The 261075-nt window shown below is 48.8% G+C and overlaps 13 protein-coding genes across 16 annotated transcripts in view; 8 read left to right on the top strand and 5 right to left on the bottom strand.

Moving 5' to 3' along the window:
* Positions 1–1649: 1649 nt before the first annotated feature.
* Positions 1650–26993, top strand: nmt1a (N-myristoyltransferase 1a). The gene is made up of 12 exons (XM_028819625.2): positions 1650–1808; positions 12670–12778; positions 23412–23556; positions 23689–23807; positions 23959–24050; positions 24134–24250; positions 24450–24620; positions 24701–24809; positions 24907–25077; positions 25161–25328; positions 26168–26305; positions 26513–26993. Exons 1-12 carry the CDS (start codon positions 1699–1701, stop codon positions 26531–26533), a joined length of 1470 nt encoding a protein of 489 aa, XP_028675458.2. The 5' UTR covers positions 1650–1698; the 3' UTR covers positions 26534–26993.
* A 1-nt stretch (position 26994) lies between these two features.
* On the bottom strand, positions 26995–33641 carry LOC114665193 (1-phosphatidylinositol 4,5-bisphosphate phosphodiesterase delta-3-A-like). 2 transcript variants are annotated; one of them, XM_051919036.1, is made up of 16 exons: positions 33179–33640; positions 31360–31527; positions 30190–30418; positions 29975–30104; positions 29664–29889; positions 29390–29591; positions 29168–29312; positions 28938–29090; positions 28706–28861; positions 28571–28603; positions 28308–28461; positions 28113–28229; positions 27860–28038; positions 27645–27780; positions 27420–27569; positions 26995–27337 (listed from the first exon to the last, which is right to left on the bottom strand). In XM_051919036.1, exons 1-16 carry the CDS (start codon positions 33252–33254, stop codon positions 27249–27251), a joined length of 2343 nt encoding a protein of 780 aa, XP_051774996.1. In that variant the 5' UTR covers positions 33255–33640; the 3' UTR covers positions 26995–27248. The 2 variants fall into 2 exon arrangements, with proteins under 2 accessions (XP_051774996.1, XP_028675457.2); XM_028819624.2 differs by lacking the exon at positions 28571–28603 and having other exon boundaries at positions 33179–33641.
* A 12081-nt stretch (positions 33642–45722) lies between these two features.
* Positions 45723–51625, top strand: LOC114665195 (acyl-CoA-binding domain-containing protein 4). The gene is made up of 5 exons (XM_028819627.2): positions 45723–45989; positions 48711–48818; positions 48897–49018; positions 51241–51325; positions 51563–51625. The coding sequence occupies exons 1-4, from the start codon at positions 45908–45910 to the stop codon at positions 51262–51264; spliced, it is 336 nt and encodes a 111-aa protein (XP_028675460.2). The 5' UTR covers positions 45723–45907; the 3' UTR covers positions 51265–51325; positions 51563–51625.
* A 12626-nt stretch (positions 51626–64251) lies between these two features.
* On the top strand, positions 64252–66336 carry LOC114665042 (protein HEXIM1-like). Its single transcript, XM_028819412.2, has one exon. It carries the CDS (start codon positions 64838–64840, stop codon positions 65819–65821), a length of 984 nt encoding a protein of 327 aa, XP_028675245.1. The 5' UTR covers positions 64252–64837; the 3' UTR covers positions 65822–66336.
* A 12630-nt stretch (positions 66337–78966) lies between these two features.
* On the top strand, positions 78967–84253 carry LOC114664300 (protein HEXIM1-like). Its single transcript, XM_028818366.2, has 2 exons — positions 78967–79079; positions 83182–84253. Exon 2 carries the CDS (start codon positions 83188–83190, stop codon positions 84019–84021), a length of 834 nt encoding a protein of 277 aa, XP_028674199.1. The 5' UTR covers positions 78967–79079; positions 83182–83187; the 3' UTR covers positions 84022–84253.
* Positions 84254–94451: 10198 nt separating this feature from the next.
* On the top strand, positions 94452–101370 carry LOC114664296 (uncharacterized). Of its 2 annotated transcripts, none has more exons than XM_051936277.1 (8): positions 94452–94672; positions 96663–96966; positions 97738–97904; positions 98059–98531; positions 98762–98974; positions 99055–99179; positions 99263–99727; positions 100100–101370. In XM_051936277.1, the coding sequence occupies exons 4-8, from the start codon at positions 98390–98392 to the stop codon at positions 100637–100639; spliced, it is 1485 nt and encodes a 494-aa protein (XP_051792237.1). In that variant the 5' UTR covers positions 94452–94672; positions 96663–96966; positions 97738–97904; positions 98059–98389; the 3' UTR covers positions 100640–101370. The 2 variants fall into 2 exon arrangements, with proteins under 2 accessions (XP_051792237.1, XP_028674192.2); XM_028818359.2 differs by having other exon boundaries at positions 94453–94672; positions 99263–99743; positions 100098–101370.
* A 2480-nt stretch (positions 101371–103850) lies between these two features.
* Positions 103851–115404, top strand: rnf113a (ring finger protein 113A). The gene is made up of 10 exons (XM_028818365.2): positions 103851–104002; positions 108462–108541; positions 112057–112152; positions 112810–112917; positions 113172–113281; positions 113365–113471; positions 113548–113637; positions 114875–114968; positions 115044–115150; positions 115238–115404. The coding sequence occupies exons 1-10, from the start codon at positions 103897–103899 to the stop codon at positions 115312–115314; spliced, it is 975 nt and encodes a 324-aa protein (XP_028674198.1). The 5' UTR covers positions 103851–103896; the 3' UTR covers positions 115315–115404.
* A 59-nt stretch (positions 115405–115463) lies between these two features.
* On the bottom strand, positions 115464–119366 carry strada (STE20 related adaptor alpha). 2 transcript variants are annotated; one of them, XM_028818360.2, is made up of 12 exons: positions 119258–119366; positions 119096–119153; positions 118848–118876; positions 117716–117818; positions 117498–117619; positions 117299–117407; positions 117095–117218; positions 116738–116909; positions 116544–116648; positions 116232–116473; positions 115893–115935; positions 115464–115812 (listed from the first exon to the last, which is right to left on the bottom strand). In XM_028818360.2, the coding sequence occupies exons 1-12, from the start codon at positions 119267–119269 to the stop codon at positions 115654–115656; spliced, it is 1278 nt and encodes a 425-aa protein (XP_028674193.1). In that variant the 5' UTR covers positions 119270–119366; the 3' UTR covers positions 115464–115653. The 2 variants fall into 2 exon arrangements, with proteins under 2 accessions (XP_028674193.1, XP_028674195.1); XM_028818362.2 differs by lacking the exons at positions 118848–118876; positions 119096–119153.
* A 12273-nt stretch (positions 119367–131639) lies between these two features.
* On the top strand, positions 131640–161083 carry ddx42 (DEAD (Asp-Glu-Ala-Asp) box helicase 42). The gene is given in 18 exon segments (XM_028818358.2): positions 131640–131753; positions 131755–131900; positions 137994–138144; positions 143453–143514; positions 144670–144706; positions 152525–152674; positions 153641–153745; positions 154025–154144; positions 154242–154418; positions 156800–156928; positions 157099–157198; positions 157365–157412; positions 158581–158678; positions 158772–159048; positions 159185–159411; positions 159491–159601; positions 159747–159845; positions 159936–161083. Coding segments are annotated over 18 exon segments (2853 nt in total). The 5' UTR covers positions 131640–131684; the 3' UTR covers positions 160683–161083.
* A 6-nt stretch (positions 161084–161089) lies between these two features.
* Positions 161090–166357, bottom strand: LOC114664405 (parathyroid hormone/parathyroid hormone-related peptide receptor-like). Its single transcript, XM_028818487.2, has 13 exons — positions 166177–166357; positions 165475–165580; positions 165241–165351; positions 164814–164938; positions 164649–164743; positions 164392–164554; positions 163060–163213; positions 162920–162980; positions 162775–162841; positions 162592–162686; positions 162368–162509; positions 162241–162282; positions 161090–162023 (listed from the first exon to the last, which is right to left on the bottom strand). The coding sequence occupies exons 1-13, from the start codon at positions 166246–166248 to the stop codon at positions 161706–161708; spliced, it is 1551 nt and encodes a 516-aa protein (XP_028674320.2). The 5' UTR covers positions 166249–166357; the 3' UTR covers positions 161090–161705.
* Positions 166358–177198: 10841 nt separating this feature from the next.
* limd2 (LIM domain containing 2) lies at positions 177199–180721 on the top strand. Its single transcript, XM_028819898.2, has 4 exons — positions 177199–177388; positions 178524–178568; positions 179018–179157; positions 180012–180721. Exons 1-4 carry the CDS (start codon positions 177203–177205, stop codon positions 180169–180171), a joined length of 531 nt encoding a protein of 176 aa, XP_028675731.2. The 5' UTR covers positions 177199–177202; the 3' UTR covers positions 180172–180721.
* Positions 180722–180761: 40 nt separating this feature from the next.
* Positions 180762–251614, bottom strand: map3k3 (mitogen-activated protein kinase kinase kinase 3). Its single transcript, XM_028819897.2, has 17 exons — positions 250048–251614; positions 240191–240273; positions 236233–236354; positions 234219–234259; positions 210289–210388; positions 208878–208991; positions 205849–205960; positions 197751–197884; positions 196319–196392; positions 193857–193924; positions 193241–193333; positions 191828–192019; positions 191253–191401; positions 190107–190238; positions 185418–185547; positions 184492–184669; positions 180762–183018 (listed from the first exon to the last, which is right to left on the bottom strand). Exons 2-17 carry the CDS (start codon positions 240240–240242, stop codon positions 182790–182792), a joined length of 1920 nt encoding a protein of 639 aa, XP_028675730.1. The 5' UTR covers positions 240243–240273; positions 250048–251614; the 3' UTR covers positions 180762–182789.
* A 5873-nt stretch (positions 251615–257487) lies between these two features.
* The window catches only part of LOC114664659 (translational activator of cytochrome c oxidase 1-like), a 10523-nt gene continuing 6935 nt past the window's right edge, over positions 257488–261075 (bottom strand). Inside the window, exons 4-6 of the mRNA XM_028818849.2 lie at positions 259145–259278; positions 258790–258964; positions 257488–257935 (exon numbers count right to left, since the gene is read on the bottom strand). Coding sequence (XP_028674682.1) covers positions 257717–257935; positions 258790–258964; positions 259145–259278 — 528 coding nt within the window. The 3' untranslated portion in view covers positions 257488–257716. The remainder of the gene's footprint in view (positions 257936–258789; positions 258965–259144; positions 259279–261075) is intronic.

The raw sequence follows: 261075 nt of genomic DNA, 5'->3' as shown, positions 1-261075 counted from the left end.
GCTGAAAAACAAAATGAAGGTTTGGAGGTTTTCCTGACTTGAATCCCATGGAGATGTTGTGGCAGGACCTTAAATGGACAGTTTGTGATTGAAGACCCCTCCAATGCCCAAATGCCTCCACAGCGATGCAGAAGGCTGATCTCCTGCTACTGGCGGGTCTGATTCCAGTTGCTGCTGCTAAAGGGGGGCAATTACTTTTTCACATGGAAGTTCTAGGTGTTGAAGTTTTCTCCTGCAATAAACCAGATGAGTATTTATTAGCTGTGTATTGTGTTGTCTTCTACTTCTGATCACCAGACACATCAATTCATACATTCGTTTATTTTTGATTTGCCCGACGCTCTTATGCCAGGCGACTTATAACATCTCAGATATAATTTTTGGTTTTGTTTTTTTGTTTCTAACCGGAGCCCAGGCTGGTGAAGTGACTCGCTCACTCGCTCCGCCTTGACTGCTACGTCACACTGCCTGCCATCTAAGTGTTATGAATAAATCAGGAAGGGGGCAAATCTTCTCTCGTGGCACCAGATGTTGGGTCAGCCCCAGTGATGGAGTCTGGGATCCTGGCAAGTCGACTTACCAAACTGCACCGTGATGCGTCCGGTCAGGATGCTCTCAATGGTGCAGCGGCAGCAGTTCACCAGGATTGTGGTGCTCGTTGTGAGGATGCAGGTGGTGTTGGCAGACGGTCAGTGATGTGGACACGTAGGAATGGAGGAGCCACTGATGGACCGGGGCTGCCCCTGCTCTTCCTATGTACGGTCGCAGTTACTGTCATGACATCACACAGTCAGGTCTTTTACTTTCCTCCTGTAGACAGCGATGAGGCCAGTCACGGTGGGGTTGCCCACAAACCTGATGATGCTGTTGTCCTCAGGCTTTGCTGCACAGCCATAGGCAGCAGCCAGTTGGGTGAACAGCATGGAGGAGATCCTGTTGCCAATCCTCACGGACTGTGGTTTATTAGTCAGGGAGTCAAACATTCAACCAAAGATGGAGCTGCTGAGTTCAAGGGCTCTGTGCTTCAGCACCAGGCTGGGGGGCATAATGGTGTCGTAGCACTGGCACTGGGTGCCAATATGGACTCTTTCCAATTGACATTGCTCTTTTAGGTGGCTTGTCACCCTTCATAGGACTGCTTGCTGTTGCCACCCTTGAGGGAATTCTGTTTACGACACTGCAGGTCTGCTGCTTCTCTAGGCGCCCCTGCTGCTGGCTCAGAGGAATGCCAGCTCAGTCTGTTAATGACGCATCCTTGGCTAATGCCACCCGTCAGCGCTGTTGCCAAGTATTAAAGGCAGTGCTATAGTCGATGAACAGCACCCTGCGAGGGAGATGGCATCATCTACTGATCAGATGACACTGGAATGAAAACTGTGGCGGATTCAGAGGAGCTGTGGCGAATGTCGGGCATGCCTGGTGTCTCCAGCCACTTCATTGCCATGGAGGCTGACGCAATGGGCCGGTAGACGTCCAGGCAGGAAGCAGCAAGTTTCTTTGGCAAAGACACCATTTTCTTGAAACACTGGCCGCTCCAGACGTGTTTTGAGCAGACACGGGTTCGATCAGCAGCCGTCATTGACGCCTGCACCCGCAACTGCAGAGACTCTACAAGTCCCAGAATGCACCACAGCCTCCAGCCAATAGCACTGAGCGATCCTACGAAGTGCGCGAACGCGCTCCTGTGTCTGTTTAAAGATGGCGGACGAGAATGAGACAGCAGGCAAGCTGCCGCTAAACGAAGAGGTGGAGGATGAGCATGGACACTGCAGCGACTGTGAGAATGAAGGCCACCACTTTCACGACGGGTACATTTTAATTTTTCATCTTTCGCTTTCTTTCCGCGAGCGTTCGCGCTGAGGTGAGCGTGTCAGTGGCAGCCGGCGTGATATTCCTTTGCCCAAGAGTGGCAACCCAGGTGGTTACAAGCTAATCCCGGATGAGCCCGCCCACCTGTGCTGTGATTAGTGAGGAGGGATGATGGGCAGCGTGGTTCGTGGTCGGATTTGTCTGCTTCTGAGTCATGAAGACGAGGAGGCGGGACTCCCAGAGTTCACGGTAGAGGGAAATGCACGGGCAGAGTCGAGCAGTTCGTTCAAATGCGCTTCGCTATCGCAGTGAGACCTTAGCAAAGCGTGTCGGTGTTAAGCCAGGAGAAGCACGAGAGGCCGCCGTATATCCCTGAACGGTGTTCGTCGTGCCTTCACGCCTCGCATCGTGCTAGCGAAACAGGGAAGTCGGAGAAAAAGTGTTCATTGTGCGTCGGCTGTCAGAGCTTACGGCGCGTTGAGGGACCGGTAGCAGCCCGAGCTACGGCGCGTGTCACGGGGGTTTCCAGGGCTGAGTCCGGGAGGGCAGATGTGCGGCTCGGGCGAATACGCTGCAGGGCATCGCCGAAGATGCAGTCCCTCGATAAGCTGGCGCTATCCTATTAGAACGAAATCTCGGCCTTAAGGAGATTTGGTCACTCTGATCCGATCCGACAGTCCTCTGGCCACACCCCACGTGGAGTCTCGGGTGGGGCGCCTTCCATTTCGTTTTACTGTCCGCCTGAAGGCGCTGCACGAGAATCCATGCGCCAGTATGGGGGTTTAAGAAAAGAACCTGCCGTTGGCACGAGGCGGAAAAGCAGGTTTTTTTTTTTTTTTTTATCCTCCTCAACAAAAAGAGATGAGAGCAGCAGGTTATGCTTGGATCAACAGAACTTGTGCCAGATCATGTAAGGAGCAGGGACCTGAGGTGCTTGGGGCAGCACATTACCATTTATAAAACGGGAAAATAACGTGGGGTGGGACAGTGGAATGGCATGGCGCTGTTTGTTTACGATTAACTCCCGGCTGTCGTACGTCATAATAAACGTGCTGTGCCAGCAAGCTAAACCTCCCTCTGCAGTATTTTGTGTATTTCCAGAAAGATCTCAGAGACGAGATACAGTAGGACAGGAGAGCACTGCTGCTTTAGCAATGGTGGAATGTGCAGGCCCTCCAAATGCAACACACACCAACCTGGCCAGAATTACAGCTACAGCGGGCCTTCCAAGGTGTAGTCGACCTCAGGAAAGTATTTGAAGATGGTAGGTGGGCCTTGTTGTCTGTTGAAGCAATTTGGCTTTTTTACAGAAGCTTAATAAATAATAATATAACAAACAACAAACCCTTTCAGATATGCACTGGACTAGCTACAAAGGAAGCAAATAAATGTCTGACCCGGCAGTCCCAGTGAGGCACTTTACAGGCGTATTGCTGTGGGTATAATGGAGCCAAGTCTGAGTAACTCATGGGCTGAAAGTCCTCAGTGTTTGTGTGTCACAGAAAGGATGTGCAGCGTTGTTCTTAGTGACACTCAGTTTTGTCTTCATTCTCTCCTCCTCTTCTGCCGGTTCAAATGCTGCTATTGCCCAAAGGGATCCTGCTCTGTTGGGCCCCTGAGCAAGGCACTTTTACCCGAAAATGGCTGCAGGGGTGCAGTACAATGGAGTGACCCTCCAAAGGTCATGCAAAAAGACAATTTCCCCTTGGGGATTAGCATAGCTTATCAAAACAAAACACACAGAACTGAGCCTGCTGCCCCTTTATACTTAGCTTGTTGATTCGGTGGGCTCCTCTTGAAATGATGTGGCTGAACCTGCACACCATCACAGAGCTGTAGAAGAGGTGAAGGATCTCCCTACCCACAGAGTTCTCTGGTTTCTCTGCGTTACGAGTCCAGTCTTGCCCATCGATGGTGTGGACCCCCCCAAGTGCTTCCACCAGTGTTCCACATCCACTCCCTGAATGGAGCAGGAGTGCGGTTCTGTTGGTTTTGCTGATGTTCTCAAATTTCTCCCCCTGACCCCTCTCCTCTGTCTCGTCCCCCTTATTAGTGTAAGTGACTTGACCTGCTTTTAGACTTCCAGTCAGAGGTGTACAGCGTTCTGTGGAAAGGAGACGGGCCCGTTGCTTGTGGTGCTCCAGTGTTGCTCACACACTGTGGTCTGTCATCGAGGACACCGTCGGCTCATCCACCTTTGCTAAACCCTCTGCATGGATGGCTGGATGGCACTTCTAAACAAAAGCACAGCCTGTACATGAAATCCAAGTAGGTTAACATGAAATATGAGGTAAAGTGGGTGACTGTGGTGCAGTGGCTTGTGCTGCCTTTGCACCGATGCAGGAGGACTCTGGGTGGCAGTGCCGGCCTTGTCATTGCACATGCAAAGCTCCAGTCAAGGACTCTGTTGTCACCACAGCCTTCTACAAAGTGCACGGTGACCCAATTGTGTACCTTCAGGCCCGCAGTGTAAGAATGTACAGCGACACAAGACTGCATCAAGGGCACCCCACTTTATAACAAAAGACCAGAAAGACGAGACGGGGTGCAGCCCACTAATACATATGAGGAATTACTCAGTTCAGTTATTTTATTAGTCGTTAGGTTTATTAAACTAACTTGTTACTTTAACCTGGTTCTAAAATTTACAATAATAAGAGTTCTTAGGGTTATAAGGAAGAAAAGTTTATAAAGTCTTCTCAGAGGAGCAGAAGGGAGTGGAGACATTTAGGACCCTGACAGCCTGGGGGCAAAGCAGTTAAGCGGTCCGGTTGGTTTACCACATGGGAGGGGGAAAAAAAAAAAAAAAAGCCCTGCGTGAGGGGACAGTGACGTCAGCCTTAGCACCGGGGGCTTTGCGGAGGTCACATGTGTTGATGATGTCACGGCGGAGACGCACCAATGATGTTCTCCCAATCCTCTGTGCCGTCTTACGGTCAGTAATGTTTCAGTTCCGGAACCGCAGGCTCTCTGTGACACCCTCGTAAAATGGAGGACGGGTGGGCTGCCTTCTCGCATTGCAAATCCTCCCCACAGTTTTCTCTACATGCTCAGTTTTTGCTTCCTGCTGTCAAAGTTGCCGCAGTTGGCAAGGCAGACATCCACACTAATCCCCCCCCAAACCCCCCACCACACGGCCTTTTCTCCAAGCGTCTGGACAGTGGAATCACTTGCTTGGCAGGTAGAACTGAAGGCCGTTGTCACTCGGCACACCAGACCAGATGGAGCTGCCGAGTGGAATTTGATTTGGTGTCCAAGGTTTGTAGGGCGCCCTCTCTGGTCGTGTCATTCCAGTGCATCTCTAAAGTGTTAGCACTGGGATTGTTTTATGTGGACTGCCTGGCAAGTGTGCCCGTACTTGAAAGGACGTCTCCACGGGTCAGCAGGAGCTGACTGCTGGAAAATCTCTCATGCAGGTGTCCTCAAGTTTGACCCTGGAGGTCCACAGAGTCTTCAGGCTGTTGTTCCTCCCTAGCCTGTTCTTGTTCTACTCACTTCACGGCTGGCTGGCGTTTTCTTTCTGCCATTCATGTAACGTCACTCTTATCCTTGGAATGGAGAATCTAGAAGGTATCATCCAGATGATTGAGTGCCCACTGCAGATTAGCTCTTTCTCAGTCCTTCACCCCACCCTCCCTCCTTTTCGTTTCTTTTCAGTTTTTTTTATTAAAACTGACACTTCAAGAGAGACCCTTACAGGTATAAATGGGACAGGGCCCTTTGGGTTTGGTGGTATTCCACGTTCCATGAAGCACATTTATAAAAGCGAGTCGTGGCTCAGTAGGCCTGACCTTACAGTTGAGGCTCCGTCACTTCCACTAACACACAGTGTTTCTTGTCACCTAAGATAATCCACATTGTCAATCCTCCGTGATGGCTAAAGAGACCCAGAAGGGAGTGTGATGTCTTCAGATGGAGGGTCTGTGACTAGGGGTGTGAAGCTGGTGGGACAAGAGTTGTGTCCGGCCCTGCTGGAGTTTCGTTTCAGCGTCTGGGTGAGAAGTAATCCTTGAGTCGTATGAATGATGAAAACCTCCAATGACATAAAAGACACTGCGTCTGCGATCAAGAGAGACTGTGTGGCAGCCTGCATGGCACTTCTGGCTGAGCGTTGGCAGTGCCGTTTGACCTTAGCAGATTGAGAACGCTTTGTCAAGATGGCGCTGTGTGAGTGAAGCCCCCGGCAGCAAGTGAGAGTTAAATAGCAGAGCACACTTTAGCGTGACTGTGGTGGTCCTCAGTCTCGGTCCTGAAGGCCCCCGGTGGCAGTAGGATTTTATTCCCAGCTGGTCCTTGCTGATCTGACGAGGGCTCTTTACGCTGATGGCCTCTTTGTGCCCCACTGTAGAGTTCCCTCTTCGGAGGGCATTAGCTGCATGTTGTGTGCGTCTCTGCCCTTCTCTCTTGTTTTGTTTCTAAAGATTTCTCAACTCGGGGGCGTCATGGTGCACTCACTTGGCATCACGTGGAACCAAGCTGGCCAGATTGCTGCTGGTTCCTTTGTCATTTGCAGCTTGTTGTTGACTGGTGGCTGGCTGAGAAAATGGGGAACAAGTAAAAGCTGAAGGCAGCTGCTGAGCACTAGAATGAGCCGTGAAGGGCTTTGAGTCGTAACTGAAGCTCCGCCCACCCGCGTTATTACGCTAGCAGCATTGAGTGGGGTCCGGCCTGGCAGTTAGTTGAAGGCCCACCAGTACCATGACTGAGGACCCCGAATTTATAACAAGTCATCCAAAAGGAGAGCTGCAGGTTGGGGGCTCATTTGTGCTTGTGCCATTCAGAGTGACTGGCAGACATAGACGTGGGCAAGTGTCAGGCCAGAACTGGCAGTTTCATTTTACCAGCAGGTCCTCGGTTGCCCGTATGCGACTGGCGAGTGGAGTCCACTGAACGTCCTCGTGGACAGGGGCATGTTAGACGTGACACAGATTGTGACATGATGTGCGTGTCACAAGTGACCAGGGGCTTTACTGCTAACCTTTACTTGTGCTGGTGGTCTGAGACCCTCAGTAGCTGCAGTGTCATTTTTAGTTTTAATGGATCATATTGTTTAATTAGACTTGAATTCCTTTTCTTAATTTTCATTCAGAATGTTCGTCAGTGTGAGATGTTCCTCTAGCAAATTAGGAAGTGTTTATATTTTGTCATATGTTTAGATGTCTCTTTTTAATGTAGTGTGCCCTCTTAATTGGGTCGGGCGAGTGGCACCGACATCTTAGTGACCAGAGCGCCCTAAAGAACAAAACATTAAAACGCCAAAATTGGAAGGAGGGGCTGACACAAGTGACACAGGAGTTGAAGGGACGGAGACCGTCGCCCACAGTGGGTGCCAGGACTGACTGTACAGCTGACCATCTTACTGCAGCGCAGCATGGCTGAAGGGTGCCCAGGGGTCTCCAGGTGTGCCGTTTTGTTCGGTACGAGACGCTGATGTGAACCTCTCAGTGCCACGTTTCCCGAGACCTCGAATTGGCACCTTGTTTACTTAACGGTTTGAGCTTCAGGGGTCACGCCCTGCATTCCATTTGAAGTGGAAAGTCGGAGTTTTCAGCAGGAATGCCCCCTTAAGTTGGTTTTCCAACATGGAGACACAGGGTTGATGTGTCAAGTGTGAGTTTATTCAGCCTCCGATTGTGATGACATTATGAGCACTTCTGTTCCTTGGCCCCTCGTTGATTCAGTCGGACACACCGGGCTGTCCAACTTCTGTCTGTGGACATGCGGCTAGCGTGTACAACGCCGTGTAATGTGCCATTCACATCTGCTGAGGATTCTGATGGAGCAAACACAACGCGCGTGTCCATGTGCTGTTTCTTCTTTAGGGTCTCATTGACAAAATGGACCAACAGGGTCATTTTGAGTACAGTAATCCCTCGCTATATCGCGCTTCGCCATTCGCGGCTTCACTCTATCGTGGATTTTATATGTAAGCATATTTAAATATATATCGAGGATTTTTTGCTGGTTCGCGGATTTCTGCGGACAATGGGTCTTTTAATTTCTGGTACATGCTTCCTCAGTTGGTTTGCCCAGTGTGATTTCATACAAGGGACGCTATTGGCAGATGGCTGAGAAGCTACCCAGCTTACTTTTCTTTCTCTCTCTCTTGCGCTGACTATCTGTGATCCTGACGTAGGGGGTGTGAGCAGGGGGGCTGTTCGCACACCTAGACGATACGGACGCTTGTCTAAAAATGCTGAAAGATTATCTTCACGTTGCTACCTTCTGTGTGCAGCTTTTAAGTGTGCTGCACGGTGCTTTGCATACTTAAAAGCTCAAAGGGCACGTATTGATTTTTGACTTTGTTTCTCTCTCTCTCCCTGCTCCTGACTGAGGGGGTGTGAGCTGCCGCCTTCAACAGCTTTGTACCGGCCGGTGCTTCGCATACTTAAGAGCCAAACAGCCCTATTGATTTGTTTGCTTTCCTCTCTGTTTCCTTTGAAGAGGAAGATATGTTTGCATTCTTTTAATTGTGAGACAGAACTGTCATCTCTGTCTTGTCATGGAGCACAGTTTAAACTTTTGAAAAAGAGACAAATGTTTGTTTGCAGTGTTTGAATAACGTTCCTGTCTCTCTACAACCTCCCGTGTTTCTGCTGAAATCTGTGACCCAAGCATGACAATATAAAAATAACCATATAAACATATGGTTTCTACTTCGCGGATTTTCTTATTTCGCGGGTGGCTCTGGAACGCAACCCCCGCGATGGAGGAGGGATTACTGTAAACCCTTTGGGGGGCGGCAATGAAAATGTGACTTTGGAGTCATTTGTTCAATCAAAAATGAGCAGGTGTACTGTTTGCATCTGTGGAAGGAGTCTGCCCAAAGCTGTAATAGCTGGCATTGCCACCTCAAGTTGGCATTTCCTGTAACTGTCAGGCACTTTCTACAGTTCCTCCAAACGGGATTCTTTCAGCTGAGAGACTGTCAAGTCAAGTTTCCCCCCCACGCCATTCTGATGGGATTCACACCCGGGCTTTGACTTGACCAGTCCAGAGGCCTCCATTTGGTTTTTGTTGTTTTCCATTCCTTGGTAGATTTACTGGTCTGATTAGGCCCACTGCCAGGTTGCCACGTCCACTTTTGCTTGAGCTCCACTCTCCCATTCTCCTGAACAAAGAATCCCCAGGTGACTCCGTGAGGGTGAGCTGCCCAGGCGGCTCCAGACCTGAACGTTTCTCCCAGCAGGCTTTGCAGTTTTGCTGTGCGGCTCCTCGGCTCCAGTGCTGTGTCATCAGTTGGCGTGGCCAAGCGGCTCCGGTCTTTGCCTCGTCCGCCCCCAGCGCAGTGAGCCAGTCATCCTGGTCTTTGTCTAGGTGCCCAAGGGCAGACGTCACTCTTGCCCACGTAGATGTCATTTGTGCAGCCCCTTTCTGATGGCGGTCCGCTGCATGTTGACGTCCTCGGTGACAGGAGGTCCCATTATGACACACGAGAGCCATTTGTCAGTTAGTTGTTTCATTGTTAGTTCTGTTGAAGTGCTTGTCTCTGTATTAGTGCGTCATTAATGGAAGAGGCGGTTTGCTGTTACCCTTGTAAACGGAGTGCTCCAATTGTTTCTTGTCATTCTGCCCGGAGAGGAGTTGCATTTGAAGGTCTGCCTTGTGCTCCGTGAGGCCCGGACGACGAAGCGTTTCAAACCAAACGGAGCGTACGCCGCGTCCTGACGTGAAGCCGATGTAACGCAACCTTTACGAAAAGAACAGAACTGAAATTTAACAGAAGGCTAAGTTTGGAATGAAATGGAGAAGAAATCACATTTGTCACTCTGTGTGTTTATTCGGCGTGTGGAGTAACATTTTTTTTTTTTTCTGATCTGTTGTGATCTGTTCTTCTTTTTTTTTTTGTAATTTTACTAAACATTTTTAGAAGGAACCTTACTGGACTGTGGGATTTGCACGTTTGACTCTTGCTGGTCCCCGCTTTGCTCGAATTTTGTTACTGACGGCTCTACAGACGCAGGCAGAGCTGCCTGGCCTGGGTAGAGATGTTCACCTGGACAGTGGATCTGTCCGAAGACATCTAGAACCTTCTTTCTGAAAGCTCCTTTGATCAAACACACACACTTCAAGAACAAAGAGTAACGCTCGGACATTTTGTTTGGTTTAAATAAGCCCGGCTGAGGCGAGATCCTCCTGGTTCTCATTTGAGGTATTGGAGGGGAACGGCGGGCTGCAGAATGTGAATGTGTACTCGGTACTCAAATGTGGCACTTGGTGCCACGGCCCACCTGCCAAGTTGTTTTGCCTGCCTAAGGAAAAGTCATCCCAGATGGAGGATCACAGGAATCGTGGGAAATAGGGGTCCTTTCATCGGATTGGCTGGCCCAGCACTGTTTCAGCCGTGGAATGGCCAAATGGGGGAGGCAGCTTGAAGGATGAGGTCTCTAGGACTCTACACAAATCCAAATCTTATTATGGGATATATCATCTACTGTTAAATTCTGCTCTGTACTTCTTAAAATTTATATTTTTTATTTCTTACTATATTGAGGAATTGTTCTGTTCTGTGTACTGCATTGTATTGTATTGACCCCCTTCTTTTGACACCCACTGCATGCCCAGCCTACCTGGATAGGGGTCTCTCTTTGAACTGCCTTTCCCAGGTTTCTTCCATTTTTTCCCTACAAGGTTTTTTTGGGAGTTTTTCCTTGTCTTCTTAGAGAGTCAAGGCTGGGGGGCTGTCAAGAGGCAGGGCCTGTTAAAGCCCATTGCGGCACTTCCTGTGTGATTTTGGGCTATACAAAAATAAACTGTATTGTATTGTAATGTGGCCTGACATTTGGTGCGTAGCCTAAAGATGGCGTTGAAATGCCCCTCGGGTGCCCACGTGTTAACAAACCCATTTGTGGGTCACACTTCCTTTCACATGCGTGTTGGAATCGTCACTTTTGGCTACCTTGAGGGGGTCCGTGGCAGGGCGCCTTTTGTGAAGCTCCGTGGCGAGCTCGTTCCTAGCTAGGTGCGGCGCAATCGGCTCAGATGTTGCAGGTTGTTGGGCAGAACACCTGCCACCCACAAGGTAGAGTGGTACTCGAGAAAAGAAGCCAGGCAGGTGAGGGAGGTATCGGAGAAGATCCAGCAAAAGTAAAGTGACGTCAGTGTAGCGGAGGGGAGACGTGGCGCTCCTCGCTGAGCTGTGAACGGGGAGAGGGGCCACCAACTGCTCCGATAGCAGGGCTCATGGACTTCTCGTAGACCCCGAGGGGCTTGCCGGAAGACGTCCGCTGCAGAGGTGTAGACCCTGTTGGATGCTGGCAGGACGCGCTGGAGTGCGTATTTTATTGTGCCAGTCCTGCTTTTTACCGTCTTTGAGGGTTGCTTGGTTTTTGGATTTCTACCTCTGCTTTTCCTGACTGTTTTGCTGGATTATTTATGGATGAATGGCTGCGCCGCATGTGAGAAACAGTTTGCTTTTGATTTGGTTTGTTCATAAAAGCACCGAGCACATTTTAGACCAACCTTTACCAGCTGGCGCACTGGCTCATCCTCAGCCTGGGTTCAAGTGGCACATGCAAGCTGCAGGCATGCCAGGGGTCACACAGCCCCAGTCTGGCTGCATTATGATGTACCTGAAGAACCTGAACCTGCAGGTCATGGAAGTGAGCCTCACACTAGCCGACTGCAGCAGGGGAGCGCGACAGACCCTCCAGCACGAATGTTTAGGCCTTGACAGCCTCAAGTCGCCCATTGCAAATGAGAAAAAAGAAACCGGCGCCCACCCATTCTGAACCGAGGGGACACACTGACCCCCATGAGCGCAGGTGACAGCCCGACATTCTGAGGGAACACAACGTTCAGGGGACCCAGTGGTAAAACGGGGCCATCGGTGCCCCAAGCACGAGCACACGCCACCAAAGGTGCTCGAATCGGCAAATGCAGCATGAGGGGGGTCTGTCAGTGAGATGAGGTCCAGTCACCACCACAGTCCACAAGAGGAGCTTCCACACATCGCCAAACCTCAGGCTCTGCCAGTTGGCTTAGCTTTTCAGAGAAATCGAGCCCACCCTGAGTAGACGACTTCCTGCTGGCTGCCAGTGCCCAAGAAGAGGCCTGTGACGAAACTTTAGACGGGCCTGTACAGGACCTGTGCCTTCTTGAGCAGGAGGACCTTGCAGACGCAGCAAGATGTCAATCAATGACGGCGTAGTGTGTCACCAATGGTGTTCTTGGTGACTGTGGTTCACTGTAAGCGAGCAAACTGGCACATTCAGCAGAGGATCAAGTCTTTATTTCCCCCACTGTAAATAGGGCACTGGCAGCAAACAGGAAGTCGTCTACTCAGGGTGGGCTCGATTTCTCTGAAAAGCTAAGCCAACTGGCAGAGCCTGAGGTTTGGCGATGTGTGTCAGCTCCTCTTGTGGACTGTGGTGGTGACTGGACCTCATCTCACCGAGACCCCATCGTGCTACCTTTGCTGATTCGAGAGCCTATGGTGGCGTGCGCTCGTGTTTGGGGCACTGATGGCCAGGCACCTTCCTCCTGTTTTACCACCGTGACCCCTGAATGTGCACGTCTGTCAGATTCCTGAATGGCATTGTGTTCCTTAAGAGTGTCACCTTCGCTCATGGGGGTCAGCGTGTCCCCTCATTTCAGACTGGGCCGACTTGAGGCTGTCAAGACCTCAACATTCGTGCTGGGGGGTCTGTCGCGCTCCCCTGCTGCAGTCGGCTAGTGTGAGGCTCACTTGCATGACCTGCAGGTTCAGGTTCTTCAGGTTTTGCTGGCCTGAGCTGTTTCTTGGCTCGCGTCAGCACATCTGCCATTTAAATTACACACAGCTGACTGGGAAAGGAGGGTTTGGGTGAATGAGGTTTGCCCCGATTCACGTTTTCCTGTCTGACGTCTCCACTTTTACAGCCAGAAGAGTCTGGAGGATGAGAGTGGAGCAAAGAAGAAGAAAAAGAAGCCAAGAAAGAAAAAGGACAAGAGCGGAGGATCGGAGTCTGCGCTGGAGCAGTCATCCAAAGTAAGTGTGCGATGGGATTGTTGTGTTGTGCATTGTTATGTAGGCCCTGTCATGATCCACATACGGAGCCGGCAGATGATGATGATGATGTGTCCACCAAGCGCCACTCCGGACCCTCCCTGTTGGCCTCTCCTTGACATCCCCATCCATCAATGAGCGGCCACTGCTGTGAGTCTTAGCACATGGAGCCCTCTGAGGGGCAGTGGTGCCATCAGCACCCACCACATTTATTTCTGCAGCACATTTCCTACACAGGATGGAATTCAAAGTGCCACCAGTGGGTTGTTTGACAAGACTTGTCTGATAACATGGCCAGATTTCTTCTTGACCACACTGAGTCGTACTCCCATTTCTCCAAGTTATGTCTGCTGCATCACTAGAGAGAGAACAAGGGGAGACCAAAATGAAAAGACCCCGACTTCACGGCACTGCCCTGTTGACGTTCCTGGAGGGGTTGAGTTGTTGTGTTTCTGTTGCATTTTGCCACAGTCCAGGGATTTGCTTTGTGGTGCCACTCCTCAGCCAACCTTCATCTCACAAAGACGCCCAGTAAATTAGGAGAGCTCCGTGGCACGGCTTTGAAACTGCAAGTGGCACCAGGCTGAGCCGAGTGGTCTCCCAGACGCTCCAGCGGTTGTGCACTCTGTGTCAGTCCCCCACAGAGAGACCCCCATGTCTGCAGCCTTGGTTAGTTTCGTGATCACTTAGTCGCTTTCCTTCTGTTTGACCCCCTGCTTTAATTGCTTTAATTTTTTTTTCTTATTCTGCCGAGTGAAATTGACTTTGACCAGAAATGTAGAAATGTTTGTGTTTGTGCCATCGCTTTACGTTTCTAGTTTGATCTTTCTTTTGTCATTCTCCTTTGAATTCACCTCATTCGATTGGAACAAAGACCTCGGGCAGCAGGGGTCCGTCACCCGTGTGCTGGTGCTGATGTCCACCCTTAAATGGAGTAAAGTCACACCAGGTAGTCGTCATCGCCGCCCCGAGTGTTCGCTGATGTGCGTCTCCGCTCGCCGTCTTCAGGTGACACTTGGCCACTCTGTTCATGTGACAGTAAAGACCCTGTGAACTGCTCAGTGCTTCTCATTTTATTTTATTTTGTAATATTGACTGAAGTGAAACGCCAACATCACAATGCACCTCATTCGGTCCCACCGGCTGGTCGTATTGTCCTAGTTTTATTAATTTTAGATACCTTAACTTTTTGTTTGTAGATTTGTGATAAACTTAAAAAAAACACAAAGTCATTTTGTTATTTCTGGGGAAGCCTTCTGTGATGGCAAAGCTGAGATGGCAGTCGGCTGCAGTGTGCGCCGCTCCTGTGAATTCGAGTAGCGCGACAGCCCCCATTGGGCTCCTTCGGTTTGCCAGCAGCATGGACTCCAGAACTCATCCTGCTTGTCCTCTTCAGATGGACGGTGGGATGTGTAACGGGCAACTGGGTCCCATGCCCGGCTGGGACGCCCCTGCTGCATATGTTCCGGGGGAACAGCCATGGGCTCCTCAGTACCTCACCCGGGACGCTTGGTGGCAGCCTCCCTGGGTGACGACGGTGCCTCAGTTTCCTGCAGGGCTCCATGGGAGATGGAGTTCTCCACAACCCTGTGGGGATCTGGGGTGGCCGCCAGGGGGTGCTGCATGGATCCCAGAGCCTTTGTAGACACCCCTCCACCCCACCTGGATGGGCTATAAAAAGGTGTGGAGTCGGGAGGTCAAGAGAAGAGGTCTTGGAGGTGGCCTGAAGAGAAAGAGGCATTGGATAGTTGGCCTGGACCTTTGGGGACTTTGGGGGTTTGTGTTGCACCTTGTAAATAATAGTATGGCTAATAAATGTGTGTTGGATGATTTAAACGTGTCCGCCTGTCTGTGTCCGGGCCAAGCTCCACAGATGGCATGCTGCAGGCCCCCCGCCAGGTTGCATTGTGTCCTTCCAGGTCCCACACTGTTGTGCCAATCAGACGATTTGTACCCCTGCCACTTTACATTTTGTCCGGCAGGCTACATGAACAACAAAAATGAAATTCTGACCCACACATCTCTTATCATAAAGTGCCTCATCATCATCATCATCCCCAGGCCAAGCCCAGGGTCCAGGAAGTCCAAGACGTCGTTTTGTGTTTTTAGATGGCGTGTAATTGGCAGTTGAGTGTGCCGAGTGGTGGGCCTTGACCACAGCTGGCCTGGGGGGTGCCCAGTGAACCAGTTGGGAGCTGAGAGTTAATACTTCAGATTTCCACGCCAATATGTTAACAGAACAAATTGGGGCAGATATTTGCTAGCAAGAAAAGGCGGCCATTTTGTTTGTTTGCATGATGTGCTGCTGTCCAGGATGGCAACTGCAAGTCCTTGTGAGCCGCCATTGTAACTTAAATTGATAATTTTGATTATTTTGAACCAAAATGTGATATTAGAGAGAGCAAGCGAGCGCACCCCAACACTTATGGACACGTCCTGCTGGGACGGTCGGAGAATTCAACTGGTTTAGTCCAGAGGAGGGGAGCTCATCCAGGTCTTCAGAATCCTCCAAGGTGTCAATAAAGCTAACATTGAATGAGATACTCGAGCACATCGGAGGAAATGAAGGGGAAGTTTGTTTAAAACTGAAGCCACTTGTTTACGCAAAGCATTGTGGGACTCGGAAACAAACTGCTGAGACGTGGAGCTGGAAGAGAGACGGGGACCGCGGAGCAAACGGCAGTCAAACACACCCAATGGCCTCTCGTTGACTGTCACATTTCTGATGTCCTCGGTGAGCTCTCAGGACACCTTATGGTGTGTGCTGCACCTCCGCGTCTGTGTGTTGTCTGATGTCACGATGATCATACGAAATATTAGCAAAGGAAAGTGTGTTGTGATTTTTATGTAAGAATTCCATGAATAGCCGAGCCTGAAGTGAACATCTCTGAGGAGCTTACGTTGATGTCCTTGACTTGTTTGGAGTCTCCATTGTGTGCGTCTGTGTCCACCAGTCAGTAGCCACTCGTTACCTCGCAGGTCACAGTACTTGTCCCTGTGTGTCTTTGACACGCTGGTGTTTTGTAATGACAGGGGGTGACGCTCTGTCTGTCTGTTTTCTATAAAGAAACCCAAATCTCCGCACAGATGTGGTCGCCATGAATAATGAAACAGAACAGTCAGGCGGCCGCAAGTGGAGAGTACAATATAACGCAGTGCTTGAGGCCACTTGAGTTTAGACGGGTTTGAAACCGAACTGCCAAACCAATCCAACAATGAAGAGAACGTGTCGTGAGATAACGGACCATTGAAGATAAAAGGCTGGTGATGAAATGCCACGTGGCGCGTTTTAAACATGTGAGCGAGCGCTCGCTGCTGAGATTGACATCATACACACTTGAGCTGACGTCGGGTTTGATTGTGTCACCAACTTCAACAAACTGCTGTAACGTGACAGGGCAGAAGGACAAAACAGAACACCGCGGCTTTAAGTCACCAAGGATGGGTGGGCACTGTCACTGGGAAGCTCCCCTGCGAAACAAAAGTAAAACCCCCAGGTGACAGTAAAATGGCCCCGTGACCGATACTACAAAGGCGGTTTTTATTCTACGTGTGTGAAGTGGACAGACGAGAGCTGACGTGTTGTGTGACATGAAGAAGCACACCGGCTCATGGAGTCACTGGGCCGCTGACAACGTCCGAGTGTTATGTGAGTGCAGGTCAGCACCACAGACCAGCAGGCACTTTATGAGCTTTACTTAAGCAGGGGGCTATTGAGGCAGACGAGCACACTGGGGGGCCGCACCAGCCTTCCCTGTTGTGGCCTCCTCCTCCTCTTCCTCTTCCTCCATCATCATCATTTCCATTAGTATTAAATGATTTTATTGAACTTCACTCCTCTGTTGGTTTGTTTGGCTCAAATCTTCCAAATGATTTTAAACCCACTTTTGGCGAAGCAAATTTTTTCACATTTTTCATTCGTGTTCAGTATGGATGACAATGCAATAATCTGTCAAAACCAATTCAACTCCGTTATCAGTGGTTATGCGATTCCAATTAACGCACACACAACGATGACGGAGAGAGAACAGAGTGAGAGACGCGTCTGATCTTCCAGTGAGTGGAGTCGGTGAATACGCAGGCCCACGTTACGTGTTCACTCTTGTGTGAGTAGCCGTGATGACCGCGGTGAGGAAGTGTTGGCGTACGCTTGCCGCTCTGATGTCGAGATTTCTTTTTTTCACAGCTACTGAGCGCTCAGGGCCGTTTTAACAGCATTATAGGCCCCCCGGGCAAAGCAGTGCACTGGCGTCCCCTGCCTACGCAACCACTCAGTAAGCCACAGCATACATAGATTACTGTGGGGCCCCCGGGCCACTGTGACAGCCTGGCCAGCACTTAGCTCATAATAGCCTGAACAGAAAAATGGAGACATCTGCAAAGACAATCGGTTATGTCAGGGGTGGGCCGCCTTTCAGCCGTGTCGTGCCCAACCCGTGTTACAATGTTATTTTGCGTGCCAACGTAATTCTACCAATTTGTTTTGGACCTAGTTTTGTAAAACTTATTTGTATGGAATGTTATTTGATTTTAATAAAATCCAAAAAGAAAACCTTCCAGTTTTGTTATTTATGGTATGAACATTTGTCCGGTTACAAGGGGCATACTTTTGACGCTCTTACAGTGTATCCAGAAAGTATTCACAGAGCTTCATCACTTTTTCCACATTTTGTTATGTTACAGCCTTATTCCAAAATGGATTAAATTCATTTTTTTCCTCAGAATTCTACACACAACACCCCATAATGACAACGTGGTGCTTGTTTTCCTCCAAACGTGACGCCTGACATTCACACCAAAGAGTTCAATCTTTGTCTCATCAGACCAGAGAATTATCTTTCTCATGGTCTGAGAGTCCTTCAGGTGCCTTTTGGCAAACTCCAGGTGGGCTGCCATGTGCCTTTTACTAAGGAGTGGCTTCCGTCTGGCCACTCTACCATACAGGCCTGATTGGTGGATTGCTGCAGAGATGGTTGTCCTTCTGGAAGGTTCTCCTCTCTCCACAGAGGACCTCTGGAGCTCTGACAGAGTGACCATCGGGTTCTTGATCACCTCCCTGACTAAGGCCCTTCTCCCCCGATCGCTCAGTTTAGATGGCCAGCCAGCTCTAGGAAGAGTCCTGGTGGTTTTGAACTTCTTCCACTTAAGGATGATGGAGGCCACTCTGCTCATTGGGACCTTCAAAGCAGCAGAGATTTTTCTGTAACCTTCCCTACATTTGTGCCTCGAGACAATCCTGTCTTGGAGGTCTACAGACAATTCCTTTGACTTCATGCTTGGTTTGTGCTCTGACATGAACTGTCAACTGTGGGACCTTCTATAGACAGGTGTGTGCCTTTCCAAATCATGTCCAGTCAACTGAATTTACCAGAAGTGGACTCCAATGAAGCTGCAGAAACATCTCAAGGATGATCAGGGGAAACAGGAGGCACCTGAGCTCAATTTGGAGCTTCATGGCAAAGGCTGTGAATACTTATGTACATGGGATTTCTCAGTTTTTTTATTTTTAATAAATTTGCAAAAATCTCAAGTAAACTTTTTTCACGTTGTCATTATGGGGTGTTGTGTGTAGAATTCTGAGGAAAAAAATGAATTTAATCCATTTTGGAATAAGGCTGTGACATAACAAAATGTGGAAAAAGTGATGAAGCGCTGGGAATACTTTCAGGACGCACTTTATACTATTGGTCATTCAGTATTTTAAAGTGCATAGGATCATATGTGAAAAGAATGTTTTGTCGAATTTGAATTTTCCACACATTTATTAAAAATTGTATTACAAATTCTAAATTACAAGTTTATTCAATACAGAATACATACCGTATATACTCGCGGATAAGTCGGGACTTGATTTTATTGTATAATTTCTGGTATTTTATAATGTTGGTCGTAGAAGTTGAATGTGGAAAACTCCCACTATTGGTCCAGGAGAGTACGATATGCCAACACCTGCCCTCCTGAGAGGGGGGCCACAGAGCACACGGCCTTTTTTTTCTGCGCTGTTATCAGCGGGTGCTCCTCACCCCTCTCTCTCTATTGTGCCCACGTGACCACACGGTATTTAATACCTGAACTATTCTGAAGTGACGTTTGCACTGATTTGTGTTTTTCGTGTCTCACACCCTCATTCCCCTTTACCTTTATCTACGATGGAGCGTTTGATCAGAAGAAAATATGAAGCTGGTTTTAAATTAAAAGTCGTTGAAGTGGGGTAAGAAATTGGTAAAATTCGATGTGTCTGAGAAACTGATGTGAGATTGGAGGAGGCAAGAAGATGTAAAAAATAAAAATAAATAAGTGCCGTATTTTTGAATGTGCTTATGAGTCGGGGTCTGATTTTTCTGATCAATTTTTTGGGTTTCAAGACCCGACTTGTACACGAGTATATACGATAGTTTGAATAAGAAAAAATGATCAAGAATTCTGATTTGATAATTTGTTCTTTATTATTAATCAATTAAAGTGAAGCAATTGTATAACTACATTTGGTGGCTTTAATTTTGGTTCCACTTATTTGACTACAGTAAGTAGTTTGGTTCTTAAAGCCCTTTTTTCAGCTTCTTCACGTCTCTCATCAGAGTTTTTAAATGTGTTTAGTTTGATGATGATGATGATGTCTTTGTAGACTTGCACAGCATAATGCACACACATCCTTCTGTTGTACAAATCCATGTTCATTCGTCCAAAGAGTCAAGCAAACGTTACGAGGTTTGTTTTAATGGACCACGGCCTCCACTGAACACGTCGTTTCACAAAACGTAGATGAGGACGTGGGGTCTGAACGCGTGCGCTGTGATTCAAATGTTTTTTTTTTTTTTTATCTATATTCCAATTCAGTCAGAATGCCATTCAAAATCATTCCGTGTGCCACGCTTGGCACTCATGCCATAGGTTGCCAACCCCTGTATTATGTAATACTTTTAAAGAAGCTTCCCATTCATGAAAACTGATTTACAGAAAAATCATTTGCAAAATATCTCAAAAGCGAAAAAGTAAAAAAATATATATAAAAAATGTAAGTAAAATGATTTTATGTAGTTTAGTTATAAATGCACTAAAAATCCAAAAGTCAGTTTTCGTGGTTTTTCGTGGTTAGCAGTAGATTATGTGAATTTCCCATTGGGATTAATAAAGTGTCTGTCTGTCTGTCCGTCCTGCTGGCCCCCGACTGATACAGGAGGAAGTGGCTGAAATGAGGCCTTTGATTGGCTAAGGAGGCCCCTTCATATGTGGGACTAAATAAAATGGGGGGGCGCACATCAGTTCATTTGTGTCAGTCCATCAATTCATTCTCTTCTGTTAACAGAAAGCCAACAGCATTGCAATTCCCCAGCATGCTACACAAGTTTCACAAACCGTGTGAATCCGTTCATTTATGTGCGCCCACCATTTTTATTTTATTTATTTATTTATTTTCCCCCCACTCGTTACGCCAGGCACTGGGGGCCGCTGCAGACCCTCCCAAGGCTGTCTGTCTGATCCGCCGTCCCTCCGTCTCCGCAGCTCTTCACTTCGGCCCCTCGATGGCAGAACTTTGATGAGGTGGATGATTTGCTGCCTCGTGAAGAAGAGCAGAAAAGCTGTGAGACCCCCCCAGACCCGTCGGAGTGAACTGAGCCTGACCAGCGAAATCGGCCCACCGGCTACTTGTCACTTTTATGATAAGTAAGTTTCAACACAGGCCAGTACATCCCACCAGAACGGTTAAATCCTTGTTCAAGGGAAAATCAGAGACCACCTTGGAAGTTGAGGGGAAACACGGGTGCGAATGTCATGTGAAGAAAGTAAGAGCGACGGACACTCGTCACAAAACCCAACCACAGCAGCGCACCGGCGTGTGTACACAGGGCCTGCACCCCCAGAGTTCACCCCACCGCCGGGGTCCTCACTATAATGGTTGTGGTGGACGGCTCACCGGGGAGTCCATGACTTGAACTCCTGAGGGCAGCAGGACTGGCGGTGGGAGCCGAAGTTAATGGCCGGACAGGCGCTGATCTGAGCCGCTCATCTTCTCTTCATGAGGCCCAGTTTGACGTTCCTTTGAGTTCCTTGTACGTCCAGTAGGAGTCGCTTATCGTACTAATGCACATCATAGTGAAGTTAAGGTGGTCACCAAAGCCGTGTCGCAGCATGTTGAAAGTGCACAAAGGCGTCCAATTAAGGTGACACAGCAGCCCCCCGTGACTGAGAGGCCGTCACACACCTGGTGGTGTTCAGGAGACCCAGATGGTGCTGGAGAAGATGCAGGGCGGCCAAATGACCGACGTTGAGAGAAGACATGGGTACAAGGGCAGCTCCAGGGAGGCAGGCCACCCCTTTGCTACGAGGTCACCCTGGTCCTCTGATCGTGGAGTGCGAGGTGCCCCCGAGCTATACTGCACAACTGTGCCCTCTGCTACATGCAAAGCACCTGCTTGTCTCCTTGAGCATTAAGAGCGGGGGCTTCACCTGACACGCCGAGGGCAGTCGTTGTGGGTCATGCGGGCACTGTGCCTGCCCAATGCACAGAGACTGGCGCCGTCACACGTGTCCCATTCAGTCGGCCGTCACAGAGGCACCAAGGTGGATGCCACAGCATTTAACAAACTTGCACTTCCGCCATTTTAAATCACAACTGAACACGTTAAGGCGCGGCTTGAAACTGTGTGCCCCCCGGGGGTGCCTTACCTACGACCACTGACTGAGAACAACCAGTGGTCAGAGGGACAAGGACAAGTGAGGGTCTACAATCCAGTTCAGCCTGTGGGGTTATGAGCGCCTCGCAGACATTTAAATAACGGAGAGCAAGGGGCTCTTCTTCAGTGTCTGCCCGACGGCCGCCCTTTCTTCATCGTTCACAGCGCACGAAACCCGAATGCCGGTGACCCGCTGCTCTCGAGCTCGTCTGGGAGTTGAAGCTCTTGGCGTATCTCACAGCGTTCATCGTGCTGTTTGTGTGCTCCATTTACGTGGCTCACGTGACGCCGAGGGGAGGCCTTTGTTGTCCGTGCTTGCCCCTGACCCCGTCATTATTGTTGGTAGGTTGGCACTGTGCGCTTTACGCCATTGAATTGGTTTTCTTTTCGTGTTGTGACTTCTTAAAAGTAGGTCGGCTCATTGAGCGCTTTGCTTTGTCTGTTATGCTGCGGCCTTGAGGACCCCCTCGGCCTGTATGAGGGTCTGCGAGGCCTTGTCCTGGATCGAAGGGGCTTGCATTCCATTTGTTTTGCTCTTCCGTGGTTTGAGTTTGGGCCAGGGGTTTTAATGGCTCCCCTCCGTGCCTTTGAATTAGGGGTCTTAGGACCAGGCCTGCCTGCTTTGTGTGTTTTTATTTTTTTTAAACTCATTTTGCGGGTGATACCATTTTCTCGTAAGCCCTGTCGTCCATGCCGTTCCTCTTCAGCTGCTGTGTGTTGCACTGAGGCACCATGGGAGCTTTATAGCTCTTAGCATGTGCCTCTCGGGGAGAGTCGTGCTGTTGATGTGCTGCTCAGTCCACAGAGAAAACACGAAAGGAGATGCCACCAAGATGTCCCCTCATCACTCCTAGTGCAGGGCAGTGGCACCACTTTGACTGCCATGTGTGCCACCAAGTGCTCGAGGAGCATCTCATTATGGACTTTTGATGCTGTTTGCCACGACTGACTTGTATTTGGACATTACAGGTTTGCCCTGGCATGGCGCATGCCCGCTTGTCTCTCTCTTCTACCCATTTGAATTAAGCTCCCTCCCGTTGGTGTGATTGTTCAACCACATGGCCTCAGGTTGCTTCTCTCTGCTTCTGATACTTGGCCATATTAGTGGAACGCGAGGTGGGCTTTATATGGACAAATGGGCACCAGATTGTGTCACTCGTATCCGCATCGTCACTTTCTGAAACCTGGAAACAAGACGGAGGTGCCCACGTGTGTAGTTTGAGATAGCCGAGTAGCGAGAGGCCTGGCACTGATGTCCCCATTCTCATGTCGGGCACTCTCGCTGCCTGCCCGGAGCTTGAGGTGATGCCCAGACTGTCCTCCTTTTGGCAGCCAGTGAACTGAAGGCACTTGGAATGTATAAGTTGGCATCTGGTAGTTGTGTGCATGGTTGGGTCCGCTGTGCCCCTGTGCCATTCATTCTCTCCACATTCATCACCCCCCACTCAGCCTAATGACGCCTGGTAAAGGTTGAGGTCGTCTTTAGACGGTGCAGTAGTTTAGAGTTTGCCATTCTGGAGGGCAGGGCCGAGTGGGGTCTCAACATACCAGGGTGCGACTTGTTGTTTGGATACGTTACAGCAGTTGGCATCGTCTGCCGAGTTTGGCTCTGCCTTTTCTAGAAGTGTCTGTAAAGCAAACAACCTCGTTGGCCTAAGCGCATAAAGAATGAAAACCAAGGCAAGTAACGCAAATCGGAAAGGAAAATGAGTGATGAAGATGATGATGATGATGGTGGTCTTCAGAAATAGAGCATTACATGAAAGGCCGCCTCTCCACACGAGCGCACAGACGACTGGCCGGTGGTTTGATTTGCAGGCCGCTTTTGTTGCTCCTGCTGCTCTTTTCTTTCCCTTTGGGGGTCCAGTAGATTGTCTTGGCTGGGGGGGTCTGCCCGAAGTTCAGTGGCATTTCCATTTCCCTCCTTTGTGTGCCCACAGGTGAATGCTCTGCCAGCGGAGAAGCTGCAGGAGATCCAGAAAGCCATTGAACTCTTCTCGGTGGGGCAGGGGCCTGCCAAGCCCATGGAGGAGGCGAGTCGCCGGAGCTACCAGTTCTGGGACACACAGCCTGTGCCCAAGTTGGGTGAGTCTGCCGAGCCCTTCATGCTCCCTCGTCCTGGCAAGCGGGGGGCAGCTAACAGAGGGGGTCATGTCGGGCAGTGCCGCCACCGCTCGAGGCTGCCCGACCCTTAACGTGTGCTCTGCCCGTTTTCAGGGGAGGTCGTGATTTCCCACGGACCCATTGAGCCTGACAAGGACAACATCAGGAGTGAGCCGTACTCTCTGCCACAAGGCTTTAGCTGGGACGCCCTGGACCTGGGCAACCCAACCGTGGTAAGGACTCCGAGTCTTAGTGAGATGACACGAGAGCAGCTCAGGTGGGCAGACGCTCCACTGATGGGCGCTCAGCAGGAAAGCGTGGGCCGCGGTGGGCGTCGTGCCATCCTCCCTAATGCCGCTCTCCCGCCTTTTGTCCTTGTGACAGCTGAAGGAGCTCTACACCCTGCTCAATGAGAACTACGTGGAGGATGACGACAACATGTTCAGATTTGACTACTCGCCCGAGTTCCTGCTCTGGTAAGCCCCTTGTGCGAGTGCCAGGCTGCGCCCGTCTGTGACACCCTCTCTGCTAACTGAGCGCCCCTTTCTCTGTCCCTCAGGGCCCTTCGACCTCCTGGCTGGTTGCCACAGTGGCACTGTGGTGTCCGAGTCCTGTCCAACAAGAAACTGGTGGGCTTCATCAGTGCCATTCCCGCTGACATTCAAATCTATGAAACGTGAGTCCTGCCTTGCTGGCAAGGCCTGTTCTGCCAGTGCCCGCTGTGCTCAGGCGTGTTTGATCAGCGAGCGTCTCAATGCAGAACCTGAAAACAGTCTACCAGCAGACAGCGGTACCCCTAGGCTGTTAACAGAGACGCTGCCCTCACACCTGTGTGCCCCCTCTCTCTCAATGCCATCTTTATTTTTCACTGCCAGAGAGAAGAAAATGGTGGAAATTAACTTCCTCTGTGTCCACAAGAAGCTGCGCTCCAAGCGTGTTGCCCCCGTCTTAATTCGGGAAATCACCAGAAGAGTCAACCTGGAGGGCATCTTCCAAGCGGTATACACCGCTGGCGTGGTCCTCCCAAAGCCAGTCAGCACTTGCAGGTGAGTATGCTTGGTGGCGGCACCGTGGCTGTTCAGGGACGCCAAGCCCACCTCCTTGCTTCTTAAACGCCCCTCTGCAGGTACTGGCACAGATCGTTGAATCCTCGCAAACTCGTGGAGGTGAAGTTCTCCCACCTGAGCAGGAATATGACCATGCAGAGGACGCTGAAGCTCTACCGCCTACCTGAGGTCAGTGCCCACTGGGTGACTCCCCAGACTGCCAGTGTGCTGATGGCCTCCTGCTGTCATGCTGATCTCTGCCATCTTTGATCTTGCTCGTGTTCAGGCCACCAAGACCCCAGGTCTGCGATCCATGGAGCGTAAGGATGTGCCCGCCGTTCACGGCCTCCTGCGGGAGTACCTGTGCCAGTTCCACCTGACGCCGTGTATGAGTGTGGAAGAGGTGGAGCACTGGCTGCTGCCCCGCGAGAACATCATCGACACGCACGTGGTGGAGGTGGGTTACCGAGGAAGGGTGGCACGGTCTGCCCAGTGGGGGCACTCCGTCTCATTCAAGTGCCTTTACTGTCTTCCCTACAGAACTCCGAGGGGGTTGTGACGGACTTTCTAAGCTTTTACACGCTGCCCTCCACCATCATGAATCACCCTGTGCACAAGAGCCTGAAGGCAGCCTACTCCTTCTACAACGTGCACACCACCACGCCGCTGCTGGACCTCATGAACGATGCCCTCATCCTGGCCAAGTCGGTAAGTACAGATGCCCTGGCAGCATTGGCATGTTTGAGGGAGATGGAAAGAACGAAAGATGGATGAGAACATCCAGCAGTGTGACATGCTGGTCCTGCAAGCTGGATATTGACTGGCATCCAAAGGGCATGGTCTGATCTGAGGCCAGTGTCCTTGGCCCTGCCAGGGCTGGGGGCACAGGAGGATGGCTGTTCATACTGCCCACTGCGCCAACAATAAGGATCTATGATTTCCGATCAGTCCTCCATACTGGCGTTGTAGACAGTGGGGACACTAACTGTGAGCGGGGCAGCCGTCTGTCTTCAGGCACACACACTGGCACACACACACACCCAGCATGTACAGCACGGGACTAAATTATGTGCCAGCAAGTGGGTATTGCAAACCGGCTTGGTGGGCTCTGTGGTTACCTCGCCTGGTACAGTTTGTCACACTTTTACACATGACAAGAGCTGGCATGTGCCCACCATGAGGTGCCATCTCCTCCTGCCCACTGTGTTAGTATAGCAGGTGACTACTGGTTGCTTGGTCCTATTCCAATGGCATGCACGTCATAACCCCCCTGCCCCTCGTGTCTCGAGCCTCAGTTGTCCGCCCTGCCTGCCTCAAGACGCCGTGGCACGTGGCATCTGCTCACGCTGGGCCGGCAGCTTGGCCTCCCGCCATCACAGCTGTTTACTGCAGGCGTCCGGCTTCCTCTGCAATGTTTGTACAAGTGGGACGTGACGGGCAGCCTCACGCCAACTCCTGCCTGCTGCACTGAGGCACCCTGACGTCGGCTGATGGGTGGTCCCCCGTCTCCCCCATCTGCTCTGATTTCTCTGTGAATTTCTCCACAGAAAGGCTTTGATGTCTTCAACGCGCTGGACCTGATGGAGAACAAGACGTTCCTCGAGAAACTGAAGTTTGGGATCGGCGACGGAAACCTGCAGTATTACCTGTACAACTGGAAGTGTCCCAGCATGAGCGCCGAGAAGGTGAGCGGGGTGCCCGCGGGTGCTGCTTAACCCGGGTTGGGGGTGCTGCTGCTGCTACTACTCTGCCAGTTTCAGGCTACGCTTATGTTCATGGGGACCTGCTAAAGCTGTGAGCCAGTGCGGTGGCACAGTGCCCCCTGCGGGCGTCATGGCTTAGGAATGCTAACCTGGGCTCCCAGTGACGACAGATCGTTTCTGTCTTGCTAGGTGGGCTTGGTGCTGCAGTGAGAATCAAGGACCCATGGATCCCACCTGCTGTGGCATCGTTAGAGGAATGAGAAGAGAAATTGAGTTGACTTGTGACCTTTTGACCTGCGCCACCATGGGAGGCCCACCACCTCACCTGGCACTCCAGGCAGTGGACCCTCATTTTACACACAGAAAGCAAAAAACACAAAAAACAAAAAAAAAGAAAAGAAAAGCGACTGGCGTCACATCACGAGACTTGGCATGACGCCCCCTGCTGCCGTGCCTTTGCATATTCACTAAATCTTGTTGATCTGGCATCCAGAGCGGCCGCTGCCACGCTGCCTCGTAGAACCATCGCCCGTCCAGCTGCTGCTTCGCTCTCGCCAAAGGATGCGGGCCCGGCCCACCGCTCGCCGGCGTGTGATACGTGTGGAGTGGATCCCTGTGTAAGGTAGCGCCCTGCGGGTCATAGAATATCCGAAATAAAAGAGTAAAGCCACTTGAGGGGAGGTGCCACTTTATTTATGGGCGCTAATGGGAGCGTCGGGTCACCGGGTCCCTCTCCAACACCACCCACGACTGTGTACCTTCCGGAGTCTTTTACGTGCCACGGGACGTGCGACTGCTGCCAGCCACGCTGGGTGGGTACGCTGGGAGGTCCTCCTGGCACAGGCACTCTATGACAGAGCTTTCTAAAGTTCCAGGCCCTCAAAGGCCACCAAGTGAGACAGGATGGGGTGCAAGTCTGTGGACACTAGGGGTCCGTCACTTTGACATGGACAAAGAGAGTGGCCGGCGAGATAGTGGTGCCATCTGCAGACAGTAGGTGAATATGGCGGTACCCTGAAACATAAGGAGAAGGTACAGTGTGGCCCTAGCAGACGCCTGGCACCACCCAATGCCTGGCATCTGCTGCAGGGCTTACCTTGGCGCAGACTGCTGAAGGGCATCGTGTACTGACCCACAAAGTCATTGCTGGACGTCAGGTCGTAGTCCTCCACCACGAAGCGGACCAGTGCCAGGTCAGGGATGCACACGTTGAAGGTCAGGGGGGTTTTCCACTGGGGGTTGAAGCCTGAGGAGAAAAGGGCAGGGTTGTCATTGAAGTTCATGTGCCACTCGCCCTGCCTGCCCACTCCTCAAGGCTCACCGTTATTGGTGATGTAGGCTGTGCTGGCTTTGGCGTTGTCCATCGAGACGCCGTAGATCTCCACCCTCACCAGTGGGTCCACGATGGAGTTTGGTTTGTCCTTGTTGAGCTTTGGCAGCTGCTGCGCCGAGATGACCTGAACACAGAGTGGACACAGGATGACCGCCTGCCTCGCCCACCCACTTTTGGTGACGACGCCCCCCAAGCTTACTTACGGTGATGACCAGCTGTTTTGGGTTGTGTCCTGGGCCGCGTGCCGGGTGCTCGGGATCAAAGGTCACATCTCGGCCTCGCAGGAACTCCGGTTTGAGGACGTAGCCAGAGTTGCCGTTTTGCTGGAAGCGCCCCTGGTTCAGGTCCATCTCGGCCCCCGGGGTCTGGAAATTAAGAGCCACTGAGGAGAGACACAGAAGAGGTTGACAGATGGGCACTGTGGAGCTGGGCAGCCTCAGGTGGGCACACACTCACCGATCTGGCAGCCAACGTTCCACATCTCCTGGGGGTTATAGTTGGAGGAATGGGCGCGCAGTCCAGACGGGTAGATCCTGCTTAGCTGGTGCAAGTTGTGCTGGACAAAGTGACCACCTGCGGAGAGAGAGACCCTCGCTTTCAGTTCACGCTGGCAGTGGCGCTGCAGGCCGGGCACTCGGCTCACCGCACTACCTGAGCTCCTAACGAGGCGCCGGGCTTTTCCCTCAGAGAAAGAGGTGATCTCGTCGGCGGGCCGCAGCAGGGACTGGTCAAACCCCCGGAAGCGGGTGCTGCGGCAGTAGACGACGAGCTCGGACAGTTCAGGGGCCAGCTGGGAGGTGCCAGCCTGGGGGGAGAAGCAGAGAGAAAGAGAGAGAGAGGGTGAGATGGCCGACCACCCCGGGGCCACCCCAGAGCAAACCCCATCCACGGGCCGCTGCTCCAACCCCACTCACCTTCTTACTACCATTGGGTGGAAGTGGAGGAGTCTGAGGATAGAAGATGGGGGGGGGACTTGTTAAATGGTTCAAGTGAAAGATGGGTGGGGGGTGGTGGTGGTGGTGGTGGTGGTCTCGTTATGGGTCACCTACCTTGCTCATTTTCCTCTTGCCCTTTTTCTTGTACTGGTTGCTGTCCACTTCATCTTCATCATCCTCTGAGCTCGAGGAAGAGTTAGACGAGGCCTCCGCATCAGTGGGCTTCTCTGCCTGCTTCTTCCCTTTGATCAGAATGCGGCCCCTCAGATCCTGCACAGGACAGAGCAGGGTGGTCAATGTGGGCACCATAGTGCAGGCAGGTGGCACCACAAGCTCTCTGCACTACCTGGGGTGTTGGCAGCATCTGGCAAGGTGGGGTGGCCAGGGGCTTGGTGAGCAGGGCCTCGCCCAGGATGCCACGCAGGTGCCCGGCCATGACTTGCTGCTGCTCCACACCACAGTGGTTCTCCAAGGAGAGGATGAGGGGGAACTGCGAGGCCTGTGTAAATTGGGGGGAGAGCTGGTGAGAATGCTGCCAGGGGAGAGGTGGGCACCTGCTGGGCGCTCCCCTCGTACCGTGAAGGCGTACTCCTTGATGGTCTGGATGACATCCTTGAAGAGGATCTTGGAGGTGAGTGTGTGCCCGTGGTAGACGACGGGTTCCCCGTTTGGACCTTCCCAACAGTCGAGCTCCACGCAGCGGCAGCCCCGCCTGAGGGCCCTGTGGGCGAGGAGGACCGAGGTGACGCCCGCTGGCTGTGAGGGGGGGGGGGTCTGTCTGGGGTGGTCCCATCTTACCTGATGTAGGCCTCGGTGCTGCTGGGCCCTCCAAACTGGTCCTCCATCAGGTAGGTGTTGTGGGACGAGGAGATGTAGTAGTGGGCCAGGGGCTGCCTCATGTCCTGGTGGAGCTCCGCGTGTGTCGGCTCCATTATGTTGCCCTCCTTGGACAGGAGGTACATGGTGAAGCCATCCAGCATCATCAGCTGGTGCTTCTTGGCTGGAAGACACAAGGCAATGCCCTCAACGGACGCCAGGGGGCTCCCAGACCCCCCATCGGGCCGCTCCCTACCTTTCTCGTTGAGCTCGTACTGCTGGATGAGCCTGCGGGCGCGGCTCAGGGTGGCCTCCTCGCCCTGGTCCCTGAGAAACTCGAGGAGCTCCTCGTCCGACAGCACGCAGTCCTCACCAGAGTAGCGGCGGAACACGTCCTCCAGCTCGGGCCGGCGCATCAGTCGGCGGCAGAACTCTGCGATCTCACGGCCCTCCAGCCGGTTGTTCTTGGAGCCGTCGCACTCCTGCAGGCGCGAGAGAGAGACTGGCAGTCAGCTGTGGCAGCGTGGACCCCCTCGAGCCCCCCCATGCCCCTCACTCCGGCTTCACCTTGAAGAGCCGGCTGGCGTAGTCGTCGTCCATCTCGATGTTGATCATCTTCAGCAGACTCTTGACCTCCTTGAAGCTCATCTTGTTGTCCTTGTTGACGTCGGCCTTCTGCAGGTAGCCATAGATCCAGGTGCGAGGGGTTAAGGAGATCTGCTGACCCTGTGTGAGCCCCCCAAACCGCCCCCCCCCCACCCCGGCTTTGTTTGAAAGGATATTGCTCGAGCTTGTCTCGCTGGTTCATGGCCTCACCCTTGGCCCTCAGCTTGTGCAGCCCACCCACCCAGTGGCGGGCTTCCTCCTCGGTGCCACACAGCAGGTCCAGGTTCTTGCGCTTGCCCTTGAAGGTGACGGTGAAGCAGAGCTTGTCGGACATGGCGCTGGACAGACCCCTCAGGACCTCGGACTGGCACCCCTCGCGCACGCTCTCCACCTCCATCACCGAGACTGCAAGAGAAGGGCAGGGTGCCACCTCTGAGGTTGACCTTGGCACTGGACAAAGGATGATGGCCACCACGGCCCACTTCATCCCCCCCCCCCCCGCCTGCACCCCTCCCCCATTCCCATCTCCCTCTCCCACTGCTTTTAGGAGATTAAAGACGAGCAGCGGGGGGGCAGGCGGGCGGCCACAGCTTAAGCAGGCATTGCCTGGAAGCCACAGTAGTGGGGGCCCCCTAATGTATGCCAGCTGGCAGCTGCTGCTTTCGCTTTGCACTCCAGACCTCCTTGGGTGTTTGTGCCCCAGGGAGGAGGAGGAGGAGGAGGAGGATAGAACCCCACCCTGTCATCAGTGGCTGTGCCACCACATGAGAAGCTCCTCAAAAAGAAGGCAGAGGCCTCTAATTAGCGCCCGACAGTCTCAGGTGTGGCACGCCACGGGCGCAAAGGGCTTGGAGGAAGTGGCTGCGGGGTGACAGAAGAGGAGTGACACAGGAGAGGCACAGGTGCGATGGGACCAACTATCTGAATAGGACCTGATGTTGGCATTGATGGCACGAGTAAAGTGGTAGCAGGCATTGGGCACTGTTTGGGTATAAAGAGGACTCCTGAATTGGTCCTGGAGCTGACATTGAAGGCACTATGCATGAGTGAAGTGCTAGTTGGCACTGGGCAGCATCTGGGTATACCATGACCTTTGAGTAGGGCTACTAGTAGGCATTGTTGGATGTAGAGTGGCATTTAAATTGCAGTTTAGGGACGAGGCAATGGGCACTGCCAGGGTGTGACTCCTGAATATAAATATGAGTGAAGTGGTAGTTTTCACTGATGGTTTTGAGAAGTGGGGACAGCTCAGAGGCTGGCGCTGTTGCCACCTTTGGGGGTACGTGTTAGGGTCCCCTCTTCCCATTCCCATGGGGGATGCCACTTGTACCTGGGGTGTCACCTACATGTCTGCTGTGACTGGGCTCTCCTTGACTGCTTCTTTGTCTCGCACCACACTGTCATGCCATCATCCAGCAGTTGGATCATCCTCTTCTTCTGCCAGCGGTCAGAGCGGATCTTCATCATGGAGGAGCCCCGGAGCATGAAGCGCACATCCTCATCCTCCGTGAGGCCTGCAAAAATGGAGAGAGAACGTCAACCCGAGGACAAGTGCAGCCTGCCATGGGCCACGGGGGCTGGAATCAGCCCCCCTGGCACCTTGGCGACGTGACCACTAAGGTGTCTCATTTCTCGGCAGGGCCACCCAGCCTGGCAGAGGTCTGCCCGCTCCTCCATTATTCGGTAACAGCTGAAGTGCGGGCTCTAAAAATAGAATTCATAATCCTGGCGCTTCGGGTTTTTCCTGCTTTTATCTGATTTGGGTCACGTCACATGGCACGGCCGCCCACCGGCAGCGGGTGGCACGCACCGCTCGGTGTGTCTGTGTGTGTGTGTTGAGCATCACGTGGAGCACGCAGAGGGTCAGACCACCATCTCTGGATCTGAACAAGTGGTCCGGGCCCGTTCTCAAGGTGCCACCCCAGGCCACACGCGGCAGGCTTACCCACCCATGAGGTGAATGGCGAGGACAAGGGCGCCAGCACAGGGGCCAAATGATGATCGCCGACAGCTGCCTGCTTGAAGGGGGTGCAAGTTGTCAGCTGTTAGTTCTGTAAATCTGCAGCCCCCATTAAAAAGCTGGCACTGCCATCTTCAAAATGGAGGGCTTGATGTTTCATCAGTTAAAGTTTCGATTCTCTAAGTGGAATTGGCAAAGTGAAGCCTCATGAAGGGCACTCTGTGAAAACGAATGGCGTTTTGAAAGACGCTATATACGTCAACAAGGCTTAGAGCGCATTTTGACATGGGTGGCATTTCTAACCTGCTGCATTAATAGTGCCAACTGCATGGCTGACTGAACACCCGGCTGGCACTGCTGCCACTCACCACCACCACTGACACTGTACTCCAGGCTGGCACCACCTCGTCCCATTGACACCAGGATGGCACCACTACTGCCCACTGACACTGGTAGACCAGACCTACAGATACTGCGCTGACACAACTGCTGCCCAGCACCAACCAACAACACCAGGCTGGCATCACTGCTTGCCATTGGCACTAGGATGGCACTACTGCTGCCCCCTAACACTGGCAAGTCCACCGCTTCACTTTGCGTTTTTCACGTGACCTACTGGACCATCCTGCTGCAATCTGAGGTGTCAAAGGTCACCCGAATGAGCGCACATTGATGGGCACCTGCCGGGCACCCCGGAGGACCAGCGGCTTTCATTCAAGTACAGCATCGCAGCCGTGCCAGTCAGCAGCATCTGGGGCAGCAGAGGGTCGCCAGAAGGCATCAGCTGGCATGAGTCAGCAGCCCGAGCGCTCGTGTCACCTGTCACTGCTCGAGTGACCTGCTGCGCTTGATTTTGGACGGGACGGCGTTCGCCACAGCGGCGTTAACGAAGGTGCTGGAGAAGTCTGCTCGCATTCATGCCCACTGAATGTGCCCGCAGGTTCCGGCGCCACTTCGCTCTTTTGCCAAAGTTTGATGGTCGCCTAGGAAACGGATCAGAACGCGTAGAGAATGCCCCCCTTTCATGAAGTGCCCCCTTTGTGCCCCGCCAGGTCTCTCCGCCAATCTCAGGTTCGTCTTTAAAAAACAAAACACACCACAACAACGCGAACGTCTCCCAAAAAACAAAGAAATCCGAAGACGGCGGCCGCACCGGTGGGCACCGCGCCATACCTACCGCCCGTCTGCCTGCCTGCCACACTCACCCAACTTCCTGAGCGCCCGGGAGCCGTCGGCCGCCCCGTCCACCTCGTACGCTCGGCTCCTGCTCGAGTGCGTCATGTCTGTCCCCCGGCAAGAAGCCCCTGCCACCAACACTGTCGCCTCGGGGGTCGCAGTTTGTGCGCGTCTGTTCGTCTCGATCCGCTCTTGAACTCCGGCGATCGGCCGGCCCACCGTGACGCTGGCGAGCAGCAAAGTAAGCCAGGAATGCGCGTCGGGCGAGGAGCGGTGGGCGTGGGCAGGAGGCGGTAATCCGAGCCTCTCAAATCACAGCCTGGAGCTGCCGGGTCGGCGCAGACCGCCGAGAGAGTCGCCGCAGATGGCGCGCCGTCCCGGGTCGTCAGGGAGGCTCCGCTCGCGTCCTCCTCCTCGCTCGTTCGCTCGTTCGCCTTGCATGTGAGCGGGCGAAGCCGAATTTCCAGTTGTTCCAGCTGCACAGCGAGTGTCCGCCGCTCCCTCCCCACTTGGTCCGATCGGCCCCGCTATTCCGCTCTGGTGCCTCCTGCGGTCCTTCTGCGTGCTTCGTTGGCCCCGCCGGTCTTGAGGTCAGACGGATCGCCGGTTTAGGAAAGCATAAAGTAGGGCGGGGCGAGCCAGGAGAAGCCCCCAGGCGGTGGGCTGTGCACGTGCTCGCGACCCGCCCAGATCTGCACTGAGGCGCGCCTATGGACTCGGCGCCCCCACCGAGCCCACTTGATGACTAAACGAAGTGCAAGAAGAAAGGAAACGCCGTCCGCCTGAGCAACCGCAGCCATGACGTCTACCGCGAGGGGGCGCTCGTTCAGCGCGGTTCGTCAGTGCGACACCTGCTTGGGCCGAATGAAGGGGCGGACGGGCGCATCCCCGGCGACGGCCCCCTTTAGCCGCTGCACCTGTCGGCCCGTCCGTAAGGTGACACCGAGTGGGCGGGGCCGGCCCTGCCCCAAACACCTGCAGCCGTGCGGACACACCTCATACCGACGGGCGAGCACGCGGACTATTTGTCACCCGCGCAACGAGCACGCGCACTGACTGGCCACCTTTGGTCACACACACTGGTTCTTATGCGTCGCATGTCCCTAATTTTTTAGACGCTGTCGCCCTCTGTTGTGTCCCTATGGCACGTTAGCCCGGTGCCCCAGTGTGCCAAGGAGACAAAGCAGTACATTTCAAGCCACCCAAAGTCGCCCTTCAAGTTCTCAATGAGTCCTCTACACGTAGTTCAAGGGACCTTGAGTGCCCTCTGCATGCCAGGTCCATCTCAGTCTTCTCGCTTGTCTTTGTTTATTAAGTGCCAGCTGGAGCGACATGCCACTGAATCACTTGTCCGTTTCGTTAAAGTCGCTTGTGCCAAGTCTCACTCTCAGTTAAAATGGTGACAGTGCACTCCGGTTGCCCATTCAGCCCGAGACTCATTTTGGTGGCGTGGCATGGCGTGGCACTTGTACCTGTGCCTGAAAATCAAATGTGTGTCCCATGTTGACCCATCAGCTCATTTGCCTGCCACTCACTCCACAATGAAGTGCTGGGCACTGTGTCAAATAAAATTCATTTCATGCCAGGGTCATGTGGTCAATATCCTGGGCGCTCAGTCCAAGCTGGGACCTCTGTCACTGGGGAGCCAGCACTTTTGGTTCACACAAGTTGGCGTTTTCAAAGAGAGACCAGAGGGCAGCAATTAGCGGGCACCCATCTACAGGCTACCTGTCAGGGGAGTGGTCCAAACTGCACTGGCATGGGGTTGCACAAAGTGCCCATCTCTTCATTGTCCAGTCTGTCTGTGTGGCCCACGCCTCCATAATGTCACACAGAGTCGGCAGTGAAGACTGACCCGATATAGCGCCTTGCCATCCTGAAGCAACCTGCGCTTTCCATGTGCCTGCTGCCTGGTAAAAGGGTCACGCTGGACGGGCTAGGGGTGCCCATGTGGATTGTCTCCTGCCATTTTGTGAGACTTTCAAGGCATCCCAGGCCTGTCTTTGTGCCAAAAGTAAAGTTCTAAGAATGCTCACCTACAGAAGTGCCCGCCTTTCATGCCAAGCGCTCCTGCGTGATTTACTCATTTTTCTTTCTCCTCTGATCTGCTCCAATTTCAAAGGGTGCAGGCGTGGCGCTTTATTTCCAACTGAACAGTCGGTGGGTAAGACTTTGCCCTCTCGTCCACGATTCTGATCATAAAACTGGTGCCAGTGATATGAGCACCAGAGAAGTAGGTGGCAGCCTGGCAGAAGCCGACAGGGATCTCATATGGCAGTAATTGGCACTGCAGGTTGTGTATGCAGCTCGGGTGGTCTTGCTGGGTCCTCCCCATCCCAAGACTCAAAGGGTGGGCATCTCCACACTGGCTGTGGGCGGGCGACACTGACCTCTCCTCTCTGTTATGAGCAGCGGGGCTCACAAAACTCAAGAAGCAGCCCACCAACGCTTGGACATCTCAAAAAGGGAGTGGGGAACCGTAAAGACCCCGGCCCAAAGGACAAAGCCAAGGTCCTCGACCATTAAAAAGTTTACTAAGAAAAAATGTAACACGGCCAGCCACAATAGAAGAGGGCACTCGACCAGGGGGCAGGCGGCCATGTTTGTGTCAGGATGGCAAGAGTCCATCAGCAGGGGTGGGCATCATCAACAACTCAAGCCAGGAAGGCTGGCACTGCCCATTGCTCAAGGTTCTGAGGACAATCTGGAGTTGGCCAGTGCCAGGCTTTGTGCCCATGACATCAAACACTGTGCACTGGCAATGCCATGTTGGAAATGGTGGAGCCCATGGGGTGCAGAAATGGCATCCAAAAAGACACAAATGATCTTTAAATCCTGCTGGACGTTAAAAGTGTTTTATGCTTATGAACTCCTCATTGTGAAGAACAAAAAGGCAGAAATGAAATCATCAAAATGGAAAGAAAAAAGAAAAATCAAACAGAATCACAAGAAAGGCGAGTCAGGAATACAAATAATAAGAAAGAAAGAAAGAAAACTGCAGCGAAAGGCGCTATATAGATGACAATGTGAAAAGAAAAAGCAGGAAAAGCAAAGGCCGGGATCTGAACCTGAGTCACCACCCAATGGGCACAATGCTACCCACCTGCAGAGCCACAGCACCAGATGTCACCGCGGTTACAGACCCAGAAGTGACGTCACCGTCATCTCAGGACTGACTTTGTTAAATTACTATCAGCAGGTCTCAGCAAAGCCTGGAAAGTGACGTCGGGTCAACGACTCGTTCAGAAACCCAATAATACGAATCATCGTGACGTTCAGAGGGTCTCTGCCATCACGTCGTGTCACACGTCAAACTCAACAACGCGGCTCGTTTCTGTGAAATATTAATATTAACATTTATGTTGTGTTCGGGTCTGTGGGAACATTTAACATGTCGGCAACATTAAGATCATCACAATCTGAACATTTATGAAACAAAACATACAACAGAATTCTGATGTTTACACCACGTTAGAGTTTAGTAAAACGTTAATAATAAAAGTGATTACGATTTTTAACATGAACTCTGCACGTGTGCAATATTGTTATAAATAAACATTTAATCCAATCTAATATTTTAAACACGTATGTGAAGATAACGGAAATCCGTATTCTACACTGAATTATCCATCCATCCATTGTCCAACGTGCTGAACCCAAATACAGGGGTCTGCTGGAGCCAATTGCAGACAACACAGGGCACAAGGCAGGAACCGATCCCGGGCAGGGTGCCAACCCACTGCAGATAATCACATATTCAGAATATATACTGTATATACATATAGATACACATATTACATTTACAATACAGACTCATTTATAATACAGACAGGTAAATATCTACCTATGCGCACCCGCATTCACATTATGTGTAATACCAATATAATATATCACACACGTTATAGGTATAAACATAAAGACACAAGTTATATTTATAATAGACATGCGCATACATGCTATAGCCCACGCGCACATTACATACAGTATACTGTTACTATATATTAACACACATATATACCCATATGTGTGTGTGTGTATATATATTATACATCCATCCATTTTCTAACCCGCTGAATCCAAACACAGGGTCACGTGGGTCTGCTGGAGCCAATCCCAGACAACACAGGGCACAAGGCAGGAACCAATCCCGGGCAGGGTGCCAACCCACCGCAGGACACACACAAACACACCAAGCACACACTAGGGCCAATTTAGAGCCAACATAAGAAAGGTGGCACAGGTGGACGTAAGAAAGTTTCTTAGTGTGGCTTACACGGTGAAATAAGAAAAGCAGAAATCAAAGTGACACTAGAAGGTCTGAGGAGATCGTCACCCACAATGGCTGAGGTGTTGCTCGTCTTCTTAGGTTGCACTTTACTGTCACTTTACAGGAGTTCAGTTTTCTTGCAGTTTCATTTTAAAGAGTTTTGCTCTGTTGAGGTTTTCATTTTAATTTAACTTCACTGAGGTAAGTTGTGAGCTGAGAAGACTGTGATGAAGACTCACTTTTAACACTGAAACAGATCTGAACGTCATCTGCGTGACAAGGCAGACCAAAGCTATGAATAACACGCTGAAGGTGAAGCACAGAGACACAGAAGAGCAGAGGACGTCATTCCAGTAACAAAGGGAGGTCAGATGGAGGAGCTGCTGTGAGAAATGAAGGCCTGAGCGTCACCCTGGACAGGACATGAGCTGCATGGCCACAACGTCACATGCAATGACCTTTACACAAACTGGGACAGCAGCTCCTCAACACAAAGGTGACAATGCTCAGCACAATAAGGACAAGTAAGCCAGAGCTCCATCTCAACTGCTGGCCACACAGAACAGGCCACTGAAGACCTTCACGTTTGTCTAAATAAATGACACGTCCTCGGTGAACAATGTGACCTGCACAGGGACAGGAGATGCCATGGTCAGATATGATAATGGACTATAATGTTACAAAAAGAGGAGTGGAGAATTAGGACCAAACATCACGCTGGATGCTGGCCACAGGCAATTGTTTCAACATATTGAACATCTCAGATAAAAAAAATACTTTTGTCATCTCGACAAACTTGAAGTGAGACTGGCACAGGGAGAAGGAGAGGAGCAGATAAACCAGTGGTGACACCTCGCCTGCTACTGGGACGACATGTGACAAAGACCCCAGTATGTCCAGCCATTGTGCCCATGACGGCCCCCGTAGTGTGTGTGTGTGTTTGTGTGTCTCACTGTACACTTATTACAGGATTGTGTAGAAAATGCAGATCTTCAGTTGTGCTTCATAAACACACAGAATGTGATGTGAGAGTAAAGAGGTGACATTAACGTCGTGTGCTAATATAAAGTGACCATCTGATTTAAACTAAAGTCCCTCAACAGTCCACACGTAGAAAGAATGTCCTCATAAGTTGAGATTCAACTCAATCATCTGTCCTGCTTCTCAAACAGAAATTAAAATCTGATGTTTGTAAAGCACAGCATTTGTGAAGTGTGTGTGTGTGGTGGGCTATCTAAACTATCACTGAGTGGACTTCAGTAAGTGTGTGTAGTGACGGAGAAAACCACAACATGACACTCAAATAAACTGATCAGAAAATAAAGGACACTTCATAATGAGAGTAGAGCGTCAAGTCAGCGACACCTGTGGGCTGTTGATCTGCTCAGTGGAGTAGCAGGTGGGCTTCTTCATCAGTTTCAGGGGCACTAGAGGGGGGGACAACAAGGAGACGACCCCCCAAACAGGACTGAATGGGTTAACAGGTGATGGGAGCCCACTGACATTTCTCCCTCCTCATCTGTTTTGTCACTCATTTTGCATTTGGCTACAGTCAGTGTCACTACTGAGGTGACACCTGGACCTACAGACCTGACACTGGTAGTCCAACTTCTCCAGGATGGCACATCAATATGTGGCATTGCCAGAAGGTCTGCTGTGTCTCCCAGCACAGTCTCAAGGGCATGGAGGAGATTCCAGGAGACAGACAGGCAGTTACTCCAGGAGAGCTGGTCAGGGCCAGAGAAGGTCCTTAACCCATCAGCAGGTCTGGAGGAAGAAGATGAGCACTGGCAGAGCCTACAAAATGACCTCCAGCAGGCAGGCAGGCAGGCCACTGGTGTGAATGTCTCTGACTTCATGAGGGTGACCTGAGGGCCTGACGTCCTCTAGTGGGCCCTGTGGAGCTTGATTGGCATTTACCATAGAATACCGGAATTGGCAGGTCCACCACTGGCGGGCGCCCTGTGCTTTTCACAGATGAGTGCAGGTTCACCCTGAGCATATGTGACAAACGTGAAATGGTCTGGAGAAGCCGTGGAGAACGTTATGCTGCCTGTAACATCGTTCAGCATGACCGGTGTGGTGGTGGGTCAGGGATGGGCTGGGGAGGCACATCCATGGGGGGGCACACAGACCTCTACAGCTAGACAACGACACCTTGACTGCCATTAGGTATCGGAATGAAATCCTTGGACCCATTGTCAGACCCTCTGTAGCTTATGTCATGTCCAGGGCGACCCTCATGCCTTAATTTATAATATAATAATTAAGTTATCTTAAATTTTATAATAATATAATCTTATATCAGAGCTCCAGCTGATTCACAACTCAACTGCCAGAGTCCTGACACGGAGCACCAACAGCGGGCACATCACGCCATCCTTCTGCACCTTCACTGCTCGCTGTGTCTTACAGGACTGAAGATCAAATTCTGTTACTGACCTGCCCACTGAGGTCCTCTCATTCTGTGCCCACGCTAACTGGCACTCAGTGGGTGACAGCAGGGCCTCCAGCTGTATATAGCGCCCTGACTGTGGACTGACCTCCAGCCGACTCCCCTCATTGGTTTAGGAGGACATTAAACTGACCGGCCGTTCGGCCCCCCCGTCAGTTCAGGTACTCAGGTTTGAATTTTTATCACAATTTCTGTTATTTCTTTCCGATTTCTTTGTAGTGTTGTGTTGTATTTCAGTCTTCATGATTGTCTTTTATTCTATTTGAATGTTTTCTATCTCCTGTATTTATCTTATTTATCTTTTATATTATTTGTAGCCAATGTTATAATCGGTCCTGTTGTTCTTTTTGATTTTGCGCAGGGTGCTGTTTAAATAAATTGTGTTCTTATTTGTATTTTTATTTTTTTCTTTTGATGGCCCATCGTTTATAATAAGTGACAAAAACTACAGCAGCTCTATGTAAGGACATTAATATCTGACGTACTGTAATTCAGTGTAGAATACGGATTGCCGTTATCTTCACATACGTGTTTAAAATATTAGATTGGATTAAATGTTTATTTATAACAATATTGCACACGTGCAGAGTTCATGTTAAAAATCGTAATCACTTTTATTATTAACGTTTTACTAAACTCTAACGTGGTGTAAACATCAGAATTCTGTTGTATGTTTTGTTTCATGAATGCACAGATTGTGATGATCTTAATGTTGCCGACATGTTAAATGTTCCCACAGACCCGAACACAACATAAATGTTAATATTAATATTTCACAGAAACGAGCCGCGTTGTTGAGTTTGACGTGTGACACGACGTGATGGCAGAGACCCTCTGAACGTCACGATGATTCGTATTATTGGCTTTCTGAACGAGTCGTTGACCCGACGTCACTTTCTGGGCTTTGCTGAGACCTGCTGAAAGTCATTTAACAAAGTCAGTCCTGAGATGACGGTGACGTCACTTCCGGGTCTGTAACCGCGGTGACGTCTGGTGCTGTGGCTCTGCAGGTGGGTGATACTCAATGGGCACAAAGTGGAGGGAGACCACGCCACGGGGCTGCTTGCTGGGTGGCACTCTGGGGACTGTGATGTAACGCAGAGAGTGCGCCATGTCAGGTTTGTTGTTGTGATTTTATTGATATTAACGTGTGGTGTGCTGGGGGGCTCTTATGCCACGACGCACGCGGGTTTATATTTTATATGCCACGTACACAGAGCGACTGAAGCAACTCATGTCTTACAGCGCCAGCTATCCAATCGGTTTGGCAGGACGGAGTCACATGATGCGTCTGTGGCGTCAGGTCACGTGGGATTCGGTGTCACTTCTCCACTTGTTCTTCCAAGGGGATGTCACTTGCTGGTGGCCACGCAGTTCAAAAGCCAGGTGGGCAGGATTGTTTCTTTTAGCCAAAGACAAAAATGTGACAAAGTGGACCCTGAGGATCCCGTCGGGGTGTCTGTGGGGGGGGCACCTTGAATTTGTGATTTTATTTCTTAAAAGTTTAGGACACGTGTGCCTCACAAAGCAAATGTGGTCTTGCAGGCCCAGGACTGGGACACCAAGGACAAGGACCAAAGGAAGGTGAAGGGACAGGGGTGGACAGGACAGGGGACCCCCGGGGCTGAGGGAGGGCAGCGAGGCTTAATGGAGTAGGACAGCAAAAAGGGAACAGGGAGCGCATGGGCCACCTGTCACCTGCAGATGAACACAGAAGAGACAGCGGGCACAGACCAGGCCACCAGCCAGCCGCCTTCCTGTCACATTCCAGCCTTGGATGGGATGCCACATTGCAGCCAGTAGCTGAGCCAGCAGGGGCAGGGAGCCCCCCCATGCAGACCTCCATGGTCCTCCCGTATTGCTGAGGGATGAGCATCTTAATGTCCCCACTGTCACCTTCTCGTCCCATTTGATTTTTCAGCTCAGTCGTGAGCCTCAGTCAGCACACCCAGTTGGTCTTTGGGGTCTCCTGACACTCGTGTCTTTGTGACAGGCAGCCGGTGACTTTTCATGACTTGCTTACATATCCACTCTGGTGGTGATGGTGGGGGGGGGGGGGGGGGTCTGGGGGGGGGTTATACAAGGTGGGGATGACAGTCCCCTGGGCTGGGCACACTGGAGCTCTCGGCCACACTGCCTTGTCCACACCTTCTGTTTTATCCAGCTGGCAGTCGAGGGGCACGAGGCTGAAGCCCACCCTGTGTTGGTTTTTTTTTTCCCCCCAAATGTGTTGAATTTCAACTGCCATCTTGAGTGTCCTGGGCGGTGACCTCCCTGCTGCACATATTGCACAAGGACAGGACCTGTGATGTCACAGTCTGCTTTATGGCTGGATCGGAGGGGGGCGGGACAACTGTCAATCAAACTCGACTTCAGCGAATCAGGTCGTTGCTAGCTGTAGCTTATTAATTTTAGAAGGCTTTCTTTACAACCCAAAAAAAACAATAACAGAAATAATGAAGAATACGCAGTTCATCACACACAAGACAGAGAAGACGGGGGCTCCAAACTACAAATAAGACCCTCGGGGGGCTGCCATGGGCTCACTTGGAGGACATCGCAGCTCCCCTGCTGCAGGGCCAGTTGGTCCATTAGGTGACATCGGTGCCCACCTGCGGGGCTGTCATCTGAGGGACACACGCTTGTGACACCACCTAGGGCTCCATATGGGCTTTGACTGGCACTGCCCTCTCGGACCCCCTCCAGGCAGTATGGCTCAGCACTTCATCCTGCAACACATTGAGAGCCCAGGAACCTACGCAAGGTTTCTGTTTGTGGACTTCAACTCAGCATTTGGTGCAATCGCCCTGAACTCCTCCACTCATGGGTGGGCCTACCATCAGGGTGTGCACCCAGGGGTCCGTGATGGCAGGGGGTCTTTTCAGCGCTCACAATGCTCCCCCTGCGCACCCCTCGAGTCTCCGCACGCTGCTTTATTTAAAGTCAAATCAACTCGCTGGTAAGGAGCTCTAAGTCACCCGGGGGGTCTGTGGGGGTCTTAGTCGCCTTTGCCTCCACTCTAAACTCGACCAGCAATTTCCTGACAAATGAGAAACAGCAGGCAAAACTGAGGAGGCCCACCTCAATGTCCCCTACACTGGGCACTTGTGCCCCCCAGGGACATGTGCTCTTCCTCCTCTGTGCTGACAATGGCGCCTCTGAGGACCCCTCTGTCAGACTCCTCCACAACGTGGACACGTCTCTGCACGAAGACGGGAGGTCCGGCAGCTAAAGACCCTCAAACCTGTGGAGATGACGGTGGTCTTCAGCAGGGACCCCCACTATTACCTCCCCTCTCCACAGTGGTGCACACCGCCATCATTCAGGGATCACTCGGGACATGGCATGGAACACCAACCATCATGGAGACCACTGACGTCCGGAGACAAAGAGGGTCTGCAGGTGCCCAGCGAGTGCTGAAGAAGAAGCCAAGTGAAGGACAAGAAAATGAAAAGCAAGGCCACCAAGAATAACATCTGGAGTGGACTGGGGGTCATTACTGGAGTCCAGTGATTAGGGCTCAGCAGATACAAGGGTGGGTGGAGAAACTCTTTAATGATGTCCTCTCACACTGCCACCTCCTTCCAATGGCCAGACCCCCCCGACACCATCTCTGCTACATCAACAGCGCCTGCCACGTCACCCAGAATGGCCAGTGACAAGGCCACCTCTGACCATCAGGGTGGGCCGTCCATATAACTGAAGACCAGGGAAGAAGACAACTGAGGACTCGCAGGAAAAGCTGATGGAGTTGGTCAACGAGTTCTTAAGGCTGACCACCTTTGTGGTGTCCTCTGTCACCTGCTCAGTTTGTCACTAAGGATCCAGAAAGTGCCACCGCTGTGGAAAACACCCTGCAATGTAAGGTGGGCACCCTCTTCACCTGATGACAACAGACCACTGGCACTTAGGTCTCACATCATGAAGACCCTGAGAGGCTGGTCCTGGACTATATGAGTGGTAGACCACCTGGACCCCCTGCAGTTAGCCTATCAGACTGGAGTGGAGGACGCAGTGATCTGACACACTGTGACGATTCTGTGTTTCAATTTCTCCAATGACCTTCAGGACCACCCAGCCATCCCTGTTAAGGGGTCACCTCAGAGATGTGCAGGTGGAGGAGCCAATGGGGTCCTGGATGATGGACTATCTGTAGGGCAGACCACCAGAGTGTGAAATGCAGCGCTGGAGCACCAAATGAACGGCCCTGTGTCCTCCCCTCGTCACTCTGTGCACCTCCAACTAGAACTCTAAGAGCAGGTCAGGACACTGGCAGACATTCTCGGGGGGATTCTGAACGTCTGAATGGGGGGATGAGACACAGGAGAGGAGTCAGAGGGGAGAACTTTGAGACTTGGCAGCAACCAAAGACCTGGTGATGACTTTCACCACACCAAAGAGCCTCCACGTCTGGTCTGATCACAGAGCGTGTGTAGAGGTGGTCCACTCCTACAAGTGCCTGGGGGTCCGCATCAATGACAGGTGGGACTGGTCCTGTAGAAGGAAGGGTGGAGTCGGCTCGTTCTCCTTAGGAGACTGTGGTCCTTTAATGCCAGTAGTGACATCCTTCACATCTTCTACAACTCTGTGACGGCCAGTGTGGTGTGCTGGGCTGGTGACATCACTTCAAGAGAGGACCACCGAAATAACAAGCCAATCAAAAGGGCAGGCTCAGTTATGGGACACACACTGGACCCCTGGCGGTGGCAGAGGAGAACAGAATGAAAACCAAACTGAGTGCCATTATGAACAATGCTGCCCATCGCCTCTCTGTGACACACTGCGGACTTTCAGCAGAATTGTGTGGTGAAATGCGACTGGGGGTCCTTAATACCAACAGCAATACGCCTGTATAGCGCCTCACAGGGACTGGCACTTCTTTCCTGTCAGTCATTCTGGTGTGTGTTCAGACATTGCGTGTATTTACTTATTTATTTAAAAAGCTTCTGTAAAAAGCCAAATAAAGTCCCCCCCCCCCCCCCCAATGTATTTGTCTGCCCAAGAAAGACACAGCAGTGGGTGGGCTTCCTGCGACAGCTGAGGGACTCGATGCCACCACAGGACTGGAGCGGCACATTCAGTCCCACACAGCAGCCATCAGGTCTCAGCTCGTCCATCACCCTGAGCTTTGGATCAGGTGGCAACGAAGAGCCAGTACCCGTCTGCCCACCTCACAGGACCTGCGCCAGTCACCCCCCTCTGAAGTTCACCCGTCTGCCTGGCGCCACCGCGGGCACATCAAGAGTCGCTTTGCTTCTTTGCCATCAAGTTGGCCAATTCGGCGGTCGCCCCCCAGTCCCCTCAATTCATTTCGGAATGCCCCGCAGTGCCTCGCGTGTTCTGTGCCAGTCTTTGTCCACGTGCCTCAGCGGACTTGGCCAGCAAATGTGATTCCGATTTATTTGAAAAATTTAACAGAGCTGAACGTGTCGAGGATTCCTTTATCTTCGCTATTTTTAATACTCTGCACACTTCTGTCTGTTCAACATTAAACAGACTACCATGTGCTGCGCCATTCCTGCATTTCATTGTATGGACGTGGCACCTCCACATAATCAATAACAGATTTAGTACAAACCTCTGGTCCACATCACCAAGTATAAAATAAAAGATCAAAATCACTGAAAGATGCCTGCAAATTACCAAAAAAAAAATCGTAAAGAATCTTCGAGGTCTTCGGGTTCATCAACAACAGAAACGCAGCGGCGCTCCGTCCGTCTGAGGCCCGATTGAGACTGACGGGACTTTTATTTTGAAGCGCCGAGGCGCCGTGACCGGAAGTCACTTGTAGCTGCCGCTCAGACGACTCTCGGCGCTCAGGGGCGGGTATGGCGCTTCGTGTTTACCGCCGTCGGCGTTTGTCTTCGTTCGTCCAGTCAGCCACTCGTGACCGGCTGGAGTGTCGGGGAGCTGCGGCTCGGGCCCGTAGATGCTGATCAAGGAGCCCCAGAGGGCGACGAGTTTGTGCGGATGTCGCCGGTGCTCGTCTGCCTTTCGCTCCCTCTTTGTGTTTGTCCGAATGCTGCGTCCCTTTAAATGAGACACGAACAAATCGTCTCCAGGGCGTCCGTGTTTTTGGGAGCAGGGGGGGTCCGTCCTCCGCGCCGGTCTGCCTCAGGTGAGATGACACAGTGTCCGGGCGGTGCTTGTCGCAGTGGTCACCAGTTACTTTCCCACGGCAGGGGCCCTGGTTCGACTGACAAGCCGGGCGATTTCGTGCTGCTCAGGACTTGCTCGGACTCTGTACGTCGACCGTAACCTCGAACTTGTGGCTGGCGTGTGCAGGGCCGCGTGTGTTGGCCTCTGTCGCCCCCTGCTGGTCAGGCTGTCAAAGCGCTGCTGAGGAGGTCCACTGCCGCAAACTGGATTGGGAGGAAAAAATTTCCAGTGGAAAAACAAAACTGAAGGACAATGGCAGAGGGCAGTGGCACTAATGGGACCAAGAAGGGAAACTTGTGTGGTGTGGATGGTTGATAAAAGCAACAACAACAACAACAAACACACACAGTCACAGAAATGAAACCCCAAAAAACACACCTGGAGAGCACGGAAGCAGCTGCACGACTTGCCATTTCACCTCCTTCCACATCTGAATGTCCGCCATGTCACCCCACTGACTTGCTGTATCCAGCAGGTTTCCCCTTTGAGCTCGCGGTCCGTAATTTTGGATCAGCTCTCCCAGCGGCTCCTGTCCCAGCACATGTGAAAGGCGCTATATAGACACAGCTGTAAACCTCCTCCCAACCTAAACTAACCCGCTAGGCTCTCACAGAGCTCGCTGGACGCCACATAAACCACAAACACTCGCTGCAAGCCAACGGTTCTCATACCACTGCAGTTGTCCGATGAAATTTCGGAAGCCCTTTCATTCTGAAGCACTGCCCCGCTAATCTGACCACATGGTCTTGGCTAATTTTAGGCAAAGTGAAGCGATGTGGAGAACGTCTCGCTGTGCCCGGTAAGACCGAGTGCTGGGATGCCAACGTCTGACTGCCTGTTGTGATGTGACCAGCTCATGAAATTCAGATGGAGGCTTTTCCTCCAAAATCTAGCCTGAGGCTTACAGTGAGGCCTAGAAGTCACAAGGAGCCTCACCCCCAAACTCTAAAGGCAGGCTTGTGGCCTGCACAGACCCAACAGCAAGGGGGTTCTGCTTCTCAAATCTTCAAAAGGCTCCAAAGGCAGCGAGGAAACGGTAAAAACGACAAAGCCGGTGCTCAGTTGTACTGTAAAAGACTTTATTAGCCAAGGCCAAGTTTAAAAAGTCAGATCAGAGCAGAAGAAGCAAAATGAGGGCCTACCAAAAATAAAAGGGGCCATCCCCTGAAGACAAAAGGGGGTCACAATAGGGGGAAAAAACAAACAAACATCCAGCTGACATTTAAGACACAAAGCTGAGGTGCGGCTTATAAAGGCATGGGGGCGGGGCCAGAGCTGTGGTGCCCCGCCCACTTGGGCTCGATGGCACGTGTGACACAATTATAATAAGAGTGTTGTGTACCTTAATAGCAAACATTCACAAAATAGAAAGTGTTTTGATAAGAAAATAATTAAAAAGAAAAGCCATCTGAGGTGGGCACCAGACCCTGGCCATGGCCTACCACTGCCAGCGGCATTGTGATGAAGGGGGTCGCGTGACCCGTCGCCTCCTGTGATTCCTCATCTGATGACTGAGGCCCTCCGAGGCGTCGAGATTGTGCACCTGACTTGCTCTCAGACTCTAAAAGTCGTGCCAGGCAATGCCCACTTAATAGACCCAAGTGGTGAATGCCAGCCACGAAGCTTGGGTAATGTCTGCAAAGTGTCAGAAAAGAGTGAAGAGCTTCACCATCCCCAATACATTGGCATGCACACAGGCGTGGAACTTGGCTTTTGGGGGTGTGCCCCCCTTACCCAGATGCCTGCAGCCGGGTGGTCTTGTCGTGTTGAGGTGTTGTTGGGTGTTGGGGCTTTCATGATGCTTGACGGGGTGCGTTCAGCTCGTCCCGGTCCATCACACGTCTCGTCATTCCTGGTGTGAGCCATGCAGTGGGGGGCGCTCCTGTGCCTTTCTGCGTGCCCACCATCTTGAGCACACTTCCCATAGTCTTCAGCAGGTGTCCTCAAAGGTGGGCATCATGGGGGACCTGTACAAATTCAGCAGGGTTTCCTTTTTTCCAGAGACTTTGTTGGTAATCGTAGTTGCCAGTGTGCTTGTTGCTGTGTTGTGCCATCCAACCAGTGCCCTTATTGCTGATCACGGGCACACAAGGGCATAGAGTCACTTATATCATGTTCCACTTTCTTGACATCGCTTAGATTGACCCCCCTCCCCCCCCATAGGCTGTGCCAGTCAATGTTGTAGGAGGTGGTCTCTAAAGGCCCATTCCAGACTGGCACATCTCACTTGTGTCTTATGCCACTCTTACATTGGCACCTGCCTGGGCCCTGCTTCCTATAGCTGTGTGGCACAAATGAGAGCCCCCAACGAGGCCCTGGTGACAATGTGGTTCCTGCATGGTGTCGGCTGTAGGTGTCAAGAGAAATGCTGTGCCCGGTGCCACCTTTAAGTGCCCATTTTATTGTTTTGTGTCAGTTTTGTTCATCACACCAGGGCTGAGGGCAGACTTGAAAGCATCTGTAATGAGAGGACATGATGGCAAATGGCAGAAACGAAAAGGTCATCGAATGCCACGTAAGGCAGTGCCACAAAAGTGTCAGGCTGAAAACCAAAGCGGGCAATCGGCACAGCAGGATCTTCCACCGTACCCTCAGATGTCCGCCTCTGGTGCCGAAGTTATTAAACACGGCTGGCACTGGGCCCTGCCACAAGTGACTGTGTCCTCCTTATTGTGTGCAGGTCAGCGTGCCGTGTGCCAGCCCGCCATAGCCATGGCTGAAGAGGAGGACGAGTGTCACAGGCGCTTCCAGACCGCCGTCAGCGTGGTGCAGAGCCTCCCGAAGCACGGTGAGTCGGGACGACGGGTCAGGGTCGCCAAGTCACATGCCAGTGCGAGGAGCTCACTTTGTGCCCCCTGTGTTTCAGGTCCTTATCGGCCCTCCTATGATGCCATGCTGCGCTTCTACGGCTACTACAAGCAGGCCACCTGCGGCCCCTGCACCTTCGGCCCGCCCGCCATTCTGGGACCCGGTGGGCCGCTACAAGTGGTGAGAGGCTGGGGGTCTGGGAGGATGAGGGATGGATGCCATGCGTTGATGCCCCCTCTCTGCCATGCTTGCTGTGTGATCTTCTGTTTCTTACATTCGGCGTGATGCCAGTGGTGTCCGGAGTTTATGGGATGTCCACTGAGCTTATGTAGGGTTTGGGGGGGGAGCCACTGTGACAGGAGGCTCCAATATAAAAACATTAAAATAAAGATTCATAAAAATCAAAAGACTGAAACATAAAGCTTATAAATAACATTAAATGAAAGGGCCGAGAGCCAGCGGTGGAACCCTGCCAGTGCCAACTTAGACTCGAGAGCCGACAGGCTGACCCTCCGGACCCCAGTGAGCCCCGCCATCTGATTAGTAAAGGGCACTCTCGTCTTTGGCCATCGATTTGTTCTCGATGGCCTCAGTGACATCGTCATTGTCACACGCGTGACCTTTGTGTCATTTTACACGAAGCCTTCACTGAGCAAACCCTGTGTTTTAAAAAATCAAAAGAATGTTTGGAAGGTGGGCCCCTCATCAGCAGACCCCAACTCTGAGTGTTTAGGGAGACAAGCGGCTGGCATCGGTGGGGACCTGGCAGGTTTGGAGGGGCCAAGGAACCAAAATGTCACAGCAGGGCATTGTTTGGTGAGTCCAAGAAAGACAAGCCAGGTGGTGACGGCCCAAGTGGGGCTTTCAGAAAATGGCGGGCACAGGAGGAGAAATAAAACGAAAAAAAACGCAGCCAGTCAGAGGGCCGCTGTGGTGTCATAGGTCACGTGACCTGTGTGTCACCTGCCTAGCAGCTGTAGGGAGAAGGATCTAGAAAATGGCGGAAGATATAAAAATCCAAATTCCAGCAGAATCATTTGATGAATAGTTTGAGAAAAGGAGTGCAGAAGGGAAACGCCAGGTTTGAGGATGGCATTCACATGTTGCATGCTGGCACTGAGCCGGGCACTTGGGGGTAGGCTGTACGTTTAAACCCGACTGGTGCTGACTGCCCAAGAGAGGCCTGCCTGGCCGTCTCCTTCAGGGGTGCCCGCCAGCTCTGCCCACAGCTGCCTGTGCCCTAATGAATGATTGATGACGACCCACCCAGCCCTCCATAACCGTCCCTCAACAGCCTAACCCATTTCAGAGTTTGAGGGGCTGGGGGCGGTGTTGTGCCAGTCCCTCACATCAGTGCCACACGCTCATTGTTGCTTGTGATTCCAGTTTCTAAGCTGCAGCCCCTCAAACACAAGATGTGCTTGGCACCTTTGGCCCATTGAGGGTGGCATTGCTATTCAGCTAGTGAAATACACGTGGGTCTGATTTGGGCAGATTTCTCTGCCACATTCAAATCTGTCTGCCCTCATGTGGCGCTAATCCTCGGTCCGAATCCGTTTGTACTGACAAATGGCAGGCAGTGACTCACCAAACTGCCAGTGCCATGCCAGAGTCTGCCCGCTCATACTTCATGCTAGAACTGTGCCAATTTTGTAGCATTTGACTTGAATGCCCTAGGAGAGGTGGCACAGCTCAGGCTCAAGTCAGTCGGGGCAGCCAAATACTCAGCTGTCACTGTGCCAGAACCTGTCACCTCTGATCCACTTTACTGTATGTCACCCATTTCCTTTAGTGCGTTAGTATTCACTTCAGTCTGTGCCACTATGCCACCTTGGCTCAAACGTGACATGCCCAAATTGTGCTGCAAACTATCAGGAACTGCCCGTTCCAAATGCAATGTGCCATAACTGTACTGCAGTGGGCACACGGTGCTGACTCTGGACTTGCACCATCATTGGGTCACCAGCTTGTCACCAGCTTTTCTAATCCGCATTCAGGCTAGCGAATGTGCCAGAGCAGAACCAGAATTGGGCCTAATGTGTTGTGCTAGCAGGGCAGGGGTGGTGTGCTGGGTGGGCACTGGGCAACTGATTGCCAGGACGAGCTCAGATTTTTCACTTTCACCCACAGCTACGCCACCAGGTTCAGCTGAGAGTATTCTGTAAGCCACCTGAGTGGGCCTGCCACGTTGGAGCCAGCCGGTACCCGAGAGCGGGCAGCTGTCACCAGAGCGGTGAGGCAGATGCCCATGCCAGTGGCTGTGATGGGCTCAGTGCACTGAATGGCCTGCCCTCGTTTGTCAGATTTCTTCTGATAGAGGGAGCAGGCGGGCACTCGGTGGGCCTGCCGGGGTCTTTGACTTCCCCCCGACTGAGTGTCACTCCTTCTGTGCTTTTTGGCAGGGATGCGTGGAAGCGGCTGGGTGACATGAGCAGAGTGGCGGCCATGGCGGCGTACGTGGAGGAGATAAAGGTGGTGTCACAGGAGGTAAGGAGAGCGCGGCACCCACTCGTGAGGGCAGCTCATCTTCACTCTGCCTTTCTGTTGACCCTCACAGTCACTGGTGGTCACTGGCCCTGCAGGTCAGAGTGGTGACCCCAGACCTTGTTGTGTCATCATGGCCTGCGTACAACACGCCAGGGGCACCACCACAGTGGCCTGCGATTTCTAACAGGGGACTTTAGGGGTGCCATTTGTCACTAATGCCCGCCACTCTCCCATCAGGTTATAAACACTCTGCCCCTCACAGAGGGCACAGCATCGCTCTTCCACTACTTTGAGCCCCTGTACCACGTCATTGAGGACATGCCCAGGCCCCCCACCAGAATTCTTCAGACAGCCTGGCGGTGAGCACAGACCCCCCCCACACGTCAGAGGAAGGTCAGTGGCCTTTAGCGGGGCTAGGTGGGCTGCAAGGACCCCTCTGACCAGTGGCCACCTCTCTGTTGCAGGTGACACCGTGACCGAGCTTGAGGAGGAGCGCGGAGATGAAGAAGAGGAGGGGAGCAGGCCAGGTGTGACCTGGGGGGTTTAGAGACACACCAGAGGTTGTCACTGGCAGTGCTGTTAACCCACCCACTGTGTGCTTTACTGCAGATGTCATCCACCAGAGCCATGATCTGACGGGGTCCGCTGAAACTACCACGTCTGGCAATGCCGCCACCAAGGTGAGCAACTGGGGCACTCGAGGGTACCACGGGGCAGGAAATGGAAATGATCAGGGCAGTGGGGGCTAATCAGGGTGACCACCCGAGGTCATTGTCACTTGTCACGGGCTGCTGGGTGCCACTTCTTGATTCTGTGTGACATCTTTGAATTCCTGCAGGACTTGAAGCTGCACGGCCAGGCAGCCCCGGACTTCCAGGAGCAGCGAGGAGGCGCGGACACGGGTTCAAGTCGAGAGAGCGGAACAAAAGCAGGGGAGTCCTGCAGGGGTCCACAAGGTGAGCCTGCATGTGACTTGAGACGGGCAGGCTGAGAGTGGGCACCACTGTGGCTCTCGCTAGTCCAGAGGTTTTCTGTCTGCTGTTATTTTTATGTCATTAGTCGCCATTTTGAATTCCGTTTTGTTAACATTTAAGCCTCCATTTTGTGATGGCGGCCGCCATATTGTGTACTACACGTGACCAACATCAAGACATCATGGATAATTTCAGACGATGTCTGCACGTGGGCTCGCCAATACAGATGACCGGTGACGACTGTCACTTGACTCGGCAGGAAAGTGTCGTCCCATTAGTGACGGTGACAATCTGCCCGGCTGTCAGGGCTTCACTGAGCCCTGCCATCAAGGAGAGCCTTGCCCCAAACTCAAGAAGCAGGCTTCAGGCCTGCACGGGCCCAGCAAGGAAAAAAAAAATCTCAGGGCAGAATGAGGGGGCACCGTTAAAAAAAAAAAACAGAAGAAAGAAGTTGTGCCAGCTCACAATTCCAAAGGTCACCTTCTGTAACAAAACCCAAAAACCAGAGAAGGAATCACAAGACGTGAAGCTTCTTGAAAACAAGCGTCAGTCCCAGCGCCACCTGCTGGGCTCCAAACTAGCAGTGGGGGGCCCGGCCCCCTCAGGCTCAGTCTACAGAGAACGTTACTAACGTGAAATAAAAAACGAAAACTTGGCGAGCCTTAAAATGACAAAGTTCAAGTCAAAAGGAGACAAATATCACTGATGGCCGCACTCTCTTGTGACGACGGGGGGCGCTCTGCAGCAGGCTTGACGGGCACAATTCTAAACCCCGCCCAGTCCAATCAAACACTTGTCCGGTATTGGTCAGTCCGTTAGCTCAGCCCCAGGGTGAGGGGACAGGTTGTTTAGTGCCTTGGGTGCCCGCCATTCATCTACCAACATGTGCCAAGTGGACAAGCTGCAGATGGCACTCACATGCCCTCTCAGTGTTTTAAATCTGAGTGAACGCGAATCGAGGGGAGGGCGTGATGGATGTCAGCGTTGGCCATTTTGAAGTGGAGGCCTTCAGGGCTCACAGTTAAAAATAAAAGTGAAGAAGACTTCGCCCATCACTACAGCATCGCAGAAATAACTGCCAGTGTAGCGGTCTGCAGACGAGAGCAGCGGTGGGCCGGCGGCCTGCGTGGTTTGCTGTCCCATCTCTGTGTCTCTGCCATTGAGACCCTGTGCCCCTCCATGGATAGCGCCATTTTTGCATGTACGGTACAGAGATGTGATGGAATTCATTGAAATGCACTTTGGGACGCAGCGCCGCATTTTAAGACACGAGACACTGGCAGCGTTTGATTGGACGGCGGAGACTTTTGAACCTTCTGTGTTCACTGAACTCCTGGTCAGGAGGCTTTACATCAGACAGAAGGAAAAGACTCAAAAATGTTAATGTGCCGGTCAGACAAAACACCCAGCATGCACTACTTCACTTGGCTCCGCCTCCTTAAACGTGACTTCGCTAAATAGGAGATGCGAGCAAAAGGAGCCTGAGAGAGAGAGAGAGAGACGGACACTGGCAGAAGGGGTGGAGCCTGGAGGAGAGAGACAGACACTGGCAGAAGGGGTGGAGCCTGGAAGAGAGAGACGGACACTGGCAGAAGGGGTGGAGCCTGGAAGAGAGAGAGAGAGAGAGACGGACACTGGCAGAAGGGGTGGAGCCTGGAGGAGAGAGACAGACACTGGCAGAAGGGGTGGAGCCTGGAAGAGAGAGACGGACACTGGCAGAAGGGGTGGAGCCTGGAGGAGAGAGACAGACACTGGCAGAAGGGGTGGAGCCTGGAAGAGAGAGACAGACACTGGCAGAAGGGGTGGAGCCTGGGGGAGAGAGACAGACAGTGGCAGAAGGGGTGGAGCCTGGGAGACAGAGAGAGAGAGAGATGGACACTGGCAGAAGGGGTGGAGCCTGGGGGAGAGAGACAGACACTGGCAGAAGGGGTGGAGCCTGGAGGAGAGAGACGAACACTGGCAGAAGGGGTGGAGCCTGGAGGAGGGAGATGAACACTGGCAGAAGGGGTGGAGCCTGGAGGAGAGAGACGGACACTGGCAGGAGGGGTGGAGCCTGGAGGAGAGAGACGGACACTGGCAGAAGGGGTGGAGCCTGGAGGAGAGAGACAGACACTGGCAGAAGGGGTGGAGCCTGGGGGAGAGAGACAGACAGTGGCAGAAGGGGTGGAGCCTGGGAGACAGAGAGAGAGAGACGGACACTGGCAGAAGGGGTGGAGCCTGGGGAGAGAGACAGACACTGGCAGAAGGGGTGGAGCCTGGAGGAGAGAGACGAACACTGGCAGAAGGAGTGGAGCCTGGGAGAGAGAGAGAGAGACGGACACTGGCAGAAGGGGTGGAGCCTGGGGGAGAGAGAGAGACGGACACTGACAGAAGGGGTGGAGCCTGGGGGAGAGAGACAGACACTGGCAGAAGGGGTGAAGCCTGGAGGAGGGAGATGAACACTGGCAGAAGGGGTGGAGCCTGGAGGAGAGAGACGAACACTGGCAGAAGGGGTGGAGCCTGGGGGAGAGAGAGAGAGAGAGGGACACTGGCAGAAGGGGTGGAGCCTGGGGGAGAGAGACAGACACTGGCAGAAGGGGTGGAGCCTGGAGGAGGGAGATGAACACTGGCAGAAGGGGTGGAGCCTGGAGGAGAGAGATGAACACTGGCAGAAGGGGTGGAGCCTGGGAGAGAGAGAGAGAGACGGACACTGGCAGAAGGGGTGGAGCCTGGGGGAGAGAGAGAGAGAGAGAGACGGACACTGGCAGAAGGGGTGGAGCCTGGGAGAGAGAGACAGACACTGGCAGAAGGGGTGGAGCCTGGAGGAGAGAGACGAACACTGGCAGAAGGGGTGGAGCCTGGAGGAGAGAGACGAACACTGGCAGAAGGGGTGGAGCCTGGAGGAGAGAGACGAACACTGGCAGAAGGGGTGGAGCCTGGAGGAGAGAGACGAACACTGGCAGAAGGGGTGGAGCCTGGGAGAGAGAGACGGACACTGGCAGAAGGGGTGGAGCCTGGGAGAGAGAGAGAGAGACGAACACTGGGAGAGGGGGCGGAGCCTGGGGGAGAGAGACAGACACTGGCAGAAGGGGTGGAGCCTGGGAGAGAGAGACGGACACTGGCAGAAGGGGTGGAGCCTGGGAGAGAGAGAGAGACGAACACTGGCAGAAGGGGTGGAGCCTGGGGGAGAGAGACAGACACTGGCAGAAGGGGTGGAGCCTGGAGGAGAGAGACGAACACTGGCAGAAGGGGTGGAGCCTGGAGGAGAGAGACGAACACTGGCAGAAGGGGTGGAGCCTGGAGGAGAGAGACGAACACTGGCAGAAGGGGTGGAGCCTGGGGGAGAGAGACGAACACTGGCAGAAGGGGTGGAGCCTGGAGGAGAGAGACGAACACTGGCAGAAGGAGTGGAGCCTGGGAGAGAGAGACGGACACTGGCAGAAGGGGTGGAGCCTGGGAGAGAGAGAGAGAGAGAGATACGAACACTGGCAGAAGGGGTGGAGCCTGGGGGAGAGAGACAGACACTGGCAGAAGGGGTGGAGCCTGGAGGAGAGAGACGGACACTGGTAGAAGGGGTGGAGCCTGGGAGAGTTGCACTCATGGAGTAGAAAGTGCGGAGCCACTGAAAGTTTCGCCAGTGGAAGGGGTGGAGCTTGACAGATGGGGGGACGCTGACAGAAGTGGCGGAGCATGTCATCAACAGAAGGGTGTGTAGCCTGAAAGAGAGACAGAATGAGACATGCTGGCATAAGGGGCAAAGCCAGGCAGAGGAAGGGGTGGAAAGCGAGAGAGAGAGAGAGAGAGGGGCACTGGCAGAAGGGCGGAGCCTGAGATGGAGACAATGTCAGATGTGTCTGCGCCATCCTGCAGTTGTGTGAGTGTGACAGATGACGATGCCCTCAAAAAGCAGAATTTCCGGGGCTTGCGCCTTTCTCTGAACCCCCTGGCCCCCAGAAGCACTGGCTTGGATCAGCTCATCCGAGTGCAGATGGTGGCACCTCCAGGGTGGTGTCGGTGGGACACACATGTTCAATTTTGGCTTAGAGGTTATTTTGATGCTTTCACTTTACCTCGCTGGTTATTTTTGGGACCTGCGGCCTGAGTGTCTGACAGTGGGCTTTGCCTCTCCCAGACCCCCCTTCTCCTTTATCCTTCAAGTTTAGGCCACCGGCCAGTGTGCTCCACAGCGTGGCACCACATAATTACATTTTTCTCTGCTCCACCTCCTTTGTACCCTGCAGGTTCAGTCCGCCATTGGAGTCTCAAACCAGCAGGAGGCGCTCACAGCCCTGAGGTGGATGCCCTGATTGCGAGGGTCCTAAAGCGGCTGCAGACAGAAATGCAAATGACCCTGTGCCGCCTGCGGGCCCTGGAGGAGCACTGGAGCGCTCAGGTAACTGCCAAGGTGGCTGGTGACCCCTGTGCCATCTCAGTGAAGATCGCAATGACAGAAGTGCCCACTGCAGCCACCCCGTTGCCCCTGTGGTACCCTCCTGTTTCTCTTTTGCAGGACTCGGCTCTTTTGGGACCCCCCAGACGTGTTGGAGCTTCTGATGGCCAGGTAACACGCTGACCTCTGGTGGTCTCGGTAGGTACTGCACTGGCAGTTGCTGCTGATTTGGTGACCATAAAGTGGTGCGGTCAGCGGGTCAGTGCACAGGTGTTGGGGGGGGGACCCTTCCTTGGCAACCAGAAGTTCCACATCCTCATAGAAATGCCCTGCAGGGGCACCAACTGTGCCCAGTAAAGTGACTGGGCATCCATGGCCCCCTCGACACTTGACTGACCTGTCCTGACTTCTCTGTCCTGACAGGCGCCATGCTGGCGGCTCTTCTTGTTCCTCCTCCTCTGGCCCGTCCTTTCTCAATGGCTGGCGCACGTCTTGAACAACAGAAGGATCAAGTAAGACTGGCGAGGGTTGCAGAGGTGACACCCCGAAATTCAGGAGACGACGACCTGGCAGATGGCAGTGCCCCCCTCTGGCACCCCCAGTGAGTCCAATGCCTGATGGTGCTCATGAAAGGCGCCATATGAGACAAAGCAGGTCTCGTGTTGAGCAGAACCTCATTAAAGAATGGGCAGAGCGCTGTGCCAGGGCAGGCGTGCCACAATTGGGCTCCTTTGATCTTTTTATTTGAAGAGGAGGGCAGAATGACAGTGTGAGTGGCTTGTGAACATGAAAGACGCTATATACTCTTCACTTTCAAAGCCCACCCTACTCCGGTGTGGCACTGATCTAGGGGGGGTGGCGAGTCACCTGCTGTCATCTGCTCCCTGGCACTTCCATTGGCACCTCTGACAGGACAGTTCTGTCCATGCCAGTGTGACAAATGACATGCTGAGCTACTGGCACACATCTGCACAGAACATTTGTGAATGCCCACCAGATTGGCATGCACTGAGTGGCACCATCAAGCAGCCCCAGACCCTGTGACAGCGCACTCTCATGTCTATTTTCTTCTTTCACTAAGATGCCAGTTCCATTGTGCCCACTTCAGTGGAGCTGAGGTGGCCTCTGTGCCCGCTGCCTCAACAGGAGTATCAATAAGCAGGTGAGGCACAGCTGAGGAGTGCCAGTCGTCTCTCATGGCAGGGAAAGGCAGAGCCAATGGAGTTAGGTAACGGAGACAAGAAAAGAGCGCGAAAAAGTCAAGGATCTCCACCATGGGGATAGCGGAGAAGGCAAAACTAGGGGCACGAGAGACAAAGCTGGTGAGGTGTGGCCTCTTGGGGTCAAGGAGACCACTGTCTGCCTGCTAGGAGGGGCTGTCAGAGGAAAGAAAGCCCAGTGTGACAAGCAGGAGCAAAACAGGTCTGGTCAGGTGAGCCCAGGGTGGGACTCTGGTATGGCAGACCACCAGGACAAATATGGGGGCGCATGGTTGAAGCGGTGGTGCCCTTGTGACCATGAGTGGCATCGGGCACAGGCTCAGAGGGTCCTTGTTGTCATGTTGAGAGTGAGACTATGACTAATGACACATCACCATGCCTGGCACCATGATGAGAGGTCTGACCCCGAAGTTCACCACGTGGCATTCACCTCGCGCCATCGTTACAAACTTGGGGTGATCACCACGCACCGTTGTTAGAGCAATGAAACCTCCACCCACCCACCTACAATTCAGGGCAGCGTTGAGGGGCAGAGGGAGCCAATCTCAGTGAGCATCGGGCACAAGGAAGGAAGTGCACCTGACAGGGGTGCCAGTCCATCTTAGGGTGCCCACACACAGCCTGTTGGGGTCTGCCATGGTGTGGGGTGTGAGATCTTGTGGGCTGATGGCGGATCGGAGTGAAAGCCCCCCGCCAGCTTCTGTTCTGTCTGATTGCCAAGAATGGAGGAAGAGAAACAGCTGTGGGACCCCCAGCCCTTCTGGTCCGAGGGACGTTGAGACCAAGTCAGGTCAAGTGGCTTTACTGTCACACCGTCCAAACACCACGATGCAGCGCTCAGTGGCACGAAGTAACGTTCTTCAGGACCACCGCGGTGCAGCCCATAATAAACATGGGACGAAGGCGAGACAACAGCATTTACTTCTGTAGCTCATTTTCCTACAGGTGGTGCAGCACAACCTGCTTTATAAGAGGAAGAAAGAAAAGTTTAAAAAAAATAAAAATAAGATTAGACGATGCTGAGTTACAAAGAGTAGAGTGGGGTCCGATGGCCGGGGGACAGAAAAAACAAATCTCCAGGTAGGCCGGAGAAAAAAAAAATGTGCAGGGGTCCCAAGGCCACGAGACCACCCAGCCTGCCTAAATCAGGCCTTGTGGTCTTCAGGCTTCACATGAAAGAATTTGATGATGGTGGTCCTGTGGACCTCTGGGGTGCCGCCTTCAGTCCGTCAATAGAGGGGCTGCATGGTGCCTTGAGCAGGTGGTCTTGGCCAGAAAAACAACGCCAGGGAAGTTTAAGAATTAGCAGGAATTGTGAAGCCGTGGTGGGAATGAATGACCAGTTAGGGGGGACCCCCCAGCCTGAGAGGGCACCCTGAGGCAGCCGTGCTCAAGTCGCGACTTTCTAGCAGTTTCTTAGCGGCCTGTAAACTCGAATCAACAGCAGGGGGCGCCCCACCACTTCTTTTAGATTTGGGTCTTGGAATTCTAAGCGGACCCTCATTGAAGATCTGAGGTTAGGGTTGTGTAGGGGGACAGGCAGGGGGCAGCGAGATTCTTTAGGGCCCAGTAAGCCAGTAGCCTGAATGGCGCGGGTGACCAGTGTGGTGACATCAAAACTGGAGATGAGCGTAATCAGCTGAACTGTGGGATCAATCAGTCGATCAATAAACTGCTAGGGGCAGATCTGGGGGCAGGGCAGCAGCATGGGGGGTGGAGCCTGGCAGGACTGCTTCAGATGCCTTGGCACCTTCTGCCATGTTGAGTCCTGGTGGCACCACAAATATTTTAAACTTCCTAGAGATGAGACAGCGGTGATGTGTCCAGCATTTGGATTATTGGCCGATTCGTCTCTCCTTCCTCCTGGGGGTCCTTTTAGGTGCTAGTTGGTCACGTGCCCTCGTTTGGCTGAAGAACACCAATCGGATCTTCTCACGGTGAGCTGATCAGCAGATGACAACGTGGGCAGAATCTGAACAAGGTGGGCACACCTGAGAACGTCCAGCAGGACCACAGCACTGGTCTCCTTGCACTGGCTGCCCGTTGAATGTCGGACCTCCCACTACGTGGTCCTCTCTCTCCTTGGACACCCTGTTGCAGTCCAAGGTCATGTGATGCTGAATGCCTGCCATCTTTGGGGTGACCTCCACGTGGAACTGCCTGCCCCCTTATCTGAGACCACCGCTTCCATACAAGAGTCCATGGGACCATCAGAGTGCAATTGTCAGAGTTTGGGGGGGTGTATCAAGCATACTCATCAAGGGGGGATTAAGCGCGATCGTCAGGGTGTGGGGGGGCATAAATGGAGTGCGCTCATCGGGGGTGTAGCGTGATGGTTGGGGTGTGACCACTGGAGTGGGGGGGGGTGTATCGTCGTCAGCCTGGTGGTCCTTGGTCAGGCGCTCACTTTGGTGGCCTTTTCTTGTTTTGTTTTTTTTATGTTGATGACCCGAGTGTCATGACAGGCGCCTGTAAGTGACATGCACTACTGTTAATATCATTAGATGGAATTGGGACAAAGTGACCGTGGGTGGGTGGCGGTGGTCTTTGCGGATGATAAAGACGTTCTTCATGGAGGAGATGTGCCGAGAGGCCCCAGAGATCCCTTCAGCCGCGTGTCTGTCCCATGGTGGTCCCGGCGGTCAGAATGGCTGGCTTGTCTTCTTCAGCCGCTGCCCTCCCTGACCACGGGGGTATTCTGCTCAGGTCGGGGTTCCCCTCACGGCTCCTCGTCTTCTTTGCGCTCTTTTCTTTATCGTTCGTTCATTTTTATTACTTGTCTAATTGCGTATTTTCTGTGAATTTTCATTTCGCTTTTTTCTGCCGTTCCGATGCGTCACAATTTGTTCTCTGGTGTTCCTGGTATTTTGTGGGTGGTTCCCCAAGAGGCGGAGCCACCTGTCCATCACTTTGAGGGTCCGCCCCTGAGTCTGATGGGTAATGGCGTTTGCTGAGGGTCTCGTCTGGACTTGCGGTTTTGTTCTCTTTTCAGGGTTTCTGTTTTGTGTTGGACGTCTTTCTTTGCTGAGGTCGTGTTTTGATTTTTTTGCGATTTGCGTTAATAAATCCTGCTGGGTCTGCTTGATAATCCTGCTTGATATCGATTCTGCTGGGTCTCTCTTCACACCTCTTGGGAGATATTCTGAGGTATCTCACTTCAAAACTTCAAAAGCCTGTCGTCCATTTTGAGGCCTCCCAGTTTCCTAGGGTCAGGCTGCCCTGGGGTGAGGCCCGTGTTCTGCAGCAGTCATTTCAGGACGTGGTATTCGTTGTCCAGCTGCCCGGTGCACACCAGCAAACCCCCCCCCCCCCCCCAAAGCCCTCGACATGCAGGGGGATGTGGACAGCACGGACCGCCCTGAAGTCAGCAGTCATCTCGTTCACCTGATCCCCATTGTCACACTTGGCACCAGTCAGTGAGTCGTCGTATCTCCATTCTGTAAGCTTGTGGCAAACCCCGATGTTTGAGGGGGGGGGGGCAAGGCTGCAAACACATTTGGGACGGATGGAATCGGCCGACACCCAAGGCCACCCCAAAGTCACAAAGACACTCCAGAGAAACGCCAAGCGTGAAGGACGGTTAGGGCTTAGTCCTCCAGACCTTGCAGAGGCTGCAAGAGACCACCAATGCCCTCGGCCCACAGTTATGGGGGCCTGGCCCTGTAAGAGGACAGTGGCACAGAGGGAGGTGACACTTCTAACAGTGGGGTGGGAATCACTCAGGAGCGCCCCCTGCACTTCACATACATGACCAACTGATTACAAACACAGCAATGAAAGGAAAGACCCCTGGTCACCCCCTGTGTCCCCCCACCTCCACAAAGTCTACTGTAATCGGAGCCTGAGGACCTCGGACTGCACTGAACCGCGACACATGATGGCCTTATTTAAACTGCCTGCTTCCTGGAAATCAGCTAAACCCATACAGTCGTACCACCAGCGTCGAGGACAGGAGCGGGTATAACGCCCACCACTGTGCCTCCTCCTCCTCCGGTGGGCACTTCTAAAAGGTCAATGTGCTACGGCTGGCCAGAGCTACCAACATGTCACCTGTCCTCATCCTCTGAGATGTCCCTTTGACACAGTCACCTGTCTGAGCTTGGCACCACTGCGATGGCCCTTCAGATGGTTTGAGTCCTACCGCTTGGGCACAGACATGAGCAGAGATGTCAGGGGTGCACGAGGTGACCAAGGGGGGGGGGGGAGTGGGGGGTCCCCCAAGGATGGGTGCTGTGCCCTCTGTTTTTCTCCCTATACACCTCCTCACTGGACCCCATCGTCAGTCCTATGGTTTCAGTGCCACGCAGAGGACCACATGGCATCAACTGGAACCTCTGGCTCACTGAGAGCACAACCTGCATGAAGGAAGACCATCTGCAGCTCAGCCCGGCACAAAGACGGACCACCTTGTTATGTTCAGCACCCCATCTCAGTGCTCAGAGAGGCCAGGTGAGCCTTGAGGTGGCCACTGATGACCAGCCCTGCAGGTCCACTTCACAGCGTCCTCAAGACCAGGGGGTCTCTGACCGAGTAGGTGGTGCAGCGCCCGCGCCAGGCTCTGGCCTCAACACATCAGGCCTACTACAGCTCGCCACTGGAGATGATTCAAAATGCGGAGGCCCATCTGGTGTTCAAGCAGCCGAGGTGGGCACATGTCTCTTGAGGTCACTGCATTGCCCCCCTGCAGCAGCACACATTAAGTTCACACCCTTGAGACTCGCCCACCGAGTAGTGCCTTGTGAGCACTCGGGTCTGCCGATGTGTGGCGTCTGGTGATGCCACCTCTGCGTGGTATCAGGCCTCAGGTCAGACTTTTTTCATGTGTTGCTGTTACCTGGGAGAACAAGCTGCCCGCCTTCGTTTGGGACTTCTGCCTCCCTCAAGGTGTTTAAGGAAGCGTTTGGGGGATTTCTGTCTAAATGGCTCGTCACTTGTGATGATTACTTTTGTCCCCTTCCTTGTCCCGTCACACTTGTTTCCCAAACGGTCCCCAGACTAATGTTTACTTGATTCTGTTGACCTAATTTGTAAGTTGCTTTGGATAAAATCATCTGCCAAGACTATAAATATGAAATAATATTAATAATAACAACAAATCTCTACACAAAGCCACACCACAAAACACTGCCATAAATAGTCTGATGAAATGGCTGGCCTTCACCCTAACCCTCAGACCCCCTCTTCTGGACTCAACCAGCACCCATTCCCCTCCACATTACTTCAAGGAGCAGCTGGTGAGTGGGGTGGCACGACGGCCACGGTGTTCACAAGCCAGCACTGAGGGTGACTGTGCTGAAGGAGTTGTCATTTCCATGACTGGCACCACTCATGCCCACCTAACCTATTAATGCACCACCTGTAAAAGTATGAGTGCACAGTTCCCGGATGTACCAGTAAAGCCCTTTGGTGGTGGGGTCTCGATGGAAGGGCGCTATATTAAAGAAAAATCGTACACATTATGTGCCCTCAGGCCACCATGATGTTTGTCGCCATCTATTTACCACCACCAACCCTCCCTCGCTCGCTCCAAATTCCGTGATGGGGGGCACACAGTCGCCTTGTCCTCTGGGCAGGGGCTCGGCAGAGCGGTCAGGTCGTGTCAGCCAGGCGACACCGCGGGCCGCACCTTTGTCTCGACTAAGACTAATTTGACACCGCCCCGCCCAGGATGCGTGTCCCTCCAAAAAGGTCCCACATGTGTTGGCTCCTCGTAACGGCCGTCCGGACGGTGCCACAGGTGGACACGACGGCCCGAAGTCTCCGCCAGACGCCGCGCTCGTTTAAGGCGAAGGGCTCGGCCTTGTTTGTTTACATGACGGGTTACAGACACCAAATCCTTCCGCCGCTCGGTCTGCCCACAGGACGCGTCACCAATATCCCTCCGCGCATTTTAGCTGAACGTTGCGGAGCAGCAACAACAGAACCCGGCTCACCCTCATGAGAACAGCGCGGATCTGTCATGAAGGATACGCTTTAAAAAGCCGAGGTTACGGGGATCCTCCTGTGCTATCGGGGGCCATCGTTCATGTAGGGACTATTTAGGATGCAGGAATGGAAACTGCTGGGCGAGAGGGGAGGGGGGGTTTCCCTTTGTAAATACAATACAGTGCATTATCTCCAAACTCACGTTGTACTCGTAACATCACCTGAATGTTATTTAATACTTCAATTTTTTCCGTTTTCATTTTCGATAAGCTAATAGAGAATTAAGAAAACAATTCTTCCACATCTGTCTGCGTCCACCCCTTGGCGTTGCAGGATAGTCTCGTCCGGAGGGCTGTTACCCAGCGCTCTCCTGGGATAGGGCTGATTTTGTTAAAATTGGCACAGCGTCGGACCAATTCCATGGCACACTGGGCTTAGCAACAGAGCTCCGAGCCGTCTGCCCAATGGTCTCGATCAGCGAGGGCGGGCCGAGGCGGCGGCAGGCGGCGGGCTGGTACTTGGAGTCCACCCAAAGGCAATATGGGTCGGCGAGTTTTACAAGCGCTGCTTTTCGTGTGCGTCGTGGGGCGGTAGGACTACAAATCCCTTGCACTTACCTGCGCCGCGCCGCATGCGTACTCGGGCACGTTCGTCTATAAAGGAGCGAGGGCTCCCTCTGTTTCCCAGTAGTTTTTGGTGAGGGTGAAAGTGGCAACGCTGAGGTGTGAGTGACAGCCAGGGGCACGAAGGAGTTAATGCTAGTTGAGCGGGTGGAAGCGCACAGCCATTCTTCCCAACTTCAGGAGACATCATGAAAAACGGGCGTCTTTCATTCACACTTGTCAAGTCGGCCGCCAACTTGTTTCGACTAAGCAGGGATGTAAAAATTGTCAAATAGCCATAGCGTTGTAGACGAAGTGGGACGAGCTTGACGGACGGACTTTGTTGTTGTTTTTTTTTTTGATTGCTCGGGGGGGGTGCCGTCACGCCCCCCTCCCCCTTTTGTCGCCTGCTGGAAGGCATCATGTCTAAACCTCGCGATCAAGAGGAGAGCCGCGGCGAAGAGGCGTCTGGCGGCCGAGCAGGTGGGAGTGTTGTGCCCGGGCATCTCCCAGCCGTCGACGAGGGCGGCACTAGGGGGCGCGCTAGAGAAGCTCCCCCGCCACTGAACGCGAGCAACAGCTGCGGCAACAGCAGTCCCGCGGGCGAGCCGAGGCAGGGGGGCGAGGAGGTGTGTCTCGGCGACTGGGCAGGAAACGCGCATCCAGCCGCCGGCCACGGCAACCAGGGCCCGCCGGAGACGCGACAGCTGGGCAAGAAGAAGCACCGGCGGAGGCCTTCCAAGAAGAAGCGGCGCTGGAAGCCCTACTTCAAGCTGTCATGGGAGGAAAAGAAGGAGCTGGACGAGCGGGAGACGGCCAGAGCGTCGCGCCTCCGGGAGGAGATGTTCGCCAAGGGGCTGCCGGTGGCGCCCTACAACACCACGCAGTTTCTGATGGAGGACCACGACCGTGAGGAGCCCGACCTGAAGCCCGAGCTGTGCGCGCGCCGGCCGGCCTGGGCCAGTCGCTCGGAGGACACGGCCAGCGAGGAGGACTTTCTGGACCCCGACGAGGAGGACGAGAGCGGCGGCAGCGACGGGATGGGCCAGGTCGGGGGTGAGTTTCTGCAGCGGGACTTCTCCGAGACGTACGAGCGCTACCACGCCGAGAGCCTGCAGAACATGAGCAAGCAGGAGCTGATCCAGGAGTACCTGGAGCTGGAGAAGTGCCTGTCCCGTCTGGAGGAGGAGAACAACCGGCTGAGACTGCGGCTCGGGAGCTCGGCGGCCAGTGCGGCGCCGCTGCCCCCTTCCCCGGCCGGCTGCCCCCGGGTGCGGGAGCTGGAGACCGAGCTGGAGAGGCTGCGCGCCCAGAACAGAGAGCTGCTGCGGGAGAACGACGAGTGGAGGCGAGAGAGGGGCCTGCTGCCATCCGCGGCGGCGGCGACGACAACGACGGGGGACTGAGCTTAGCGAGCGAGCCGGCCGGCCGGCCGCCACAGGGCACGAGTATCCGAGCCAAAGGGCCGCCCATGTAAGTACGGTAGTTCATTTTATAAATCCGGCCTTGTCTTCACTTTCCAGGGATTTATAAATACAACTACTCGGCCACTTGCTCGTTTTTCTTTCTTTTTATCGCAATACTTTTGTACTTTTTATTCATTGTCAGCCTTTTTTTTTTTTTTTTCTGCTTTGGACTCCAGAGAAGTTTCTAGACTTGAGACTTGAAAGGGAAAAAAAAAAAACCAAACCTTTCCATAAATACTGTATATATTTTTAAAAAAAGAAATGGAAACTTTTTATGAGAACAGAATTACTAAAGAATCCATTGTGTATTGTTGCTGGCCCGTTTTTATTTTTATTTTTTTTTTTACTCTTCTACCTTAACGGCAGCTTTGTTGTGGTCTGTTAACGTGAACCTGACCCCCCCCCCCCCCATGTCCCCAGTTTGTCGTCGAGCCCCCCGCTTGTTGTTACTCCAATGCCCCTCTTTTTGTAAATACTGTTCTTTATGTATTCATATCTATAAATGATCTCAATGAGGCCTTGGCTTGTTCATTTTGAATACAAGTGGATGGCGTGGTGAGAAGTTCTTGGCTGGGGGGCTCCTCTTGTTGTTCCGATTGGCCATCTTAGTTATTCTTGTGGTGCCATCGGCTTGACCCTCAGAGTTAGTGACTTAGGGGAGGAGCAGGCGACCCGAGCAGCGCCGCTGTAGAAGGCAGGCAGGCCGATGTGTGCAGCTTGTGGTCCTCCAGGTGTTAAGGTGTTTGGTAAAGGGGGGGGGGGCAAGGAGGGGGTAATGTTGGGTCAGACGGAGCAACTGAGCAGACCCCTTACTAGCAAGAAGAGGGGTCCTCTTGGTTTGGCTTTGTGTTGGGCCCCCCCAGAGGAGTCATGCTGGTCCTGTTCTCGGCACTGGGGGGGCCGCGTGTTGGCCGTGTGCTTTCCCACCCTGTAGATCATCTCCTTGTTGTGAGGAGAACGGGCCATTCAGTCCCACAGAGCTCGCTCCTCCAAAGTCGCACTCTGAGGGTCTCTAAAGCCATCCAAGTGGTCCTCTGTGTGAACGTTTGTTCCCTTTTCCAAGTGTGTCCCCTTCCCTCCCCCGTCTTGTCATTTGACCAAACTTTAGGCCAGGTGTGACCGCCTGGAGGTCCGCGGTGGCCGCAGGTTTTCATTCCAGCCCCCTTTATAAGCGGTCAGTGCTGCTCACTAAAGAGACCCCCGGGCCTTCGTTTTAATCGCCTGCCGTGTTTTTTGATTCTGAGTCCTCCGTAATGAGATGTGAAATGAGCCGGGCAGGTGCCAGCGTGAGGGATGTCACCGTGCCACCGCTGGCCACACGTGAAGAGCTGTGGAGGTGACGTGTGACAGGATGAGCGCCTTATCAGCCCACCGAACAGAAAGATCACATCGGATGAAGGAGCTGAAGACGGCGGCCCACCAGGAGTTGGACGTCTGTGTTTTCGTCATCTTGGACTTGAGGACTGGAGACCCCGAGCGACTGCGGCCCTCCACCGTGTCCGCTGGCCTCCCCTTCTTCTGGAGTTAACGGCCCACCGAGTGTGAAATCCATTGCATTGAGACCCCCCACCCTGGGGGTCTCCAGGACTGGAGTTTGAAGCCCTCTGCTCTGCTCTGCGCTCCCCTGCTGTTGTTCCCCAAGTCGTTTTTGCGCGTATGTGTGATGGCGGGGGGTCCGCGCAGGTGGGCTTAGTAATAAACGTCTTTAAGGCGTGTGGTCCACCGCTAGACACTCGTGTGCAGAAGTGAAGGTAAATGGGAGCAGCAGGTTCTTAAAGCCAAGTTTGGGGGTCTCGAGGGGCTTGTCTTTGGTCTTCTTTCTGCCCCACCACAGGTCCTGTGGGCTCCTGGTGATTTGATTTATTTACGCTGGCAGGAAATTCTAAAATGAACGCTTAACTGAGGCTCTGAGAGACGGGGGTCTCGCATGTGCTCCGAGGGTCTCCAACCCGTTTATTTCAATGATGTGACTGAGGCCCGTGGTGGGCTGCTGCAGGCCTGAATTGGAGTGCGGGGGTCCAAAACATCGGGAATTGTGGGCGATTGGTACAGCTGGCATTTGTTGGCTTTGTTGTGGTGACGGTGACTTCAGCTGAGGGTCCTGTCATCTCTGTGACACTAAAGTGACACGACAAGCTGCGGATCGTTAAAGGAGGGCATCTGACGGGCCTGCTGTTGACAGGAAGCCGTCCTCGTAATCGCGAGGGGTCCCGACGCCCGCACCTCCTGAGGCGAGACGTTCTGAGCAGCCGCGCGGCCCCCTGGCCTTAACGCTGGGCATCGGGGAAAGACGAGGCGGTTTAGCCCTGCAGTGGCGTGTGGTGGCTAGAGATGCCACTTTGGAGTGACCCCCCCTTGGTGGTGGTGTGGTGCAGGGGTCCCCCAGCTGTGCCCCTCCTAAAGGGGCTGTACTGTGCCATTCTACCCATATAAGGGGTCATTTAGTAAGCGACCGGAGTTTGGTGCCCGCCATGTGCTCGGCTGGTTGGCAGTGTTGAAATACGAGATGAAGAGGGCAGAGTGTGACTGGGTGGTGGGCTGGTGCCCCCCACTCCCATAATGCATTTCATTCCATGGGTGACCCGCTGAGGTCCAAACAGAGCTGCCCACTCTGACGCTGGCAGTTCCTGGTGGTTTTGAGTGCCACTTGAGTTCAAGGTGTCACTTCCTAAAGCTTTGTGAACCTCTCCTCCATGTATGGGGGGTGCACACGTGGGGTCACGGAGGCACAAGGCAGGAGGGACTGCACAGGCCCAGTGGGTCACTTGGCTTATCGCGAAGTGCAGGGCAATGTGTTGGCATCAGAGCCCACTTGGCTGGACTGAAAGTGCTGTGCCCAGCCTGGGCAGTTGTGTTGCCCCTTTGCCACTCGCTATACTCTTGTTGATCTCTACTGCTTGATCTTATCAGAACTAGTGGGGTGAATTGGAGGTCTTGAGCTGAGCAGACCTCTGTGCCCGCTGGCTGAAGAGTTCACGCTTGGCACCTTGTGACATGGCCCACCTCTGTTGTGACGGTGAGGTGACTGTGGTGGTCCTTTGGCATATGTGGTGGTCTTAGTACCCTGACTTTGCTCGCTCAGTGGACTGCCATGCATTTAAGCCCCCTGCTAAAGTGGCACTTGAGGGCAGACTGGGACCCTAAAGGGCTTTGCGGCAGCCCCCCCCCCCCAGTGGGCACTGTGTGATGTCCACGCTCAGCCGGGCTGCGGTAACCCGTGGCCAAGTCCAGAGCTGCTTGGTTTAATTTCAGGGTCACTGGAGGGCCAAACCTCGGCTGGCAGCTGTGCCCAGTTTGAAGATGATGAGGGGGGCACTGATAACGGCGGTTTGGGCCTCAGTGTGGCCAACATTGAGTCGTGTCACAGGCCCGATGACATGGTGTATCTCGCCCTCTCAACTCCATGCATTGTGAAGATCTCACCTGCCCAGTTTATGCCCCCTTTACTTGCTCCTCGCCCACCCCCCCACCACCAGTACCAACATTCTGACTTTGTGGTGTCTAGGGTTGGCACACTTTTCATGCCAGACACGAGTGACATTAAGTTTGCTACTTTAATAAAATGTAAACTAAAATTCTTAAACGTGACATTTGAAACAAGTGTGGAGATTTGGGGGTCTCTGAGTGTGGGTGGAGGTCCCAGAGGGTGTAAAAGCAGAGGCCCTGGTGCAGAGCTGTGGCACAAATGAGGTGCTGCCTGGCACCCACCCCTGACCCTGGGCCAAAGTCACACAGGGGCCGCCTGTAGTGGGCACAATGCATAATCTGCAGATTTGAGAGCCTGGAGAAAAGCCCCCGTGAGTGACTGCAACCAGGTGGCGTTTGAACCTGGCACCGGACTGGTGAGGGGGCTGCGTGACTGTCCTGAGCCACAGGGTTGCCCGCATTGGGGCAGGTGTGACTTCTGGCCTGTTCAGAGTGGCACAAGAAATGATTGGTGTGCGTGCAGTTACGTGAGTGGGTATAGCAGCTTTCAGGATTGGGCCCTCACAGCGGGTGAGGTGTTTGGTGTGCCATATGTGACACTTTAACACAGGTCGCCCCCAGCAGCGCCCCATGTGTGTCCGTCTGTGCTTTTCCAAAACATGGAGGGCATTTGGAGCCCACCAACCCTCTTGTTAATAATTTTAAGGCATTTCCATAGGTTGCTCCTTCAAGATGGTGGCATGCTACTCCTGTGGTCTGGCCGCCTGGCATCTTGCCCCACCTTAATGTGTTTTTAGACGGCGAGTTCCCGGTTGCCGTTTTTCTGGCCTGGCACCCCAGCAGGCACGTGAAATCCTTACCCTTTTAAAGTGGATGTGACAGGAGACCCTTGGGGGTCCAGTGCCTGCTGGCTGTGGCTCTCCTGTTGAGTGCCATCTTGAAAGCCAGCTGGGAGGTGCACCCGTGACCCTCCTGTGACTGGCAGCTAAGTGGGCTGCTGGTTTGGATTGTCATTGTGATGCATGGCAGCCCCATTGTGCTGGGCATGACTTTCTGTTGGTCGGATGGTCACTTGCTGAGGTGCCTCGGCGGTGGTCCTGCAGGACCCCAGTGGACGCAGTTTGTGTTTTGTCCAATACGTGGCACTGTGTGGGGTGCTGGCATCAGGCTGTCACGTTGATTGCGGTTTGTTGCACTTTATTGCACTCTGTGCCCTTCACGACTGAACATTCAGTTTAAAGCTCTCGCGTGCTGCCCAGTTTGAGACCCTCGCTAGGCTGTTAACTTCAGTTGCGTTTGTGCCACCCTGATGTCAGCTGGTCAGAGCCGAGAGGAGGCCCAGTGCCGTGAATCCCCTTAGTGCCACATGGCTATAGCAATTACTAGTTGCAGGTGGGCACTGTGATAGGTGAGTTTGAGTGCTGTAGTCTTATATGGCGCCTTTCACTCGGTAAGTGGGGTCTCGTTGCTCTGCGCCCACCTTCTCAAGTGTCAGGTCTCAATGACGATGGCTCAGAGGACAGGCCCCCATAAGCTGAACGGCTTGGAAAGGTGGGATGGTGGGCTGCACTGGAGAGCTGTGTGCCACTGTCCACTAATGTTTGACTGCAGGTATGGGCAGTTGGCCACCACAGTGTCGCCTCATCTGGCCAGCGCATGGCTTGATGGCACTGATGCCCACCTGCCCGAGGCTCAGCCGGGCACACTTGAGCGGCCATGGTGTGGCACAGTGGGAGCTGCCCCTCTGTGTAGTGCAGGGGGGCTGTGACGCCACATTACTGCCCTGTCACCTCTGCGCTTGTAGAATCTTCTCGCCACTCGCGCTTTCCAGCATTTACTCATTTTGTGCATCAGATCTGTAAGGGAGACCCCAAGGCTCACAGATCAGTGGGGGGCTCGTGGGGGTGTGCTGGTGCCTAAATAAACAGAGAGGACAGCAGGTTAAAAAATAAAAAAGGGTTTGGACAAAATGCAAGTGCCACCCCAGCCATGTGACACCCACCGCTCCGACCACGAGAAGCCGAAACCGCGTCACCAATCTCCACATTTAGTGACGGGGAGGGCAAAGGAGACCAGCGAGGGTTAATGCAGTGAATGTGGAGCTTCTGGAAGGTTCTTTGTGGCGTTTTCAAGGGTTTGCAGGTAGGGGGGTCTTAGCCCCTCTGGGTGTGTTGTGGGTGGCACCTGACCAGATTACAAATGTGAAGAGAGTCCCTCTCTTGAGGTTTAAATGAGCAGTGGCCCGCGGGTGCCATGTAGGATGGGCAAGGGGACCCCCGGCTCCGTGGGATTAGTCCGGTATCTGCACGGGGGGCTTCACCTTCACTCTGCTAGGGGCTTCTTCTTGTTTGCACGTAGCTGCTGAAAACCTGTGGCTGTTTTTGAGCCTGGAAGGGGACACACGTGAGGAGGTGACGCTGTCCCTTTGTCACTCGTGTGTTTAGCGGATAGCTGAGCTGTCTCAGCCTCTCATGCAGGTCCTTCTTAAAGCGCTGGGGGGCTCAGTCATTCATTTTGAGTAAAGTGCTGCTAATTGCACCCCCCCCCCCCTTAGTCTCCAGGAGGTGTCCTCACACCACTGACTTGTACCAAGTGTCGAGGTCCTCCCGCCATCTCCCATGATGCTCCTGCTTGCTCTCATCTTCAGGAATGGCACACGGGCCTCCAGCTGGGGGTCTCACTCACTGGTGCCCCCTCCAGTCCGAGCACAGCATCCGTCCATTTCGGTTTCATTTTGATGGCTTCTACCCGTTGCTTTGACGATGCCAATGCTGTGTCAGAGGTCCCCCTTTGTTGTCCAGTCAGCTCTCCCACTACCAGCTGAGGGTGCGGCCCACCTGCCCCCACAAATGGCAAAGTGACCTTTTAACTTCAAGACCCCTTCAGCAATTCTAAAGCAACTTTGAGGTCTCCACCGAGAACGCCGACCCACCAAATAATTTTACAGACCAAAAGTAAAAAAAACCAAAACATCGGGCGTGAAAGGCACCCCCAGCAGATGAGCCCCCCAGCTCAGCCCCCAGTCCTTCAATACAAAGCCAAGTACTTGAGGAAGCCAGCAGGGGGCGGCGTGCTTGAGCTACGCAATCAGTGGGCGGGCTCAGGCGGGGGGCATGTCAGGGTGGCCCTGCCTCTTGGGCGCCACCCACCGGACATCCTTTAACCAATAATAAAGCAGAACTGACTTGAAATGGCCACCTGTGTGTTGGGGTCTGACAGTGGTGGGCCGGGGGGGGGGGGGGCTGCTTTAGTGTCCGCTATTGGTGTTGTAGGCCGAGCCCCCCTGCACTTGTGGGGGCTTGATGCTCTATGGCTCGTTCTTATGACGCCGACGCAGCTGCCCAGTCTTCACCCGTTGACCTTTCTCAGTTTTCTGTTCATGTTGCCCCCTTCCTTGTACCCAAGTCCTGCCAGTTGGTGAGCAGTGGTGCAGACACGGGCACACATGCTAATTAGTGGGAAGAGGCTGATGTGACTGCTGGTCTGTCATACCTGCAGGTGTTCTTCTCAGCCCCCCGACCTCTGGTGCCACCATGCTTTTAGGCCAAGGGTGGGCATTTGGCTAACTGACTTCACCCATCAGTGCCCTGGTGGGAGATATGACATCACAGCACAGTGTGGTGTGAGGTCACTAACCTGGCAAGTTGGCATAAGCCCCCAGACCCATGAGGGGTACCAATGCAGGACCACAAGGGGTCACCCACTTGCTAGCTGAGGCCAAGCAGTAAGGTTAAAGTGAGCTGGGCGGACAGATGGCTTTGGGGGGTCCGACGTCCGCAGGGGGCAAAGGGCAAAAACGGCGCCAGTCTGAAATCTCAGCTGCTAAGTTTGTAAGCAGGAGGTCTGCATTAAACGGCAACGAGAATATCGAGAACCGTGCAGAAGACGCAGCGGGGGCTTAAACAGCAGCATGGTGAGGACATGTGACAGGTGACAGCTGGGGGGGGCACAACAAGAGTAAGAAAATAAGGGGGGGCAGGCCAAGACCATAAAGGGCTCCTAAAAATCGAGCGTCGGCCCCCAAACACAGAATCAAAAATGAAAAAGACGCAGAGGGGCTGAAAGGTCAGTGGGCACCATGATGACATCACACACCATGACAGTGCCAGGGGCAGCTGAGACAACAAATAAACAAGTGGCAGTGCCCACAAAAAGCAAAGAAGTGGTCTATAAATGGCAAAATGAAATGCCAGCACAGAAAACTAGTAACGAAACGTGACACGCGCCATCACAGCGTAACGCCAAGAGTCACAAGGAGTGGGTGACAAGGGCGTCATCAGAAATCAAAAAAAAAAAAACCAACACGTTACAAAGATGGGGTCCAGTGCCAGCTGGGCATTGGGTGAGGAGAGGGAGAGGGTGAACTGAGGACCAAAGCAAGGAAAAAAAAAAATCACAAAGTACGCAAAATTACTGCAAAAAATCAAACAAACAAACAAACAAACAAATGCCAACGATTTGGGCAAAAATGTCAAAGGAGCAGCAAACCTCCAGCAGCTCCAGCCAACCGCAGGGGGAGCCGAGCCGGGGGGCCGCTGCACACCTTGGAGGTACCTTACAATAGGCCACGCCCCTGGGAGGGAGGGGTCAGCATTCAGAGAACAGGACAAGAAAACACATTTGAATAAAAAGACCCCACGTATGTGACCAGAATTACAGTAGTAGGATGAGCAGGGGGCAAAACACCGAGCGAGACCACCGAGTGAGACCACCGCGCCAGCAGAAGATGACAGTGAGACGGCGGTCCCACGCGCACACCACCGGCGTCAGGAGAACGAGTGACCCCCTGAGCACACAGAGCTGCCCGCTTCATGAGCCCTATGTCCGCTTATGGGGGTCTCCTCTGGCAAACCCCAACATATCAAAGTGCCGCTCCACACACCGAGTGGTCTCGGACTCCCAAAACTCACCAAGCAGGCTTTGGGGCCTACAAGCCCCCCCACCATGGGCCACAAAGAGCAGCGGGTATTTCAAATAATAAAACGAGGTGCCAAACCAGAATAACAGCTTACAATAAGCAGAGGGGGTCCGAGGGGGAGGGCTGAAGCCAGCCAGTGGTCCACAGAGGTCAGCTCAGGTCACATGATGAGGGGGAAAAGGGACCAGGGCAAAAAAAAAAAACCAAAACAGACCTTAAGGGTCCTCAGAGTGGGGGTCCACCTGAAGTCATCTTGTCACACCTGCAGCAGTCTGCCAGTTGTCCCCAGTGCTGACAAGACCCTCCACCATTGAGTTCAGGGCGGGGGCTCGGCTGAAGTAAAGGATTATGGGAAGAGGAGCTTATGTGGGAGGAGGTGATGATGGACGTGGTGAGCAGCAGGAGGCTCTTCTGAATGTCCAGCAATAATCTGCAGCAGCTGGTCATTGCCTGATGAGGACCCCCAGGGGGGCCATGGTGGGTGACGGAGACACCTGGACAGACAAGTGGACAGCGAGAGTCAGTGGAAGTGCAAGTGTGAGACTGGAAGACGTGGTGGGTGGTCTGAACGTGGAGAGTCCGCCTCATGAGAAGGACCCTCCAGACGGCGGATGGACGCCGTTAAGAAGGCTAAGAGAACGTGTGTGTAGTACGGCGCCCCCTCTGAGTCGAGGTGGTCCTGCGCCAGCTTTAGAACGCACTGCTGGGCACAGATGAGACGGAGAAGGACAGACAGACAGACAGACCACCACAAAGGGGGGACCTGACTGAAGTGTTTTAGATTGTGAAGGGAAGGGGGGCACACACAGAAAATACATACAACTCCACGTCTGTCAAAACCCACGGGGGTCCCAGGGCCGAGATGTCACTCGGCCAAAGCAAAAGAGGGGAATACTCAAAGACCACCGTCAGCACGTAACGATGTGCTTTACAGGAGAACAGCCCATCGAGTCCTCAAGGAACCCAAAGAAAGACACCGAGGTGTCCCCAGAGTGTGTGACATCACCAAGCCAGCGATCACATGACCACAACAGCTGATAAAAACGAGAACAGGACGCGACGCAGAAGGACATTCAGCTGACCCGTCATGAGGCGGTGGGCTGCTCAGAAGCCCCTCTTCATCCTGCACCTGACCAACACACAATGTCTGAGGACCCCCGTGCTGTTCTAACTGCCACCACTGGGGGTGCCACACTAAACACGGCTGCCAGCAGGTGGCACCAGACTGAGTGCAGCCATGGTAACCAGTTAGGCTGGCGAAGCCCTCACGTGTAGGCCTGGGCAGCACGGAGAACGTCACCCTCACAGACAGACAGACAAGCCAGGCGTGAAAGGCGCTATATAATAAGTAGATGGTCCAGAGGACTTCTCACTAAACATGTCACCACTCTGTGGTGCAAAGTCATTGGGCATACAGGACACGTCACTTCATACAGATAAACGTTAACAAAGGTCCAGAATACTCCTTTATGGTACTGGCAGCCATATTGTCCCGTGTACAGAGCCCCCCGACCTGCCTGTCTGACCAACAGGTGACATGCCACCGCTGTCCACACCCTAGATAAAGTGACAGACAGATGTGAAATGCACTATAGAGCAGAGGCGGCCAGAGGGTGGCAGCGGTGAAGGTGACCCATGTGGGACTTGTCACTACTCCTGCCACCATGACAAACGGGAACAGACTGAAGTGGGGGGCTTCGTCGTGCCAGCCGAGCGCTGCCTGTGTGCTCCATCACCACCTAGTATGGCAGACCACCAATGACCAGGCTGTGTGGAGTAGTCAGGGGGAGGGTGGCCTCATGCGGACCACCGCGGCCACTTCTGGTCTTCACATCACATTGAGAAGGTCCGGAGGTGAGCAGCTGAGTGAACTGCAGGACTGAGAATTACGGGGGGCTGCCATTTGACAGGCACAGGGTAGTTGAGGGTGCCACACACACACAGGACAGTCGGACAAGTGGACAGCAACAAGCTGACCGGTCAGTGTGTGTGCGTGTCCAGCAGGGGTCCGCCACCATTCAGGCCCACCTCAACAACCACAAGGACAGGAGAACAATCTTGTGTCCAAGAGGCACTCCCAGCTGTGCCAGAAGACCCCAATAAAAGTCGACCAACAAACAGCTGTTAGCTCTCTGATCATCTCCAGGTGTTGTCGGGACCTGCAGGGGCTTGGAGGGCCAGGAATTCCAAAGACCCCGGGCCGAGGAGGTCGGCGGGGTTTCGGGGGTCTCGAGTGTCAGGATCATTTAATCATTGAGGAAGGCGATCTGCTGTGACGTGCTGGTGGGTGGGTGACCGCTAACTGGTGTGACCCCCCCCCCCCGTGCTGATCAGCCCTGCACACCACAACTGCCTCATCTCAGGGATGTCAGTGGGCTTCCTTGCAGGAGCTGCTAGCACAACATTTTGGTACGACGAAGACCAGGACGACTTTGGCATTTCTTCTGCTAACTTGACCATCCAGTGGGTGGGTGACTTGTGGGCCATCGTCCTACAGCGTGACCCCATGACCCCACTTCTCTCGAGCGTCACTTCACGTGATGGACACCCTGCGGATACAATTCCGAATTCGGAGTCGCGTCCACGATGGCAACCTAAACTGGGGACCCTCGCCGTGGTCCTCTCAGCAGTGGCAGGGGGGTCCTCATGCTGACATGCCACATCTGCTCTTCACAATTCTCACTTCAGTCCACCCACCGTGTGGCTTCCTGGCTCTTTAGGAAACTTTAGACGGGCAGCGATGTCCTCGATGGAGAGCAGCGGTGTCCCCTTTGAAGGCCTGCCACGCACACCGCTGTTCTTTGGTGGGCTTGAGAACAACGAGAGCCAACGCAGGAGGGGCCGTCAGCTCCTTGGACGGTACCTCTCTGAACGTTACACACCAAGCTGGTGGGCCAACCATCAGTGGATAACATTTGGACCTGATCTGCTGACAGTGGACCGGTGGGGTCCAAACTCTTCATGCCTGCTGGGTGAACATCACCACATCACCTCATCAGCCTCCTTCGATCGAGCAAAGCGTCAGACTTTGATGGTGAAGACCTCCATTGATGGGCACTCAGACTTGAGTGTGAGGTCCACAGACGTCCCCACACGCATCACGACTCCCAAATAAATAAACGAACGGCTCTTGTGTCCTGCGAGTTCTCTCTGCCCGTCCCGTTTCTGGTCCGATTTGTGCACAAGTAACTTCTAAAAGATCCACACGAGTTTCTCACACCAGCGCTACGTTCAGTTTTAGCACAGAAGCAAAATCCGACGTCCTTGTGAATTCTGCTGGGATGGACCTGCGCCAATGAGGGGGCACACTGCGTCACTAGACCCCCCTAAGAGCGAGTGACTCTGACTCGGCGAGGGGGGCAATGAGCAGAGGGGTCCAGTTTGTGATGAGCTGTGTAAAGGTGGCCATTAAATCCAAGCGCTCAGGCTCAGCCCACGGCCCCCACCGAAGCCCCCCGTTTCTGTACCCGCCTCACACTTCACGCCCGGCCTGAACCGTACGCAGACACGACGGATCTTCACCGCAGCCCCCTGCCAAACCTGCAGAGCACAGTTGGCGTTTCAGCCGCTGCCTGCGTTTAGTGACATCGGGGGGTCGTCGTTCCTTCTCCTCAAGCCCACATTTAAAATGTCGTGTAATCCTGGGAACGCCGCCTTAACCTTTTAAACCAAATCAACTTCTGCCCGCTGCTCCCTAGTTTTGTTTTCACTTTCTCCGGCTGTGCCTTTGTAGAAGACGACCAAGCGCCAGGGCCCAGTGTGTGTATTTACAGAAGGTGATGGTTGCTATTTGAATTTGTCCCTCCATTTTCCATCACATTGTTGTCCATCCCAGCAGAATGTCACAAGTGTTTCCCTAAGGGGACAATGAAGGAAGTAAAACCAGAGGACACCAAGCGTCACTGAAATGTGAAGTGTCAGGCAATGGAAGAACCGGGTGGCGCAGAACAACAGATTGGATTCATGCAAAATGCCCAAGTCGGGGTCTCTCCGAGGTGACACTGGGGACACCTGTGGAAATGTGTGGACCCCACCTCCCCTGGCCAGGGGTGATGGAATGCCACCGTCAGTCGGATCTCCAGCTGGAAGTTTTTCCAAACCAACCTGACGGGTGTCTGGAAGGCCGACGGTTTCTGTAAACGGATCCTTCCGCCTGTCGCATCTCGCTGGACTGCATTAAAATCGCGTCTGGGTGAGAATACGCGCTATTTAAAGGCACCCGTGACAACGGCATCCAAATTTAGAACGACTACACCGAGAGGGCCAAAATAAACTCACGCCACCTCGACGTGCATTTTAACGGATCGGCCAATTAAATTTAACCCCTCATGTAAAACTTCGCTTTACAGTTGCAGTATTGCGCCGAGTCCGTGTAACTTGTTCGGAGTTGTCCGTCATATTTTTACATTGACCTAAACGTCAAACAGTGCTGTTTATGAACGCTACATTCCCTTTAAACCCAAATGCAACACAGAAAAACGTCGGCTTCACGTTCAAGTTAAGTTTATAGAATCTCCGCCCGGCCATTAGCAGCACGTACTCATTCTCCAAACGTACCGTCCCAACGGTCACCGCGCCTGTTTTCAGTCACATGATAGCAGCTGTAGCCAATGGGGTCTCCAGAGCGGGCGAGGCATATGGTGCGCACGAGCCAATCGCTGAGGTGATTGGAAAATGTAGTTTTATGTACCGTCTTTCTACAGTGTACGTCGTTTACTCCGCCCCATTCTGGAACTGCAACTCCCATTAGCCAATTCGTCTAGCGCGAGGAAAGACGTGCCGTACGGGCCCTTATGGAGAAACCAGCCGTCGGTTGATGGATCATTCGTTGAAGGGAAGGAGACGAGAGAGGAGGTGGGTGCCAGACTCTTGCAAATAATCGGATGATTTATTCAAAAAATATGCTAATTTCGACGCTTCGCGAGTGTATGAAGTGTGTAGGTCAGAAAAGCTTCCAGTTAGTACGCGCTTGTTTGGTAATCGAGTAGAGTAGAAGTAGCAATACAAACGTTAGTTATCCGTGAAGGTGACATCACGCGGACTGCGCCGGCGCATAGTGACGTCACACGTGTGTGTGTGTGTGTGTGTGTGTGTGTGTGTGTGTGTGTGTGTGTGTGTGTGTGTGTGTGTGTGTGTGTGTAAGTAAGTAAATAGCAGGCAGCGCGCTCGGACGTGCGGAAGGAGTCGCCAGCATCAGGGGGCCTGCCGAGGGTGGGCGAGTCGTAACTTCGTCGCGGCCACTTGAAGCCGTTCACTTTGCTGCTTTGCCACGTCCACTTTTTGAACTACTGAGCAGGAGGACCAACAGTGCATTGATTAGACAGCAGAATCGCCAGATTTTAAACTTCCAGTAAGCATGCATTTGAATTACCAACGCATTATGAACGGAGTTTTAAAATATTACACGCCGATCTAAAGACAGTTTTTAAATTAAAGGAGATGACCCGGAGATGCCAAAGTAAGGGTTGGCTCTGAATTATTTTGCAGGGTTTTGAACGACGTTGTAAAGTTGGTGCCTTGTAGCAGAGGATTAAGCAGGCTAATTGTCAGGCTAACTAACATACGCGAACATTTACTCCGAAAGATCAAAACCTGCACGCGTGCCCTCATTGAGCAGTTCAGAGTCACACATGCCCACCTGCTGCCCCAGAACAATTTCGAGTAACCAGTCCGACAATTGGCATCCTTCTGGACGGCCGATGAAGTCCCATGCAGACTCCAGGAGAAACATTTAAATGCCAAGCAGAAGGCATCCCTGCCAGGTGTTGGCGCAGAGTTTAAGTTAAGGAGGGGCACTGCCCAAGCTTCTGCTGCTCAGTTCTCCACGAGTGTGTGTGTTCAAATCTTATTTTTCACATAGACAGCGTGCAGCATTTATATTGATGACGTGGTGCAAACATGTTGACCAACGTGAAGTTTGGTGTTCTGTTTGGTCAGAAGTGTAACATCCAAGTCATTTCTGGTGTGAGTGAGCTCACCTTCAATGGAGGCTGTGGGGAGAGCATTTCAGTCTGGGCAGTAAACGAATAAAATTGCAGTGTCAATAAAAATAGTATTGCCTTACCCGCCTATTTGTGCACATCAGCATTGGCTTAAATGAAGTCGTATTTGATAACCGACAGGAGATAAGGAGAGGTGAGCTGGCTAACGAGTGCGCCTGTGTGCCAGGGTTGGGGTGGCAGGTTAAAGAAGGTAACCTTTCACTTGGCAGGAACATTTCTGATGCCTGCTGTTTCCCTCTTTCCATTATTAGGGTGTCAAGTGTGTAGAATGTCTGTGTTTTCCAGCATACTAAGGATCAAATCTGTGAAGTCGGTCATTTTGAAACCCACTTAGTCCTAAACTGGGTCACAGGGGGTGCTGGAGCCTATCCCAGCTAGCGTAGAGCACAAGGCAGGAACAAACCCCAGACGGTGCCAGTCTGCCGTAGGGCACACACACACTCGGGCTAATTTAGTGACGCCAGTCCACCTAACCGGCATGTCTGTGGACTGTGGGAGGAAACTGCAGCACCCGTAGGAAGCCCACGTGGAGGTCGTGCAGACCCCGTTTGGACCTGGGATGCGCTCCTGAAGTTTGTGAAGTGTTTGTGATATTTTATATTTTTATTAGCACTTACCTGCTTTGCAGTTCCACAATCCAGAGTTCCACTCCTGGCACATTCACCGTTTGTGTGGAGCGCATGCTTGGCGTGGGTTTTCTTGGGGATCATCGCTGAGATGCGCGTTTTCAGTTGCTGTGATCGCCGAACCCTCAGCTGGACTGGCGTCTTATCCAGGACTGGTTCCTCCTGCCTTGCCCTTAATGCTGCTGGGATGGGCTGAATTTCCCAACGTCCCTGTGGTATACAATCCAGTTTCAGAAAACATGGAGCAGCCTTGCACCCCGTAGCACATTTCACCCCCAGCATAATCTGCTGTTTCACTGGGCACAGACCTTGGTTGGGTTTTTCACGATTCTCTTCCCGCTAGTTAGGCGTCATCGTCGTTTCCTGCCGTGTTTGGCCCTCAGCTTAGCGGGTAGTAATTGTGAACGCTGAATCCCGAAGTGGGCAGTGCAGTTCATTCACACGGAGTGACACTCGCCATTCGGGAATTATCAGAGTGAAACCTGTCTTCATCTTGTTGTTATTATTTGTGAAATGTTGGCACAGGTAAAGTAATTAAAACGATCAAAACAATGGATGAGGGTCAAACCTGTACTGGCACCAGTGGGTGCCCATCACACACACACACAGAACAGGCCAATTTACAGCCCACCTGACACACTGTGCATTCTGGGGATTCCAATTTCCTTCTCAAAGTGCACACAATTACCAGGCAGAGGATTGGGGCCTGGCACACTGGCAGTGCCAGCCAGTACACGTCACCCTAACGCCTGCCTTTAGTGACCCCATGGTCACAGTTACACGTGTTTGTGTGTTCACCTCTTTATCTCATTACACTGATTGGTTGGGTTGCTTTTTCCTTTCATGTCTCTTAGGGTCTACTCCCGCTAGGCCTGTTTGTGCCCACCGCTGGCCTGCACCCACACTGCACCTAATGTTGGTGGCCCTGGCACACTTTCATCGTAACCGCATGACTTTGTGTACAGCCAAAGCAAGATGTGAACACGGTGTGACGTTGTGCGTGTCAAAGTGGTTTGTCCTTGGAGTCGTGTAGGGCAGGGTGGCACTGTGCCCTCCTACAGATTTACTGAGCGGGTGACAAAATGGTGTTAAGGGAGGAATCTGCAGCTTTTCTTGCCAACTACGCTGCACGTCCATCTGTAAGGTGACAATACAAACCTGTTGTAGCCCAAATGGAGCTCGGGCACATTTAGTGATCAAAATTTTCCTGAATCCTACTGAACCATGCCAGGGCACAGAGCAATCTCACCAGTCAAACGACTTGACTTGGGGAGGGGGTCACATATGGACAAACGTGCTCGAGCACGGAATGAAATGCCAGTGTGAGTACACCCTTACTTTGGAGAGGAGTTGTGCCAGTTTGTCTCCATTGGATGTTCTGTGCAGTGGGCACCTGCACCCCATCCCTCCATTCAGCAGTGTGGCAGCCTTTCGATTTAAACGAATGCATCAGAAGAATCATTGAGAGACAAGTGTGGTTCATGCGCCATGGGCAGCGGTTCTGAGTGCCGACTTCTCTCGTATGCCGAAATGGCCACAAATGTAGCGTGCGCCACATGGCACCTCCAGGTCGTAAATGCCGAGGCGTTGTGCTCCCCGCGCTAGGCATCTGCTCGCAGTAGGCATGTTCAGTCTGGCAGGCTCTTCTTTATTTGTGTCTTTCCCTTCTGGGCAGGGTGTGCTGTGCTTTGAGAGGCGAGCCTAGCGCCGGAGCGGGCCAAGGCCATCTCTGATGTTCCAGGCATGTGGGCACCTCGACGGTGGCCTTCGGAGTCTGTGACTGAGACCGAAGACCCCTGGCTTTATGGGCCCCAGCTTGGGGCTTTTGGCTCGTTGCATACATGAGAACTTGGAGGTCGACTGAAAAAGGAACGTCTTCAAATGAAGAAGAGTTCAGTGCCACGGAGAAGACCCCTCACCTTGGAGTCACTTGGCTGTTTGTGTGACTTGGAAACGAGGGGGCCATGCGAGGGACGGCGCCCCCTGCTACGAGTATTTCAGCGCGGCCCCTTTTCAGGTCCTTTGTCATCTGCACATTCGGTACTGCGTGTTCAAGTAGTCGGGACAGTGGGGGACACGTGTGACAAGGGGACGCCACTGTGACGGCACTGAAGGGTTTAGCGGGGAGGTGACAGCGGTGCTGGCTGTGGCCCTCCGATGGCTGCCTGATAGCTGAGTGGCCATCCTGTGAGTGTCCCCTGCTGCCCACCGTCTGCCTGGTGCCCCCTGCTCTCGACTCGCCTTCTTCACTGGTCACTCTTTTTGGCCAGGTGGGTGCCTCGGTGTGCCCGCCCTTCCTCTCTCATCGATGTTTCTTATGTCTTGCAGGTCAAGATGGTCGACGTGCTGACGGCGGCGAGTCCGTCCTTCTGCTTGGCCGAGCCAGCTGGGGACCACGCGTCAGAAAGTCTGATTGAAGAGCCCACGGCGGCGGGTGCTGTGCCCCAGGACTGCTCGGCTGACCACCAGCAGCTCCCTCCAGAGTCGCACGTCAACCGCAAGAAGCACCGGCGGCGGCCCTCCAAGAAGAAGCGGCGCTGGAAGCCCTACTTCAGACTGTCCTGGGAAGAGAAGAAGGAGCTGGACGAGCGGGAGACGGCCAGGGCGTCGCGCCTGTGCGAGAAGAAGTTTGCCAAGGGCCAGCCGGTGGCCCCCTACAACACCACGCAGTTCCTGATGGAGGAGCACGACGGCAAGGAGCCCGACCTGAAGCCCGAGCTGTGCGCGCGCCGGCCGGCCTGGGCCAGTCGCTCAGAGGACACGGCCAGCGAAGAGGAGCTCCTCGAGCCCGAGGAGGAGGAGGACAGCGGTGGCAGCGACGGCGTGGGGCAGGCGAGCCGCGAGTTTCTGCAGCGGGACTTTTCAGAGACGTACGCCCGCTACCACGCCGAGAGTCTGCAGAACATGAGCAAGCAGGAGCTGGTCCAGGAGTACTTGGAGCTGGAGAAGTGCCTGTCCCGCCTGGAGGAGGAGAACAACCGGCTCCGGGACCGCGGCAGTGCCAGCGCGGATGGCACCGTGCCCCCGCCGCCCCCCGCCTCGGGCCTGCGGACACGGGAGCTGGAGGCCGAGCTGGAGAAGCTGCGGGCGCAGAACCGAGAGCTGCTGCGGGAGAACGAGCTGCTGAGGCAAGAAAGGGCGGACCCCAAAGCCCCCGCCGGACAGTGAAGGCGAAGCACGGGACTCCCCTTTGCCGCTTTGTTCGGGGTCTTCTGGGAAGGCGGCTGCTCCACGCGCTGCGCGGGACTTGTTGGGAGCGGTGGCAGAGCCGCAGAGTCCAGCCGCCATTTCTCCTCTCTGTTTGCTGCGGCCACCACTCGCTGCGGGGGTCTTCTTGGTGGTCTTGGCCTTCTTTTCTTTCTTTTTTTAACCTGCTGGCTCCTACTGCACAGAATAAAATGTTTCTTCTGTCCAAGTGTTGTTCACGCTGTGGTGGTCCACTTTCACTTAAAACACACTTCAGTGGTCCAAGGTCCACACTTGTGTTGAGTGTTAATACGGAGCGCCTGCCTGCACATGGCAGGATGTGCCACTCGACCAAGGGAGAGGCGGCAGGGACGAACGCCACAGTGGACGGGGGAGGACGCGGGTCACCTGGTGCCTGAGTGGGCCATCGGGGGGGCCGAGGTCTGCACCCCAGGTGGATGGCTTTTGGGTAAACGTAGCTGGCGGTCCTCGAGGAGCCCGCCTGGCCCCCCCATCCTCGATGTCTGTATGAGGCTGGACGGCTCGCTGCCCATTGGCGCCAAATCTGAAATCCCCTCGCTGCATTCTCTTACCGCTGAACACCCCTCTCCACTCGGGTGTATTTTGCAGGCGTTGCCACCTGCGATGGACTGGCACCCTTTGCTAACTGTCCCCTAATGGTCTGGACATTTCAGTCCTGCATTTAAAGAAAAGGCCTCCGCTGATGTGCCCAATGCGTTAGGCGGTGATGCAGAGAACCCGAGGGGTGCTGGTGACGCCAGTCCAACGTCGTTTATTATCACCTACAGCGAGGCACACGGTGACCTGCTCAGCGGCTGAACTTCAAAGTCGACAACGCTGGCTGTCAGCTCTCGTTTAAGACAATCGAGACCCCCCCCCTCCGTCTCTCTCGACGGCACTTGGTTGGCATGGCTAGTATCTCAGATGGCGCCGCTGGGCACGCCACTCCCTGCAGGACCTTGTGGTGGACGTTCTTGGGGCAGGTCAGGGATGCAGACACTGAGGTCTCTGAAGCGGCCCCCCCTCTCCACTGTCTGACCTCGGAGTGACCAGCAGACTGTCCAGGTAGGGCTGCTCGTTGCTATTGGAGACAAGGCCCACCGCAGACCTGACCGTGATGTGCAGCCACGCAGTCCTACAGCGGGGGGCTTGGCACCCAGCCCCATGGAGCCCCCCGAATCACAGGTGAGCGATGGTGAAGTGCGGCCCCCCCACTCAGGTGCCATCCCTGTCAGCTACTTCCACCTGTGAAGTGGGGCGGGGCCATGAGGCGGGCTTGTGCGGGTCACGTGGGCGGGACTTTTCACAACCCAAAGGCCATCCCTTTAAAAGTTGGGCAGAGCGCTCGTGTGGATGGTGCCCGTTATCGTGGCACATTGCATGTAGTTTGCTGTTATCTGAGGGGCACGTTTGGGGCGAGGGAACGCTTAGAAATGTTTTCCATTTCAGTGAATTGCAGCTCATTTTACAAATGGACTTTCAGAAAGGGGGCCTCACCTGTTGGCACCCACCCCACTGAACTAGGGTACCATCATAAGGATGCCAACTCGGGCGCACTGGCACCACTCCATTTTGCTGTCACTTGGCTCAGACTTCAGACTGATTAATTGACTTTTTTACGATGTAAACCAGAGAGGGGGGGGGGGGTCCTCCATCGACTTTAAATCTTCAAGCACTGTCGCAGTTTGCCTACGGGCACATTTCACTTTTCCGTGAGTCACATTCCAGGACGTTCTCTCTGCTTCTACTTGACTGTTGAGAGCTCCACATACAGTAGACCACCTTCAGTGAGGCCAGTGCTGAGCTGCCCACCGCAAACCCAAAGTGGGTGAGTGGTTTACTCTGTCAGCTGCACTGGCACCAGGTGCTCCTCTGCCCAGGCCTTTTCATTTATGGTGCCCTAAGAGGTCTTTGTGCGCCATGTGTCCTGCACACAATCAAATAAACCAAACTGTGGCCATTGTCCAGACTGGAGTACACGGCCCACAGTGGGCCCACGGGTGGCACTCCTTCAACTCACTGGTGCCCCCCATTCGGCTGTTCCTGCATACTTGGATGTGAAGACCGCACTGCCGCTCTTAGGTGGTCTGCCAGCAGCTGCTGCACTCCATGAATATTAATCGACAACAGCCCCAGGTGAAAGGCGCTATATAAGAGATTGGTGGGCTGACTGCTCATCATGACATTCATTCTGGAGCACCTGGTGAAACAGGTCAGGTGGGGGTGAGGGGCTGCCAGACTGGACCCCAACGCCTGACACAGGACTGATGGGTGTGAGTAGGCCAAGACCCCCACACGCGACTCTTCGTAATTCTTAATTCTCTTTTTTATTTCATTTCTTACAAACAGACAAACAGGCAATGCCAGACACGAGTGTCGCTCTTCTTGTTAAAAAATGGTCAACAATGACAGCATCGTATGTGTGGGAGAGCCAGGCTGGCACAGTGGGCAGTGCTGCCACCTCACAGCATTCTGGGCACAACTTGTGTGTGTGCCCCCCGCATAACCAAAGCGTGGCACATTCATCAGCACAGGCAGGGAAGAACTGACAGCAAGAGCCCCCTAAATCTATCTAAGTGCTACATCGCGCCTTCCATCTCAACCTACCATCGACTTCTTATGCAGGGCTCTCCACCCGATTGTACACCCGCTCTTGTTTGGCACTGAGCTGCACGGCAGGAGAATGTCACTGTCCTCTGTGCAGGTGACAATAGAACTACGGGTTCAGAGCGTCCCATTGGGCCATTCACGTCATCGGCGCCTTTCTTATCTCCACCTCTAGTGCCCTTGACATTATCTACTTCATTGTGCCTTTCACCTTATCTATGGTGCCTTTAATTATCTGTCATCTACGGATCTCTCGTAGAGTTCTTTTCATATTCACGCTATATAGTGCCTTTCACTTACAGCCACTCTGAACTGGATTACCAGGTTTAAGAATGGAGGTTCAATTAATAATTTATTTTATTTTTTTGTATTTTATTTTAATAATGCCACTTGATTTCTGCCCATCTCCAATTCCTGGCTTTTACTGGCTCCCTTGTGCCCACCTCTATTGTCTCGCACTTTGAGAGCCCATCTTGTCGCCACTCCGTCCTTTCCTGTTCGTCTCTTAAACCCCAAAAGTGCCTCGATGTGGTGACGTTTTATAAGAGGCGTTACTACACGTGCCGAAAGCGGACATGATTGTGTAGTAAATAATAAACACGCTGGACCTTCTGAACGCGAGGAGGGTCTGCTGGCATAAACCGCCAAGCCATTCGAGCCACAGCGACGGGGAACACCGTCTGGCCCACAACTCTGCCGAAATGGTCCGATCTGCAGTGGTCTTCTGGCCAATCCCCCCCTTCTTTATCCCGAGACCCTTCAACCTCGTACAAAGTTCTTTCCGACTGGCCAGCTGTCGGTGTGCCCGTCTGTTTGTCCGTCGTACCTCGCAGCGCTTCAGAGGAGAAGGGTCCGGCTGCAGGTCGCAGACTTGGCCTTCCACAGTCCGCCCCACAACCGCCTATAGTCCGTAGAAAGAGAAGAAGAGCTGCTGTACAGTTGTTCCAATTCGAAAAAGAAAAGGAGCTGAAAACGATTTCTGACACGGAACAATGGCACAACAGAACCAGGTATGGACTCACAGAATAAAAAGCTCAGTATATTTAAAGAAACTTTAGATCAATTAAACAAAACTAATGAGATGTACGATTATATACAGTATAGCGAATCCAAGTGTTCTCTGTTTATCGTCATTACTGACATATCCTATTTTTAAGCATATCGTTTTAATTATTTTTTACCTCTTGTATTGTTTCTTTTTAATATTTGCCGTATTATTTCATCTATATTAACTTATTTATGAGATGCTATGTAGAGAATCTGCAATGTTAGTGTACAATATGAAAGGTATTTATGTTTATCGTCGTCATTAACGTATGTTAAATATCTTATCTTAACTTAGTTAAGTTAGCTATTTATAAAAGCACGTTAGCGCTTTCTGCCAAATTAGTATTACATATTATTTTTGTCTTAATTTCCACAGTCACATTTCACCATAAAGGCAGAGAATATAAAAACAACTTTGATAACATTGATTAAATTTCCAAATGAATCCAAGTGCCCTCTTTGTAATAAGCACAGAGACTACAGCATCCTGCTACGTCACCTTCAGAGTCATGAAGGCCACATTGTCAAGTATGCAGGTAGTGTATGTACAGTATGCTAAGAGTGTGTGCTTGCAAACAATACTGACGTTTAGATTTCTGAACTGGAACTTTTTTTAAATACAGGTTAAAAAGCTGAGCATTTTCCGTTGTTTGGCAGGATTTACTATTTACAGATGTAACACAGGGTGTGTCCCAAGTGGCCAATTCCATTGTTGTTTTTGTTTAAAAGTCATTGTCAACAGTTTATTGTATGTCAGTATTTCATATTTTTCTTTGATTAAATTTTTTTACCCCTTGTATTAGGGCCTCCCTAGTGTGTGCTTGGTGTGTGTGTGCCCTGCGGTGGGCTGGGATTGGCTCCAGCAGACCCCCGTGACCCTGTAGTTAGGATATATAGCGGGTTGGATGAAGGATGGATGGATGTATTAGGGCCTTCCAAGTCAGATGAATAGCCATGGCTGTGGACTTTCCATGTTGATGGTATGACCATTTCATATTGTAACTATCATTTTTTGTATGTCTGTATTTAATGTTGTGTCCAGGTTTCCAAAGGACCATTTTGTAGTGTCTCTGTATTTCATCCTCGATGTCCCCTTCAATTTTAATGAGTTGTGTCTCATTTAGTCCTCTCTTCTTTCATTGTAGTATTTGTAGAGGGAGGATTATATCTGGTTGCTGGTTCCCATTTTTGTCACCTTCTACAATTTGTGTTGGATATTTGTGTTATGTTTAACTTATTTTATTATATTTGTTTTTTTTTTAATTTCAACATACTGTCCATAGTGGTTTTGAAGTTCCAGAAACGCCTACCTTTCAAAATCCAGATCATTTTAATGTATGTTTATAATGGTTTGCATAAATATTTCTGTAACATTAAACTCCTTTTAACAACGTGACTCTGCTCAGTCCTCTTTAGAATGACATGCTGGCTTTGTGGAAGAGCTGGTGTAGAATGTTACTTGAGAACTCCAGCACCAAGGGGTAAATGAAATTTAAATTTCCTTTAATAACTCTAATTTAGTTCTGCAGCAATATGGCAAATATACTTATCCATATTGTAAATCAAAGACGAATAGTCCAAATGTTTACCATTATAAACTTAGTGCTTCTTTTTCAAATCACTGAAGTAACTGCTCACATCAGACTGAGCGAGCAAACGCCTTTCTAAATTAGAAGGTACAGAAACAATGGACAGCCAGGACAGGGTCATTTTTTGTGCTTATTCTTTTGGTTCTTTTTTAACATTTCCTTAGGTAAATATTATTTTGTATGTATTGAGCCATTAATGAGAAGACAGAGTAAAGACTTGGCACTACATCTGAAATGAACAAATGTCTTGCTATTCTGTTCCATAGCACTGCATTCTGCAGATTTCAGATCTTTACTTTTAGAAGAAACATCAGCGTCCCTTCTCCAACATCCAGCACAGGACACTGATGAGCAGGTACAGACACATCATTTTATAAACTTCTATAAGAAAGATAAATTCCATTTTGTTGATGCTGGCTTACAATGCCTGTGGTGTAGTGAATAAACTGTATAAAAAGACTTAATGCTTGTCTCAGATGCCGACTGTTAATCGTTAAGCAGTAGGAGTCACAGCCCAAAAGACTAAAATCCTGTTTTATATCTTCTGACAAACTGTAGTACTAGTACAACTCTTAAAGGCCTTAAAACATTTGAAATGCATTGTGTGCTGTGTTACTAATAGTGTATTGTAAGAAACATTGAAGACTTGTAGAATCTGTGATCAAAAGCAGTAATGTTAATAATGTATAATAAATTAAATTTACTGTACATTATTTTTTTTACTTTCCTTACATTCCTTGTAAATGTGGAGTAAAAGGCTATGAGCTTTATAATGACCATTTAAAGAATTTCCTTTCTTTCTTTTTTAATATAATGTATTACAGCAGCATTTCACCGAGGCACAGAAGTGGTGTGCTGAGAACATTTCTGTGTTCAGAGGGCGAATCTCACTCCCTCCGTTACTGTCAATGGACAAAGACGACACTGAGGAGGCCCTTCAGAAATTTGATTTGCTATCTGAATTTCCAGAAGAAGAGGAGAGAGAACATGTCTTTAGACATATTTATTTTTCACTTATGGAAGACATGCATCTGTTTTTAGATTAACGTGAGAGGAAAAAGGAAAATGACTGAGTTTTGTGAGAAAATGTAACAAACATACATGTCCCTCATTGTTCAGTTACAACCTACAATTCTTGTTCTATATTTTATATATTCTTTAACTTTTTTGTAATAAATGTTGCAAACCAACTTCATCTTTACAGTCCATTGTCTTAGTGTTATGTATTAAAATAATGTTTTATAAAGCAGGGCAAGGCAATATTTATTTATAAACCACATTTACAACAGCAGCCAGAACTGAACCAAAGTGCTGTACAAGAAAGGGTAAAAGGAGCAGTTCAAATATACCGTATGTACACATCACAAAACTGCAAGAATAACCAGCCATTACATAAAAGATAAACTTCAAATACCCATATATACATATTTATAATCCTGAATGTATGTGAGCCAACATATACAAACAATGTCAACCTTTTGGAGGGTCAAATGGCAGCAAGAAGAAATAAGACTTTAATGATGACTTAAAAATGGCCTGTGATGGAGCAGACCTAATATAATAAGGAGAGCCATTCCACAGAAAAGGAGCAGCCACCACAAACACCCGATTCCTCCTTTGCTTCAGCCTCGACCTCGGCACAACTAAGAGCATCAGGCTAGTAGACCACAGGGATCTTGTTGGCACATACAAGTGAAGAGGTTCCAAGAGGCAAGATGGGGCTGATCCACTCAAACATTTGAAAACAAGAAATAGAATTTTAAAATCAATTCTGAAATGGACCAGAAGCCAGTGAAGTGAGGTCAGTATTGGTGAAATATGGCCACACTGACGAGAGCCTTCAATAAGCGAACAGCAAAGTTGTGGAATAGTTGTAGGCGTCGTAACAGGGCTTGACCAATACCTACATACAAAGAACTGCAATAGTCCAAATGAGATGTGCTGTAAAAGCTTGGATGGCCTTTTCAAGATCACAGAAAGAAAGAAAAGCCTTTACCTTAAAGTCTCAGCTGGAAAAAGCTTCATTTAACTTCACAATTTATCTGTTTGTCGAGTTTGAATGAGCTGTCACAGATCACACCTGGGCTAACTGAAGCTTCATGATACGTATATGGAAAGGGGTCCAAGAGCAATATCAGAGACACTCAAACTTTCTTAACTCTTGGGCACCATGATCACAGTTTTATTATCATTTAGTTCAAGAAGATGCATTGCCATCCAGGTTTTAATATCATTCAAGCACACATGGAGGGTCTGTATTTTCTTGCTTTGATTTTAGTGGCAAATATATTTAAGTGTCATCAGTATAGAGAAGCCATACTTGTTAACAATGGAGCCTATAAGGTAACATGCCTATCAAAAAGATAGCTGGTCCAAGGATGGAACCCCACAAGTAAGAGGAGCTACAGAGGATGAGAACTCACCCAAATGAATAGAAACGCTCCTATTTCTTAAATAAGATTTAAACCATTTCAGGGCATTACCGTGGATGACTACATACTGTTCAGGGCAGGATATAAGAATCATAAGATCCACAGCATCAAAAGCTGAGGTAAGATCTAGCAGTACAAGAATGGCAGAATCTCCAGGATTAGTAATTGGGAAGAGGTCACTGTTAACCTTTAACAAGGATGTTTCAGTGCTGCAAGAACATCTGTATCTGGATTGGAATTTTTCCAGAATACTATTTTCATCTAGAAATGTTTGAGTTAGGACAAGTTTTTCAAAGACTTTAGATAAAAAAGGCAGTTTAGAAATTGGCCTGAAATGTGACACATTAGAGGGTCCTTATTTTGTTTTTTATAATACGTTTCTGCACCACAGCGTGTTTCAAGGCAGCAGGAACACAACCAGAAATCAAGCTAGCATTTATTAAGGTAACAATACTTGGTCTGACAGAATCAAAAAACCCATTAACTAATCAAAAGGGGACACTGACCAGGGACACTTTGTAGGATTCAGGCGTTACACCAAATCAGACAACAGAGACGATGACACACGCAGGCACAAAGTGGTCAAAGACAGCTGAACACACTATGGGAAGAATCGTGAGCAGGCAGTGACACCGATGACCTAATAACGGTAATCTTATTTACAAAAAAGTACATCTCTGTTTGGAGAGCAAGTTGGGGTATGCAACAAATGACAAATTCCTAATTCAAGAAATGGTATATGGCGATTAAATGATTTAAAATCACTAAAAAATTGATTTGTAATTATTGTATCGACCCAAACGAAACATTTTTAAAGTTAAGTTTAAAATCTGTTAGTTCAGTTCCAAAATAAATAAAAACGACGGTTTATGGAAGTGCAACTTTCAATAATGCAAATGTTTGCATTTCTTTAGAAAAACAAACGATATAATATCTATTAAGCAATTTGAGAGATTCGCTTCACTTTTTTTGATAAGTACATACAGTAATCCCTCGCTATATCGCGCTTCGCCTTTCGCGGCTTCACTCCATCGCGGATTTTATATGTAAGCATTTTTAAATATATATCGCGGATTTTTCGCTGCTTCGCGGGTTTCTGAGGACAATGGGTCTTTTAATTTCTGGTACATGCTTCCTCAGTTGGTTTGCCCAGTGTGATTTCATACAAGGGACGCTATTGGCAGATGGCTGAGAAGCTACCCAACTTACTTTTCTTTCTCTCTCTCTTGCGCTGACTATCTGTGATCCTGACGTAGGGGGTGTAAGCAGGGGGGCTGTTCGCACACCTAGACGATACGGACGCTTGTCTAAAAATGCTGAAAGATTATCTTCACGTTGCTACCTTCTGTGTGCAGCTTTTAAGTATGCTGCATGGTGCTTCGCATACTTAAAAGCTCAAAGGGCACGTATTGATTTTTTTTTATCTGTCTCTCTCTCTCTGCTCCTGACGGAGGGGGTGTGAGCTGCCGTCTTCAACAGCTTTGTGCCGCGGTGCTTCGCATACTTACAAGTGCTCCTTTGAAGATGAAGATATGTTTGCATTCTTTTAATTGTGAGACAGAACTGTCATCTCTGTCTTGTCATGGAGCACAGTTTAAACTTTTGAAAAAGAGACAAATGTTTGTTTGCAGTGTTTGAATAACGTTCCTGTCTCTCTACAACCTCCTGTGTTTCTGCGCAAATCTGTGACCCAAGCATGACAATATAAAAATAACCATATAAACATATGGTTTCTACTTCGCAGATTTTCTTATTTCGCGGGTGGCTCTGGAACGCAACCCCCGCGATGGAGGAGGGATTACTGTATTTATAAGTTTGGGTCCCAGGGAGTACAATTATGCATTAAAATTAAAAATCAGGTAAACGTTTGAAAGTTTAATAACTCCACTTGAAATTTATCAACATTATAGCAGCAGCGTAGAACAAAATTAAGAAAACACAATTCAAGACAAACAATGGAAATGAAAGTATGAACTGTATTAGTAAGCTGGATCATTTAAAAAATTGTTCAATATAAACAATTTAAAAAGTTTCTTTTGAACTCGAAAGTTTAGACCTTCATTTTCATGCCTGTTGATTGCTTTGTTGTGTTATTGATCATCATTTATTTTGTAACATAATAAATTAATGTCACTAACGGAATTTTCCTTTATTGAACGAGGTTCCAGAAATAATGTCAGACATGCCGTTTAGTACAAAAGTACCATAAAAATAATTTCAAATATTTTGAATGATAGAATTCACTATAATAGCAGTTAGAGCATCCACATTCATATTTAGTATGGGGTTTCCTTAATCTAAAAATATGTTATGCCCTCTTTCTTTTAACTATCGAATCCTGACTCATAAATTATAAAACTGTTTTTTGTTTCTAAAAGTAAACACGACAGTAATACCATAAAGAGAAACTCGGATTCTTGCCTCGTGATTGCAGGAAGTCATATTAATATCGTCTTTTACGGTTACATGGTAAATCAACGTTTTTCAACGAAAGCGATGTGACAGGGGACGCACGCGAATGCTGGGGGCGTGGTGTGGAAGACAGGAGGCGCGGAAGGCCGGGGGCGTGGAAGGCCAAGTCTGCGACCTGCAGCCGGATACTCTTGCTTCAGAGGCGGTGCTGAACCTGAAACTTCCATCTATTGGTCGAGTGCGTGTCCATCTCGTGCCTGTGATTGGACCGCAGGCTTGTCAGTCTGAACGGCGGACTCTGCGCCGGAAGTTGTTCCTGGCGTTGCTTGCGTAAACAGGCACAGACCAAATAGCCTTCCGCGGAAGAGTTCCGGTGTGATGTTTTAGGAGTAAATTTGTAAAATCCTAACATTCGCAAGAGCAGCGATGAGCCTACGAGGGCACGAGTCGTAATCACGCCATGGACTTACCGCGCAGCCGCTCATGATGGACCACGACAAGTAGACGCGTGCGCTCGAGACGACGGTAAGGGAAGCTTTTAACAATGAATTGTCCAAACGGCCCGGGACAGCGCGAGGACTTGGGGGATGAGATGGGTGGTCGGGTGAGCCCCGTGGGGCTAAGCGATCAAGCTGTGGTGGTGCTGGTGAAGAGGATGAGGATGAACAGCGAATTGTTGGGTTTAGCGGCGGTGCGAATCTCCGTTTGTGCGGCGAGATTTGGAGGTCCGGGAGCGGTGTGTGTGTGTGTGTGTGTTTTCATCGACGGCTGTTCTCTCGGAGCTTCGGGTCAGTGTGGTCTCAGACAGACTCCGCCAGTGATGAAGCCGCTCGGAGTCTCCTGTTCCACTTCACGTGAGGTCCGAAAGCCGCAAATAGGCGGCATACAAGTGTCTCGAAGGGTCCGTGCCCACTTGTGCCCCCACCCCCTGGCACCTTATCTGGACTAAGCCAACCCTGGCCATGCTGCTTGACAGGCGGGCCACCCGAGGTGGAGAACATGTCGGGCTTGGAGGGCAGCTCGGATCGGGGCGCAGGGGTTTGATCGGTCAGGTGCCTCCTCACTCGCGTCCAAGAACCGGCAGAGACGGACGGAGAGCAGGCCGGTGAAAGCCTAGCAAGATTATTTTGGAAGATGGCCTCTTTGCTAAGCGCCTCTAGCAACGCCGCCCTTCTCTCTGATATTCCTCATTAAAACAGCGCTGGGGTCTTTATGGCGCCTCTCCTCCAGTGTGTGTCGTCAGCTGAGATGATCTTCAGGACCACCCTGTGACACACCCCCCCCCCCCCTAGTTCATCAGTGTCTAGCCCCATAACTTGGTGTGTCAGGCCGGGAAGCTGCGAGTGGCACAGGTGGCACAAAAAGGGCGCTGATTACCCTTAACGTCGATGACGACCCCTGGATTGACGTGCTCATGAAGACGGTTATCCAGGTGGGCTCCTAGGTATTTACGCTCCATCGCTGTTTGTACCCCCGCGCCCCAGAACAGTGATGGGCACACAAGCAGATTGCCGCTTCCCAAACTCGGGTGGTCCTCATGACGCCAGTTTACCATCCAGTCACAGCTTTCATCCTTCGCCGGTATGCGTCCTGTCAGCTGGCGTTGTCCTCTCCAATGGAGAGAGAACAGCGCCTTGAGGTGGCCATCGGGGGGGCAGTGTGGTGACACCGAGGTGTAAAAACTGGCACCGTCCTTCCGGTGAGTCGTAAAACTCTCTCTGGTTGTGACAGATCCCTGGGCATCTGTCAAAAAGAGTCGGGTGGTCTAAACTGCCCCCCCCTGTCCATTCCGGCCCCCTAATTGCCCCCCTTTCTCTCTCTCACCCCTTCACCACCAACTGGCTAATGTGAGGAGTGGAGCAGGCTGCTTGAATGGCCTACAAATCCCAGCAGCCCCTGCTAGTGTCAGACCATTGTAACCAAAAAGGAGCAGAAGGCCCGCCGATCGTCTGTGTCTGCTTGTTTCGGGTTACACTCGGGGGGCTTTGAGGAGCTGTTTGAGTCGTGTGATTTCGTCTCACTTAGCTGCGACTTTGTCTGGGGGTCTCCCATTCACCCCAAATGTCCCCGCAGCAGCTGGCACCTGACAGGACAAAGCTGCTCGAGGGGACCTCTGTGCTCCTCGCCGTGGTCACCCACACCCGCTGTGTTTGGACTTTGTGGTGAGTGTTTCTTACATAATTATCACCGTTGGGGGGCACTAGGGTGGGATTTTGGCCCATGTTATCTGTTTATCGGTCGTTTGTTGCTGATATATTCGTTTTTTCTTACGCGCCCACGGTGGGTCGAGACCGGGTGCCTTCCTGGGGGTCCCTGTAGTAAAATGAACAAGTCAGCTGGTGTGAACCCGAGCGTCTGGATGGCTGCCATCGTGTTGTGTCCAGGTGGGCGGTGGTCGAAGTGGCCCCCCACCGTCATGTAAAGTGCCTTGAAGGGCACTGTGGTTACTCAACTGGGGCCGCCATTGGCCAGCAGCGGGCGCTCAGCGTCTTCTCTGTTTTGTTCTTTTCTTCAGGCCATCGCGCCCGTTGAATTCCTTTGGCTCAGAGTTTCAGAATGCAAAGTGACCAGGTGACCCTGCCAGTTGGACAGCTGACCCCCGCGCCCATCAAGTGGGTCGTGTCCGAAGATGGCAAAGTGGAAAACGGAGAGGTGGTGACGGGCGCCAGCTGTAATCAGGCCGAGAACGTGGGGCTCTACTTTGTGGCAGGCAGCGGGCCAGAGGTGGACGAAGAGCACGTGGCACTGCCAGCCGCCCCCAGCAGCCTGATCTCCTTCAGCCCAGCGGACGGGGGGGGTACTCAGCCTCTCATTACCGCGTAAGTAGGGGGCACCAGTGGCGTTTATTGGGGTGAAGGGGGTACCCGGGTAATTAATGTAGGTTTGAGAAAGTACAAAAAAATCACAATTAGTGGGGGGCGGGGGGGGGTCTGGGGTCTCCAGACCTGGAATCTGAGGTGGGCCGGTGTGTGACATGCCGTGGTGACCAGTGCCAGCCAGGGGAAGCTGTCACACCCAAACCATGGAGTCTTGAAGGCCGTGCCATGTGTGGGGGGGTCCCACCTTGGTGTTGCGCTGGTGAAGGTCACTTAGATGGCTATGAGGTTCACTGGCTGGTAGAATCCTGCCCCACTCACCCACCCACACTTTGCCACCTTAGATGGTATAGCCGGCCCCGGGCACTCAAAGAAGCTGCCTTCTCAGCTTGGTCTGCTTTGCCTGCTTCAGTCACTCCCCCCCCACCCCAGACCCCAGCAGCCTGGCAGACCCTCGGAGCACAAAGGCAGGATGAAGATCAGGCACACAAACTGAATGACGGGGGGGGCACAGGCTGCTAAGTCTGATACGCTCACCGTGCCCCCCGCCTCATCCTCAGCCGAGCGTCGCTGCCATGGTGTGACCCAGTGGGCTCCCAAGTGCTGCCCCTCTTCTCGTCTCGGCTTTGACTTTGTACTGCGGAGTCGGCCTGGTGGTGAGGGTGGGTGGGCATCAGGGTGGCATCAACATAAAGGAAGACAGACTGACCGACCCGACTTGTAAGGCCATTCTTGAGCGGGCCATCAGTTGATTTCACCTTTTCTGCCATCCAGGAGACCCAAAGAAGTCCCCCGGTGCGATAAGCTGCAAGTCACCACGCATCAAGATGGAGACCCCCGAATCGAAGAACTTCTTGTTGACGAGGACCAGCCTCCATGTCAATGGCAGCAGAGCCCACCTCGGCGGTTTGCATGACATGAGCGGCAGCAGAGCCACATCGGTAAGTAAGAGGAGGGCGGACCCCTAAAGCTGTGATGTGACATCGATGGCTGCAGTGAGTGGACGCTGGTCACCTTTTTCATTAAAGTGCCCCTCTCCGTCCTTGAGGACCATCTCTGTCTTTTAAGCTCACAGAGTCTGTTGCCCCCTTGCAGACCCCCCGCCTTCTCCATAGCTACTCGGCCCTGGCGGTGAGCAAACAGATGAAACTGGCCAAGCAGCAGCGGGATCGGCGGAAGCCCAACTTCACCCAAGAGGAGGTGGAGGTCATCCTGAGCGAGATCAAGAAGAACGTGAAAGGCCTGCTGGGCAAAGGGCAGTGGAGGCTGGGCAAGTACGGGAGGATGAAAATCTGGCAGAATATCGCCCGCAAGGTGAACGCTCTGGGCTACAGCCGGAGGTCGGAGGTGGACATCCGCAAGAAGTGGTACGACCCTGCACAGGACCGCCAACAAGAGCATCGCCGAGCGACTGCGCCAACTCCGGATGGCCGCCGGCAAGTCCCCCACATCCAAGGTGGCATCTGCACACGAGGACTTAGAAGAGGATCCTCTGGACCTGCCACCTCTGAGTGACGTGGACACTGCCGAGGAGGGTGACCCGCCGATGGCGGTCTGGCTGGAAGAAGGTAAACCTAAGTGGGGTCAGAGGTCACATGACTTTGGGACCTCCCTTTAGTTTATTTGGGGGGGGGGGCACCTCATCAAGGGTTAACACTCATGTCACCTGCCAGAAACTACGAGTCACTGGGCACACGAGTACAGGCTGGCAGCTACTGAAGGACTTGGGCGGTGGTGGCAGGGCGGGCCGAGTGGACGTGTCTCTTTTTAAATTCATGGCCAACATGTCCCCCCACAGATAAACCAGAGCTGACGCCGGGGTCCGCGGAGGACTTGCAGATTAAAATGGAGATCGAGGAGCCTGGCGCTGGGGCAGCCAGCCTCGACACCCCTGGGCGGCAGTCGTTTCAGCTGAGGGGCTGCCAGGTGATCGTCGAAGTGCTCGAGTCTGAGAAGGAACGTTCTGAAGAGGCTGAAGTGTTCGGGAGGCCTAAGGAGCCCTCGCAGATGTGTAAGTGCCAGGTCAGCTTGGTGATGTGGGGGGGGCGGGTCCACCCATGGTTGAGCTTCTTGTCTCTTTTGTGCCCGCAGGTAAGGAGGAGGAGTTGTTCAGCTGCCCCTACTGCAGGGCCTCGTTTGCTGGAGAGCCATTCCTGGAGGAGCACCTGAAGACGAGGCACCCCAAGACCACGGGGAGCGGACCCGTCCTGCCCCTGGTTAGTGCCCACGCTGCCAGCTCTCGCTTTATGGTGCCTAAGGTGCCACCTTGTAATGTCCAAATGTCTGCCTTCCTCTTCAGGGCCCAGCGACGCAGGAGCTGTGTGACTCTTCATCGTCCTGCAGCAGCTCCTCGTGGTCAGACGCCCAGTCAGACTGGCGTCGTTGGAAGATGTTGATGCGAAGCCGAGACAAGAGGAAGCCCAACTTCACAGAGAATGAAGTGGACATCATCATCGCCGAGGTGAAGAAGAACGCAAAAGTCCTCTTCAACCGGGAGAAGCAGTGGAACATGCGAGACAAGATGAAGGTGTGGCAGGACATCGCCATCAAGGTCAGTGCCCTGGGGCAGAGCCGGCGCTCCCGCAAAGAGGTGAAGAAGAAGTGGTACGACCTGAAGAGGAACCCCCGAGAGGGCCTGGCGGAGTGGCTGCGGGCACAGGGCTGGGGCAGTGAGAAGGTGCGAGAGCCACCCGTGGAGCGCAGTGTGGCATCCTCAGCGGAGCCAGCCCTGGCAGAGGGAGCCTCGGTGGCAGAGGGAGCTTCGGTGGCAGACGTTAACGGTAATGTGGGAACTCTGTGGGGTGGGAAGTGAGTGATTGGCTACTTTCAGCTGTGATGTCACCATCTCACAGGGCTACCTCCTGACTGGCAGCCCGGTGACGTCACCACTAAAAGTAACCAATGGCTGTAGCTGGTTTGAGCCTTCTGATTGGCTCATTGCAGTGGTGACGTCACCATGTCACTGGGCTGTAAGCCGATGCGAGCCTCCTGATTCTCCCAGGGTGCTGGAGGCCCTCGGCGTGCCATGGTCTGTTTAGGCTTCGACGCCATCCACTTCTGAGCCTGGTAGATGTCTGCGAGTCGCCACTTTACATGTGCTGACGTGTGTGCGCCTTTGTGTCTCCTCTGTTTAGAGCGGCCTGAAGAGGAGGGCCACGATGAACCATCTGTGCCCACGGAAGAGCAGGAATCGGACCACCCCGAGCAAGAGATCTGCAGTGCCCCAGAGAGCCTTTTGCCACATGAGGATGCCCAGAGCCCGGTGACAGACAGCGCCCCTTCTGACCTCAGCCACAGCACTTCAGGGCTCCTGGCCATCGTGGAGCAGCTGTTAAAGGCACAGCAAGAGACCAACGCCAAGTTGGACAGCCTGACCAAAACTGTCCGCTGCGGCTTCGCTGACTTTAGTGGCGTCGGCCACAATGGGCTGGCTGGCAGTGTTGGCAGTATGGAGCGCAGCGTGGTAAAGGTGAGCAGATGCCTGGCACAGATTGAGAGGAAGATGGACGTTTGGGCCGAAAAGATGAGCCAGGCACAGGCAGAACAGATGAAAGTCATTGAGAACGTGACGGCCACGCTGAACCTCGTCGCCACACAGCTGGCCTTGGTGGCACCCTCTAGAGTCTCGCCGTGTCCCACCAAGCCTCAAAAGTCACCGTCAGAACTCGAATCGTGAAAGGAGCACAGAAATCCAAAGAGAAGCAATAAGCCTGCCGCCAGAAGGACCCTCAGTCCACCCCTAGAGGGCGCTGTGCATTGCTACCTCAACCCACACACAATGAGAATCAGTGGCTGCCAGCAGGGGGAGCCAAAGGGAAAACTGGAGGGCATTCGGTCTTTGGCTCAAATGGACACTTGTGAACTCACGACGTCCTGACAGTGCTGGGTCACGGGGGCCCACCGTAAAAAGACCACCCGGGAGAATCATGACACCTGGGGTGCCCACAGAAACGAGCTGGACGGGCCACCCAAATCCTGGGAGCCCTGCCACCCTCCAGCGAGAGCTCTGTGCAGGTCGTTTATTCAGTGCGGCCTACTTCATATAGCGCCTTTCACTGTTTCCAAGCACTTTACAAAACTGAATGCAATATTACAATCCTGAAGTAACAAAGTCACATGATGGAGGTCACGTGGAGGGACCAATGGCGAGGCAGGCCACATCCACATGGGGTGGACCACCAGTGATCGCTGATGGGGAGACTTCAAGAGGCCCACCTCTGACCCTGCTGGGGGGGTGTCATTGAGGTGATGCCACTGGGTGCCCAGTGACGCTGGCGAGCTGTGAACTTGACCCAGTTAAAGGTGACATGTGACAACAGCAGGCATGGGCATTATGAACTCTGACCTTTCCCTTCCATTGGTAGGTTTGTGAGGAGCCTCAATAAAGCTGGCTGGCCTCAGCACATCGGCCTGCTCTGCCTCTTTTGTGAAGGGGGGGGGTTCTGTGTGGGGGCAGAAGGGCATTGGGGGGCACAAGAGCCAGAAGAGCAAAGCACTGGATGGCAGGCCATAAGAAGATAACGATGACGCTGCATTTATATAGCGCTTTGCAAGACCCTCAAAGCACTTTACATTTGGGGGCGGGGGGCACTACAGCCAGGGCCAGTGTGCAGCAGCCATCATGGCACTCGCCACACATGACTTACTGGGTGCTGAGTTCGTGAAAGAGAGGGGGCCATAATGGATGAAGGTCACGGTGGGCAGTTGAGCCGGGACAGTGGGGTACACCCTCCTCTTTAGGGAGTCAGGACCTCACTTTTACATCTGGATGGTGCCCAGTGTCCCCATCACTGCAGTGGGGGCCACACACAGACCACAGCGTGAGTGCCCCCTGCTGGCCTCCCCAACACCTCCTCCAGCAGCCACCCAAGCTTCTCCTAGGTGGTCTCCCATGCAAGTAGAGACGGGGCCCAAACACGCTGAGCTTCAGGTGGATGAGCTGCTCTCAAGTGCAGGTGCTTTGGATGGGCAGCAGTCTTGGGTTCAGTGCCAGCCTGGTCACTCCCCATGTGTCCCTGGCGGGTGGTCAGGCCTGGCATATGTGGTCAAGTGTCCTTGTGATGGGGCAAAACGGGGACATCCAAACCTGCTGGGGTGTGTGTATCCAACAGGGGGCGCTGCGGCCAGGGCATGTGTTCAGTTTAGAACTGCAGCTCCTACTTTGAATGTGCCACCCCAGTACCCATGGCGGAAATAATAAAACGAGACAAATCCACTCCTTTCAATTGGAGCCTTCACTCGTGACGTCGTACTTGTTTGATATTCGTACAGCCAGAGAGAAGCCATTGGGGCAGAAAGACTGCATTTCCGAGTTTTGGTGGAACGCGGCGGGGGGCATTGCTCTCGACGTCACATTGGTGCTGACGGGGCTTCGGCCTTTGAGACCTCCTGTGACACTTCTTGGTCCTAAACGTAGTTCTGGACGCTTTCCACTGACCACCTGCCATGTGTGGCTGAGCTCTGATGCCATGTTAAGTGTGGACTGTGCCCTCTTCTGCCAACAGCGCATTCTTTCATCTTCACCTTTCAGCAGCTGTTGTACAGTTTGACGTGGAAATGGATGCACGAGGATAAATGAAAAAGGAAAGGCAATTTAAAATAGACATGGTAACCGTAACACATAGAAGCTGACACGGTACCACCCAATTGTGTGATGGCATATGGGTAAGCAGCGCTCTGCTGTTAGTCTAGTGAAGCCAAGGAGAAATGAACAGATGAGATTTTTGAACAAAACACTGTAGTGACATTTCTTTGGATAGAAGGAGTGAAACCCGCCGACACGCCACTACTTGCCACAAAGGAGTATTGGGGGCACCAACCTGGCACCCCATTTATGTTAAGAGCAACAATGAAAGGGCACACCAGGGCACAATGTAAACAACAGCTGCACAAAAGATTCTCCTGTCTGGCGCTCTGATGGTGGAGGGTCCTAAGCGGACCCCACCCTCTGGGGATTGTCTTGCCCAGAAGGGGCGGTGCTCGCGCTGGGAACCATGGGCGTGGTTAGGCTTCTTGGAACTACAGGTGAAAGAGAAGATGCCGTCAGTGACGTCACCCCTCTCGTCCCAGAATGGTAACGCTTACCTTAGCGGAGCCAGCAGGATGATCCTCAGGTGCGCATGCGTGACGCCACTTAAAGAGAATTGCAAGCACCATTGAGGCATTGAGAGGCTGGAGCTTGTACACCACAGTCTTGAAAATCTTTTGATTAATGTGGATATTCTCATTTAATACATTTTTTTCACTCCAAAGTAAACGTAAATCGTGAAACAGCTGACGAGTCAGCTGGGTGGGTACATCTTGAGAGGTTTTTCATTTTTGTTAAATAAACTCGATGATGTGTCGCGTTGAGATTTACGTTTGTCACACATACTGTGAATATGCAACCTTCCACTCCATCGCCAGATATTTTACATTGGATTTAATCGGAACGTTAATTAGCTTTAATTACGAGACAACCGTCAAGGGTGGCGTTATTTCACATTTCTAAAGATTTAAAGTTAAACCTGATGCAGTCTAATAACTGCAGTGTTTCTGGGACATCGTTAAGATATTTTTAAGCAGTTTCATCAACAAACTGACTAATGGTTAATGTTTTTCCATGTTCATTACTTTTAGTAATATCTGAATTTTAATATAAGCATTTCCGCGACTGTAATAAATAGGACATAAGGGACCCCCTTTCTTTATTCCACGACAAACTTTAAAAGTCTCATAAGGCAAAGAAACTAAAATATTTGAATCAGAATGCAGGGACTGAATTATATTTATAAATTTCTTTCCACATCTTAACCATTCTTTGAGAACATGAAAGCCGTACCGACCGCGCAGTCTGGTATTCATATAGCGAGTGTCGCCTACGTCATCTGCCTGCGATGTTGGGCGCCGCTGTCGTCATATTCCTGCGTCCCAGGAGGCGCGAGGCAAACAAATATGGCGGACGAGAACGAGCGATCGAAGGCTACGTGCACTTTTCTGTTTAAAAAAAGCGCCAAGAAGTTCAGCGCTCGCAAGCGGAAAACAGGCGACAGTGACTCAGGTGCGTGTGGTCGAGGGGTCGTTTACGAACGTACGTGTGTAGCGCCCGAGATGCATTGGCTCGCTCTCTAGCGGACCTTCGTGTTTTGTCCTGCAGTGTCCGCCTTTTAAAGCAGGCCGACTGGACGACGAGAGAGCCGGTCCACCCGGCACGGGGAACACCGCCACTCGTGCTTAACGAGAAAATGGCAAGGCTTTGGACCACCGGCGGAAGCTTTTGCCTGTCGGTGGTCAGTCCTTCACATCCTAATAATGTCAAGTATTACTCTTTATATAGCGCCTTTCACGGAGAGCTCCTCCTTTATAGCCTGCGTATTTCTTTCTTAAAGTGTGCGCGTTTATTTCTATAAATGTTTACAATTATTGAAGTCTTAACAGAAGTGTCACCGTTAAGTGGGGAGAAAGCGGCAATCCCACATGTCCGTCCGCTCCAGCTCAGAGTGGCCGTTATGGCCCCCTAATCCGGCTGGAACCGACCCGCGATGGGCACAGTGGACACACCACGCTACGCTCTCCGCGCCTCCTTATCGCTTTCACCGCACCTCCCGTGACGTCTCCAGCTGTCGAGGTATCGCCCGCTTGTCTGCACCCATTGACGGCCAACACCCCGATCACGAAGCACGTCACGAGTGGACTGGGTAATGTCAGAAAAATAGAAAGTCGTCAACTTAATAACAAGACCCGGTACTCGGGTGTTATAACCCAGGCGAGAGGGAAACGTCATCGATTTTTACATTCCTTTATTTACAAAACAAAGACAAGAATACGCCAATCAGATCTGTCAGTTTGGCTTTGGTGTTGCCATGGAAAGGGGAAGTGTGAGTGAGACACACGAGGAGGCACGCTGAGAGTCGTCGTCAAAGATGGGGAGTTGTATCCAGCAGGGGGCGCATGCATCCTGGAAAAAAGGTTCATTAAAGATCGCAGTCTTACCTAAACCCATATATATATATATACAGTGGAACCTCGAGATACGATCACCTCTGTATACGAGAAATTCAAAATACGAGGAAAGTATGAGCGAAAAATTCAGCTCTAAATACGAGCATTGGTTCGCGTAACGAGCCACGAGCCAGGCTGTGGGTATAGCTCGCGGCTTAGCAAGGGGGCGTGGTAGCAGTTGCGAGCCGCGATCTGCGGTGTCTGCGTTTCTCACTTAAGTGCACAGGTGGGAAACTGCCCACATCCATGATTGTTCCTGTGGCTGATGGGCTGCAGCTGCCATGTCCTCCCCGCATATATAGAGAAGCGCGAGCAGGTTAAGGGGGAGAAAAAGTAAAAGAGAGAGAGAGAGAGAGAGAAGGCAGGCAGGCAGGCAGGCAAGTGCAGGCTCGCGCAGGCTCACGTGTAGCTGAACAGGCGAGCCAAACAGCTGAAGCAGGACGGTGTAGAGAAGGTCAGCTGCATTAAGAGTGTCTCGCCTGTTTTAGAGCCCGCATGGGAGAAATAGGTGAGACGCTAACAGAGAAGAAGCACCGGGGATTGTCATCTGTTTTTAAAGACTGCTTCCTGTTGACGTTTTAACCTCGTGTTAAAGGATTGTTATTCTTGTGTATTTTAAACCTCCACTTCACAACTGTTTTAAGGATTATTTATTTAAAGATTTATTGAATGCTCTACTGCACTTTGGACACCTGTTTTGATTCTTTTAATAATCAGTTATATTATTTACCAGTGTTATTTATTAAAGGTAGACTACAGTATATATAATTTATCAGTGTTATTTATTAGGAAAATTGATTTTTATGTTAATATATTTGGGGTGCAGAACGGATTAACTGGATTTCCATTATTTTCAATGGGGAAGTTTGTTCTAGATACGAGAAATTCGCTATACAAGCTCAGTTCTGGAACGAATTAAACTCGTATCTAGAGGTTCCACTGTATATATATAGTATATACACACCGTGTTCCAAATTATTATGCAAATTGTATTTAAGTGTCATAAAGATTAAATATTTTGTTTTCAATTAAACTCATGGATGGTATTGTGTCTCAGGGCTCTTTTGATCACTGAAATCAATCTCGGACACCTGTGATAATTAGCTTACCAGGTGAGCCCAATTAAAGGAAAAACTACTAAAGTAGGATGTTCCACATTATTAAGCAGACCACCATTTTCAAGCACTATGGGAAAGAAAAAGGATCTCTCTGCTACTGAAAAGCGCGAAATAGTTGAATGTCTTGGACAAGGTATGAAAACTTAAGCGTGATCATCGTACTGTTAAAAGATTTGTGGCTGACTCAGAGCACACACGGGTTTGTGCAGATAAAGGCAAAATGAGGAAGGTTTCTGCCAGACAAATACATCGGATTAAGAGAGCAGCTGCTAAAATGCCATTACAAAGCAGCAAACAGGTATTTGAAGCTGCTGGTGCCTCTGGAGTCCTGCGAACATCAAGGATCAGGATCCTCCAGAGGACTGCAGTTATGCATAAACCTTCTATTCGGCCACCCCTAACCAATGATCACAAGCAGAAACGGCTGCAGTGGGCCCAGAACCACATGAAGACTAATTTACAAACAGTCTTGTTTACAGATGAGTGCCATGCAACCCTGGATGGTCCAGATGGATGGAGTGGTGGATGGCCACCATGTCCCAACAAGGCTGCGATGTCAGCAAGGAGGTGGCGGAGTCATGTTTTGGGCCGGAATCATGGGGAGAGAGCTGGTCGGTTCCTGAAGGTGTGAAAATGACCTCTGAAAAGTATGTGGAGTTTCTGACTGACCAATTTCTTCCATGATACAAAAAGAAGAACTGTGCTTTTCGTAAGAAAATCATCTTCATTTATGACAAGTTAACATCTCATGCTGCAAGGAATACCTCTGCATCATTGGCTGCTATCAGCAAAAAAGGAGAGAAACTCCTGGTGTGGCCCCCATCCTCCCCTGACCTCAATCCTACTGAGAACCTTTGGAGCATCCTCAAGCAAAAGATCTATGAGGGTGGGAGGCAGTTTACATCCAAACAGCAGCTCTGGGAGGCTATTCTGACATCCTGCAAAGAAATTCAAGCAGAAACTCTCCAAAAACTCGCAAGTTCAATGGATGTAAGAATTGTGAAGCTGCTGTCAAATAAGGGGTCCTATGTTAAAAAGTAACTTGACCCGTTAAGATGTTTTTGATTGAAATAGCTTTTGATTTCAGTAAATATGCTGCAATTTCAACAAATGACCATTTTCAGTTCATTACAGCCTAGAAAATGTTTTGAAACTCTGTTGTGCGTAATAATTTGGAACAGTGCATTTTTAAGTTTTTTATTTTTGAAAAACATACCGTTATAATTAGGAGGTTTGTTCAGTAACATTCGAATTATACTCTAATGGTTGATGGTTCAAACATTATGCTGACTGCCACTTGCATCGACTATTTAGGAAAATTAGAGAAAAATATCATTTGCATAATAATTTGGAATGTGGTGTGTGTTTGTACGTAGATGTTATTCCCTAATGGTATAGCGGTGATCAAAAGAATCAGGAACACTAATGGAAGATCATACTTGCTTCTGTTTAATATTAACACTCGCAATGATATAATAGTCAAAGGACAGCTATACTTGACCAAAGAGTGACACAGTTGGGGTTTCCTGTGAATGGCGCTTGTCCAGTCTTTGATGTAACCTTTATTTGGGCACAAGCAGGAGTGACGTCTTCCATCCGTCCGTAGGTCAGATGTGGAGTTCCATGCAGTGTTTTTTTTATTTTTGGTGTGTGTGTGTGCCCTGCCCGGGGTTTGTTCCTGCCTTATGCCCAGTGCTGGCTGGGATTGGCTCCAGCAGACCCCCGTGGCCCTGTGTTAAGTTATGGCGGGTTGGAGAATGACATGACATTTTTTTTATACCTTCTAATGCAAACTCCTAAACTGGGTACAATGGGTTTGCCGACTCCAGAGATTGCTTGGCTATTGACCCTGATGACCCTGGCCAAATGGGGACGTCAGCACTTGACTCATCTCCCTGTCAGGTTAGATTCTCATTGTAAATTTATTTATGTGTATGAAAAGCCCTTACATGTCACAGTGGCTCACTAAAAGTCTTTGCTTACATTAGTATGAAAGTGGACGGGAGGCTAGCAGGGCACCTCAGACATAATGTCCGAGTCTGAGAAGCGGGCACTACGGCTGAGAGACAGAGTGGCGAGCCATAGAAGTTGAGGCAGACGTGGATTCTGAAGGTACACGTAAGGCTACAGATAGTAAGCATTTTTGTGACAGACAATGTGACAAGTAAACAAAATAAAACAAAAGCTCTAGAGTGCAGTTCCAACAGCCACAGGGCACCTGGAATGAGCCTGACATCAAGACAAGATCATCAATGGTGCCAATGGACAAACCAAGGAAAAGTCCCAGAGAGTAGGAGACAAAGCCACAGTGAATGGGCAATCACAGAGGACCTTGGGGGGTGCCAGGGTGTGGGACTCCAAGCACTCCTAATGGTGTATCTCTTGTCTTGTCTTCTGCAGCTAGCCACAGTGAAGAGGAGAGTAATGTGGTCGTCCGCAAGAAGAAGTCCAGCAGTGTCTTCAACCCAATGATCCAGCAGGTAGGACTGAGCACCGCATTTAGGACACTAGATCAGTTTAGTCGAGAGCGGGCCGTCCAGCCCAACAGACCCACCAGTCCAATTAATGTAACCTCAGCAGAACAGCATCAAGTCAAGATCTGAGGGTCCCTAAAATCCTGCTGTCCGCCTCACTACTTGGTGATTTATGTCATGTGTCTGTGGTTCTTTATGTGAAGTAAAACTCGGCCAAACTTACACTTAACACGTTTCTGGCTGTGCCCCGTGTTCTTGTTGAGTAATTCATTCTAAAGTAAGACCCTCGATTCACATTCCTTTCGTAATTTGAAACACTTTGATCCTGTCACCTCGATAATCTCTGAGTGCTACCCCTCCCCCCCCCCAAAGATATTTTAATTTGTTACTTACTCCGAGTAGTAGAGCAGAGCTGATGATCGATGATAGCGTCCATCGCTGATTGGCTGACACATCGTCAATATAAAGAAACATTGCTGATTGGATCCAAACATTTGCAGGAATTTCCTCAAAGCTCCACACTGCAGCCGTCCCTTTTTCAGTTTGTTAATCTCGCGCCTCGCAGAGCGGCTGTCGGGCTTTCCTGTTCGCAGCAGGAGACGTGTGACATTGCTGTGCTTGGCTTGTTTGGTGGCAGTGCGCTGTAGTTGAGGGAGGGCAGCCGAAGCTTCAAGGGAGTCCCCCAATATACCAATACACAGGCACTCTTGACTGCCGAGGGATTGGGAGGAGGAACAAGGGGCTGACTAAATGGAGTTCTGCCAGTCATTTGGTTTGACTTCAATCACTGCTTGTGGGCCGATAGTGTGGGGTCTCAGCTGTGAAGTGGGCCGTCTGTAAGCTCAAGTGGCTGACTTGCCATTTCTTTGGGCACCGGCCGCTGACTTCAGTCTGTGCAAATACAAACTGCTGAAAGAAACCGAGGGCTGACCTCACCAGGCTTTGACGGTCACAGGAGGGCACTCTGTGGGGTTAAAGGGTTAAAAACGGGATCTGGAGCAGAGTGCGGGAGTCGGGAGGGCCAACGAGTAACGAACGGGACTGAAAGGAGCAAACGGGAGATGGCAGGCTTTGGAGCCGAGTGCAACACCAGAGCCGCAGTCGGTGCTCTCCGTGGAGTTCTGACGGATTTCTTTGGTTCTTTTGTTTTGTTGGCTGGCCCAGTGCTGGAATGGCCGATAGGGGGAGGCAGCTTGATGGCCGATAGGGTCCCCAGGACTCTTTGAACAAATTCAAATGCTATTATGGGATATCATCTCGTGTTGACTTCTGCTCAGTCCTTGTCATCTTTCTTATTGTCATGTTGTATTGTATTGAGGGCGACTTGTGTCCTGTTCTGTGTGTTGTGTTGACCCCCTTTGTTTGAGACCCACTGCACCCCCAACCTACCTGCAAAGGGGCCTCTCTTTGAACTGTCTTACCTGAGGTTTCTTCCATTTTTGTTTTTGGGAGTTTTTCCTTGTCTTTTTGGAGAGTCGAGGCTGGGGGGCTGTCAAAGGCAGGGCCTGTTAAAGCCCATTGCGGCCCTCCTTGTGTGATTTTAGGCTCTAAAATAATAAACGGTATTGTACTGTAACATCACTGTAAAATGACTTATTGTAGCCATCAAGATGAATGACCCTTTTTTATTATTTCTCCGTTGTCCTCCTTTCTCCTGTATCCACACGGAGGGTCACTACATCAGGAATGTAACTGTACGTATGCACAGGGGTAATTAATATGAAGTAGGCCGATTACACCATAGCGGTATATCAAAGCTGGGCCTCACGTTCTTTTAAAGCCAGCGCCGTTGTCCTCCTGCGTGCACCTCGAAGCTCACAATACCAATTGGCGCTCTGAGCGGCATGTCGTTTGCACACATGATAAGAAAAGGCCACAAGTGCGCTGCTGCCAAGTCAAGTGAACACAAAGCGTGAGTTTTCTTTTGTAACGCATGCCCAGTCCCTTATAGATAGATAACTTTATTAATCCCAAGGGGAAATTCACATACTCCAGCAGCAGCATATTGATACAAAAAACAATATTGTTCTAACAATGCAGGTATACAGACAGACAATAACTTTGTATAATGTTAATGTTTACCCCCCTGGGTGGAACTGAAGAGTCACATAGTGTGGCGGAGGAACGATCTCCTCAGTCTGTCAGTGGAGCAGGACGGGGACAGCAGTCTGTCGCTGAAGCTGCTCCTCTGTCTGGACATGACACTGTTTAGTGGATGCAGTGGATTCTCCATAATTGATAGGAGAACAACAACTGAGGATGCTGTGTTTGAGTGAGTTAAAGTTCTAGTTTCCTAAAACTGGTAGACATTGATTCACATCATTCTGGGATGAGGCAGGCAGATCTAATCGGAGAGCGTTGTGATTTTTAGTTATTTTAAACGAACTTCCCCTCTGCCTCCTCATAGTAACCTTACCGAGTACCAGAGCTATGGAGTCACGGCGGTCTGTGAGAGCACAAAACAGCTGTGTCCCGGGCGCAGGCGATGGCACCAGACATCCTCGATGGTTTGAATTGACGATGAGAACTTTAAAGACATGGCACAGCCCTGCCGAGTAGTTTCATCTCCTGCTTTCGTGCAAAATGGAGATTAAAAAAAAAAACAAAGTTTCAGATAGAAGGGAAGGCAACGGTGAGCAGTGCTGTACGGCACTAAACGATGTAAAAAAACGTCCATGGAAAACAAACGAAAGTTGCCTCTGGTATCCCATGTTTCATAAATCCACGTGCCGGTTATCCAGCTGCTTTCTTAAAACGTGAAGAGCGGATACTTCCAGAATAAATGGGAAACCTGAACACCACATGGGCTGCCTTTTTGAACTGAAGATCTGACCATCTCTCCCCCTCCTGCCATCAGTTTGAACTGCACGTGCTCTGCTTGTCCTGAGCGAACGCCTGAATAACCGGCCTGTGGATTACACCACACGAGGAACGTCTGCTTTCTGGTTTTTCCATGGATGTTTTCCACGTCGGTTGCCTTTGCTGCACACACCAGTAGTCAGGACCCTGATGTAGACTCGTGCTCTCCGACCTTGAAATGGTTCAGTTTGAGTTTTGGTTCTTCCAGTACACGACAGTGATGATGATGATGCAGTGCTGTTCACATCTTTGTCTGATGCAGCCAGAGGTGGTCTTCTAAGGTGGGGGCTGGTGGTAGTTTGGATCCAAAACGTCAACCCCCAAAAAAAGGGATTTGATTTAGTGGCTGCACCCGCTCTTTAACCCCCCTTGAGCAGTGTGTGGTGACCATGCTGGTATAACACCAAACACAACTAACAGCCTGGATTCTTATATAGCGCCTTTCTGCTGTGACCACGACCCAAAGTGCAGGAGTGTAGTTTACGCTGTTCAGGTAAGGACTGGCTCACTGGGCGTCAAACCCTGTCGGTTTGAGGGGCTGCACTTGTGTGCGAAGGGTCCGAACTTGAACACTGCTGGCTCTTTTCTTGTATTTTTTATTTGGTCACATGTGGCCAGTGACCTCTGGACTTGTGTCACAGTGACCGCTCTTTGTTTTCCAGTCAAAGAAGACGGAGAGAGAGCAGATATCCGACAGCGACAGCGACAAGAGCCAGAAGGAGTCTGTCGGCGTCTCCTACAAGTCGTCTCGCTCCGCCGTAAGTATGCCAGTCTGGTGTCACTCGGCCACTACACAGCGTGATGGCACATACTTCACCAGCCCGCTGACCTGACTGACATCGGGACTCGATCGTCTATGAGGAGAGCAGGGCGGCCCTCTGCCAGTCTCTGTGCATTGCCATCTTCAGAGGCTGATTGAGCTTCCTCTCTTCATTTTGTATTTTAGTGTTCGCCTGATCATGGCTTATTAATGTCCACCCTGAACTTGATGTCTTCTCTCTCTAATTATCCTTTAAAAAAACCTATGCTGTCTGCTGTGTTGTGCTTTTGGGTTCATTCTCCTTTGGTGGTCTTGTTTTTGCCTTTTAACCACTTTACATCTTTCTTCCATTTTCCTTCCTTTCTTCCCATTAGGACATTGCGCTTTCAATGGCAGCCATCTTGAAATCCTCGCCACACTCTGCACATGTCACAATTTGTGTGACGACTACTGCCTGTCCCCGTCACCTTTAGTTCAGAGTGGTGGTTAAGTGTCGGTGCCACCTGCAGTTACATGAAATTGGTAGAATTATAGAGTGGGCTTTATAGGCTAATTTGTAAAATAAAATAATAAAAGAGTGACACAAATTACTGAAGAAAGGCTCTTTATTGCATGTTAAAGGCCACTCGGCCAACGCTGTGTCTTTTGTCCATAGAAACGAGAAGGTCCAGATGACATGGGGGCCACAGCGGTATACGAGTTGGACACCGAGAAGGACCGGGATGCCCAGGCCATCTTCGAGCGCAGCCAGAAGGTCCAGGAGGTGAGTCCCCTTGGCCCGCCCCCCTGGCAGTTGTCCCCAAGTTTCTCTGTTGTGTTCTTCTTGGTGACGTACTGACCAGTAAGGACCCAACCCAAATTGAAGTGTAGGTCACACACGTCTGCTGACTAAGGCCTCACCTTATAACTTACACCTCCACATCAGTTGGATGTCGGCCAGCACATTGGCGGGCATACATCTGCTTTGTGCCACACTATACCAATTACCCCCACTGTTCACTTTGTGTCCTTGTGCAGGAACTCTCTGGTAAAGAAGATGACAAAATCTACAGAGGCATTAATAATTACCACAAATTCATCAAACCCAAGGACACCTCCATGGGGAACGCCTCCTCAGGAATGGTCCGGTAAGCTTCTCCGAGGGGCCGACTTGCTCCTCAGGCCATTTGTTGCCCGTTATTTACTTGTGTTTTGTCTCCTTGTCCTCTAGGAAAGGTCCCATTCGAGCGCCAGAGCACCTGCGGGCAACAGTGAGGTGGGACTACCAGCCTGACATCTGCAAGGACTACAAGGAGACCGGCTTCTGTGGCTTTGGAGGTTTGTGCTGGGGGTGGCGGAGGGTTAGCAGTCGTATTGGCGGGTGACTTCACTAAATGGCCTCTTGTGCTCACAGACAGCTGCAAGTTCCTTCATGACCGGTCGGACTACAAGCATGGCTGGCAGATCGAGCGGGAGTTGGATGAAGGACATTATGGAATGGCAGGTGAGTTGTGCTGCAGTCACATCACCACACCGCAGTGGGCCTTAGTGTCTACAGTTCAGGCTGGGAGATCAAGAGTCTGCCCCCTTGCTGATGCCCTGTTTTTGTGTGTTTTACATAACGAATGGCTTCAGACAAAATGCTATTTTATAAAGAAAAGGAACCCGAGTGAACTCGCAGTGCAGTTTATAAATTGAGACGTTAGTCAAGAAACAGCCACACTATCACCCCAATGAATAATCACGGCCACATCCTTCCTGTCGGCTGGTCACCGCCTTTCACGTTAGGTTCATTTTAGCCCACTCTTCTCTAACTCGGACACACTGGTACGTTTGTGGGCATGAACTGCTCTTTGCAGCCCACCTGTTGGGTTCCAGTCAGGACTTGGCCTGTTCACTCCAAACCCTTCACTTGTAGATGTCATCCTGCTGCATAACCCAGTGACCCTTCAGCTCCTGGTCTTCGTGAAACGGACAGACGATTGGACGTCATTCTTAAGAACATTTGGCACAATTCCTGGTTTCTCCAATCATGGCAGATCTTCCACTGCACCCCCACAGCGTTCAACTTTGGACTCGTCATTATTCCAAAAGGACTCTGAGATCAGCTTGGTGTTTCTTCATCATGGAGTCCTAATCACTGACCTTTGCTGGGGCTGGAGAGGCCTGTGGTTCTCTGGCCTTTCTTGGCTCCTAAGTAACTTCTTGAATAGGTCATCACTGGGGTCACTTTGGAGGGCTGGGCTCTTTCAAATCTTCTCCTTGTGGAGTAACTGGCTCTCAGGGTCGTGCTTTCCTGATCCTGAAGTCTCCACGATTGTCATCCTCTCTCGTTGACTCTGCTTTGATCAAGGCCTGGTGGTGTTGTGGCGATGACGTCCCCCTCGTGGTGAGGGTTGGCCAAGTGCAGACAGTGACCTTGAGTCAGCTGTTTGAGTCACTAACTGAGGGGACAAGTGCCTTAAATTAAGTGGCAATCTAGAGATGATGCTGAACCTTCCTTTGGTTCCCTTTCTCCAAAGTGCTGAAGCCATTCATTGTGACAAATGTGGACAGACAGTAAACATCAGCAAGGATGCAAACCTTTTAAAAATGAGACGTGTCCAGTGTGTGGGGGGTCTCGTGCTCCGAGTGAGTGCCTGCTAAGGGTAACAACAAAAGCAACTTTGAGCACCCAAGCAGCTCTTCTGCATTTTAGCATTTTGTTAACTCTGTTGTCACCCATTTTGTTTTCTGCACAGACAATGAGAACTACGAGGTGAGCAGCGACGATGAAGACCTCCCTTTCAAGTGCTTCATTTGCAGGGACTCCTTCAAAAACCCAATTGTCACCAAGTAGGTGTGCCGATGGCGCCGGTGTTCCCCTCACTGGTGGCTCTCCTTTTAACTGGGTGTCGCTGCTCCCCACAGGTGTCGCCACTATTTCTGTGAGCGCTGTGCCCTGCAGCATTACCGAAAATCCAAACGGTGCTACGTGTGCAACCAGCAGACAAATGGCGTCTTCAACCCGGCCAAAGGTACTCTGTGTGTTTGTGTGGGGGATGTTGGCCGTCCTGCCAGCCGCTTCACTTTTAATGAAACTCCACTCGTCTCCCTCCCCACAGAACTGATAAGCAAACTGCAGAAGATGCAGGTGCCCGAGTCGGAGCCATCAGACCAGGAAGACCCCGAGAACTCGTGACGGGAGCCCGCTGGCCAGCAAGTCCTCCCGGTTTGCTTTTTATTTTTCTGTGTGTCGTCTTACCACTTGTAATTAAACATTTCAAACCCTCTCGGCCAGACGCACGTCCGATTCTGAAGGTTTATCTGAAAGCAGAGTGCGGCCCAAAGTCGGCTCTGAAATTCTGATTTATTTCACTAGATGGTGAAACAGAGTTTTAGGGGGCGGCCATGGCGTGGCCCACTCGCTATCCAGTTCATGGCGAGAGAGCGGCAGCAGCAGTTGGCCGTCTGGGACGACAGGGTCCAGCTCTGTTGCCATTTGTAATGCAGCCCTAGAGGGGGGCTGAACGGAGGACCCTTAGAAGTCCCAGTCGTCCACTTCGAGCTGGCTCAGGCTGGACTCCAAGCTGGCCAGCGCTGCCGTCGAGTCGTTGTGCCGCTGCACGCACTCCAAGTTTCTGATGGGCGAGACGGGTAGGAGGAGTTCAGGGAGGGCATCTGAAGCGCGGCGCTTTATCTGTAGGGATGAGAGAGAAGCTGCCATTAAGATGGGTACAGACAACAGCATCCAACCTCACCGTGATGGCCCACCCGTACCTGTTTGAAGAAGGAGTGACCAAGCAGGGCGCTGGCAGAGGGTCTGTGGGGGAAAGACAGAGCAAATGGCACACAATTTAACATAACAGCACCATGTAGCACTGTGATAACCCCGACCAGGAGCTCAATGTGATAGGGGGGGGGGAAAAATCCCACAATTCCCTGGGGGCAGAGGCCCACCTCCCATTAAGAAAAACCAAAATCGAGCAGGTGACCTTCTCTTACCCAGCAATCCTGGCCCATGCCACCTAGGGGATAGCTTGAGATCAGTGTTCTTGGCGTCTGCACCCCTCCTTATACCCAAAACCGTCTCACTATGGATGCCCAAGCCGCACCTACCTGCGCTCAGGGTCCCTCTGCAAACAAAGCTCGACAAAGCTATGGAAGTGGGCACTGAAGGTGCGATTGTAGGGGTGCTGACTGGGCTCCCCATTTGATGGCCTGATGCCACAGGCGCCCGTGCTTTCTCCGATGCCCGAGTCGGCCCCCGAGCGGGACGGCTTCATGGTGAGCTCCTCTGGTGGGATGGTGCTGGTGTCCAGCAGGCAGGGTACAGTTCCATTCAGTTTCTCCAGAAGCATCTGAAAGGGGGAAACACGTTAGAAAGGTACAAGTGGTACAGGGGAGAGTAGTCTTCCCAGAATCACCCACCTGGGTAGCTGGCATGTCTTTAAAAGGCACGTGGCCATTGGCAAGCTCACAGGCGGTGATCCCAAGGCTGTAGATGTCTGAGCGGGCATCATATCCCTGCAGATTCTGTTGAGAGAAGATGCCAGTGAGCAGGAGTTACTCTGCCTTAGTCATGCATCGTGGGACACCCCACCAGCTGCCTCCCAGCCACTCACCTGCTGCAGGACCTCGGGGCTTAGCCAGGGCAGCACCTTCATGCTGTACTGGGGGAAGTCGTGTACCACCCGGGCCCGCTGGCCGTGACGGATGAGGCTGAAGATACTGCGCAGGCCAGACAGGTAAACCTGGCCGTCGGCGGAGATGAGGATGTGGCTGGCCTTCACACTCCTGCAGGGCACAGAGAGACATGTGAAACTGTGGGTGAGGGCTCGGTCATAACGGGCATCGAGTAAGGGTGGTCAGTCAGGCCTAGTTGGAGGATGTGTCACTACCCTGGGGTGGCACTGTGACTGCTTGCAGGCCGCAAGAGAGCCATCGCAGGTGAGGACAGGAATGATGGGGTCTGCCCGTACCTGTGCACGTAGCCCATGTGGTGGATGTAGTCCAGCGCCTTCACCACGCCCTGCAGGATGTAGGCGATTGCCAGCTCACTCATGCCATCAGTGAAGTGATTGCTTATTAAATCTTTAGCTGAACCTGCAGAAGAGAGGACATCAAGTGACACGCTTGTTCACAGTTAAAGAGCAGAGGCTGCGCCCGCCTGTCCAGCAGCCTACCGTAGGCCATGAATGGCGTGATGACCCACAGCTCGTTTTTGGAGATGAAGATGCTCCTGTAGGGTAGGATGTTGGGATGATGAAACAGCTTGGACACATGCAGCTCCCCCTGAAGGTAACAAACAAGTGGACATTATTAAAGAGTGGCATGTGCCCGCCTGCCGGCCTTCGCACCCCTCAGTACCACCCACTTGCCTACCTGTAGGAAGTTCACCATTTCATTGGTGCAGCTTTCCAAGTTTATCCTGCGAATGGCCACATAGTCCCCCGTCGGCCGGTACCTCCCCAGGTTCACAGTCATCAAGTCCTCCAGTCCGCAGCCTGCAATTGGGAAAGTGTGACTCAGGTCACCAGGGCAGTGGCAGAAGTGGGCAGCCTGTGCCACCGGCCGCATCTTCTCACACCCCCCCATCATACCTATGACAGTAAGCAGGTCGTAGGAGCAGCTGTCGGGCACAAAGCTCCCCATGGCGTCCCGAGGCGGGAGCGACGCTAAAGACTCGTAGCTCTCCTCATGGGCCTGGAGAAACAGAGAGAGGCGCTGACAAGACCCTGGCAGCACAGGAGACCCCACGTTCTCATGGGCCTCACTTCTGAAAGAGCAAGCCTGGCACTCCATTCTCAGAAAAACAAAAAAAAAAAAACTGGTAGGCAGCAGGTGGCACCGGGCCAGCCGTGCAGCGGCAGCGTGGGATGCCAACTAACGTGCCTCGAGTCTGGTAAGGCAGCGCCACAGCAGGACTGTCAGGGACAGCATTGGCCAGAAGAGGCGGCCGGCTGCATCAGATCTGGAGGGAAGAAAAGCACACTGGGATTGAAAGAGGAACAGCGTGGCGGACAGACACGAGACCCCCGTGGAGACGTCTGGGACTCCGTAGGGGATGAGGGACACACACGCCAGGCCTCGCCAATGCACAGGCACATGCCCACTATGGTGCCAGCCTCAGGACCCATGAGTCATGCCAAGCATACATCCCTCCATCCATTACAGGCGCTCAGTGGCTAAAGAGCAGCACTGTGCCCTCGGGGTACACCAAACCCTGGGCAGGATGCCAGTTCACTCACACTGGATCAACGAAAAGTCACCAGTGCAGGTGGAAAATGGAGACCCTGGAGAAAAAGCGGCCACTGGGCTGCAAGGGACTGCTGATAGGCTAGGGGGCCACGAACAGCCGAGACCCCTCCAGTTAGTGGACCGTGGCCCACCCTCTCATCTTCATGCACTCGCAGACTGGAACACCTAGACGGAAAAAAAGTCATCAAGTGCCACAGCACACAACTCCAAGGTGACAGATGGCACACACGAACACAGGCTCAGGGAAGGAAATGCACAACACGGGTGACGGGCAGCGAGAAACACGGTGACAAGAACAGAGGGGCAGTCACAAGCAACGTGGGGGAGTCCGTCTGAAGTGAGGTTTCATTAGGACCCTCGGACCACCAGGCCAGAGAGACACAACCCCCCCATGAGACCTCTGACTGCAGAGCGGACGCCACTCACTAAGAAGCACACTCATGCATGCAGGTGGGCCGGCGGAGGCACACTTACGGTCCGCTGCGAGCTCCCCTGAGGCTGCTCTGGGGTAGAGAAATCAAACACAGTGAGGGCACACGTCTTGGGCAGAAGAGGCCCCTCCCTGTCGGTGGCACGGCATGCTGGGACGATGTGGCGGTGGCCACTACTGCCCACCTTCTGGCACTGTTAAGTTTCAGGTCCCAACCCCCCACCCCCCCCATAAAGACCCATTCTTCATTAGATGCTGCCGCCCCCCCCCCCCATGTGAAGCCGCCCCGTACCTCCAAACAGTTCCAGATCCCTCAAACTCTCAACGCTGAGTTTCTCGGAGACCCAACGCTGCAATACAAGAGACAGAAGAGACTCTGCTGTGACGCGGGTGGGCGGACTGTGGAGCCGCGGTCCGGGGGGGGGGGGGGCGCCTCGAGATGGCGGGTACTCACCAGGAAAGACATGGAGGCGCATCACATGCTCTGCAACTCCATGGAACAGGAAAGGAGCAACCTGAAGGTGAGGACGGGACGTCAGTGGGAGACACCGGGAGGGTCCAACCTGCGGAAACAAACAACGTCAGCTGCTGCCTGCCAAGGTGTGACGCCCAGTCGTGGTGGTCTGCGCTGTACGCTCGCCGTCACCTCACTGGGTTTGCTAGCAGAGAAGATGAAGCGCGACTTGATCACGGAGACCAAACCACACATCAGTCCTACAGTTCACATCAGCCAAGACGCACCCCAAAACTCAACTCGGAAACACTTGAGAGCCCCTCCATGACGTCAGACCACGGGGGGCAAGATGTTATCAGTGTGACGCAAAATGGTGATGACAAGGACATCTACTGTAGACCGCTGTGAGTGACATCTCTACACAAATCAAATGTCCCTGAGAAGACCCCACACCCTGGGCCTGATCGGGACCACTCTGGCACGCACACTCACTCTTAGGACCACATGGCCAAGCTGGACTACTTTGGAGCCCCCAACAGCAGCGCCCCCTGCTGGCTCAGGGGAAGTGAGACACCCAAACAGACTGATGCCAAACTAGCAGACTGACCGGACAATGTCGCCTGTGCTGCAGTGTAGGGGGGCACAAGCGTTGGGTGGGCTCAGTCGAGGCTGGAAGTGCAGCACAACTCAAAGGGCTCCCGCTTTGTCGGCTTTTCTTCATAACTGAAGCACTACGACGGAGTGTCCATCTTGACCTAAGAGGAGCAGTCGACCGTAACCGTGTTCTGGGTGACAAGAATTCAGTCGGACCCCAAAACAACAAATTCACGAGAGCAGGGACAGCGATGGAGACGCAGTGTGGGTGACAGGTGGGACAGCCAGCATTAACATCAGGGTCACCGTTTAAAAACACACACCTCTGCTTTCTTAACTCATCTCATTCTGTACATATACCCGGGCACGGCGGGCACTCTGGCGACTCTCTCTACTATGTGATAAACATTCAAAATCCGCAGTCTGGAAACTTCCACAGACAAAGTCCTCATGTTAGGAGAAAACGAGATGCGAATGGAGTACGAAGGGCCTCTTGTGCTAAAGTCACTACTCCATGTAGCGCCTTGTGACAGCGGCGTTAGACCCAGGCTGGCATCACGTCACGTCTTTGTCCCCAAGTTACCACACCTGCTTGTCCATGAGTCACCTGGGTGGATGGGCAGACGCCAATATGACTGGCATTTAAACTAACAGCCCAGTAACCACAGCGACGATGCCCTCGCTCCCACCGGGCACGTTCCTCACATAAGGTGTCCCAGGACCATCAGCAGAAAGTCAGTTCCCTGGGACCCCCGCAGCTGCAGCCCTTCAGCACCTCACCAGTGACTCCACCACAGCAGCACATCTCAAGTTTAGGGGCTGGGGGTCCAATTAGAAAGACCAAGTGGTGACAGGCCAGCTCTGCTGTCACGAGGATTTCAGTCCCCCAAGCCTCGAATGTCATCGACGTTTTAGGGTCAAACGCAGCCCAAAACAATTTCAAAAGTACGAAAAAGGAACACCTTACAAGGACTAAGAAGCCCCCCGGACCCCCCCAAACACATTCAGCTCTCTGTGCAGGTCGTCTTTTTGGACCGGGAGGTGAGATCTGCCCAGGCTGTGGCAGGGTGGACAGTTCTGGGGTTGAGCTCAGCACTCCGGCCGGGCCACTCGACGAGATCCGCTCTCTTTATTTAAGCCGAAGCCTTCTGGCAGGGGGCCACGGTCATTCGTCTGGGGTCGGTCTGTCTGTCTGTCCGGGTGGTGCACAGCACTCACCTTCCCATCAGCCCTGCCCAGACTGCCAGTCCCACTCCGTTATGCTACCAGTGTCACACCTGCCTGTCCAAATGACGTCTGCCGTTCTTCACAGGTGACAACGCGTCTCGGTTTGTTTCATTTCCCCTCCAAGGCTTCTTCCTGAATGTCCTCACCTGTCACAGTCACTGACCTGAGTGACCACTGGGGTGGCAGCAGCCTCCCTGCCCAGTGCCACTCCCACTGCACTGAGTGCCGAGGTCTGTCTAGTGCCAATGCGGTGGTCTTCAAAACAAAGACTAATAGACTGAACAACAGTTTGTACCCTGGTGCTATTAGGGCACTGAATGCCACCTCATCACCGCCAATGCAGCAGTGCAATAGACGACATCTTGTGCAGTTAAGGTCCTATGTTGAACGTTTGTGTTCTACTTTACTTCTTCTTCTCCTTTTTTAATGACATTTTATTTAGATTTTGACACCACAGGCACTGCACCCTAATTTTGTTGTATTTGTTACAATGACAGTAAAGAGATTCTGATTCTCCCCTTCACTCCTTCCCTGATTGCTCTACCATACAGTGGGACCTCAGTGAGTGAAGGGGGGGGGGGGTAGAGGACAGGTGAAGCACTGGGAGGACACCAGCAACAAACTGGGGGAACTGGTGTGGTGGGGGGTTAATGTCACCATTTAGATGTTCCCTTCAGTTTGTTTCTCTTGCTTTGTCACCAAGTATGCGGTTTGTAGATCAGCGGCAACACGGGGTCCTTACTGTTACGCTGAAGGTCTTCCTCCTCATCGACCGCGTCACCCCTCCGGCGTCCTCGTCACCTGTCACAATCAAGCAGCGTAACAAAAAGCAGCCACAGATCTCAAACCGGGCAGCACAAACGCAAGGCCATTTAAAGGGGCAGCCGGGTATTTTTAGGGCAAACTGATTTGGTGTGTGTGTGTCCATTTATCACACAAAAACCGTCATCTGACCCTGACTGGCACTCCCCAATAGCGGCTAACGTGGCACCACCGAAAAATAAAAGCCTGCCAGGGTGACATCTTCATTAAGATGTGCAGGAGACGCTCAACTTTAGGGCAAAGGCATACACGCCATGTTTGTGAAGAAAGAAAGAAATTCAACTCATCAAAGGTGTCCTGAGATTCACGCACCCCACCTCTCCTCTCTTGTATTTGGGTCCTCACTCCAATTTTCTGACCCCTTTCTGTGTGTTCTGCTTATTTACGCCCTCAGCAGCAGAGCACACTAGGGGGGCTCCCAGTATCCCCCATGTCTACTCTGTTAGTCATTACTGGGATACAAATAAGGCTGCGGGTGCCACTAAAAAAAAAAAAAGGAATGCAATGAAAGAACTTTTAAAGCTGGGGCTGAAATACAGACAGCTGTACATTTATGACAAATTTAAACGACTGCACTTTTCTGAATACAAAATAAAGGAAGACGAAAAGCCCAGCTGACCAAGCAATGAAATAAATTAAAAGGGGAAAAAATGACATCAGCATACCCTGCAGGCAGGGCACCACAGGACGACTGACTGCTCGAGCCGAGGCCGGCATAACCGGTTCAATTTGCGTCAAAATTCACACTTTTTAAATTGCAAGACCCCCCTCCAGTCGTGTAGTCGGACATCCCCAGCGGCTCAGCCCAGCTAGTCCACCACTTGTCTCAAGCAGGGGATCTGAGTGCACGCCTGGAAGTACAACGACGGCGGTCTTGGAGCTCACAAACAGAGGAGAAGCTCGTCTGTCTGATGTCTCTTGTTTTATGTTCCACGACTACAGAATGGAAAAAGAATTAAAAAGGGCAGAGACTGCGACTGGAATCTCCGCTCCTGTAAACCTTCACTGTCAGGCTGCTGGGGGCGGACTTGCCATACTTTAGAAATGCCAACCTGTCCTTTAAAGTCGGCACGCTGTCGTGTAACCTGACATCCCCAGCGATTTCTAGTCCTGTAAATGACAAGATCAGCAGTTGCGACCCTCATGGAATGTCACATCAGCTTAATTTCAAAAAGAACAAACACAGACGTGGGGGGGGGGGGCTATAATCTCATTAAAACACAGCAGCAGCACCTGCGGTGAGACGCCCTGGACCCCCACAAGTGTTTAGCTGGCCGTAACCTTTGGGGTTTACAGTGAATGTCGCACTCATTTGTGTCTTTTGTCAACTCGGGGCACAAAAACAGCCGACAACTGGAAGTCGACAGAAGCTGGGAGGGGAGCCGCGTCTCGTATAAAGTGCTCGTGAAATCCCGGGGAGCGCACAGTGCACGAGCTCGTCTTGTAGGACCCGCATTCCCGTTTACGTCTGCACATTTCGGGGGTCTTTTTTCCTTTTTTTTTTTTAATTCGCTCTTCCCAGTTCATCGCACTGCCGCTTTTGTATCTGCTGAAAGTCGAGCGGACTGCTCTTTCCTTTCGGAAGTTTACCTCACCGCTTTCTCGCCATTCGCCGATGCCTCCAGGCACACAGATGGGTGCTCCCGGTACGGTTCTCGTCGGTATAGCGCCCCGACCCACCCCGTCTCAGTCCAATATCCCAAAGCAGCGTGCAGCATTCCCGCGAGGCGCGCAGAGCGTGGACGATTAAGGAGCAACAATAACGATACCGCGGCCCTCTTACCTTTACGCCAGAGGAAAGCGGCTTTTACCCGATCAGCTCCACCACACGCGAATGCAACAAAACTGCAGAAATCGACTGTAAACAAAACTAACAAAAAGTGGCCTCCGTTTCTAGAAAATACGTCTCTGCCATAGACATTCACCACAACGCCGTAAACGGAATTGTTAGAAAAGAAGAACGGCACTCGTTTGCTGCATCACACGTCATTCAAGCAGTTCTAGTGTTAATTGGCTAAAATGAACATCGATCAGAATAAAGGTGGGCAAATCAATATTTAAAGTTTTTGATTGGAGGTTGCTATGTCTATCTCCCCTTTCCGGCTCCCCCTCGCTTGAGAGAGAGTCTCGCTACCAACCACGCTAGGGGCGGTGCTGAGGAGGAGGCGGGCTTAGGCGAATCGGCGCGCAGTTGGAGACTGGAGGGCGGGGCGCGTGGAGGAGACCGCAGACGGGCTGACAACGCTGTAGAGCCTGGACGAGGACAAGAGGAGCCGAGGAGGGAGGAATTCGTTAGGAAACAGGTGAGATACACCTCAGATATATAAAGTTAGTTTGCGCTCAGGGCAGGGGGCTACGGGGAATCCTGTTAAAATGATTCAAATGTTGAAGAATCAAAAGGGAAAGAACGGTCAGTAATCGTGAAAATGATGGATGGTTGTCTGTTTACCCTGACAAACGTTTAAGTGTAATTTACAAGCATTTATACACGAAGTTTTAAATTGTACTGGAAAATGCAAACAAAAAACAGACATTATTAGTAAGACGCTATGAAGAACACGTGAAAACATTCAATGGGAGCGTAAATTGTACGTTTGAAGGGCAGGAGGCGGCATGGTGGTGCAGTGATTAGCGTGGCATTTTCAGAGTTCCAGACGACTCTAATTCTGTCACATTGTGGCATTTAAAAAAAGAATGCCAACAAATTTCAGATGACATGCTACAAAGTATAAATGGCTTTAAAATAACATCAGAAATTTACAAACAAGAAAAAATACTAGCTCTGGCATTTACAGCATTTCATAATGGGCATCAGGTCTAGTGCCAGGTGTATCGGAAGTGCTATGTGACTAAGTGACATTGTTAAACCAAGGCCTGATATTATTGGCAAGCAGTGGACAGGCTTGGGACTTCAAACCCTGAGGTTGTGGGTTCAATTCCTGCTACTTACACAGTGAGGCCCTCGGCGAGTCACTTCATCTGCCTGTGCTCCAAGTGGAAAAGCAAAAGAAATGGAGCCGACTGCATGTCAAATGTTGTAAGTCACCTTGGATAAAGACATCAACCAAATAGCAGGCAATAATAACATGAGGTCACTGGAGCTGCCCATGCGTAAAACACTCCTGCTTATCTTAGTGACTTGACTTTTGTTGATGGTCATTGCATAGACTGAAATTGTATTCTTTTGATTTGAAACGAGTGATGAGTGGGAAAAAGTCTGAATTAGCAGAAGCTACCATACTTTGGGGTGTTCATAAGAAGTTTAATGATTCAATAGATAGATACTTTATTAATCCCAAGGGGAAATTCACACACTCCAGTAGCACCTTACTGATACAAATAACAATATTAAATTAAAGATTGAAAATAATGCAGGTATAACAAACAGACAATAACTTTTATATAATGTTAACGTTTACCCCCCCGGGTGGAATTGAAGAGTCGCATAGTTTGGGGGAGGACCGATCTCCTCAGTCTGTCAGTGGAGCAGGACGGTGACAGCAGTCTGTCGCTGAAGCTGCTCCTCTGTCTGGAGATGATCCTGTTCAGTGGATTCTCCATGATTGACAGGAGTCTGCTCAGCGCCCGTCGCTCTGCCACAGATGTCAAACTGTCCAGCTCAGTGCCAACAGTTCATAAGGTAGAAGTGCATGATAAAGAAAAATAGTGGCATCAAATTCAAGTTTGTGCTTCTGTTTAAAGTCTAAATATTCTCGATTGTAACAGACATTTATTCATTTCTCACCTTCTGATAGCGGTCCATAGAGGGCCAGATCACTAATAAAGCATTAGAAATCAAAAATAACTTCATATTTGTAAACACTGCTCTTGAAAGAGCCTAAAATGACACCCAACAGGCTTATGTTTGACATGTATCACCTTTAACCTTCTGGGCGAGGACCACCAGTAAAGATTCATACATTAAATATACGACCAATTTTATGATAAGCAACCTGACAGTAATATGGCATAAAAGGACTCTCTGCATGCCCGTATCACCAGTACTGATTTCTTTATAAAGTTTTGTGAAAGGGGGTCCTTTTGCCCCCTCACGTCCCATCGGCGTGAACTGGCTGATGTGGCCTGCATAACTTCATGTCCTTTCTGGTGGAGACGTTTATTGGTTTGCTCTGTCATAAGGGTGTCATTTCCAGCACATAAATACACTCTGAATGGCCTGGATGGCTAGGAATCGAGACGAACCCAATAACCCTCGACATCGAGCCTAAGCAGACATCGAGATGACTTGACATCACATGGGGGTTTTCTTGTGCCGGAGAGTCAGGGGATGTCAGACAAAAAAAAAAAACAAACTAAAGTGATTTCTGTAAACATTCAGAAGGCGTTCTTATGACCTCAATAATTTGAGATGGTATCATTATTATTATTATTATTTTTATTATACTTACTGGATGTTTCACTCAAGGATTTCTTTTTGTGTTTGTCCCCTTTTAACGTCTGCATGTCAATGTAAACTATTTTGGGGGGTCCTCTTGCAAAGCAGATGTGAATGTATTACAGTGGAGCACCTTGTGGGGGACCCCTAAAGTTCAATCTGATGTCGTTGATCCCGCTTGCCTTCATCTAGAAATATACAGAACTAGGAGGCTCAAACCTGCGTATGAGTAACTGGATGTACAGTTTAAACCGATGGGAATTGTGACATATGCACAACAGAACTAACTGTTTTACATTACAGCGAGTAATTTAGCAGAGTAAAACGGAGTAAATTGAACGTAAGTTATGTTTCATGTTGCGTTAGACGTATTTGTTCTGTTTGGCTTTGAAATTACATTTTAAACTTACACTTTTACTGTAAAACTTCAGTAAAAACATGCGCCAAACAGCAAATCTTTTAATTCTCGTGGGTACGCCTCTTCATTGGATAGAAACACGACTTCTCCATGATGGTAACATGAATTCGACAATCTACAAGTCTCTGACTTAAGGTTTAAAGCTGAACAATATCTCCATACTTCTGTCATATCACCTCTGTCCGTATATTTGATCTCTTTTTGCTGTTCCGTTATTTCACAGAGTAATAATTTCCACTTGTTAGCGCTAATGCGATCTTTACAAATTTTAGTACTTCCATTATCTCTAACCTGCTCTGCATGTTTATCACGACAACGTTTTTGAATTCTGTACAACGTTCTACTTTGTCTCCTGCTCTTTGTCGTTTATTTCTGCCCTCCGCTTGGACCTGCTAGGTTTTCAGTTCCTCTTGGTCCGGGCTGATTATAACTTTCCTTATTTTCCGAATTTGCACTTGGATTATTATTGTTCTTTTCTCGACGATGTTTTTGGGCCTCTTTTCAACGCGCTGCCTTTTCTTCTTCACTTAGTTGTTGACGTGTCGTCTAGCACAGGGGTCACCAAGTCCGGTCCTGGAAGACCACCGTGGCTGCAGGTTTTCATTCTCACCCTTTTTTTTTAATGAGTGTCCTGTCTGTGCTGCTAATTAACTTCTTGTGAATTCATTTTAATTGACTTGTTTTTTCAGATTTGTTCCTCTTTATTTCTTCAGTTCTTTCCTTAAATGGCACTCAAACAGAAATGAAATGTGAAGTGAGGGAGTCAACAGAAGACCACCTCAAGGTCAGGGCCTCAAACTCCAACCAGCTGCTTAATTAGGCGCCGAGTCTTCTTGTTAATTAAACCCGTCCTTTAATTTTGTGGTTTGTTGTTGCTGCTCTTGTGGTGCAATAGCAGAGCACTTTGAGTAGTGAGAAAAGCGCTATATAAATACAAAGAATTATTATTATTATTTCTGAAATTGATTTTCTCTTTTCTAAGAGCAGCTCTGTTAAAATGTTTTGGGGTCCTGAGCAGAGCGTCATTCCTGAGACCTTCGTCTTTCTTTATTTTCAGATATTGTGTGATGGTCACCAGTTGTTTTGGCTCATCGTGTATCTCATTGATGTTTGGCTGCTAATTAAGGAGAAAGAAACAATGAAGGGGTCTGAGTGTTCAAGAGCAAATCAATCAAAATGAATTCAAAAGAAGTTCATTAGCAGCAAAAAACGGGTCACTGATTAAGAGAAGGGTTAGAATGAAAACCTGCAGCCACGGTGGTCCTCCAGGACTGGAGCTGATTTAGAATTTAGAATGCAAATGTATAGGATTATTGTCCAGAAATGAACTATTACGAATGAAACGAGTAGATGTTATGTATAGCAATACTGTCCAGAAAAGCTTCTTTAAAGGTTGAAACAGAGGACTTTTCATAAACGACTTAAAATGAGGAAACATAAAAATGTAAAAGAGCTAAGAGTGCAGGAATTGTGTCTGACAAAAGCATTGACACCAATGAGAGGTGATTGGCCCGCGGCCGTGGTGGACTATGCTTGAGAGGAGTGTGGGACTTGACAAAATCTCCTAGCAAAAGTCCCATCTCAGGATTTCCTTTTATAATTCAGAGATCTATTTTTCCCTCTTTTGCGCCTCTGCAAAGTTTTTTAATTTCCTCTTGGGGACAAATCAGATCTACGTAATCTACCCTAATTAACAAGGTTGGTCCAGTTCAGTGAAGGCTTGCTCTTCTGGCTCATTTCTATGTTTCATGTTTGCTGGTTGCCCATCCTGAAGGTTGGTTGCAGTTCTAGTGGATGCTGAAGCTCAGCAGAAAACTGCAGCGGTCTGGGCGAGCGGGTTCACCGGTCCAGTGCTTTGGGTTTCCAGCCAGTGATGGTCAAGCTCCACAACTTCTTTGTCACGTCCATTGATGTCTGCCTATGAAACCTGAAACCTCTGAAGTGTTCAATAGATAATCATTTTATACACATTTCTTTTTTGGCCGTTGATTTATATTACTGCTATTTTGGTGACGTCATTATGGGTCAGTTCTCTTGTTACTTGGTGATGTCATTATGGGTCAGTTCCCTTGTCACTTGTTTCCTTGGGTGACATCTTGTTGCTTTTGCTAAGTTACCTGGTTTGGACGTGAAGCGGTACATGGCGCCATCACATGCCTGCTGTAAAAGATCACGGCAGCACAAACGACAGGATGACCAAACTGAATCTGTTACTAGCCACGATGCCTGGAGGTCAGGTAATTGAATTGTTTTTTAATATTTGCTATCTGTTGCCCCACACGTACCTCCAGCACCTTTCCTTTTGTTTTCACGCGTGTGTCTGAACATCTCTTAAGTGGCACTCCTTCACTGAAGTGTGACGCTGTCGTCATTCTTGAGGAGCCTTTCTTGCCTCCTGTCTGGTTTAACACTCTCTCAGTGTGCGCCTTTACTCGTCCTCGTGAGTCTCACACTCGCGTCACCAAAGCCAGATTGACCAAAAAGATTGTTCTAAGAGACTGGACATGTAGACCTTAAGTGTTTTATTATATTGTAGATAGATAGATAAATAGATTAAAGGCACTATATGATAGATAGATAAGAAAGACTTGCATGAAAAGAAACTGGGAAAGCAATTAGGGGTTTTGCATTGCATTTTCATTTTTGACTCCAATTTCTGTGTAGACAGCCATCACTTGACCTTAGCTTCTTGAATAATTCCTAATAGATCATCCCTTTGACTTGTCAGCATCTCCGCCACTGCAGATTACATGCTAATACCCATTTAATCAGCAGTGCACTGGACCTGATTAAGAATTTGTAAAATCCCTAAACTCCTGTCTTAGCTTTGTCATTCTGGGGTATTGAGTCTCGTTTGACGAGGGAAAAAAATAATTGAAGTGAAGTTCGCAGAAGGCTGCAAATTAACAAAATGTGAACACAGTGAAGGGGCAGTCTGAAGACTTTCTCAAGGCACTGTAAGCCCTGCAATACGTGATGGCGATGACAATGTTAATGTGGAGAATTACAGGTGAGGTGAATGGGCGTTGCTAAATTGGCACGTCTGTGTACCTGGGTGGGCGTTAGACTGGCAGCGCCCTGTCCAGGTGTACTTCTTCCCTTGCGCCCAGCGACCTTGTCGTGGATAAGCAGGTTACGAAGTTGGTTGGACGAGAATTCACTTCGCACAGTCTCATAGTCGTTGGCCGCTCTTGTTCAAACAGCATCAGCACCCTGCCAGCAGCATCCGTCTCACTGGGACAGCGACGTTGCAGTAAGAACCATCGAACAGCAGGTGTCGACAAACTCACGAGCGGCTGCTTGTGGCCCATCTAACGGTAGGCAGCGAACAGGGAGCTTCGTATTTGTGGCCGACGCGTACAGCAACTCAAAATGTGAGAAACACAGCACAGTCAAACTTTAACCTGGCGCTGCATTCGATTCACGATTTCACGCCCGTTTCTTTAATATTTGTAACGATATTTCTGTTGTTAATGGCGAACGTAAGACAATGCGTTGTGCCCACATCATGCCTCTCTATAAGCTATGTTTCTGTAGACAAATTGTAATTAGGTTCTGCTTGAATATTGCTTCGAATAATTAGGTGTTTAAAGCCTAAAGTCAATCCCCACTGATACTGCGAACAGACTACTTCCCCTTGGGGGATTAATAAAGTATTATAATATTAATAGTTTTATCATCCCCATCCGACAACCACCCAGCTAAAATGAGCGCGGAATACAAACGTGCAGATGCTCCCGCACAAAACGCCACGCCTCCTCGGCGCCGATGACGTCAAACGTTACGTTGGCAGCACGTGACATGCGAGCCTGTTGACGCTGCGTTCCGTCGGAGGACTGGCACTCGGCTCTGGGGCTCAAGACGGCGATTGAGCGCGGTGTATCGCTCGGAGAAACGTGTAAGTATTACTGGGGGTGTCTCCAGTGTCGTTGGGCAGGCCTTAGGTTTGGAAGACAGGCGGGTTTCGACAGTTTCGTTTTGCTTTTCTGACTTGGCGTCGTGCGCAGAGCCTCCGAACTGCTAGTCCTTCCATCGGGCACCCCCCTGCCGGTCGTCTTCGTGCTTATGGAAAACACAAAAGCTGGGAGGCCGCCGAGCCCATGGCGTCAGCACGGTGCGCGGACCTCGGAGCCTCAGTTGTAATCTCTTTTCCTCACCTCAGGTTGGATACGGAGCCCCCATTTTGTCCTCTTAACGGTGCGCAGTACAGTCGGGGCTCACCGAGCAGGACACGCAACAACTTTGCACACGCTGAGAGTCGCGCGTATCCATTTTCTGCCAGCCGTAAACCGTCGTACAAGCTGAGGCACCTGCTCAGTAACTTTTATACTTAAGTGTTGACAGCCACGTCCTACGTAATCTACCCAAAAGTTACCAACAGTTTACGGGCTCCAGCAGCTACCCCCGTGGTGGCACTCGGCGAGGCTAGCTGTGCCCAGTCTCCCATTGAAGAATACGGTTTACTTTGGGCAGCGTGGTTCAGAGGTTCGGGCAGAGACTTTATAGGACCAGATTAAGCCGTTATTGTATGTCAGTGTAAAGCCTCTTGAGTGGTGGGCACAGACAAGAGACCAAGTGTGGAATTATTTTGCAAAGCAGTGCTGTTCTGCAGCAATAACCTTTTAATGGTTTGTCATACAATACACTGCTCAGTAATCTGTAGAGGTGGACACTTTCACAGTGAATTAAAGAGAACTTTATATTGTAATTTATTTACCATACTTGCAGTTTCATTTTTAACAATTTATATATAACAACAGTTACTTGTATGAATCCACTTATAGAAGTGTACGTTTGTGCTTGTGAAATGCTTGGCATCTACTTGTGCTGCCCACATTTATAGAAGGATTTGCAGACCATTCACTTTATGAGGCTTCTTGATAATTCACTTTAATTTTTGACATTTCTGCTTCTTTCTTTTTCAGTTGCATACACAGCCAGCTTTTGAGACACACACCAGGGTTGACACCATGAACTGGAACAAAGGTGGACCTGGTGGGAAACGGGGTTTTGGTTTTGGGGGCTTTACCCTGGCTAGTGGGAAAAAAGGAAGAGCCAAAGCTCTCTCAACCATCACATTCAGCTTTTGGATCTTCCACCGCTCCTGGAGGATATGGGAAAACACAGCAGCTTCCTGCGTTCTATAAAATTGGGTCAAAAAGAGCCAACTTTGATGAGGAGAATGCGTAAGTTTCACATTTTAAAAATTCATATTGCTATCAGTTGTATTTTCACTCTTTTTGTTTCACTTGTTTGCTTCACTTTAGGCAGTTCAGCTTTTCAAAGGAAATGTTATTTTGCTACTCTTTATTTAATTGGATCTTGTGCTATTGATTTTATTCGGTTCAACATTCCTTTCAAGCAGGCAGTGCCACACCTCAGTTTTGGGGAACCTTTCCTATTGCTAGATTTTGTTCCAAGTAGTTTTTCACAGAGAAATTGTCCTTTAATTTTTTTTTGTTATTCTTTCTTTGCCTTTCATTAAACAAGGATTCATGTACATGAAGGAGTTGTCCTTGATTAAGAAATGGGAGGGATGGCAATTCCAGACTTAATGCCAGGGAAGTGTGCTTTAAATGGGTATTTGTGCCTTTTACAGAAGGTGTTGACCAGGAGTGGGGATGAATGTGTGAACGATGAAGTCGGAAAAAACAATGGGAAACTAAAACCAATTTAAAATAAAAAGCAATTTCTTTATTCTTGGTGAGCGAGAGACTGACCCCCCCCCCCCCCCAGCTCAGTGCAACTGATTTGGGATCAGACAGACTGCTCTTAATTTTTTTTTTTTTAAATTAATTTTATTGTAATCATTCCATACAAATAGATCAATTTATAACCAAACAAATTAAAGACAAATAAAACCCCACCCCGGAGAAGGAGAGCTTAGCTAAAGGAGAATTGCTTAGGGCTTTTTAATAAGACAACAATAAGCAAAGGAAAGGGAGAAATAAATATATATGTAAATAAGAGATGGAGACAGACTGCTCTTAAAAGAAAAAATTCCTTTCTTTATATTACCTAGCTTATTCATTAGCCAAAGAGAAGAAAACATGACCGTTCATTTTGAGGTCATGCATATATTGCTGTAAGTTATGGTTACATCTGATTTATTACAGTTAATAATGTTTTTCTTCCTCAAGTGTATAACTGCTCGGGTCATCCCTGGAAGAATCAGTAGTTTTTATTGGTGATTGCCAATTACATCATTGGTTTCATATGAAATGTATTTTATTGATTGCTTCAAAATGACAGTTTCATAAAGTACAAAACTAAGTCATCATATCAGCATTAAGGAAGATATAACTAATAGTGAATGTGAGTTTGGTAGTTAGACATGTAAACTACATGACTGACATTGGGGTCGGTGTCATTTCATACATACAAACTAACAAGTAGTCTTTTTAGCTCAAAAAATTTAAAGTATAAAAAAATCTTAATTAAAAATAAAATGGGCTTAACTACTTGAACACTTGCAAACATGAAAGCGGTAAACATTATTGATTTGTTGTGGCCAGCAGACAAGATGACTTACTGATCTGATGGGGAGAGCTACCTGCAGTGCTTATTGTGTCAAACCGTCGGTATGCCTGTGTCTCTGTCTCTCCCATCTTGGTGCTCTTGAGCAGACCAAGAATGATATCTGGCAATGAAAAAAGTTGGTTACAAAATTTTGCCTTAAATCCCTGCAGGGTTGTGAAGCAGTGTAGTGTGTGCTGGACAGGCCCATTTGCTGGACTTTGTCAGTGTTTCTCACATATCTCTATAAAATACTTCATTTTTGTCTTCCGGAGCTTGCATACTGTTCAAGTCCTGTCCTGGGTCACTGTAAAATCCTCAAATGGTTGGCTTTCGTAAAGAAGGGTCTGGTTGAATTAATTTTTTTACATAGCATATGCAGAATTTGTGGGTAACAACTACAAAAACCACAGTGCATTCAATTATGTCTACATAACCTTGTCATGCACTGCCTTTTTCAGAACTGTGTGAGTGAGATTGAATAGATGTCAATTTATTTAGAAAAGGGTGTTGTACTGTGTTAGCCATTATGAATGTGATGATTACATCTCGCCTGAGTTGCCTCGAAAGCTAGCTTATTGTAATCTTTTTAGTTAGCCAATAAAAGGGGTCATTTTGCTTGGCTTTTCTCTACATTTAGAAAAGGAGAAATTGTCAATAAAAGGCAAAAAAAAACGGATTTTTGGAATTTCTAAAGTGATTTTGAATTATAAAAGACACAAACCTTGATTTTTGAAGTAAATTAGTTTTTTTATTTTTATTTATTTTTTTAACCTTAAGGTGCACCTCCTCTTTTTCTTGAAACAATCATAAAGAGATGTGATGAAATATCGAAATGCATGTTGGGATACAGTGTTGCTGGGGAGCTTTTATATAAATCTAATGTAAAAATGATATCCCTGCCATTCAAGATATTTACCTGCTCACTTAGACATATTCACTTACAAATGTGTGTACTGCAAGTTGCAAAATTCAGTAACAGTAATGTGATTATGAGAATTTAAACTACAACGTGTTCCACAAGTTCGTTTAGTGGTAAGTGTAACTGGATTACAGTTGCTCATTACTTTATACTGATAACTCCATCCATCCATCCATTGTCTCCCGCTTATCCGAGGTCGGGTCGCGGGGGCAGCAGCTTGAGCAGAGATGCCCAGACTTCCCTCTCCCCGGCCACTTCTTCTAGCTCTTCCGGGAGAATCCCAAGGCGTTCCCAGGCCAGTCGAGAGACATAGTCCCTCCAGCGTGTCCTGGGTCTTCCTCGGGGCCTCCTCCCGGTTGGATGTGCCCGGAACACCTCACCAGGGAGGCGTCCAGGAGGCATCCTGATCAGATGCCCGAGCCACCTCATCTGACTCCTCTTGATGCGGAGGAGCAGCGGCTCTACTCTGAGCCCCTCCCGGATGACTGAGCTTCTCACCCTGTCTTTAAGGGAAAGCCCAGACACCCTGCGGAGGAAACTCATTTCAGCCGCTTGTATTCGCGATCTCGTTCTTTCGGTCACTACCCATAGCTCATGACCATAGGTGAGGGTAGGAACATAGATCGACTGGTAAATTGAGAGCTTCGCCTTGCGGCTCAGCTCCTTTTTCACTACGACAGACCGATGCAGAGCCCTCATCACTGTGGACGCCGCACCGATCCGCCTGTCGATCTCACGCTCCATTCTTCCCTCACTCGTGAACAAGACCCCGAGATACTTGAACTCCTCCACTTGGGGCAGGATCTCGCTACCAACCCTGAGAGGGCACTCCACCCTTTTCCGGCTGAGGACCATGGTCTCGGATTTGGAGGTGCTGATTCTCATCCCAGCCGCTTCACACTCGGCTGCGAACCGATCCGAGAGAGCTGAAGATCACGGCCTGATGAAGCAAACAGGACAACATCATCTGCAAAAAAGCAGTGACCCAATCCTGAGCCCACCAAACTGGACCCCCTCAACACCCTGGCTGCGCCTAGAAATTCTGTCCATAAAAGATATGAACAGAATCGGTGACAAAGGGCAGCCCTGGCGGAGTCCAACTCTCACTGGAAACGGGTTCGACTTACTGCCAGGCAATGCGGACCAAGCTCTGGCACCGATCGTACAGGGACCGAACAGCCCTTATCAGGGGGGCCGGTACCCCATACTCTCGGAGTACCCCCCACAGGATTCCCCGAGGGACACGGTCGAATGCCTTTTCTAAGTCCACAAAACACATGTAGACTGGTTGGGCAAACTCCCATGCACCCTCCAGGACCCTGCTAAGGGTATAGAGCTGGTCCACTGTTCCGCGACCAGGACGAAAACCACACTGTTCCTCCTGAATCGAGGCTCGACTATCCGACGGACCCTCCTCTCCAGGACCCCTGAATAGACTTTTCCAGGGAGGCTGAGGAGTGTGATTCCCTCTGTAGTTGGAACACACTCTCCGATCCCCCTTCTTAAAGAGGGGGACCACCACCCCCGGTCTGCCAATCCAGAGGCACTGTCCCTGATGTCCATGCGATGTTGCAGAGGCGTGTCAGCCAAGACAGTCCTACAACATCCAGAGCCTTGAGGAACTCCGGGCGTATCTCATCCACCCCCGGGGCCCTACCACCAAGGAGTTTTTTGACCACCTCGGTGACCTCAGTCCCAGAGATGGGGGAGCCCACCTCTGAGTCCCCAGGCTCTGCTTCCTCATTGGAAGGCATGTTAATGGGATTGAGGAGGTCTTCGAAGTATTCCCCCCACCGACCCACAACATCCCGAGTCGAGGTCAGCAGCGCACATCCCCACCATATACAGTGTTGACACTGCACTGCTTCCCCTTCCTGAGACGCCGGATGGTGGACCAGAATCTCCTCGAAGACCGTCCGAAAGTCATTCTCCATGGCCTCCCCAAACTCCTCCCACGCCCGAGTTTTTGCCTCAGCAACCACCAAAGCCGCATTCCGCTTGGCCTGCCGGTACCTATCAGCTGCCTCCGGGGTCCCACAGGACAAAAGGGTCCTGTAGGACTCCTTCTTCAGCTTGACGGCATCCTTCACCGCCGGTGTCCACCAGCGGGTTCGGGGATTGCCGCCACGACAGGCACCGACCACCTTACGGCCCACAGCTCCGGTCAGCTGCCTCAACAATAGAGGCACGGAACATGGCCCATTCGGACTCAATGTCCCCCCACCTCCCTCGGGATGTGGTCGAAGTTCTGCCGGAGGTGGGAGTTGAAGCTACTTCTGACAGGGGGCTCTGCCAGACGTTCCCAGCAGACCCTCACAACACGTTTGGGCCTACCACGCCTGACCGGCATCCTCCCCCACCATCGAAGCCAACTCACCACCAGGTGGTGATCAGTTGACAGCTCCGCCCCTCTCTTCACCCGAGTGTCCAAGACATGTGGCCGCAAGTCCGACGACACGACCACAAAGTCGATCATCGAACTGAGGCCTAGGGTGTCCTGGTGCCAAGTGCACATATGAACACCCCTATGCTTGAACATGGTGTTCGTTATGGACAATCCGTGACGAGCACAGAAGTCCAATAACAAAACACCGCTCGGGTTCAGATCAGGGGGGGCCATTCCTCCCAATCACGCCCTTCCAGGTCTCACTGTCATTGCCCACGTGAGCATTGAAGTCTCCCAGCAGAACGAGGGAGTCCCCAGAAGGTATGCCCTCTAGCACCCCCTCCAGGGGACTCCAAAAAGGGTGGGTACTCCGAACTGCTGTTCGGTGCATACGCACAAACAACAGTTAGGACCCGTCCCCCTACCTGAAGGCGAAGGGAGGCTACCCTCTCGTCCACCGGGGTAAACCCCAGTGTACAGGCTCCAAGTTGGGGGGCAATAAGTATACCCACACCTGCTCGGCGCCTCTCACCGGGGGCAACTCCAGAGTGGTAGAGAGTCCAGCCCCTCTCAAGGAGATTGGTTCCAGAGTCCAAGCTGTGCGTCGAGGTGAGTCCGACTATATCTAGCCGGAACCTCTCAACTTCGCGCACTAGCTCAGGCTCCTTCCCCTTCAGAGAGGTGACATTCCACGTCCCAAGAGCCAGTTTCTGTAGCCGAGGATCGGACCGCCAAGGTCCCCGCCTTCGGCCACCACCCAACTCACACTGCACCCGACCTCCTTGGCCCCTTCCCATAGGTGGTGAGCCCATGGGAAGGGGGACCCACGTTGCCTCTTCGGGCTGTGCCGGCCGAGCCCCATGGGTGCAGGCCCGGCCACCAGGCGCTCGCCATCGAGCCCCACCTCCAGGCCTGGCTCCAGAGTGGGGCCCCGGTGACCCGCGTCCGGGCAAGGGAAAACACCGTCCAAAATTGTTTTTCTTCATAGGAGGTTTGTTTAAACCGCTCTTTGTCTCATCCCTCACCTAGGACCAGTTTGCCTTGGGTGGCCCTACCAGGGGCATAAAGCCCCGGACAACAGAGCTCCTAGGATCACTGGGACACGCAAACCCCTCCACCACGATAAGGTGACGGTTAAAGGAGGGGTATACTGATAACTGCCAACATCCATTCCTTCTAAGCGTAGCAACTTGTGAGGCTTTTGAATTTTGGGTAGAGATGTGGGCTTTTGATGTTCAGTGACTCCGAGCTTAGGTTTATGTCAGCTTGTCTTTGGATTAACTATTGCACTTGGTTCCTCTAATTGCTATTAATTATGTCTTTCATTGTTTCAAGACGCTCTGATCTGTCCTTTTGATGACTAAACAGAACTCCGTCTCAAAAATGAACATTTTCAAATTTAAACCTGCAGAACACACATGATAAATTTGCATTCATTTTTTCCTCTTTAACCAGGTACTTTGAAGATGACGAGGAAGACTCCAGCAATGTTGACCTGCCTTACATCCCTGCAGAGAATTCTCCAACTCGGCAGCAATTCCAATCTAAGCCAGAAGGTTCTGACAGTGAAGAAGACCCTCTTGATGCTTTTATGGCAGAAGTAGAGGTAAGAATTTCATCACACATTCTACAGACATGTACAAGTACTGCCATCCTTGCCAATTGTTTGTGGCCACTAAATTTTTAGGGCAAATATTTCTTGGCCTTGCTTCAGTAAATTGCTATTTTGATAATTGATTAATCATTGTCAAAACATGAAATATTCAAGTGAATCCTCATCTTGCATCCTCTCTTTCAAAAAACAAATGTATAGTTAAAAAATGTATATGTAAATGCATACATATACAATATCGTGTTGCAAAAAGGCTTTCACAAAGTGCATGGCTAAAGGTCTTTCTGTAGTTTTGTATTGAAAGAAACAGAAATAAAAATAATGGAAAAATAAAACGCGAACAGAAGGAGTTTCAGTGAGGCTCACAAACTGTACTACAATGGTGTCATCAGGTCTTTTAGATTATAAATACAGATTTACAGTCAGTTATAGAGGTATATGTGCAGTTCATTGTTTTTGTTTGCTTCTGCTCAGACTTCATCATCCACTTGTCTCGGCACATTCAAGGCTGTGTGCTCACATCTGTTCAAAGACCGTTCCCTGTACTTAGATGTAATGTTTTGTAGTGTATGTGCTATAACTTTGTGTGTGCAGAGTTGTATTATTTACATAAATGTAACATTTGATGAACTGTTTCTGTTTTCTGGTTATTTTTTTAACTTGCTATTGACGTCTCTTAGAAAGTATCCAGTCCTAAATCTTAAGTCTAAAAGGATTAGGCCTAATTATAGTAGCGAAAAGCTCAGTTAAAGTGAGAGCCAAAATTGTTAAATGCAAATATGCTTCTTGGATGCAGGAGTATTTGTGCTACTGGTTGTGTTTGCTTTCATAATAGTGACTTTTAACACCTTACTTTTCTTTCTTCTTAACTTATAAATAAAAAGAAAGGTATGTTGATTTTCTCAAGTTGTACATTTTGTTTCTGCTGTTTTTCTTTCAGTAGGCTTTAAATAACTCCCAAGGTCATAAGCCAAAATGTTTGCCTTCAGAGCGTGTACTTGGTTCAAGAAAGTTGTTGGCTCTTTAATTTGTTTTATGATTTTCCCAAGTGTACCTTCTATTTACTCTTAGTGAATTTGTATTAATTGGACTGTCAGCAGATTAAAGTTTCTGTCGGTGGCAGGAAAAAAGAAGTTCCGTTCATTCCATCTATCTGTATAAGTCTCAGTGGTGCTGTAGTCATTCAGGTGCACATTTGAGGGGAGGAAGAAGAGGAGTATGCTGGAATGTGATGGTTTTACTTCACAGAAAACATACGCCTGGCTTCTAATATCACTCCCTCACCTATATTTGTGAATTCAATTGTTTTATATTTATACTAAGACATTAAATAATTGTTTTTAGCTTATCCATGTCTAATGTGTTATCTTTATTGAATATTTATTGTAAATTTATAAAGTGTGCTAAATTATAAAGAGAAAGTAGCTCTTGATTTCAGAACCCACCTCTTGTGTTTTTATGTATAAGGAGTTCAGCTACAGACAAGCCCAAGTGTTGCAGGTAGAACTGGGGCATGTGGCACCATCACCACTGACCTTTTGATTTTTATGTTAGTTTTGTGTCATTCAGACCTATATCATCATCATCATCATCACCACAATCACCGGTTTAACTGCCATTGTCCCAGTTCAGTTAGGTTAGGCAATTGTTTCCCAAATTGTTTTCCTCCACTCCCAACAGGTTCTTTTTCATTTTTATATATCATCATGTTGGTTTCAGAGCAGAGATTTTTAATTCCATATGTCTTCCCATTAGCTGCCTTTTTATGGCACTCTACAAAAATTCATTCAATACCCAGAGCCTTACAATACCTAATTGTTTATTTATTTATTTATTTTTTTGTGTTTTAAAAAAAAAAAAAAAGAGTTGTGAAAACAAAGATGTGTCCTTTTGTTTATTGAGTCATGGCTTAAACTAAAATGTTTGGCAGTAATCTGTAAACATATGAATTCTTACACGTTTATCACTTGGATCTTGAAAGGCAGAGCCGCAGCACAGAAACTATAGAGCTGAGTGGATGAGGTGTTTGTGCCATGCTGTGAGTGGTGTGATGCTCGGTGTCCCCACCCAAGGCTGTGTTGTTGCTTTTGTGCAGTCGTGGCCTTTATACTCACTGGAAGAGTAACCTGCTGTGACTTGTGGGATTTCTCTGGTTGCAGCTGATTGGCAGTGAAAGATGGCAGCCACAGATTGGATGTTGTCTTGTTGTCTGGTCAATTTATACCCCTTGGGGACCATCCTCCTTGAGACAAGTGGTGCTGTGCCATGTTCGCTGTATGTCTCCCAAAACTGTGTTCTTATCGTGCTGAAAGTCTGTGACTGCTTAGTTTGAATTGCTTCATAGTTCCAGAAGATACTTTAGTCTGTAGATTAGGATATGGCATTGACTCTTCAGTTTTTCCATAAGTATGTAATTAGAGTGATCATAAAGTCAGACATTGGTTGAGAGGATGCAGGTTCTTCCTTTTTGCTGAAGATTAAAAAATGACTTTCTAAAATGTAGTTAAGGCATCAGTTTTTATTTAATACTAGCCACAGGACCTGTCAAAAGCAGGTAATATATTAATATTCAAATATTTGCTGTCTCTTGCCTCACATGCACTTTCAGCACCTTTCCTAATTATTAGTATGCTTTACCAGCATTCAGTCTCTAAAGGGCGTTCTTGTAAAGCCAGCTTCTCAGACTCCTTATTTTCGAGGTGCCTTTCTCACCTATTGTTCAGTTTTACACGTTATTGAAGGCGACTCTCTCAGCATGTGCCTTTACTCCTCAATTCCTCTTTTGTCGCATCACCAATCTGGGGGGCTGGATACATAAAGCTTAGTGGTTTATTATATAGTAGAAGGTAGTTCTCTTCATATAATACTTGATCACAGGGGACTTTACAAGGCAAGCAAGAGTACATTTTATATCATCATGATAAAATTCAAGATCTTTCAGTGCTTGAGCTATTATATTATTTTATTATTACTTGAACTAAAGCAAGCTGGAATGTCATAAGACTCATTTGTTTGTTTAGTGCTGCAACAATTGTAAAACATTTAATTATTAAACAAAATCAATCATTCTTAAAGGATTTAACTGCATCTCAAAAATGTGTTGCTCATATCTTCATGCTGCCTAAAAGGACCTCAAATGCTAAGAAATATCAGCCCCTGCGATGAGGCTCATGATGTGTACCACAGCTGTTCCATTACAATTTCAGTTGGGCCAGGTTTTCAAGCCACGAAATTTAGCTGGGTCAGACATGTTCAGCAGCCAGTAAGCAGCAGGTAATGACAAGTTTTAAATTGACACAAATGAGTGTATTTAAAAACCAAGTAAAGTTTACTCAGTTTCCTTTTTACATTTGGCCACATCAAAAATAGGGTGGAGTGGTGGCTGTGAGGCTATGGGTCTGCGCTGGTATCCCAAAGGTTGCCGGTTCGAATCCCCGTCACTGTTAAAAGAGATCGTACTCTGCTGGGCCCTTGCTCCAGGGGTGCTGTACCCTGCACTCTGACCCCGAGGGGTATGCGAAAACGAACAAATTCCTAATACAAGAAATTGTATAAGGCGAAATAAAAAAAACACGCACAAAAGCTATACGTGAACAGAATCTGAGGTAGTAGCAATACTTTTTTCCACTTTTGGAATAAATAAACATTTTCCTCCTTTATAAATCGGTGCTCATAACAGGCAAGGGATTTTTTTTTTTTTTTTCTTCATAGAACTTAAACTATTTCATTGACACGGTTTTCGTCACTCATAAGACGGAGGTTAAATTGGAGTTCACATCAAAGCCTTTCCTGTTCAAATTGTTTCCCCGCCCCAGAAAAAAAACACCTAAGTAAACATTTAAGAGCATGGCACCATGTATGGTGTGAAAGTGGATTGGTACATTTATTTTAATGATTTGTCTTTAAAATGTTAGATACTTTATTAATCCCAAGGGGATATTCACAAAATGTCTTTGTACTGAGTTCTTGGGTGTCAAGTAATAAATTAATAATTATAATTATTACTGTTTATTATATTTATGTATTTTACAAAATCTTATTTTTAATGTTTGTTGATGAGCTCCCGTTGAATTTATTGGTAACAGAACAGTTAATAGTGCCCATGCCTGAAGTAACAACTAACAAAGTGCCATTTCTGATGCCATTTTAACAAAGTTTACTGTCCACCGTCAATCACAGAGCACCCCAGTAACACGACTGTAATACACCTTCAGCCTTAAAAGGCGGACTTCATCACATTGCTGTGCGTGACGAAACAGCGGGCAGGAGACGGACAGGCAGGCATTTTTTGTGGAGTATGTGTTAAAAGAGAGAAACTGCAGGCAAAGATGCATGAACACGAGGAGACAGGTGAGAATCGCACCTTAGTGTGCCACGCCAAATCGGAAGGAACAACTTGAATTTCACAGGGCACAGATATATTCATAACATCGGACCTAGATGATGGGCAGATGAATTTCAAATGTTTTGCAAGCCTACCTTTTGTTTTGATGACCAGTTATGTCATATTCAGCCCCTTCGTTCATTATTCTGGCACAAGCGTAACCAGCCTGTCGTTGGAATTCATAGCTATCCTGGCAGCAGCGATGTGTACTTAGAAATATTTTCTTGCGCGGGATATAAAGCAGCCTTTATGCATCTCAGGGATATGCAAGGGGGAGCCCATACTGACACGTGTTAACAGCCCATCTGCTTAAACAATTATATTGTAACAGATTGTTAAACTGTCGCAACTGGCAAACTAAGTAGAAGTGATATTCGCCAAAGCCCATTTTAGTTGCAGTCTGGAGCCCTGGCGGGACCTTGGGCTGAGCCACTCGAAGGTTGCTTTTGGGCCACATGTGCCCCACCAGCTGCCATTTGAATAGGCCTGATGTATACAGTTATAACTTTCAGTGCACGAATATCTGGGATGTGTTGTTTGTGAACTGCTTCCTTTACTAGATTGAAGTAGTATTCACTCGTATTGAATATGTGTAAAGATAGTAGGTTTTTGCTTCAAAAGTAAAGTTTGAAAGATGTAGTCATTTTTTTCAGAAAGCAAAACTTCAAGGTACCTAGAAAATGAAATGTTTTCCAGGTTAGATTTATTTTGCACCGGGGTAATACTCCATATGCTTTGTGTCGTATGAAGCAGGATTTTATGCTTTTGTTTCAAAATGTGAACGCATCTGTTAGAATGCATGGTGGAAACGGTACTGATATGTACTTGGCTAGCTTTGAAGTTCACTTTTTTTGTACCTTTTCCTGTGAGGAGGACTCATTTAATATTCCATCATTTCTTTTTATCTTCTCTCTGCAGGACCAAGCAGCAAAAGACATGAGGAAACTTGAAGAAAAGGATAAAGAAAAGAAAAATGCCAAGTAAGACATCAGAATCTGTATCTCTTCACTAATTACCATATCATTATGCAGTTGATGTTTAATACATTTATTGGCCAATTTTAAAGGTGTGGTTAGGTCGATTTAAAATTTTTCAGGCGGTCTACACTGTAAGCAAAATATTTTTATTATGTGCTTTATTGACACAGCATTCATTTTTAACACTGAATGCTCAAATAACAGTAAAACCTTAGTAGGTAGACAGCTGTTTTGTGGGTTTTTTATGCATTTGTATTTCAACTAGAAAAGTTCTTCGTATACAACCTAAATTGAATGCTGTTACCTTATTAAATTATGTGCACATAGAAGTGCCCACTTTATGGGTAAGGCGAGTTTAAGATGACTGATGGAGCTCATGTGAATTTCTGTCAGTGTTGTATTTCCTTACCTGCACACACGGTAGCGGCTATCTAGTCCAAGTTCTTTTAACCCTTCTGAAGGTGATTCTCGAAGGCTACAAGTCTTAGTGTGGAAACAGCCAGATGACTTCTTAAGTAGCTTTGTGACAAATAGATGCTGCTTGGGTGGTGTTCAGCTCCCTGGGACCCTGTAATTCGCTAAGTGGACTCAGACTAGGAATGGACATCTAGGTTAACCAGACATTTGAACTGATGTGTCTAGCTCCTTAGCCTCTCGAGTATAGTGATATTAACTCACAGCCGATAGTCACATCAGTGCCATTAGTTGTACATTTTTATTTTAACTTTGAATGTTCAGACAGCTTTATAATTTGATTAAATGGAAGCTGGAGAAGTTCATTTTAGTTTGTTAGCTGAAATAGTCTCACACTGATTTGGTGTTTATCCCTCAGCTTTATTCTGGATAGTTCATAATGTGACATTCATATCTGACGTAGGCCTACTTTTGTGTGGAAAGCAGTGCATACAAATGTCCTTTGTCAGCTAACCTGGACAGACAAGAGACGGTGGGCTTTTCCTTCACTTGCATTTTAACAGATGGTCCCTGCCCTGCACCACCTCTTTTGTCTCGTAGTGCATTATGAAGTTTCTGTCTCATTACAAAGCGTTTTGTGAATCCTTGTTCTCATCATCCAAACTGTAAATGAAGTGTGTTGGGGAGGTGGATAAGGATATGGACATGTTGCAGGGAAGTTTGTTTCTCCGCTTGTTTTTCCAGGGGTATTCGTGATGACATTGAAGAGGAAGATGACCAAGTGAGTCTAACCTCCCAGTTTTTTCTTTCTTTATTTTTCTGGTAATGGTTTTCTTTTTTGATATATCTCAGTAATTATTCCTGTGGTTTAGGCAAGTAATCACTTGTTCATCAAATGTGATTTTTTTTTTTCTTAATTTATTTATAAAGTTTTCTTCTTATTATTAAACACAAAATCCTTTGAAACCCCATCTTAACAAATACATCTTGAAAAGTCCTTGCTCTTTCTTAAATGGCCGGGTTGATATTTGTGTCATTCGTTATTTGCTTAATGTCTGTGTGAAGTCTGCATGTTCTTCTCATGCTATTGTAGATTTTCTCTAGGTATTGTGGTTCACATCCTTTCCAAAGATGTCTGTCTCAGTTTTCTTGATGGCTCTAGTTTGGCCCCATTGAGTGACTGTGAGTGCGCGCTTTGTGCTAGGATAGAATCCATTCCACTTTTGAATTCTGTCAAATATGTTCAGACACTAAAGATCATTGCGTTGGTTTCTGAAACAGATGCTTAAATGGGTTTTTCTTTGTTGTGCTTAGTATGTTGAAGGTTTATGAATCCTTCTCTGTGTAGTCAGTCAGAGCCAAATCAATGTGTTCTGGACTGACTTTCTCCGATTACCTTCATAGTTGCTGAAATAAATGGCATTGTACCTAACAACAAGTGTGCAAAATGTTAGGTTTGTGTGTTCATTAGGTTGTATTATATGGAGGCTTTAAAAAGGGGGCGTGGACCTAATTTTACTAAAAAAAATGAGAATGCTCCAGAAGTCGTACGTTTTAAGCTGTTAGTGCATGAAATCTTCAGGGATTGCTACCTAGTATTGTTTGTCTGTAACATATAAATAGTGTGTCCATAGTTGCATGTTTACGACTTTTATTTCTATAGAGCAACTGTTGGCCCTCTAAATTTCCACACTAAATCTTTCAGACTTTGACAGATTTAACTTGTGTTATAGTTGTAGTGTAGAGAAGCTTTAGCTCTCTACCAAAGCACATCACATCTTTCACATTTCATAGGCATGATTCATGTTATATATAGTTCTTCTTTAGTAACCAGGTGCCTGACTAAAGGAAATCAAAGTTTGATTTTGGCGGCATATTGTGCCTGTATGACAAAACTCTTCCATAAAAGGAATTATACCACTAGAAAGAGTACAAAATATGAAGTTGATAACAATATTTGTGGATTTGATAGGAAATCTTTTAAAAGCAATGGATCAGACTTCTCTAAAATCAGGGGTCTGTCTCACAAATACAGAAGGTGGCTGTGTTTGTGTCTGTGATCAAAAGTGGTGGATTGGCAGCATTTGTGCAACATCAGAGGAGGGAGAGGATGTACAAACAATAATTTATGCATCCTCATGGTCTCTGTAAGGCTTAAAGTTGGCCCAAGAGAAGGATGTGTGTTGGGCCCGACTTGTGCACTACTTACATCATCGGGCAAGCAGTAAGGACACCTGTGCATTGTCCAAACTCTACTAAAGTAGACACGCTTTGTTTGCAGTTTGTTAAATTGTCCAACTGGGTTTAGCAGAGTATGGCAGAATAAAAACATCGACTATTTAGACATGAAATACATATATGAATTCACAGATACATTTTTAGGTACTTTTGTACATAATGCACAAGCACTTATTTCAATAGTTCCTGTCTGTCAGTCCCCCAGTGGACCAATTCTGTTGAAATGTGGCATACTTTGTCTTCAAGGAAATATATTGAGACATTTCAATTATCGCCAAGATTCGCAGAATAGGTTACCCAGCACAAAGTTTTAAAAACTGTAAATTTCCTATTGAAAGTATCGGTGTGGTTGTGAAGTCCTCTCTTAAACAGAGAAACATTGTATATGACTTTAACTACAAATTAATTTGCTGTTTCAATTTTATCTCGACAACGGTTATACCAACGTGTAAATATTTTATATGTTTTCATCTCTATTTCCGATTGCCACTTCTGAGGGCAAACAGATCCCCAGTACAAGTTATTGAAGCACCAGCAGGCTGCATGTGTCAGTAGAAAGATACTGTCTTTCGTTGGCTGTTTGCGTGGGTGGTTGGACGGGTAGTTAATGCAACATCTGCAAGTCCAGCTGTGCATGTGCAGAAAACTTTCCATTAGCACATTTCTTCAACTTGAAGAAGTATTCTCAGAAGCTTGGTTGGAAACTTCATCACAGTATACATACAACATCATGAAACTCAAAGATGGAACTCTTGGATCAACAGCTAATGTTGTGTTTAAACAGCAACACAGCGAGGAACAAGAAGCAGGCAGACACAGAGCCACCGGCTTTTATTTATTTGTGCTTCAAGCACTGTGTGATCATTCGTCGGAGGCGCTTCTCCCCCACCCTGATCCCTCTTTGCTGTTGACGAGATTGTGTAGGCTTCATGAGGATGAGCTTTGTTTGTGGGCATACATGCTACACGAGTGTCCCGATTTGGGACTTTGATGGTAAATTCAAAATCTGGTCACCCTATAGAGTGCCACATTCACCAGATAGCCATAAGGATAGATAGCTAGATACTTTATTAATCCCAAGGTGAAATTCACGTACTCCAGCAGCAGCATACTGATAAAGAACAATATTAAATTAAAGAGTGATAACAATGCAGGTATACAGACAGACAATAACTTTGTATAATTTTAACGTTTACCAAACCCCCCCCGGGTGGAATTGAAGAGTCGCATAGTGTGGGGGAGGAACGATCTCCTCAGTCAGTCAGTGCCCACTCGCTGTAATAAAGTTTGCTTTTCTCTTCTGTTATTCTCTAACATTTGTCATAAGTAATAGCTTTGCAAGTCCCATTTCATGAAAATTACTCCAGACATGCTCGAACACAGGAGAAATTCATTACAAAAGGTTTTTTAATTTTGTTATGCACATTGTCACTGTATATGAGTTTGTGGCGTGTGTTCATGTATATGTGTGAGTGAGTGTGGGCCCTTTGATAGATCAGAGTCCTGCCCAGCCCCGCTGGGATAGCCTCAGGCCCTGTCATCCCTGAAATGGATCAAGAAGGTTCTAGAACCTGTCCATTGAGTGCCAGAGTGCCTGCACAAGCCTCAAACGCATCTCGATGTATGGCATGTGTACGTTTGCTGACTTGTTATAATTGTTTTAACACAGCTCTGTTGTATTGTAAGTAGTCTGCCTCAGTACTTTGCCTTTCCCTTTGTACTATGACCTGGCACATTTGATACCCTAGTAAATATTATTTGATTTAAGGTGCCAAGTTTGTATTTTGCTCATTTAGTTGTATAATTCTGTTTATGGTAGACTTTGTCGTAAACGTACAATATGCAATTGAAATACAGATATGAAATGATTTATTTTCATTGTTAATTTCTCCCTAATCTCTTCTATATTTATTTATATATTTATATATCATTAATTTCTCCTTAGTATTCTCTTCTATATTTATTTTAATATATACAGTACTGTGCAAAAGTTTTAGGCAGGTGTGAAAAAATGCTGTAAACAAAGAATGCTTTCAGAAATATAAATAATGATTGTTATCAATTTACAAAATGCAAAGTGAGCGAACAAAAGAAAAATCTAAATCAAATCAACATTTGGTGTTCCTACCTTTTGCCTTCAAACCAGCATCAATTCTTATGGGTCCACTTGCACAAAGTCAGGGATTTTGTAGGATTCTAGTCAGGTGTCTGATCAAGCAAGTCCACCAAACAGGTGCTAATGATCATCAATGTCACACATAGGTTGAAACACAGTCATTAACTGAAACAGAAACAGCTTCAAACTGGGTGAGGAACAGCCAAACTCTGCTACCAAGGTGAGGTTGTGGAAGACCGTTTCATGTCATGGCAAGATTGAGCACAGCAACAAGACACAAGGTAGTTCTACTGCATCAGCAAGGTCTCTCCCAGACAAAGATCTCAAAGCAGACTGGGGTTTCAAGATGTGCTGTTCAAGCTCTTTTGAAGAAGCACAAAGAAACGGGCAACGTTGAGGATCGTAGACGCAGTGGTTGGCCAAGGAAACTTAGTGCAGCAGATGAAAGACACATCAAGCTTATTACCCTTCGAAATCGGAAGATGTCCAGCAGTGCCTTCAGCTCAGAACTAGCAGAAACCAGTGGGACCCAGGTACACCCATCTACTGGCCAGAAGTGGTCTTCATGGAAGAGCTGCAGCCAAAAAGCCATACCTCCGATGTGGAAACAAGGCCAAGTGACTCAAGTATGCACGAAAACATAGGAACTGGGGTGCAGAAAAATGACAGCATGTGCTCTGGACTGAGTCAAAATTTGAAATATTTGGCTGTAGCAGAAGGCAGTTTGTTCGTCGAAGGGCTGGAGAGCGGTACAATAATGAGTGTCTGCAGGCAACAGTGAAGCATGGTGGAGGTTCCTTGAACGTTTGTGCCAGCATTTCTGCAAATGGAGTTGGAGATTTGGTCAGGATTAATGGTGTTCTCAATGCTGAGAAATACAGGCAGATACTTATCCATCATGCAATACCATCAGGGAGGCGTATGATTGGCCCCAAATTTATTCTGCAGCAGGACAACGACCCCAAACATACAGCCAAAGTCATTAAGAACTATCTTCAGCATAAAGAAGAACAAGAAGTGATGGTATGGCCCCCACAGAGCCCTGATCTCAACATCATCGAGTGTGTCTGAGATTACATGAAGAGACAGAAGGATGTGAGGAAGCCGACATCCACAGAAGATCTGGGGTTAGTTCTCCAAGATGTTTGGAACAACCTACCAGCGGAGTTCCTTCAAAAACTGTGTGCAAGTGTACCTAGAAGAATTGATGCTGTTTTGAAGGCAAAGGGTTGTCACACCAAATATTGATTTGATTTAGATTTCGATTTCTCTTTTGTTCATTCACTGCATTTTGTTGGTTGATTGAAAATAAATGATTAACACTTCCATTTTGGAAAGCATTCTTTGTTTACAGCATTTTTTCACACCTGCCTAAAACTTTTGCACACTACTGTATATATATATATATATATTTATTTATTTATTTTAATATATAAAATCCAATGTCTGTCTGTCTACCTATCCGCTTTTCACGAGAGAACTACTTAAGGGATTTAGATTGTTTTTTTCCTATAATTTGCTTGAACAATCCGGTTGATTTTGCGACCTCTCTCATCATGCTAAGTATAGTTCACTTGCTGTACCGATTTATTTGCGTGCATCTGAGGTAGACTCGGCAGACCGAGGGGAGGGGGCCTTGGGGCATATCTTACATCCACTTAGCTAGCGAACGAGAGAACTACTTAATGGATTTAAATCGGGGGGTTTTTCCTATAATTTGCTTGAACATTCCGGTTGATTTTGTGACTTTACGCAATGAGAGAAGTATCATAGTTTGCTTGCAGGAGTAATCCAAGACCGAGGCTGCGGGCTCAGGAGAGGGGAAAGCGTGACGTCAGGAGCAGGGAGCCGAGCTGGGCCCTCCTCACTCGCACGCCAGCCTCCATTTGAGTTTGTCGCTACGTGTTGGAGTGCACCTTTTGCCTTTGCTTAGCTAACGATACCGGTTTGTTTGATTTTTTTTTTTAAAGTCTGTCCTGTCTCCTTACTATACAGGTGGGGGGACGGCTAGTGCCTCATAAATTAAAGTTTGATTTCTTTCAGACGGGCACCCAGTTGCTAAAGGAGAACTATAACATGAGTAATGGCTATCAAAGTGTGAAAGATGTGGTTTACTTTGGTGGAGACCTATAGAGAGCTAAAGCTACTCTACACCAAAAGACAGTTTTGAGAAATAAATTGGCAAATATGCAGCTGTGGACTGACTGATTTTGAAGTTAAAGCCATGTCATACTAAACAATCCCCAACAGTTTTGTTCATTAAGCATTAACAATTTAAAAGTTCTGACTTATGGAACATTGTCATTTTTAGAAGCGCTCATTTGTACAGTAAAGTGAGTGCCACACTCCCCTGTCTTTTGGAAACTCCTGAAGGTTCAAGCCTAACATTGGGCACATTCATTTTTGGGTACGTCAACATTATCTCCATTAAGTATGAAGCAGATCAGAGATGGTTAGTTGGGAGGCCTCTATTGATTTCACGTGGATTGACCATTTTTTGAAGAAAAGCAGATTTTGTGCCACTATGAAAAGTGTGAACGTGCATTCATGTCTCTCTTGTTAAATCCTTTTGGCTCACACAAACTTGCTCCTGAAAGGTATGGTAGTAGTTGTTTCAATAGCTAGCAGCACTAAATGCAGTGAACTCCATCTCCTGCATCCTTAAACCGACCTAACAACCTCAATTGAGTTTGGACCGTTCACTTGAGGTGGGATTACCTGAGCCGATTTCCATTCTCTGACCTTGATGCTGCTACCTGCTTTACCTCTCAGATCTCTCATCAAGTTAATGTTTGCATCACACAACACAAACCTTTCGAGGTTGTTGCAGCCTTTGCTGCGTGTTGGCCGGTTGTTCTTTATTGTTCTAGTCTTTTCTGTTTTCTCAGTGAGGCTCCATTCATTGGACATTTGTATCAAGCGCTGTATTGTGTAGTTAATCTTCTCTATTTACTAAATTCAACCTAGAAAGATTTATGAGGAATATTTTTTCTGTGCAGTCCCAGGGAAAGGCCAAGTTTTCAAGATGACTGTATTTATAGTGCGCTCTGCACAGTTGAGGAAACAGTAGAACTGTGAGCAGCAGAATTGACGTGTTTACTGCACAAAAACAGACGGGCTTTAGAGAGAAGGGGTTTCAGGTGCGCCGGCCTTTTTTTGTTATAAAAGTAATACAGAAAATGCTGAGATTGGGCCTACTGTCTGCAGCCAAGGGCTGTAGCACTGAGTGTTTCTCAGTCTGGCAAGCTACCCTGAAAGAAAATGATCCGTCCATCCCTCCCAGCCACTTGTGACATCTCTCTTCTGTGAGATCTTTACATTGAACATTTATGAAATACAATACAAAGCACTTTGCTGTGCAGCACTCGGCATGGCTTCACATCGGTTAAATCTTTCTGGGCTCGTTTTGTGAGTAACTTGAGTGTCCAAAGCCTAAAATGACACCAGTAGAGTGGGCGCACTGTCTTAGACACACTCCTCAGCACCTCTCTGACATGTTCCTTCTGGCTCTGTGTTACTCCCTCTGTGCCTTTATTCATGCAAGTTACTGTTTGGGAAAAGCTGCATGCAGGTACGCTGTTGTTCAGTTGTGCTGGCCATGTTTAAAGGTTCTCGTCAAACACGTGCTAAAGGTTTTGTTAAAACTTCCTTGTGGGCTTCCAGACTGCTGAAATCATGCAGTTTGTTTTCTCCAGACGTTTATGTAAAAATATTTTCGGAATTTTAAATAAAAAGATGTTTGCAGATGTATTAAGGTATTTGGGGTGCATCATAGTGATGCTTAGTGTCACTTCTTGCAGTTTAAACTGACACCAGTTGTGACTTTGACCTACAAACAAGTGCCCATCAGTTCAAGTCCTCTCAGCTTGTGTGTGTGTGTGTGTGTGTGTGTGTGTGTGTGTGTGTGGAGAAATATCCCAACCCTGCCACAGATGAGTGAGTTTTGAGTCTTTCAATATGGTTACTAGTGGAATAATCAGAGTTATTTCATTGAATTTGAGTGTTACACATTTGCAGTTTGCCTCTTGTAGTAACACACAGCAATTTAATTTGCTGATGAGCCATTGGAAAAGCGACCTTGGTACAGCTTGCTTTAAAATCAACTTGAGCTATCTGTTTGTATTGTTGGTGTTTGAAATGGCCGTTACTTTACTGTAATCCTCTCAGCCTTGCTGCTTGGCACAGGCATTGACATTTCTGCCAGTTTCTCCCACTTTGTGATGCTATTATGTGTGTTTTCTGCAGGAGGCTTACTTTCGTTACATGGCTGAAAATCCCACTGCTGGAGTAATCCAGGAGGAAGAAGATGAGAACATCGATTATGACAGTGATGGAAACCCTATTGTCACTACCAAGAAGGTTATCTATCCTCTGCCACCTGTTGACCATTCAGAGGTACTGCACACATTACTCAAATCTAAATCACTCGCTCTGTACTGCGTATTCCAGACAGGCTTGCCTTGCTCAGTATGTCAGTATGAATTTACAGATGGCATCCATGAGAAACTTTAGAAATGTTAGCTAAAGATGAAGAATTGTTGTGATAATAAGCAATGTTTTAAACTAGACACATATTGTATATTAGTAATTAATGGAAATTACACCACAAATCTGAAGCCAAGAATGCTAGCACAACAGCTGCATGTGTTCAGTATCATTTCGTCTTTTACACATGTGCATTCTCCAGTGAGACTGACCTAATAATTTAAAGTACATAAGTAAAGAAATAGCTATTCTGCATTTGTAGAAAAAAAACATATATCATTACTTACATACTCTGTTCATTTCAACAAGTAATGGGGTTTGTTAATACCCCAAAACACACATTCTGGTCTTCAGTTAAGTGGTTCTCTCAACAAGATTTGTCCTGTGTCCTTTGCTGGTGTGTCATTTTAATTCAGAATGTTGTAATTTCATTGAGTATTTGGTATTACAGTCAAAGGGCAGACTTACTTTTTTAGGGCCTTGCCCTTTAGCCCATTATGTCTAACTTGTACCCAGGTACAGAAATCAGCGGGGTCCAAGTGCTTGATAACTGTCCTTGACTTGTTTGAGATTGTAGTGTTTGTCCTCACAAACCAGCCGTCTCACTGGTGGTGCACCTGACATCCCCCTTTTCCTGATTGATTTTGTTTTTGCTACAGCTGGGGTCAGTGCAGTTCAGTATTTTGTGGTGCACTTTCAGTTTAGTCCTCCTCACTTTTGTCTTCTAATGATGTATCGGCACTTATAATGCCTGAATGATTAAGCATTGAGAATGGGTGACGTTTAGTTGGTGCTCCATATATTTCAAGTCACCTGTGGACAGGGCTTTGATCTTTGTTTCCCTCTCTCTCTCTCTCTCTCTCTCTCTCTCTCAAGATTGACTACCCGCCATTTGAAAAGAACTTCTATGAGGAACATGAGGAACTGTCCAGCTTAACACCCATCCAGGTGGTAGAACTGCGGCAGAAGCTGAACCTGCGGGTAGGTCCATAGCAGGTGTCACTTCTTCAGATAAAGTGCACTTTTATGTGCCCTCTCTTTTTTATTGTAAAGTCTGTAATCAGTTTTCATAAGTAATCATAAATATCCTGTAAAGTAAATGGACTCAGCTACTCTTGGCATCATTAATGGAGGATTTCTGCTTATTAGTTTGATTTTTTTTTTTTTTTTTTAGGAACTAATGGCTGAATATTGCATTTATCTTTTAATTTTCATCACATGCTTGCTGTTCTTTATTTTCCTCATAAAAATTGTATCCAGGTGTCTGGCGCTGCCCCACCAAAGCCATGCACCAGTTTTGCCCACTTTGGGTTTGATGAGCAGCTGATGCATCAGATACGCAAGTCTGAATATACACAGCCCACTCCTATCCAGTGCCAGGTAAGCATTGAGAATCTGGTAAGACACCCTATGGCGAGTAAAATGCGATGACCGAGAAGCACTTCATTTTATTTATTTTATTTTTTTAATCTTTCAGGGTGTGCCCATTGCCCTAAGTGGCAGAGACATGATCGGCATTGCCAAGACTGGTAGTGGTAAAACTGCAGCATTCATCTGGCCAATGCTGGTGCACATTATGGACCAGAAGGAGCTCCAGCCAGGAGATGGTCCTATTGCAGTTATTGTTTGTCCGACAAGAGAGCTTTGTCAGCAGGTACTTATGCATATCATGTCCTATAACTAGTAAATGTCTTGAGATTTTGTTGTGTTCACTGGGATTCTTTAGTGGGATGGCTTAAGGATGCTGTGGTTGGTGCTGCTGCCGCCTCACAGCTACGGACTTCTGGGTCTGAACCCCAGGCTTGGTGACTGCGGCTCATTGGTTTAACTTGCTGATCACAAAGAGAAGTGTTGGATTAATTGGTCACTCTTGTGTAGGCCAGTAGATGTGCCCTGCAATGGACTGGCACCTTTTACAGGGTTTGGTTCTATCTTTTGCCTAACGCTGCCAGGATAGGCTCCGCTCCTTATGACTCTGCTCCTGTTTGCTGGATTAGTAAATGGATGTCGTAAGACTTCAGTTATCCTGCATTACTGGTGAGAGCCCTGTTCTTCTTAGTCTTGAATGGCTGGGCTCTGTCTGTTACTAGAACCACTAACATGAAAAAAGTCCTCCAGATTCAGAAATAACTAGTCTAATCCTGATAAAATGATAAGCTCTTAAAATAAAGCTGAGATACATCTTGAGTGTTCTGAAGCCAACAGCATTGTTTTGCTGTTACGTGGAAGCATACACAGTCTACTGAGTCACCCCAGAAACCCAGGTAAAATATTAGATCTTAGTTGGTTTTCAATTATTCTGGGGAAAAAATAGATATATAGTAACCCTAGTTTTAGGTTTGCAAAGATCATCGTATTGAGGTTGACTTTTTCCAAGTGACCATGACTTGTGTGAATTATCTTATTACTGTGCTAACCGATTATTTTAAAATGTTGCCGTCTGCAGTTGTATCTGCTTCCTTTTTTGCTGTGTCATTTCCTATAACCGTGATACAAGTGAGCAACATAAGAGTGAACAGATGCCAGAACTTATATATATATATATATATATATATATATATATATATATATATATATATATATATATATATATATATATATATATATATATATATATATATATATATATATATATATATACATACTGTGTATATATACATACTGTGTATATAATGGCTGCTTGCATGTAGTGCTCCGGTGAGAGGTCAGGATTACAGACACTGTTAAGGGCCATTTTGAGGCAGGGGGGTGCCAACCGTGTGAATTGCACCTGTCCCATATACATCATGCTCACACGTGCACTTGTAGAAGGTCTTGTCCAGTCAAAACATTTTTAACTTTTTAACAAGACGGGATACTTTCAGCTGCACAGTGAGCCAAGTTGTAGCCAGGTTCCTTTTATTGGACACCCACAAATGCATGCTGGCTCCTCTTCATAGGATTGAAACATTGGAAAACAAGAGGAAGGCCAGCACAACATGACTGATAATAAATAGATTATTAGTTGCAGAGTCCCAGATGTATAATTAAACCAAAGTTAGCACAGATCCCGATGTGATAACGATATGTGAAGTGTATCTGTCTTCCTAAGCAGTATGACAGAAATGGTCTACCATGTCAGATGTGAAGGTTAAAATGTTAAATGTTTGGATGGGAGACAGTCAGGCATAGAAAGAAACGCATGTCTGCTGGAGTCAAGTCCTTACAGGTGATTGGTGGTCTGTATTGCGAGTTCTTGCAGATCCTGAGACCTGGAACTGATAATTCCTAAGAAAATGACAGTGATGCTCCTTATGGGTACTTCCAATGGTGGCTTTTGTCTTTCTCCACTTGTCTTGATCCAACTGATGTTTGGTACTTCCTGGTTTATTCTAGTAATAAGACGGGGCTTGCAACGAATCACATTTAAGGTCCTGTTTCAGCCTTCTGTAGACATCCTTATTTTAAGCCACAGACGATGCTTTCTTCTTAAGTAAATGGTTTGTCACAATGCATGTACTCGTTGTTTAAAAATAAGACCATCAAAGGCAGGCATCATTCCTCCAGTAGGTGGTGTCAGTTGAGAGCAGCACTATATTTTGGGCAGGTCACATCAGATTTCTTTTTTGTTCTGCTACTCTTCAAAAGTGCAGACTGTTGCAGTGAATGTGCCAGTGCACATATAAAAAAACGTTTAAACATACCCAGACTAGGTGTGAGTGAAATTGCAGTGTTAGTAATATGTTGATTACTTCTGGCTGTAACATAATGTAGACGTGCCAGTGGTGCACAGTGCAGAATTGTGTTAGGAGATTGAAAGCCGGTGAGCAGATATTATTATATATAGCACCTTTCACCGAGACCAGTAATGCAGAACAAGACCCCTTCAATAGTACAGCCGTGTAATGAAAGCATGTTTGTAAAGATTGAGAATAAATAAGACCCTTTAAGAAGTGAGGTGCTCTTTGGACTAAATTTCAGTGTGGAGTCTTTGAGTTGGCCATCTCATGTTCTCCGTCCTTTCACTATTTCATTCCGTCATTTATCTCATTTTAGATCCATGCTGAGTGTAAACGTTTTGGGAAAGCCTACAATCTGCGCTCTGTGGCCGTTTATGGAGGAGGAAGCATGTGGGAACAGGCCAAGGCCTTGCAGGAAGGAGCTGAGATTGTTGTCTGCACACCGGTGAGTGTCACATTCTTTAGTCCCACCAGTGGAAGGCGAGCTGTTAAGTCATGCATTGCTTCCTACGTTTCTCATAGTCTGCATGTCTGTTACAAAGCAGGCTGTCAACATTTGTGACTTACCTGGTTTCGCCGTCATCGTCTCCTTTTTTTGATGTTCTCTTTGTGAAGGGTCGCTTGATTGACCATGTGAAGAAGAAGGCCACATCCCTGCTGAGGGTGACCTACTTGGTGTTTGATGAAGCGGACAGGATGTTTGACATGGGCTTTGGTATGTGGATTGGTCCGGTAGTTAGGGAGTAGTGGTAGCAAAAAGCTGTGACCTGCATGTTGTCACCAACCAGTGACTAGTGGGGCTTCTGTAGGTTAATTAAAAGAGGGAGATGCAGGTTGCAGCCTCCATATTGTCTTCTTGAAAATGGTCTTCTCTTTTACAGAATATCAGGTCCGCTCGATTGCAAACAACGTCCGTCCTGACAGACAGAGTGAGTTTCTTTCCTTTATTTACGTGTGAGTGCTGTCTGTGGTTAAAGAGGGACTAAAGCTGAGGTAGCAGTGTGCAAGCCACATGTGATTATGAGCAGATTGTGTGTGGGCTTTAGGATGTTCATTTGGACTAATTAAAATTTGAAAATTAAAAATTTGTTTGAGTTTAGTTTAATGTGAATCAGCAATTCCTACATTCCTGTATTAAGTTTGTGACAAGTAGGGTGACCACAGACCACATAAAGCATGGAGTGCTAGTTTGATTCCCATCATTTAAGAGGACGTGTGTGAACGCAGGTGCTCTAGAGTAAAAGTGACAAGTCAGGCACCTCATAAAACACTTTGGGACGAGTTGCAGTGCTGAGCTTCCTGTGCTCGTAGCATCTCTTCTGTGTGTACGTGGATGGTATGTGCTCGGTCCTCCAGCACGTCAAAGAGGCTGCAGTCAGCTGAAGTAGGGTAACGACTTTGTGTAGCTTTTGTCTTTATGCTGTGACAGGCAGTTTCACTGAAGTTCTTCTGCAAATAATCCAACATTTAGAAAGAGACCCATCGCTCAAAGTGTGTGTCACTCTGTTTTATTGGCCCCTATTATTTAGTTATTTGCCTGACGTCTTTATCCAAACCCAAGTGACATACAGTTGGTTGGTTCCTTTTCTTTCGTTTTTCCAAAGAGCACAGGCAGGTTGAAGTGACATGCTTTTGGTCTCACAGTGGCAGCAGTGGGGTTTGGGTTCACAGTCCAAAGCCTTAACCACTACACCATACTGCCTGTCTACATTTAGCTCTGCTTGGGGTATAAACTGATGGATTTTAGACCCGCTAGATAGAGCCTCGCATCAGCGGACTCCTCCAGGGTGGAGCCGAGCCCTAATGGGACTCCATGGAGCAGCTCACCTTTCACAAAGGTCTCTTTGTTGTAACAATGGTAGTCACCCATAAGCTTTTCCTGTAAGCAATGTCTAAATGTTACGCAGCAATCTGAAAATTCCTGCAAAATTGAAGAGACCTGTGCCATCGGTCAAAGGCAGTCAAATTTTTCATGCACTTCTTGAAAGTTCAAACTGTTGTGCACAGTTGAGTGTATTCTTCATTCAGATATTAATGTCACAGTTGTGTTTTGCTTTATGAAGATGAGCACACTGACTCGTTATACTTTCTTTTCAGCGCTCCTTTTCAGTGCAACATTCCGCAGGAAGATTGAGAAACTGGCCAGGGACATTTTGGTGGATCCCATTCGAGTGGTCCAGGGTGACATTGGAGAGGTATGTGCTCCTGGTGAGAATCTCGACACTCCCCTCTGCCATAGCGCTGAACTCCTCTGAGGAAGCTCGCTGTCTGTTCTGTTTTATGCATAGGCAAACGAGGATGTCACTCAGATTGTGGATATCCTTTCCAGTGGCTTGGAGAAGTGGGGCTGGCTAACACGTCGCCTGGTAAAGTTTACGTCCGCTGGCTCTGTCCTTGTCTTTGTCACCAAAAAAGCCAACTGTGAGGAGCTGGCCAACAACTTGATTCAGGAGGGGTATAGCCTAGGCCTCTTGCACGGAGACATGGATCAGAGCGAGAGAAACAAGGTGATTGGAGAATTCAAGAAGAATCAACTCCCTGTCCTGGTGGCTACTGACGTGGCAGGTGAGCTGCTGATATGCCGTTATTAGTCATTGTCGACAACTTCATACCTCATCCTAACGTGCACGCCTTACAACTGTGTAAAGTGTATGGGGAAAGTCCGCCATTTTAACTGTGTCTCCTCTGCAATGCTGTCTAGCACGTGGTTTGGACATCCCCTCAATTAAAACGGTGGTGAACTATGACGTGGCCAGAGACATTGACACACACACACATCGAATTGGACGTACTGGCCGCGCAGGCGAGAAGGGTGTGGCCCACACGCTGCTGACGCACAAGGATACCTCCTTTGCTGGAGATCTTGTTCGCAATTTGGAAGGAGCCAATCAGAATGTCCCCAAGGAGTTAATGGACCTAGCTATGCAGGTAAGGATGTTTTACAGTATTTAGTTATGGGGCCGTTTGTGAGCAAATGAAGAGGAATAATGTGCAATTCTGTCCCCAGAACCCATGGTTTCGGAAGTCGCGCTTCAAAGGCGGAAAAGGAAAGAAGCTGAATATTGGCGGGGGTGGACTGGGTTATCGAGAGAGGCCCGGCTTAGGAGCAGACGTTTCGGTGAGAATGAAGCCCCCAGCACTGTGGGCACAGCACAGTACAGTATAGGTTTAGACCTGGAATTACTAATCAGGCCTGCTTGGAGGGAGGGAGGGTGGCAGTGGCATTAGTCATGTGGTCACTGTGATTACTTTTGGTCTTCTAGGAGAAGAGCACCAGTGCAGTGATGAGCAACTATGAAGCCTATAGACCATCCACAGGAGCAATGGGGGACAGAATGTCTGCAATGAAAGCTGCTTTCCAGGTACGAGGGCAGTGCCTCAGGTTTTCGGTGCTTTTTCTCTTCTTCCAACAGTGCAGTTGCCTCTTCATCACTTGCTTTTCTCCATTACAGGCCCAGTATAAGAACCATTTTGTGGCTGCGTCTGGTATGTCACCTAAGCTGACCAATACCTCCAACAGCTCAACTGGCTGGACAAGTGCGGGCAGCCTAAACTCTCTACCCTCTGGCAATCCAAATGCCTTGCATATTCAGGAGAGCTTGCAGTTGGCAGTAACTCCCTCGGTACCCACGCAAGTATCCATGGCTTGCTTACCTGATCGGAGTTCGGCATACCCACCTATGTCAGGTTTCAGTTCTGACTTCCCAAGTTCCCCAGCAAACCTGCCCAGTCAGCCCTGGGAGAATGCCAAAGGTCGCTATGGAGACAATAAGGGCCGTCATGAGGACAGTCACCATCGGTATGGTGACAGTGGCCGTCATGGGGACCGGGAACGAGATAGAGAACGGGAACGGGACAGAGACCGTGACCGGGATCGTCATGGAGACCGGGATCGTTACAATGATAGCCGTCGCTCTGGCCACAGCAGTGGTCGTCATGGTGATAATCGTAACGGTGACAGCAGCAGCCGGAGGGACAGAGACAGCCGCAGTGACCGTGGAGGGGAGAGCAGAAGTGAGAGGAGTAGTGAGCGATCAGACCGAGGGGAAAGGGGCGGCGAGTATCGTGGGGAGCGAGGAGGGGGTGACCGCTCTGAAAGGGGAGGGGAAAGGCACAGTGACAAGGGAGGTGACAAAAGTGACGACAGCTTTGCTGTCCCAGATCCGCCAAAGCGCCGAAAGAGCAGGTGGGACAGCTAGATGCAGAAGTGCCACTCATGTTTGTCTGCGTTGTAAGTGTTGCCTGAGTAGGGTGGGTGGGTTTGTCGGGTTTCAGATGGGACATTTGGGTTCATTGCGTTTTCATAGAGGTGTTTGCTCTGTGTTTTTTTTTTTTTTTTTGTTTTTGTTTTTTTGTTTTTTAAATGAAGACTTGGATAGCCGTTCTGGAAGGTGACAGGGCATCGTACAGGTGTGGGGGGTGGCAGTGTACACACCAGCAACACTCAACACAGGCTGCTCTCTCTTTTCCTCTTCCTGCTTTGTGTCGACTCTACTGTAGTGGGTAGAGCAGCCATTTGTAAATGTAAGCCTATGGCTGAACCAGGCTTGAGCACCACCTGCTGGACAGTCTAGTAACTGCAGGTTTCTGTTGCAGCCTACAACAGGCCAGGCTTGTTTCATTGTGTCATCATACAGGGGGAAGGACCAAGGACATCTTAAATTTGCTTGTGCCCCCTATGGACCCCCCTTGCTCCATATGACCTGGCTTCTGTGTGGCTTTCTGGACATGCCGACCTGATCTTTTGGGATCTGTGCTAATAAAGCTCTTTTTAAAAGTCTCTGCGTGGAGGAGGCGCCTGCCTTATTTGTTCTTCAGGTTGCGGTGGGCCGGCCCGCTATGCTTTTCCCACTGCCGTTGGTCAGGTTGTTGCATTCGGGAGTGAAATTCCTCATGGTGCTCGTGACAGCCCGGTGTTTGACCGTTCGTCTCGTTTTTTCTCTGTTGACCCGGTCACTGAGGGGTGTGGTGGTCTACTGGCTGCCTTGCTCTTCGCCACTAAGGACCACTGCTCTAGGCCCTCAGTGGGGCACCCAGGCCAGTGCGTGTTGGCGCAGAGGTTGGTTTGGTTGGAGTCGCTGTTTAAATTTGGGTGAACACTCGTGTCTGATAAAGCGTAGACCGCTTCTCCATTGTGACGGACGTGAGGTCACACAAGCGCATGAGCAGCAGGACTCCATGACACACGAGACTTTATTGATTTGTCTTTACATGCTACCCTGTTACAGTGCCGTCTCCAGCTCCCACTCGAGCCGCGTCTCCAGTCTCTCCGGCTCCAGCAGCTGCCGGTTTTCTCCCAGACTCTCCTGGTGCGTCGCCTCTGTGGGTGAGCCGGGCAGGACGGGGGGCCGCCCGCCCAGGAGTATCCCACTGGGGCACTTTGTGGCCGCCGCGATGCTCAGGTTCACGCTGTTGGTGGTGTGGGAGGTGGTGCCACCATAGTAGCCGCTACCCCCACCACTGCTAGCCGCTCGGCCCTTGTGCTTGAAGTTGAGGGACGTGTCCCGGCGCAGCCAGGCCTTCTTGAGCTCCGCCTGCACCTGAGGGAGACACAGAGTGACAGACAAGTGACATGCAAAGGACTCTGGGATAGCTGCCATCAGTGAAAAGCGCTGTATTAAGATGACGACTCTTAGCCTGATTTGTGTCACTCGGACTCGAGTGTTGTCATCAGAGGAGTGCGCAGCGCTGTAGACACACGGGCACCGGGTACCACTGTGGGGGGGCAGCCATGTGTGGCGTTTCGTTTTCACTTACCTCTCCATTGCAGAAACAGTAGATGAGTGCCACAAAGAAGCCCTGGTGGGAGGACAGCAGAGCAGAGTTAGTGGATGGCCTTACTGGCACCACGGCCCACGCCCCGTTCCTCGAGTCACCCACTGACCTGAGTGGAGTTGAACAGCATCTCGTAGTGCATCTGGATCTGCCAGAGGGTCCCAGAGACCTCGGTGTAAGGCAGGCCGACAAACACCACGTAGTGCACTCCGAAGAGGGGCATCAGCACAAGGGTGGACTTGAGCAGCTTCCTGTGGTCAGTGGCAGGGTGCGGGTGAGTCGTCGCCACACACACACACAACACCCCTTGAAGGTCTCGATGGACACACTCACCTGTACTGCTGCCGGGGGTCCAGCTTCCCTGCGTTGGTCTCCCAGAGCTTGGAGGCCAGGACTCTGACGATGTTGAGAAACAGAAAGAAATTGACCTGAAATTGAAAGGAGGGCAGGTGAGCGGGTGGCCAACCCTGTTAGGGCATCAAACCTCTGCCAGCAACACTGCGGCAGGCCTCTTACAATGATGGCCACCAGAATGGGCACTTGGTAAATCCACTTGAGCCTTCCAGCGCTGATGTCCCAACACCTACAGACAGACAGACAGCGGGTGAGCCTCTGACGCAGGGTGGGGGTGGTCCCCTGTGCCCCAGAGTCACCTACTTACTGGGTGTCTGCCAGGGAGGCCCGCACGCTGACCCACACGGACACAAACACTGCGGGGATCCCTGTAGGGCAGAGGACATGGCGACATGAGTGCCACCTAAGCCAGGACTGCAGGAGCCCCGCGGCCCACCCAGAACTCACCCCAGCCGATGAGCGTCAGCACGCGCAGGTAGTTCTTGTAGGACAGGAACGCCATGAAGATGAGGCTGTGCAGGTAGAGGCCCTCCACCAGAATCCAGTAGTGATTGGTAGCCAGGAAGTAGAGGAACATGGTGACCACCAGCTTACACGCCACCTGCAGGACAAAGCAGGAAGTGCCAACCCATTCACCTCCCTTGGGTATAATGGCATCCACCCCTAAATGCCCACCACACTACTTGTGTGTCTGGTGCTTTCCACTGTTAGTATGAAATGTGCCCCCCGTATTCTTACTGACCAGTGATGTGAAGGTCACTGCCCTCAGGGTCCCCTGATCAGGTCTTCCTCCTGTGTGGCTTTGTCTTTTTTGTAAGATGGAGATTAGAAGTGAAGGTGGTGCTGCCCGCCTCGGACGTCGCACGGCCTGAGTGTGACCTGCATTGGCACACATAGGAGGTGCTACACTACCCACTGTGCCCCTGATGGCTCCTCAGAGGGTGATGTTTGAAGGTTCAGATTGCCCACTCTGTCACCGATGTCTCTGGACTTGGCACCTTGAGGAGGTCGGGGTCACACCTGGCAGGAGCTGAGCAGTGAGATGACTCTGAGGACGGACGGTCAGCCAGCCACACTTTGATGTCTCTAAGGGTCGTGAGCTCCGTCCCGGGCAGGTGGTCCGCGTCTTTCTGGGCGTCATTGGTTTTCAGCTCTGCCACAAGTGAGTCGTCACCATCGACGAAGCGGTCAAACTACATGAGCGGTGGTCCCAGCCAAGCACTGCGCTGCCCCCCACTCACCTGGGTTATGTAAATGAAGTCTGTGACGGGGGCTTTCTATTCCTGTCCCGTCACTAATGGATCTCAGAAAGAGCAGCTGCCCCCTGGCGGTCACCCCTTGTTGTGTTTAACCCTGTGGTGCCCCAGTCTCCATGCTCTGTCCTGTGTGCCCACTTCTCCAGTTTGATTCCCACCCTCTCTTACCCAAAGCTGTCTGGTGGTCCGCATCAGTCCCATTTTCTGTTTTGTCCACCTGGCCTGCTTGATGCCCGTTCTGTCAACTGGGCGTTGTGTGTTAGAAGTTTCAATCGGCCATCTGCGTGTTTAAAGATCTGAGGTGCCAGCATGGAGCCCAGTGGCCTTTACCTTCTGTGAAGTTCAAGATCAAAGCCACCATGTCCTCCACACAAGTCCACTCAGTGCTGGTGTTGTGTCACCGGCTGTGGGCCAACGCATTTCAGGGAGAAGGGGTCTTCATCAGGGCCGGACCCTCCCTGAAGCTCTACATGTAAGGCGCGCTTGAGGTGGGCCTTGGATTTTGGGTCTTGATGTTACTCACCAGTGGGTGGCGCTGCTCTCCCACGCCCCTCTCGTCCGCCCGGAGGTTTGCAGCCTCAGACATGGAGGTGACGATGGCGTCCTTTGTGAAGATGCTGGCAGCGCGGCACATGAAGGACACAAACAGGTGGATGTGGATGCAGTTGCGGGTGCAGTGGAGCCGCCTGGGGTGGGAGAGACGAGAAGACAAAGGTGTGAGACGGCCACGGGGGCCTCTCTTTGTTTCTGTATAGCGCCTTTAAAGTGGCCAGTTCTTACTTGAAGTGACAGAGGATGGTGACGGCCACCAGGAGTGATGCCAGTGACAGGGAGTAGCCGGCGGTGTACATCATCTGCAGACGGTCGAAGACCTCCTGGAACAGACAAGACTTGAGGTGACCGCGGTCACTTGGTGGTGACCTCTGCCAGCCTGCGAGTGCCTACCTCCTCTCGGCTCCTGTGGTCCGTGCGGAATCGCTGGGTGCACTCGGCGTAGTTGGCCCAGGTGCGGTTCACAGTGCTGGCCACTTCCCAGTGTCCCAACTGGTCACACTGGCGATGGGCATGGCCTGGACAATAAAACAAGAAGACAAGGAATGGCAAGGCAGGTGGTCATCAGGTCACCTTGGCACCTGGCATTCACTGAGGACATTCGTTGTGGCCAGAGTGACCCTCAGTGGTGAGTAAGCAAATCCGATTGGATGGCCAAGTGGGGGGGTGAGCAGACCACCCTGAATGGGCACTGACATCTGGCCTGGTTGCTCACCAACTGCTCACCCACACGGTGTGCACATCAAGTTGAAGGAAGCCTGCCTGATGGGCTCCGGACCCCTTGGGGTGGGTAGAGGTGTCGAGATTCTTGAAGGCCTACCGTTGTGGTCGAAGTCATAGATGTACTCGGGACACGGCACGGACACCAATGAGCTCGGGGCACCTGGCGGCCAGCAGATAATGCCATCCCACTCTGGCGGGCAGTGTCCATCTAGAATGTGGAGACACAAGTGTCACTGCGTCACAGACATCAAGACCACCAATGACAAACCCCCAAGAAACTCGCTGAGGTCTCCATGTCTCCTGATCCCACCCCTGGGCTGCCCCCCATTACCTTTCATGTCCTCCAGCTGGGCCCTGAGGCTTCGGTTGCAGCTCCACATGGCCTCGGCCAGCAGGTACATCTGCTCCTCTCTGGTGATCACGTCATCGGCGTCCACCTGCCAGCAAGCAGAGAGCCCGGTGAGGGTGGCCATGGTGGGTCATCGGTCAGGGACGACTCCTTTTATATAGCGCCTTTCATAAGAGGAACGACAGCAGCAGAATGACTCGGTGGACATGATGGAGGCAGCGTCGCAAGGTAAGTACTGCAACTTGGGGGGTGCTGTGCTCAGGGCTACCAGGGGGGGCATCCCTCTCCCCTCTTCTTGCTACTCAAACTCATGTACAGTATGCCGCTTTGTCCTCCAAATATTGCTGCCCACTGTCAGGGTCAGAGGTCACTCGCTGCCAAGTGTGGAATTTCACAGCAGGGTGTGCCAGCATGGGAGCGGCGGCGACTGTCAGCATGCTGGACCCCCACCGGACAATATACTGACCCCAAGAAAAGCCTGCTGCCAAATTAGAAAGGCAAAAGCGCCACCTGTGACCCCAAAGTGGCGGCATGGCAGAGTGACCACCGTGCGACAGCATAGCGCCCCTCCGTTCGGACCCCCGGTGTTCCTTCTTTCCTTTTATTTTCCCCTCTCGTCCCTTCCGAGTTTCTTTTGGGTGACCGCGGGCACGAGAAGCGGCGACAGCGGCGGGTCCTTCTTACCAGTGCGGCGGCCACGCGGAAGGCGCAGCAGCAGGCGAAGAGTAGACGGAGCACGAGGAGTCCGCCGTCCATGGTGACCGAGCCCGGCGCTGGTCAGCCCTCGGCCATCTCGGCGTCTTCACGCGCGCGCTGATGTGCACCCTACTGGCCGGGGGGCCGGAGGGGCTTACTGCTCCGCGCCCATCACGCCCCCCAGCCAAGACGCGTTTAACCCTTCGGCGGCCGGCGCATCTGCCTCAGCGTGCGAGCTCGGAGATAAAATAATGAACTTGAAATGAGGAGTCAAAGTGAACTTTATTATAAGTCATCTCACTTCTATACAGACGGGGGGGCACAGTGTGACAGCGTGAGGTGCAAATGATACAGACGGGGGGCCAGAGTGTGACAGCGTGAGGTGCAAATAATACATTAAAAATAGAATTGGAGTTAAGATTTAAAATAAAAACACGAACGAGACGACACAAAGACGGAGCAGCAATACTGACGTGTAGACAGCAATAGGAGGCACAAAATGTCACACTAGGGCACGACAGCAGGGTGGCGTCAGGGCGGGCAGTCGCGCGTATTTGAATCTCGTGCTGCATTGTTGCTGTTGTCATTATTATTATTATTATTATTATTATTATTATTGTGATTCTTATCAGGACCCCTCGGTCCCCTCCCGGACTTGGCGCCTGCGCGGCTCGCCCTGTTGGCTGTGCTCAGTCCACGGGACTCCGTTGATGACCCGACGTTAGTGGGCGTGGCCGTGCGTATTGACAGGCAGGGTCGCCCCTTCAGTGTCCACCAGAGCGCCTGTCACAGCGGAGCAGAACGGCCGAAATCTGCTTATTCGCCGCCTTCCGCCTTTGTGCTCCCGGCCCGTGTTTTCATGCGCGGCGCTGCTTTTTCGTTTCTTTTTGACTTTTAAGTTCTTCACATGAATGTCAGCGGCGGACGGTGCAAATGTCAAAAAAAAAGCAACTGAAATTGAAGTTGAACCGTCGGGGCCCGCGCCTCAGTCGTGTACGCCACTAGGACTTGAAACAGCGCCCCCTGTGGGGAGATCAAATCTAAGACGCGTCGGACTGAATAACCAACAATAATAATAATTAAAAGAGCACGGGGTCCTCGTTAGAAAACGACTAAGAGCAAAGCACACCGAAAGGGAGCAGGCTGGGATTTGACCCCTGCGTCTTGGAGCTGAGGGGCTGCGGCGCTAACTGCTGCGCCACCGGGACTCCTCAAATATGATAGATAGATAGATACTTTATTAATCCCGATGGGAAATTCACATTCTTCAGCAGCAGCATACTGATACAATAAATAATATTAAATTAAAGAATGATAATAATACAGGTGAAAAAAACAGACAATAACTATGTATAATGTTAAATATTAACGTTTACCCCCCCGGGTGGAATTAAAGAGTCACATAGTTTGGGGGAGAAACGATCTCCTCAATCTGTCAGTGGAGCAGGACAGTGACAGCAGTCTGTCGCTGAAGCTGCTCTTCTGTCTGGAGATGATACTATTAAGTGGATGCAGTGGATTCTCCATAATTGATAGGAGCCTGCTGAGCGCCCTTCGCTCTGCCACAGATGTTAAACTGTCCAGCTCCATGCCAACAATAGAGCCTGCCTTCCTCACCAGTTTGTCCAGGCGTGAGGCGTCTTTCCTCTTAATGCTGCCTCCCCAGCACACCACTGCGTAGAAGAGGGCGCTCGCCACAACTGTCTGATAGAACATCTGCAGCATCTTATTGCAGATGTTGAAGGACGCCAGCCTTCTAAGGTAGTATAGCCGGCTCTGTCCTCTTTTGCACAGCGCATCAGTATTGGCAGTCCAGTCTAATTTATCATCCAGCTGCACTCCCAGGTATTTATAGGTCTGCACCATCTGCACACAGTCACCTGTGATGATCACGGGGTCCATGAGGGGTCTGGTCCTCCTAAAATCCACCACCAGCTCTTTGGTTTTGCTGGTGTTCAGGTGTAGGTGGTTTGAGTCGCACCATTTAACAAAGTCATTGATTAGGTCCCTATACTCCTCCTCCTGCCCACTCCTGATGCAGCCCACGATAGCAGTGTCATCAGCGAACTTTTGCACATGGCAGGACTCCGAGTTGTATTGGAAGTCCGATGGCTGAACAGGACCGGAGAAAGTACAGTCCCCTGTGGCGCTCCTGTGTTGCTGACCACAATGTCAGACGTGCAGTTCCCAAGACGCACATACTGAGGTCTGTCTTTAAGATAGTCCACGATCCATGCCACTAGGTATGAATCTAATCCCATCTCTGTCAGCTTGTCCCTAAGGAGCAGAGGTTGGATTGTGTTGAAGGCGCTAGAGAAGTCTAGAAACATAATTCTTACAGCACCACTGCCTCTGTCCAAGTGAGAGAGGGATCGGTGTAGCATATAGATGATGGCATCTTCCGCTCCCACCTTCTCCTGATATGCAAACTGCAGAGGGTCGAGGGCGTGTTGAACCTGTGGCCTAAGGTGGTGAAGCAGCAGCCTCTCCAGGTCTTCATCACATGTGATGTCAGAGCAACAGGCCGAAAGTCATTCAGCTCACTAGGACGTGATACCTTTGGGACTGGGGTGATACAAGATGTTTTCCAAAGCCTCGGGACTCTCCCCTGTTCCAGGCTCAGGTTGAAGATGCGCTGTAGAGGGCCCCCCAGCTCCGATGCACAGACCTTCAGCAGTCGTGGCGATACTCCATCTGGACCCGCTGCTTTGCTGGCACAAAGTCTCCTCAGCTCTCTGCTCACTTGCGCTGCTGTAATGGTGGGTGGGGATGTCTCTCCTATGCTGGTATCAGCAGAAGGATGTGTAGAGAGTGCAGTAATCCGAGGTGAGAGTGGGTTAGGGTGGTCAAACCTGTTAAAGAAGATGTTCATTTGGTTTGCTCTCTTCACGTCTCTCTCGATGGTGGCACCCTGCTTCGAGCTGCAGCCAGTGATGATCTTCATCCCATCCCACACTTCCTTCATGCTGTTGTTCTGCAACTTCTGCTCCAGCTTTCTCCTGTACTGCTCCTGAGCTGGACTCGGAGTTCCTTCTGCACGCGCTTGAGCTCATGCTGATCACCGTCTTTAAAGGCCCTTTTCTTCTGATTCAAAAGGCCTGAAGAACACGAAGCTCGAATTACACCGCGGCGAGCAAAGAGCCCCCTAGTGGCCGACCTGACGTGTTCAATGCTTTATAAAAGAAATACATTTGTCCCGGGAGAGCATAAGAAGACCCAGCATGACTGTGTCGTTGTCATCATCAGTGTCACCTTATGAAGTCACTTTCAATTAATGTTAAATGCAATAAATTCATAATCACAAAATGGTGGAATTGGAAGCTGCAGGGCTTGATGACGATGTCCTGGTCACATTGCCCTCAACTCTGCAAATGATTTAGGACTTCATCACTGGAACGTCACCTGTCCCCGTGTGCTGATGGCAGTATACTGAAATATTTAAATATTATGTAAATGAAGCTACAGGAGTAAAGACCACCCAGTTGACATGCTGTGGTGCCACTGGGTGGACGTCTGTTTTGGTGACACAGGCCACCTGAAGGTGACATCTGAAATGTTTAATGACACAAAAACCAAGTGGCTGTCCAGTTCAGATTTTGACGTTTGGTGGGCCGCCTTTGTGTGTGGCTGAAGGGGTTGACAGATACGTGAGGAGCTCCTTCACCTTTTAATCCCTGAGACACAAGTGAAACACGAGGGGCCTCAAGGACCCCAAGCAGCACATCCACACGTCCTTGAAAACTCAGAACAGCAGCAGACCCTGAGGAGTTGGTGGCGTCACCAGCAGAAGGTCATCCGAGGCCAAGCAGCAAACTCCAAACCTTCACTTGGGGGCTTCTCCAAACGAGATGGCTGAGTGTCCGTCAGCCAGGTGGGCGTCACGTGTTCAGGATGTTCTGACAGCTTCCTTTGAGTCGAGTGTCCCCTAAATCTGTCAGAAGCCACCACTCACTTCCATTTGAGAGAAGCACTGGGTGACCCAAAAGGCACGAAGTCCAAGCTGGCTGAGCTGGACTGGCGGCTCCTCGATGTCCTTGACGACGGATTACTGGACCTTCACAGGACCTCACGTGACGCGGCCCCCCGCACAGCCACAAGCTCAATTTCTGTTGGATTTTTTAAAACTGAACTCTTTACTTTAAATGTGTTTTTACAAAGTGTGGTGCCAAAGCCAGATGTGGGATTACGTCTGTCTGTCCGTCTGTCCGAGTTGACCTTTGCCCCTTTCAACATTTCGCTGCCTGACAATTCCGTGGCCCTTCCGCCTGCGCCGTACCATCAGCTGATTGGATTCCCGTCTCCTTGACTGTCCTCGAGGTGATCGTCCCTGATATTCAACCAAAAATGACAAACGTGCAGCAGGAGCTCCGTGTCTGAAAACAGCAAACCCGCGAGTCGAGCCAGAAGGTGACGTGGAGGAGTCGGTGCAAATAATCACCAAGCCCGACATTCGGTGGCATCGAGTAAAGGGACAAAGCAGACTGGCACTTGTCAATGGCGGTGTGCGGTCAGAGGAGAGGACACATGTCAGTGCCACCGCTAACAAATGTCACTGGTCTCCGTCATCTAAAATCAGGCCACAAAGACGGGGGGCTTCTCACTTCCTTTGGCCTCCATAGAATCCCACAATGAAAACTCGGCTACCAACAGTCAGTCGCAGCTCCTAATGAAGTTCGTGTGACGCGCCGTTCTGGGCAGCGGCCTTGTCGTCCTTTCGTTTGTTTGGCGTGTCTTCTGAGTCCATGGAGGACGATTATAGGGAGACGGCACAGCAGCCATCTTCATGGCTCTGCCCACAAAACGTTTGGATGGAGACGGATGCCTCTCTTTGGGGGCCAGTCTGAGATGTCATGTTGGTTTTTCTGTTTCAAGTTCTAGAAATACATGGACTTTCTTATCCCCCCCCCATGTCACTTGCCCTGATGCCTGCGCCCGTCTCACCGCGGAGGGTCTCTTGCTGGACGTCCCCTTCCTTTGCTCTTTCATCATTTGCTGTCCCATTGGCCGCCATGACACTTCACCTTCTCTGCTTTTCCCAGTTCTCATCATTAGCCACGCCCACTGGATGCTTCCGAGTAGGCGGGGCTTAATGAGGCAGTTCGGCAAAGTCCTAACAGAAGATGGCGGCCGTGCGGTGGGCTTGTGCCCCGAGTTGTAAACGTCTGATGGCGCGCTGAGCGACTCTGAACGAGAGCCGTGGTGCCATCCACAGAAGTCCTTTAGGAGGTTGTAGTTGACAGTGACGATCAAATGATGGACACCTCGTGAAATGACTTTGTTACGTTTAAGGAGGTGACTTACGACCCGAGGCTCAGCGTGCTTAGAATTTCAGTGATATCAGGATATGAGGGCCTACTAAGAAGGGACGGGGACAGTCCTGAGTGACAGTGTGGTGGCAGGTGGACGACTGCTGGACAATTCCCAAGGATACACCAGAAAAAGGGGACAAGTGACGGGCCACCAAATGAAGGCACCTAAATGTGACAGCGAACCGCCGCGTGTTGTCACGTTGAGCCAATGCAGCAGCAGCACACTGGACGTGATGACACACTGGGGGACTCGGCAGCCCACCAGACAAGGGTCACAAGGGGGCAGGGCAGGACCCACCGCAGAGAGCGTCCACACACACACACACACACTCGGGTCAGCTTGATGTCACCTCACCTGCATGTCTTTGGACTGTGGGGGGGCACGATGAGGACCCCCACCACCACCCCAAGGCGCTGCCAAGTGTGTGACTTGTTAAACTGCACTCCTTTTCAATTTTGTACTTGCTGTTTATATTTTTATTGAATTTCTCTTCACGGTGAAAACCATCGGACGCCGTGGATGACGCGAGGCCGCCCACATTGGCCGCCTCCCCTGGCCGAGTGTTGTCGGGGGTGGCAGACGGTGAGCGGCTCCCGACTGCGCTTTGCGAGTTTCTTCCTTTCGTTTCTTTGGGGTCGCCCGCTTTAAGTTGGGGGTGTCGCGAGGAGCTTAGTGCTGCCCGTGGTTGATTTGGCGCAGGCGCACGAACGTCTAATGGTTTCTGACTGCCTCGTGCTCGCGCGCCATTTGGCGCATGCTCAGTGCTGAACGCCGTCGTGCCCGCCGACTTGTGTGCGCGCGGCCGCCTGCGTGGCTTTATTTTTACTTTTATTTTTTTGTCGTTTCGGTGCTCGCCGCTGTGTTTCGTCTGATTTTTATGCGAACGGGTTGCGATCTCTTTGAAAGCGGGCAGGACGCTGCGGTAAAGAGGACTCGGAAAACGTCACGTCGGAGGAAGCGCTCAGTTTTATCTTCAGCGCGCGTGCAGCGCCCAGTTAACAATACACGGAACTCGGTAGCGACATCATCATCATCATCATCATCGTCGTAAGAATTCTTTACATTTATATGGCGCTTTTCTCACCACTCAAAGACCCAAGTATGAGAGCACCAACCATCATCATCATCGTACTAATAACCCGCCGGCTGACATTTGCGCCTCGTCCCTCCACTCGCGCGCCGCTTCCAGCTGACATTTCTTTCCACTTTTTATCAGTGTTTTGTTTTTCTTATTTTATTAAGTGTCTTATTATTTGTTATTTTGAGCTCCAGTTTTATTTTTTTCTCTCCCCTGCCCTCCCTGTGATGGTGCGGCTCGGCTCGGCTCCACACCACCGGACCCTCCGGGAGCCTCTTGAACCCCCCACCGCCGGTAACGTGGCCGCTTTAATTCAAACAAACAAAGTGCGGGGGTCTCAAAAGCGTTCAAGAAGCAAATAAATAATCCAATAAAGAAAAGAAACACGCAGTGCTGCTGCAGGTTAAAAATCCATCAAGGAAATCATCAGGACCCCCTTCACTGCCAGCCCCCCAGCTTTACGGCATTCTGATGGCTCCACGGGGTGGGCATACACTGATGAAGATGATGAAGGTCACTCAGCAGGTGCCACCCACTGCCATCCTGTTTCCTCCTTTTCTTTCTTTCGGTTCTCCTTTTGTTTTTCTGCCCCCCCCCCTTATCTCATGTCGGCCCTCCTTATGTGTCCCTGTGGAGTGCAGCGCCCCCATCACACACCACAGAAAGCCAATGAGGCAATTGAGATAGATGTGCCCCCCCCCGGTGTGAATGGTGCAGGAGGCCTCACCAAGGGGCCGCCCCATATGCCGGTGAGCCGCGACCCCCCAGTCCTTTAAAATGGCATTGACGCTCCTCATCATGCGCCGCCATGGAGTTCACTTTGCGATGCCCGCATTTCGTTGTACCTGTGCAATGACAATAAAGTGTCACTAGTGCCACCTTTCAAAATCCTCTGAGTTTATAGCGCCTTTGCGAGACATCATTTGGGACCACCGATCAGCGTCGAGGGTCTGTTTGACTGTCCATGAAGTCCCGAGGGTCCGCCTCACACACACGCTGGCTGGTTTATCGAAGGCCAAACGCGACAAACACTCCGACGGTTTTATTCGGATTCTCCCAGAATTCCACTCCAAGCCTGTTTTGCATACACCCCATCCTAAATTCAGCACTCGTGGAGCCCCCCCTCATGAATATTAATGAACTCATCGGGACCCACCTGCTCTTTCACCCCAGTGCTGAGCCCCCCAGTTCAGAGCCACCCCCTAAAATAAAACACGCAGACTCAGTCTTAGGAGTCGCGTTTAGCTCTGCTTTCCAACAGCGGGTGCACCTGACACAATGGCTTTGATGTGGAGTGGAGGGGCTTGGTTTGAGCCCACCCAAAAAAAATGTGTGTGTGTGTGTGTGTGTGTTCAAGCTCAAGCAGCAACACTTCCAGAATTGGCCACCCGGGGGCTCTTTACTGTCAAACCCCCCCCTGCTGGATTTCCAGGCAAACAGAATCCTAAAAAAAAAAAAAAAAATTATAAAAATGCTCTGAAGAAGTTGGACCCCCAAAGACCACCACTGCAAGGAATGGGCAGAAAATGGAACAGAAAGGGTCCGGATTCCCAAAACTCCGCAAAGCACCATAAAACAGATGAACCGCAAGGAATTGTGGGAAGCCGTCACCCTTACTGGGCTGCCCCTGGCAGCGATGGGCTGGTGGTCCCACCTCTTGGGCACAGGGCATGGAGAACAAAGCAGACAAATAACCAAAGTAACATTAACAGAAATAAACGACACAAAATGGACACAAAACAAGGAGCTGAACCCCACCCAGGGAGGGACCCCCGCTGAACGCTCATTAACAAGCAGTGGTGCCTCCGCCGATGCCAGGGATTCATTCAATCGTTTGGTAAGGACCCCCACTTTATTCCCCTTACCTGTCTGGGCTGTTGAAAAACACGAGCGCCGGTGGTCTGCTTATCTTGGCGCAGGTCAATGCCCAGGTGGTGCCTGGCGCTGTGCGCACTGAGGGGCGCTGCGTCAGCTTCACATGGAGGGCTCTTCCTGAGCCACCGTGCCCCCTGGCTTTTGCTCGTGGTGTGCTCGCCATTAGGCTTTTGGCTGTGCCCCCCATAACTTCTTAGCGTCAAGCGTCCTCCTCACGCCAGAGAGGACTGGCACAGTGGATCTCAGAGCTCGTCACCAACAAGTAGAGGGGCTCCTCAGCCCAAAGTGACAGAAGAGATGAGCGCAGCGAGCTGTGAGGGACCTCTGGCGATGGGATCGGGGGGTCCCCTCTAGTGACAGAGCACATCCAGGCCCGTCACATGCCCAAGATGTCCACCTGGGCACCTTCTCGCCAGCTCATAGCCAACCAAAGTGCACTTCAGCCCTTCACATGCCAGTTAAGTGTGCCACTTGAGCCTAACGAAATGGGCAGTGCCCACATTGTGCTACACCGGGCTTACCTGACTACTTGACCCCTCCGTTCTTCTTTATTGTGACACATAACAAAGGGATGGCATTGACGACTCACACTGGCTCTGGTTGGCAGCACGTTGGCAGAGGATCAGAACAAACATTTCTGAAAAGACGCTCAGGTGGCCAGCAACATCCACAAAGGCCTTGAAGTCGCTGCAAAGCTGTGCAGTTGTGGGTTTCTTATTGGCAGACGGGCACCAGGGTTCACATGGGCTTGGCACCTGGTGGTTCAGCGCCTAAGGCCTTGGACTCCAAAGCCCACACTGTGTGACCCCGAGGAAGTCGCGTCACCTGCCTGAGCCCCAGCTGGAAAAGCAAAAGCCATCGAGCCATTGGGATCTCAGATGCTGGATGTCACCGTGATGACGACATAAATGTGAGCTCACATCTGCCCACCATACACCCAAACAGCGCACGTTCATTAATCAAATCAAGTCGCCATGCAAGGTCCACGGAATAAAGGCATTAAGGTGGTGCGCCATTTCTGGGGGGATTCTACAGAAAGCCAAGTTTAATTTACAGGGTGAATCGTAAAAGACTCAACTTCAATCCAGAGATGTCACATTCACAGCGCTGTGCCCATCTGCAGTCACATCCCATACCGCGACCAATGACATTCATCAGGGCAGAAACTCACAAGCCCACCGGGGGCAGCCCCCTTTACATAACGAGGCAAATACAGTGAAGTCCTAATAGGACCCCCGTGTGTTACCTTCAGAGGACCACCTTCGACAGACCGCCCCCCCCCCCCCCCCCCCCTTGTCGTCTTCGTCGTTCCCGTCAGTCGCCGCTTTCACTCGGGATTTCTGACGGTCGGCTCTGCTGCCCTCTAGTGGGAGGCCCGAGGACTGCAGCGTGTGCTCTTCGCTGCGCGCCGCCGTCGATTCAGCCGTGGTGTGCGCGTCCCCGCGATGGGGAGTCCCTTCGGCGGAGGCCCGCGGTCCCCTCGGGGGGCTCTCGTCCATTTTTCCCAGAGTCTCGGGTTGCCTCTTTGTTGTCGGCCGCCGCCGCCGCCACATCTGCTCCTCATAAACGTCCGTCCGTCCGCCCGCCTCAGACTGCGGTGGCTGTCGGGCCGCTGGGGCCTCCTGCTTCCCCATCAAAAGACGAAAACAGCGGCGGAATAAAAGAAGGCGGGGGGTCGAACAAGCGACCCTCGAAGTCCACCCATTCAGGTCTGACGTGGCGGCTACTCACCTGAGTACAGGACCCAGTGCTATCTATATAGCGCCTTTCACTGTGAGGCCCATCACAAGGCAGATGGTGACAGAATGACAGGGACGACTGGAGTTCAAGGTCACCCCCCCAGAGTGGGGCAGCCACTCTGGTGACTTTAGGTGACCTCGTGACGCTCTGCAGGGGCCGCCAGTTGGTCACTTAAATCTCAGAGCCGTGAAGGCGAGGGGCACAAGAGGGGGCAGGCCTTGACCCATTCATCTGCCCGCTGGCATGGCCTTCGTTTGTTTCCTTCCTTTTTTTCTTCTTCGCGGTTTCATCATTCGGCCTGCTACCTTACAAGATGGCGACACATTGAGACGGTGGGCTGTTGCCAGAGTAGCCTTGGGTTGACAGTCTCCACGGCGGGGGTCCTACCTGCTGCCCTTCACTGTGCCATCCCACGGTGGACACCATTGTGGTGCTATAAGGGGGAGGCAGGCTGAGTTACTGGGGTGCCACCCATCTTGTCGAGGACCACTGGGTGCCGCCTGCCACCCACTCCGGCCTAAGTGACAGGGGAAATGTGCCAGGGTTCAGACCAGTCAAAAGCCGACATACCCAGTGTGAAAGAATGGGTGGGCCACCTCCAGGGACTCGGGTTCAACTCGCCCAACGCTTGGGTGATGCACAGCGGCTGTTGTTTAGCTCGGGACGAGTGGCGTCCCTTCCAGGTTGGGGTCCCCCGCTCCAGGACAGCCCCCCGCCGGTCAGCCGCAATAAAAACGAGAAGCGCGTCCGAGACTCGGAAAGCCGCCGCGAGAAGAGAAACGAGAAGTAGAGGTGTTAGAATGACCCCCCCCCCGCCCCCCCCTCATCAATCCGCGGTCCGCCGTGAGCGCCCCCTCTCTTACACTCCCCAGTCCTACAAGACATCGCGGCCTGAAAGGCGCCATACTGACGGGGCTGCGCTGCGCTGCGCAACTCGAGCACGTGACTGCGCTCTAAAGGAGACGCGCGCTCCGCGGGGGGGTTAGGGGGGGCTTTGAGGCGGAGTGTGGGATGCGATTAGCCAATCAGCTTCGACATCCTGCCCATGAAAAAGCGGCTCTCAGCGCCGAGACAGAAAGAAGGGAAAAGGCGACGAGCCGGCGGGCCGCACGCGGACGACAGACAGACAGACAGACGCACCGAGAGAGCGAGCGACCGACCGACCGACCGACGGACGACAGGAGTGCCGGCACGATGGTGAGTGGCGGCCGAGCGGGAGAAATGAACGGGCAGGGAGGATAGGAGGAGCAGCGGTGCCTGCTGACGGCGGCTCTCACACCGGCGGGGCTGCCGAGCGGACAAAGGGGGCCAGCGATACAAAGAGCACGCAATCGGGGCGGGAGGGCTGTTGGGTGGGCGGCGAAGTGGACCCTACCGGACCGGGCCATCGGCCCCCGGGAATGCCATCCGAGGTGCCCGCTCGAGCTCAGACGGTTCTGCGGCAGAAGGGCGCTGCAGTCCCACATCTGCGTGGCGCTTTTTGTGGCGGGGGGTCCGTCTGGCACGACGCTGAGCCCCCTGAAGACCGAGGTCGGCTCGGTGCTGTACGAACGAGACCACTCCTGATCCCACTACTGCCACCCTGAGCCGTGACTGGCGAGCACCAATCTGACTGAGCGGAGGGTACATGGAGTGCCAGGTGTGCCAGTCTGGGAGCATCACTTGGGCAGGGCACAGCTGGTGGCCTTTGTGGGGAGCTCACTGCTGCTTGCTTTAATTTGGTGGATGTGGGCGCTGCACTTTACGCTCAGCTGCTCTGCCCTTCCTGTGTCAGGGAGGATGCCCCCTGACTGGTGAGGTTTGTACCAAGTTTGTACACGGGCATCTCGGGGGGGTGCGCTGCTTCCTTTTTTGGGGGTAAACGTCTGACAGCACCAGCCAATCGCGCTCGGCTTCACTTTGGCCACATCCCCAAGGGATAAAGTGGTCTGCCAGCTGGCCACAGACTGCCCACCTCAGGGTGGCACAGCACTGTGCAGGTAAACAGGCAGACCTGGGGGGTGTGCCATGGGGCAGGTGACGGTGGCCCCACGGCTCATGTAGCGCCTTCCTGTCACACAAACAGGAAGTGGAAACCCACAGAGAAGTGTGTGTGACGGGTGCCTGGGGGAGGGGAGCACTCGCAGGGCACCACCAGGTGGGTCGCGTGCATGCAGGGGGCTTATATAGTGCCTTTTCAGGGAGGGCGGGGGCTGCCGCACCTAAAAGTTGAGGAAAAGCAAAGAGGAAGTGCAGGAAAAACACGCAGCGCTGTGGCACAACAGAGCGGGCAGCGCCAAGAGCAGCTCGGGTTCAACTCACCTTCTGTCTGTCTGTCTGTGTCTCTCTGCAGGACAGCAGCGCCACTCCGCCGGAGAAAACAGTCCAGCGCTCCAAGGTAATCCGTCACTTCAGCACACACGAGGCCCTGCTGCCCACCCCGACCCCGCGCCCTCAGGCCACGCATAGCCAAACAGCCACGGGGTGAAGCCAAGTGTCACAGCCCAGCTGCAGGCTGTGCCCCCTCAGTCAGCCCCCACTCTGGATGGCGTGAACCCAAGGCCTGAAGGTGCAGAACCCAAGCACACCCTAGCCGAGTGCCCACCCACCACGGCACACAGTGAAGCCGAGCCCAATGGCTTCAGCACATTTTAGTGACGCGGGCGCTGACCTGTGCATTAATGACATCGAGGTGGGAGCAGTGGCTGTCCTGCAGGGGGCAGCTTTGTCAGATACCAACGTTGACTTCCACGTGTGGGCACAGAGAGCTGGGCACTCCGAGAGGGGCCATTGCAGTCCTGCCCATCTTTTCTGCCTGACCTTTGTCCCTTTCCTCGTTTGTTTCAGTCATTCAGCCTGAAGGCCCAAGTGCGGGAGGTGTGTGCCACCTGCCAGAAGACCGTCTACCCCATGGAGAGAGTGGTCGCCGACAAGCACATCTTCCACCCGGCCTGCTTCTGCTGCAAGCACTGCAATGCCAAGCTGAGGTAAGGGGGCGGCCACGCCATCGTGCGGTGCCCTCCTTGGGCAGCAACGCATCTGCCTGGAAACAGTTGAGGGCCACCACTGAGACCGGCTGACAAAGGGGCGACCTGTGCCGTGACCACTGATGCCCAGCCCATGCCATGGCAGTCCAGACTCTCGGAGTGCGCCCCCTACTGGCTCAGCCTGGGTTTCAGTGACCACCCTGAAAGGCGCTAGAAGATGTGGAGTCCTTACTGCTCTCCTTGTTCGGTTTTATCTTGAAACTTCAATTCGTCAGCTGTGACCACAGGGGGCGCCAAAAGCCCGCCGCGCTTTTTAAATTTAATTACAAGAAAAGTAAAACTGGGGTGGCGTGGGGGGGGGCAGTGACAAGAGCAGGGGTCTTGGTGCAGGTCCTCCCACAGTCCAGATGTGCCAGTTAGGTGGACTGGCATCCAGCTTTTTTTTTCCCCACCCATTGCTTTCTGGGTTAGACCCCCAGCACCCACCCAGGATTAAGTGGTCTTACAAAGGGCTATGGGATGGAAAGTCCGAGTTCTCCATTCTTGACAGAGGGTCCCGAATCCCATTTATAGCTCCTTACGTCTGACTCCAGTCCCTGCCCACCAAACTTTTATAGCGCCTTACACCAAAGTCAGGGCCCCGAGGAGCAGCTCACAGCCATCAGAGACCTCGGAGGGCACCGCACGAGTGACCAGGCCAGGGCTGGGGGACCATGTTGAAGTGTTCAGATGATCGATTTGCTGCCATCCCCTACTCACTTGGCTCTCTTCTTTGAGGGTCTGATGCAGTGCCAGTACTGGTGGGCACTGGGTTTGTGGGTCTTCCTCTCACACCTCTCTTTGTGTCTCCACAGCCTGGGCAGCTATGCCGCCCTCCATGGCGAGTTTTACTGCAAGCCGCACTTCCAGCAGCTCTTCAAGAGCAAAGGGAACTACGACGAGGGCTTCGGCAGGCGGCAGCACAAGGAGCTGTGGGTGGCCAAGAGTACGGAGAGTGGCACCAAGACAGCATGAAGACCGAGTCCTGGCGCCAGTGCCACGGCTCCCACTTCTGCACTGACTGAGCAAAGGGGACTTCTTACCCAAGTGTCCTTGCAGGCCTTGGCCGTGCCAATCGCCCCGCTTTTACTTCTTTGCCCTCAGGGCACCCGCCTATCAGAAGACTGGCAGCCAAACAGCCCCTTCAAGCAGAACAAACGATTCCTGGGGACGTCGCAGGCACCACAAATGGCACTGGGCCTCTTTTTTTTTTTTTTTGGTGGGCACATGCAGTTGGTTAGAACTGCCTGGTGCTGCCAGTGTGGTCACTGCAGCAAGTGAGGGGGGCTTTGGTGCCACAGCAACACCTAGAGGGGGGTGTTTGGCACTGCACACTTTTCTATCTTGACTTCCTAGCTTTTCAGCTGCAGCCTGGCATTGCTTCACTCACCTTTTGCCAGGGCACCCCCCCCCCCAAATCTCTTCTTCGTAACACTGTGACATTAAGAACCGTGACAGTGCCACTCCTCATGCCAGAGACCAAACTGTTGTGTGCAGGCAACTGTCACACATGGCACATTTTTTTTTTGGCTGCTTTGCCAGCTCATTTTTAGGGACTGGTAGGCTGGACCCCCAGGGCTTACAGGTGGTCACTTGGGCCTGCATGACGTCTACCTCAGAGAGCAGATAGGCCCCACTGCCACCCCTCCCTCATACCAGGTGCCCACCCTTAAGAGATGTGCAGTGGCAGTAAGTGGGCAGCTTTGTGATTTCATGAAATGCCCGGTGGGTCCAGCCATCTTGAAGGGGGGGGCTCCCTCCTGGTCAGACAGTCAGTGATGTGGACTCACCTGTGGCCCTCCTGGGGGGTCCCCGAGACTCGACCCTTCATCACGTGGTCTTTGATTGGCACCGCGGTGTGTTTTTTTTTTTTTACTTTTTTTATGCATTTAAGAAACAAAGAGCTGGTGTGAAGGTCAGAGTGTCAAGGTCACCAATAAAGGACTTGAACTCGGCAGCTGCCTCGTCCCTTCTTTGTGTCACACAGCAGGCGTCACTCGCGTGTCATCGAGACATAGGACCACTTTATTGACATAAATCTGATACACTGGGCTGGCTTTGCACTGCAAGCTCCCTGTCGATAAACATTTGGATACTTCAATATCATCATCATCGTCGGCTACTGTACACGCACTACTGCTTCAGGATCTCCCGTTCAGCGCCAGCCTCTGCGTTCTCAGTGCTCAAGGGGGCCTCTCCTTCCGTGCCCACCTGGACCAGCGCGGGCGCACCAGACACACCCACAGCCCGAAACAAAGCACAAGGGGCGAAGGCTGGGCACGAGGAGAGACATTCTCAGCAACAGATGGCAGCAATGCCTGAGCACCGAGAAAACGAGCGCCAAGCTCAACGGAAACGTCAGGCCGGGAGAAAACGCCACCTCCGTCCGCCACTCTGGAGAGTTCACCCCAAACTGGCCACCTTGGAAAGGCAGTAAAGGTAACAGACTGCAGGGGGCACCACGTGTGGGCAGGAGCATGTAGTATGGGTCGGGGGCAAAATAAACTTCATTTGGCACTCACTGCAGCACCAATAGCACCGTGGGGGCAGCATTCACATGCCCAGATGCTGCCAGCGCTCCGACGTGGTTCTACATAATGGAAACGGGGGGGCTGATCGTGCCAATCAAGACTACTCTGGGATGCTGATGTCCTGCACCTTTGGCAAAGGGGGAGCGGACGAGACTCAAAACAGGGTATTCAGACTGGCATGTACCCATGAGCACGGCCATCCTACAAAACTGTCAGAGTGGAGGAAGGTCCTGGTACTCTCTGAACTACAAGGGTGGCAGCCCAGAAGGTCAATCTGTTTGGCAATTTCAGGCTTTCAGCAAAAGAAAATGGACCGGTGAGTGCCAGCAGGTAGCTGGGCACAAGGGAAGAAAACCTGAACAACGGGCACAGCTTGGCTTTTCAATGCCACCGTGCCAAGCTCAAGTGCAGCGGCTCGCCCTCCCCAGAGGTGGTAAACGTCCCCAGAGTGGCGCAGCAGGCGAGGTGGCGCGTCTCTTCAGGCTCTCCCCCTACAAAATAAACCCACCGTCTAATCTTGGCAAAACCAGCTGCTTTTCTGTTGTTTGGTTTTAAGGCATCTTTAGATTTCAAACAGTCTACTGAGTTGATATCAAAATTTCTAGGATATAAATAAAAAAAAAAAGTCACATTAATGATAAAAAAAACAAAATAAAAACCTAAAAGCAAAATACAAAACACAACATTCATAAAAGTGCATCGGGGACAAAGTAACACTTAGAAGTGGCTTATCTGCAAAGCCTTGGTGACAGTCTGCCGGCCGAGCCCACCGTCGACACCCTTGGCGATGTGTGCCAAGCAGAGCCGTGCCAGTCGGGTGTCCGGGCCTCCTCGTCCAGCACATCTGTGTTTTTGGCAATCAAATTCATCTTTGGTACAAACTCGCAGACACACCCAAGTGTCAGGTGACTAAAATGCCAAGCCGGGGCTCCAGGGCCCCCCGTTACTCCCACACCGCACTCCCCTTCCTCAAAGCAGACTGGGCACGTAAGCGCCACCTTCTGCTCGCAGTCCAACTCAGGAAGGCCCAGGCCCGCCGCCATTCTGCTCCACAACCTCCGCTCAGTACAAGACCTGAAAGAAGGGGTGTCTGAGCAGCTCCTCCGCCGACGGCCTGTGCTTCGCCTCCACAAAGATGCGTTTCAGGAAGTCCCGGCAGTGTTCCGATATGTAGGAAGGAAGCACCGGATTGGTTGGCTGGGTGGCAATTTTGAAGATGGCAGCCATAGCTTCAAACTCTGCCCAGGGAGGTTTCTCAGTCAGCATTTCTACCACCGTGCAGCCCAGACTCCTGCAGGCAAAAGCCAACACAGCAAATTAGAATGAAGCCCACGCCCGAGAGGATGAGGAGGACGCTGCACACGATAAGCGACAGACCGCCACATCCACTGGAAGGACAAAAGCAGCCCTGCCTGGCCCGAGATATCGCCACTCCGAATGCTCCTGCGCTCCCTCCTGGAATGCATTTCAACTCTGATAAAGGGGGCTCGGGGGTACGGACACACGAAAGCGGCGCGCGTTTTCATGGGATTTTCATCCAGCAGGAGAGAACCCTGCCGCACCACACTGCCACCTCCGTGGGGATTCACAGCCATGTGCAATCGGAAAATTCCATCGTCAAAAATAGGCAGCGCGCTGAAAACATTGGCTCCTGCCCAGTCAGACCCTCGGCCGACACGGCTTAGCTAATGACAAGTGAAGTGAGGACCACCCTGTCACATCGCAGCTCCAGAGCTTTCATCCTGATTCACGGGCATAAGCGTCACTCCTTGGTGCTGCACCTGGCACTCATCAGTCATCGTGAGGCGTAATGAAAGATGGGAAGGTATTGACAAAGGCACCCGGGCACTGCCCTCAGAAGACTCGTGCCAATGGTGCAGTTTGTGAAGCCCACACAAAGGGCTGCTACTTGTCCATCACATGGCCTGAGACTGACCAGCCATCATTATTAAGGTGGCCTTATTTAGAACGTTCACACGATGGCACTACACATACATGTAAATAAGCAAAGGCTTTCACGAGAAAGCAACTCAAGTGTCAGCCCCACAATGCGCCAGTCTAATGGTCTCCACATGCTGCCTGCCAGGCAGCAGAGCAGCGTTGTGTTTCAATGGCGGAAACCAACTCGGCACTAAAATGGACTTGAAAGCCAAGGATCTCGATTTAGAGCGTCAAGTTACACAGACTGCAGCGGACTACAGGACTGCAGTAATCCAGGTAATGCACGACATCTGTGTAAGCAACGCCGGGTGGAGCTGGGACTCGAGAAAGGCCACAGCTGCCAGGCACAGTGCCAGCCGGCTCCTTGACACGAAAGGGAACACGAAGAAAACGAGCGAGGAGACGGCGGCGTAAGCAGCAGGTGCAGAGGATCATCATGGGGAGGAACTCTGTGCTTGTGAGAAACACCACCAGCACGGAGAAGAAAGTCGGGCCAGAAAAGTGAGGAGGATGAGAAACCGCTGGAGAAAGAGAGAGAATGGCGGGATTACTAACATACTTATAAAAATATAGAAGCTCTAACAAGAGGTGTGCAACGCTCCTGACTGACTGACTGAATGAATGAATGGATGGCTTCCACCCGATTGTCCACGTATGACACTCGCACTTCACAGCTCTACACTTTGAGCAAGTCTACAAATCCAGAAGGGGCAGCTGGCTTTAAAAAGCAAACTTAGAAATTAAAGGAATCAAACAAACCCTGCAGGACGTTTGAACCCACAAGTCAGACTTGCTGCTGTCCAAATAAAACAAAATGGCTCACCACACGTCTGCCTTCCTGCCGTAGCCCTCGCCGCTGATCACCTCCGGGCTCATCCAATATGGGGTGCCGGTCACCGAGCGAATTCCCGTCCCAGACATGCAAATAGTCTGCAGACGTTTGCTGGCTCCAAAGTCTCCCAGCTTGACATTCCCTGCAGAATCTCGTAAGATGTTGGCACCTGTAAAAAAAAACAAAGAGTCCGTCACTTGTGCGGTCCTAGGAGTGCCACCGTCTATGGACGACGGGCAGGAGAAATGTGCTGGTGCTCGGAGCAGAGATGGCAGCGTTCAGTCAATCACTTCTGCCAACGTGAGGCAACAGGTGACTGCGTGTTCTTCTGGGTACTCACTGCCATGTCTAGCTGGTTTATCGAGCTTCAAACGTGAACTGGTCTCATTAAGTCAGCAGGCTTCACTAAGCTTTTCCATTTCAGTTGCACATCTCAGCCATTAGATTAATAGATGAAAGGCACTATATGATACTTTATTAATCCCCATGGGGAAGTTCACATCATTAGGTGGGCTTTACGTTATTAAATGCACTTTATTACTATTTAAAAGGCCAGACAATGCAGGAGTAGGTCAGAGTTCAGGCTTCTTGAAAGGAGTCAAAAGGTCAAAGGGGGCAATGTGCCCAGGGACCACCAGACAACTCAGCCTGCGGACCGCCTGGACTCTCATCTGCTGGAAATTCCAGAGGAACTTTGGCCCAAGAATGTGGCCTCTTCAGAGGTAACCCACTGTACGGTGCTTTATTAAATGATTAAATCCCAACAGAGAAACAATTATACGGTAAAACAAAAATACCATGGAAGGAGCGCAGTAGCGACAAGCCAACCATGTGGATTTAGGGAAAGGTGCCCTGGACTGCATCCGAGCAGAAGATGGAGCAATCGGCAGCTTTCTGCTGTAATGCCTGGGACTCACCTTTGATATCCCGGTGCACAATCATATTGCTGTGAAGGTAAGACATCCCCTCGAGGATCTGCCGTGTGTACTTGCGGGTGACGTTTTCCGTCAGGGCGCCATAGGCCTTCAGCTGGTCCTTCACTGATCCCTGCACACAAGAGCAGCGTCATTTAGAAAGGACATTCAGAACCTGCATGCCACATTCCCAGGTCTCAAACTCGCAGCGTCCCCTCTCTTAATGGACGATCATTCACGGCTTTGACTTTTTCTGTGGCTACTCAGAATGTTTGCACAGAAGCCACACAATCGATACGCTGATTTGAGACCGAGTACGGCAGTATCAGACCGGGGACATTCAAAAATAAAAACAGGCTGCAGTTTTCTGATGGCGACCCCCTGAATCAAACGTAAAGCCTACCAACTTGAAAACTGTCACCAGATCTCTCCCTTCTTGTGCTAAGACGTCACCGCCAAGTTTAGTACAGCAGCCAGCTTTTAATAAATCCCCAGTCCATCACCAGGCAATAAAGCAAAACCAATCAAAGGCTAAGGTCCCCCTTCGATGGCACAAATGTCTACAAAGAATGGGGGGTCACAGTCTGGCTTACAATTCCACAAAATGGAAGCTTCAACCAAAGGAAAAACCGACACCTTCCAAGATGAACTGCTCATGTTGGACCTAAAGATCTGACGCTACTGTAACAGTGGACATCAAAAGTACACAAAGCCTTCTTGAAATTGCAGCTTTTGGGAATCGACTCAAGACTACAATTTCATTTAGCTGAAGCCTCCTGGGCTTCGATTCCAGCAGCAGGCCTACCAAACCTGTCAAATGTATCCCAGTCTTACGTACAGTGAGGGTGTATCTCTCTGCACAGCCATCCAGACAAGTCCACCGATTTAAGTGGAGGACACTGAGGTCCAAGTTCTGGAAGGGCATTCCAGGACGCCAACTCAACTCCTTGGTTGAGCTGCTTGTATGCTTCAGAGCAGCGCTGTGTTGAAGGGTGAATTTGAACTTCAGTCCTCTCTACAGGCAGACGGCAGTATAATTTACTCCCAAATACAGTTGGTGCTCTTCACTTGGTCCTCTTCTTCTCAGTACCCCCACAGTCACCATTCTTCAAAGTATTGTGCTCTTGGGAGTGAGGGGGTCCATTAGACGTCAGAAGAAATGCTGCCTTGGGAACGAAAAGGTTCTGCCTTGACTCAGTCCCACCTGAAGATATCTTTCTACATGGTTTTAGGAGGCCGAATGTGTCTTACAAAATACACATGGGCAGGGCGGCCATTTTTGTAAGAAATGACTTGCATTAGGCCAGCCAAATCAAAAACTGGCTCACACCCGGGCCAGAAAGAGCCCAAAATATTTGCAGCTGTGGTTGCTGTTGGCTTCTTGGTGGCCTGCTTGATCAGCTTTTCCATTGTCTGGTCACCAACTTTGGAGGGGTCCCCCTGACATCATCTTGGTGCAGTCGTATTTCCTCCATTTCTTTAGAATGGGCCACCTTGGAAGTTCTTTTATAACCCTCTCCTCACTCCACAGATCTTGTTTGCTCCTTGTAGATCTCGGTCATCTCTGCACTATGCAGCAAAGAAACCTTCAGAGAAATTCAGAAGGAACACCGACTCGTATTTAAGGCCAATCATAATCACTTCAGTTAGTAACCATGTTGGGCCAGGACTTAAAACACTCCATTACAAAGAGTGGACGCTTGCACTTTACTTGTAATTATATTTAACTAAACTGATCCAACGGCCTTTTTTTTTTTTTTTTTTTTTAAACTTAAATGCTGTTAGAAGAAAAAAAAAAAGGTGCATCATAACTGGTGAGGATTTCCACTTTGACAAGAGCTGAAGTTCAAATGGTTGTGGAGACATCTGATATCCACTGGTTTAAGTTATAATATGGTAGCTTCTGTTCCAGTTAGACTCAAGTCTGGGATATCGACATTAAATTATGCCGGGGGCTGGCTGTTCTATTGAGTATGCGGAGTGGTGGCTCTCAGGCTAGAAAGTTTAGTGATTGGCAATAATGGATATAATGAGGTTATTAGAAATAAAGTTGATGCATTAGGATTAAAAGTCAAGATGGAGGTAAAGAATTTAGGGGATACTGTTGACTGTGACCTGAATTTTAAATCACATATTCATCACATCACTAGGACAGCATTTTTTCACTTAAGAAACAAGTGCAATAGCAAAAGTTAGACCTCTTATATCATTGAAAGATGCTGAGAAATTAATTCATGCTTGTGTTTTCTGTCGACTAGATTAGATAGACAGAGATAGAGATAGATATACATACACTTTATTAATCCCAAGGGGAAATTCACACTTTACAGATTACTGTGACGCACTCCTCTCAGGACTACCCAAAAAAAGACAAATTGTTTGCAACGAGTGCAGAATGCGGCTGCTAGAATCCTAACTAGGAAAAGAAAAAATCCAAGCACATTTCTCCAGTGTTTTGATGTCACTACACTGGTTACCTGTGTCATTCAGGATTGACTTTAAAATTCTGCTTATCTATATATATATAAAATCCCTGTGTGCGTCCAGGTGTCCGTGTGTGTGTGTCTTCTGGTGAAGTGCGCATGCGCGGGGCTCAGTGCGATGCGTGATATTACTGTCAGAGAAAGTTACAGGCGTTTTACGGAAATACAAACCAGTATTACTGTGAGAGGAAATTAAAGGTACACAATACAGTGACTCATATTACAGCCACATACAAGCCAGTATTACTGTCAGAGGAGATTAAAGGCATATTACCGACGCGCACGCCTGCATTACCGCCAGAGAAAATTAAAGGTACACACAATACACGGCGGCAGCCCATGAAGAACGGTCAGCTCAGCAAGTAAACATCAACAAAAGAAAGACAGAAAGAAAGAAAAATACGACCAACAAAAAGAATGAGGTCAAAGTCCCTCGCCATTTAATATAGACTGTTCCTACTAATGTTTATGTACTACTGTTCTAGCGCCCATTATTGTAACGGGCTAAATGACTAGTGGTTTATAAAGCCTTACATAATCTCGCTCCATCTTATATATCGGAATGTCTGACATCTTATATTCCAAATCATAACCTCAGATCCTCAAATGAGTGTCTCCTTAGAATTCCAAGAGCAAAACTTAAAAGAAGTGGTGAGGCGGGTGGCCTTCTGCTGTTATGGACCTCAAATCTGGAATAGCCTGCCAGTAGGAATTTGCCAGGCTAATACAGTGGAGCACTTTAAAAAACTTCTGAAAACACATTACTTTAACATGGCCTTCTCATAACTTCACTGTAATTTAATCCTGATACTCTGTATATTCATTATAACTACTATTCATGGTGGCTCTAAAATCCGTACTAACCCCTACTCTCTCTTCTGTTTCTTTTCCCGTTTTTTTGTGGTGGCGACCTGTGCCACCACCACCTAACTGAAGCACCGTGATGTTCCTACATTGATGGATTAAAAGCCAGAAGTCTACATGACCATCATCATCAAGTCCTTCCATGAGAACCCTAAATACAATGAGGACTGATCATTTATGTTAGGTAGAATGCCCAGAGGGGGCTGGGTGGTCTCGTGGCCCCCTGCAGATTTTATTTTTTTCTCCAGCCGTCTGGAGTTTTTTTTTTTTTTGTTTTTTCTGTCCACTCTGGCCGTCGGACCTTACTCTTATTCTATGTTAATTAGTGTTGTCTTATTTTAATTCTTACTTTGTCTTTTTTTCATCATGTAAAGCACTTTGAGCTACATTATTTGTATGAAAATGTGTTATAGAAATAAATGTTGTTGTAGGGATCTGCACTGGCAATTGGAAGGTTGCTGGTTTGAATCCTGTAAATGCCAAAAGGGACTCTGCACTGTTGGGCCCTGGAGGAAGGCCCTTAACCTGCAATTGCTAAGCGCTTTGAGTAGTGAGAAAAGCGCTATATAAATGCAAAGAATTATTACTATTATCATCTCCATATGTAAAATATACAGTGAGCAAGTTAAATTTGACCACAGGCTCAAGTCAAGTCAGGGTCCGTCATTCTTATTTGCTTCATATGAAGCCTAGCGACGCTCCATGCTGCGCCCATCTGTATATAAAAATAAAAGCTGACTGATGGCTACCGTGTTATCAATATGAAGAAAAGGGGAAAGAAAAGGCAACAGTCACTCGCTGTCACACACGTTTAAACATCGCCACTCCACACTTACCACCACAAAAAGAACTTTACAGTCACAGCACATTCTAATGCCACTAACACACACTTTTAAAACAATGGAGAAGGCAGGCCAAGGACAAGGATTGGCAGTGATGGCTAAAAGAAAAGGAGCAGACAAGCATGTGAGCAAAAAAGCGGAAGGCACACCTCTGAGGGGAAAGGGGGCACAGAAACGTAACGCCACTGCGTAGATTCAGACGTCTCCTCCTGGGATGGCAAAGTGAAGGGTTTTTCATTGAGACCCAAATCAAAGGTGTAAAGCAAAAGTGGGGGGAATTGGGTTGCAGTAGAAGGCTTAAGGCATAGAAAACTGAACCTCTAAAGGCACATCGCCTCAATATGGGCAAAGACCTCAGTGGAGCTTAATGAGAGACACATGTGGAACAGCAAAGCAAGCTGGTGAAGAAAAAAAAAAGAAAAAAATCAATAGAAGCCAATCACGAGCCAGGAAGGAAAGAGCGCAGTCCAATTTACGAGCACACTCTGCTGGCCACGTCATACCCCAGGCATGTACTCCATGAAGATGGTCAACGTCCTCTCGGCTCGGTCCCTCAGGCAGCCATAATACTGTACAATCCGCTCATGTCGTAAATTCTTCAGTAACTGGATCTCACACTCCAGAGCGCTCACCTCCTGACAAGAGAAGGAGTAAGATTAACCAAGCAGGATCCTAATCTGTTTAAAACAGCTAAAAAAAAAAGACAGAGAGAGAGAAAAACAAAAGGCGGCCATCTGCTTATCACCATGCTGGAAAAGCTAAAACCAAACATGAGAACGAACTAGGGCCACCGACTATTCCTGCTCTACTTTCCCCCTTACTTGCCTAGGCCTTCCACCGGAAATGACAGAATTAGTGTGCTGAGCGGCAGACAGGAAGCAGCTTTCAAGTAAAAAAAACAAACAAAACCCCATCACGGACTCACACACACACACCGGTCAAGCAGCATCAGAACACTCCGGGCTGCCAGGCTGTCACCCACGTGGACCAGGACGGACATGGCACTTACTGTAACGGACTCGATATCAAAGTGAAGGGGCTGAAGGGCTAGGGAGCCAGACAGGAAGGAGTAACAAGCGCTACAGCAGGAGCTCCGATTGTTTGAAGAGGAGGGAGAAGACTTTTGCTTCATTTTGATCCCTGTGTCCCTCCCTGACTGCTCCGGTGTGCAAATGGTCTGAATTTTGTTCATTTCTACATCACTCGGTCCGTCAGTCAGTCTGCTTTAATTCTGGTTGCTCTTTCCTATTCTTCAAGGCATGGGGTGCTCAGCTGTCCACAGCAGTAAGAGTGACTTGCTTTGTGTAGACAACACACAGAGGTCTTTCCATATGTGAATCACACCAGGATGCACTGCCATAAGGGCAATTCACTTAAAACTGCAGTGACATCGGTGTGCCATTAAGCTCATGAAAGTTCTTGCCCACATAATGTTCATGTCCAAGGATTGCGGCAAGCTAACTCCACTTAACTGGAGAGCGGAACTATGTGAATGAATTAAATGATGGGACATTGCTGGAGGATCGTCCTCCAGGTTTCAGTGGTCTCTTCCCAACACCCCTACTCCATTACCGCGAGTCCCTGCTCAGTAAGGAAGGCGACTCAACTCTCCTTTACCCTTCCCGCCCCCAACATTACTTCATACTCACTTTGCTGGTTTCCGGGCTCTCTGGATCAAACTGTACTTGCTTAGCGGCGAGCTCCCGGCCCGTGTCCACATCATAGCACAGGTAGACACGTCCAAAGGCTCCTTGTCCAAGCAGTTTCCCTCTTCGCCAGTTAAGTGGGGCACTGGGGGCTGAAAACAGGACACAGAACACACATACGTTTATCAGTCCAACACAGACACACAGAACAGGACAACAGGTGCTGGTGTTTCACTTTGGTTTACAAAATTCGTTTTGGATGCTTGCTTGGGTAGATTTCATCTTCTTCTTGCCTGACCAGCACTTGTCTACGTCGTCGTCTTTTGGATTTCAGCCCTATCATGCAAGGCATTTCTTAACTTATTTCCTAACTCTGACAAAGCAGCCTTTATGCAATACTTGTTTCAAACTGAGAGCCGGCAGCCTGCAGCTTTAGTAGATATACTCAACAGCACCTTTACTACTCTTCACAGGAAAAGACGTCTGCTACGTTTTTGCCTCTAAGAATCAAAAGAATCCCCAAGCAAAACCAATCTGTCACATTCCGAGATTATGCGCAGTCGTGCGGCAGGACTTACACTTTGTTGGGATGTTTCTCTCCTGCACGCTGAGAGTGTTCTCACTGTCTGCACTCCGTAGGCGCACTCGGCCATCTTTGTACTGCACCGCTAGGCCCAGGTTTTCTCCATTGGTGCTCAGGCAGCGGCTGGAGGGGACCAGCGTGAAGAGGTTGCCCTGCTGTCTTCGAATCCGAGGGAATGTCCTGCGACCTGAAGGAACATCAAAGCACGCTTCCTTTTAGAAGACTCCTTGGCATCTCAGAGCATTCAAAAATGACAAATGTAAAATATGACTTGAAGAAAGAAAATACAAAAAAAGAAAGTAAAACAAAACCAAAATCAGACCATGCGACAGAGACTTGACATCTACCAACAAACAGCAGGATGTCCATTATAGTTGCCTTTTTTCCTGGGGCCTTTCCCTCTTTTCACCAAGCTGCATCTCCTGCTGCTAGGGAATTTCTCTTACGATCAGCGGCTTGTTAATTTAAAAGTAAGCAGACAGTTTCTGCTCATGAGTGATCTTCATGGAATTTCTACTTCTGATTCCAGCCTTTCTAATGTTTTTCATACCATCCGAGTTTCCAGCACTTACCTTGGATTTCTCCATAATTTGCTTTAGCCCGTTCTGAACATTATGTTCACTTCATGTATCAGCCTTAGCTAAATGATAACATCTTCATTTTTATCCTACATGCATGTCTCCAATTCTAGAAACAAATATGAAGCCATGCCACCATTTCCTTTAACCTTTCATGGTCAGCCCATTCAATGGAAGTCTGTCTTCAGAGATGCTGAGAATTATAAAATAGCTATGGAGCACAAGACTGAGCAGCACCGTAATAAGCTGTGGCAACAAGCTGCTCCTGGCCATGCCTACCCCAGAGGCTATTCTTGATGGCACTTCTAGCAACAACATAACCTGCTTCAGCAGACACCTGGCACACCAGACCTGGCGTTTGTTTTACTGCTCAGTCTTAAAACTGAAATTCACCCAAAGCGTACAAAACCACCAGGGCTCAGACAGCATGAATTAACAGTGTTAATTAGGTGACAATGGCAGCTGAAATGACAAAAAGCAGAGGTGGCGCAGTGGTAGTGCTGCTGCTTTGCAGTAAGGAGACTGTGGGTTTGCATCCCGGGTCCTCCCTGTGTGGAGAGCTCTTTGAGTAGCGAGAAAAGCGCTATATAAATATAAAGAATTATTATTATCATTGTTATGGAGAGTCTAGCCAGCAATGGCCACTTAACACACTCACGTTTAATAATCATCAAGCTCAAAGTGCACCACATTGAACTTGGCCAAGTTTTCTTAAAGTTACCTAAACTGCCGAGGAATGACCACTCATCTTCTGCTTGTGCATCAGAGGACTCTTAAAGGCTAGCACATGAAAAGGAAGCATGACTGGTTCACTTCAACATGTTACCTACCATCATTGTAATCCTTGTTCTGTAAGGACATGTGGTACCGACGAGGATAGGTGCCTCCTTTGCCCGCTTTGTCGTAGATCTGGTTTTCCCGATCTGCAGGGAAAGGGGAGATTGTTTAATAAATAATGCACAGATCTCACCTGATTACAATTCTACGGGACCTTTATCTTTTAGGAAATTCAACAAATATAGGAACATCACACACTACAGAGACCAACAAGTCATCCAGAAACTGAAACTTCATTGGAATTAGAAGAGAGCCACCCAGTCTTCAAATATTCACCTGCTGACTACATATGGGTGAACTGGAAAGCTTTGGCTTATGTCAGAGGAGGACCACGGGAGTTAACAGTTGAGCAACAGCAGCTAACAGCGAGGGTAAGATAAGAGAACTGCGTGCGTCCATATCTGTTCCTTCTTTCATTTGAAACTTCTGCAATTTCGGCTTTCTTACACCATGCATATCCATTATATTTAAATGTCAGCATGGGTTGCTTCTCATGACGACTACCTTGGCTTGTTCAGCGAGTTCTGATCTTGCATAAGCAGTGACAATGAATGCTACCATAATTTCATTTAGATTTGATAGACATGCGAGGTAGTGCAGCAGTCTCACCTGGGAATTCTTGCCGGTTGTCTGGATAGCTCTGGGCCCGGGACATTCGTGATTTCCTAAAAGATGGACTACAAAAAAAAAAAAAAAAACTGAGTAAAGCCACCCTGTGGAACATGTCACTTCAAGCACCACTATATATTGAGGAGTCCAAATCCCCATTTCTGAATTATGGTCAACCTTTTAACCATCTTCATCCACTTCAACGCTGATTAACAGACTGACTGCTCTCGCGTGTTCTTCTGTCTCGATACACTCACTTTGTGACAAACAAACATTTTCTAACAACGCTCTCAACCCACTGGTTTACCTGGTAGGAGTCTAGCATATGAATCCAAAATGCAGAGTGCCACTCAATTTCAAAACTCAGTAATAAAAGCTACAAGAACCACCTTCAGCCTACCAAGAGAAATCATCAAGTGCTATGTGATCAGCACTATCACTGGCATTGCTGTGCCAGCACTTCAGGACAACCGCATGACCACCTTGTCCCAAAACCAAACAGGTATTAACAAGAAGATGGTCCGTCTCTGGTGCTCAAACAGCCTCCACTCATCTGGGAAGGAGCTCCACCACATTTTTGAACTCATTTCCATGCAGACACAAGGGCATTAGTGTGGTTGGGCACGGACGTCGGGTGATAAGGCCTGCTTCACAGCTGGCATTCCAATTCATCCCAACAGTGTTTGGATGGGTTAAGGTCATGGGCCCTGTGAAGGCCTTTTAAGCTGTATGACATCAATATTTACACCATTTCTGTAAGGAGTGCAGTTTTTGCACAGGGAACTGATTGGTTCGCCCAACCGCCAGATAGTGAAGTGTGATCCATCACTCCGGAGAACACTTTCACTGTCCAATGGCGGCGCGCTTTACACCACTCCAGTCAGTGCTTGGCAATGCAAAGGACAATCTTAGACGTGTGCCTGGCTGCTAGGCCATGCAAACCCATTTCAGGAAGCTCTTGGACTGTTCTTGAGATGATTTTGCTTCCTGAGGCAGTCTGGAACTTGAAAGTGAATGAAAAAAGGATTTTTACGTGCCATGTGCTTCAGCACTCGGCGGTTCTGTTTTGAGAAGCTCGAGTGGCTTTCCACTTCATGGCTAACCTGTTATCGCCTCTAGATCATTCCATTTCACAGTAACAGCACTCCCAGTTGACTCGGGCAGTCCTAGCAGGGCGAGCAATTTGACAATCTAATATGTTGGCAAGGTGGAATCATACGACAGTGCCATGTTGAAAGCCACAGAGCTCTTCAGTGCAACCCATTCTACAGCCAGTGTTTGTCTACTGAAAGTTATGGCTGGCTAGATGCTTCATTTCATGGATGAGGTATCAATAGCCAAACCCACTAATTACCAGTGGTGCCCACATATTTTGGCCATGGAGCACTTTGTATATTTGAACAGGTACACCTCAGAGCAACTTAATAACCCAAAAGAAAAAACAAATTAAGTTGAAACTTTTGGTTTTTGGGGGTGGGGTGGAGAAGAACAAAAGAAAAGAGAGAGAGAGAGTGAGCGAGAGAGAGAGAGAGTGTGAGAGAGAGCGTGAGAGAGACAAAACTAAAAATGTTAAACAAAGGGAGTAAAAACAAAGGAACTGAAAGATAAACAGAGAGAGAGTGACAGCACAGCCCTGACTGGCCTACTGGCTACCACAAGGCCTGCACCCTCACACACTCTTTCAGCCAGCTGCAGGCTCTCATCTCCGAGGGTATCCTCTTGCTTTAAACAATGCTGTCCTTCCCTTGTCCTGGGCCATTCCATATTAGCATTCTGCGCCTGGCACACTCTGATTATGCATATATACCTGCCACCATGTTAGAATACACTGCTTTCTTCCTCCACTATTACCACTTTAAAAAAAGTCTTCAAACATCAATACTTGGACATTTTCAAGTAATTTTATGACAAGATTTTTCTCAGACAGAAAAAAAAACCCCCACTTGGCATACCACAACTAATAAAAAGACGCACTAGCATTGGTGCGAGACACTGGCACTCCAAACCAGCATGTAATTCATTTTATTTGAAACATCCATAAAGCTGAATGAGTAAACTCAAAATGCGACAACTTAGCTTACCATGAGGATTAACAGTTCAGTCATTTCCAGTTCTGTGTCTTTTGTAAACTTTAATGAACCCTAGAAGTACCCACACACGGCATATTTCCATGCTATTATGAAAATGATCTCATAAACGTTCATGACATTGTGTAATTTAGATCGAAGTAAACTCTTTAAACCAAGTGCCTTACAGCGGCTATGAAGTTAACATATTAGAAAAGTTCTTCGTTGTTTTATTTGCACATGGGGGGGAAATTATTTGGTGGTTTTGCATTTTTCAGTTCCCTTTAGATGTCAGAAAACTTAAATATTCAAATATTTAACTTAAATTCAGATGGCCAGGGAGTCTGGCTCCCCTCTACACACTTAAATATATCGACCTCTGTCACCAAAACTTACCTATCCACGGAGCGGTCAAGCGACTGGCAGCTTCCGGATACAGAGTTCTCTGCGCTGCTCAGGGGGTCCAACATCTGTGGGATAGATCAGAGTCATAATCTCTATAATGTATCGGCACAAGCACTAATGGTGGCCTTATAAGCTCAGCAGAGTTAAGGGCAGGCAACCAAAACCACAGCAACAGGTGATCAGGGAAGTTTAGGCCGCACAAATTGGTTCTTTCTTTGCTATAAAATTCAAGGCATCTTTTCCCAATGCCCACCGACAGCCTGCCCAAATCCTCCCCTTTCTTCTCCACAGTAGATGCCTCTATTCGCTGCTTTCGCACGCACATCTGAAGAAATGAGCACATTTTTTAACTTGCACAGAGAATTTTAGTCTTTCAGTATCTTAGGGAAACAACACAACTACGATAAGTTTAGAAAATCTCTCATTTGTGTGGTCAAAATTGGGCAATCGTCACACTTCAAATTTAAATGTCAGTTAGAACTGTCACTGGAGATTCACGCGGAATTTGCAGGAAGCAGTGATAATTCACCACCTTCAGCCAAGACAGCCGCTGGCAGCAGAGGAGGACTAAAAGGTACCCGGCTGAGGCAGCAGCAGCAATCACAGCACATGAAATGCTGCACACTATCAGCTTCTATTTCCACAATGGCAGATAACATCTTTTGGCCAACATTAGAAGAGGAAATGCAGGAAAAAGCTAGGCCGAGATAAAAACCCTGACTTCAGAAGTTACATCTACTAAAATAAAGTACAATAAAAGCTGTCAAATGGAACTCCTGCACACAGACAGGACAACGCATGGAGTCCTTTCACTAAATTACCAGGATTCTACCAGTCCCACCTCGTTTTTCTTTCGGTTTCCTGCCAGTTTACAACACGCTGCATTTGTGAGAGTAAATGGCATCTTCTGTTGGCAGCCTCAGGGATGCAAGCGTTGCCACGAGCTCAGCTTAGTGGTTATTTGGACCACTCCATCGACTGAGCAGCTCGGACAGGCTCACTCCGTCTCTCTTACACTTCAGTCCAAGCGACTCACACTTGAGTGCACTCGGTTTTCTTTTTTTAACCGTTGTTTTGTGACATGTGCCACCTTGAAAGATAATAAACTAAACACACTGCAGGCCTCAGCTTCCCCTCCATTTATCACGCCACTTAAATTGAAGGAAATCACTCTGATCTTTGTGTTGGTAAGAGTGGGATGATGATGACAAAGTGGAGGTCAGTTCACAAATAGGCTCACGCATGTTATAAAGGGAGAGCGGCTGCTGCATATTGTTAAGCTGGCATCACTTGTTAACCTGCCCACCAGTTTTGATGACAACGGCACCAATCAATTCAAAACGCTTTGCCTTGTCGTGGTGATGCACTCAGCACTGGTCTCTCTCCATAGCAGGTTCAGAACGCACACACTGGTTATACTCACACACTGGTCGCTGGTTTCAGGGATGAACTCTCCTTCACTGTTGATGCTGGTGTAAGACCCCTGCCGTGCGATACGCTGTTGCCTTTCAGGTACGTAACCAGGAGGAGGGGAACTGCGACCAGTGTTTTGTGAACCTGTGCAAACAAGACAGGCATTGATTAAACTTGCATTAGCAGTAACAGCAGAGTGAAATAATTCAGACTCGTATGTCCAGCCAACACATTGTCAGTGTCTGATAAACAAAAATGGAGCGAAGTACGCTACTGTAGGATACGATTTACCTCTGAAGAACCAACTACTAGGATTGACTCAGGTTTCACAGGACCCTGAACTGCATGTACAAGGTTCAAGGAAGACAGAGGGGTCATATTAAAAATAAAGGACACAAGCGGGCAGCCACCAGTCAGTCCAAATGTACTTCGCCATCTTCTAGTCTATGCCAGTATCTTAGCCTGACACCTGGTGACCAGCTCTGTCTACGAGGCAGTGACATTTGTTTCTAATTCACACAGGCCTCTTTGTGAAATCCACACTTCCCCTTGTGTAACACCGCTGATGAGTGTGCATTTTGTCATTTAGCTGTAAGCATGCATTGGGACACTATAAAGATGAACATCTGCAACTAAACATCCGTCACATTTAACTTCTTAATGTGCTACTTGACACCAGCGTTAGCCAAAAATACTTTTTCTTGCTACTTTAAGGAAGAAATTCAGTTTGCGCACGGAGGTACAAAGGTCTGCTATAAGAATCTCAGATGTAATGATTTTCAGCAGCACTAGAGCGCTCAGCTTAGAGACAGCGATGAGCAGGTGGGCGACATCTTCAATGTGTAACGAGCTTACCTCCGTGTTCTCGGTTAGGCTTGTAACAAGATCTCACCCCCTAAAGTATCTGAACGATCACAAAATAGTAAGAAGAAATTCACAGCTCTGGAGTGGAAATTAAGAGCACGCTAAGCACGTTGCAGGCCGTAATTAATCAGCACGTGTAGTAATAAAGCTCGCACTGCGGTTTGTAATTCTTGGACTGTCACACGTAAGGCCAGGGAGAGCAGGACAGGCAGCTGTGGTGTCCTAAGGTGTACCCTTCTTATTTCAAGCATGGCTTTGAGGATACGACAACGCAGAACTGCACACAATTACCGGCAGAGAGTCATCGTGTATGGGATTAGAACAGAAGCAACAACGTTGGTAATGAAAGCTTGAATTTGGAATTTGTGTAATAATTTGACTTCCTGTTCTTCTTGTATTAGTGTTGCTAGATTCACCTCCTTTCAAATTACCATTACCTGGACTTGCAGCATCATGGCATTAGACTAGAAAACAATTATTGCTGACCTTTCGAGGGGTGCCATTTAACAGGACTTTCACTTTCCCTCCCCCTCGTCCCCCTACAATGAAAGCTGCATTCTTGCTATCTGACTGGCAGGGGTCCAGTCGCTATTGTAGGGAGGCCGCCAGTGCTGATCAGGAAAGGGAAGTGGTTCTGAGTCTCTGTATATCAAAGGAAGTTAACAGGAAAACAAAGGCTGTCAGCAGCCATGGGGCAGAGAGAAAGCTGGACAGTGCTTCACAGCAATCCACTCCGAGACCTTATCTCACTTTCAGACGCTTCTCCTTGATTTGGCTCGATCACTAAACTTTCCAAACCTCAGCTAAGAGCTCAAAAAAAAAAAATCAACTACAAAGTAAACTTTACATATATTTTTAGTCGCAGAATGAAAGCTAAGAGAATGATGCTTTAATTTCCATTATGTTGTTAAACCTGGTTAACATATCCCAGCAGCATCAGCACTGGGCAGGGAGCAAGTGCATTACAGATGAACTCCGAACACCGGCACCATGGGACAACAGCACTAACCACCGCTCCACAGTGCTGCCTCATTTCCATTGTGTGCACTGCAAACATCTGGCCAAGCACCAGAAGAGATGGCAAAGGAGCTCGGTGACAAGAATGAAGGTGGACACTGTGGGTTTAAACTGGTCCCAGTAACAAGTGGGCCTCCATTCATTTATAAGACTTACTGTTTTGGTTGCTCTGTAGATCTGCAGAGTGTAAAATGATCTGTCTGGGTTAGGTTATTTATGGTGGCCTGCAAACGTTTGTGCCCCCTTAACGTAAAATGTCTTACTGCGAACTGTGAAAGGAGCAGAAGATGACCTGATCACCACAAGGCATCAGAAGTTAAAAAGACGACACATTTAAGATTTTAAGCAAGTCCCCGACATGGTTAGTACTTAGTAAGCCCCCTTTTGGTGAGTATCACAGCTTATAAATGCTTTTTGTGGCCCTCCAAGAGTACAAGTCACAGGAGGGTCTGCTCCAGCTTTATAAACACACTGGTGAGCCCTCATCTGGAGTCCTGGTGCAGTTTGGGTCTCCGGGCTACAAAAAGGACATAGCAGCACTAGAAAGGGTCCAGAGAAGAGCGAGTGGGCTGATTACGGGGGGCTACAGGGGATGAGTTATGAGGAAAGATTAAAAGAGCTGAGCCTGAAGGAGAGGAAGAGGAGACTTGGCTGAAGTGGTTTTTTTTTCTTTATTTCACCTTATACAATTTCTTGTATTAGGAATTTGTTAGTTTTCGCATAACCCTTGGGGTCGGAGCGCAGGGTCAGCCATTGTACAGCCAGCGCCCCTGGAGCAATTACAGGTCAAGGGTCTTGCTCAAGGGCCCAGCAGAGTAAGATCTCTTTTTGCAGTGACGGGGATTCGAACCGGCAACCTTCGGGATACCAGCGCAGATCCTTAGCCTCAGAGCCACCACTCCGCCCAAGATGATGAAGGGAATTAGTCCAGTAGATCGAGACGGTGACTTTAAAATGAGTTCATCAAGATCACGGGGACACAGCTGGAAACTTGTGAAGGGGAAATTTCACACAAACATTAGGAAGTTTTTCTTAACATAGAGAATGACAGACATTTGGAATAAGCAACCAAGTAGTGTGGTAGACAGTAAGACGTTGGGGACTTTCAAAACTCGACTTGATGTTTTTTTGGAAGAAATAAGTGGACAGGACTGGCGAGCTTTGTTGGGCTGAATGGCCTGTTCTTGTCTAGATAGAACATTAGAACAATCTCATTCTTACTTTTAAGGTCTTTTCACCCACTCGTGCTTGCAAAGGGCTTCCAATTCTGTAATATTCTTGGGCCGTCTTGCATGCACCGCTGTTGAGGTCTCTCCACAGAAGATGTTTAGGTTGGTGGACTGCGAGGGCCACGGGAAACCGTCAGCGTGTGCCTCTTGAGGTGTTCCATTGTATATATGGAGGCGAGTTTCAGATCATTGACATGTTGTAGGGTCCATTCTCTTTGTAACGTCACCTTTTTTATACATACAGATGGTGCTATATGTTTGCTTCCAGAATTTGCTGCTATTTATTTGAATACATTCTTCCCTCTACCAACGACATGTTCCCTGTGCCACTGGCTGCAACACAAGTCCAAAGCTGATCGATCCGCCACCACGCTTAACAGTTGAGGTGGGTTCTTTTCTGGGAATGTGGCCCCCTTTTTTCTCCAAACAGACCTTTGCACATTGTGGCCAAAAAGTTCTATTTTGACTTCATCAGTCCATAGGACTGGTTTCCAAAATGCATCAGGCTTGTTTAGGGGTTCATCTGCTGACTTTTGGGTTTAGACACAGGAAAGGTTTTCTTCTTCTGCAGAGTCTACCATGAAGGTCGCATGAGTTGAGGTGTCACTGCACAGCAGAGTCGACGCCACCACCACGCCAGAGTCTGCTAAATCTTCCTGAAGGTCTTTTATACTCAAACGGGGAGCTTTTTAGTTGTCTTTCTAGCAATCCAACGAGCAGTTCTTTCAGAGTTTTTTTGGTCTTCCAGGCCTCAACTTGACCTGTACTGTTCTAATCAACTGCCATTTCTTAACATCTTTGCTATCTTGTCGCCGCCTTCTTTGTGAGCGTCACTTTTTTATTTTGTCAGAGTGGTAGGCAGCTGCTTAGAGGAGCCCATGGCTGCTGATTGTTGGGACGAGGTGTGAGTCGTCCGAGAATTTACACAGCTTTGGGGTTTCCCAATGATGACTGAACAAGCCATAGTACTAACGAGCTAATGAAGGTCTGAGACCACCTTGGGAAAAGTTATCTGAGACCTCAAATATCTTGGGAAGCCCAAACTTTTGCCTGGAGCTCCTTTCCTTTTGTTCCAGTGTACATTGTACAAAACAAAAACAACACACTAATCTGTAATAGAATACTGAGAAGAAATGCGTCGTCATCTTTAACTCAATGCCTTGTGGTGGGTGAGCAGTCTCTCTCTTCTGCTCACTTCGCAGTAAGAGACAATTTAAGCCAGGGGGCCCAAACATTTGCAGACCACAGTAGTTGAAGTGTTCAGGCAGCTTTCATCAGCCCACATTGTGTCTGTTGTCATGAACTCCTCCGTCCGCGCTGAAACAGACTGATGCGCTCAAGGCACACGGACATCAACACTCAAGTGCGAGTTGGAACTCAGCAGGCTGCTTCACTGAACACGACGTTGTATAAAAATGAAGAGCCTCTCTTTTTTAAACAGGGAGAGAACGCTGCACAGACTCATTTTGCAGGCATCATGTCTTTATTGCAGGCTTTGTAAATAATCAAAGGATATAAGAATGAACAGCTGACAACTGTCATTTCTGTTAGGTCTTCACTCTCAATGCACCGAGAAATTACCTTCTTTGGATTGAATAAAAGACCACCATGAACCCTTTTCAAACTAATTCAGTTTAATTTCATGGTATATTTTATTAGAGTACGGTTAATCCCTTGATGCTGAGACAAGAAGGTAACTGCAAGGGTTCCAAAACACTTGCAAATCAGGAGAATTTATGCAAGAAGGGTTTCAAAAATGAAAGGAGGAGATCACAATTAAACACCAACCATAGTGGATTAATTCTCACCATAAATTTGAAAAGGTCTGCGCTCTGTGTGTGATCAGTTGTGTTGTTTGATTAACAGGAAACAAAATGAACACACCAAAGGTAAGGAAAATCCGTCTGTATACCAAAACTCAAGATCTGCGTCATTTAGCCTTCTGCACAATCTCACATGGCTGACTCCAAGTTGACTTGACCCCCGTGAAAGGTCCAACCCGCTGCACAGCTAGTGTGCAATATTTCAGACCGGCATTACTAATGTGGAAGAGCATAAAAACATTCTAATGGGTGAAGATAAATAGAAGTGTGGACGACAATCAGTGAACGTTCATTATAAACTCCAGTGCCTGTGTCTGGCCTGTGCTCTTAATGCTTCAGCAATGAATTAAAAAATATCAACTGATGACCGACAGCACCCTTGAGGTTGTAACACAGGGTGGAGATCAAGTGTGAAAACATCTTTAAGGGACAACCTCTTCCACCTGACCAAAGTGCTCCTCGGCTGTGGCCATCTCACCATCGTCAGTTCCTATGAGGCCTTGAGGAGTATCCAAACTGCAGCTCTTCCTTTCCATCTTCCCGTACTGCTTTTGTTATTACTAACCTTATGGCGTGTCATAACACTCGGGGTTCACACTATGCAAAGTTAAAGTCCACAACATGAAAGAGCAAGTCCCAACCTGGGGTGGTAGCTGGTGGGGAGTATGCGCTGATGGCGTGTTGCTGCACCCACCACATGACAAACCCCCTGGATTGGAATCCGAGTGCAGCGGGTGACACCTCAGCACCACAATGCAACAGTGGGTGTTTATTTATTTACAGTAATCCCTCGCTATATCGCACTTCGACTTTCGCGGATTTTATGTGTAAGCATATTTAAATATATAATCGCAGAGTTCGTGGGTTTCAGTGGACAATGGGTCTATTAATTTCTGGTACATGCTTCCTCAGTTGGTTTGCCCAGTTGATTTCATACAAGGGACGCTATTGGCAGATGGCTGAGAAGGTACCCAATCAGAGCACGTATTACGTATTAAATAAAACTCCTCAAATATATTGTGAGCAGGGGGGCTGTTTGCACCCCTAGAGGATACGGATGCTTGTCTAAAAAAACACTGAAAGACTACCTTCATATTGCTCCCATCCTTGCTGGGCTTACTTGCGGCTGCTTTTTTGCGCGATATACTTCCCGCACGGTGCTTCGCATACTTAAAAGCTCGAACAGCACCTATTGATTTTTTGATTGTTTGCTTTTCTCTCTCTCACTCTCTGACATTCTCTGCTCCTGACACGCACTCCTTTGAAGAGGAAGATATGTTTGCATTCTTTCAATTGTGAGACGGAACTGTCATCTCTATCTTGTCATGGAGCACAGTTTAAACTTTTGAAAAAGAGACAAATGTTTGTTTGCAGTGTTTGAATAACGTTCCTGTCTCTCTACAACCTCCTGTGTTTCTGTGCAAATCTGTGACCCAAGCATGACAATATATAAACATATGGTTTTTACTTTGTGGATTTTCACCTTTTGCGGGGGGCTCTGGAACGCAACCCCCGCGATTGAGGAGGGATCACTGTATTTATGACTAGCCGACGCCCGTCGTAGCATACGCCGGTGTAAGAATAGGAATGGAAAACGGTGAGAAAGGAATTCAGAAATCAAGAAGAAATAAATACTTCTTGAAAGACGCAGTTGTGAATAGGTGTTTTGGTGGAGACGACAGATAATGAGTCGAAAGATCTAACCCTACAAAAAGCCACGTACAACTGACCACGGCTGAAGACTGCTTGTTGTAGATTAACGCAAATCTTTACAAACATTTGTCCTTGGGACTTGTTGATAGTTATGGAGAAGGCGAGTCTGAGTGGGAATTGTGCGCGTTTAAATTTAAAAGGGAGATTGGTGTCGGAAGGAAGGAGAGAGATTCTGGGAATGAAGATTGTTTCAGAATTCTGGATAGCGATCAGTTTGCACTCAATAATATTTGTATGTATTCGGGTAACGAGGAGTCTTGCTCCGTTGCAAAGACCTTTAGATGGCATAATATTTCGGAGGAGCAGAACTACGGCTCCCAGCTTCAGATGAAGGATATGGGGAGGCATGCCAGTTGGTGTGAGAGTGTGTAAAAACTCCTGTGGGTACGTTAGTTGATCATTAGGATCGTCACTGACTACTGTATCTACACTCTTGAAGGTCACTTTCTCACCCTGTATAAGATCAAGAACTTTGTTGTTAATATGTAGAGAATCGTCGTTTGTGACGCTCAGTATTGGTAGCAAGTTCTTGGGGAGTCACAGTCGAGAAATTAATATCACCGTAAAGTTGAGCAACTGGGTCTGGTTGTTGTGGTAAACATTGAGAAGGTAGTTCTGCCGTGTCTCTAGTTTTACCTTCCCGAACTTGAAGAAGCCATTGAACAAACTGAGTTTCACTTTTGAGAGCTCTCATATTTTTTGTGACTTTTAGGACTTTCATTTCGTTCCACAGCCTGTGTTTGTTGATGGAAGAGGCAACAGTGAGGGCTCAAGAACCGTGGAAGATAGATAACAGGCAGTATTTGGCAGAAATTAGGGAGACTGTTGCTCATTTTATAACAAAGGCTTAGGAAACAACCATCGCAGTATAACGAAAATAGGAAGGAGCGAAACCAATGCCAATGGTCGACAAGAGTACCTTCCTGCAGCAGGCTACGGAAAAGACTCCCAGGCGCACACGTGGCTGAAGTGAAAGGTGACACAGTCAGGCTAGATATAGGGTGGTGACGTGACACCAATGGGGTCATGAGAGAGGAGCGGGGAACACAGTGGTCCGAAGGAGGAATAGGAATCAAGAAAAGCTTCGTGGGGGTGTATGGGAGGGCCTCAGGCAGCGTGGAGAAAAGTTTGGAAGAGCAGGAACAGGAATCGAGAAATGCCGTGTTGGCGGGACCGCTTTTGAAGAGGAAGTGGGACGAACCAGAAGAGAAATATATAGAAGAGATGGTGGCTAGAGTGCCAATCCTGCCACCAACCCTCAAGTTTTCCCCGTACGTTGGAAGACCTGCTTGCAGATTAACGTCATACCCAAGACAAAGCAATCGCAGGTTAAGGCTCTTGCTCAAGGGCCCAATGGAGAGTCACTTCTGGTGTTTACAGGATTTGAACTGGCAACGTTCTGATTGCCAACACAGTGCTAGCATGAAAAGTACTCGAGACACACACATGTGGCAGTACTTACTGACAGACAGGTGCCGGCTCCTGGGCTCTGGGGGCTGGAAGGCTGCGGTGACATCTCCCACGGACTGGGATGCTTTGATGCGCACTTGCTTGGGAAGGCTATGTGAAGTCACCTGTGGGTTAAACAGTCACAAGACATTCATTTAGACAAGCAAACCCAAGCAATGCTACTGCTTCACTCTGCCATTTCTACTCCGTACACTGAAGGTCTTAATTGCACCCGCTGCATAGGTAACAAAAAAGTAACAACAATACAAACTGCACTCGTACAGTATAAAGTATACGGTACGGTAGATGACCCTGCACAGACATATCAGTACAAACAAAACACACTCTGCACACAGCAAGGTCTGAAATCGCACACTTTGTGTTAATGGGGAGCAGCCCGACAATCAAGCTGCTTTTACCAACTCAACATACAAACGACTTGAGGATTAAAAAGCATTTGAAACTTGCTGGTATGTGCATTGATGCTGCAGAGGAGCACAAGAGACGACCTGATATTCTACCAGTTTAGAGATCACAACATTTTGGTTCACTGGATGACAGTTTAAATGGCTGCTCCTGGCACCCGTCAAACAAGAGTTGCTGCCCTTGCCAATGCCACCCCTAATTCTCCGAAAAATGAACCTCAACATGTCTGGTATCGTGCCAAAAACATTTATTTACTAACAGTTTAATAATAATAATAATAATTTTTTGCATTTATATAGCGCCTTTCTCACTACTCAAAGCGCTTAGCAATTGCAGGTTAAGGGCCTTGCTTAAGGGCCCAATAGAGCAGAGTCTCTTTTTTGGCATTTATGGGATTCGAACCGGCAACCTTCCGATTGCCAGTGCAGATCCCTAGCCTCACAGCCACCACTCTCTAAAACGGGTATAAACATTACAACAAAATGTTAGCTAAGCAAGGCAAACCTCTTAACACGCACAAATCAAATGACAAAAGTGTGTAAATCAAAAGATCTCCGAATGTCAGTTTCAACTCTTGGTTACTCGAGCATGTGGACCCCAGCCAGGAGAGGCACAAGTGTCACCGATTATCATACAGCGTTTACTGAATGCCACATAACTGGCCTTGTCACACTGAACTGCAAACCCGCCAGTAATTCTAATGACTGCTAGACGGGGACATCGCAGGCTGCAGACTCTCACTAGACAAGCTTATGTCGGATACCATAAAGGAGTAACACTGGCAATCTGTGCAGACTTCACTACTCTGTATCGTACGTGAAGGTGGTCTCGGCTGATTCTTGTAACTGTTACCGAGTGAAGATCCACAGAGCGTTTCCAGAAACAATTCCTATCCCTAAACTCCTGGCTGGAAACAACTGTGCCATTTCTACTTTGCTTCTAACCACAGCTTAACACTTGTGACAAACACACAGGGCTGTAATCGAGCATTAAAGTCCACAAATATGTGCGTATTAACTTCCAAGGCCAAAACTTATCCAAACTGAAATGTGAGATGGAGGAGTCAAGTGACCTTATTTGAGGCTTTATGGGTTTAAGGTCTTCCCTGTTTAGGCTAGACTTGTAGATAACAGCAGAGGGCACAAGCTCAAATAACGCGGCCCGTCCTGGTCAGTTCGGCTTGTCTTTGACAAAAGGCCACAATGTGCATCCTGTCAGTCTGTCTGTGAGGTGTCACCTCTATGAATCACTGTGGCAGATAAAGGCATATTGCATTTCCAGCAATGTTCAACTTTAGCCGCACTCACACAGCACAGTAGTTGTTTTTTTCAGAAGGAAATCAAAACTGTGAAGTACGCAGCACTTTGAATAAAAATAAAAAAAACTTAAAAGACGACGAAAAAGCAAACAAAAACTGCAAGAAAGACTCTTAAGAATTCTCAGTACGCAAAGGGTTAAAAGTTGACCAGTAAAAGTGCCAGCAAGCAGCTCAATCCTGTTGTTTACCAGTCCTGCCTGGCTCCTTCTCCGACCTCCCAGCATATCCAGTGGACTCCAACTAGAGACTGAACCTCACCTGACATAGGGAACCAAGAACAGCGCTGCACTTGTGACATGCTTCACTCCGTCACATGTCCTATAACATCGGAACTGGCCCTCCATTAGACAACATGGTGGCACTCTGGGGCAGGGGTCCTAAACCATGACCCGGACTGTGCTGGATTTGGCTCCAAAGAATGTCTCGATAAGATTATTTATTCACATGCTCATTTTCTGAACTCACTTATTTGTGAAAGGAGGCAAAAGTGGCACAGTGACAGGGAAACTTCAAATCAGGAACCAGTAGCCATTGACAGGCCTGTTACAACCAGGCGCACAAATCTTTGTTTTAAACAGTTGTGGCACTGAACAAAATGGGTGCATACAGCATATTTAGTCCATTTACAAAGGGGGTGACAAGAAAACTGAACTAAGCAGGGAGAAACACATTATTATATATATATACATATACATACATATATATATATATACATACATACATATATATATATATATATATATATACATACATATATCACAGTATAAAAAAAAAATCACAGACGTGGAAATTGAAATATCATCATCAGAGGATGACGCATGTGCAACACCAGAATGTCACAGGTACTCCACAGATGCTGCAAATGGGGTTTAACTGGTTTGTTAGACTTTACCATCCCACAGGTAACTCGTCCCAGTGTGTATATAAACACAGGAACTCCAGTTTCTGTATTCCATCTCGCTGAAGAAGGGGCCCAAGTTGCCTCGAAAGCTGCCATATTGTAATCTTTTAGTTAGCCAATAAATGGGGTCATTTTGCTTGACTTCTCACTACATCCCAAAGGGAAATTTCAAGGAAGGTGAGGCCTGGCTGTATATGCTGATTCATAAGAAAATTACAACAAAATAGAGAGAGTTGGTAATTAAGAGAGGGTACCGCAGCATGCTGTCTCCTCAAGGGAATGTGCTGAATGCCAAGAGAATGCCAGCCACGTCTTTTTTTTTTTTTTTTTTTTTTACACGACTTTTCAGTCAGAGGTTTTTTATTATATGGACTTTGCAAAGACTGTTGGGACTCACATGATTTCTCTCCTGGGACAACAACAGAATCTTAATGCTCTTCATGTTGCTGCTCCGGTCGAGGAGGTCAATGGCTTTATCCAGGTCATCCTGACGTCGAAGTGGGATGAACAACTGAAACAAAGTTAGAATTCAAACAAATGAATGAATGAGAGGTAAAGATGAACCCCTGACAGAGACCTCCACCCCTAGTGCCATTCAAGTGAGAACCTCAGTGCGCAGTAAGCCCAGCCTAACAGCAGTCTTTCAGTGGTACAATACTGGCAGGTCTTTGCACGTGGGGTTCAACACTACACAATACCCAACAACCACCACCCAGCTTTAACCACACGTTAATAAAATCACTCCATTTGGGGTTTGCTGAATCAACGCCTCACTGACTTTAATGTCGCTTCGTCTCCAAGGCTGTACACCAAACACACACACAGCGCTTCCATTAAATACAGATACACGTGTTACAAACCTTCATGAACAAGATCATTGACGATACGGGCACATAGCTGGAAACTTCAGGGAAATTTTCTCACAAACATTAGCAAGTTTTTCTTTACAGAGAACCACAGGCACGTGGAATAAGTGACCAAGTAGTGTGGTGGACAGGAGGACTTTAGGGACTTTCACAACTCGACTTGATGTTATTTTGGAGGACGGGACTGGCGAGCTTTGTTGGGCTGAATGTTCTAATATAATCCTACAGTACAGTTAAGAGGTTTGTTTTATTTTTTATCTCCAAATCTTAAAACATAAACACCAGTCTAACTAGGGTTATATAGCGACAACTTCATACAAGTATTAAAAGAGTCAATCACGTTGTGCCTAGAAGATGAAACAGAGCAGCTTGTCAGCAGCTGAAGACTGCAGGTGTGTGAAGTAAATCTCAAATCTGCGGCCAGGAATCGCCATGAAAACGATGCATAAAATACATCATAAATTAGCAAAATTAATAACAAAAGTCTAACAAAAGTAAAAACAGCATGTCCGCTCAGAGGACAAGGGCATTTCTATCATCTTAAAAACAAGCAAACCGCTGTCCAGAAGTTGCTGGCTTAGCAAAGCGTCTTGCAGACGCTGCTCCTACTGCACTTTTCTTCAAGATGCCTGCTCTCCATTTCAGAGTACGTTGAACTCAGCATTTTGAAACTTTATTTAATTGTAAACAAATGTAAGCAGATACAAATCAAGAACACGTTCCAACTTTAAGGCACACATCAATGACACCGGGCATTAATAACGCTGGTTTAAGCTTGAGTCTCCATTATTCCCAGCCTCTTCTTAAAGGGTGGGTACACCTTAAATGGGCAGACTGTGCGGATTTTTGCCCTCTTTCGTAATACGAGACTTCTCTAAATATTGACTAAGCACGAGGAACACTCTGTGAAATTCACCCCATGTTGGGCCTTTGTTCAGTTACCTCATTGTTCATGTAGTGAAGATCAAGCTGCTGTCCAAAAGCAGTCTTCACCTTCTGCTCCACATCTTCATACTTAACTGGCCTAGTAAACTGGATTATTCTGTAAGAGATAAAAGGGGAACAATAAGTAGCTAAACAAATACACACACTTTAGAAATTAAATCACTCCATAGATAATAACCACAGGTGTTAACTAGAAGTGGTTTTGTAAAAGAGCCGACAACTGAGACCCAAGGTCCTCCACAATGACACCATAAACTCATTTGGGAGTTTGGGCTCGTTCCTTGGATCACCAGGTTCATTTTTTAATATTGTAGGTGTGTTTGTTTATTAGCTGACAAAATAATGTGATTTTATTAACTAAATATTTGAACCCCCATGTATGACAACGGATCAAGAGGTAAAGACTGTGCCATTGCAGGTGCCCTTCTTATACAACCCTGAGCCTTTCAATAGCACTCCGCTAGGTTTACTTGACCGCACCTGACCTGAACTTAAATATTTTACGTTCTCCTATTAACACCACCGATTCAATTCAAGTATGTGAGGTGGACAGTTCAGAACAATCAGGCTTACATTTGGAAACATTGAGTTTCCTCAGCTGCTTTCACAGACAATAAAGGGGGAAAAAAAAAAAAGATCTGGACACAACAGGTTAAATACTAAAACATGACGACATTTAAAAAACAACAAATACATTTCCAAAACGCTGATATGAGCAGTTTCTGGACAACTCCTAACAGTTGCAGTGGTTTCATGTGCGTTTATGTGGAGACAACGGATACGCTTTACATTAAAAAGCCATGCGGCACTGAGAAGTTGTGTCAACTCTCCTCTGGGAGTAGGATCAGTAAGGTACAGAATTACAACATTTGTGAATTTCCCCTTGTGATTAATAAAGTATCTATCTATCCATTTGTGTCGTATCATTTACAGAAAGAAAACTGACAGCATTTTATTGTGCCATTTCTAAACAATTCAACTGAATTAGGAGCTGCAAGGTAGCACCAGTACTGCTGTAGGAGAAAGCCCTCCTTACACTCAGCGGCCCTCTTCACATGCATGCTGGGAGGCTCAGACTGCCTTGTTCCGATTAACCAAAGGTCATCTCTGTCATGGGATCACTGGGTCATCGCTGGATGTTTTTTCCTCACCGTTAATTAAGATGAAGCTTTATCAGTAGCAGGGAGCCTATGAGCATTCAACATACCAGGGGTATAAAAGTGTACTACGTTATTGTGTGAACAGCACACTATTTCAAAAATCCACAGATGCACCTGGAGAATTTGAAAAGTCTATCCAAACAAATTGAACGCAAAATCCGCATTTCAAAGGAGTTCAGGGCTCATTTTAAATATTGATGGAGAACTCTAACGCAAACACTGGGGCTTCTCTCACACGGACCTCCCCAGAGTTGAGCGTGAGGACGTACTGACGTGTGTCCCGAGTGTGTCCTCAGTCTAATTGTGCGGACTGCTGCATACTCGATATTCATTTCAATAGTTAAAAATGTGGGGTGGAATCAATGAAAGGATTTTTTTTTAAATTTGTAACACATTTTTCTCCCAGTGAAACAGAACTTCAGCATTAACGTCTGTCAAACCAAAAGGGAATAATACATGGTTGTATGTTATAGTTAATACACACTGAAAAACAAAAAGTATTTCTAAATGTGCTCCAAATATTGTGATAATATTATACTGAAGTGTCCCGGGCAAATCTCACTCCTACCAAGCAATGCAGTAAGCAGCTCAGGGTGTCAAAACAGTGTGGACACTTCTGATGTTTGTAGATTCATTTGGAGAGTCCAATACAGAGAGAAAGCCACAGAACTGCTTATGAAAACAGAACTTGCAGTACTTCAAATAAAATGAACTTTAACTCCATATGAAGGGTTTTTAATTTGGTCTAAAGTATTTCCTAAACAATCTTGTAAAATGGTTTTCCCAGAAGGTTTACTTTTCACTTTGAGATCCAGGTCTTCAACTAGAGGAGGTGGTAGGTGGGTTGCACAGCAAAGGAAAATCTTATCTAAGTGTACTTTAGGAAGAGGGAGACGTCCACACTCGAAAAGAGTCCACTCCCGAGACAGGAGAGTCACTGTTGCACTTCACAGCACAAGACGAGCACGTTCACCAGGCTCGCTACAAGGCGTCCCTCTGCTTTGGTGATTTACAGGAATGTCTCCATCGGTTTGCCATCACGTTCACCACGTGTACCACACAAGTATATCCATAGCAGTGCCGTGAGTGTTAAACTCTCCCTGTTTCTATACACAGACAGACAGACGTGCAGTAAACAAGTTGATATTAGCAATGAAACGCTGCTTGAATGTAAATATACATGCACTTATACGTTTCAAATCATTAAGTGCACTACAGTAATCCCTCGCTACTTCGCGGTTCACTTTTCGCGGATTCACGACTTCGCGGGTTTTTAAATACAAGTGATTGCCTGCCTATTGCGGAAGTTACGTTCCAGACCCATCAGCAACAGGAGAAAATCCGCAATATAGAAAGACCATATAAATAAACATTTTTATAGTTTAAGCCTTAAAATACCCATCCCACATGCTTTAAACACATGTAAACTTATAAAACACACTTTGTTAACACATATGATATGTGGATGTTGGGCTAAGGATATGAGTAACATCTCACTATTATAAAACATTTTAACTTCATGCAAGATAAGACAGTGAGACAGGAAAATTGGTGATGTACAGGCTTTTAAATTATTGACAGGCAGAGCGACAAGCAGCACAAAGCCAGCACAAAGTCCACTTCTCCTTAGCGTTCATTCAGCTCCCCACCCCCTTGACAATGCGAACTGCGCCTCTGGGGAGGGGGGGTTTGAGCGAACGTGTGTTCAGCACTCACAAAACCACACACACACTCCTCCTCCTGCAGGCATTTTGGCAGAAGCAGCACAAAGTCCATTTCTGCTCAGCGTGAGTTCAGCTGCCCCCCTTCACAAAGCGAGTGCAGACACATTGACGTCTGATCGCTGTGTGCAGTGTTGGTCTGCGGTGTTTAAGAATGTAGAAAGTGTTTAAGAGCATAGGAAGTGTTTATAAGAGAGTGTGGGAAAGGATAACAAGAGAGTGAGAAAGGTTAATAAGAGTGTGGGAAGGGTTTATAAACCCTTAAAATATGTATAAATAATAAAATAAATATAGGTCGCTACTTCGCGGATTTTCACCTATCGCGGGGGGCTCTGGAACGTAACCCCCGCGATAGGTGAGGGATTACTGTACATCTTTTTGCTGTTAATATACATTTGCTATATTCATAAAGGCGTTTTTTGCCTTCATTCCTAATTCTTGAGGTGATAAATATGGATTACCATTTTAATAATGCACTACTTGTTTCTTACCAAAACTTTTGTATGACACACAGCAACATATAACAAACAATGAACATATCTTTAAAAAAGCCTACTGTTTACTACGCAGCGATTTCAAAGTCGTCTTTATCTTTGCTTTTTCCAATTAAAAGCGTAAGCTGCTGCATTTTAAACAAGCTCGCTGTCCAAACTCAAGTGGTGTCCGTTTTTATTTAAAGGACAAATCAAAGGTCTCATTTCCTTAAAGTAGCTTTTCTTGCCCTTTGTCTATTTGCACAGGACAACTTCTCTGGTTTTCAGTTTTTTACTCCACTTTCTTTGGCCGGAGTTATACTTTACGTGACGCATGCTGCAGCGGATGCTCCTGCTACGCAAGCGTTGAAGTGTTTATACTCGCGCGCATACTTTACATAAATCTGGAGGAATCTGCCAGGTGGCAGTGCGAAATATCATCACAGTGAGAACATGTTCGGCTTCTCTGTGTTGTGAATTGCCTAGAACACCCATTAAATTCCGATGACACCTTACCGTAATGTCTCTGAAAAGGATGTTTATTGATTAAATCCAGGGATGTGTCCATTCCAGCAAGCATTGGGCACAAGTGAGAAACAATCCCTGGACAAGACCTCGGCTCATCACAAGGTGAATACAAGCACACACACACAGGCATCATTTTAGCGGCACCAAATCCCCAAATCTGCATATCTTTGGAGCTCACTGAGGAAACCCAGCAGGAAAACATGGAAACTCCAGGCAGGGAACACCAGCGACGTGACTCTGTGCAAGACAGCAGCGCTAACACTTCGCCACTGTGTCACCCCATGTATAATTATTAACAGTATTGGTTACTTAAACAAAATTACCGATTTATCTGTAAAATGTAATATACATAATTTAATGCTTTTCATCATGAAAGTGATATCCAGTATAAATCTAAGGATTCTAAATGTGCACAGAGTTGGAATATCAGACATTTAATGTGCTCAGTGTGGTGATCTATTGCTGGCGATTCACTGCTGTCAGGAGCAGAGGAAGCCCTAGAAAAAAAGATGGCACAGAAGACAGAAGGTGAGACTTTTAAAACGTAACGTGTCATTACGATTGGGAATATGCGACGCTTGAATATAAAAGCACCACGGATACATCTGTAGGTCGGCATTTTGGTTCACCACATCAAATCATTTATCAAATATCGAAGAGCGCACACCGATCTTGTAGGATCCGCAAAGCGGCTTTCTGTCACATGTAGATAGCAAACAGAGACTCTGACATCACATTCCAGCTTTTAGCACACTGCGCCCCCCCAACTTTTTGCTGACTCGCGCACGCGTCACGTTAATTTCTGAGGACTTGCTCAGAGGACGCATCAAATAAACGCCAGAACGCGTGGCGGCCATGATGCGAGCGAGTACGCGTTCTGAGCGTGAAGTATAAATGAGCCCTTAAAGGTAAAGGCCTGTGGTTCACTGACTGGCTCAACTACCATAACACCTCACAGAAAGGAGCACTGCAACTAAATTACCATACAGCTTAGAAAAGCAGGGCCTGAAGATATCAGGTTTTGTGACCAATCAGTGATAGTCTTGGTAGGAAGAGGGCTGGTTATTCACTTGTGGAAAGGTGTGAGCAGCTGCCCAGGTGAAGGAGGGTCTTGTCCGTTAGTGAGAGTTGAGGTGATACTAAAACTGATTGCCTACATCCCCTTCCTCATCCTCATGGCTCTAGCTGGTGTTCCCAACAATGACATCTTGAGTACATGTGGCTAAAACTGAGGTTCCAGTGGAATGTCGCCTCATTCCCTTTCTTTGATAGGATGAAGAGTCCATCAAGAAAAGAGAGCCTTCAAACGTAACTGCTGCTTCTCCAGGAGGAGAGGACCCAGTTCAGGTTCTGGGGTATGCAGTTAGAATGTCCCTGGACATCTCCACCCTGGGTGGGGAAGAAGCAACAGGGCAGGGCATGCTGGAGGGGCTCTCATCAGGCCCGGTCTTAGGTATTATGGGGCCCTAGGCGAAAGGGGGGTCCAGGAGCCCCCCTGGAAGCTCTGCGAAATGCGTGAAAATTAGACCAAGGAGACGTTTTCTTGTAACGTTACAAGGTCATCACCCTGCGTCCCTTTTTCGCCCAGAGTAGTTAGCTGCTACAATTTAGCCAGTTTGAAGGCCAGTTTGGGCCTTCATTGCTCTCCATACTGCGACTACCGCTGTTACCAGCACCAACTCTCACAAAATTGAGCAAAGCTCCTCTCTGAGACGCAATGAAAGCATCAGTATCGGCTTTTTTCTTTCGCTTAGCTGCTCCAGATTCGTATTTACGCTTCGAGGACATATTGACAGACAGGGGTTTCGTTCGTTCTCGCAACTCAGATTGCGGTTCTGCCTTCCCGCTCCCGTGCCACCTACTGCCACTGACGAGGTGGAAGGATTTACGAGATCTTGACTTCTTTCTTCTTCGACGAATGATGAGGAGGGCTGATTCACTGATGTGAACGTTCGACCCATAGAGATCTTGACTCAAACCGCTCCGCTTTTATAGACAGCCGCCCACGCGGACACGCCCCCGCTGGCCCATGTGATTTAAACATGCGAGGGGAGGGGCGGGCCGGGGGCCTGGCCGCCGTCGATCCGGGGCCCCCCGGACGCCTACTTCGCCTATGCCTAAGGCCGGGCCTGCTCTCATCTATGACTGACCTGGTAGTGTCTGGGAATTCTCTGGGAGGGGCTGGAGAAAGCTGCTGTGGACAGGGTGACCAGGTCTGTCCAGGTCAACATGTGGACTAACAGCGTAAAAGAGAACTGAACAGGCATAACATGCTGCTGTGTCTTACTGGTGGAACTGATGTATAACAGATGCAGTATAAATGCATTTACAGTCAGTGTTGACAATTTGCCATTACCCAGACACACACATTAGGCAGAACCACAATTTAGTAACTAAGAGGAACAATAAAAACAGCAGACACCCAATTCTCAGCTTACTTACTTGAATTACGTCTTTAACGCACAACTTAAATTATCATGACCTCAGCAATCCCATCATGCTGCACAAGGCTGCAATAAGGCCACTTTGTCAGCTTACACAGAGGTTTCATGCCACCAGGACACACACACCCACACCATGTACAGCAGGGTGCCAGCAGATGAGCGAGGTTTCCTGGTTTCTGCAGATCATGTCCTGCCTTTGACAAAGCAAACGAGCAACTGTGAAAAAGTACAGCAAAGTACATCGAGCCTTGAAGACAGACACATGGGCATGGGGACTAGCCGCTTTTCTTGCCATCGGATGTTATGAATGTGTAAAGAGATGGCCACATAGTGGCACTGGTCACACTGACTTAAGACAGCCAATGATGAAACACAGAAGTTTATACATTTAAAAAAAATAAAAATAAAAGGAAAAACTCTGATCTTTCATACTGTCGCTTTATTTGTTGTTAGATTAAGTTTAAATCACTTTATCAATTGTTAATCAATGATTGTAAATGTATTAGTTATAGAGTATATATAGATAGAACAGGCCCTGGCCCAAGTCACTTTGCATAAAAGCATCTGCCGAGCAAACATACGTAAACGTTTCACTACCAAGTAACTAACAAAATACAAACTAAAAAGAAAGAAAACCGTACTAATTCATGTGAGCATTAGTGCCGAGAGAAGTGCTTAACCACAACACGCGGCATTTACAATGAGCCGACACCACACAGGAGGATGCTGGATAGTAAAATGGTGTTGCAGGAAACCTCCGCCCTTTGAACCGCAAGCCATAACCTAGAAAGTAAGAACAGGTACATCTGAGAGCACATCTCAGGACAGAGCAACATAACACTCGATTCAGGGGGATCATCACACTGGGGCCAGACAACCAAAGCCATGCGTCACCAGGCATCTTCATTTCTTCATTTGTGTGAAATTCCTCTTACTCGTCCGACTTGCTGCTGTTGCCTCTGAATCTGATGGGGAAACGGAAATATAGTATGGTGCTGGCTAAGATGCCAACGGACGTCTACACATGCTGATCACTTACTGGATGGCTGCTTTCCCTTCACTCTTCTGTCCAGTTAATGCCAAAGCATCTGTACTGCGTTGAGGCCGCGTTACTGTGGACGCCAGGTCCTCTGCTGCTCCACTTCCATTACTCTCAAGTCTTTGCCCGAGAGCTCTTGTACAGCCTGGAGGGGTGTTTGGCTCCGAGGTCACAATGAAATATGAATGACTGGCATACTGGGATGGTAAAATCTCACTGCAGAATGCTCTGGTAAGCACCTCTAAGTGTGCTCTCCATTCTAAGTGTGTCTCAATCAAAGCACAGGACACAGTGGTTATAAATCCAAATCGGAGATTTTTAAGGATGCATTTCCATTGGCGTAACACAAACCACCGGTGTTTCCTGGTCCAAGCATGTCTCGTACTTGTCTCTATCAGGGGTACTGTAGTTTCTTGCAGCTACTCCATTCCCAAGCAGGCCTGACTCCTGCAGTTTCTTCTGCATTGCTGATCTGGAGATGTTTCTGCTGCTTGAATATTATGAAGTGTTTATATGGAACCTCAACTAAGGGTCAGCTGATGCTAATACACTAATCCTCTGCTGCAAGACTTCTTTATATGTGGTGGTCATCATAAGGTGCAGTTTCATTATAGTGCCTGATCATTTTACAAGGGCATTAAAAGTTAAATAAAATTCCAAGTTCTTAATATCATCCAGACTGAATGACCTTTATTTCTTAAAGTAACAACGGACAGCCATTTATTTCTCTTTGCTAAGATGCACTGTTCTTGGCATATTATGGACTACTGTAACCAGAAATATTGGCCTACTACCAAACAGGGAGGCTCGTACTCCTGGCACCTTCTCAACGCACCCCACCCCTGCCTAAAACACACTGATAAGGAAAAAAATCCCACAAATTAACTTTCAAAGAGGGGCACACGTTAGTAAGGATCATAGTAATCCTACTAATAACCTACAAAACCTTAAATGACCTCACGCCAAACTACATCAGTGACCTTCTCCATCACTATGTGCCTGCCCGCCCACTAAGGTCCTCCGATTCTGGATATCTTGTTGTGCCCCACACTAATCTACACTCCATGTGTGACAGCAGGGCCTTCAGCTGTATAGCGCCCAGACTCTGGAATGACCTACCGAAATGAATCAGGTCAGCTGACTCCATGAATTCTTTTAAAACTCATCTGTTCAGTTTGGCTTTCAGCTCTACTTGACTTTACTACCCTTCTCTCAGTTTACTTCTCTGTCAAGATGCTCACGTAACCTGTGTGTGTGTGTGTGTGCGAGACCATCAATTATGTTGTCTGTTAGGCTTTTTTCTCTGAATTTACTGTCTTAATCTTCTTTATTTATTTATCTGGTTTGTACAATGCTATATACTGTATACCCTACCATTATTTCTTATATTCTGTAAGTGCCTTGAGCATGGCAAAGGCGCTATATAAATAAAATGTATTATTATTATTATAATTGTGGGTCAACATTTTCCATCAGCAAATTTCACTAAAGTTGTAAATGGAGAAAACACTACTTAGTTAGAGGGGCATTTAATCTTTTAGTTGAATTTTTTATTGAAATTCAATGACATATGGTCATTGAAAGTATTTATGCACTTGGGGGGCTTTGCTTGCCAACCCCAGTGCCTGTGCCACGTGCTAGCCTCTTTGTGGTTGTGTCGCTTGTGTATGGGGGGGGGGGGGAGGGGGAGATGTACAATTTAAACAGATTATTTTCATGGGAATTATTACATATGCATAATTGAACTATTTTACATTACAGAGTAATTAACTAAAGTAAAAAAATAGTAAAACGTAATAAAGAAAATTATGTTTCATGTTGGGCGGCACGGTGGCGCAGTGGGTAGTGCTGCTGCCTCGCAGTTGGGAGATCTGGGGACCTGGGTTCGACTCCCGGGTCCTCCCTGCGTGGAGTTTGCATGTTCTCCCCGTGTCTGCGTGGGTTTCCTCCGGGTGCTCCGGTTTCCTCCCACAGTCCAAAGACATGCAGGTTAGGTGGATTGGCGATTCTAAATTGGCCCTAGTGTGTGCTTGGTGTGTGGGTGTGTTTGTGTGTGTCCTGCGGTGGGTTGGCACCCTGCCCAGGATTGTTTCCTGCCTTGTGCCCTGTGTTGGCTGGGATTGGCTCCAGCAGACCCCCGTGACCCTGTGTTTGGATTCAGCGGGTTGGAAAATGGATGGATGGATGTTTCATGTTGCATTAGTTATTTGTTGCGTAATATGATTTCGCTCCGTTTGTCCCTGTGATTTGTTAATTGTCTTTGCATAAACTATTCTAATGGGAAACTTAACATTTTAATACGAATGGCATATCAAGATCTCCTTTGTTGTCTAAGGTTATCCCCTGCAGATGGACTATGTTACCGTTCTTGGATACGTCCTTCTTTCGACAGTAATTCATTCACTTGGTGGAAGACCAGACGGTGTTAACGGTTGTCGATATTCTTTGAGATATTGTAAGTTGATGTCTTCATCGTCCTCACCATCACCACCAACCGTCTCAGCAGAGTCCATTGATACGCATTTCACCAATTTGCCGTGTAACCAATTGACATTTTTGGTGTTAATTCATTTGACTTCATCGTTTCTCGCTGCTAGGATTGCCCGTGTACTCATTTCTTCTGTTGATAACCAGTCGGGATGAAATTCTTCAATAAGATTTGGACATAATGAGCCTTCTTTAATTGGGAACTTAGAGTGAGGAAAATGTTAAAATTTATAAGAGCTGAGAGCGCAGGAACTGTGACTGACAGAAGCATTCACACCAATGAGAGGTGAGAGGACCGTGGGTGTGGGTGTGGTTTGAGAGGAGGGCGGGACTTGAAAAAATCTCATGGCCAAAGTCTCGTCTCGGTGAAAGATTTTTTTATATAACAGAGAGATAAGCCTTTAGATCAAAATGTCTAAGATTCCAGAAAATAAATTCAAATCAGGCGTGTGTAAACTTTTGACTGGTAATATTTACATCTCTATTCGATATTCAATGACGAGAACCCAAGCAGCGGCTACACTAACAGCTTCATTATTTAACAAAACACACAAACTGAAATTCAAGAGGATTCCTTTGTGCTCAAAAAGTTAGTTCAAGTATTCATTTTCGGAACCCACTCACTCCAATTTTATGTTGGCAGTCAAGAGTCGATCCCAGCAGCATGAAGTGCAAGGCAGGAACAGAACTTGGATGGGCCGAGTGTGAATGCGACCGAACCTCTGAAGTCAATAAGCGGGCACATCCTTTAAAACTGTGACACCAACAAAACGTTTCCTCTTGTAACAAAATGGAGACTCACAGAAGACAAACCTGCTCATTAAACCTTACAAAAATGTCAGGAACCACCACTCCAGGAATCCCTCCACGAACAGCCCACTTCAGGGCCTGCCAGAGCAGTTCTCCTGGGCTGAGATGTGGACTTGGACCAAACATAATTTACAACCAAAAAAAAAGTCTTCCTTCTAATGAATGATTTGGCTGATTTGATGAGATTTCCAGGATTACCAGTACACTAAAGGAACCAACTTATGAGCACAAGGCATCAGTTTCTCAGAAACATTCTGACAGGAGTCTGATTGTACTGCTCAGTCAGAGACAACTTAAAACGCAGCAGGGATGACGTTATTTTGATGGTAGGCCTTTCTTATTGCAAATATGGCCTTTTGTTAGCGTCAAAAGAATTACAACATACGGGACCTTCCAGCTCTCCTGAAAACTTAATGTGAAAGGTTAATATTCTCAACAAGGGATCTTTCAAGCTGCTTTCCAACAAATCCCCTACTACAGTATTTGAGATGCGTGAAAACTGAATGAGTGCTAAAAGCAGTGTGTGCAGGTTGTCTTCTATACACAGCATAACGGCACAAACGTCTGTTATCAGGCAGACTGCGTCCATTAAAGCTGCGGACCACTAAATCATCCCCTTTCACTGTAAAATGTTGATGTGAAACAAACAAATTACTACAATGTGTTGTCTTTGTATCAGTTGTTTCTGTTGGTAAGCCATCTTTAAGGCATTAAGGTAATGATACATGCAGCAGCAGAGGCCTCGAGAAAGGAGACGCACTCCAGGGGTCTGTGCTCTGTGACTGTGGAGCCCCTCTGGACTCTCGTATGGCTGCTGTGGCACTTCCCTCATTTCTCTTTACCTCTATTCTCACTGCTGGAAGGGGGGGGGGGTCATTCATCCATTTATTTTAAAATCGCTTGTAACCCTTATCATCTTGAATTCTTTTGGAATCAATAAAAAACTGACCACCAAAAACAAACAATCACGGCAGGGATCACAGCTGGCTAAAGGAAAACAAAGAGCTCGACAGTCGGTGGTCATCAGCCAGCTTTCAGGACGGTGCACACATTTTAACAGCAGCACTTGAAGATGAGCTCCAGGACAGACGCCACTCAGGACAGGTGCAGTTAACCCACAAGCCCGTTTACATCACTGCTGTGCGCTCGTCCAAGGGCAGTCAGTCCAGGGGTGGGTGACCTGCTGTGACGTGTCACTTTACTGGCATGTCAGGACCCATTCATCTTGAGGGCTTGCTGCGGATGCGGAAGTAACATGCATGCATTAAAGATTTGTGGTGCAGTGACCCTTAAAAGCACTGGATGGCCTCTGCCTCGTTCTGTGACTCGGACTAAATGACTTGACTTGTTTGTGGCTCAACAGCAAACAGAACAGCTAAATAATAATAATAATAATAATGCGGTGGGCTGGCACCCTGCCCAGGGTTTGTTTCCTGCCTTGCGCCCTTTGTTGGCTGGGATTGGCTCCAGCAAACCCCGTGACATTGTAGATAGGATATATTGCGGGTTGGAAAATGGATGGATGATAATAATAATAATAGTTGTGAGCAGTTGTAAAGTATCATTGATTAACTTAGTCTCCTAGGAAAAATGTCTCAGACAAACAGAACAGGACGATAAAGACTTTCAGTCATGTAAGCTGCAATTTTAAGTGCTCTAACTGTTCCTTATTGTATAGATGTTCTACAATTTAAGGTTAGTAAGAATACAAAGTCATGATAAAGTTATGACTGTGACATAGTTCTTAGTGCTGCTTTGTCATAGATGGATTGTCCTGGCTTCAAACCTCATGCCCAGCCAAGTGTTGGCAGTTTACACGGTCTCCTCGTGTCTGTGTGAGCTTTCCTCCCACTCCTCAAGGTGGTCTGTTTTAGGATCACTGGAAATTATAAGTTGTCCTTATACAGGTCGGTTTGTGAGTGGGCTCAATCTCCTAGAATAGGCTCAGACCATAGTCACAGCTGAGCTGGGTCTTCTGTTCAATTGGTCTACTGCATCATTTCAAAAAATCTATCAAAACAGAACAAAAAACTGTAGGCCTTTACTGAAAAAAACTTGTAAAACTGCAAACACGAACTCCGCCAAGGCTCTCATTTGACTTATCAGCTTTCCATGAAATCCTCCATGTGGTCCTCTAAATCTTCTTTTCTGTCCTCCTCATGATTTTACAATTTCTAACTACTCCCACACCAATATTATTATTTATACACACACATACACTGTACATGTATATCTCCATTATAAAAGGAAATCCTGGGATGAGACTTTCTCAGATAATTTCAGGTCCCGCGAGACGAGACTTTGTGCCAAAGATTTTGAGAAGTCCCGCCCTCCTCTCAAACATTTATAACCACGCCCACCGTCCAATCACTTCTCATTCGTGTCAACGCTATTGTCAGACACAGATCCTGTGCTCTCAGCTCCAAGCGGGGTCGGAAATAAAAGACAAAGCGGAACGTCCTAAAGAGGTTCAAAAACATTGGCATGATACACATGCAGAGCAGGTTAGAGATTATGAAAGTACTAAAATTCAAAAGTCTCAAAAAACATAGTAAAGATGACATGAGCACTAACAAACGGAAAGTATGACTCAGTGAAATAACGAAACAGCAAAAAGAGATTGAATATATGGACACAGGTGATATGACAGAAGTATGTAGATATTGTTCAGCTTTAAACTTTAAGTCGGAGACTTGGCAACACGAACTAGACGATCTACATCAGGGAAAAGTCGTAAATGAAAAGGCGTATCCGTGAGAATTAAAAGATTTGTTGTTTGGGGAAAGTGAAATCCACATACACGAGTGGCAGAGACGTGATGTGGTTGGCGGGTAGGCGAGTGAAGCCCCCTAGTATGTATGTGTGTGTGTGTGTGTATATATATTATAATGTATTATTAATTATATACTGTATATATATATATATATATATATATATATATATATATATATATATATATATATATATATATATATATATATATATATACACACACACACACACATATACATATACATATACATATACATATACATATATATATATACATATATATACAAGGCAAAATTCCTCCAGAGCGCTGTAAAAGACTCATTGCAAGTTATCGCAAACGCTTGATTGCAGTTATTGCTGCTAAGGGTGGCCCAACCAGTTTATTAGGTTCAGGGGGCAATTACTTTTTCACACAGGGCCATGTAGGTTTGGATTTTTTTTTCTCCCTAAATAATAAAAACCACCATTTACAAACTGCATTTTGTGTTTACTTGTGTTATATTTGACTAATGGTTAAATGTGTTTGATGATCAGAAACATTTTGTGTGACAAACATGCAAAAGAATAAGAAATCAGGAAGGGGGCAAATAGTTTTTCCACACCACTGTATATATAATATCCAGGCCTGTCATATCTGATGCACAATATTTAACTCAGAGCAAAGTGAGTAATACAAGTGTGGCAGTAAATACAAAGAAGGTTGTCCCTCATTGGCTGAGAGTCATTCTAACGGATGACCATTTGAGTGAGTCGCAGAGCATACGTTCACCGGGATGAAGGATTTATTAATGTTTTGGAAGGAGAAGCAGGTTTGGGAAGAAGGAAAGGGACCCTGAGGATGGAGCACTGGTTAGAAGAAAGGATAGGAAAAGAGAGAGGATTGGTGAATGTAGAGGTGAAGGAGGGATATATTATAAATAAATAAATAAATATATATATATATATATATATATATATATATATATATATATATATATAAACACACACACACACACGTGTGTGTGTTTTGCATAACCTAAACAAATAACTTTTAAAAATGCAGACAAATACAAAGCCATTGCGGAGTAGATGGTCTCTAAGTTGCGGTGTGATGCCATATAAACCCTCACCTCCATACAGCATTCCATATTTCCATTTTTATGCAAAAGTAAAAGAAGATTTGGGACAAGCTGGCACAGCCTCACAATTCACAGAACCACAGGCCCGTCGTCTGATACACAAACCACGCTGCAGACGCAGACATTCCACTTAGCGATTTCTTTTAAAGCAAATACGCAGTATTAACAGAGCAAGACCAAGTATTTCAGCAGTATTTCTTGGATTTACAAAATTTAGGAAAGTATGTAAGTAGGAATGCAGAAGAGGAAGCTCATAAGAAAATGTTTCAGTCAAGTCTGGGGAGGAAAAAAAAAAAAAAAAAAAGTTTACTTTCCACATTCAAATCTCCTCATAATTTGGATTACAAATCTTCACTAAATATGATGGGGGGAAAAAAGTCTGATGAAGTGTGGTGACTAGCTAACACACACACAGAACAGCACAATTGTCCTCACATGTTCATGTGTGCCACTCGTCAAGCACTAACAGGACATAAATGAGTTCACACCATTAAATGGCTTCATTATTGTGAGATGCCGTCACAGCAAACTGACACGAGGGGTGGCCAAGTCTCTCCTGCCTCACTGGGGTCAGCAGCGAGCCCTCCGCTATTTGAAACCGCACAAGAAGAAAGGTCAGCCAGGCGCAGTTGGTTTCTCTCCCATCCACCTTACATTTCTGTGGTTGCGTCTGGCAGACGTTCTGCAAACCACTTTCACTACTCGCAGCAAATCTCAGGACTGTAGCTGCATACCACAAGGAGGCCAAAAACCCAGGTTGATGCCGAGCACAAAACTGCGCCGCACTTGGCTACAATAACTCTTCTTGTTTCACTCATTCCTGGAATTTGCTTTTTATTTATTAAAAAAAAAAAAAAAGGACTATAAGCCGTTCCTTAATTAGAACTAAGGAATCTGAAACTAAAAATGGGGCACCACATAAATGGACTTCTCATTCAGCTTTTGAGTAAAACCAACGTTAAGTTTTACAAACACTTTCAACAGGCCAAAAGTGTGTGTGTGTGTGTGGGGGGGGGGGGGGGGGGTCTACAACTCTCAGAAGTTCATTCAAGTAACTCGACTGATTTTAAGGAGGACAGAGAGCTTTCAGTCATGTCCAGCGTCTACCGATCACCCACCTCATCACATGCCAGCAGAAATCACAGTCTGTAAGCTACACAGCAACACAACGCAGTGAGTGAGAGCGGCACAGGAGACACCACAGGGACAGGTACACACACACACACACCACGGCGAGCTCGCCCTCTCTGCTTTACTGTCTTTTCTGTACGGATTAAGAAGACTTTTACACAAACAAACCTAGAAATCAGCAGTGGTTGACCCATACAGTTCACTCCCAGTATCCCACTAATCACACAGCAACTGTCCATCTATGAACCTCTCACGGTGACTTGTAATGAAGTTTGTTACAATAATAATTCCTCACACATTGTTGGAAGAACGTGGAGTCCCCATGAGGCACTGCGCTCTACAGAGCTGAGACGTTCATAGAAACAGAAGGGGGCCCAGTGATGTTCACATAATCGACAGGCTGAGTGCACAGCACGGATCTCCCAAGGCCACCCCTCTCTGGGCCTAATGGCTCCTGGCCGAGGTCCTTTAAAATCAGCTCAGCTTTCTCTCATCTCTGACCTGCTCATCTTGATCAGGGTCACAAGGAGAGAAGGAGACCAATGTTACTTTCTGCTCTCTGGAATTGAGACCAGGCCTAAAAATGGAGTCTGTATGGCTGAGCATGCTGTGGGGGTCTACTGTGACCTCAGCAATTCCACAATTCAATTTACATTTACTCACTCAATTGAAGCAGTTTGGGAAGTCTTTTGAAACAAGTGTTACAGGACCCGGTTACACAATGGGACGACCCCAAGTGAAGCGCTCGACAACAAACAGAACATCACAAGACTGGTCACTCGCTCTTAGCTACACAACAACTCACAGGAACACCTTCAGGTAGAAAGATATTCATGGAACGAGTCTTGAAAGGCCTCTTGGTGCGAGTCAGCTGTTCAGATGGAGACGGGCAGCTCGTCCCACCACTAAGGAGCGGCACATAAATCGTCTGGACTGAGCGACCATGGGGAGAACTTCACTTCCCAGCAGCCTAAGGGGGTTACCCGCATAGGAGGACGGGAACGGAAGTGGGGGCTGCTGGGGACAAAAGAGGCCAGCAGGAAAGTTTAAAAGGGAGGCCTGACAAAGCAAAGGGAGATTTTTGTGTATCCTGTCCAACGTGTCCTCTAACAACTCCATTGTGCCCTGGATTGTTTCACGTTAGATGAATGGACTGTCTCATGCCTGCCTGTCGTGTGCATTAATCGTCCAGCGTCTGCAAAGGGAGCACCGCTCAGTACTACCAGTAGAAGGGTTTCATTCATTTTCCACGGACACTGTTCTTGGGATTCTCATCTTCACACCATTTCACTTCACCTGATTTTGCTGCACTGGACTGTATACAGACGTTGTCGCGAGTGTTTACTGCTGTGGTTTGTTTGTGTTTATTGTACATCTCTGTAAGGAGAGCTGGGGTGGGATCGTTTAGTGTGTAGTTATGTTTTGTTTAATACTTGAATTGTTGTTTTATCATCGGCTGCTTTTGGTTTCTGCTTGCAAGTGTGTGTGGGTTGGGCCTGGACTCTCCACCGGAAAAAATAAATGAATCACCGCCTCTTCAGTGGTGCGAATCTTGGCGGCACCGGACCGCTACATGCTGCTCATTAGCAGACCTGAGTGGACCATTTGTGTGCCTCCACATGCATACATGTTGGTCCGTTAACTACCCAGTGGACAAGCAAACATGCATGGAGCTACTTGGAGCCAAGCACATAAGGGCAAGGCCAGTGGTGTGAAGAATTTCACAGAATGGAGTCTGTGCTCTGGTCAGGGTCTTTACAAGGCAAGAAGAAACTACCGCGGTGCACTACGATTACACAATATGGAGGTAGAGGAAAAGATCTGGAAAAAAACAAACAAATTTCTAAACCGTGTGGTGCCAGAATTTCAGGATTTTTGGTACCAGAAATAAAAGTAAAGGTTCCTCTCAATCCCCTGAATCCTCAACTTCATTAGTGTGTGTTGAGGAAAACCAGCCACACGAAAGAACGCCCTTCAACGTGATCGGGACGTCAGAGCGGTGCGTAGAGCGGCGTGACACACCAGGGAGGCTGCAGAATGGATATTTGTTTTGGAACCATTTCTGTACTGGCACTGAGGCTGGAAAGCTGGTATCAATACTTTTAGTGCTGATCCCAGACTAGTGTGCACACCGAGTGTTATCGGTCCTCTAAAATGCAGAAACAAATTGCAACTACGAAAAATCAAACATTTTACTCAGAATTACAATCATTTATGATAAACAACCAGGAGCTCCCAGTATATGAAATAACACAAAGCTTTCCAACACTAATAGCCATCTAGACGTGATGTGGACAGGACTGGCAAGCGTTGTTGGGCTGAATGGCGTGTCCTTGTCCAGAGTGACATCGGCCAGTGTAAACACCTCATCTCTCCAAGTGCTAGCTGCTGAAGATGAAGGAAGACCAACTACGTGAAAGTGGTGTAGAGAACTTTCCACAGGCCACTCTGAAGTACACGCTAACGCAAGTAGCTCTCAAAATACGACAACGTCATCTGCCAAAAAAAAAAAAAACAAAATAAACACCCCAGCTCAGGCCGAGGCACTGCAAAAACACCGAGGATAAAGATCTGCTGTTTTCAATGGCCTGAAAAGTGCCCAGTCACTTCTTTCTATTCGCACTACTCAAGTGACCAAAATACTGCTGAGTTTAAGCCCCACTGTTCTATATTACTGTTGTTTTGACAAGTGCGGTGTACAATTACCAGTTCTACTCTACTCTTCATAAGGTGACACTCGCATTCACATCAAAATCCCAAAGCCAGAGCAGAGGCCCGTCTCTCCATCTGTAAACTTAGAAAGAAGAAACCCTCTTACCACCAAAAAAAAAACGAACTCAAAAACGGCACATGCTGGCTCTGAAGTTTCCCACTTGGACTGTCATTGCTAACAAGTCTGGGACGTGAGTCCTAAAGAGCTTTCAGACGTTGCACTACAACGTCTCCATCGTAGAACTACCACAGGCAGAAGATTTAAAAGACCGTGGCACAAAGTCGGTCTAATTCTGTCACGACGACTGCATATACGGCTCAGTGTCTGTGCCAATGTCTTTCATAGGTCTTGCTCCCCCAGTTAACTCTTTGAGGACTGAATATTTTTTCCAAAAAAAAAAACAGTTTCTGAAAAGCAATGGCTTCTCACAGAAATCAACATTAAACATCTGTTGCTGCATGCTGCGGCTGCCAGTTTGCCAAGAATGTGCGACAGGCTTGCTGCCAGGCCGTCTTCGCGTGGCTGGGGTGGCAGCAGCAGGGGACACGGTCGCAGTGTATTGCAATCTGGTTTCCACCTCTTCCCATTGTTAAGTGGCAGTCCTCCTGGCGAACATTGCCATAGGCGTGTCAGTTACATGAACCTGTTCAGCACCACCACGATTAACTGGGGACCAGTCAGCTGAAGCTGGAACCTCACATTCGTTTTCGATCACTTGTATCAAAATCGGAGTCCGACAAGTCATAGTCCAGTTCAGAGATAATAGGCAAAGCTTCGCCCACAGAGTATTTTGCTTTACGCATTCGCTTTGATTTCTCGCCATTATGTCAGTGCTATTTTGGTGACTTACTACTCACACGAGCCCAGGAAACCTCTGTCAAACAAATGAAGCCAACTTTCCGACTAGCAACGAGAGTCCAACTAAAAGATAACGGTTGGTTTTGTCACAGTTTACAGTTGATAACCATCGTCAACTCCTCCTTTTGACAGAAGTCGACATCAGCCCTGAAAGAGTTAAACTATGAAGATTGAACTTCACCAGTATAAATGGAATTCAGCTGCTCATAGACTAAAAAGGTCAGAGCGTCAGTCCCTGTTGGAGAAGCTTTAAATGCAAACACAATTCTGTATTTAAGAGGGGACTATTGGCAAGAATGGCAGCAAAATTTAAATGTTGTGAAGAGATTGTACGGCTGTAAAACCAAAATACAACATTTTTAGTTTGCAGTCATACAAGACATGTACAACATTAGACTGAACACAAAACAGCTCTCGTAATTATTGTGAAATAACGCACTACGTTTTCTTTGAGTGTCATGAACACACTTCCGTATGATTCAGTCCGTGTGTTGGCATTTGCAGTTCGCTCAGGCTGAAAGTCCAAACTCGCCCCATGACGACTGCTGCAAGCAGACAAGTGAACAGGAAATGTAGTCTTACCTCCAACTAAAACAGCATCAAGGGTCTGCGATAAAACCACCTACTTTCTCTTTATTTTTAACTAGCTGGAGTCCTGGGTGCAGTTTTGGTCTCCAGGCTACAAAAAGGACATAGCAGCACAAGAGAAGGTCCAGAGAAGAGAGACTGGGGTTGAATTATGAGGAAAGATTAAAAGAGCTGGGCCTTTAGAGAGATGAAGAGGAGACCTGACTGAAGTGTACAAAATGATGAAGGGAATTAGTGCAGCGGATCAAGATGGTGACTTTAAAATGAGTTCATCAAGAACACGGGTTGGGGAGACTTTTCACACAAACATTAGGACGTTTTTCTTTACACAAAGAACGACAGACACTTGGAATAAGCGACTAAGTGGTGGACAGGAGGACTTGAGGGACTTTCAAAACTTGACTTGATGTTTTTTGGAAGAAATAAGTGGATAGGACTGGCGAGCTTTGTTGGGCTGAATGGCCTGTTCTCATTCAGGTGGTCCTAATGTTCTGTCCCCCACGGCTCTGCCCATGTAGTAGTGAAACGGAAAACTTTAAAAATCAATCAAAAAACGCAATTCTGGCCAAGCGGAAGGTAGGTACGCTCTGACGTCCGACACCGGCACTGTATCTGATCGTGTTCAGCTCTGATGGGAGAGCGTTCCCCGTGTGGGGAGAAAAGCACGTGGTCATGATATCTCTGCCAATCAGCAGATACCCTCTAAAACACACGTGGCTCTGATCGCTCTCTCAAAAATGTCAAGCATTACTCTAACAATCTCTAGATGATAATGTCTGCTGAACAAACAGGTATTGCTAGCTAAGCAGAAGCGAGGTGCGCTCCAACGTGTGACAAGAGGTAGAGCGACTCGAATGGAGGCTGGCGTATGAATAAGGAGGGCCTTGCACTCCTCCCCTTGGCCTGCAGCCGCTTTCTTAGATTCGCACAATTAAATCGGTGCCACAACTGAAGTATACTTAGTATGATGAGAGAAGTCACAAAATCAACTTGAATGTTCAAGCAAATTATGTTAAAAAAAATTCTAAATCCGTCAAGTAGTTCTCTTTTGTGTGTGTGTGTATATATACATATACAGTACACACACATATTTATATATATATATATATATATATATATATATATATATATATATATATACACACACACACACACACACACACACACACACACACACAGTGATCCCTCGCTATATCGCGCTTCGCCTTTCGCGGCTTCACTCCATCGCGGATTTTATATGTAAGCATATTTAAATATATATCGCGGATTTTTTGCTGGTTCGCGGATTTCTGCGGACAATGGGTCTTTTAATTTCTGGTACATGCTTCCTCAGTTGGTTTGCCCAGTTGATTTCATACAAGGGACGCTATTGGCAGATGGCTGAGAAGCTAGATTGCTTACTTTTCTCTCTCTCTCTCTTGCGCTGACTTTCTCTGATCCTGACGTAGGGGGTGTGAGCAGGGGGGCTGTTCGCACACCTAGACAATACGGACGCTCGTCTAAAAATGCTGAAAGATTATCTTCACGTTGCTATCTTCTGTGTGCAGCTGCTTCCTGAAACGACATGCTGCTCGGTGCTTCGCATACTTAAAAGCTCGAAGGGCACGTATTGATTTTTGCCTGTTTGTTTTTCTCTCTCTCTCTCTGCTCCTGACGGAGGGGGTGTGAGCTGCCGCCTTCAACAGCTTTGTACCGGCGGTGCTTCGCATACTTAAAAGCCAAACAGCCCTATTGATTTGTTTGCTAGAGATTGTTTTCTCTATCTATGTGACATTCTGTGCTCCTGACACGCACTCCTTTGAAGAGGAAGATATGTTTGCATTCTTTTAATTGTGAGATAGAACTGTCATCTCTGTCTTGTCATGGAGTACAGTTTAAACTTTTGAAAAAGAGACAAATGTTTGTTTGCAGTGTTTGAATAACGTTCCTGTCTCTCTACAACCTCCTGTGTTTCTGCGCAAATCTGTGACCCAAGCATGACAATATAAAAATAACCATATAAACATATGGTTTGTACTTCGCGGATTTTCTTATTTCGCGGGTGGCTCTGGAACGCAACCCCCGCGATGGAGGAGGGATTACTGTATATATATATATATATATATATATATATATATATATATATATATATACATACACACACACACACACACACACACACACACAGTGGAACCTCGGTTTGCGAGTAAGTTGGTTTACAAGTGTTTTGCAAGAATAGCTAAAATTTTTAATAAATTTTGACTTGATAAACAGTATGAGTAGTACGTATACACTTTGTCTGCTGAGCGTCATGTGATCACAACTGAGCTGATGGTTCTTCACTCTCTCACTGCGGGATTGTGGGTAATCGTCTCCTATTCTCCGTCTGAGTCGGCGTGCCTCACTCATATAGTTAACATCTGTATGAGCGTATACTGTTTACTATAGCATTGTGACTGTGTGTGTCCCGGTCATGCGCCCCAAAACACGAGGCTGAGTCTCAGTACTTTAGCTTTATTCAGCTTGAAACAGCAATGGCGCGGTTATTTATTGTAGCAGGATCTGCCACTTTCCTATACACAGACACAGCAGTCAGGCAGGGCCGTAGTACTGTGCCCTGCACATTTATAATGTTCCCTTGTATCACCCCTCGACAGCAGGCGCTTATAGCATGTCTGCGATCTTTTCAGATTCAGTTTTACGGCGAACTGCTACAGTACTGGGAGACTGCGATTGCTTTGGGACGCTCTTCCGCGTGTTGTCCTGTTGGGTGGAATCCCACAAGAGTTTAGAAACTCACTCACACCAGCCATGATTCTTTTCAAAGGTAAAGTGCAGGTTAATTTGTTATGTATTTTACTTTAAATTTTGTATTAATAATTTTTATATGAATAGTTTTGGGTTGTGGAATGAATCATCTGAGTTTCCATTATTTCTTATGGGGAAATTCACTTTGATATACGAGTGCTTTGGACTGCGAGCATGTTTCCGGAAAGAATTATGCTCACAAACCGAGGTTCCACTGTATGTACATTATATATATATTTATATATTGTGGCAGATGGCCGGGACGCCTCTTTGACACTGGATCCAGGGGAGCAGTCATAGGATGCACACTATGTCCCCCAGAATACTTGTTGGCAACCCCCCTGGGTTGCATCGGGGCCAATAGTTTGGAACACCGGAACTCAATCCTGTTGGGCTCTGTGGCCACCGCCAGGGGGAGCTGAATGGCCTAATGAGCCCATCTGGGCAGGAACGCAGCCACACCTGGAGGTGCAGCCGGAAGTAGGTCAATAGTACCTGCAGCACTTCCAGGTGGGCTATAAAAGAGGCCGACAGTCACCACTGTGGGCGCCAGAGTCGGGAGGAGGAGGACAAAGCGGCACTGGGAGGCGTGGAGGAAGAGTGGTTTGGGTGTTTCTGGGACTGTGTTGTGCCTGTGGGGATTATGGGGAAGACGAGTCCCACAGGTGAAGAAAAATAAAATATTTTTGTTTATTTTGCCCATGCCTTTGGTGTCAGTCTGTGTTGGGTCGGCGCCAATAAAGCACCTTTGCCTAGACAGATAGATTGAGAGATAGATAGAGAGATAGATAGATAGATGTCACAGACATGCGTCCGAAACTTGGAAGGCCCATTTTCTTAAATCAAAACCTTTGCTGCTTTACAGTGGACGTTTTCAGTACGTTTTAAGACTTTCATTTTCAGGTTGGACCCTGGTACCCTTTCTCTCCATTTTAATTCTCAAATGTAATACTTTAATCAATAAAAAAAAAATAAATCATAACCCTTCAATACAAGCTTTCCATCAGCTCTGAACATGCAGCAGTAAGTACTAAATGCAAATGTTCTTATTCTTAGTGTTTGAAAAAGTACATTGTTACATTCCCAATACTGCCCACCTGAAACATAGCAATCGGCTTCTTCCTACAATCAGATGACATTTCTATGTTGTCGTTACAGATCTTGATATTCTGGGTCACACAACAAGCAAGTACTAACAAAAATCAAACGTTTAACAGGCAAACACTTGGAGTACCCACACTTCGTTTGACAACATTCAAAATCTGACCAGCACTGAGGTAATAAAAAAAGAAACTGACCTTCGTTCCCCATTATGTTCAAACTTTACTCGTACATCATTCTAAATGAAAAAAAAAAAACAAAAAGGAAGAATTAGTTTGGGCTGACCGACAGTGCATTCTTCATGTTGGCAATGCTCTTTGATTGCGTCACTACAGCGTGTGGTCTCACAGTTGCAAATATGAAGCATACAAGAAGAGGAGGAGAGATTGACAGGAACAGTCCCTTCACCCCAATATAATTCTTCATTTGCTTTTCCCCATCTTTACCAGAATTTCATTTGAGAGTCCGAGCGTCCCACTGCGTTAATCTCTGCTACATGATGTGCTCCACTTACCTACCACTTTGCATTTACAGAAATGTTTCTTTAGATCCAGACTTAACTTTTGTACTTAGCCAGTCTCCTTCAAGCTGCCACTGTTGAGGTTAACCCCAAACCCCCACATGACATTTTTTGTATGTTACTTTCCCCATTGTAGTTTGTAGTAAGGTGGAGAAAAAAATTTAATCTAATATTTCCTGAAAAAAAAAACAATGAAGATGCAAACTGAACAGGACCAAACAATGACCAACTATGGACAAAAGGTGTGAGACATTTTAATGTAAAAAAAGAAAAAAATTCTCACAGAAGTCGTGTTGTATAATCTACATATCGGTTATCTAATCATATTGTTAGAACATACAAAATGTGTGTTTTGTTAAAATACTACTAATACTTTCAGAAGACACTGCACAAACAATAAAAAGGAAAGGCACATTCCCACAGTACAATGCATCTGAACTGAAGATCTGCCTCTCCCCATCATTGATTGGTCAAGAATCCTGCCTTTAATCCACGTATTTTGGATTTTGTGAGAACACAACAGGTAAAGGATTTATGGATTATGCAACACAAGTTCTGTGAGAATTTTCTTCTTTTTCTTGTGGACGTTTCTCAGATCACTTCCCATGGTCCAGATTTGGACGTCTTTTGGTCTCGACCTCTTTGAATCTTCATTGTATCTTTCACCAATGAAAACACAAGATTAACATTTTTTTCTCAGCCACCACTACAAAGTTCTTGGGGTAAGTGACATATACACAAATATCCTCGACGGTAGGAGTATTCCTTTAAGCGGCTTCACTGTGTGCGTCCCTGTACGATTTTAAAGTAGTAGCTGGCCTCTATCACACTAAATCCCTTCTTATTAAAACTTGACATCTCTCTGCTTATGACATAATGCCACCACCTTAATTGTTCTTCACAGTTCAAATCCTAAAGTCCTGGGTTTCGAGTCACCGTGAAACTTGCTCCTTTCCTATTATTAACTAAAACACTGAAACTTCTGCCTGCACTTGGCGCTGGTTGAGCGCAACAGAAATGCACTCTGGGTGTTATTCTGGTTTCCTGCAGTTTATTTTTGTAACCCAATGTAAATCATTAAGACGTTACTCATCTCCACCTGAAGCAATCTTGCATCACTTCTTATGTAACTAATGTCCATCCACTTAACTCACCGATTACATTTATTTGTACAACTTCTGTAATCAGGACCTCCAACCTGCAGGGACAACTTGAGGTTTGATGGCAGGTGTGGCAGGCTGTGGCAATGTGCCGTATCAGCGTGTGCTCCCAACCCAAGCCCCAAGAATGTTACCTTGCGGTTCAATCATTGCATGCGTATTTTCTTTACAAATTCATGAAGATGGAATAAAGTTCCCATCTAATATCTAAGCTGGTCTGGTAATCCTGGCACTGCCTACAGCTCACCCACACTGGTACTACAATAAATGAAAAGCAGCCTGCACATACAGTAGTCACCAGCTCAGATTTCAAACTCTAAGAGGTACAAGAGGTAAACGACACCTCCCATAAACAGGGGCCGCAGGGGTGCCATTGGGATTAACTGACTTGCAATAAAAGCGTCAGGTCAGTCACGGCCTGTCTAACATGTCTGGCCTTTACAATAAAAGACGCTTTCTTTATCGTCTGCCAGTCTACAAATCTACACGGAGGACTGGACCCCTCAAGTGAGAACGTGACAAGTGGCTGACCTGTTTGTTGGACTGGCTGTTTGCCTTGCCCTTCACACTCTCGTAATTAGTAAGCCTGTTCCGCCGGCTCATCTGCAAGGCCACCAGGTCTTTCATGATGGAGTGCAGGGCTTCCTGTTCATCTGGAAAAGAAAAAGGAACAGAAATCAGTTTCTGAATCTGCAATCTGAGGGCTCCTTCCCAGTATGACACATTAGTATGTGAAAGGCAAGCAGGGAATACAAAGATGGAATTGTGGCCTTAATGCTCGCCTGTCCCGCCGTAAGCAGCACACAACAGCAGCCCTACAGAAATGTTCAACCAAACTTAGTTAGGGTTTGGTGACAACCCTTACAACGAAATCATTTGACGAATGGTAGTTACCTAAATGCAGTCACCTGTATTTTTTTGATTTTTTTTAATATAACCCCAAGTTTGGACACAACACTCCATGACTCGGGCATCAGGACTCTCAGGGACAACACTAATTCAAGTTCTGACATGTGCTGGAATGGCACTTCTGGAACAACCCATTGAGATCCTCAAGGCAACAAACGCGTACGCTGAAGGACTGAGACAAGGGTACAAATAACTTGAGGTAACCGGAGAGAAGGTGCCGCTTTCCTTCTGTATTCAAAGTAAATTTGTATGAAAACATGCAAACTTGGCAGGAGGATTAAATTAGTACACCAAAAACCCACCCCATTCTAAGAGGCACAGGTAACAAAAGAGGAGGGACAGAGTGGAATGTGTAGACGCATCCATTAAATGAAGTGACAAGCTCCGTGGGCCACAGCCCGTGTATCGACTGTACTGGGCAGCTCTGCACACTTGCACTTTGTTTCGCGCGCCACTCTTTGCTGCAGTTTTCACCCAGCAGTGTTGTCTGAGAGGAGCAAATCACGCATATCAGAACACCATCCAAATGGCTCTTATATTCAAAATTAATATAATTAAACTGAATATTTCAAATGCCACCAGTCAGCCAGCGTCTAATACATGTTGAGATGCACTGCACAATATTGTGCCATCATCCAGTGTGCCTTCATTTTAATATAAATAAATGATTTATATAAAGAACAAGCTGGCAAAGTCTGCAGATGATACCAAGACAGGTGGATTAGCAGATCATTTGGAATCCGTTATATCATCACAGAGGGTCTTGGAAAGATTTGAAATTTAATGTCAATAAATGTAAAGAATTACAAATAGGAAGTAAAAATACCCAATGGGGGTCTGAAAATTGAAAGTCCACCTTATGAGAAGGACTTGGGAGTCATAGTGGACTCTAAGCTATCGACTTCCAGACAGTGTTTAGTAGCCATTAAGAAGGCTAACAGAATGTCAGGTTATATAGCGCCTTGATGTGTGGAGTACAAGTCACAGGAGGAGACACTCAAGCTTTATAACACACTGGTGAGGCCTTGTCTGGAGTCCTGGGTGCAGTTGTGGTCCTCATAAAGACATAGCAGCACTAGAGAAGGTCCAGAGAAGAGCGACGAGGCTGATTCAGGGCTACAGGGGATGAGTTATGAGGAAAGATTAAAAGAGCTGAGCCTGAGAGATGAAGAGGAGACCTGAGTGACTGAAGTGTGCAGAATGATAAAGGGAATCAGTCCAGTGGATCGAGACTGTCATTTTAAAGAGAGTTCATCAAGAACACGGGGACACAGCTGGAAACTTGTGAAGGGTGAATTTCGCACAAACATTAAGAAGTTTTTCTTTACACAAAGAACAATAGACACTTGGAATAAGTCACAGAAGGTTCTGCTCAATCTTTATAACACACTGGTGAGGCCTCATCTGGAGTCCTGGGTGCAGTTTGGGTCTTCATAAAGACATAGCAGCACTAGAGAAGGTCCAGAGAAGAGCGATGAGGCTGATTCAGAGCTACAGGGGAAAGATTAAAAGAGCTTAACCTTTAGAGAGATGAAGAGGAGACCTGAGTGACTGAAGTGTTTAAAATTATGAAGGGAATCAGTTCAGTGGATCGAGACTGTCATTTTAAAGAGAGTTCATCAAGAAAACGGGAACACAGCTGGAAACTTGTGAAGGGTGAATTTCGCACAAACATTAGGAAGTTTTTCTTTACACAAAAAACGACAGACACTTGGACTAAGCGACCAAGTCGTGTGGTGGACAGTAAGACATTGGGGACTTTCAAAACTCGACTGGATGTTATTCTGGAGGAGTGAAGTGGACAGGACTGGCGAGCTTTGTTGGGCTGAACGGCCTGCTCTCGTCTAGCGTGTTCTAATGTTCACACATCATCGGAGATCAAAAACTAAACTGTCCAATAAGGAGGCGTCAATTTATTCCTCTGAAATCTGTGAACTACTCAGAAGGCCTGAAGTTTTTTCAGGTTTAGTGTCACCTGCCTAATCACCTCAATCATGTCCTCCATCACACTGCGCAAGAAGCTCTCATTCTTCAGGGGGAGGATGAGAAACAACTTGGCCCCCCAAACACTTTAATCTGGAGAACGTCACCTCTCCCGTTGTGACAAAGCATCACATGTTGTACTGCTCTCACACACTTATTACAAGTGAAATGACCAACTGAAATCAGCCATTCCATTTCTAAAAGAGGGACAAACCGTGGCGAGTTTACACCAAGGAGACGGGCGGAACATCAGGAAGGTGCAATCAGGTGCTTAATAAATGACAACTTGTAGCCTTGCTGGCTGAACCCCGACCAAGTCTTTATTTGTTATAAATTAGGGGAACAACAATGTTAGGAAATTTGAAGAAACTCACCTTTCTTAAGTTAACTGAAAGGTATCCTATAATAATAATAAAAAAAAAGATCAAATACCACGGCAACAGGAAAACTCCTCTGTATCCCATATAAAAATGGCCTAAACGCAAAACGGACTTCAGCAGGCGTAGAATGTAACCTGCATAAAGACTCGTTCTTTAAGAAATATTTTACTTTTCTAACAGTACCTGTTGATTATCTGAGTGTTTACTAATCATTACAAAGTGCACCACATTAACAGCGGTCTTGTCTGAATGACGCACATCAAGGAGAACACGGAGACGTCCATTTGCCACTCGGCCCTTCAGCCAGCAGCTCATCCAAGTGCTGCTTCAGCTCCGCGGCCCAGTGGTTTGTTTGCGATTCCCACAACTGTTTGCCTCAAGTCCTTTCTGGTTTCAGTTCCATAATTTCCACTGCCGTCCTCGAGTTTGTGATCCACCTCCCTAAGCTGAAAGGATTCTGCTGGATCTCCTTTATCAACGCCTTTGAGGAATTTGAAGACCTGGACGACATCCACACACAGTCTCCTCTGCTCAGACTAAACACGTTTAATTCTCCAAGACTAACAGAGATGGACGTGCCCTTAAGTCCTGGGACGCTCTCTGTTGTTCTCCTCTGCACAGCTTCAATGTTGCCATGTCCTTCATGTAATGCGGTGACCAGGACTGCAGTTGACACTCCAGATGCACGTTTTATAAGTAAGTCCGAGTACCTGCAGCAGACCACCGCCAACGGCCGATGTAAGTACAAGTGTGTATGACAAAGCCCTCGTACGCCTTGTGGAGTACCTACTTATCGTGTGTGTGTACACAGACGTGGCATCAGGCTAATGCTGGCACCAACTGTAGGCAGCAGAGGTTCAGGCCCTGCTAAGCACCCTGGTCAATCTCCCTTTCAAATGTTACATCACAAGCCCTGTCTATGCAGGACTACACTCCACGTGTGTACTGTAACAATAGTGTGAAGGGTGAAAGTCGCGCTGTCTGGCACACAGAAACTCCACTGCTGGAGAGAGAAAAAACACGGCAGCAAAATCAGGGAGTTGAGCCCGAGGTAAGCCAGCGTATCGGTCTGCTGTGGAGAAATGTCACTTTCTCTACTTTTTACAAAATGACACTTAAAGAATATTAAAAAAATAAATAAATAAGGTTACATGTAAATGCATTTCTTTAGCCAATTAGAGAGCGGCTCACATCAACAAGTGCAATTTCCAGCTTACCCATTTTTAAGGACTGCTTTCCCAAACCAATTTCAGGTCTTCGAAAATCCATGCCTTCACCAAGTCTTGGTCATGACAACAACCTGCGGGGTGAAAAACAAACATTTCCACATGAGACTTTTGAACATTTGTTTGAGTAACGTTTTTCTCCAACACCACCAGAAACTACCGACTACACACAAGCTCTGAATTGCAGTATCTGCCCGCTAGTGGTGTGTCTCTGTGATCCTATGCTGCACGTCATATTAGAGCGGCCCGCCTCACGCTTCAAAGCAGCAGCTGAGCCACACGAGCGTCTGGCCCAAGCTGACGTTCTGTGAGGCTCCATTTTACTTTGGAATGAAGCTACAGCAGAGCTCGTTTCATGGACGCTGGACACCAGCCACAAACGATCACTTTGTTTCAAACGTGTCTCGACTTCTTCGACTTTCTATAACTGTAGCTGGAACTGCTCGTCAGCCATGTCTTCGTTTTCTCTACACATCCCAAAGTCATGCAGAATCGATTATTGGGGGACTCCAAGCTGGCCTGGCGTGAGCGAGCAGGTGTGGATGTGAGACCGAGAACGTCACCTTGTCCAAGTTCGAGTCCCACCCACAGCCAGGATCTCTGCCAATCAAACCTGGATAAGCCAGTTGAGTGGATGGATGGATGGATGGAATGGCCATTACTTTCAGGGGATGAATGCAAGACCCTGCGCCTTATTAGGGTTACATCTAATGTTTCATGGAATCAATCTCACTGCCATCGTTTCTAATTCCTGATTCGTCAGTGACACGCTACAAGTCAAAATAATTGTAACAACCAGGCTCATTTTAATTCCTGAACTGACTCCATAATGGGAGAAAAATGTCATTAAAGGCGAGCGGGTTCTTTTCCTTTTTATTGACTTCAAAAGCAGCAAGTCTTTCAAGTCCTACCATAGAGAATTTGAAACTGGCGCAATTCCTGGAACCCCAACACTGAAACACGAGCCCTCGTCTGGTCTCCTCGTGGAAATCAAAATCTTCTCGCACGCCTCTGTTTTTACAGCCTTCGATTTATGCCAGTGTCCACTCCACTCCACAGCCTTTACAAAGCACCAGTATGGCTGTGCACTTGGCGTGATGTTCCTTGTTCTTAGTTACATGTCAGAGTTCAGTAGAGAATTGAAGCGAACAATAAAGAAACAATATAGAAATTAGAAAACTAAAAAAAAAAAAAATGAAAATGTACCAAACAGTTATATGGGAATAATGTATTTTTCTCTTTTTAACAGTATCTTGATTTTCATTCTACTTTTCTAGGTGTCCTAATTGTTTAATTGATCCATTATTTACTAATTAGAGGGCCTTTGATTATTCAGTGTGTTGCTTGCCTGGGTGTCTGCTCTGCTCGTTTTAAATTATTATTAAGATACAATGAAGAGGGAAAAACTATAGCAAAAGCGGACATTTCTAAATGTCTTATAAATGTAAAAATGATGCTGCTGTGCTTTTCTGAATGTCGAATAAAAAAAAAAAAAAACACAGCTAATTAAATGAGCTCAGTGCTGTCAGGTGTTGTCAATGATTAGGAATGTGGTTGGAACAAAAACCTGCAGCCACAGGGGTTCACCAGGACCGAGTTTGGGAAACACTGATCTATACCCATCCACACAAACACACACACTAGTGCTGGCAGGAATATCGCTTCATACCCAAAACCGTTTACTTTTGTTATATGATGGATTTTTCTTATACCACACCACCGGTTTAAAGAGCCTAAACAACGTTCAGAACGTGGCGCAGCGGGACACTGTTTAAGGGGTTAGGTTAGGTTTCTTTATTTAGTCATGTTTACACAGGAAAACATGAAATTTGCCTTCTCAGTTTCATCTAATAACAGGTAACAGACAGAATGAAATAAAACAGACAAATAGAAATAAGAAAGGTTAAGGTAAGGCAGTTAGATAAAACATATTTATACCAAAAAAAAAAAAAAAAAAAGGTAACAGGATATATATCAAAACCTTAAACATTATCTCCGATATTTCTTATTGAAAAGTCATATGGCACTAGGAAGAAAGGAGTTTCTGGAGCGATTTGTGTGGGTTTTCAAAGCGACTCTCCTTCCCGATTTACTGAAGTTTAGTTCTACATGTAATGGATGTCTGTCATCAGTTGAGATGATTTCCAGTTTCTTTAGCATTGCCCTCTGACACACACTAGTCAAATCATCTACATCAGCCCCAATAACTTTAGCTGTACACTTCGTAATCTGCTGGAGCTTTTTTGAGTTTTGGTTTGTCAGACTATTAAACCAGGCAATGAAACTGAAAGTGATCACGGACTGGATCATACTACGATAGAAGGACAACATGAGGTCCTTGTCTACTTTAAATAGTTTGAGTTTATGGAGGAGAAATAAGCGTTGGTTGCATTTAGAAAATAATTTTTTTGTATTTGTATTCCAGTTAAGATTGTTATCTAGGTAAGTTCCTAAGTATTTATATTCATTCACTATTTCTACCTCCTCTCCCAGAACTACAATAGGTGAACATACAGATTTCTGTCTCTTAAAATCAAATATCATTCCTTTGGTCTTTTTTACATTCAGAGTGAGAGAGTTTTTATTGCGCCAGTTTACCATACAGTCCACTTGATTTAGATGGTGGCTTTTTCACTGCTACACCGCTAAACATGCATGCAACAGAGTACATGCATTAGTGGAGGTATTGAGCGGTGAAAATGGACAGACAACATTCAGAAACTGAAGTGGTAGCATACGATAAAGTTGAACGTGATGACACAGAAGAACTTTTGTCGAAAAAAGGAGCCACGTCTGTTGTCTGGAGATTTAAAAGGTCGGATGCGCACCAAACAACTATTTACTGCAAATGCTGTCGAGCTAAAGTTGTCAACACGAGCAATCTGCTGCACCACCTTAGCCGCAAACATGCTTTGGAGTGCCATGAATGTACGGAACTGAGACTGGCACCCTCCACGTCCTCAGGTAAAACTGAAAAAGCGAGAGGACACTCGAGTCAGACGCATTAACTAGAGGTACTGCCTACGACAAAAAAAAGCAAGCGGTGGATTGAGGTAACCAACGCCATTACAGTCCAGATAGCTGATGTGTCAGTGGACAGAGACTGGTAACATCAACACAAAGCGGAGCTGGTTCACAAAACAGATTGACTATTTATTCCTTTTCTAAGACACGTTCAGTGCAATACAACTATTGAGAGGCACCTCTGGATATTTGACAAAGTCTAAATGCCTCTTTGGATGGCTGAAAATATCTTGTCAAAATTATAGTTTAAACTGTTTGCAAAATTTCTTCAATAAAAGGGTTCCATATTTTGACTGCAACTGTCATGCAGTGCGATTCCTTCTCTTCATTAGTGCCACCCCATCACTTTATGGGGCCATGCCAACCTGCACTAATACTTGTGTGCACATTAAAAGGTACGATTCTCATGATGGTGGCACAGGTCATTCTTAGCCAGTCTACTGCAGTAACTGTAGTGGAAAGTGCGGTTAACATCCACTCATGTAAGGGAAAAAAGTACTGTCAAATACCATGAAACTGGGATCATTTTGAAAAATACCGTGATATTGAATTTTGGTCATACTGCCCAGCACTAACATACACACACACACACTTTCTAACACAGTGCTGAGACCCCATCTGGTATACGGTGTGCAGTTCTGGTCTCCAAGCTAACAGAAAATGATGATGAGCTATGAGAAGAGACTGAAGGATTTGCAGCTTTTCATTTAGTGCACTAAATACCCCGATTATTCACAAAAACCCAATTCCTAAAATGTCACGTAGATAGATACTTTATTAATCCCAAGGGGAAATTCCTATACTCCAGCAGCAGCATACTGATATAAACAATATTAAAGAGTGACAGCAATGCAGGTATAACAGACAATAACTTTGTATAATGTTAACGTTTACCCCGCCAGGTAGAATTGAAGAGTCACATAGTGTGGGGTCTCCTCAGTCTGTCTCTGAAGCTGCTCCTCTGACTGGAGATGATCCTGTTCAGTGGATTCTCCATGATTGACAGGAGTCTGCTCAGTGCCCGTCGCTCTGCCACGGATGTCAAACTGTCCAGCTCTGTGCCTACAATAGAGCCTGCCTTCCTCACCAGTTTGTCCAGGCGTGAGGCGTCCCTCTTGTTTATGCTGCCTCCCCAGCACACCACTGTGTAGAAGAGGGCGCTCGCCACAACCGTCTGATAGAACATCTGCAGCATCTTATTGTAAACCCGAGATACCCGATTAACCGAGGCAGAGTTACCCGATAATGTGGCCATGTAAGCCCTTAGACCGGGTTTATACTTCACGCGATGCGACGCATGCTGCAGCGGATGCTCCTGCTACGCAAGCGTTGTAGTGTTTATACTTGCATGTGCGCTTTACATAAATCTGGAGGAATCCAGCAGGTGGCAGTGCCAGATATCATCACGGTGAGAACAGGTTCGGCTCCTCTGTGTTGTGAATTGCCTAGAACACCCATTACATTCTGATGACACCTTACCGCAATATCTCTGAAAAGAAATCTTAATGATTAAATCTATTAATCCAGGGATGTGTCCATTCCAGCAAGCACTGGGCACGAGTGAGAAAATCCCTGGACGAGGCATCAGCTCATCGCAAGGTGAATGCAAGCACACACATACACTGGCGTCATTTTAGTGGCACCAAATCTGCATATGTTTGGAAGGAAACTGGAGCACAGTGTGGAATCCAAGCAGGGAATACCAGCGGCGCGACTCTCTGCGAGACACCAGTGCTACCGCTCCACCACCGTGTCACCCACATGTGTGTAATTACTAACTGTATTCATTATTTAAACGAAATTATCTGTAAAACGTAACATACATTTGTTAATGCATTTCATCATGAAAGTGACATCAAGTATAAATCTAAAGATTCTAAATGTGCAGAGAGTTGGAATATCAGACATTTAATGTGTTCTGTGTGCTGATCTATTGCTGCTTGCCGTAGCGATTAAAAACTGGGACGATGTTTACAACGGTCGGCTTTAATGGTAAACTACGAGGTTAAAGTGGACATTGAGATTAAGGCTGAAATTTCCACTTTAATCACACAATACACCTTTTCACCGTGTCCTTAATTTTTTTTCTCTGTGGCTCAAACACAGCGCTGTACATTCTATGGCTGTTGTGAAAAGACGGTATGTGAGACTTTTAAAATGTGTCGTGTCATTACGATCAGGAATATGTGATGCTTGAATTGAAAAGCACCACAAATGCATCTGTATGTTGGCATTTTGCTTCACCACATCGAACCATTCATCAAACATTGAAGGGCGCACACCGATCTCGTAGGATCCTCAAAGCAGCTTTCTGTCACAAGTAGACAGTAAACAGAGACTCTGACGTCACGTTCTGACTTTTCGCACACTGCGCCCTCCGACTTTTTGCTGGTACTGCACCTCGCGCATGTATTGCGTTAAATTTCTGAGGACATGCTCAGAGGATGCATCAAATGAATGCTCAGAACGCGTGGCAGTCATGATGCGGGCGCGTACCCGTTCTGAGCGTGAAGTATAAACGGACCCTTAACCGGGCTGTTAGTGTTAAGGCTTTTGTAATCTGCGTGCGTCCGTTGCACTCTGACCACCTGCGCATGTATTGGTGTCGCACACGTGATCAGCATCCACAAAAGAAATGCCCAGAGGTAAACGTTCAGGTGATCGCATTATTCCTTCTCCTGGCCGATATAATCGGTCTCAATATTTCAGAACTCAGCCACACCATCTCAAGAGCGGTCATGTGTGTCTTGTAGCCCAATTACATTTTAAAGCAACAGGTAACCTAATGCAGTACCTGTGTTGTAGCGTGTAGCGGTACGCCGGTCCTTTGTAGGGTTCAGTCACAAAGTCAAGCAGAAAATAATGTGCTACACGCACTCCAGAGACAGAATTACTAAAGCGCCAATTTGACTAAACAAGTTTATGACACACAAGAAAACATTGGGCGTCACTTATTTTCAGATTTGCGGCACCGATGATTATGTTGAACTGTTTTTGTGCAGCTCAATGATGTCTGAGAATTTCGCCAAAGGACAACCCCAGGAGACGACGTGCACATGGAAACGTGGATGTAAAAAAAATAAAAGCCATTCTGTCTTAGTTGGGTTCTTCATCTTAACCTGACTGTGTAAGTGTATGTGAACACACTGAGGGTAAGCAAGCGGAGATTAAGAGGGGACATGACGGAGTCGAGCGGACTCCGGTGCTCACTTTACAATGAGGCCAATGAGAGAGAACACGAGGACACAGTTCAACGCCACACAAACATTCGGAGCTTTCTCTTCACACAGAGGACCACAGACATATGGACTAAGTGACCAAGTAGTGTGGTGGAGAGCAGGACGTCAGGGACCCTCCTAACTCGAGTTGATGTCATTTTGGGTGTGTACGTGTGTTCACCTGGTGATGAGCTGGCACCCTCTCCAGGTGTTGTGCTCCATCTTGCCCACAACCCGCCCCCTGGATAAATGGGTTGAGAAAATTTACGAATTGTTATTTCCGCAATGCATGTCGATAACAGATTAAGGGCAACCCTTGGCATGCACACAGAAAAGACATGCAAGAAAGAATCAAGTAGGCATTTTTGGAAATTTTTCCCCTTGGGATTAATAAAGTATCTATCTATCTAAATGAAGGAAATTGGGAAGAGAGCCATTCTGGGTCATTGTGACCTTAAATCTACACAGGTAGTCAGGGCTGTGGAGTCGGTAGATGAATCCTTGGTCTTCCGTTACGTCTGACTCTTCTGTATTTAATACACTAATGTATTTTTCATGTTGATTAAAGGAAGGCAACAGACACGTCATCATTTAACCAGAGAACTACTGGCTAGGAAGCTGACGGCTCTACCGTATCGGCCAGTTTGAACCCCTGAACACACCTCAGGCCACAGCACACACCTCCACCTCCACCATTACACTTATTAAACACATTAGATCTGCAGTAAAATGGAAACACTTTGTAATGTACCATAATCCCGATTACAATGTGTGAATGTTTAATCGCTCGGCTGAACTTCACACTGGTAGTAACATAACTATGCCCTGGGTGTTATTCTTACATCAGAGAAGTACTTAATAATGACGGTTGTTTGTGAAATGGGACATTTGAACTTGCTGTATTTTTTAAATTTTATTAGTAGTTGGAGTCTGTACATTTTTGCCGACTCCAGGTACCCAAAATTGTCTCCGACTCCAACTCCATAGCCCTGCAGGTAATCACATGTCACAAAAGCTCTGAACTGTCCAATCACAGTCCGGTTATAAAGAATGAAGAACTGGCAGCAGAACTCTGGGAAGGATTTGCAGGCATTCATTTTCTTTTTCAAACATGACCTGCCAAAAAATAAAATAAAAAAAATAAAGCACACCCCTCCAAGCCGTTTGGCACCAAGGAAGGTAAAAACAAGCAGCAGCAGCAGCTCTTCATCTTTTCTGAAGTCACTCTGCCCTCTGAGTAACTTGAATAAAACAAATAAATCACACATCCGGCACCTGCATCAATGGCTGGACTTGACGGCTTCCAGGTCTGCTTGAGTGCTCAAAGGTGCCCAACGTGTCTGAATGAGGGCACTGAGACCAAACGGGCAGGCTTGTGTCACCTCGAACGCCACTGCCACACTTCCTAACAAACTCATGAGAGTTCCGTGCAGACATCAGATACTGTAGATAGATAGATAGCGTAGTTGGCAGGATTAGAAACTTTATTAATCCCAAGGGGAAATCATCACATCACTAAGCAGACAGACGACGTCACACTAACAGAATTGACAGCGAGTGCAGAAGAAGCAGACACGCCAACCTTTACGTATTTGTTTAATATTAAAGAAGTGACCTTTACCGTCTTCTTTTATATTCAGCACAACTCTATTTTCCAGAAGGTAACTGGCACCATTTTCCATGAGTTTGGATGTACATTAGGTGCCAGCGGTGTATGTTTTAAAAGCAGTAACTGCTGCTCAAGTTTAGCGTCTTATCACACCATTCAGCACATACTGAATTAAGGAAAGCAAACTGTCCTGCAACGTCATCAAAACTGTCACCAGGTCTGCAAAAAAATCAACCTTGGGCCCACCAGTGGTTTACTTTGGACAGGAATGCTGGGATTCTCCTCTGCTTTGCCGACAACCCAAACCAAGGACGCTGGGCCATTAAACTGTGTCGTCGGTCACATTGCACCAATCACTGCTCAGCTTTACTGTCATTTGTATACATGACGGTAAATGAAATCTCATTTCTAAATTAAAGTGTGGACCCCCGTGCTTAAAGTGACGGTTACTGTGAATTGCTCAGCGAGCAGAAGGTGACCCGATCACCACAAGGCATCAAGTTAGAGGACACATTCCTTCGCAGGATTTTATTACAGATTTTAGTGTATTGTTGTTGTTCTGTGAAAACTGTGCAAAAGTTTGGACACCCCAAGATACTGGAAGTCACAGACAACTTTTCTCAAGGTGGTTTCAGACCTTCATTAGCTTGTCAGGACGATGGCTTGTTCACAGTCAGTGCCACCCATGTCAAAAGCTGTACAAACTCTGTGACCACTCAAAACTTGTTCAATGGGCTCCTCTAAGCAGCTGCCAAAGGCGGCGATGGCAAAAGCGTTTTCAGTTCACAATGTTACTAAGAAATGGCAGTTAACAGGAACAGTGCAGGTCAAGCGAAGGTCTGGAAAAATCAAGAAAACTTTCAGAAAGAACTGCTGGTTGGATTGCTAGAAAGGCAACTAAAAGAACCATCTGACTGCAAAAGAGCTTCAGGGAGATTTAGCCGACTCTGGAGTGGGGGTCCGCTGTGCTACTGTGCAGCGACACCTGAACAAAGAGGACCTTCATGGTAGAGTCAGCAGGGTCCTGCACCAGAGCCCATCAAATGAACATCCAAACAAGCCCGATGCATCCTGGGAGAAGTCCTGTGGACTGATAAAGTCAAAACAGCACTTTTTGGCCACAATGTGCCAAGGTATGTTTTGGGGGGGCGAATTCCAGGAAAAGGACCAGCCTCAAATATGAAGCATGGCAGTGGATCAACCCGCTTTGGGCTTGTGTTGCAGCCAGTGGCATCGGTAGAGGGAAGAATGGATACAAATAAACAGCAGCAAATTCTGGAAGCAAACATCACACCATCTGCACAAATAAGGATGGGTCCTACAACAACACAACTGCAACTCTACAATGGAAGACCCCGTGAGGCACAAGCGGACGGTTTGCCACGGCCATCACTGAAAATCTGAGGAGAGATCTCAAAAGAGCAGTGCACGCTAGACAGCCCAAGAACGAGTGGGCGAAAAGACCCCAAGTAAGAACTGAAAGACCCTCAGAGGGCTACAAGCGGTGACACTCACCAAAGGGGGTCCTACTGACCCTATACTTTTGCTGTGGGCCCTTGTCATTTTTTATTTTGCTAAATTTGCACCTGTGAGTGATGGAAATAAAAATGTCACCTTGCTCAAAATCTTAACAGAAACGTGTCGTCTTTAACTTGGTGCCCTTTGGCAAGCAGTTCATCTCGTGCTCACTGAACTATTCACAGTGACAGACATTTTAAAGTAAGGGGGCCCACAGTTCTGCATGACGCTGTACAAGGCGAGCAGAGGTCTACAAAAATAACAGAAGGAGTAACAAGCGGTGAGGAAAGATGCATAGCGGACCACCAAGGGGACTGAAATACTAAAACAATTTAATAAATCAATCAGGCAGGTATAACACGCCGACCAAACCTGCTGCCACTCCTCCCCAGCTGATAATCAAGGTGGCCCAATTTGCTCGTTTCTGGTCCCAAAACAAATCGAGCAGGAGGAACGGTTAAAGAAATGAGTCTCCTCACCTGATGTCCTACTTAGCACAAAGTGCCCCCAAACTCGGGGCTCAGCCAATTCGAGTCCCTCTGTGGAGAGTGCCCTGGGGCACACGATGCCAGTCTTCAGAAAGTCTCCCCAAATCTTGCTAGCTCGATAACAGCATCTGGGCAGAGTTTCAGCTCTCCGCAGGACTTGAACGGGAGAACTCGGACTCTTCATGGACATCCATCACGCATTGCATATGCCTTTGTAATCCTCAAAAGGAGGGTTGTGATGAAGGCCCGGATTCAATATAATGTATAAAAAATATATATATATATATAAATTGGAAAGCCGATTATGAGAGAGACGGGAGTAAAGAAAATGGTTTATAGCTTCAATCCTGTTCTTTGGACTGCTGGAAGGAAGTTGGATTCGACAGTTTACGAAGGTACGCAGGCCAAAACAAAATTAAAAAAAAGTTTTTGGACCCAAAGAAAATCCTCAAGCTGGTCCTTTATTGTATCTTAAAACATGGCGACAGCAGCAAGGGGAAGGAAGGCACAAATCAGGCCAGCGTGCACCGTGCACTGCGAGGCACAACTTTTCCTTTCGGCTCTTCTAGATGGCGTCCAAAGTTGCAAAGCGTTTTAACCGTTAAATCGCGGCGCTGACACTCAGAAGCTGCCCTCGTTATGTTAAAGGCAAAGAGGATCCGTCAGAGACTCTCAGCTCCGTGCCGTCTGTCGACATTCTCCGGACCAGGCAGCCATCAAAACATGCGATCCATCGGAAGGGAGTTGGAGAATCTTAGGAGGACAGCGAGCTACGGCTTTAACTTACTCTCACCCTCTGGAAGCTCGCGCTGCGCTCAAACTCCATGTCACGAAGCCTACACCGACATACACATCTTTGGCTGTAATCCGACATTTCTACACTCATAAGACGTCATCTTCACAAGGCACAAGTCCGGCGAGGCGACGTGCTCGACTTGGAACAGGCAGCGGACGCACCATCTGAAGCTGGCATACTGACGAGCAAAGTTGCCCTCTTCGGGATACGTCAACGCTCTGCACCGGCTGGGGGGAAAAAAAGAGGGGGGGAAAAGAAAACAAGCAAGCCGCAAACGAGTCCGTCGGTCGGCGAGACGGGGGCCAGGCCGAGTTGTGACGCCGTTAAGTTTTTTTTCCCCCCTTCGACAATTAGGAAGACGTTCACCGCTCGTCCACGAAGCTCCGGACGACTTCCGTCCTAAATCTCGGCTCTGTCTGTCAGTCCAGCCGCCAGGTCTCGTCTTCTTGGCCCGCGGAAAAGTGCGCTCGAGCCGCTACGTACGTTGAGTTTCCTGACCAAAAGAAAAAAAAAAAAGCGGCACCCAGTTAGAACGAAATCTGTCCGCCAGCTTCCCGAATTGAAAAGATGATGCGGCGCCGGGTCCAAGTTAAGAAGAAAGCAAAAATGCAGAAGGCAGACTTCCGAACTCGTTTGTAAACTTGAGCGTCGACCGCCTCCCCCGTCAAGAGCCCGCTTCTTAATTGACCGCTGGAGTTACAGCCGCTCGCGAGGACGCGCGCAAGCGCAAGCCCGAGCTCTCTGTCACCGCCCTCAGCCCACGCGTCACACTGACGTCACAAGCACCGCCCTCGCGCTGGTCCTGACGGGACTGAATGGTCCCGCCTTTGCGTTGGCCTCAGCTGGAGGGGCGAATCAGAAGCGTCGAAAGGCAACAGGCGTGGCATCGCTGGGCATACTGCACGGTAACGTCGGGCATCGTTACTTGTACTACAAAGCGAACCTGCTTTTAAGGTGAAAATGTGTTAATAAAAAGCCATCTCTTTATTTCTATATTTTGTGTTTGTTAATACGATTTATTATTTATCATTACATTTAAAAAACAGACGAGTGACGCACAGGTCACAACTGACATATTTCAATTGTAATGGCACACAAGTGGTGAAGACGAAGGAGTCGAATCGCGGACCACCCTGGCTCTGCTTCCTCGACAAGTCAATCAAATGGCACCCTCTCAGTAACGTGAAGCTGCCTTTGCATTACGTTAATGGTTACTTGTGTCTCTGGTGACTCTTCCTATGAAGACAGTAGAGGGATCGAGAGAGAATGGGGGATCTGAAGGTCGCTGGGAAGGGATGTGTGGTGCCCCCGATATCTCTGTTAGAGTCCTGGTGCTTCCTGTTTGAGAGACATGGATGCTGTCCAGTGACCTGAGATGAAGACTGGACTCCTTGGGTACCACTGGTTTGGCTTTGTGTTGCTCATGGAGTCCCGAATGAGACATGTCACCTGCATCGTGAGGGAGCGTCAGTTAGGGCACTACGGCCATGTGGCACGATTCCCAGAGGGTGATCCAGCTCCTAAGATCCTCATTGTTAAGGACCTGAGTGGCTGAACCAGGCCAAGGGGATGCCTATGTAACACGTGGCAGCTGGCTGCAGCAGCAGGAGGTTAACCGGAGGTTCCCTGGTGGGGGGTCCATGGATGGGTTTCAGGGGGTCCGTGAGGGTCAGATAAAAATGAACATTGACATTCAGCATACAGCCCAGTACTGCTGGCTTCGAGTAGATGATGGAGTAGTGAGAGTAGGAGTAGAAGATCTGTGGGAATTTGCACCAGAGGATTACACTTCATAACTGGAATGAGTGGCCCTCACTTTTTGCATAATAAAGGAGAGTTTTTTCGATTGTTTACTTTAAAGTTTAATAACGCTTAGTGTACAGCCGGGGCCCAAAGGTCCGAGAAGGACCCCAGTGTTGGTGTTCACCGAGTCTGCTGCTTCAGCGTCTTTAGATCTTCGTGTCAAATGTTCCTCTGGTCCACTGAAGTAGAATGACAAGCAGAGCAGAAGATTCAAAGGCCTTTAGTGACAAGCCGTCCCCCCGTGGCTTCACCTGTGTAGAAGTGAAACTGGACAGCGAGGAGGGTCCTGGACAGCGAGGGGGGTCCTGCACGGCTCCCCACTCCTGACGTCACACGGCATCTCACTCGGATGAGCGAGAATGGATCGCTCCGGCAAGTGAACTCCGATACTGAGCGCGATGCGAGAAGTGGCAAAATCAGCCAGAATGTTCTAGCAAATTCTAGGAAAAAAAAAAAAACACCTGATCTCAATCTGTGAAGTCGTGAAAAGCAGAGGGACAGACAGACAGACGTTGGATTTTATAATCGACTCTCTGTATAGAACATCCTAAGCCTAAAAGTGCAACGATTTTATGTCACCTTTTGTCACGCTTTAAATCACACTTATTTTAAAACCTACATATTTATGTGTTTGGTGTCGTTCTTTTCAGAAATCGTCAGACTTTAATGTGATGTTGTTAGATTTTCAGATTCTTATTCCGTTTCTAAATTCTAAACTAAAAAATATCAAGAACTCACGTCCCACGAGACGAGACTTTGTGGCAAAAGATTTAAGCAGGCCCGGGGGCCGGAAATAAAAGACAAAGAGTAGGAGAGCTGCTGTGCAGGGTTGTAAACGTTTATAGCGCCACACGAGATGAAGATCACGTGACACGGCAGCAGCTGATCGAGCAAAGAGGAGGTAAACAAACAAACAAACAAACAAGCAATTTGTTTCCCATTGTGTCACCCACCATTTAAGAGGGGGTCTCAGAGGAGCGGCCGCGTCTCCTTGGGGTGCGTTCAGCCCCCCTCTTCACAACATGAGTGGCAGAGATGCCAAGTGGCTGGCGCGTAGTGCAGGTTGGGGGAGTTGGCAAGTGAAGCGAGCAGGGGGTGAACCCCTAGAATAGAGAGAGAGATGACATGAAGTTTCTGTGGCACAGACTCCATATCTGCAGTGTTGGCCCTTCTTTCTTTGTCAAGACCCCTGCAGTTCACCCTGGCAGGCTGGCAATCAACTTCCGGGCCAAATCCTGACTGATGGCAGCCACCCATTCTTACAGAATCACAATTGGTGGCTTTTTGTTTGCCCACCCGCCTCTTCAGGACTGACCACAAGTTCTCAATGCGGAGTTTCCTGGCCTTGGACTCCAAATTTCGATATTTTGTCCCCAAATCCCCTCAGTTCTCACTTTTGCCTTCTGCCCCGGTGCTCATGTTGGTCACCAAACTGTTCTTGGATGGTTGGCAGAAGTTGCTCTCGGTTGATGTTTTGCTCTCATTCTTTTTTCCTGGCTGTGTTCTTAGGCCAAATTGTGACCGAGAAGCAACACCACGTGACATGAATGGTCTCAGGATGCTTTACTGTTGGCACAGTGACACAGGACTGATGGTGGCACAGCTCACCTTTTCTTCTCTGGACAATCAGAAAGGGGATTCATAAGAAACGAGGACTTCAGCCCAGCCGTCCTCAGCAGTCCAATCCCAGAATATCAGTCTGTCCCTGATGTTTTTCTTGTCTTCTTTGCTGCCCACCAGGCCATCCTCTAAAAGTCTTCACCTCACTCCCCCCTGCCTTCTGCCATTCATGAGCAAGCTCTGCCCTGGTGGTGCCCCACCCCCAATCCCGAGCCATGAATAAAGAATGGCACCAAAACGTCCTCTGAGAGCAACTTCTGCCAACCATCCAAGAACAGTTTGGTGACCAACATGATGGAGCACCGGGCCATAAGGCCAAAGTGACAACTGAGTGGCTTGGGGGACAAAACATCAACATTTGGGGTCCACAGCCAGGAAACTCCCCAGACCTTTAATCCCATTGAGAACGTGTGTTCAATTCTCAAGAGGCGGATGGGCAAACAAAAACCCACCAATTCTGATTCTGTAAGAGCGGGCAGCTGTCATCAGTCAGGATTGGGCCCAGAAGTTGATTGCCAGCCTGCCAGGGTGAATTGCAGAGGTCTTGACAAAGAAAGAAGGGCCAACACTGCAAATCTGGACTCTGTGCCACATAAACCTCATGTCATCGTCAATCAAAGCCTTTGAATCTTCTGATCTGCTTGTCATTCTACTTCAGTGGACGAGAGGAACATCTGACACGAAGATCTAAAGACACCAAAGCAGCAGACTTGGTGAACACCAACACTCGGGTCCTTCTCAGACCTTTGGGTCCCGACTTTATGTCACGTATGTCATATCAAACCTTGATAATTGAAGTCCATTATATTCATTGCATGCAAAGTTGTGTTTATGTGAATATTTCTGGGAATGGGGGTCCACAGCTTAAAGGGGGTCTTAAAGGTTCAGAATCGGTGCACTAGAGAGTCCCAGCTAAACAGTGGGATGTCAAAGAGAAGTGACAGTTCAGGTGACACACGTAGTTCTTTAGGGGGCTCGTCCAAGATGTTTCTTTTTTTGGTGATAGTTCAGGGTCTCCATGTGAAGTTGTATTATTAAAGGGGGGGGGGGGGCTCTAACTGCAGCTGGTGTCACAAGGTCACTCGAGGCACACCTGCTGATGTTACTTGCCCGCTATGATGGCTATCAGACTGAAACTAATTCAAAGACGACAAGACCAACACGCTGGCATAGCACATAAAGTACAAGACGACTGTAATTAAGGGGCAGCACCCGCTCTCGTGGTGCCACCTCGGAGGACTTGGATCAGCTCAGAGTCCACGCCTTGGACTTTAAGCACCTGTAGAACTGTCCAGAATGATTTAAAGGTGGAGAAAGAAAGCGCGCCACAGTCTGAAGGCACAAGCCAGGCTGGTATAAAGCAGCCCCTCGTTATTCTTTTAATCTTTTGTAATTTGAAGGCATAATTTTTTTTTAGGGCAGGGGGTCCATCAGGTGGCAAATACAAAGGTCTGGAATTGTCAGACGCGGGCAGGCCAGGACTGAGGGGGGCTCACTCAGATACGAGGGGGAGTCGAGCTGAAGTTAGAAAATGGGATTCGTCAGAAAACCAATCAGGTCACTTCTCAATGAGCTGGCACTGCCTGCCTGGCAGTGCCAGCAGAATAAAAGGTGTTGTCTCATCCTCACCACCACTTGTGCTACACTTTTTTCACATCGTCATTTCTCTTGAATCAATGACCACCCAGATGTTTTTTTCCCCAAAAAGGTGGCAATCCCACAAGGCCAAATCTGGCGGATGAGGAGGATGTGGCAAAGCCTCAAACTTCAGTCTCTCCAGACAGGCCTTGGTGTTCTTGGCAGTGTGTGGGCAGGCTGGTGGGCACTCATTGTCTGGCAGCACACATAAGGACTCCGTGAGACAGCGGACCCCGCCGCTTGGCTCGAACAGCAGGCCTCACGTTGGTCTCAGTAACTTGCACCAGTCACTGTAGGACCCCTTGGCATGTTGTGTGCCCCCGAGTTATTGTCAAATGAGTGGTGGCGAGGAGAAGACCAAACCTTTTATTCAGCTGGAATCTGGGCACTGCCAGGCAGGTGGCGCCAGTGTGTTGAGGAATAACAGCATCAGTTTTCTGATGGACCCCATTTGCTAACTTCAGCTCGACTCCCCCTCGTACAAACGTGGATCTTGGGGCAGATCTGCATGCTGAGTTTTGGGTGGCACAGTATTCATGCTGTTTTATGGCCTTGTGGGATATTTCAGCATTTCAATACCATCTTGGGGTCTCTGTTGGCGCTGCCATTTTGTTCATTGCGGCAGATGCCCACCGCTGACTCGTGACATCACAGAGGGTCTCCTTAATGTGGTTACAGGATGAACTTCAAAGGGTGCTGAGCACCAGTTCCCCCCCACCCCCCCCCCCCCCAATGTTACCCCCTGGGGCTGCCACTTATCACTGAACGCCCCGCTTTGATTTCCACTTTCAATCCCAATTATTGTAAATCTTCCTGAATAAATCAGAAATGTGCGTCTTAGATGGGGGACAATTCATTCTTTTAACATTTTGTTCTTTTTTCACCTTCTGTTTCTTGAAGTTAAATCCTAACAAGGGCACCGAAGTGGCAGCTCTTTGGGGTTCGTTTGCCCCCATCGTCTACTCTAACACCACAGAATGGCCTTAAAGACACAGCCGAAAATACAAACGTTTCTTGATTTCTTCCACCCGTGCACTTTATTATTTGATTAAAAGTCAGCTGATTAAAGGAGGAGACGATTTAAAGGCTACCAACCACAGGGGGGCGCCAGGACTTCACTGAAGGAGGTTCTGCTTCCCCCTCCGTTTGCTCTTCTTCAGGGCGACTCACGGAGGTCTTGATGCCCACCACACCGAGATGAACACACAGAACCCTGGGAGAAAAACCGCCTGAGGCTCTCGTACCAAAGACAGTGTGCCAGGGTCTCCTGGGGGTCCATGACACAGACCACTTACAAATGGAGACGGCGTAGTCAGACAGATTGAGCTTTGCTTTACAGATAAAATGTGACGCCGATGGCCCCTCTGCCCGTTCTCTTTGAGAGGAGATGACCCTCCAGTCCATCGAGCTCGCCGGACCCGAAGGTGTCGTTTTCAAGTTGCCCGCAGCGGCGGAGAGCAGAAACAATGGGCTCCCGTTTGCGGTCTCCTTCATCTTCTTTGTCCATATCACCAAAGTGACTGCAACACGCAGCCATCTTGGATTTAATCACGACACATGTCACCCAGCCCTGGCACAGTGCAGATGGAGACTGAAGAGCATTTTATTTAGGGGGTCTCGTCATTTCCATAGTTCAAGAGGTGCCAGTCACGCTGCACATGGCAGACCACAAGCCAAGTGTGCAAGTTGATTAAATAACAGAAACTAACGGAGACGGCGCCAGGCCTGTGCCAGTGTGGCACCCACAGTCCCCCGGCGACGTTCACAAAGGCTCCCCAGACACCAACGCCCACTCGCTGCCCCTCAGTCCTGCTCACTTTGGGCCTCGATGTTGTCGTACACACGTAGCACGTCTTGAGAGTCGTTGAGCAGCTCGATCAGACGGGACGCCAACTGCAGGTCAGCGTCGGACAGCTGGGCCATCGTGCAGGGGACGTACTCAAGGCTGGCCGAGACCGTCTGGACCCCCAGAGCCGATAGCGATTCTCGGACCGAGTGGACAGAGGAGACGTCACAGACGAACTGAGGGGGGGAGGAAAGAAAAATGATTAATTGTCCTGGTGGGGCACACGGTGGGGTACACATGCTTGAGTGAAGTAACACAATCAGGACAGAATGGGGGGGGGTCACTAGTGGAGGAGGACGCAGAATGGAGGGGGGGGGCACACAGGTCACATAAAGGCCAGGCCAGTAGTGGAGGGGGACCCCAGAATAGAGGGGGGGCACATGGGTCACGCAAAGGCCAGGCCAGTAGTGGAGGGGGACCCCAGAATAGAGGGGGGCACATGGGTCACTAGTAGAGGGGGATGCCAGAATAGAGGGGGGGGGGCACACGGGTCACTAATGGAGGGGGACGCCAGAATAGAGGGGGGGGCACACGGGTCACTAGTGGAGGGGGACGCCAGAATAGAGGGGGGGCACACGGGTCACTAATGGAGGGGGACCCCAGAATAGAGGGGGGACACACGGGTCACGTAAAGGCCAATAGTGGAGGGGGACACAGAATAGACGGGGGGCACATGGGTCACTAGTGGAGGGGGACCCCAGAATAGAGGGGGGGCACACGGGTCACGTAAAGGCCAGTAGTGAAGGGGGTTGCCAGAATAGAGGGGGGGCACATGGGTCACTAGTGGAGGGGGACCCCAGAATAGAGGGGGGGGCACACGGGTCACGTAAAGGCCAGGCCAGTAGTGGAGGGGGTCCCCAGAATAGAGGGGGGCACATGGGTCACTAGTGAAGGGGGATGCCAGAATAGAGGGGGGCACACGGGTCACTAATGGAGGGGGACCCCAGAATAGAGGGGGGGCACACGGGTCACGTAAAGGCCAGTAGTGGAGGGGGACGCCAGATGCCTGTTCAAACACGAGACCACTCACCTGCAGCAGGGGCCGCTCCTCGTCCTCCGTGTCTCGCACATCCTCTGCTCCGGCCTCGATGGCGAGCTCCAGGGCTCTCTCCAGGGGCACCATACTCTTCTCGTGGTCCTCCGCTGCTGCCAACACTACCCCCTTTCGTTCAAAATTGTGTCTGGCGCCATTACACATTGACCCCCTGTTGAGACAGAGGGCAGCATTAGCCTGGCAGGATAACTGGTGGGCACCGGTAAGAGCAGCGAGAGCGCCCACGCTGAACGTTCTCTCACATGGGCCGCTCTAAAGGTCTCGGGTCTTGAAGACTTGTCACGCGGATGGTTGGCATGAAAGGAAAGGGCTGCTCGAGTGCGTCTCCTACCCGTTCTTGCCGAGGATGTGCTTGATGGCCTGGTGGGAGCGCGTGCTGTTGTCAGTTAGCACCTCAATCAACAGAGAGGACCCCCCGGGGCCGCGGGCCTCGTAGAGCGAGTAGACAGATGCGTTGGATTTATCCTGAGGACAAAGCACAAGGAGAAACGTTAAAGACTCGGGGTGAAAGACCACTGGGCAGGAAGGCGAGCCCGGCGCGGCCCAAACCCCCCCAGGACAATAAGCAGAGGGATTAAAAAGTCGGCTTTCAATGAAACAGCAATGGCAGACTGGCTGTGCCCAGAGCTCCAAGCGGGCCTTGTCCCTCACCGGGCCTTCACGCTCACAAGCGGACGCCATCTTGATATCAGCCAAATCGTTCACATGCCTTAGGCAGGTTGCCTCGGTTACACGACATGGCGGCGGAGGACAGACCCCTTAACAGTTTGAAATTATTTGGGAGCAAAGAAAAGTTTGTAGAAAATGTTAAGAGAGAGAGAAGGCGGCCAGTCGTCTTAGCGGAATCAGGCGGCGGCTCGGCTTGGCGTCTTCAGCTCCGTTCACACCGCAGATTTTCTTCACTCGTATTTGATCCTTTTAGAGAAAAGTGGAGAGCACAGAAAGCAAGTGGAGCCACAACTCTGAGGACTGGCACTTTTGGATGTGACAGTAAACCTGCCACAGTGTCTGTGCGACCATCGACAGATACGTATGACGAAAACCAGGAGGGCCTGCAGGGCAAACATGGCGTGCCAATGCACAGAAAGAGAGGGGCACGCTTAATAAGCACTTGGGGGGACTGCAGCCAGCCAATACGGCCCAACAGCTGCTCGTCTTCTGATGGCATCAGCGCCCCTCAAGCACACATTTACCCGCGGGGGGTTTTGTGGACGGACGTCAACGTAAGAAACTGAACGGCGGCCCACCTCGGGATCCTCAAATTGACAAAACACCGTTCTGCATCCAGAACTCCACGTCTCAACCCCAGCTGCTCTCGTGTGCCCCTCGAGTTTGTAGACAGAGACGTGGCAGTGCCAGGGGCGTTGCGCTAACAACGTCCAGCACTGGAAAACAAAGCCACACGGCAGCCAGCGTGCAGTTGGTGCTCATTTAGGACACTCTGACCCGCCGGCCGGCAATCGAAATCACAAAAGTCGATCGTTTCAGCGCCCGCTTTTCAAAGCCTTACGGTACTTTAGTCGCACTGCTCCACTATGTGACGTAATACGGCGCCGACCGGCGAGTGGAGGCCTGCGTTACAAGAGGCGACTTTACGTCAACGAACGCGGAGTAACAAACCGAGAAAACGGAACCAGAGAAGTCAGACAAGCGGCAAGGAAAACTACGGCGAGGTGTAATTATAGGTGAGAGTGAGAGAACTTGAATTACCATATATACTCGGGTATAAGCCGATCATAAAGTTATACGGCCATTCAAAAATACGACACTTCATTTTATTTTTTTTGCCTCCTCCAATGTCACCCCAGTTGCTCAGACACATTGAATTTTGTTACCAATTTCTTTCGCCACTTCAACGACTTTAAATTTCAAACCAGCTTCAGATCGTAGATAAGGGACGCTCTTACGATAAAAGTGTGTGCGGGCGCGAGATACAAAAAACACAAATCAGTGCAAACATCGCTTTGGAATAGTGCGGGTATCACTGTGTGGTCACATAGGCACAATACATAGAAAAAAAAAGGCAGTGTGCCCCGTGGTGACTCTCTCAGGTGGGCAGGTGTTGGCATCTCGTAAACTCTTGGACCAATGGCGGGAGTTTTCTGCATTCGACTTATACGACCGACATTATAAAATACCACAAATTCTACAGTAAAATCAAGCCCCGACTTATCTTAAAACACGAGTAGCTACGGTAATTAAAATGGACCCCGTCTGAGTTCGGCCAGCGTGCGTTTAATTGGAAAAAGTAAAACCGCGAGT

This window comes from Erpetoichthys calabaricus, chromosome 14 (genome assembly GCF_900747795.2).
Source record: "Erpetoichthys calabaricus chromosome 14, fErpCal1.3, whole genome shotgun sequence".
Taxonomy (NCBI): domain Eukaryota; kingdom Metazoa; phylum Chordata; class Cladistia; order Polypteriformes; family Polypteridae; genus Erpetoichthys; species Erpetoichthys calabaricus.
Note: the sequence above shows the minus strand (reverse complement) of the source record. Positions and strands in the feature narration are given on the sequence as shown.

What these genes read in the sequence shown, in the direction of transcription:
- limd2 (XM_028819898.2), top strand. Translation starts at nt 177,203, where the DNA reads ATGCGATTAGCCAATCAGCTTCGACATCCTGCCCATGAAAAAGCGGCT. An exon ending in ACAGGAGTGCCGGCACGATG is followed by an intron (nt 177,389 to 178,523) that starts GTGAGTGGCGGC and finishes GTCTCTCTGCAG; the next exon opens with GACAGCAGCGCCACTCCGCC. An exon ending in AAACAGTCCAGCGCTCCAAG is followed by an intron (nt 178,569 to 179,017) that starts GTAATCCGTCAC and finishes CGTTTGTTTCAG; the next exon opens with TCATTCAGCCTGAAGGCCCA.
- strada (XM_028818360.2), bottom strand. An exon ending in CACGCCATTCATGGCCTACG is followed by an intron (nt 117,219 to 117,298) that starts GTAGGCTGCTGG and finishes TCTCTTCTGCAG; the next exon opens with GTTCAGCTAAAGATTTAATA. An exon ending in GTCACTCCTTCTTCAAACAG is followed by an intron (nt 115,813 to 115,892) that starts GTACGGGTGGGC and finishes TCATCCCTACAG; the next exon opens with ATAAAGCGCCGCGCTTCAGA.
- LOC114665195 (XM_028819627.2), top strand. Translation starts at nt 45,908, where the DNA reads ATGAGACACGAACAAATCGTCTCCAGGGCGTCCGTGTTTTTGGGAGCA. An exon ending in GCAGAGCCTCCCGAAGCACG is followed by an intron (nt 48,819 to 48,896) that starts GTGAGTCGGGAC and finishes CCTGTGTTTCAG; the next exon opens with GTCCTTATCGGCCCTCCTAT. An exon ending in CCGGTGGGCCGCTACAAGTG is followed by an intron (nt 49,019 to 51,240) that starts GTGAGAGGCTGG and finishes GCTTTTTGGCAG; the next exon opens with GGATGCGTGGAAGCGGCTGG.
- LOC114665042 (XM_028819412.2), top strand. Translation starts at nt 64,838, where the DNA reads ATGTCTAAACCTCGCGATCAAGAGGAGAGCCGCGGCGAAGAGGCGTCT.
- LOC114664300 (XM_028818366.2), top strand. Translation starts at nt 83,188, where the DNA reads ATGGTCGACGTGCTGACGGCGGCGAGTCCGTCCTTCTGCTTGGCCGAG.
- LOC114664296 (XM_028818359.2), top strand. Translation starts at nt 98,390, where the DNA reads ATGGCCGCCGGCAAGTCCCCCACATCCAAGGTGGCATCTGCACACGAG. An exon ending in GGCGGTCTGGCTGGAAGAAG is followed by an intron (nt 98,532 to 98,761) that starts GTAAACCTAAGT and finishes GTCCCCCCACAG; the next exon opens with ATAAACCAGAGCTGACGCCG. An exon ending in TAAGGAGCCCTCGCAGATGT is followed by an intron (nt 98,975 to 99,054) that starts GTAAGTGCCAGG and finishes TTGTGCCCGCAG; the next exon opens with GTAAGGAGGAGGAGTTGTTC.
- map3k3 (XM_028819897.2), bottom strand. Translation starts at nt 240,242, where the DNA reads ATGGATTTTCGAAGACCTGAAATTGGTTTGGGAAAGCAGTCCTTAAAA. An exon ending in GAGCCGGCACCTGTCTGTCA is followed by an intron (nt 197,885 to 205,848) that starts GTAAGTACTGCC and finishes TTGTTTGCACAG; the next exon opens with GTTCACAAAACACTGGTCGC. An exon ending in TGTGCACCGGGATATCAAAG is followed by an intron (nt 184,670 to 185,417) that starts GTGAGTCCCAGG and finishes TTTTTTTTACAG; the next exon opens with GTGCCAACATCTTACGAGAT.
- LOC114665193 (XM_051919036.1), bottom strand. Translation starts at nt 33,254, where the DNA reads ATGACGCACTCGAGCAGGAGCCGAGCGTACGAGGTGGACGGGGCGGCC. An exon ending in AGATGCTGCCAACACCCCAG is followed by an intron (nt 28,862 to 28,937) that starts GTAGTGCAGAGA and finishes TGTCCTGTGCAG; the next exon opens with GATCTGAGGGGCCGCATTCT. An exon ending in CACCCAATGGTAGTAAGAAG is followed by an intron (nt 28,462 to 28,570) that starts GTGAGTGGGGTT and finishes TTCTCCCCCCAG; the next exon opens with GCTGGCACCTCCCAGCTGGC.
- rnf113a (XM_028818365.2), top strand. Translation starts at nt 103,897, where the DNA reads ATGGCGGACGAGAACGAGCGATCGAAGGCTACGTGCACTTTTCTGTTT. An exon ending in GCAGCCAGAAGGTCCAGGAG is followed by an intron (nt 112,918 to 113,171) that starts GTGAGTCCCCTT and finishes GTCCTTGTGCAG; the next exon opens with GAACTCTCTGGTAAAGAAGA. An exon ending in CGGCTTCTGTGGCTTTGGAG is followed by an intron (nt 113,472 to 113,547) that starts GTTTGTGCTGGG and finishes TTGTGCTCACAG; the next exon opens with ACAGCTGCAAGTTCCTTCAT.
- LOC114664405 (XM_028818487.2), bottom strand. Translation starts at nt 166,248, where the DNA reads ATGGACGGCGGACTCCTCGTGCTCCGTCTACTCTTCGCCTGCTGCTGC. An exon ending in CCATTCTGGTGGCCATCATT is followed by an intron (nt 162,687 to 162,774) that starts GTAAGAGGCCTG and finishes TTTCAATTTCAG; the next exon opens with GTCAATTTCTTTCTGTTTCT. An exon ending in GACCCCCGGCAGCAGTACAG is followed by an intron (nt 162,510 to 162,591) that starts GTGAGTGTGTCC and finishes CACTGACCACAG; the next exon opens with GAAGCTGCTCAAGTCCACCC.
- nmt1a (XM_028819625.2), top strand. Translation starts at nt 1,699, where the DNA reads ATGGCGGACGAGAATGAGACAGCAGGCAAGCTGCCGCTAAACGAAGAG. An exon ending in ACAGCCTGTGCCCAAGTTGG is followed by an intron (nt 23,557 to 23,688) that starts GTGAGTCTGCCG and finishes GCCCGTTTTCAG; the next exon opens with GGGAGGTCGTGATTTCCCAC. An exon ending in GACATTCAAATCTATGAAAC is followed by an intron (nt 24,251 to 24,449) that starts GTGAGTCCTGCC and finishes TTTCACTGCCAG; the next exon opens with AGAGAAGAAAATGGTGGAAA.